This window comes from Harpia harpyja, chromosome Z (assembly GCF_026419915.1).
Source record: "Harpia harpyja isolate bHarHar1 chromosome Z, bHarHar1 primary haplotype, whole genome shotgun sequence".
In the NCBI taxonomy this organism is placed as follows: Eukaryota; Metazoa; Chordata; class Aves; order Accipitriformes; family Accipitridae; genus Harpia; species Harpia harpyja.
The window spans coordinates 74063924-74352281 of NC_068969.1; the positions used below are offsets into that span (position 1 = coordinate 74063924).

At 39.8% G+C, this 288358-nt stretch overlaps 1 protein-coding gene and 1 long non-coding RNA gene across 4 annotated transcripts; one reads left to right on the forward strand and one right to left on the reverse strand.

Annotated features, from left to right (window-relative positions):
* Nucleotides 1-95470: 95470 nt before the first annotated feature.
* Nucleotides 95471-195192, reverse strand: TLE4 (TLE family member 4, transcriptional corepressor). Of its 3 annotated transcripts, none has more exons than XM_052777139.1 (20): nucleotides 194726-195192; nucleotides 194178-194275; nucleotides 192997-193060; nucleotides 191570-191614; nucleotides 162302-162364; nucleotides 153852-153926; nucleotides 139397-139598; nucleotides 138968-138984; nucleotides 109837-109956; nucleotides 109230-109283; nucleotides 108432-108584; nucleotides 107051-107183; nucleotides 106586-106779; nucleotides 106326-106402; nucleotides 102420-102669; nucleotides 101092-101339; nucleotides 99983-100130; nucleotides 99233-99383; nucleotides 98839-98915; nucleotides 95471-97189 (listed from the first exon to the last, which is right to left on the reverse strand). In XM_052777139.1, exons 1-20 carry the CDS (start codon nucleotides 194768-194770, stop codon nucleotides 97082-97084), a joined length of 2322 nt encoding a protein of 773 aa, XP_052633099.1. In that variant the 5' UTR covers nucleotides 194771-195192; the 3' UTR covers nucleotides 95471-97081. The 3 variants fall into 3 exon arrangements, with proteins under 3 accessions (XP_052633099.1, XP_052633098.1, XP_052633100.1); XM_052777138.1 differs by having other exon boundaries at nucleotides 139397-139601; XM_052777140.1 differs by lacking the exon at nucleotides 153852-153926 and having other exon boundaries at nucleotides 139397-139601.
* Nucleotides 195193-197347: 2155 nt separating this feature from the next.
* Nucleotides 197348-202478, forward strand: LOC128137771 (uncharacterized). Its single transcript, XR_008233832.1, has 2 exons — nucleotides 197348-201328; nucleotides 202399-202478. It is a non-coding gene; the product is annotated as an uncharacterized LOC128137771 (long non-coding RNA).
* Nucleotides 202479-288358: the final 85880 nt, after the last annotated feature.

A 288358-nucleotide genomic window follows, 5' to 3' on the forward strand; every position in this document is an offset into this window, starting at 1 on the left:
AAAAAGAAATCAAAGAAAAAGGATTTCAAGAATCAGCTACTTACAAAAATAAAGGTATATGTTGCCTCCATTTAAATACAGAAAAAAATCACTTCTGTTTTCCTGTAGCATAACACCTTTTGTTACTATTACCTGCTAAACACAATTTTTCTAGAACCAAGAGCATTTCTCCACAGCCACAGAGGAGGCATCTCACCTTTCTTAAACAGAATGACCTTTCTAGCCCACAGGCATGCCCTTCTCACATGTCTTCAACCACTGTGGAGCACAGACATTATTATGAACTCTGCAAAATATTTACAGTATAAACTGTCAGACAGAAAGTTCTGTACGGAAAAAGTCAGAGACATTTGTTAAGAAAACATCTGCCTGTTTATTAAGTAGTGCTTACAACACTATTGCAAGACTTGTCAGTAACATTTAAGGGTGCAGGAGTTGGTGCTGATCTATAAAGCACAAACTGGGCTGCTGTGAGTTCATCATTTATGCTGTGACAAACTAATATTATGAAGTTTTCACAGCACAATGACAGTGCTCTGCAAGTGAAAACTTCTGAGCTTTACGTAATATAAACCAAAAAAAAAAAAAAAACAAACCCCAGAAAAACTCTGTAGTTGCTTTTTCTTAAACTTTTTGTCAAGAAAAAGCTTGCTTTCTACTGAAAGGATTTTTCTTGAAGGCAAAAATGTTATGGCTGAATTTTACGCCTACAAAAAGAAAGATCATTAATAATGTGAAGTCATTCTCAAATATTCTCTGGTTTTCTATCCAGGAAACCCATTTCTTACTAACCAAACGCTTCTAAAAAGTGATTGTACAGACAACCTTCAGAGGGAAATACTCACACTCAGAAAAGATTTTTAATGAATTATTCTAAGTCCTATTAAACCAGGAGGAAAGCAGCTCCTCATCTCAGAAGAACTGTAATAATTATCTACAGAGGAAATATTTCTGTATGTACATAAATAAAAACAGAGATGGCCTCTATCAAGTATTTTCAACTTTTTCCCCAAAAGCTTCAAGGAAAATGAAAATAATTTGCTTTCCTCTGGAAGATGTTTCTTCTACAAGATTTAATGCTATAAAGTAGTCCTTTCAATTTCCTAGTGTGTACTACTGATCTAAATCTTCTATTTAGTTATTCAAAAGATGTTTAACAGGAAAACACTACCTGACTTCTCTGTTACACACTGTATATTGTCAAGCCCATAGATTTATCCCCTCTCTGATGCTGATAGCTCGATGATTCTAACAAATCACCTGTACAGGAACACCTTCCACCTAAGTTGCCCGCTTCTCTTTCCCTCAATGCAAACAGTATATCACCATTGCATCAGCGTATTTTCACTAAATATGATAGAACTTTACTACATAGCAAAGGCAGCAGAAAGGTCTGCAGTGTAAAGGGACTCCCTGGTGCTGAAGTGTGTGTATGCTTGGATATATTTCAGCTTTAAAAAAATTCTAACATCAGATTGACCTACTTCATAACTCAACAGGAAGAAAAACAAATCATCATGGATTTTTTAATAACCTAAAATCAATAAGATGCAGTGAGCATTAATGCCTTAACATTTACTGCATTAAGTAGTAGTTCTTGTGGCAGAAGAGCACACGTGCATTTATAGAGCCTTATGATGAAACACTGGTAAGTAAACAGCTCATTAAAACCAAAAGCAATAAACCTTTAAGTCCCAGATTGCTTAAAACTTAAAATTATGGGTTTTTTTTTCATTCATTAAACATTTTTGTTAATGACTTGCTTGCTATTCCTTGCCTAAGGGTTTAAAAATTGTCTGGGTGTGCTTTGCCTTAACAGATACTAAGCTATCACAAATGCAAACACATTGTGCTTTTTAGGGCTGGAGAGTAAACCTGAAGACATTTGGGTCTGAAGATGGTGAAGCTAATGCCATTTTCTGTTCTTGCAATGGTATGTGCTACTGCTCCAAATCCACTGCTCAGAAAAGTTTGTCTTTGATATAACTCCCAGCACACAAGAAGACACTCCAACCACTCCTGCAGAAAAGAGGTGTCAAGGGTAATCAAGATCTCAAAGGCCATGAAATTATTTTTTCTGGTACTTTTGGTTTTATCGTTCTTGAGTTTTAAAACAAAACTAGAACCAGAAACTTCACTGGGTATTCTTTACCAATTCTTTATGCTGTATTTTACTTTAGATAGAAGTTTCATGCCAAGGTAAGTTATTTACTAAGTGGAGTATTGCAAGGTAATAGAGGCATGCACAAGTAAGGTCGTGTCAGTAGCACTGAGAACAGGATGCATAATTGCTATTAAGAGTTCAGATTACAGTTTAAATGTCTTCTGTTTGCAAGCTTGACTAGTCTTACCCACATGTCTTTTTTTTTTTTTTTTTTTTTTTTAGTTTTGTCTTTTTATGACTTGAGGGAGCTGGGCAAAAATGAAAGAGCCTTCAGTTATACAAAATTACCTAAGTGCAAAATTCAAATGACATAACAGCATCTGTATTTGTTTAAACAAGCAATTTTTCAAATTGGCTACCTGTGCAACTAGATGTTTGAGTTAGTAGGCACCAAGGGGCAAGCAAAGCTTCCAAATGCTACACACCTCAGCAGACAGAAAAGGAATAATGAGATTCTAAAAGAAGAAACGAGAGAATGCAGACAATTTTTGTATACAGAACTTTCCTTTCAACTTACTGTTTAGCCACAAGCAAAATGTTCCAGTAAGAAAAATGAAAAGCAGATTCTGTGGCTGCTTTTACCTTGAGACGTATTACAACCTCAGTTGTCTGTTCTGCCAAAAGCATACAGGACAGAGAACAGCACAGAGCCAATGCAGTAATTAACTAACTCACTTTCTGGATGTAGTAAATAATTAATTGACCTAAATTAACTTAACACAAGATTGTCCCAAAAGGAGATGGTATATATGATCAAATGCAACATAAAAAATGGATAAACTGCTTTCCCTAATTTTCACTTCCTCTTCCTAATATTTATTTTAAATATAAACTTGTAGGGATGTGGAAAAATTGGATCATAAGATTGTTGTCTCCTGGAGTCCAGAAAATTATTTGTGACATATAATCTTAAGAAAGCTTATTTACAGCCACTCTTTCTCTCAGTTATGATATGTTAACAGTTAGAAAAATATTTTTTGTTGTTTCTAATATCAGTGATGGTTGAAAGTCTCTCATGTCTCACTGTTTCATGTTTTTCTTTGTTTTTCTTTGCTTAACAGCATTCTTATGAACAATTTGCCATGGGCATGACTCACAGTACTACCACATTAGATGTTCCTTTCAACTGAGGCTGTCCTTAGACCCTTATCAAATTGTCAACATATCTTTATGGGCACTGTCAAAATCCAAATCATGAAGGTATATCATTGCAGATAGCTTCCCAGAACTAAATATTTGAAAATGTCTGGGTTAATGTGTTGGATGTCGCCTCCCTTCTTACTAAAGATTTTATTTATTTCCAAATATTTTATGAAATTTCAAATATTTTTAAAGTTTCTGAGGCACTATTCCTAATACTCTAACAGAAACAGGATTCAAAAAATGAGCAAGAATCTATTCTAATGTTTTTCACACATATCGAGGTGTAAGAAGCACGACGGAGGATAAACAAGAAGTGTTCCTGAATTCTGCAATTTATTTGAACACCAGTTTCTGTACCTTTCTCGGCAAAGAGAGTAGTGTTTGCTAGGCTGTTATACAGCTTTCTCACGAAAATCTTCCCATTTCATGTAATGTTGTCTTTGACACTTTAACTCACTTACATTTCAGTAATAGAAGCTTTTAAACAGGATTTTTAAACCCAGAAAACCTGGTCCAGTACCAAGTGGGACTTCTCTTTAGGAACACTACAACAGTAGGAAAAGTATACATATGCACATACATACATAACTCACCTGTTCTGCAAGTGGTGAATTTTGAGCTCTCAATCCTACTGCCTTCTACTTCCCTTCTTCCCAGATATATCTAGGAATATTACCTGAAAGTAAGGGCATTTACTGTTTTAATTAAAGAGTGCATCACATTTAATAGAGAAACTTGGAGGCTATCTCTGTATTAGAAGTAAAGTTTTACTAGAAGTGTTTGTGCAGCAGATTTTTTGAGGGGCAATTTCAAGTCCTACTGGAATGGCTTTTCAACACAATTCATAAAAGGTAAACATTAGAAAAAACACAGCTGAAAGTAAAAGATCCAGCTCCAGATCAGTTGTCTCAAAAGGGCAACATACTCTGATGTGGAAAAGCCCCTCTTTGTGTCTCCATACTGATGTGTCCATAAACCACCAAGTGAAGTCTAGCTATTAAGAATAACCTTTTTTTTAATTTTTTTTTTCCTTTTGCTGTGGTTATAGTTCAGTTTCCTAGCAAAATCCAGCCTTTTTTTTTTTTACAACAAAAAATTTATATTGCTCTAAAACAGCAAAGGATTGCGTAACCAGTGTTTGCATGCATTTATTAAAATAACAAAACAGAATTTTACTTTCTGCAATATTTTACATTAAGATGTATATAAGTTTTCCTTCTAAGAATTGTTTCTGTAATTGTTCCTCAAAGAGCTACTCTGTACAGAGATCTTTGAAATTCTCCTTGACATTAATATGATATAAGCTGCTCTTTCACAGCACCTCTCACACAGTGTTACTTGTCCTGAGGCACTTTACAATCTCACAGTAAAAAAAATAGAAATCTGTTTCACTAGTTTACTAAAATTCATGAAGCATTCTGAGCATGTCTGGCTTTAATTACATGACAGAGTTAAGAGATTTACTTTTTTTTCCTCCTGTCCAGAGAAAAATGCATTTTAGAGAAGGGGAAAAAAAAAAAGGAGAAAAAACCTCTTGAAAAAATCAGATTTAGACACTGAATCCAAAGATAAAACAAGTAGTACTTCAAGAGCTAAGCTGCAAATGGAAATCTACCTTTTTATATATGATAAAACATTAACAAACAAACATACAACAACAACAAAAAAAACCCAAAGCAAACAAAACCCCCCCCCCAAAACGAAAAATAAAATAAAATTTAAAAAAATGCAGCACTGAGACAGCTGTCATCCAAGAAATGTTAAGCTTTAAACCCAAACTTTGGAAATAACATCTTTCTGAAATAATAAGTGTGGAAATAATATGTTAGAAAGGAAGGAAAAAATAATAGGATTTATTTGCAATGTTTTACTGGTAGTGGTGTGGTGGAAACAAAATATCTACATTAAATACATGGTGTTCTTTGACAGCCTGCATCTAGCCTCTAAGCCCTTTAGACCCAGACATTCAGGTAGGGTTTGCAGATTTTCCAGTGGTTTACTGAAAATGATGCTAATATGAGTATCCTTCAGCCCACAGAGCTCTAATTTAAATGCATATCCTATTACAATGAAACAACAAGTTTCTCGATCTCGACCATGTTGGCATTTGCTCCAGAGAAAGACAGAACAAAACGGTCCACAAATGTCCCATTCATGTTAAACTGGCTTCTGCTAAAACCACAAGTGGCTTGTTAGTCACTGAGTTACACAGCAGGAAGCACATAGTCAATTAGCTCAGGCTGCACCAGTGTGTGTCAGGACCACACCGTTAAAACTTCAGCTAGGTGCTTTAAAAGCCTCAGCTAACCTAGTCAACTTAATAACAGAGCCACCCCCCCAAAAAAAAAAAAAAAAAAAAAAAAGAGAGAGAGAGAGAGAACTAAAATTAGATACAATAGCAGAACAGGTCTTGAATACAGTTGCTGTTTAGATACAGAGGTAACATTTCAGACTTACACATCTCAGGTTAAATTTTTCTCAAAAGCATGCACATGAAGGGTTACGCATTAACAACCAGTCCCAGTTACTCCTAATGGGATTTGTGCACCCTGCTTTGAAAATGTAGCCCTTTAGGCTGCTTTACAGTTAGCATACCAAGTAGCTCTAGAAACGGCCAGGAAGACTGAATATGCAATTAAATAGCTGCGTTTTCTGAATCAATACGAATTGATTGAAAAATAAACACTTGAGCTTAATCTATTACTGTCATATAAAATTGGCCTTCTTCCTAAGTGGCATTATGAAATTTGCCCTGACCTCTTCTGTCTATGTGGATAAGTGCCTTTCAAAGAAAGGAAAATCTGCAAACTCTCTATCCTCCAGAGTAGAACAATAACAAAAATTGCATCATTTGACTGAATTCAGGTCTGTATTACTAAGCATATTGCATCCATTTGTGGGCTTTGATTAACTGTGAGCTACAACACTGTTTCACCAGGAACAGCACATTATGTCTACAAGCTCATTGGGCCAAAAAACCCCTACTGCCTGAAATTTGTATAGCCCATGGGCTATTCATATGGTGTTCAAATCTATCCTACAGAAACAATGGGCATGAAACCATTAGCAAAACAAATCACTTTTGCAAATCACTTTCAAGCAAAATCAAATTTTGCTTGAAACAGGATCAAATACACATAGTGGGGGAAAAAGAACTCCTAGATTCACTTAAATAGACAGCAGGTTTTTTATGAGATTGAGAAAGGAGTAGTTTTGTGCTCTTAACTAAATCAAAACATCCAAAGCGAGCCTGGTATCTTTGAGGGTACAACAGGGGCAGGGTATCAAACAACTTTTCTTTCCTCAAGAGCTACAAGAAATGCTCTAATTGCACTATATGCCCAAGTATCGTTCTTTTATCTGTAACAATAGAATAAAAGGGGAAATGATAGTGAATTAAATAGTGTCTGGCTTAGGGGCAATCAAGCACATCAGCATCCAGAAAAAAAAAATCCTACAATGGAAACAGTTTGAGCAGAATAAAATTATACTCACAAAACTAAAAATTGCACCAGAGCAAATGAAGACACACTAGTCTTTGGAATAGCTCTGTGACCCATGAGCCATGTCAGTAATAAGTAGGAATTCCTGTAGCTGAAAGTTGGAGGATTTTTTCATAGTTATTGGGTTAAGATACAGAGTACACATAGCCTAGGGAAAGAAAGCTTTGCAGCCGGTGACTGAGGCACCAAGTCCACACCACAGTCCTCATAATGGCTGATAAGAAAAAGTATTCTGCCTCTTACAAAGGGCTTTTTTCCCTGTTCTTACAGGTCAGCCTCAACAAGAAAGACTGCATCCCAGGCTGGGCAGCACTCAACTACCCATCTCACCTGTGAGCCAAAAGATTTGTTTTGTGGCATATGTTGCATGGAGCTCTCCCACTGGGTCAATAGGATTTCACAGGCACTGTAATACAATTGCTGAATTGAAGCCATAAAGTTAATTAAAGTAAAAATTATACTGTGGCTGTTACCTTTTTTTCTGGATAATGGTGAAAGATTAGGTTCAGGAGGCAAATTACATTTTTTGTATTTCTATAAAGGCATTCCAACATTTTAAGCCTTTCTTGACTTAGATGCCAGAGACACAGGATTTCACTGCTTGAGGTTTAGTAGTACAGATTTCTGTCCTTATTTATACTTTGCAGAAAAGAGATCGTGCAGAGAGAAACTAATGCTTGATTTATTTTTTAGAACAAAAGAGAACTCTTGCTCATCCAGTCCAGTGCTTCTGTTTAAATGGAAAGAAAAAGACTGACAGACTTAAGCCTTCATCCAACACCAAATCTTAAATTACTGGAAGCCTGTGTAACAGTTTGGGTTGTTTGTTTTGCAACTAGATAGGTGATTCCAAAGCAGAGTAGTGATCTATTAGAAAACATAATAAATGCTTACAAACATGCATAAAGTTTTAATATAAACTTGGATGGACTTTGGATGAATGACTAAAAATAGAGTAATAAGAAATATAACTATGGATAAGAAGTAGCTTTTTTTCAGGCCTCATAGTGAGATTTTCATATATTTGTGTTAAGTATAGAGGGAGTCAACCCTCAACACTTACAGTATAAAACCAAGCTATTTTTTTAAATCATCGGAGAGATGACAAGAAAGGGAAAAAGAAAGGTGGGGGGTGTGTTTAAAAAGCAAGTAAACTTAAATCTGGAATCAATCAATTTTTTCTTTCTTTCTTCTTTTTTTTCCTTTGCCATCCTGGGTAACACAGTGCTCAGTAATGCAGTTTGTAAAAGCCCATGGAGCACGAAGCTACCAGTCCCAAAGAAAACTGCCCCTCCTTTCTCGTTTGCACTTAAATATTGCAGAGTGGCCTTACATCATAAAAGGAGATACTTGTGTAAGTGTAAACTCTTATTGTACAAACAACAGGCTTGAGTACAGTTAACTCTTAATTATTCCTCTACAACAATTCCTTCAGAGCCATTGGCAAGCTTTCCCCATGGATTGCAAGGAAGTGAGAAGGGACAAGTACCAGCATGCATCCAATAAAATATAATGGATGAAATGCCTGCAAACCCTTGCACCCGTACATAAGCAAAGCTCCTGCGGTCCTTATTCAGACAAATTCCCATTGAAGCCAATTTGCATTTTGCAGGTCAGAGACATTGCTGTGCTGGGGATTAAAAGAGAGGAAGCAGCTTGTGTCTCCACTCTGAGACTACCAGACAGGAACATTACCCTTAGTATAATCTCCTACACTGGTCTGTGTGATACTGGAAAGAGGCTGTGGAAGAAGTTTCTGTGCCAGGTCTCCACATGGTGTCTCAGACTAACTAGGGACTTGAGCTTCAGGAATTTGTGACTACTTTCTTTTTTTTTTAGTAGCAAAATTCAAGTTGGTTTTGCAATTTTTTAAAGCTCAATTAAATTTTAACCATGCCAGAATCAGATGTGATTTACTACTGCACTGAGTACAAATGACATGCAAATCTGAAAGAGGAGTAGAATTATTTGTTAATTAATAGAAAATGCAGAGAAATAGATTTTCAATACTGGGCAGAAGTGTGAGGAAACATCTATATCACTACCCATATGTGTGTGATTGAAAAGGGATACTTACAAAGAGTGGGAAAGGGCATGGTGAGGCCAGAACTGCTCTGGTGTAATCACACAAAGTCCAGTAACCGTAAGGGACAGTAGGGCTGACTGTAGTTTTTGGCAGGTGAGAGAAGGCTTCAGAACTGCTCCCAGGGGAGTGCTGGAGCAACATCAGGACCTGAGGCTCAGAGAAGCAATTTGATGGTTCTTATATAAACATGATCTTTCGCAGTCAGCTGCACTGTACTCCTGGCTTCCACTAGGTGCAGTCTTGCCAGATGCTCTCTTCCCCTTCCAAAACTGAGGTTTTGGCCTTTTTTTGGCTTACCTCTTATACAGAGACTTCCTCTGCACCCGCTTCCAAAGCTTTGCATGACAGAGTCCTCATTATTAGTAACTCAACTATATTTACCCCTATAAGGGGTTATTTTGAAACAGGTTTTACTAGCCAAAACATGAGCACAATAAGAATTCATGACATTTCATGGCATAACTAGAAACTAAGATTTATGTACACATGGGCAAATGTGGTTCACACTGGCATTCCTTGAGCAAACAACATTCCCAGGAATATTAAGTTGTCTTTGGGATGTTTGGAATATGTAGACTTAAAACAGAGAAATGCTTAGGGAAGACAAGTTTCAAGGAGTAAGTAACTCACTGGTGAAAAAGAAATATGTGGAAAGACCACACACAAAAAAAATTGGATCATCAAAAGATCAAACACAAAATTTTTAATTAATGCAAGTACAGAGGAAAATACATACACAGTGCTAAAATGGTTGCCATATCAGATGATGTTAGTATCATAGTTTTTAATGATAGCTGTATGCTGAGAAGAAAGTCTCTAATGTTGAATAGATAGCAAATGTGCCAGTCTGCATATTCCATTTCTCTGATAGTCATCATTGGTACATATAGATAGAAATTACAATCATGTATAATGATGACAACTTTTTACCATGACTGATCTATCCAAAGCATTACTAATCCTTCATGACATAGGATACTGACTGATTCTTACGAATCATAGGATGATAGAGTGGTTTGTGTTGGAAGGGACCTTTGAAGTTCATCTAATATAACAAGTACATGCCTTTCTTGTACTGGGGACCCCAAAGCTGGATGCAGTACTCCAGGTGGGGTCTCAACAGAATAGAGGGAGAGAATTACCTCTCTCAACCTGCTGGCCATGCTTCTTTTGATGCGGCTCAGGATATGATTGATTGGCTTTCTGGGCTGCAAATGCATATTGCTGGCTCATGTCCAATTTTTAATCCACCTGTATCCCCAAGTCCTTCTCTGCAGGGCTGCTGCCAAGTCATTCATCACCCAGTCTATATTGATACTGGGGGCTGCTCTGACCCAGGTGCAGGACCTTGCACTTGGCCTTGTTGAACCTCATGGGGTTTGCATTTGCCCACTCCTCAAGTCTGTCAAGATCCCTCTGAATGGCACCCCTTCCCTCAAGTGAATCAACTGCACCACTCGGCTTGCTGTCATCCTCAAACTTGCTGAGGGTGTATTCAATCCTGCTAGCCATGTCACTGATGAAGGTATTGAATAGTATTGGTCCCAGTATGGTCGCATGAGGGACACCACTAATTACTGGTTTCCACAGCAACACTGAGCTATTGACTGTAACTCTTTGGACACAGCCACCTAGCCAATTCCTTATCCATCTAATATTCCAACCATCAAACCTATATCTCTCTAATTTCCAGGCAAGAGTGTTGTGGGGGATTGTATAACAGACCTTACAGAATTCCAGGTGGGTGACATCAGTTGCTCTTTCCTTGTCTACTGATGGAGCCACTCAATCATAGAAGGCCTGATTTATCTTTAGTGAAGTCATGCTGGCTGTCTCTCTAATCACCTCCCTGTCTTACATATGTTTTGACATATCTTCCAGGAGGATCTGCTCCATGATCTTACCAGGCACAGAGGTGAGGCTGATGGGCTAGTAGTTCCCAGGGTCCTCGTTTTCATCCTTTTTAAAAATGGATGTGATGTTGTTCTTTTTCCAGTCACTGGGTACTTTGTCTGACTGCCACAACTTTTCAAATATGGTGGAGAGTGGCTTGGCAACTACATCAGCCGATTCCCTCAGGACCATGGGATGGATCTTGTCAGGTCCCATGACATGTTTATATTCAGGTTCCTCAGGTGGTCTCGAACCTGATCTTATCCTATGATGGGAGGGGCTTCATTTCCCCCAGTCTCTGTCTTGAGTTTCAGGGGTTTGAGAGATGTGGGAAGAGAGATCATCATCAAAAATTGAGGCAAAAAAAAATTGTTGTGTACCCCAGCTTTCTCTATGTCAGTTGTCACCAGCTCTCCTGCCTTATTTACTGGGGGGGGCGATACATTTTCTTCAATCTTCCCTTTCTGGCCAACATATCTGTAAAAACCATTATTATTATCATCATCATTATTATTGTTGTTGTTGTTGTTGTTATTACTATTATTATTATTATCATTATCATTATCATCCCCCACCAAACTCAGCTCCAACTGTGCCTTAGCTTTCCTAATCCCATCCCTACCCATCCAGACAGTGTCCTTATATTCTTCCCAGGATACACATCCCTGGTTCCACTGTCTGTGCATTTCTATCTTACACTTCAGGTTGAACAGGAGGTCCTTACTCACCCATGATGGTCTCCTGCTTTCCTTGCCTGATTTCTTACATGTGAGAATCGAGAGCTTTTGTGCTGTAAGAAAAATGTCCTTAAAGAGCTGCCAGCTTTTTTCATTTCCTACGTTCCTGAATGCAGTTTGCCAGGGGGTTCTATCCACTAATTCCTTAAAAGACTGAAAGTTTGCTATCCTAAAATTTAGCAACTTGACTCTACTCTTCACCTGGCCCATTTCTCTCAAGACTGTGAATTCCACCAGTGCATGATCACTGCAGTACAAGCTACCACTGATCTTGTCATCCCTTGTTCTTCCATGCTGGTGAGCAACAGGTCCAGCAATGCTTCTCTGGTCAGACTGCGGTTAGGCCTTCAAATTTGAGGTCTTCATTGCTAAAAGTGGGAAGAAAACAGTTACAGGTATAATTTTAGACAGATTTCAAATGGGTCAGGTTTTGTAATGGAGAGTTTGTAACATGGAGTATTCAAAGGCAGATTTGCATTTTTTTCAGTAAAATTCTATACACAAAATAACATGCAAAAGGTTATATTGAATTAACTGTCTGTGGTTTAAGTAAATAAATTAATATTTCAATTCTACTTTCAAGCTAATGGAAATTGTCAATCTAAATTTTAGGATTGTGGGTTTCCCTGATCTTATAGCAGCTATTATTCACAGAAATTGCAGGCCTTTTGTGCTGACTTGACACCTGATTTGCTGAGTTACAGGGCCTTTTGCAAGAGCCTTGCTGCTACAGGGAGCCCTCCTGGAAAGTATGGCCTCAGGGCATGTACCCTAGATGTTTCACTCCTGTAAAAGATGGAAGTGCTACCACCTTCAAATTAACAACCTTCTGGCAACAGAAACAAGATAAAGGCAAACATTTTGTTTCAACAGGATTTTTTTCTGGTGGCAATGCAACTGCTTTCATGAACTATAAAAGCACAGAGTTAAAGTGAAGTTCAGTCAGCTTACAAGGATAAAGTATTTTACAGTTTCACAATGACTTTTCTTATTTTTCGATGCCTGCAAGACCTACTTGCTGCAAAGCTACACTTCATGAGGTCTCCAACCCATGAGAATTGTTGTTGCACGGACAGGAAGACAGAACTGTGACTGCAGGAAGAGTACAGAGGCAACAGCTACAAAAGTCTCTCAAGACAGCTCCTTCTAGAAGGAAAGCCTTTCACCAATGCTTAAGGTCCCACCTAGAGGACTTCACAGAGCTGATCACAAGAGTAATATTTCCCACATATCTCCACAGAATTCCTGGGTGACAAAAGAGTGGCAAGAGAGATCAAGGTTTAGGCTAGAGAAATTAAAAATTTGTTCTCTTTTACATTGTTTATCTTTTTCCTTGTCTTGAAAATATTCTTGATTTCACTCAGCTTGTTTATTTCTACAGTAAATACCCAGGCATATGCATTTTGAAAATTATGAACATATGTGTTTGGATTGAAATGAGAAGAGAATAAAGCAAAAATATATAAAATAGCAGTTATTGTAAGATCTACCTCTTCATGTTTGTCAACTTCTTAGGTCTGGGAGATCTTCCCATTGCTATGCCCATTGGATACTCTCCAAATAGGCAATTTCAGCACATACTCATTTGAGAGCAGCAAGTCATCCAAAAATGGGAGGACGGTATTAAGTCTGAGAATCACAGGTATGATAATCCCATTAAAAAAAGATGCATCTCCAAATGCATTCCCCACTTTAAATAATTTCTAGGAAAATCAGCTGTAGAAACCATTGCTATGAATCAGACCTCCTTCCTCTTTTTCTTTCCTGGTCCCATTTGGAGGTTCACTGCTCTATGCAGAGGTATGGGAGCAGCTGTGGCTGTGGAGCAGAGGTGACTGGGGGTGTTCTGCACACCTGGGATGGATGACAGCAAAATGCTTTGTGGGCGTATCAGGGAAGGTGTGACTCCCACTGTCCCTGTCTCCCTGTCTCTCCCTTCATAAGGTACCCAGCAGCTGCCAGTTGTTAGGGGACAAGCAGAGGGTCTTAATCATGTCTTTAGAGGTCAGGAGCCTCCATGCCAATCTAAGAGGGCTTTATGTTCCAAGGCAGCAGGGAAGTGCGATGTCTGCCCGTGCCCAGTGGTGGAGGAGGTGAGGGGTAGGCAAGAGAGTCATTCTGGGAGCTCTGCACGGTCCTATCTTGCTCATGTCATACACAACAGTTTTCTTGGATGTACCTTTTTGCATGTATCCAGTTATTCATTTTTCAGTAGGAGGAATTAGCTGTAATTTGAATTGATCATTTAGACAAACAGAATTTATATTAAATTTTGCTCTGAGCTTAAATAGCTTCAGAAAAAAACAAAAAAACAAAAAAAAACAAAAACAAAAGAAAAAAAAAGAAGAGACTGCATGTTAGATCACCATTATTCCATTACTACCTTTTCTAAGCAAAACATTTCAATTTCTTAAATTTGAAAGCAGTTTTCAAAGTCAGATTAGATTTATTTTTAAGAAGTGTTAAAATTGCAGAAATACAATACCTTGTTTTATTTCAGACTAAATAAAACATTCCTATTGGGTGATTAAATTTCTCCTCAGCCTCATTTGTTTGTTTATAGTTGATTCACTCTACGTCACAAACAAATAACTGAACTTCCACAGGTCTTGAATTCACCATGACAAATCTGGTTAGGAAAATAAGTCTTTGGCGACTTTCTTGGAGAGTATGCATGCTAAAAGTCACAAATTCACAGACATGGCTTGTATCTGATTTAATTAAGAAAAAATGCATAGCATTTAATAATAATAAAAGGACTTGCTGTGGATGTGATGGTCTAAGTATGAAAATGAGGAAGGGTTTACAGTGTCAGTGGCAGAGGTGCTGGAGGAATGGGCACAGCCCTCTTCCCTGCCCGCTCCCTCCACAGGCCAAGAAGCTCCCGGCACTACGGTCCAGTCCCAGGGACCATGGCAGCCTGGGTATCTTTGAGAGCAGTCACCAGGGCTGGGGTCCAGGGCAGAACTTGAGCAGGTGAAATGTGGGTGCCTGGCTGAGCTGACAGCCTGGCCAAGCCTCCTCTGGGTAACAGCCTGTCATGCACAGCCACACCGGCGTACCTTCAATTTGGGAGCCACCAGTACTACAAGTCCCCTACCAAGATTCTCTCATTGCAATTTTAAGCTCAGCAATAAATCTGTTTTTCATTAATGAGAGAATTAACAAGAGAGACAATCTCATTTCAGACCTATTAAAAACAAAATTAGATATATTAAACAAGGTATATAAGTGCTATGGGAAACTTTTTTCACCAGTAACCATGACTGCACCCAGAGTAATCCAATCTAAATTGCTATTGAAAAACTGCATCCCACAGTTTTCCTATTTCTGAAGGTCACTGGCTCCCTCAGCCTAGCCTTTCCTTAATTTCATTTGCATTATTTTTACAACAGCGCAAGTGAACGGCCTTCGAGAGAGTTACTTCTCTCTTAAACTCTTTTTAATAAAATCAGGATCTGGTTAAGCAGGTTTAATCACACAGATGCAGTTCTTGTCTCGCTGACTCTGGTAGAAGTTTGTGGTGTAAAGCAATCCAAGAAAAAATCAGAATGAGCACCTCTGCTTGCACTGTGGTGCAAAGCATGTCTGATTACACTGAAAGGGCTTGTAGCTTAGGTAGGAAATGCTAGATTGCGAGCAGAATATTATGTCTAAACATGACATGTAATTCATTGCACTTTCCCGTATCTCACCTAGATCTATTGTCAGGTCCTTTTTTTTTCTTTTTTCCTAGTTACAATAAAGAATAAAAATGTGGTAAAAGTCAAAAGGTTGAATTTTAAAGTTACAGTTCTTATGCAGATGTGCTCATTTGTTAAAGCTTAGCATTTAACCACAGGCCATGACTGGAATTTATTAACTCACTAAAAAATGATAGTATTAGGTCCTCAGTCATTGTGTAGTGACTGCTTGCTTAATTATCCATATCTAAAGAGTTAAAATGGTGGCTTTTGCTGATTTAATATTCCTCCAGCTTTCTGCTAGTGTGCAGTGTACTGTGTATTAACAACACAGGTCATTGAGTACCCACTGAAAGCTCACTCTGGAAATACCTGAAGGACACATTGAACTCTTCAGAAATCTGTGTCATAATACCTCATGTGTTAACGGAATATGTGGCACAGTGATGCATAGCAAAGGATCAGGCCGGGGTGGGCATCTGAAGTGCTCTGTCTTGCTGCTGAATGCTGGAGTGAAGCATTGTAATTTTATTCCAATTATACTTTTAGTGCCATGATGTCACAGCATAAATTTGTACTTTTGCATGCAGCTCATGCTGGTGTGATGACAGCTCTTAAAATATTGAGTGATTGTGGGCCCGTCAGCATAAAATTATTCTAACATGGTGCCTTTATTAGTGCTTCAATAAATGCCTTTCTTCTTGCGTTCCAAGGTGGCATTTGCAAATGAGCTAATTTCTCGGCAGTAAAATAATTGTGTTGCATTTATTTTGTGAGGTGGGGGTGGAGGAGAGAGAAGAAAAATGCTGTTACATAAAAGGGGTTCTTTTGCTATCAAAACTACATTCACCGTAGTTAGGCAAGTTTAAAAAAGAACACATTAACTAAATGACTGTACAATTATTTCAATTAGCTTGGTGCTTTATAAAGCCATAGAGGGGTATAAACACTTTTTCAAGCTATATAACAAAAGATGTGACAGCCTTCTCACAAGAAACATTTCCTGAAAGTCAAGCACAAACTATGTTTGCTGACTGATGATGGAAATTTTGGGGTTCAGAAAGCAGCTCTTTCAACAAACTAAATCCAAACCGGATGTCAGCTAACCTAATTCACAGGGCAAAATAGAAAAGAAGTTAAGATAAGAGGGGAAGCAGGTTTTAAATTGTACCTGTTGTCTTTTACTGTTTGTGTCATCTAGAAAATAGACAACACGATGCAGAGAAAATGATGCATGAATGGACCTGTGCAGTCATAGGGCTAACTTAATAGGAAAGCCTTATATTCAGTATTTCTTTGGTGCACACATCTGACTATTGTGAAGGTTTTGTGACATGGTATGCTTCTCATTTCGTAGTTAGTTATTTAGCCTTAAAACAAGAGCTGACTTCCTGAACTGGTGCTCAGTATGCATCACTCAGTGTTCATAAATCTGAAAGTGGCTCAATCGCTAGAAGTACTTAATTTTAAGCATATATCTTAGAAAGACCTCACCATATGGACTGTCGTGGTTTAACCCCAGCTAGTAACTAAGCACCACACAGCCACTCACTCACTCCTCCCCACCTCCAGTGGGATGGGGAGGAGAATCAAAAACAAGTAAAACTCGTGGGTTGAGATAAGAAGAGTTTAATAATTGAAATAAAATATAATAATAATAATAATAACAACAATAACAACAACAACTGTAATGAAAAGGAAGATAACAAAAAGAGAGTGAAATATAACCCAAGAAAAACAAGTGATGCACAATGCAATTGCTCATCACCCACTGACCAATGCTCAGCCAGTCCCCAAGCAACTATCCATCCTTCCTGGCCAACTCCCCCCTGTTTCTATACTGGGCATGATGTCACATGGTGTGCAATACCCCTTTGGCCAGTTTGGGTCAGCTGCCCTGGATGTGTCCCCTCCCAACTTCCTGTGCCCCTCCAGTTGTCTTGCTGGTTGGGCATGAGAAGCTGAAAAATCCTTGACTTAGTATAAATGCTACTAAACATTTATAGTTTAGCAACAACTAAAAATGTCAGTGTGTTATCAACAATATTCTGACACTAAATCCAAAACACAACATTATACCAGCTACTAAGAAGAAAATTAACTCTATCCCAGCCAAAACTAGGACAGCATTTTTAAATCAATTATTCCATGAGCTAAGCTGCAACTGTTTTCAATGCTGTAAGTCCCCCTTCCTTTCCTTCCTCCATCCCCAGCTAAAACTAAAAAGGTTATTAAACTTAGAATTTATTCAAACTCAGCAAAATATTCTATTAAATAAAAATTAAAAGGTTTTAAAAATCCATTACTGGAAAGAGACTGTTATCCAGCATTTGAAAATGAAATAATAATCTATGGTCAGCTGTCCTATGGGTCTGAATTTCAAGGATCTCAGTCTTTTTAAGCCACAGCTCCTCAGAACATATCTGCAGTAAATGCACAAGTGCTTCAAATGGAATACATCTTAAAGAATGAACTTAATTAAAGCACATTAAAGAAGAAAGTGGAAGTTCAACAAGTAAGGAGATTTGTTTTTCCCTAAATGATGCTTAAGATTTGTGTCTTTACTTAAAACATCAGATGCTGAATAAGGTTGGTTTTAACCAAAGCATACAACAGTATTTTTTGCTCTGTGAGAGTCAATTATGCTTAGACACAACCAAGCACAGGCATAAAAAGCAAAGAAATAGAAAGAAAACCACCATAATACATCTATTGTATAAACCCAAAATTGCAGAAGTCATTTTGTGAAAGAGCATATAAGTCAGCTACCACATTTTAAGTGCATTTCTCTAGCCGCCTGGCATATCTAGCTACAGCTAGGTATCAGAATGATTTGCAGCCTGTAGATGTCTGGGTACTATAACTATGAAAGCAAACCGATCAGGAACTTACATTACTGTTTAATTAAATTGTGAGGCTTTTGCTACTAAACCTGCAATAACAGAGGATGTTAATGACATCTTTTATAAATCATTTAGCTTCCAAATGAGTATATCTGTTTCATAAATAGCTGAAGTATTCCAGTTGCTGGTAACAGTAATCCAAACATCTCTGCAGGATACAACTGGCCGTGAAACAGTTTCCCAAAACTGTTGATTTCTGACTGATCTTGAAGTCTTTCAAGACTTTTAGAGTCTCAGCTACCAATACCAGAAATATCTGTAGTGACCTTTTCTATTAAATATAATGAGTAAAAATACATAAGTAACTATCAGTTAGTCCAAATAAATCTGTCAGAGTTGCTATAGCATTGATAATATTCCCTACGTAAAAAGGGTAAATCTTACTTGTTAAAATGCAAGCAACCACACTATATAAAAATACAAAGCCACTCAGGAATTTTCTCTTGACAAATTAATGAAATAATAGATCGTCTCACCTCCAAGATGTCAGTTTAGATGGCTCCTGAATTATTTTTGTTGATTTCCCTCTACATTTAACAATATTTTAGAGTTGAGCTTATGTACAGGTGGTTTAGTATCCACACTGATGAATTATCTGAATAGCAAGTAAATTGCCTTTTTATTACCCCGTGGAAAGGTCAGAGTAGGTATTGTTCCCTTACTTAGCTGGGGAAGACTTGAAGACTGGGGAACTGGTACACAGGGAGGAACAAAGCAAAGACAGAACAGCTCTCAAGGGCACTAGATTTATATTAGAGACATTTGTGATCTTATTATTCATACTGTCTACTCTGCAAACAAAAACAAGCGAGGGAGCATTAAGGTCATCAAAGAAACATAGGCAGGGAGAGCTTCGGTCAGTGGTTTATTGCACATAGGGAAAAAGGGAACAAGGAAGAAAATTGCATAGCATACACGATTGGCAAGGTGGAAATATAGAACATTAACAAAGTCGCATGATCCTGGCAATGCAGTAATCCAAAACTTAAGCATAGTCCATAATGATGGTGTATATAGAAGTGATGAATAAATGAGTTGTTTTTTTTTTAATAAAAGAAAATTGATAACATTTAGCATTTTTCTTGGAGTTGGAAGGAAAATCCATTCTTCAGAATGGAAAAAATATTCTTCAGATGAAACTCAATATTTTAATCAACCCATAGAGAAATATCTCATTTAGCTTTCCTTTTTTAAACTTCTTATTCACAATTAATTTCTTCTCAAATTTTATTTGAAAACCTATGACATGTTTGATTCTGTAAATGCTAAAATGAGATCTTCTGACCTTTTCAAAAGAAAGTCAAAGCAATTAAAACTATTTGCATTGATTAACATACCTTTGTGAACATATTTCCCCTGGAGTTGAATCCATGTTTTTTGGTAGATAAGTTGTCCTGCTGAAAACGTTAGTGAGCTTTGGTTCATAGAAAAATAAATCTGCAGCAGAACAAGCACAAGACCGAGAGAGAAAGCACATGACTATTCAGCCTGGAGAAAAGAAGGCTCAGAGGAGGGGACTTATCAATGTGCATAAATATCTGAAGAGAGGGTGTAAGGAAGATGGAGTCAGGATCTTTCCAGTGGTACCCAGTGGTAGGACAAGAGGCAATGGGCTCAAACTGAAACACAGGATGTTCCCTCTGAACATCAGGAAATATTTCTCACTGTGAGGGAGATCAAGTACTGGCACAGGTTGCCCAGAGAGGTTGTGGAATCTCCATCCTTGGAAATATTCAAAAGCCATATGGACATGGTCCTGGGCAACATGCCCTAGGTTGCCCTGCTTGAGCAGGGGGGTTGGACTGGATGACCTCCAGAGGTCCCTTCAAACCTAAACCATCCTGTGGTTCTGTGATTCTGTGAAGGTGGGGAAAGGGAGTCCACTCCAAAGCTATCAGATGATGGTATCTACCAGGAAAGACTTCTGTTCCACTAACTTTTAAAAAGAATACACATATTTATGACTTTCAAATGTTAAGGTTGAAGTATGAGGGTTCCTGCAATTACAGATTAAGTCTTTTTAGCCCCTGGGCTGAAGATATTCTTAAGAAGTTAGAGGAAACTATAGAAGCCATCCATGTACCTCTTAGAGAAATCATGTGCTTTGAAAATTTCCCTTGCTTTGAAAGACTGAAGCTTCTTACTACTCAGGAGGAAGAGATGCTCTGATGTGAGAGAAGTAAGATGAGCACTGAAGGCTGTCGTTATGAAGTGGTGGCCCTCTGAGGCCACGACAGGCCATCTGCAAACCTCCTTGAAGTGAGGGAGGGCTGGAGCTGTGCCAGGAAACATCAGTGGAATAGCAGGGGACTCATCTGGGGAAAGTTTGCACATGAGGGAAGGTAGAAGACCAAGCTGCTGATCCTCAGAAACTGGGGACTCCTTGCTAGTCATTGCCAGCTGAGGCACATGTTCAGAATGGGACTCACCTGTGGTGAATTAAGGGCATTTTTAGGTGACTGAAAAATACCTGATGGAGAAGGTTGCTGGAAGAAAGAATTTAGATAGGCTAGCAGTTTAGGAAGGAGGACAGTGTGAGCCCTGAACAAGAATGGATGTTTACACTCCAAGGAAAGAGTGTTGTGAAATCCTGAATTTGCAAGGGTCTAAGTGTCTTACGTTGTAAGAGACTGGAAATACTGGTTTTAAATCTTAGATTAAAAAACAAACAAACAAAAAAACCACAACAAAACACTAACAAGAAAACAAACCACAAAGCATTGCTGCAGCTCAGACATGAAACACAATCCCAAGCTAGGAGGGAGAGTCTAGAACAGACCTCATCTGTAAGCCACAGACACCTGCAAATATAGTCCTGTGTTTGCAACTGACTTACTGCGTACAAGGAACAGAGTGACTTAGCGATGACATTTAGCAAAAGGATATAAAAACTTCAGCTCCACAGCTGCCAGGACAAAGGTAAGTGCAGGGGTGGTCTTAGGGCACACAGCCCCACCTTCCTTGCTGTTAGCACAAAAGTCACAGAAATGTTGTCCATTTTGTAGACACTATGATAACCTCAAGCTAAATTTTGCTCTAATGAGTATTGTGGGCCTACTTTTTCTAGCAAAGTATAAATTAAAATAGGTCAGTTACAAATGGTAGGAGGACAGAAGGAAGCTGATTCTCAATCAAATTCTTAGTTTCACCTTCCCACCTGAACCTCTTTGGAACCCACAAGTCTCTACTTTCCCGACCTGGTGTACTTAATCCTTAAGTTATTTTTCATTTAAATGGCAATTATTCCCCTCTAGTACAGCTACGAAGGATTTTCTTCATAGCAGAGTTGTACATTTCTAACTTTTTCTCCCATCCAATGTGCAGAACTTGCACCCATTTCACAGGTAGAATACAAGGATGTCTGTCACTTTCCTTCGTGCTACTAAACTATCCTCCATTCACTGAGCACATAAACTGAGCCACCTGAATGCTGACATCTCCTGATACTTTCCCAGATTTTTTTCTTTACCCTTCTCCCCAGAAGAACAAACCCATTCTCCCAAGACTCACAGGGAAAAAAATACTCCTAGAAGCCACTGAAGCAAGTCAGATCAAAGGTGCTTCTAACCTAGTAACATGTCTCTGACAACAATCAACTGGATGTCCAAGGAGAATTATAACAATTGGGCAAATATACTTCATCACAATAATCCCCTAGTTCCCACTGATTTGCAGTCTCAAGACTTCATGAACCAATGGTGTTTTCTTACTCTTTAATGACCTACCTTGGATTTTTTTATGGACTAATACTGCAAAAGTACTCATGGAGCTGCTCAGCTTACCATTCCAGCAAGATTCATGAGGTATGGCCCTCAAAATAAAAAAAAAACTAAAATAAAATTAATTAAAAAAAAAAAAAAAGGAGCATGGTGTCACTGAGAAAAATGTAATCAAGATATGGTTTCTTATATCCAGGCTAAGTTGTTTTGACAACTGATTGCTCATCTTAACTGTGCAAGGTAGATGATATACTCTTCTGGCAGCCACCATTAAACAAACAAATAATTGTGACATTTGAAATAATCAGTGGCATCTATTTAAGGCTTGATTTTCAAAATGTAAAACATTCATAAATACTATTCAAAGCAGTATGATATACAATTGTCAATAATTTCCAGAATAAAAGGGTCCCTACCCCTTCAGTCTTTCAGACCAGATATTAAAAAACAAGCAGACAAAATGCAGACAGCAGTGTGCAGAAGCACAGTTGAAGGGAGAATCAGCAGCAGGCAGAGGGGAACCTGACTATTAATTCCCTAATGAAAGCCTTTGATGTGCTATCTTAGAATCCATTCCAGTCCTGTGTCTGGAACAGTTTTCCTAGCTAGTAAGTGCCCTCTGTCTTCTTTTTCAAATTTCTCCTAACACGTACCTCTTTGTGCAGTTCTTCCCCCCTAATTTAAATCATGAATAATAATCCTTACACACTGCCTTTCCTGAACTGTTGTCCTGTGTTTTGCTGTGAATTTCTCATATCTCATTTAGACCATAAGCTTTTCAGATAGGGCATGCATCTTGTAAATTTATGGTGCTGCATGTGTGTTTAATGCTAATAATGTGCAGTGACAGGGCAGGGCAGATTCATAAGCAATGCCCTGAAAAAGAGGCAGCTATTGAATTCATAATCTGGCACTTCATATTCACAAGAGAGGAAACAGCTGTCATCTCAGAATAGGGGATCTGCTATAAAAGGAATGGTTTTTTGCACTAATGGTTATCAAGAATTCATACACTCCATTATCACTTCCATATAGTAGTGACTATTTCCTAATGTTCCTCATACCATAAAGCTGTTGTTTAAGTCCATTTGATCACTCCTATTTGTTAAAAGAAAGGTTTCCCAAATAAAAAGTAAATTAAACCCAAGGCATATGAACATAACGCCCACACACTCCTGCCCATCAAACTTCATAGTGCAGGGAACAAAACAACTTGGTATGTAAAATGAGGTAGACAAGTACCTCCGTGACACTTAAGAAAGAGCATCTGAGTCATACAAGGAGGGAGAAAGGAAGCAGAGTGCTGGGTGGGCTAAGCAAGGGAAATGCTTGGGAGCTGTAGTTTTGGAAGTAAGATGAAAGACTTCATCAAACAGAAGGAAGACTTGTAGGAAAAGTAATCTCTTTAAAAAATTGTTGAGGGCCAAAATACAATTTTTGAAGAGCCCATTTAATTACAGCTCTGATCTTACAGTAAGCTGAATGCTCCTGGCAAAACACTCACATTTTTGCTCATTTTTCAGCAGGGTTGGCAGCACCAGGTGGCTGCCTCTTCTAAGCGTAATCTAAAAATTTACTTCAGGGTACTGGGATGCCTTGCTGAGTGTGCTTAGATGCTTCTTAAAAGCAGTAACTAAAGGTAGCATGAAAATGAATGACTCCCAGAAAAAAATGAAGAAAAGAGGCCTGCATTGATCCAGGATAACATAAACCACAGACAGAATTTATGTGGGGACTCCATGGCAGAGAACATGAAATTTGGCATGAAAAATATCTCCAGCTACTCTGTGTTTCTTGCTTCTGCAGGAACGCTTGCAGGCTTGCTTGCTGGGGCTCCAGAGGCAGCAGATAGAGCGATACTCTCACCTGTCAGCTTGATGACCTGTTTGGGACCCCACAGAAAACCTTCTTCCAAGCTCCCCAGTCATACCACCCTCCCTCCCAAGCTGCCTCTCAAAGGAGGAGAACTTGTGTGAGGCCCCCATAGACCACACTTCCCTCAACCCTCCTCCCTAATCATGGCATAACAGGGATCCTGAGAATGAGTTTGGCAGTAGACAAAGCTGTGGTAATTGTATTGAACATCATATCTGTGGCCTTAACATAATTTTTTTTTTCCCCCATTTCTTTTCATTCCTTTCCACTCTGCTAATAGCCAGTCCTCTGGAGTAATCAAGTTACAGCCAATTGAAATTTTTGTTCTATGGGATAGTGCAAGCTTAGAGAAACATGGAATCAAGTACAGCTCTTCTTTTTTTTTTTTTTTTTTTTTTTTGGTGGGGTTCTTTCAGATATAAATCTGGTATAAAGTTAAAGTATTTCTGGTATTCATAGTTGGGTTTTTGTCTTGCCCCCAGATCAAGCTAATAAACTGTATGCTTAAAGAAGCCAAGGACAGTGACTCCAACATGCCAACATGAGATCAGTTGATTGGCATCACAAACCAGTCTAGATCATTCTGTACCTCATAGGTACAGTTTTTGTTTCCATTGCATACCATGTTTTCTAAGAAAAGAATTCTACAAGGCTAACAAAAACAACAGGGGAAAAAAGTATAAAAATAAACAAGATACAGTAACAAAATAGGAATAAAAGCAGTGGATTACAGAAGTATAAGAATTAATTTTCTTATTTCTCCCAACATTTTCATACCTCCTAAGATATCCCTCAGGCTTTCTGTAGTGATTGTAGTAGTCAAATACCGATAGTTAAATACAGAAGGTACCTACTGTTTGCTGTCTGTACCTGTGTTTGGTACAAGGAGACTTAATTCTTGGCTCTTGCTTGGGTGTAACAGTAATAAACACAACAAATATTTGTGGTAGGTAAGTAGTTCGTCAAATCTCCACCATTAACAATATATTCTTCATGCAATATACGAAGTACATCACTTACTCCCAGTGGTATAACAGGTTATGAGTGGAATTTGGTTTCAAAATATGTCTTCAGGAACTATGTGTATTACCAAAAACAGTCACCACAATTGAACTTCAAAGAAAATAGTTGCCCTGTCTCACCTTTATGGGTCAAATTCAACATCATGCAATGGCTCTCCAAAAGTGTCTTTGTATATCCCATGAAAATAAGTCCATAAATAGTCTTGATTGTAGATGTTGACCAGGTCAAAAAAATGAATGAAAAAAAAAGAAGACCTGTTTTTCCCTGAAATAGGGAATGTATAAAAATATTCACATAAAAAGTAAAGCATATTAATTTACAATAAACTTTATTAGAAGGCAAAGAATGAAATTTTTGAAAATACTGTCCCTAACTCAAATGAACAAAGTATCAAACAATATTTTTATGCTGAAGAATAGGCCTACATACAACAAGAAGATTAAAACCATTTGCCATGATTTAACCCCAGCCAGCAACTAAATACCACGCAGCCACCCATCCACTCCCCCCTCTCCCGGTGGGATGGGGAGCAGAATCAAAAAAAAAAGAAGTAGAACTTGTGCATTGAAATAAGGAAGGTTTAATAACTAAAGTAAAATAAAATATAACAATAATAATAATAAAAATTGTATTGAAAAGTTTTATAACAAAAAAAAGAGAAAAATAAAACCCAAGAAAAGGCAAGAGATGCACAATGCAATTGCTCACCACCCACTGACTGATGCCCGAGCAGCGATCCGCCCCTCCCAGCCAGCTCCCCCCACTTTATATTGTGAGGATGACTTTCTATGGTACAGAATATCCCTTTGGCTAGCTCGGGTCAGCTCTCCTGGCTGCTTCTTGTGCACCTGCTCACTGGCAGAACATGGGAAACTGAAAAATCCTTAACTTAGGATGAGTGATACTTAGCAACAACGAAAACATCAGTGTGTTATGAACATTATTCTCACACTAAATCCAAAACACACTATACCAACTACTAAGAAGAAAACTAAATTTATCTCAGCCAAAACCAGGATATTATTTTTACAAGATTTTTTAAAGTAATCTTTTTTTCACCAGTTAAGTTAATAAGCTCATATCTACACTTCTGAAGGAAATATGAAAGGAAGTATTCTCTAAAAGAAGGAACAACTCTGCCATCATCAGTTTTTTACTCCTTCATGAGGTTAAATCATGCTATACCCTAATGTTCCACCTGCTACAGTCTACCATCTCTGTGTCAATTAAGATGGAAACTAAATTTCCCAAAGACAATACCTAAGTGAGAATACTTAAAGTTGATTATCTGCAGAGGTCTGCAGATGCTAAGGTTGTGCCCACACAGGACACAGTCTTTTTCTGATCTAACCGTGAAACAACCAAAGCTGTGCTAACGGCTATCTTGGGCTTGGTGCTGTGCTCAGAGCAGGTCTTGTCTTCCAGTTCAGCATAGCCAGCCTTTACTCTTGAGCATACCAAGAGTAAATTTAAAATGCAGCATAGCTAAAGAATGAGGTAAAAAAGAGCAAATCTGTTCAAGAAAAGAAAAGTCATAAAAGATACTTGTTTCGAAAGGAGCCATCAATCTTTCCTTGGCTGGGAGTTTAGAGTGGGCCAATGAAATGCTTTGTGAGCAGGAAAAATACAGCAGGCAGTGGAGAGGGCCTCAGACAAATCCCAGCTTATGAGACAGGTCTCTTTAAAAGGGGAAAGCTTAAGGACATGTTTTAGAACATGTTTAGGAACTGCACCAGGATAAGTCTGTAGCACTGGCCAAGAGAGGCTTGTGGTCTGAAATATAAATCAAGCAGAAGCCTCTTGACATCCTAACTCTCTTCTTTTGAAGAATAAATGGAGATAAAACGGCTGAGGTTTAGTATATGTGACAACAGCTATAGTCATTTTTACTGCTGAAAATTCCATATGAAAATTTTATGACCCTATTCTCACTAAGGGGCTTTTTTCCAAGGCTGTGTGTAAGAAGTTAACCACGTTGTTTCAGTTAACGTCAGTGGCAGCTGAGCAGCTGCTAGAAATTTCCAGTTAATTCTCAGTAAGAGTTACTTCTGTGGGAACCACTTCCATCTGCAGGATACTACAGAATAAACCAGTTCCTTTTAAACTGTAACAGAGCAGGAAATGCTGATTTGTTTTCCTCTTTTCATGGAAGTGACTTCTCCCAGAAACTTAAAAAAGGAGTGAAGGCCTTGTGGCAGTGTATTTCCCCACTCAGTTAAGACTCACCATGCTACATAGCCTTGAAAAAATTGTTTCAGAAAGGCTTCTAAAAAGCTAATACAACCCAGTGCAGATTCCAGCAACAGAAAGTCCTCTTAACACAAACTCAAAACAGGGGGTAGAGCCAAAGTCCTCTGCTGCAGCTGACCAACATGGTAGAGTTTGTGCTACTCCTTCCTCAAGGCCCATCCACCTCTCAGCGCCATTGCAGCTTCCTGAGTTTTTTTCCATAGGGAACAGCTTCTCCAATCTCTCCTCTTTATGAGAAGTAGCCTTTCACCGTGACACTTTTTTTTACCTCCGTCCCCACCTCTTCCCTCATGGAAATTTACCCTGGCATTTTGATTTAAACACCATGATGGTATAATCTGTGGGCAATGCAGATACAGAAATGTGACCAATCAGCTGCCCTATGATGAAAATGGTCACGTAAGAGCTAGCAACGGATCAATGAGCTGGGCTTCCTAAAAAATAAAAATGGAGCTCCTCCTTGCAATAGAAATACACAGCAAGTACTGTTGAATGGTATTTCTCTGCTATTCAGCAACACATTCTATATGTAAGAGGAACATATCATATTCTTTCAAGCAGGTACAGACATGTATAGAGTCATCGTTGCCATTAGAAAATAAACCTGCATGTGGACAGGCTGTCCTTTTGCTGGAAACCACCTATAGCTGCTGTGCATTTAGTTAAAATGTTGTCTCTGTATTTTTTGAACAAATGTTTATATCTAACTGGGTTTTCCTTTTGAGTGAGGGAATCAGTTAAGAAATCAAAGTGCAAAAGTAAAGTATGTCTTTAAGGTCTTTTCATTTCTTTTCCGACAAAGAAAAAATATCTGCAATGCTACAAAAAGTAATGCTTGTACTTAGCAATTGACCTAGTCAGGTTTTCCTAAACAAAATGAGAATATATACTTATGAATGTAGTTTATACCACATGAAGAAGCAGCTGAAATGTTTTCTTCTTCTCTAAAGGAGTGTAGTTCAGACTTTATTTAACGCTATGTCAGACACTTGGTGTGTACTGTTCTTTTTTGCTCCAGAGTTATTTTCATGGATGATGAAATGAAAATTCTGCTTATAATGTACAAAACAGGAGTCATGATTTCAGTAATTCCTCTTCTCACTCATTGCACTAAATGAACTAGAACATTTAGAACATTACAACATAGCCTAGCATTATGTATAGTGAAACTTTAACTGTCTTTCAGATTCAGGGGTGTTCTTTACCTAGTTGTAAGCACCATAAAAAAAAATTAAAGCTTTTAGTTAAAGCCATGGTGAAGAGTAAGAATGTAATAAGTAAATCTGAGGTAAAGTGGGATGACAGGGTGCTGCTTAAGTCAACAAAATAAGGATTTGCTCATATAAATATAAACAATCAAGTAAGAACATTTTCAAGAAGTTACTATCCATTACTAGAGATATGGTAAATCGTTTGAGAGTCTGTTATAAAAAACAGTGATGACTTAAGTAGACCTTTATTCTTTGCAGGCTCAGTAGACTAGAGGCACACATACTCAGTCATATAATAGGTATCAGTGTAGAGGAACAAAACTCCTAAGGTAGATAGATGAAGAAGTCTCACGATACGAACCTTGTTGTTTGCAAATATGTGTCCGTTTATGCCCTCATAGGGGGATAAAATCCTCTACCATTACAAGTAGAGTTCAATAACTTGTTTGTAGTTTGTATTATTTTTCCTTCCTGTTACTTTTAGTACTTCATTTCTCTTCTCTGTAGTCCTACCTATATCTATTTTAACGTAAGATATGTATCCATGAGCTCATCATGGGAACAAGACTGCACCATTGTAGATATTTGGGAATCAGCATGGCTTACAAAACTCATATTAACAGTTATTTGAAAGCAATATTGAACCAAGCTCTAAACTTTTCCCTGCAGCCCCAACTACAGCATTCCTGTGTGTCCCACAGGAAATGGCATCATATTTCTCATCTCACTAGTTTCACATCATGCAGATTCTTCAAACATCTAAAGGCTGGTTTACCAACCTGATGATGGAGATGAACAGTATAATAAAGGCTGTAATACTGCACCAGTCTAAAGGAATGCCATTCAGTGAACTTTTGCCCAAAGGCAAGTCTGTCATTCGTAAGGTCTGTGCTGTCAATGAACCTGCCCCAGCGATGCTCTGCTGTCACAGCACAGCAAAGCTTGAGCCACAGATTCAGGGTGTAATCTTCAGCTCATTCCCACTGAAGACCCTATTTGTTGTCAGTATGGCAAAGATGATGATTGTTATGAGAGCACTTTGCGCTGCCTCGCTGTCACTGAAAAGGGGCTGTTTTCCTCTCTCCTGTGCAGTCTTCTCCCAAACAGTAAAAAAAAAAGTCCATGTACAACTACCTGGAAAGTAAGCACATTTCCAGTGTGGCAGAGCGGATCGCACCTGGGATTATTCTGGACCAAAAGAGTGGGAGTCAAGCCTTGATGAAGCGAAGCCTCTATTCTGTCATTTGCAACCCACCTCGTTTTTTATCCTGTTTGAGTGGAGGGTTTAGTATTGAAATGCATTGTCTCCCACTATTATCAGCTCACTGCTGGAGTATTTCACTAAACTATCTTAATTGCTAAAACTTGCATTTCAATCTCTCATAAATACTGCCTAAAATCAATTCGTTGTCAGGCAACAGCTGCAACATTCACTGTAACTTGTTCCCAGAAACATAGTTAATTCTGAAAAATGTTAATAGCTTCAGTATTCAATTGAAAGATTGAATAATCAAAATTTTAATTTACTCCCCCTTCCTTCCCCTAAAAAGTTTTGAGACAGGTTAACCTGTCAAGCAACATCACTACTGATCCAGCTGAGGCAGAGAGGAAGGTTGTATATCCTCGTTATTACCATAATTGGCATCTGGATCTGTTCAGAAATTCTAATTTACTTTGCAACAGAGGATTATGGCTGAATTTGGAGTTCTATATGATCTGCAGAAGCTTGTGAAATTCAAAGGTAAAAACTGTCCATTAAACTTTTAATGAAAAGCACTACCTTATACTAATCTAAAGAAACACGAACAAGTGCTTGAGGGGATGAAAATCCACAATACGTTTTGGTAGCTAACCACTTACAGAAACGTCAACATTCTTGGGCAGGGTTGCTCTGTGAGCTTCTGAAGTAACTTAGGAGCCACCAGGATTCAATTCTTAGCAGAATTCCAACACTCTGAAAAAAATAGTCAGTCAGAAGCCTCTAGTACTTATGAATTTTTAATGCTGGCTTTCTCAGGTTTTTTCCCTAGTTTTGCTTTTGTGTGCATGTTCATCTGAGTAATTCAATAGACTGATAGAGACATGAATAGATATGCTAACTAGCACCAAGGCTAACCTTTAAAGTTCATTAAAGCTGTCAGCTTTCAATGAAATATTTTCATTTTTCTTTTTCTGAACTGGAATACAAACATTTTTTGTACACTTAGTGCCAGCTGGGTTGCCCCCAGGAATCAGCTTTTAAAATACTTTTTTCAATGTAGAAAACAGGTTCAAGAAAGGTGTCAGTTTTACAGTCCTCATTTACAGTCCCTGTCATGGGAATATGTTCATGTTGTGCCAGTAGCTTCTCTCAGTTCTCATTACAATCATTGTCATCTAAACGAGGTATAGAAATTTTAGTATCGCACACATTGTCTTCCTGAAATAGCAAGATCTGAGGGGGAAAAAAAGAGAGGGAAAGGGGAGGGTTGGGTACCTGACATGCGACAATAATATGTGTGTTGGAAGTAGAAGGAAAATTTCTTACATTTAAACAACACTTCATGAACATTTTTGACCAATGAAGGAAAGGCAAATTCACTTTACAGTCCCCACTTTGTTCTTCTGATAAGTTGTTGCTTTCAAAGATTTTAATGTATGAGAAAAAGAAAAGGATTTTGACAATCCAGCTGTTACTGTGTTGTATCCTTACTGGTCATTGCTAAACGTAAACATAGATAGCCATGAAACCCAAGTATTTGAATCTAGAATCTAAAGAAATCCCATTATTATTCCTATTTGGCTGAGTCAGACACCAAAATATGGGCAGTGAAAGCAATGGGAGCAAAGTTACAAAGACCAAATTCCAACTTCTGGTAAGAGATAACCAATCTCTTTTCCTCTTTTCTTCCTCCTTTTTCATTACATTTGAGTAAGAAGTGTCACCAAACTTCTCCAAAGTTCAACACTGTGATTTCTGCATTCCTGTTCAAAAGAATGGGTACTCTGAAGCTAAACCTTCTTCAAGATTTGAAGTCGCTCAGTCCTGTGAGGGACTCAGACCCACCTGTTTTGATAATACCTATACTTCGGGCCCATGTCAATTTGCAATTGCAACACTTGGAATGAAGCCTGAATTTTTGTTATGAACCTACACTTCTGGTCAGGCCCACAAATAGACTGCCTAAGCAGCTCCAGCTTGGGCCTGTTTTACTTGATTTTGGCACAACAATTTGTTCTTTGTAAAATGGAGAGTTTGTACTCAATAAAAATTGTGGTGTTTTTTTTCTTTTTTCAATAGAAATTAATATTATCCCAGCAGGAAAACTACACCAGAAAAGTGATTTACTACTTCAAGTGAAATAGTCAGATTTTTAAAGTATAACTCACTTGATTTTGATCATAGTTAGGCACAGCAATCAGACCTCCTAGGGCCAGGTGCTGTAAAGACCTCAGATACCAACACATCAAGCAAGGACTAAGATCAAGACCTGAAGCAACAAGTAAATACAACAGACAGACTGAAAAGTATGGGGTAACAGTTAGCCTTCACTGACCCCATTATAGTCTGTGTGCAGTTTTCCTGTTGCAAATATTTTTATGTTTGTTTCTGAGAAAATGGTTCAAAATTGAATGGCAGTCTTGGCTACCTTTTAATTTGATAACCAATCAGCATATTTTACAGAAATAAAAAAACTGTCTTTACGCAGTGTGTGTGACACAATGTTCTCATCCTGAAAAAAGTCTTTCAACCAATGAACTGTAATATAACATGGAAATGCAATATGTACTTACTATATTACATAGAAAACAAAATCTTAGCAAAAAAATGCCTGTGATGATACCAAACTTATTAAAGATAATCTCCAAGTCTGAGTTCTTTTGTATATAGAAGAGGTAGTGGGACAGACTCCAAAGAAATGAAGGCTCTTCTCGTGCTCAGGTAATACATTGATGTTATTCTTACTGCTATTCATAATAAACCTACTACTGCAGTGAAATGAAGGTTTATAAATGCAAGTTATGCAATACTCAGCCAGTTTCTTTCCCAGCATTATTTTTATCACAAAGACTCCTCTTTCTCAGCACAGTTTGCCCTTTCTCTATCTGCTGCTCAGGCCAAGTTTGCCCAGCAATTTGTTCTTGACCTTTCCTCCAAAACAATGAAGAAATGTTCTTTCCTAGTCAAATATGTCATTTTGCTAGATGCATGGCAGTTGCTTCTGACAACTTGTTTGTAAAGGATTTCTTGACCTTCAGTTTGTTCATGTTTACTGTGGTTAATTAAACCAAGCTGAAAAAGCTGGAAAAGATATCTGTCTTTTCATAAGCGATGTCCAGTGAACAGCATATCCTTCTGTACACATGTATGATCAGTCAGCTAGTTCTGCAGACAAATTTTCCTCTCTTCTTCCCACCTGTTTCCTCTACACCAGTATGAACAATTCAGTCCAAAACAGTAAACCCCAACCTATTTTGACTGCAGTTGACACAGGCACTTCTTAGGAACTAAGCTTGGGTAGCACCATCCAGGCTTTCTAGAGATATTTAGCTGTTGTATGAGTCTTTTCTTGTTGTTTTCTTTGATGAATATGATTTAATCCATGCCCTCTGCCATTATAAGAAATACCTAAAAATATTATGTATTATTGGATCAGCTAACTGATTTATAATAGTTTCTAGGTAATTATCTCTTAATTTAATTTTCTTCTTTTATATACAGAAACACACACACACACACACACAGAGAAAAAAAACAGAAACCAAAACTAAAAAACAAAACAAAACCACCCCCCCCCCCAAAAACCCAACCAAACAAAAAAAACGCAACAGTATTTTTCAGTAACTCCAACCTTGTTACTTTTTATAATAATCTTCTGAGCATCTCAGGGTTGTGGCCAATTCTGACTCTCAACTTTATTTATTATTAATATTTCCAACAAACAAATGACATTTTGCATTATGGTCTTTCATCCAAACAGTCACACCAGGTTGGAAGTCACATCTCTTTGAAAGATGAGAGAATCTTCTACAAATCCCACACTGTGCAGAAGATCCAGCAAGATCTTTAAAACTCCTTCCTGCCCCTGGTAGGAGAGAAAGGTGAGGATGGAATTGGAAAGGCTGACTAAGAGTTATCACAGTGCAACTTACGTTTGTGCATATGTAAAATATAAGCACATTTGAAACTAAATGCTACCACTTTTTTTAGCTTTATCAATTCACAACATTGGAATAGACTGGCAAAACTCATATGATGATAGAGAACTTGCACAAAGACAGAAAACAGATTTGACCAAGACCACACACTAGCCAACTGCAAAGCCAGGAACACATTGAACAAGCTTGAAATCAAACTTCCCCATCACAACCATTTCAAACCACTACTTCAAACAGTCAGACGTGAAATACATTTAAAACTCCCACACTGCTCTTCCCAATGAAAAGTGTGAAAGACTATGCATTTCCTTTACAAAATATAAATGTAGCCTCTTCATGTAAAATGATAAAGTTCCAATGTTAGAAAGTAAAAGTTGCTATTTTTCTAAGTTAAGCAAGATCAAACTACATCATATCGTCATTATTTTATATGACATCATTATATTAGCATATTACATATATAATATATAATTATTATATTAGTAGTATAACTACTGCAGTCTTTGCTATGAATTTACATTAATGACAGGAATTTCTGTTTTGGAGCAAGGAATAACTCATATTTCATATATCTGTGTGTTATAGCTATATGCAAATCTTATTATTTTTATGCTAATGACCACATGTGCCCATACTTTATTTTGGAGAAAGGGTCCCATACCTAGAGTCAGACATCTAAAGTCATTGCTGATAGTCTAATGCGACTTGAACTCTTGCCCCTTCAGAAGCCATTCAAAGCTACATGAGTTAGGAAGTGGGTAACAGTGAGGTGATGAAGAGTCACGAAATCGTAAAAGTTAATACTGTTGTGGATTGTTGCAAAGTCACATAGATATATGTAGGGTTCAAGTATTCTCTCTCCTGTCCTGCTGCATTCCTGGAAGTCTCTAGACCATGTTGGTCACCAAAGACATAATTTTTAAGGACTTCAGTCCCTTGAACAATGGGTCTTAGCAATTTGCTCCTTGTCTAGCCCAACATGAATAATTTCCTCTGTTCTATAGAATTTTAACAAGACATTATCTCAATGAAGAATGAGTTGAGGATGGGTTTGTCAAGACTGAATAATCCCTTCCCACTTTCCTTTTCTCAACCCTTGCATGTCTGCTCATGTCTGGGAGGGTGCACCAGTTGTTTTGGATTTTGGTTTCTCACCTCCCAGGGAAACACTGAGCTTTGGGAGTTTGTTCTTCCTGCTAGAAATGTTATTGAAGGGAAATTAAAGTGTTCACCCCTGTCATTTGTGACCAGGAACTTGTATTCAAACAGAACCATTTGAAATAGAAATTGCTAGTTGACTATGCATAGTTATGAGCAATAAATTTCAGACTCCACCGTAATCTTCTCCTACAAGTTCCAGATGGGCACACAATATTGGACCACTGTGGTTGCAATACAGAATTTGCCAGGTTTGTAAATCATCATAAAACCCTACACATACTTAGTTCTATGAAAATATGTGGCATTAGGGGGTATGCAATGTATAAATAAATATATTACTCTTAAACTCCATCACAGCTGTGAGACTTCACATAGCAACTCACAAGAATGAGCCAAAATGTCTGATTGCTAGAATGCTGCTAGAATTTGAGTTATTCAAGAAATTGCCCATTCACTCATCTCTCTTGTTAACTCTGACCTTCCAGACATTCATTTCAAATCAAACTGTGTTATTCCAATCATGCTATCAACATCAACATTGTTATTAAAAAGAAAAGTAATTAGTTTGGCAAAATCTCAGCATTAAGATCTCCAATCACAAACACTTTGTACCCTTCTACAGGTAAAAGTAAACAATATGATTTGTTATCATTCCCTTTGTATATAACAGTCATACTTTGCAATTGATATGGACATGAATGCAACAGACAAGATGGATGAGATTAAATCATGAATGTGTTCCAGTATCAGTAACTGAACAAAAGTCACATTAGAAAAAATTATGCACATTTTTTTTTTCTTTTCCCAAAACCTGCAGATTCATAATCCTTTCCCTAATGAAACCTTCTGCTGCCTGTAGTGGACAGTCATGGAACAGGAGCAAGCGTAGCAACAGGCTACCAATTAAGAAAATGTATGGATTATTTGTCCAAGGAGGGTTCTGTTGGCAAGAAGAGAGATTCAATACTTGGTTCTTAAATGAAAAACCTAAACAAAGTTTCTGAACATGGACCAAGAGGAAGCCAGGTTGTGCTCTGAAAAAAAGAAGGACAAAACCCAAAAGAGTAAGTTAGAGGAAGACATCATCAAACAAGAACAACCTCATTGAATGAGAATCAGTGTCACAGCTGAGCCTCTGTAAAGAAAGGGGCAAGCTCTAGAAGTCGAGCTTAGAGGGCTTTTTCCCTGAAAAAGGCTATAAAACCTGGGCTGAGGTCACCTTACATCAACAAAACTCTGGTTTAGTCTTCACATATCCTCTGGTGATGTTTGCATAGGAAGGTAGATAAATTTCAGTCTGAATAATTACTTTCTGTCTTTCTAAAATCCTCAAACTGTACTTTCAATTAAGTATGGTAGTAATCTTCCTGCCTTGTCTCCAGGAGCAGCATATGCTGGTGAACAGCTACTCCATTCCACCTAAGCAATGGTTGCATCCCACTGATCAGTAAAGTGAATTGCTTAATGTTCCTTATATTTTCCAGAAGAATTTTCTAACATTTAGGTTGGTCTTGTAAATAATTTTAAAATCCTACCTACAAAACATTCTGCTTTAAAGTACAGTAATACATAAATGTACTGCATACATACAACTAAGAACAAAAATGTAATAGATGACTTTAGAGATCCTTTTACATAGAATAATATTATTCACTGTATAGGTTAATGCATAATATTCAGTTTCAAATTCGTAGATGTAAAGAAAAAATAAAAAACTTAATAAATTAAAATTACTTGATTAATTAATGTTACATATCTAATGATCCTAGTGCATTTATCCATAGACATCTGTCAGTAAACTGTAACAAAATACTGCTTAACAAGAACAACATAATTTATACATATTTGAGTTCTTATATGATCTTTTTCACACTCCTTTTGCATAGGACAACAAGAAACTGAATGTGCAGAGATTAATTTAGGTAAGAGTTACCATAATTCACAATTGCATTAGCACCTATTAAGATTCATTTTTCTGTGGAAATTTTAATGATACATTCCTGAGTGAATAAAAGCAGAAGATAATTAGGAATAAAATTGTTTCTGTGTATGCTGACAGAACTGCTGAGCATAATTATACATTTCTAGGGCGACCTGTTTGGAGTTTACTCCATAATTTTATGTAAATTTTGAATAACTTCATTTTTCCAGGTTAAATGCTAATATGTTATTTCATTGCACAGTTGAGTTGCATGAGTACTAATGGGCACATATTGCAATTGATGGAATTGGCATCAGATAAAAGTCTAGAGCATTTCAGAATGACGGACTTCTAATTCATTGTTTTCTTCTCCCACATTCTTGCTCCTGAATGAGCTGCCAACAATTTCAGTCAGTTACTGGTTATTAGCTATATTATCTATATTCAGAGAAAAAAATCCTTTGCAAGGAAAATATTCTTTAGGGGTTTTTTTTTCATTTTTCCCCTCCTTTTCCTCATTTATTCACTGCATGACGCAGACTTAAATCAGCTTATACAGCTTCATGCAATACACTTGCAGTGAGCTGTACAACATAAAAAGGCAAGCAAAAAAAAAAAGAAAAATCAAATACACTGAAGACAAATGTGTGGGATCAGGGCTGTGCAAAATCTGCCTCTTTAGATTAGCCCAGGTTTCAATGAAGCATAGAGCAGAAGTCCTGAGAGAACTGGGTGATTCTTTTTTACGTTCACACTGGAAGCCAAAACTAAAGCAAACTTCAAGAAAAGCAAACTTGCAGGTTCTGGACATGAAACCAAAAAGAGAAAGACAAAAAACACCAAACAAACAGAGAAAATGCCCTGCTTTGGACCTATATTCTCAATTCTTTTTTATATTGGGCTTAAGTCTGCTCAAACTGAGCATGGATGCCCACTATCTACAGCCTGACAGGAAGATCACACTCTCACCACGCACCAGAAGAGATGTGTAAATTTTTTAATGATTAGGTATCATTCTTGTTTCTCCATTTCTGCCTCATTTTATTTACCTTGTGCAGCTGCTTTCAGAGATGGAGGGGTAAGGGGAAATCTGCAATAGCAGACTTGAATTTCTCCATTATTATTTGATATTAAGATGTTCCAGACCAAGTGCAACAGCATTGCTCAGATCCCTGTAACCTGAATTCTTGGCTGGACATTATGAATTAATACACAAGCCTTTCAGCAACATAAATTTGACTGCCATGAACAAACATAAGGGAACTGAATTATACCTTAACAAAAAGCTACTGTCAGGAAAATAAGACTTTAAAAACTGTAAAATATTAGACTACAAAGGACACCATGTGAAGTTTCCCCAGCAGATGATGGAGAGGAAGATCTGTCAGCTGTTCTTTAGGCCTTTGTGAAAAAAGGCTTGATCAAAGTCACTGGACAAGGAGGCTCTTGGGAAGTGGTCTTGTGCTGAAACTCAGTGATTTCTTTGCAAGATTTTGTCTTACAAGCTGTAGGCTTCTGAAGTCTCCCAATTACGTGCATGTCTGTCTTTCCCCTTTTGCTACAAATGAATCCAAGAATCTTATCTGTCCCAGTAGCAAACAGGCAAAGATTGTGGTTTTTTAAGACTCTCTAGGTTGGATTATCTATTTTACTTGAAGAGAGATGAAGAAGTAAGTGAAACTAGTTTGATAAATTATAAATGTGAATGAATAAGCAAGTGTACAAGTGTAAATATGATGCCTACTGCAGAAATAATCTATTTCCCCTTAGCAAAGGAAAAAAAAAAAAATCAGCAGCTTAGTCATCAATGGCAGCAACTGCTCAGTAAACAGGATGGTTGCTTCCCTAAACCAACTTTTTTGCCTTCTGACATAGGGTGGATCTGCAGCTAAAGTTCAAAGTTGAAAACTAGCTTTTTCCAGCAATTAGTTTTAACCCATCTGCCACTCACATGATCCTAAAGTTTATCATCACGAGTGCTTAATATGGTTAAGAGAGGTCATCTGAAAACTGAAAAAGGAAAAAAATATAAGGAGAAGAATATTTTCTGTGCTTGCTCCAATAATTTTTCAAGTACTGTTCAATATAAGATGTAATGTTAGGTAGAGGATAATATTGTTCATATACAAAGCCTCTTTCAAGACAATTAATTTCAGTTCAATCACTAAATTTGGAATCATTTCTCATTCTAAAAATTGTGTTTACTGATTTCACAACAGCCCCATGACAGGAATTTCTAGCTAAACTTCCTGCCTCTACCCCTTACTGGTATCCATGTGTAGCTATCCCCTTTCTTTAATTCCATCTCTATTGTACTCCATAGAGTACTTTATTCTAGGTAGTAAAGCATATTTACTAGCACTGAGGATTTTTAGAGATAACAGAATAGCTTTATTGGTATGGCAGTTATCATGGACTTTAAAGAAAAAACAATTATTGGTGAAACTGTTCAAACATAAAAGCTTCTTTGTGGACCAGTAGGCAGATGATTGATTGTTTTGAATGGAAGCATGAGGACACATATCAGAAGAAGATGATGTTTAAGACTTTAAAAGCCACAAGTAATATTTTTAATTACTTCACAAAAACTCCATCGCAGTAGGAAAAAGAAAAAAATCCAAATACAATAGCCTGAATTGCTCATCACAAGCCTGCTAAGCAGTGACTTTTATTTAATTTTGGTGTGAACTCCAGTTTAAAGTACGTTGAGAGAAACTGATGTCAATCGTTTAATATCTGTATAATATCCTTATCCTCTTTTTTCCCTTTTGTTTCTCATTCTTGAATGTTTATGACAATACAAATTAAAATAAAGTTCTTGGTTCCATTTTAAAGCCATCAACCATTTCCCTGTATTTGCTGCTTTGATCATTCCTTCTTCGCACCTTGTCTGGCCTCCAGACACAGAGTCATCATACAATCCCAGCATGCAGACCGCAAATATTTTCTAGTCCATCCCTCTTTTTGGTCATAGAATCAACTATACCAGTGTTATCCCTAAGAGATATTCTTTAATCTATTTAAGAATAGTTAGCAAAACTTCACAGCTTCTCTAGTACACAGTTTGGTTTTTCTGTCATCCAACCTGAATCTTTCTTTCTCCAATGGTAGTCTACTGTTTCCTAGTCTGTCCTTCATGCATGTGTAGAATAGATTATTCAGCCTTAGGAATATGAAGACTATTATCACATCTTCCTTCAGCCTTTTCTGCAGGCTAAACACACAACCTTCCCGGGCAACCTGTTCCAGTGTCTGATCACCCTCACAGGAAAAAAACAGTAGCTTATTTAAATGGAATTTCTTCCATTCGGCTTGTACCTCTTGTCTTGTGTTCTGCCACTGGACACCACTAAGAAGAGCCTTGCTCCATCTTCTTTAAACCCTCCCATGAGGTATTTATGCACTCTGTTAAGATCCCCCTGAGTCTTCTCTTCTCCAGGCTGAAGATTCCCAGCTCTCTTGACTTCTCAATATGTCAAATACTCCAAGCCCTTCATCCTCATGACCCTTCACTGGACTCACTCCAGGATGTCCATATCTTTCTTGTACTGGGGAGCCAAGACCTGGACACAGCACTCAGATGTGTCTCACCAATGCTGAGCAGAGAGAATGGATCTTCTCCCTCAAGCTGCTGGTGAGACTCATCCTAACGGAGCCCAGGAGGCTGTTGTTCTTCTTTGCCATAGGGGTGCATTGCTGGCTCATGGTCCACTTGCTGTCCACCACAACCCCAAGATCTCTCTCTCTGAGCTCCTTACCATCCCATTGGCCCTAAATTTGTATTGGTGCATGAGCTTATTTCTCTGCAGGGGCAGGAGCTTGTATTTTCCCTTGTTCAATTCCATAAGGTTCCTGTCAGCCCATTTTCCCAGCGTGTTGAGATCCCTCTGAATGGCAGCACAACCATCTGGTGTATCAGCCAGTCCTCCTAGTTTTGTATCATCTGCAGACTTTCTCAGGGTGCACTCTGCATAAGTATCTGGCTCATTAATAAAAATAAACAGTACTGGACCCAGTACTGACATCTGGGGCACACCACTAGTGCCTGGCTTGCAGCTGGACCTTGGGCCACTGATCACAGCCCTTTGAGCCCCATAGTTCATCCAGTTTTCAGTGCACCTCACTGTCCACTTATCTAGTTGATACTTTATCAGTTTTTTTATGGGAGACAGTGTTGAAAGCCTTCATTTCAACTTGTAATCAGTTATAACCCCTAACCTTTCTTCTGTTTAATAATTGCACTCTCCAACTTTTCCCATCTTGTATGTGTGCAGTTGACCATTTCTGCCCATTGATTTGCACCTTATATTTTCTAGCTGTTCTTCCACACCGACAGAGGTGTATTGGTCTCGGTTCACAGTTTCCCAGCAAAGTTTACATCTCCTTTCACTAGTGTCATCTAGGCCATGTGTACCCAACTTTTTTATTAAAATGTGATGTAATGTGTCCAGAGTCGCACCATCTCATTTTCTATCTGGATTTAAGAGCAAATTTTGTAGGTTTGATCACTGCTGTCTCCAGATAGACAGAATCAAAGGTTAGTAGCTCTGTTTCTCTGTAGGATGATCTAAAAAGGGGAGTCAAACTCATTTTGGCATGACAGTTAAATTACATCTTTAAAGACAAGGAAAAAGTAGGTCAGGGAGAAGGAAAGTGGGTATTATATTACACAACAGAAGTGAACACTAATTATGGGATGACAATGTGCTTTTTTCCATAGATAAAAGATAATGTGGATAGTTAGAAACTCTGCTTTCTTTTCATAAAGCCTTATCTCATAATACATTTCTTACACACCTTGATGGGATGACATGGTGGCAGGATGCAACATGAACAGGACTTAACTGAGGCAGAAGAATCACAGGACAAGCTTCCCCTTCAGCTGCAATATTGAAAAAAAAATTTAAGAACCCTCAGAAATATTCAGATGCACTATAATAAAACCCCTACTCCTAAGTGCTGTAAATCAAATGAGTACAGCTGCACACGGTGTCATTGCTGTTGTTCTAAGCCTGTCAGCATTTCTGCTTTCTCTGCGCAGTTTGGGTGTGCCACATCCCCAGAGCTGAAACGTGGCACGCAGATTGCCAGCTAGGACACTATTTTCTTTAAAAAGCTCCAGTGGATTTGTTATAATGGACTTGCCTAGGGGAAAGCTCTGTTCACAGTGCAGCACAACGAAAGACAAAAAGTGTTCATTCATGGGTACATGTTAGGAATAAACCTACTACCAGGTAAAACACTGTGAAGGAACACAGAGTGACAGAGGATTTCAGTGACAGAAAGTTGCTTGTAGATTCTCAGCATCTGCTTGTGTCTGTATCACTTCTGCCTAGGCTATATCCAAGAGATGAGGTGCTAGAGGCAGGGTGAAGGACCATCTGCGAGTGTGTGATCATCCTACAGGTTCAGCTACTACATACCTAAACTTAGCAGAGTCACAAATTAGGCTAACTTCAATAATTCCCAGAGAATAAGGGAGGAAAGTTTCTCTCAAGTGTATTTTTTCAGTTTCTTCACAGAAAAAAAAAAAAAAAAACAACAAAACCCAAACCTGAACTTCTTTTTTTAGTCAGTATGATGCTTTGGGCAAAGAGGGAAGGTGAGATAATTTTTCTGTAATATTTACAATACGGTCCTGAACACAGATTCATGAAAAGGACTGAGGAATGGTTTATGATGACGCCACTTATTGCAGAAGAATAATGTTGTAAATGTACTTCAGTGGATTCAGACCCAGATAGCTGTAGAACATCTGTACTGTGGCACTGTGGAAATTTCACCAAAACTGAACCTCCAATGATTTAAGGTGTTTCTTTTAGTGGGCTTCCTCTTGTGTCTAAATGGACTGCATAAACTTGCACACTTCTGAGTAGAGACGATTGCACCTATGATGTGGAGACAGGCATTTGTTGCTGTTGCCAAAGCCTTATAATATCCTTGTGTTTTGTAACAGTTTTTCAGACTGCCTCTGGACAAAAACTGTTGATTCTGACAAATAACACTTCACAGGCAGTTAGGTGGCAAAGTAAAGCAAACACCTTCTAGTATTACGGTACATATTTAAATAGCCAATTCATCTGAAATGCAACTATGCATAGAAACTGATGTTTGCCAAATGTAATGCACATAAATCTGAGAGGGCATGCAGGAATAATGAGCAGAGGAGTTCAAGGCAGATCACTCTATCTTCTATCAACTCCACTCACATTAAAAGGCATGAGATGCCTCCAGTCATTATGGAAAGAAGACTCTCCAAACAATAATTACAAGCCATCCAGGATTGTCCACCTCACTTTGCAAAGAGGCTGAATCAGTAACCCTGAAACAGAAACTCTGACGTTCATTTCACCAAGCCTTAACAGAGACATCATTACGTCATGTCATCAGTACTAATTACGCAGCAGTTAAAAGCATGGTGGTGAGAAGGGCAGTATTATATTGTCACTTGTGGAAAAACTGCAACAGACAAGTTGTAGAGAAGAGTGGGGAGACATAAATTATGCTGACTAGAGCCTAAGTGATGTACAGTGGACTAGCAGGGTGCAAGGGAAGAACAGCTTCACTTTTCACAAGCTTGAGAGGCCAGGAATCAGCTTTCAAACCTTGGGGAAACAAAAAGGATATGCTTGAGCTAACATTCCCTACTGAGAGAGGACTGTACATCACCATCAGGTGCAGCACTGCAGCATGCCCTACCCCGCACAGCCTCATAGCTAGCAGTTCCTGGTACTCCAGACAATTCAGGGACATATTCTTCCATGAGTTTCTTTGTGGGAGGTGATTCACCTCCTGGTCCTTGAAGCAGAGGAATTAATATTTAATGAAAACTGCAAACACACTGTTTAGTAGCGTGGGGATTCGGGTTTTTCAGAGTGTGGGGAACACCAACTGAACTACTATTTCCCTGTGGCACAGATCTGCCGAGGGTCTTGGCAAGAAACTGGTGATATTTGCATTTCAGTCTAATTTACATTCCCTGGCAGCTGGGCCTTGTAAGAGCCCAAGAAAATATTATAGCTTGACCTTGCTCACAGTGCAGCTTACGGTGCACAACCTGAAGAAAGAAAGGGCTAAGCTGGACTGTTGCTCTGTGTAAAGAGCCAGAGGACCAGCCTCTGCCTCACTCTTTCACAGTGTCACTTAATCTTTTCCTTAAGGAAATGTTCCTGGGAGAAATGAGTGAAATGTCTATTCTCAGTGTTTGCAACCCTGATATTGCTCCGGAGCCTGAACAGTCCACTTTTGGTCCCTTTCCCATACTGTTTTCTTTACAGAACTGATGAAAGGGAAAGGGCTGTCCTGTGCATGAATCAGGGGTGCGTCCTTCATTCCCTTTCCCCTGCCCCAGCATGCACAAACACTGGGCAATATAAAATGTTAAAAAGAAAAAAATCAAATAAGTACGACCACATTTCCTTATCAGTCATCAGGGTGTTCACAGACCTTAGCATTGCCTGTGGTTCAGGGGAGTGGATGGAAAAGTCTAGGCTGACAGAGGATGTTGGAGCAGGCAGCTTTTGCTGTAGATGGTTTGAGTTGGCAATAGCAGTTGATCAGTCCTCCAAAGGGGAAAAAGGGGGGAAGTGGCATACCAGTTTTTCTTCTGCAGGCTCTTTGATAAATAGACATGTCCTTGTATTGAAAACCAGCAGTAAACATCCACTTCCTCTGCTCCATAAAGGGCCTTATTATGTTAAAATAATTTAAGCAAAGGACTCGAGGTTTTTGTTTTCTTTTGCTTTGTTTTGAAGAACAGTGCTAAACAAAACAAAACACAAAACCGAGAGAGAGAGAGACAAGAGCTTTGCTGCAGGCACCCGGAGCAGTGCAAAACACAGTGAGAATACCAACAAAGCCTCACTCAGGTTGCTCTGCCTACATTTGGTGACAGACAAGGTTTTGGAAGCCAGTTCAATGAGGATATGAAAGGGATGTTCTAAGATCCTCCCATTTCAAACAGTGCTATCTTTTTTCTGTCTAAGGATTACATTACTTTAATCCTAACCTCATACAGATGAAAAGTAACAAATTCATCATCTTCATACAGGACTCGTGTACGTGTGTGTGTTTTGTATGAGGAAATTTTATTGAGGTTAGACTCAGAATTCACTGGTAAAAATAAATAAATAATCTAAATAAATAAAAAGGGATGTGTGGCTTTTTTTCTGGGAGATTAATTTCACAGAAGCAGAAACTAAACTGTCATCTACACAATGGGGGGAAGGGGAAGACAAAAATCCCACAAAACAGGAAAACCAGAAATTGAAAACAATTATTAGATTTCATCAGTATGCCTCTACAATTGCCTGACCTCACTTCTGCTGTGCATCTCTTCTCCATATTATATCTTGTATTTTTATTATCAGTATGTTATATACAAAATATTACATGCAGTATAATTTGAGCTTCTAAATGTGTGCTTGGGTAGGATGACTGTGTCTATTGAGACTCCTAGATTACTCCTATTAGGGGGTGAATGTCATCCTATTTGTCATCCAAAAGGTAATTTTCCCTAGACTTATATTAAGGTCTCATATTTTATGATAGCCTCTGTATTATGTTGATCTGTGCATTTTTCATGAACCCATTCATCAGAGAGGTATCTCCAGTGGTAAATGCAGCCTTGCAAAATTGTACTTGCTTTCAGGGTGAATAAAATTCTTTTTTTTTTTCCATTTTCATCAGTGATACCAAAAGAGCATTTGAGTCCCAGTGAGCATGCCAGTAAAATGCCAGGACAAGCTTTGCACATATTAAGAAGTATATATGTAGGAGTTAATTTATTGATCTCAGAAAATACTGTGTCAGAAGGGAATCAAACTCAGCCTGGACTAAATGTTATTATCTGGCAGCTGTCTCATAATCACCAATCTCTAACTGGCCCAGAATTCAACACCAATACAGCCAAACAGTTAAGAGGCGCAGTGCCTGGGATTTTTTATGCGATTCACTAGATACATTTGTACATGAGTGAATGGGCAACAATGTGAGAAGGATGACCGGGTTTGAATTAACTGAAAATTCAGCTTTACACCTGGTATAGCATGAGGAGGAAACCCACTGAAAGAGAGGAGCTTGCATATTCTAATTAATAAGCATTAAAACAATTTGCAAGATGTCATATATTGTTTAGAAATTGTAGCAAAGCTTCACAGGATAAGGGTCAGGGACTGGCTCCAAGGATGGCGTACTCAATGATAATTAACCTTTCAGATTCCTCTTAGGTTTCAGAGCAACTTGTGATCCTAATTGAAATTAAATTGAGGGAGACGGAGAGAGACAGCTCTTGCCAAACTATAAACTGCCATAAAACGCAGCAGATTTAGCCGTGCGCGCTAATTTCTTCTTGTGGAGCACTCTGAGGAGCTGATACAGACTCTAAATCAAATCCGCAGCTTTATCTAACTAGGTGAGGCCTCAGCACTCCAGTCAAGAAGCAAAACAGATGCAGATCCTTTTGCCAACAGCATGCATTTCCTGTGGATAAAGGGAGCAATTTTCTATTCCCTCAGGTGCTGCTCTATGCTAGCATTCAGTGAGCCTAACAAAAAATCCCAGCTGCTCTCACCTCAGAGGAAGAAAACACAAACTCTAAACAAATCAATCTAACATTTCCCATAGCCTCTAATGTGGAGCACAGTCAATTCTTTTCTGCCTCCTCCCCTTTTTTACATAATAAAAATCTACTGTTCCCATCATCCCCAATATGTTGGAAACCAGCAAGTGTAAATGCAGCCATTTGTATAATCTGAATGATAATCGAAAATAAGCGGAAAAGGAGGATAAATTTATCAAACTTGTGAGAATATTCTAGGAAAAAAGGAATTTCCTGAGGTAACTGTCCTTGACCTGGCTCTTTAATCGAGTGAAATTTCATCACTTTATCTAATATCATGCTTCATGCTTCAGGCTCCCAGCAATTCTATTTTAGTGTGGTCTAATGGGCAGCTGACACATCCACTCAGCACCAGACTGCATAATATGTGCTGACACACTGTGTGGTGAGCACCCTATTGAGAGCTGTTTATTTGTGCCTGGCAAGGAAAAATTTCATCCAGTAAAGTCTCTTCATAACAATTTTAGTCTCAGTTTTCAGGGCCTCCACGGACTCCACATTTCAAGAGCTTCAGAAGCACTTGCAGGGAAATTCAGTCGCTTATTTGGGTGGCTATACATTATCTGACTTTAGGTGAGAGGTTGTGAAAGCACTGGTTATGGTTGTCTGAAACCTGAATCTAGATAGTGTAATGAAGAGTGTCATTCTAACTGCTTTGGAGCCTCTTCTCAGAACCCCTGATTCAATTTGATATTCTGAGGTTAACGCACTGTATTGGGACTGAAAATAGGAATGCACATGAAAAGCTTTTATATTTATTCAGTTCAGTAAGCATGGCAAACTCATCAACAGCTATTTGTACACTGTAGCATGGTGGGACTTACTTTGATGTTCTGATTTATGCTTGCTATTTTTCCTGCAGTATTACTTCAGAGCAGAAATGGACTAAAAAAAAAAAAAAGGCAGATGTGGCTCTCAACATAATAGCAAAGGACATTATCATAAACAAAGCAACATGAGAAAATAAAGGAATGACACAATCACAGAGATTCTGGCCTCTCAGCCTCACGCAGAATTCAAATTCACTATGTAGAGACCAAAGAATATATTTCCTATACACATACAAAGACCTAACATACTAAGATAGTTCTCTTACTTATTAGCTATGGAGAAACAGGTAGTCTGTAAAGTATGTTATATGTACATACAGATAACATAAGAATAAGTACACACAAATAGAATTGATTAAAACCTATGCCTCATCAACCCATCCACACTGAAAGATATACCCAAATTATATCTAGACATACAATTACTGATCACCTTAGTACTTGGAGTGGAAAAAAATTTATTTCAGAAACATTGTGAGAAAATGATTCTATGATTCTGTGAAAAGTATTACTGATCTTTTATCTAACCTTAATGTGTATTACATACCACATGCATTTTCTACAAGGAAATATGTGACATGAGCACATAGCAAATGTATGTGTGCTATCCAACATCTTGCAGGAAGTGTTTTTTGACCTTGATAGTGTTACAAAAGTAACCTTGGCTTTTTCAGTGTCTTACTTTAGAATATTCAAAGACAGAACTTTTAATAATTGGTTATTTGGGAGAAAATCACTAGAAAATTCTGCAAATAGGAAAAAAGTCAAGCCTTATAATAAACTTACAGACATCTGTTATATTAGCCATTGATACATATACATTTCTAGAATCAGAATTGTTGGGTTTAAAAGCTACTTTACTAAAGACTATCTAGAGACTTTTGGTGAAAAACCTGTGTACATTACTAACACTTTAAAATTTCAGTTAGCAAGGAACCAAATGTACAAAGACTGTCTTTTTTTTCTTTTTTTTTTTTTTCAAGAAAATGAAACTCTTAAGGGCCAAATCCAATTTTCAGTATTTCAGATTGTATCAGATTCAGATTCATTATTATCTGTGCCAAATTTTGTTTGTTTGTTTTGCATAACTAAGCACTTTCTTGAAATACATTACTTTAAATCCTCCTTTTTTCCCAAAGTAGGAACCAGAAGCAAAGAAAATAATTAGTGTTTGTCCCCACTTCCACTATCTCCCATATTTCAAAGTTATTGAGGTGTAAGAAAAGATTACATAACTACAGACTGAATTTTCTTTTAAAAGACAATAGTATGTATCATTTACTACCAGTATAGTTGATAGGTGCAAACAATTTGCTTATTTGCATGCACACACACACATACATATGCATATGCAGGTGTATGTTTATCTACCTACCTGTATGTAAATAGGCTAGTACCTATACAAGCATGAAAGTCTCTATCAAGAAAAAGTAAAATGAATCTCTTAAAAATAAGAAAACATTAAAAATGCAACAGTTTCAGTCCCTACAGGAGCATTAACTTTGCCATCTTGTACAGACTGGGAGCTCTATTTTCAGTGCATGTAAAATACTTGCCAGTCTTTATCACAAAACAGACAGGGTGCACCCTGAGCCAAATAATAATGGCAAGAAGAACCTAAGTCTATTAATTTCTCGGCATTTATTTTACCTGTGTAAACTTCCTTGCTAATTAATATAATTTCATTTTAGTATAAACTCTGATTATAGAGAGGATCCTTTCAAGGGAACTGGAGGAAGGAAGACCTATACTTTTAATGAAGACAGACGCCATATGTCGTGAGGTCTGCAGCAGTTTTTCTGCACATGCTCTGGAGATAAGCTGCCTCTCTCACCACAGTCCTTGGTCTCACCTTTGCCTCATAGTTGTCATGCACAAACTACTGTAGCACCAGTATGGCAATTGGTATGTGGTTGAGGTAGTAGGGTGAAGTCAGCAAAAAAGTGAATATTGTTACACAGAAAGAGGATTCTGGGCCATTTCTGGGAACTGTCCCTCCTTCCAAGCAAGCATCTCTTTATTTTTAAGAGATGGAGAGAGCTTAGCTCATCCTTGGGGTTCAGACCATCCTTTCAGGTTAGGGGCAGCTCTGTTCCAGCTCATCAGCTTCAGGACAGCAATGTGGGATTTCACAAGCTCGTGCAGCAGTGTCACTTCCCAGAGACTATTCCCAAACACTGGGATAAATTTCAGGGGCATGAGAAGCAGCAAATAAAAGTGAAGATGTAGCAGCTGAACACAGGGCAGCTGTACACAGGTTCAGTGTCAAACAAGGAGGCTGACATTGAGCTCACTGAGTGGAGCCGTATGGCCATGAATGTAGGCTATCATCACCTCCTAAAAAGAGAAAAAATAAGAGAAAGTACTGCCCATGTGCATCTCCAGCTCTACAAAGTAGCCATCAGTGGTATCAAGCTAGTATCTCATCAAGTAAGCTTTGCCTTTCCACGTGCATGTGTCCAGGAGCAGCCTTCCGCACTGTATTTCAGGTTCCCTGGAGTCACAAACTACACAGGAACTATTTTTCTGTCTGAAGCGATCGTTTCACGATTGTTCAGACTTACATGAACTGAGCAAATCCTACCAGGAGAAGACACACAGAAACTTTCAGAAGATTCCTCAATAGCTTTCCACTAGAAGAAAGGTACATTTGTTTCAGATTTCTTCATCTGTAAAGATGAGTCACAGCATGCTTCAGCCTCCAGTCAGATAATGTATTGATCTTTGCCGCTCAGCCAGAGTAAGTATTTAGCAGTAAATTCCAGTTTTCAAGGTAGAGAACAGTAATTGTGCACACATGGAGCGATCTTTGGAGGATGAGGTAATGCGGAGAGGTCTTTTAATGAGCTTGGAGGAGGAAAGAGGAACTCAGAGAAAGTAAAGGAGTTCACTAGCAAGCCCTATTGATGCACAGAATCTTAATAAAATCTGCATGCCGTTTATCCAAATGCAAAACAAAGAAACATATAAGCTGTGGAAGGAGAAGAGTCAAAGCAACAAAACAGTTTCCAGCTTTGTAGGTACATCTCTCCCTCAGTTCAGCATCCAAACAAAAAAAAGAAAAAACACAGAAAATTCTGTCTTTCTAAGACAGAAAATTCTAACTGTATCTTCACATGAGATTGTACATGAGAAAAAAGTGGAAATGCCACCTAGTATTAATGTACTTAGAACTACCAGGAGGGCTTTCATAGAAATCTATTTTGATATATGCGTGTGTGTGCATGTGTATATATGCATGTATATGTTTTATATATATGTATGGAAGTATGTATATATTTCATTTAATTGCTAGGTATAATTTTTCCTAGTTTTGAATTTTACCTTAATCTAATAATTTAAAATGTGTTACATAAAGCAATTTCTGATCCCTGATTAACCTTGAAATTATAATATTTTTCTGGCCCTTTCTGGAAGTTATAACTAGCATAAGGCTTGGACTGCAGTCCCTAAATTCCAGTCATAAATTGATACACGGATTATTTGCAGAGCTACATCTCCTTCCACCAAGAACAATTAATAAGGCAAAAACCTTGAATAATGCAAGTAGGACCTTCCTAAAGGAACATACAGCTTAACAAGGGCCAGTGAAAAATTCATTTATTTGGTGTTGAAAGCACGTTTCATAGCAACACATACATATTGTATTGCTTCTGCTTTTCGGCTAACTAATTCCATAAATAATGAATTTAAATTACACAATTAATTAACAAGGCCTAGGGTTCAATGTGGAATCAATAACAATCTTTCCTCTGTAATGCTTTAGGTTAAGATCCCCAAATAAACATTTAATTTAGATTTTCATAAGGGAGTTACTGTGTATATACCAAATGATTATTAAATGCTTTTACAGAATGAGAGATTAACTGTATAATAGATGGAACATCTGTTAAACAGGTTTTAATTCCAATATCCATTTCTCTCCATTTTTAATTCTAATATCCATTTCAGGGCACTAAACTTATTTTACAGGAGCTGTATTAATATATTTCACTTGGTATGTAGTTGTAAACAGCTATTTTACTGTATAGTTAGTAACAGCCTTATATGCATAAGGCTGTATGAATGAATGTGGTGTTGGTACAGAAGCACACACAGAAGTACCAGACACATAAAACATACCATAGGATGGTGTAAGGGTCTGTGCTCTGCTCTCCATGGGACAGTCTGGAGGCAAGTCTATAGATGCTCCTCAGCCTTATCCTGTTGGGATTTTGCCAGGGGGCTGCACAGAAGAAAACAGGGGCACAGCATTAGGCCAGGCTGTGGCAGAGGACAAAGTCACTTCACAGGTTGTTTCAGCTATTTGCACCCCCACGCAATGTAAGCAGCTCTGAATAGTGTGACAGGATTCTGTTTGCAAAGGCAAAAGAAATTAGACAGAAATATAAATGTACCTTTCTCTAGGTGGTCAAAGAAAGCTGCATTTTGGTAACTGCCCCCCTTTGTCCTTTAAGACACAACACCATTATTGGTCCTGCCCTAACAATAAGAATACGGCTGTTTGTTAAAGATTTTTTAGTATTACTGGTAAATGATGAAACAGCAATTAAACAAGGCAGATATTACATGATTTAACAACTGAAGAAGCTGATTTTTTTTTAATGAGGAGAGGGGAGGAACAAATCAGCTTCCAGGCCCTTAATCAGGCAGGTGCTCTTGCATTTTAAACAACACAAGAATCAAGCTACAGATCTCCAGGACATGTTTAACTTTGTCTTGCATTAAATTGATTACTAAAGATGTGGAAGCAATTTGTGTTAAGTGAAAACATTTGGACATGGGTCATGGGTCTGACTGCCCTAGCCAAATGGTTATTTCATAATTGTCCACTGTGGGATTTCTTGCACTTTCACTGAAGCATCTGGTACTAGCCATTGTCCAATGTAGAATACAGGGTTGGATGGAGCCAATATTCTTGTTAGGTATGGCCATTTTTCTGTGCAAATTGAAATTAACTGTTAATTAAAATTAATTTCAATCCTTTACCTCCATCAACACCCAAATTTTGCTCAGCTTTTCTGAAAAGTTCAGTACAGCCTAGTGGCTCAGGCAAGGTGTTAGAGGTAGAAAACTCTGTAGCATTTTGGATAAACAAACAACTCACCAGTGTGAATATTTCTAACAATCTAGAGGGGTATCAAAATTTGTTTGATAAGGAAATGTAATTCCTCTCTTAATGTAAGTGCATTTGCAGGACATAAAAACTTGACCTAGCTTAATGCAATAGAATTTCATAATTTACTTCATCACAATATGTTCAGGATTTACCCAGGAAAAATAAATGGATTGCTCAAGACATTATAGTGAGCCCATGACAGAGACACAAATGGTGCACAGTTGCACAAAGTCCCAATGCACTGCCTGAATAACAAGGACATATTTCCTAGTGCAGCTACTCCCTGGCTCTGGGTGAAGTCCAGGTACTCTAGGTTTTCTCTTACGCTGGATCAGCAAATCACACCTATCTGGCAAAGGCTTGATGCATGTAATTAATGAATGTTCATAATGCACATCAAGCACCTTTAAAGAAAGGTACTAGAGAAGCAAAAAGGATTACTGTTTCCAACGTGCAATGTGAATGAACACAAATGCTTTTGTGGAAACTGACATTTTCACATGCATACTGAATTGCTGAAAAAATCCCAGCTTTGTTGTATTAAATATTTAGCAGGGATTTCTTTTTTTTTTCCCCAGGAATTCAGTACACACGTGAAAATGTCAGCTTCCACAAAAGCATTTCTATTCATTTTTAATAGATGTTTATCATACTGCAAGAGACAATGGAAACGGTCAAAGTCCAAAAAACACCCCTTTCTCTAAGATGAGCTCTGTGAGTTACAGTATTCTAAACCTAAAAGGAGTTCCATTCCTCGGTTAAGCTCATGAATTCATCTGTAAGTCACATACTGATAGGGTTTTATGGAAAATCACATTTCAAATCTAAATTTAGCAACTCGGACCCTATGGGAATAAGGATGACTTGCCAATGGTTGAGACTTCAATCTGGTTTATGTCTCTTTGCCAGTATAACAGTAAATGCACATAATTTGGCCACAAGTTACCTTGTAACATGCAAGTGCTCTGAAGACCATTCCCTGTACTAAGATATAATGTTATATGTTGTTACCCATTCTTTTTTCATGAGATAAATTCTATCTTAGCCTATCACCTGGGAAGACACATCCCCTTTGAAAATTTTACTTAAATCTAAATCTGATGGGGATTTGGGGAGAGGAGTGGATGAGGGCTATTGGAGTGCCTCTGTAATTTATTTCTGCCTCTAGCATGCTCTTTGTGATTCACAGCATAGATTTTCTTTTCTTATAGTACTGTATATAAACCTCCACTTACCTGAAACAAGATTTTCAGAGCAACCACACAAATGCTGTGTTCTTTACATCCATATAAAGTGACTGGGAGAAATAATTAATTTGTACGCTGTCATTTACCGTAAGGTTTTACTTTTTGACTATGTTCTTACTAGTTACAGCCAGATACACAGCATATATTCTGAAGATATCTAAAAGGTATAAGCAAGCACAAATTTTACACTGCAGAATATGAGTGCTCCCTCTTTCTCTTTAGAAAGCAGCTCATTTTAAGTTGTCTTCAACTTTACTGTATTTTATGATGGTTTTAATTTGGAGATAAGTCAATTAAATTACCCAGGATATATCCCACAACATTAAAATATATCTTGCAAAATACAGAGGAGGCAAAAAATACAGGTTCAGATCCCTTATCTGCCTAAAAGTTTCAAAGCTACATCTCCCAAGAAAAAGCCTAAGCAATATACATTGAAAGGGGAGTGGGGCTTTCAGACTGTCCTGGTGACACGGCTCCATTTGCATCAAATGCTAGGGGCACACAGGGAGTAGAAACTTCTGTGACTCAGTGGCTGCTTGTTACCTGCAGGCATCAGGATGTCTGAGTTTTCATGAATATGCCATATTTTAGATGAAGGTGAACAAGCCAAAGTAGTCCATCCAGACCAGCAAGTTAGAAATTTGAGTTAGGACAATGTCTTGGGAAAAGGTAAGTATCCAAAACCCCTCAGTCAAGGAGGAACTAATCCTGCATCTCTTGTTTTCCCCAAAGCTTGCTGTCATTTTTTCATTCTTATCTAAATGGCCAGCTTCACCTGTTTGCTACAATTTGGGGACAGCTAAACTATCTTCTCTTTCCTTTTCAGTTAGAAAAAAAAATTGTTCAAAAAACATAACCTCTGAGATAAAAAGCAAAGTGTATGACACTGAAAAGTAACTATGGAGCAGTTCATTTAAGAAATCAAATCAATCAGGATACCTAGACCATGAAGATAGAAATTAGATATGGATCTCCCCAAATACCAATTTCTCAGCCTGGACCCATTCTTGTCACACATCAAAAGTGAAAAGAAATGGCTTATCTAATTTTGCCATCTTCCCAAAGCCCTTCCTAAGTTCTTCAGCTATCCTCACTGTTTGTTGAGGATGTAGAGCTAATTGTAAAGGGCCTGACTCATAAAAGGGACATGTAGAGATGTTGGTGGGCCACAAAGAGAAACCAAACCACAGATACAACTTTCCATGCTCTTGTGTTCTGTGGTCAGGGACATCTTTGCTGAGGGTCTTGACAAGCTGGCCTGTAATAAGTAAGATACACAAATTTATTTTTAAAAGTGGAGAAATTATATTACCCTAACATTTGCTAACCCAGAATATTTTGAAATTTATCTTTCAGAAACAATGAGGCTCCTTAGGCCGGGCCAGGATTAGGTCTATTATTGTAGTTTACACAGAAACTCTTAATCTCTGTATGTGGACAGAGAGATGACTTACAAAATCAAGAAAATGTGTGAAGCTTTAGAAAGGATATGTTGTGCAGAAGAGGAGGAAGAAAGTTGTTGATAAGAAATGAATGCTCGTGTTCTGAGAGCTCCTAATGTGTAAATGGTTCAAAATGATGGGGAAGGATGTGGAGAAGAGGCATAAAAGAGAATTCAACCTTTTCTCATATGCTTGAGGTCACTTTAAAAAAAATCAGAATAAAGCACCCAAGAGGTCACACCATGAGGACAAGAGCTCAAGAGAAGTTTAAGAATTCTTTAGAGAAATTCTTAGAAATGTCCATTATACTTTAAACCACTAGATTCACTATCATTAAGAGTTTGAAGTCTTTAATCCAGACAAATTACACAGCCAACAAAGAGACCTATAATCTCCAGCAGGACTGAATAAAGCAAAAGCAAGGATCTTTGTTCTACTAAATGTACGTAAAAGTGATAGGTTTTGATAGATACACTGTATCCCTGCTATAGCCTTTTCTGTCATCAAAATACTTCAACACTCATCATGACTCTATTCATGCTAAAATAATAACAATAAACACAAAGAATGATTAGCTACAGTGGCATTTCATACCACCCATCAGTTACAGAGCCTGAAACAGGAAGCACCATTTTCCAAATTGAAAATGTTTGAATGGGCTGTCAAAAAGCCTCTCAGTAAATGTGTTCCATCCAACAGAAACAAACCCTGTGCAAACAAATCAAGTGGTGCAGAAATCCTTTGCACAAGATGATAGGCGAGGCCTCCATGCTGACACTGTATGCAAGCCAAGTTTTCATGTACTTTGATGGCTGACCTCCAACTCCTGACATATTCATTATATTCCAGCATGTTGGGCGCAGATTGCATTGAAGTGATGACAGCTACAAGAAAGCCAACAAGGAATATGGGCATTCTGGCAACAGGTGGCCTTTCATTTGTACTGGGAAAGTTAATCTAGTTTATCATCAAAGTATATTATGTTCAAGGAGTGTCATGTTTTGAGAAGTCTAGTGACAGATCAAACAGAGGAAGCATTCTTCCACAGACTATGACATTTTTTGTAGACCAAACCCTTCAAACTGCTCTATTGTTTATGCTTGATTTAGGTCAGTTAGAAGTTATTCCATAGTCTCGGGGTTTACATTGCTCACTCCAAATTACCGTTTCTGTCCTATGTCAAAGGCTGATGAATGCATGCTGCAAAGTATGCAGCCCTGGGACCACCACCAGCCACGTGATGGGGAATACTTTGTTATCTTGCAAAAGGTGATTTTAGAAAGACGATAGTCCTCAAGGAAAAATAACAGAAATACTTCTAGGAATGTGCATGTCTTTAGCTCTGACAACCACATTAGCTGCAAATCCAGTCCTGAAAAATCTTACACCCCTGCCCACTTTGCTTATCTATTTCAACAGACTGAGGAAAATGACATGTAAAATTGAAATCATGTCAAATCTCATAACTCAAGTGGTTGATGGAACTCTTGGTTTAAATTCATTTCTGCTTTTGGAGGTAGGTCAGAGAAATATTGCATCACAGTTAAAGCAAACCATTGATTTTACATGTGAGAATATAGCCACAGAGCTGACACCAATTTTCCTGTTGAAACTGTTTTGAGGTAACAAAGTATTTTTTAACTAAACAATGATTTTCAACAAATAAATCCACTTGCCATGGAAATTACAAAGAAATATAGTCAGGAGATTTAAACGAGCAGAAAAGACCTCAACCTCAAAATACTTAAACTGGAAATAGAAATCTGGAAATCCTGGTACAGTCTCCAAATATTGCAGCTTTAGTATCCTAAATCACTTTCTCTTCTTTACTAACCACTTTCTGGCATACAGACTTACCTGAGGATCTTGGATGTAAAACCAGACACATCAAGAGAAATGTGATCTAACTAGGGAAATTGAGCCACCAACTGAACTGGCAGACTAGCAGGGCTCAAACTACAGTTCCTGTAGGGTACCATGGCAACATTTCCAAATCAAAATATCAGGCTTTCAGATGAAATACTTTTTTTATTAATTTCTATCAAAAATAACAGCTTAATGGAAAATGTAGACAAGTGGCTTCACTTCGTAAAATAAAATTTGCCAAATAGAGGAAAAAAATCATCTTTTTCTAGCATTTGTTGCTAGCAGTGTAGTTAAGCTTAAACTATTGCTGAATAAGGATCCAAATGTAGTTTGACAGAAGAGCAGTCTGAAAAATCCAGGCATGTATGTAAATATTATTTTTGTAAAGGTGAATGTTAATCAGGAATCTCATAAGAATATTTAGCTTTTGCATTCATTGAACATAGTATTTGAAAGATTTAAATCAATACAGATGCATTGATGTTTTAGCTAAGGCAAAGTATGTATTCCCTGAAGTCATGCCCACATCCTGCGCTTTGGCTTTCATCATGGAGTTGTCTTTGAGCACATGAACCAAATTAATTTGAGGTGCAACTTCATGAGAAAATGTGTTCCAGAAGAGCACAGGTCAACTACATCCTTTAGTCCTTGCAACCAGACCAAAGCTAATCAAAAGACATTTATAACCAGTTTCTAGCTTTCCAAGCAAATAATTTACTGGCTTATGGGTTTTTTTAACTGAAAGATACTAAGGAGATAATTTTCCAGATAACAGTGCCTTTAAGACACCTCAGCAACCTCTAGAAACTGTGGCATAAGTATACAATGTTTCTGACATGACCAGTAAGAAATGTGAATCATCTTCTCATATGGCATTCATACATATACTTGTTAACAAAGTAATATATTTTAAGATGAGTCTGGAGAAAATATTGAGGTCTGATAGACAAGGAGTCCTCTTTCAAATTAGGAAAAGCAAAAATACACATCATCTTGAAAGGTAAAGCCATCTAGGAAAAAAAAATGTGGGAAATAAATTACAGAAGTTTGCAGAATGTGACAGATGAAACTGAGCTCAGGGCATTATCTAATAAGGAAAAGCAGACAAACGAACAGCAAGTATGCTGCTTTTCATAGATTAATACACCCAGACCACCACCTCTCACTGTTACAATGGCCATTGACACCCATTAGTTGACAGCTGTGAATATCTTTACTTCTGTAAGTCTTTTCCTGCATACAAAAAAGTGGCTCCTGGTTCATCAGTTGCTTGCCCCAACCTGTCTAGTGGATTTATAGCTTCCGATTATGATCATCTTTACAATGTTATGCTGTTAATTAAGATATATGTGCATTCTACTCCTTGTGTGGCTGAGAGCAGAATCATGCCCACAGGCTCTAATTTCTTTCACATTACAAAAACACGTTTCTATCATTTTTGAGGAGAGATGCCTGGTTTTGCCTCGTGTTCTCTGCCTATTGCTCATGTTGGCCTAACTCCTTACAACTGATCTTACAAATGGCTTTTAATTAAAAAAGATGTTATGCAGTTCCTTGTGCTGCTCTCTTATCTTTCCCCCATGATCCTAGACATCAGAGACAGAACATTTTGGAATTTTAATTTAATTTTATTGCAAAGTTCTTCCCAGTTTTATACTTAATCCCTGTAGCCAGTTATTGAGTAGCTGGAAGCTGGAAATAACATGCAATTTGGTTAACCAGGTGATTTTGAAAGTCTCTTGCATCAAAGAATACATGGCAGAATTATGCCATATAGTGTTGACTGAGCTAGAAGTTAAATAATAACCATTTGAAATAATAATTTACCTGCTGGTTTATAGAGACCCTTCCCCTTCTCTGCTCTTATGGTGTTGCCATTAGCTTGTGAAAGCAAGTCTATGGAAAACAGGCTTTGTAATGTCTTCCTGCCTCCTGAAAAGGGGAAAAGAGTGTGCCCAGATATGAAGTTTTAATGTCTCAAGCCCAGAGTGGCTGTTCTGCTTAAGGAAGAAGACATATATAAACTTAATTTGATGCATGTGCCTCCTTCAGCTGAAAGGGAGGTTTGAGTCTTGATCCACAAAATTTTAAGAAGAAACTTAAAGGCTAAATTTGCTTCCTTCTTCATAGCCACTATTCCTCTGAACCTTTGGATGCTTAGTGCAAGGTCAGAGAAGATTAAAACGAGAAGTTTTACAATCTTACAAAACCTAGGGGCAGTGCTGCATGACTTTCAGCATTGCATTCAAGCATATTAGCTTTCTGTTCATACCTAGGCTCTACAGAGCACTTACTTCTGCAGGGTGTTCCACCAGCAGAAACAAGACTGAGAAAAGTAAATTTTGTTATACACATCACACAAATTTATGACTTCTAATGCTTTTATACATGGACTAAGAGAATGGGGTTCTGGTTCACAGATGAGGTTTTTTGACACTATACTAATAAAAACAATAAGCAATAATATTAAAAGACAGAGGTAAACAAAGTGCAGATTGACAAAATAATCATGACAAGTTCTCAAGAGAAAAGTACTGGTAGACTTAATATGGCCGTGTTTCTGTCACATTTGAGTGAAAACTTTTGATTCTCACCCCAATTTATAGTTGCTTTAGCTTAATTAATCATTAAAATCCTTTTCCTAAACTATAATTTCTAAGAATAATGATTAAACTTGAAATAGATCAGAGCTGGTCACTCACAATAGTTGGAGAGTGAGATACCCTTGTTAACCGGACAGAGAGATGACATGGCTTTCAATTATAGGAAGTAACAGTTAGCTACAGATTTCTAGTAAAAACTCTCAGGATTGGGAATTATGTTTCTCAGAGTTCCTTTTTTTTCAGTGAACACTTCTTGTATTTGCTTAAAAATCACTTTTGCAGCAAACATTTCAACGAGCAAACTCCTCTGAGAGTGAATTTGTAAAGGCAAACACTAAGGCTTTCTCTGGACTCACTCAAAGCTATTGTTTTTCTATAACTAGATAACAAAAAACCCCAGTGTTATCTCACTCAAAAATCCTAACAGCAGACAAAGTATGTTCACTGTTTCTTGTGAAGTACCTAGTTAAGGTCAGATCTGCACCTTACCCCTGCAGTTGACCTCATCTGATTGACCTTGTGCTAACTCTGAATGTTCTGTCTTTCTACTACATTTTTGGCACAAATCAGTTAATGCATAGTAGTTATCTGTGTGTAAGACATTTCTTTGCCATGTAAGGCAACCACTGAAAAAGGAACTTATACAACTCATCCACTTAGGGAAGCTATCAGACTGCCCCAAGAGCAAAAACCGTGTGTTAGACAATTGTACTTGTCTGTCCCATTTTGCTGTTGCTGTAGAGGAGGTGTCAACAGAAATACAACTATTGTTGCCAGACTTTATAGTCTGGCACAAGTAAAAGCAAACTCCTCTGACTACACTGTGGGGAAAGATTCCAAAGTGGCTTGCCTTTCCCACAGAAGCAGAAGCAATGTGAATTATGGAGAAACTATTTCTTTTCCCTGTGGAAATTGTGACATGTTTGGCTGACAGAGGCACTGATTTATATCCTCACACTGCTACACTACCTGTCCTGCATTTGGCCTATGATAGATATTCATTCTGTAGAACAGTGTTTCAGATGTTTACAAATCTGTAACACACATCCCGAAACTTATATTGCAGCCTTCTGCTGATGCTGTCACACGTCAAGTAGTTAAGACACTGAAGACATCAACAAAACATACATCTTGTAACTAAAATGCATTATAAGATATTGTCTTTTATAGAATAACACTTTAGAAAAAGAAGAGCAATAAGCTATTCACCCGCAAGTGTACATACATCCTGTTTATAAAATGTAATGCAGGTATCAAAATGCATGCTAACGTGTCGAACGTCTGCAGTAATTTCATGGCGTGAGCTTCCAGTGAGCTTCTATGACATTGCCACTAATTTCTCTTATTAAGAAAAATTATTTCTACATTCCATCATGCCAATTTCTGGAGGTATGCACTAAGGAACTAGTGTACAGTAACATAAATTAGATACAGCGTGTCTCTGCTTAATTTACTTCATGCTGTTAATTACCCATCTAGAGAGATTTTAATGATGTCACATTTAATAATCCAGATCTGTCTATGTATAAGCACACATTTAAACTGAGTGGAACTTATTTTGTTTTGGTACATGACTGGCAACAGTAACTTGGGAATTTCATGTAAAAGGATGTTGAATAAGCTGATTTTTACTAGTGCTCCTGCCAATAACAGATTGATAGTGTAGAAGACTTCCCTGTGAGGCACTTTTTCCTGCCGAGACTATTCTGTGATGGGCGAAGTCATTTAATCCCTAGGTCCTTTTCATTTTGCAGTTCAGAACAAAGGGTCCAGTCACAAGTAGTCATAGACTTAATATGTACTCTGCAAAGAGCTATGCTGCAGAGGCAGTTCCTACACTTTTCTCACAGCCCACCCTTGGCTGTATTTCACCATCCTTTTCTGGAAAATAACATTGATTGATCAGGATAAAAGGTACCTCCTGGCAAAGGAATACTGGCAAGCCACAAGGGGTTTGGCTGGCGTGAGAATCCCCTGCCTAAACAGCAGGGCTGGAAGAGGTTAGATGTAAACATTTTCAAACCGTGTTTCAATATGATGATGCAGTTCTAAGTGGACTGTTCCCATGTTTCAAGTTAAATACATAATCTGGTACTTGCTGAATTAGGGCCAAGGATTTTGTCTGTCTATAAGCTGTTTCACAAATGCACATTGGTGACAATTTCACTCATCTTTCAGATAATTTACTTACAGTTGGTGTTCTACTGCCAGTACTGCAGGTGCAATAAGGATTCCCGCTTTAGTCTATGCTCTCCACGCCCAAGAACTGCAACACAGAGTATATTTCTCCAGCCAGCCGGTCATGTCCAACATGGTCTGTTGCCCTCCATATGTGTCCTGTAGACCAGGGACACTTGGTTAAGTAATAACTCCTGCCACTTTCTGTCACATTGCAAGTTTTCAACCTATGGGGATATTTTTTAAAGATAAAATAATGCATTTATAAAAATGGATAAACTGCACTTAAATGAAGAAGATGATACTCATTCATCTGTGCTTTTAAGGGCCTAGCCTGATGAAGGCAGAAAACTTGTTGACTTTCTTTACAGCGTGTTTCATCAGTCATGAAGATGAAGGTGAAGACAAGGCAGAGAGCAGTATTTTAACTATTGCATGAGGAAATGTGCTCAACTTTTTATTTAACTGCAAATAAGCAAGCAGTAGGAAGACTTTCAATTGATTTTACAAATTTCACAAATAACTTCACAGATAATTGATAGTATTAATCTATCCAGTTTCCCTCTCATCATGCCCTGTACTTTAGAGTTCTGTTTAATATTCTGAAATCCATAGGGATAGTGAAGCATTTGAGCTGGAAGAAAAAAGCTTAGGAGTTTAAACTGAAATTATGCCAGTATACGAGAAGGTTGTGCAAAATGCCAAGAAACCATTGTCATCTCCAGAGTATCCAGAGTATTATTATTATGTCATATCCAGAGTATTGACATTGCAAACATCTTGCAATACAAAATGTGCACTTTTTGAAAGCAATGAGAATGATTTATTGGAACTTACTTCCAAACTCTTATTAATCATAATAAACTGACCACAGAAACTGACTGTCAAAAAGAATACAACCGTTTACATAATAATCTCTCACAATACTTGAAAAATATGACCACAGTCTAATAAGTCTTACAACCAATAGATTTCTCAGTTTTTTTATCTATGTGTTAGGGAAAAAGTTGCTGCTCCTTCATTATTATGTAATATTCAACAGCTTTGATTTTATATTTCTAAGGTAACAATTCAGCTTACGTCAGTTTTGAGACATTTAATTTTTCCTTTTACATGAGCTGGAACATCTTCCTTTTAGCTTCTCTATGATGATATTTTTTTGGTCTCATGAGGACATGAAATAGAATTTTTACTCATATACCTCCTCCTTCTTTTGAAAGAATATGCCTGTCTTCATGTTTCTTATCTATCTGTGAACACTCTGTAACCTGTTCCTAATAAACTAGGCTCAGTTTCACATGTAGAAATAGTCCATTGTGTTGTTCTTGACCTTGCCTACTGAAGTGTCCCTTGAAAGGATGACTTAAATTTAACTAGTCAATGAACAAAGTGCTGTTCTGTCCTCTGTAGCCTTTTTTTAAAATTTTGATTCAGCACTTATTTCAGGACCCCTTTGACTGCTACATTCACACATTCTACTTGTTTAGTTGTCCATTTGTATTTGAGAAATAAAGAGAAGTTCTCTTATGGATTGTACCACTCATAGTCAAGTGGTCCTCTAACTCTGGAGATCAGTAGGAATCCATTGTTTCTTACCAGTGTTTAGATAATCTTTCTTTTTGGGGGGTAGAGCGAAAACCTAACCCACTCAAAAAAATCCCAAACCACTATGTAGGAAATTATGTGACAGTTTCCATGCTAGGAAAAGGTTAAACCAATGGTCTAGGTATTTTAGAATTAGGCTCCTCTAAAGTAATGATACTGAGTGAAGATCTTAGACAGACTGAAACATATCCAAACATATCCATACTTACTTTCTTATCCAAAAGTGTTTGAAAGTACCATAAATGGTGCAATTTTCTCTTTTAACATCTATTTAATTTAACAAAATAAAAAATGTCAAATTCTGTTACTAGACCTTGCAGTAGCTTGGTATTATGATTTCTTTCATAGGTACAAAAATGAGACTCTGGGATATTACATAATTGTAAAGATAGGGAAGAGATCCATATTATATTGGCAAGAAAGAGCTTGATATATAACCTCACTCTTAAATTCATCAGATTCCATCACATAAGCAAAACCACTTTTGCACCATTACTCCGGTTGGGAAGCCTGTTGAGAATCTCATTTCTCTGGTGAACAACTCAAATGAAGTAACCAGGCAGGGAAGCTTGACTGATATGTTTCCTTAGCACTACCTTATGCACTAAGGGCAATATTTTCAAGCAAAACTTAGGCAAAACTTCCTTTAAATTTAATATGGGCACATTTTCACACAAATCGGCCACCTAACAAAACTCCTAATTCTTGCAACTGTTCATTTTATACCCAGACTCCACTTAACTAATGGGAATAGGCTTTCACCATGTTTCTGAAACTGTCATATTTTTAATCATTTATACTTTAGCATCCAAAGGACTTAACTAGATTGAGATATACATGTCCTAGATATCATGCAAAGATATGTTAAATGAGAGTCCCTACCAAAAAGAACTTAACCTTGTACATCACAGTAATAAAAGAGCCTGCGACATTGAATATTCTGAGCTTTGTACAACCTTCAGCTAAAGCTATCTGATACTGTGTGGACCATAGACCCAAGACATTGGAGATGTCTGCCTCTGTCAAGCTGGCAGGAATTAATTTATTCTGACAAATGCAAAAATGTTAGCTTTTTAAGTCTTCAAGGCTATACCACTATCAGTGCATTTGCCTTCGATCCAATATAAATGAAGATACCTGGTCTGAGGAGCAGCATAATTCAATTATTTATTCATTCCTTACTCTCCTCCTTGCCCACTAAAGGGCTGTTAACAAAATGTGGGATTTTTAAAAATCTTTACATGAAATAAGTCTTTTTGAAGAAGGACTTGCTTACTTTGAATAGTGAAATGTCATTCATGGTTCTTCTAAAAGCATGCAGCCTATGGGAGAGAGGCTGTCACTGTGAGAAGGTTTGCACTGACTGTCTACACCAGTAGCAACTGATAGACTACCCTGAATGACAGGAGATGCTTGATATCTTGCAGTCTCAGGGCATATGGGCAACGCTTCAAAAACATATCTATACTGAACTAAGTTGTCTGTAGTGGTTGGCACAGCAGGAGGTAGAGAAAGGCAGACCAGTTCCAGCTCTGTGATTATGAGAAACAGATTTCCTCCACTTTTCTGCATCTCCTTTCACATTCTGCTCTGCTGACAGACCCCACTAAATTGTGCTGTTAGGAATAAAGCCCTTTTTATTTTCTAAACCATGGGAACTTAAGAATGTTTTGCCTTTCCTCATGCAGTACTCCCTATTGCACAAATGAGGATCAGAATCTGGGGTGAAGAGTCATCAAATAAAAATTTCCTTCTGCAGGAATTTCTCTCCTAGGCACTTGTAGCCTAATTATTACCTCTTTCTGCCAAACTGATGAAAGGTTTTGACCTACTGGGGTTTTTTACCCCTTTCAAAAGAAAAAAGCTCCCACAGAAACCAAGGTGCATTACCAGAATATGGAAGATTTGTATTGCTTGTTTTTACCATACCAGATGATTTTTTGAATGGAAAGAAATACAAATTATTTGCAATCACAGTACACACAAAAAAATCTTAAAGAGAATAACAAACTTGTTCTCAGCATGCGAAACAAACATGAAAATCACTGGGTTCATGGTTTACTACAAGTTTCTCAGATGTTTCACATACAAGTGCAGCTAAGCTGACCTATGATTTCATGCTGACATCATACAGATATAACAGTTTCCCATGAATTGGAGAGCAGACAAAACTCAGCACTGGCAGATCCGACATTCACCGTGCCAGATGTCAGAAAGAAAATCCATTTCTTCATAAATCAAATAAAATGTTTGCACCAATTTTCGAGTCATGAAGTTTCTGAGTTATGCCCAGTCTGATTCAAAGTCCATTACTTCTTTTGTGTCAGCCCCACTTACGGTTTCGATTCACCATTGTTGTCATGGAGAGTATGTCATTCACACATCTTTCCTCTTCAGTCAGCTATTTAAAATAGCATGCAAAATGGGTTTTGAAAATGGATGTTATATCTCAGTTCGAGCAGTAACCCAGGGCCAGGTCACTAATTTTAACAAAATAAGCAAGCAAGCAAGCAAACAAACAAACCAGCAACCTTGTGGTGGTATATTTGGGAAAAGGCGTTTCCAGTAGATAAAGTGAAATACACTGAATGGTACTGGGGAATATAAGGCAGGTTGCTTATAAGCCTCTCCCTGCCTTCAAGATCTTCTGCCCTATCAAGCAGGAACAGTGTCCCTCATTCCACCACCCCCTGGAAATCTCCCCAGTGATCCTACCAGAAAATTCCTGCAGACAAGTGTGCCCGCAGTGGCACGAGTTTTAGCTAGTGGTCCAGCAGGGCCTAGAAGTTGAGAGAACATTTCAGCCACCCCAGTTTTTCAACAGGAGGCTCTTCTCTCCACTGCTTATTTACTCGCTGATGGATGGTGCCTCGTTCTCTGTGTGAGCTGCCTGTGGCATCACAACTTTGCTGAGTTTGTCCCAGAAATGGGGCAGGTGAAACAAGTTGAAAATATAGGGACCAGGGCTGATCCCAAGAGTTCTATTTATGGTGAGACAATAAATTAAACTAAATGCAATAATGAAAGTCCTTTTCATTGATTAATTGCATTACTGTTTTCCTGCTTATGTAGAAATAGATTTTCAGCCCTGATTGTTTTATTCATGTGTTTGACTATCTGGTGAGTGTAGAACCACCACCTACCCCCTGAAGATCAGTGAAGAGTTTAACTTGCCTACTTTTCAGAGACACATATGCCAACATATTGCAATCATATTTTCAAACTCAGTTTGGTTCTTCAGAGTTATAGCACGGATCTCACACTTCATTTGCTGCATCAGATGATTTTCTCATTTAGAAGTTTTTAGTTTTATTTGCCCAATAAAACTGAAGACCCCACAACACAGAAGATGTCTAAAATATAACTGATCAATTGCATCTTGGACAATCCACAAAAATAGAGTAATATTTTCCTAATTTGAAAAGATTGTTCTATAATCCTGCTGAGATCCTGCCACAGATTTTTAACTCAGTTTTTGCCTGTAATCAAACAGAAATAAAAAACTGTAATTTTCAAAGCTCTCATACATAATTTTATCATTAACAAAATACAAGTTGTTCACATCAGTTTGTCAGACAGATATTTTGAGAGAACCTTTAAGATGTTTTAAGAAGCTTAATTATCTAACAGATCAGTGGGGAAAGAGGGAAAAGAAACTATTCATAGTTCATAGCTATGTTTTATTTCTTTTCTATTAAAGTTACTGAGGAGCATAAGTCCAGCCAGGAGACTATTCTGAGCAGAAGAGTGAACAATGGCTCCCAGATGGTAACTTGAACTTCTGTGACAGCTTTGATGTCATCTTGACCTAAAAAAATGACATAATTTTTAAAATTCATTCCACCTTTGTTGTTACTCACTCTTGAATGTTATCCTTTGGACTACAACACGTTCATGTTTCATGCCATTGTGCGGTTTTTAAGTGCTTGGTTTAGAGATTAAGTTACTCACATAGTTAAAAACCAAATTTTTTTCAAGTTTTTCTGGGACTTTTTTTCCTACTGAAGAGAACAGTGATTTCAGACTCCTATGAATTTAAACAAAGAAAGTTTTTTGTGATAATTTATATACCCTTTTTGTGTACAAAACACACACTTAGAAATAACCGTAACACCTCTTGAAAGGGCAAGAATGAATATTCTATATTCAGTAATTAAAGCTGAATCCATGCACAGGTTGCCACTGATAATGTTTATTTTTTAATTTTTTTAATTCAGAATTTTGCAGTTCATTGCTATTACTTACAGATCTGCTAGGTATTTGAAACTGAGGTATGATAGGAATTAACTATTTCATTGGTTGTTTGTAAGAATTTTATCTGACTCCCCCTCTCTGCAATAGGACCCCTGACTCCTGAGAAGATTAGCTCCCTCCTCAGTGCAGCATGAGGTCTTTTTGCTTAATGATGTCCTTACTTGTATAAATAGACAATTTAGTGATTTCAATAAAAGAAAATATAGTTAAAATAAAAAAGTCAGTAAGGATCAGACTTACTCTGAAATCTATATAAGGCACTAGCACTGAAATAAAATTGTCCACAAGGGGACTTTTTTAGCAAAAGAACAGTAGTTCCTTCTACTCAGCCTAAGTAGTTAAAATACATGCACCTTTGAAAATAACAAATCTTAAGTAATGCTGCTTTACAGTTTTCAAAATAATGAAGAAACACTAATTTAACAAATCATTCTCCTGAAATACAGAAAACATGACTAGATTATTTCTCTAATATTTAGTCAGCCTTGATCCATAAAAGTAAGAGAAAGGGTTTCCATTTATAATAATAATAGCAAAAAGGAATTTTTAAATATTGTCACAAATTTCTTTTCCTTAACTCTCTGCTCTGTTTTTATTTCATTTCCGAAAATTGGCATATCTTTAGCTTTCATTTTGGTTTTGCACCATATTCTTACAATGCATTGTTGAGACAAATCTGTAAGACTAACATTACCAGAATATCTGAAACAATGTATTTCCTGCAGCTCACCTGCAACTTACTAATAATTAGAAAGTTCAGTATTGCAGTTTGGTTTAATGGTTTTTTTTTTTCATGAAGTTGGATCCTCAGTAGTTTAAATGATAGATACAATTCTGTACCTCTTTCCTCAGTTATTGTACCTCATTTAGTGATTTCACTGAGGACTTACTTAATATTTCCTGAGAGAGGAAGAGAACTCTGACTGAATTTCAACTATTGCATTGCAAATCAATTACCTTACCAAAACTACCTGTATAGATTAATCCACATAACAATGTTATACACCTGTCAGTCCTTTCTTCAAGGCTCTACAGTTTCAGACAGAAATGGTAATATTCTGCCATAACATTTACCATCAGGTCAAAGAATTCATCAAGTTCAAAAATTGGTTAGTCCATAGAACCAGATTCTGCTATGACAGGTAATCTAAGACTACTGGTCCTTCAGATCCCAAGCTGTGAAGAACCACTCCCATCATGCAGGCAACCAACACCGTTAATTCTCTTTCAGTGATACAGAAAATTCAGCTCCCAAGGATGCAAAGAGGAAAGAGGGTGTGCTCCAGGATCCAGTGAGAAAGAATTACTGCAGTAATAGCCATGTCATGTTTCAGTACAAGGGCTTCCAACACAGTTCAGAAAAGCAGGAATTCCTGATGTACTTAATAATAATGAAACAAGAATTGCAGTGAGGAGTTGAATTTATTTACACTGCACATCGATGCAGTGAGATTTTTACACGCTTCAGAGTGGTGTCTTACTTTAAATCACTGAATGATTTTTTTTCACCAAACTGCTGAATTTGTTTGGGATTATATAAAACACCATATTCTAATTTTATGATGGTCTTAGACCCAAAGACATAGGTTAAGTGTCAGTCTGAATGACTCACATCTTTTATTTTTCAACACATATTTGAGAATAGGGAGGGATAAATAAAATAGCAAGAGGGGCAAATACCTTAACTACATTGGTATTAAAATGCTGTGCTACCAAACAGGATTTACAGTCTGTGGCAATGAGTATTTGACCAAAAAGATTAACAATAGGGATTTTTTTCTAATGTAAATTGGATGGAACTTAACACTTCTATTGATTTTGAATAAGTACGGCAGTACAGCAACTGCAAAAATACTGCAAGGAAACTTATTAGAGAGTGATTCAATTAAGTGACTACCTGTTTGCAAGCAATTATCTTCTAAGCATTTTCTTGAGAAGTTTATAAATCAGTCATAAGAAGAGTGTTTCAAATGGAATGCGGAGTGCCAGAATTTAGTCTCATAAAGTCTAACAATAATGTATCATTTTCAATACTGTTAATATGTTTTCCTTTACTTTATGTAAAGATATGGTGTAAAAATAATCTTTATATGTAGACATATACCATCACACATAGACACACTGATTTTTTAAGATTGTTTTTGCACTTTTTGTTAATGAATATTTACCTTCTAAAAAGAAACAGCACTTTCTGCAATATCTATTAATAAAAAGGAAATTATTTTTGTAGTATTGCTGTCAGGAAAGCTGGACTCCATATTTGTTTTTCTGGAAATATAGTTTTTATTTTATTTTGTGAGAAGCGATTATACCTCTCTCTATTTTTTTGAAATTTAACAGGTGAATATGATGCTTTCCCTGTGTAGCACTAGCATTTCCAGCAAAACTACACAAGCCAATATTTTTCTTGATATTTGCATTTTTTTACAGTCTGGCAGAAATTACCTGATAGCTTCCAAATAAAATAACTTTCTCATAAACATGTAGGAATGTTAATGGAAGGCTAGTGGGCATATACAAGTATTTTATACAAACCTGGATTAAAACCAAGATTAATATTTTGATCTGGTGTGAAATAATAACCCAATTTTAAAAAAAAACCAAACTTTTTGCTAGAAAAAGGGGAAATCCAACATTTTTTAAGCCATATGGGAAGCGGACAATATTCTGTCTGTTTGAGAGGCTCTGGGGGAACATGTGAACAGCAGTGGGATAATCACCCAGCAGAGAAAAGCTGCAGAATGTAGTGCTCCAGGCACACAGTTGCATCCTCAACTGGCGGGCATTAGCTATGCTGTTGACGATGCATCTCCGAGGCCAGCTGCTATGGAGGCACCTGGCCTCTTTCTTGCCCACTTCCCCGAAGCCCTGATGGAGAGCGGTGCCTTTGCACAGTGGCGCCGTGGCTGCCCTCTCCCCCTCTCCACAATCCCACATGCTGGTTGGATAGAGCTGGAGAAACAACGATCAGCACCAGGGAATGTATGCCACGTCCTGTTTACAGTCATACACTGCAAGTCTGTCCTGATTCTACAACCCACATAGCAGCGGTGCCCCCCACCCCCAACAGCTACCCTCCCTCCAGTGCACACGACTAGAAAGGGGACTGGGTCATATATCCCTATCAAGTCTGCTGACCACCACTTTTAGGACAGCCTCTAAGGATTTGTCTATAATCAGAATTTCTGTACAAATATTGTCTTATTGGTGAAATATATATCCCCATGGCTGATACAGCATTGATAGCCTGATATAAAATGGTATACACTGACATAATTTATTCCTGTTTAAAAGCAGGATTATTAATTCCAACAAAAAGTATTCTTTACCTTGTAACAGTTTACCTACAGTGTACTAAGTAGGGCAAACAGTCACGATGTTTGTAATTACAATTAATCTTCTGCTTCAGGATCACCTTTATTTTATACTCAATTCACCTATAAAGCCAGCTTTTACTGGATGCAATTTAAAATTATAAGACTGAAAATATGGCAGCTAACATTGCAAGCTCTCAAAAATTTTGCTGAGACGGAAACCAAATTCTCACAAGTGAAAAGTCACAGTAAGAGAAAAAGCTCTGTCCTTCCTGAAACAGAGTATTGGGGAAAAGGACAAATGTTTAACAGAGGGAACCAAAATGAAGGAGGCTTGGTCAGCTACAGAGAAGGAAAACATGCATTGAAAAAGATTATTCATTAAACAAACATACTCATGGGTGTGTATCATGAACCAGATTCAATAAACACTAGAGCACGTGTTTCAATTTAAGCACTGACTGCAAAGTGTCTTAGGTGCATGCTTAAGTGCTATGCTGAACAGAGATTTTGCAAGTGAAGTTACGTTTGTCTGCTTCATTGACTCACAACCTGTTATATTTTCTGCAAAGAACAAGAATATCTTACTAATGTTTTGCACTCAGATACTTTTCTCATTGCCGTCATTCCTTTTTAACAGTGGAAGTGAATGATTATAAAGAAAACATCCTTGACATAGATAAAATACTGGGCCTGTGCATCCTTTAAAAGAATCCTGTCATGCTGTTTGGAAAAAAACTAAATGAGGACAGCAACAGTAGCACTATACAGCTCCGCAACGATTAACAAGGCTAAAAGGATTAACATTTAGTATTTATTTTATGAGGGACACAATGGTATTCTGGAAGATCACATAGAGAAATCACTTGCAAAAAAATCTGGATTTTTTTGACGAAGGAAGGTTTCCATTAGCACTATTTGTAATTTCAGAGCATATTGCTGCTGGCAACCATTGAAAAATGACATCATCTTTGACCCCAGAAATACGAGTGATAAATATAAGAGGATTATAAACCATTTTCCATAGTGCTTTAATGCTACTTCCTAGCTTGTCAGAAATGATTGCCTTAGAAGCAAAGTAGTAAATATTTAAAAGTCTTCGTTGTTGGCAGATTTAGCTTGTTAACTGTGAAGGCAACATTAGCATAAATATCTTCTAAATAGTACCATTATCACTTTCTGAATGTTCATATGACCAGGCCAGAGCCGAGCTAAGCTCATCACCACCCACTGCTGGGAAAGGTCTTGCTATACATTTTGGAAACGATTTCTTTTCTGTGGCCATGGCTTACCCTCCCAGCTTCTTTTTTCTCTAGGCTACCATTCCCACCCCGGTGTGTCCAAAGCCTTGCAGCTGTGATGCAGTTTGCACTTGGTGCCAACCAAACATGCCCCCCCTTTCCTTTGAGGGCTGTACCCTGGCTGCCCTGAGAGGCACGACTCTGCTGCAGAGCCATGCTTCACACACACCAGCTTGCCAATGCAAAGCACTTTAGGTTCACAGATGACGAGTGTTAAGGAAGAGCTGGATATCTCCATCACCTGTCTCAAAGCATTTTGAGGGTGTGGGCGTTGGGTTTTATGCACTGTCCAGAATCCCTGGCCTTTTTTCCACCTTCTGTAGGCTGTAGAGAGCAAACAGCAGCAGCATTAGAAGACAGAAGTTGCCTGTCATAGTTCAATTTACTAGCATATGGCATTAATGTCATCCCATGAACTGTTACACCGAAATATCAGGTACATAGGAACACCAAGACCATGAATAAAAAAACACTGCACTTAAAATATTTTCATAAAGTATATATAAACCTCTCACTTATTTTCCTTTTCATAGGGTGTTAGAATTAAAAACACAGGTATTTTAGAAATTTAGCAGCAGGGTATTTACATTAAGGCACATTTTCTCCTGGGGAAAAGGAGAGAAAGGCTAATACATTATTTTATTCTTGGGTTAACCTACTCTGTTTATTTGTTTATTTATTGTATTTATTTCACATATCTGATCAAGCAAGCTAGTGTCTGGAATAGCGTAGTGTTGAGGACTTAAAATTTCAAGCATGTAACATTTTGTGCTGCTGTCCTACATGTAGGAGAAAGGCTGTAGAATCAAACCTCCAGGCTTATTTACTGTACTTGGCTACTGTACATTTCATTAGCTATATGGCTGCCCTGTACAGGGAATATGATTGAAACAAGGGTATCTGTTAGATTCTCCAAGTGTGGAGTCCTGGAAACACTTACTTTTACAAGGAGCACTTACTTGTATGGAGTTTAATGAGAGCCTTATAACATTGGCACCACTCACATGAAAGCAACAGCAGGATCAAGCCTCATACCAGGACAAACCTAAGCAATGTACTCGTGTGTCTGCTCAGGCATACGCATAGTGCCCCTGCATTCAAAACCAGTATACAATGTGTAAAGCACCTTTGCAGAACTGGAGTCACATGGGGTGGACTCTCTACAAGCTGAAAACATCTGCCCTGTGTCTGTCCCTGCTTAAGGGTAACTTGCATAAGTAAGGTTGCACAAGACTGAATAGTTACAAATCCAAGACAAGAAAGTACATACCCACACTCTCGAGGAGAAGCAGAGGACTGATGGCCAGCCTTTGTATTCCTACCAAGTCAGTCCGAAACAAAGAAACTCACTAGAACTGAATGAAAGGAGCTTCCACAAAGATTAATTTTAAACAGGAAACATACTGCTCAAAATTCAGTTTCAGGTGAAGGCGATTTGAAATAATTAATTTTCTCACATTTGATGTTTGAAACTGATAAGGTATTGCAGTTTTACACAGGATTATTTTAAATAATTGATGATTGTTTACCAGTGTCAGCTTACCCTTTGATGTTTGTCATATTATTTCTCCTTTAGAAAGCACTTATAGCTGCATAGTAGGATTGTTTTATCACCAGTAAACTGACATATCATAGATTATTGCTTACACAGAGCTCCAGTCCTGATTTCACCAGGTCAACAGGTATTATCACATTAAATTTAATAACACCATGATGAACATTTTCAGCTTCTTTCAACTTTCTGACCAGAAAAAATACAGGATCCCCATATCCACATGCACACAGCCTTGGGAAAGTCAAACACTGCATTCTGACTCATACAATTAACAGTATGTCCTCCTACCTGTTAAGGGGAAGAGAAATCTCACACTGATGGAACCACCATTGCTATGCTATTAATTATACCTATATCAAAGGAACTGGAGACTCGGATGTCAAGACGTTATGCAATCAATTGCTCTGTGTTTTCACCTTTTCTAACAAAGGAGTACAGAATAGAAACTTTGATAAAATCTAGACACTTTGATAATCGGGGGAGGGGTGTTTTGTTTTCTTTTCTTTTGATTTGATTTTTCAGTCAGCATACCTAAACACCTGTGGCTGGATAAAAACTCATCTCACATTTAAAAGAAATATAAATTTCTCATCATATTTTTACACGGGCCAAGTGTCCTAAAAAAAAAAAAAAAGAAATTAAAAAAAAATCCCCAAACCCAAGCACCACAATGCAGAAACCAGAAGAAAACCAAAAAGAAGTCAGTATCAATTACTCAATATTTATCACATGGTACTTTGTGGTCTATCTTATTAATTTCTTTAATCCTTGAGAATCTCAGTGCACTATTTTTATCTAAAACATTCCTGAAGTCTTAAATTCTTTTTTTCTTTTTGGAAATCTAAGGGAATTTGTGGAAATGACAAAAATGACAAAAAATAATTCTGCTTGGATGAGGTTATCTTTTCTTAGAATAGAGATGATTGAGTTACACGGGGGGGCCAAGACCCATCCATGCTGAAGGGGAAGTTACTGTGCTCAGCTTTCCCTGGCTGACCCTCACCTCTCCTGCTGAAGGTTACTAACCCTCCAAATTTTCCAGCTGAGCTTCCTAACATGTCATTGCCAAAATGAATCAAATTAGCTCCTTTTGAGCTACCCTTTGTACTGTTTTAGCTAACCTGATGCATTTGGACCCAAGCAGTTTACAGAACATTTATAGCAATATGGGAGGTGCGAACGTCCAGGTGGAGGGGAAAGAAAGATGCAAGGCTGGGTACAGGCTGGGGGACAACTGTGTCTCGCCCTGTTAGAGCTGCTCACAGAGCTTTCACATTTGTCTTCTTCTGCCTTTCACTCTTACCCCGCTCTATGTACAGCCTCTCAGAAAAATAAAATTCCATTTTTTTATTTGGAATAACCGATTCTGTAGGTAACAAAGATGGCAATGCATTAAAGAAAACTACAAATATTCCATTTCAAGGGTCTGAAATAATATTTGAGGTGAAAATAACTTGCATTAATACCTGTCAAGTTAGTTTCTAATCTGGAAAATATATATGTATGTGATCCTTCAGATGACTGAAAATGATCCATTAGTATTGATACAACACTTTGAATTGGAGTAGATCCATCTTCAGGTGTTTGTGTGATGTAAACACACAAGCTTGCGCGCATGAGTACATGTTTGCATCGCCATGATCAGCCATTGTGGTATGGAGGAGCTGCAGACTAATGTAGATGGGAATCAACCAGATGAAAAGGAATAGCTAAGGGATCTGAAATTTGCATATGCTACATCATGTAAGGGTTTGGAAACTTCACAAAGAACAACAGATGATGCAAAATATAGTACACATTTGAAGGAATTAAAATAAAGAGTTATCCCCTCAAAGCTAAGAAAAGTCATGTGCGTATTTGTCTGTACATAAGTGGTAACTGTAACAAAGCCAAAAATTGTAGATGGGAATAAGCTAGGAACAAGATCCACTGTCAAAAAAATCTAAACAAAATCAAATTCCAACAGCAAAGAATGCATGGAGACAAGTGAGAAAGATCTGATGCAGCTGCCTGATCTAAACTAAAAACTAAACTGAAAACGTGCAACAGCAATGCCTTGTCAACACTAAAACAGAATATGGAACAAAATGCGCAGAGGTAATTAGAGGTTTTCAACACCTCTTGCCTAAAGATGATTTTTAGTTGGCTATACCAAAAAGGATGGGGTGATAGCCAACCAGACCTATGTATAGATCACCATCTGGAATGCTAAGGCTGGTGGAAAATTTGAAAGCAGATGACTACGCTCAGATCTTACATAGCAACTTTATAAGCAGGAAGCAAGAATGTTACGGACCTTATCTATTATAAGCTCAAAAAACATCAGCGATCTTCAAACCAATTCCTGCAAAGAGCTTCAGCAGGAGATTGAGATAAAGACTCTGGCTCAGGACAGACAGAATGAAAGAAAGAAACCAAGAGCAACCTAGCTATTTCCCAAACCTCGTAGAAATCTATCATTTAGTTTAATTTCCCATTTCAAAGGCTGATGATACAAATAAGAATGCAAACATGACGAGCAGATCCTAAATCTGTGTGTAACTACAGCAAGGACTGTTTATGGGTTGAGGTCTCCTGCATTCTGCATTCAGTTTTGCTGACTTTCCAGAACATAATCATGCAACCTTATGCTGCTCTCAAATATCTCTTCTGTATGAATTGCATTTTTAAATGGTAAAATAGAAAGCTAGTAAGACTGAAAATGTAATATTACTGTCTTGGAAGAGGGATTGGCAGCTTCAGTCATGAAAATAAAATTCTAGCATTTCTGACATTTTTATTTTGATTGACTGACAAATAACTTCTTATGGCTTTAAAGCAGAAAATTATATGTATGTTTTTGAGATATAAAATACTCTGGCTAAGTGTTCAAAAATAACAAACATGTAACTCTGCCAAAATCTCATGTGTCCAAGTATAAGGCATACTGTAAACAAACAAACAAAAAAACCCCATTCAAATGTAACAAAAAATAAATATTTCATAAATGCAACAAACAAAACTAAGACTAGTTCACTCATCTAAAGACAGACCAACCATTAGAAAAGAAAGCATGACACACTTTTCTATAGTTATACTATTTGAGGATCTCTTTACAAAGAGCTGCACTACGTTTACCTTGTCTACAAGAGAGCTCTGGACCCATAAACCACCACGGCTGTGCCAATAGAAGATGTAACCACTCCCTGCTTCTCAGTACTACATGCTGTCAGATGACATTGCTGCTCCTGGATGACCATCTCATCTGAGCCTAATTACCCAAAGCTGCTGCAAAAAACAGGCTCAATAGTAGGTCTTTCCGTCATTTGGCTGCAACAGGTTGGAGAATACTCAGCCAAACAGCTGTGCCAAGAAATTTCAGGGAAAAGTCACGCCTGCTAGGGAGCCAGTGATGACAGTTGATAGCATGAACGAATTCACCTGGCAGAGATGCATTACAAAGAGGATGTATTTCTACAGAAAGCAAATACTTGTTTTGGAAAGCTGACAATGCAAGTGGACAACACAGAAAAGGGGGGATAGAAAAGGGCTGGTATTTTTCCTCATTTTTTACACAATAAGTTAAGTAGCATTGGGATTATGGTCTCTGCTCCATGAAACACATGTCTTGCAATCATTGGGACATAAATCTGTGCTCAAACCTTTTGCCAAAATGTGACCTGAGCAATCTGCTTGAGGTCATTCCTGGCACCAGTTAGAGCAAATGCTGTGTCCTGAGTCTCAGACCAGTGTCTTACTCAAAACACAGATTTCCTCCCACCAAAGAAGCAGCTGAGCATGGTGCAAATGTGTTAATTTGACGATCCATACTGAAGCTTTTGTTAGCTACTAACAAAGGCAGTGCTGGGCTTTATCATTCTTTAGAAATGTTGGCATCCTTTAGACATGCTTTAGGCTGATCTTCACTTGGAGAAAACTAGAGGCCAGTCAATTTTGGGAAAAGCACTGGAGTAGTTACTGCAGGACACCTTCCTCCCTCCCTCGACATTCATTTCTGGAATGGCATGTTTGTTTATCTTCCTTTACTCTGGAAATACTAGTTTTCACAAAGCAGGGATACAGTGTCCACAGGGGGAGCTGTTTTCCAAAAGCTACTCCAGTATTGTGCAGTATTTTGAGGGTATGTTAAGTGAACATAGACTGAATAAGAAAAAAGAAAAAACAGATTATTCAAAGAATATGCCCATCTGAATCTCTACTAAGAGCTACAAAGTCCATTTATTTATCTAAATATTTAAAAGTCTTTTCTCAGGATCCAATCCACACCCTTTTCATTCAGAAATACTGCATTATCTGTGGGAACTAGACAGAGGTATATTCCGTGTTAGCCAATTCTTGGTCTGGCAGGCAAAAGTAACATCTGCTTCATGTCCATATTTTTCATTCTTGTTTTAACAGTCATGAACACTTTCTCAAACTGAAAAAGAACAGGGCTGCAATTCAGATAGACTAAGATTTCTGAACTCTGAAAACCACACTTAAAGTTATTCACCAAATCAGAAGAAAACTGATTTTATTCCCAGAATGTCATACTCCATACAAGTACTAGAAAAGGTTTCAGCAGTTTTGCTCATCCATTTGCTTTTGAGTTTTGCAATCCCAAGAACACCAGTGATGATAAGCATTCAGGACCATACAGTTTAATCACCTCAGCCATCTATATCCCATAAGCACTCCAAAGAACTGTTGAAAACCAAGAAGTCTTCATACTAAGAAAGTTAACAATAGCAAGTTGATCACTGATGTCTTGGGAGTAGAGGACCTTTGGGAAACTAATCAAATCCTGAATATATGTTCTCTTGATACTCACACTGTGGAACATTATAAATTAAGATGTATTTCCAAATATAAAGGAACAAAGTAAAATCTCTCTTTTCAGTTTCAGGAGATTTTTATAACTCATGTTCTCCCACTCTGAGAAAGGAATTACATAAATATTTACATAGGGTATACAAGCACTGCGATACACTAACAAGGAACAAATATAATTGCCAGGCAAATAGAGTGTTATATAAAACAACAAGTTCTGTAGAAGATATAAAACCTTCCTTCACATATAAGTACAGATTTTCCTGGACAGAAAAGGATCAAAATATATGCTTGCATGATTTCCAGAAGCTGAGCCTTAGATGACTCTTATTAAAAAAGAAGAGTACAAACCCTCTTCTATTACAAGAGATATAACACCAAAAACACAGGGGTTTTTACAACATAAAGAAATTTCCTCTCTCCTTTATCCAAGATAACACAAAAGTCCTGGTACTTAACAATTCTCATAGAGATCGGACTTTTATTTTAAGAACTGTAATCACTTCAGGCTCACCTGAACTTCAAGTGCCACCACATTACAGGACTTAAATATCTAAGACACAATTCTTCTCTGAAATGTTTTGCTTGCTCTTTCGTTTTGCAACAGACGGGGCAGAAAGATTGAACCAGAGAACCAGGGAAAAGTCCTAGGAAATCTAAAAATGTTGCACCCAGTTGAAATACACACACACACACACACACTTTCAGTCAACAATGTTATAATTAAATGGTCTTATACAAATTATAGCAATTTGATGATAGCAATGACAACAAGGGTGAGTTAAAAAGTAAGAGTTGTAACATTTGCTGAATAAAACTGATATACATTAGATCTCAGCCAGCCTACAAATGAATCCTGTAATGGACCCTTTTAAGCAACTGGAGGGCTCAGGTTGTAGTTAGTTTGGAAACCCCAGTTTGGAGAGTGACAAACAGAAATCCCTCCCAGACCCATCTCCCTCTTCACATAGCTCCAGCTTACGTGCTGTAGTAAAGACTAACCTAAGTTTCAGGCTTTGAACCAGAGTTCTTCTGAACTAGTATTTATGAATTTCACCTACCATCAGGGCTCCTTCCTCTATCTAATTAATGTAACCAGTTTGATTATCAGGTTTTCTGAAGCATTAAAAAACATTCATCAAGGAGGCAGGAGTAATCTGCATTTATTGTACTGCTAAATGAGAAGGCTCTGGAAGCTTCCAAAGATTCAAAGGGAGAAACGGGATGGAAAGAGTAAAAAAAAAGTAGTTTCATAAACATGGTATATGATTTGCACAGTGTACAGATCTCACAAGACAACAAAACTACACTATTGCATACATAAGCTGGATGTACAAGGACTAGTGGTAGAGATGAATCATATCAGCAAGCTCATATCTGAAAAAACCTTTGATGACTTTTGTCAATAGCCAAAAGCAAAAACAGCCATCGGAAAGGCTGAAAAACATGTATAACTTGATTCAGTTAAAACTGACACCTAAAAAAACCCCCAAATTCAAAATCTTTTAGGCAATCACAGCAGACTGGGGACATGCCTGGCATGAGATGACCCCAAAGGACACTCATCCTTCTATGGTGTGAGAAGTCCATGCTATCTAATCTATTCCTTTGAGATGGCAGTCAGAAGGAATATCACTGCCATCAAGAATTGCACACAGCTGTATTTATCTACATACAGCCTATATCTGTAATGCATCCTGCTTCATAGCCCTGTTAAACATTTAAAGACACTTACTAACTTCTAACAAAAACATGGTTTCAGACTACACAAATGGCCTGATGCAGTTCAGCTTTCCAAAGAAAGCAAAGTCAGTTTCTGTCAGCTTTATGCAAATGTCTAATAATTCTTTTCTAGACTGCAAGAAAAGTTCAACAATGCAATACAGCAATACAGCATACATCTCTGAAAAAACAAAAAAAACCCAAACCTAACAAATAAACCAAAAACAAAACTCAAAAAACCCAAACCCCAACCATATTCAGTAAAGAAAACTATTGCTCTGAGTAAAGTCAACACCTAAGGCATACTGGAAGTTTCTCCAGCCTAGGTTGTTTCGGACATTTAAGGTCCAAAATGTTTGAAATGCTCAAGCGAAGCCATTCACCCTTTCACTTTTACCCTGATATTGGAAATGGAGTGAGGGAGAGTCTCAAAGCACAATTCAGTAAGGTACTCTGGCTGCCAAATTTTCCATTGTAAGCTGATGGGACTGAGGTGGCCAGGTGCCTTTGAAAGTATCCCCTTTAACTGCTTTCTTTTAATTAAATCCTATAGTCAATAATAGTTTTTATGTCTTATAAGTAATTAATACTTGTTCTAAAACTAGTAAGAATCTAAGCTCAGGTAAAGGACTGTTCTCTTTATTTCACTTCCAGAGTATATTGTAAGTATTTTTACACAATGTGAACTGCATAAAATAGTGCATGACCTACAGTAAGTCTGAAGAATCTTATTATCTCATACTAGCAAAAATAAAGTTTTTGCACTTTGAAGTGTTAGTGTGATCTATGCAAATAAAATAAAATAAATAATAATAATAAAAAAAAACACTTAAAGGATTCAATGACTGTATTTAATTGGTTTTCCACAAACCAGGATATAATAGCAGAGGCAAGTGTCAGTCTTTCTTGTGGTAACAGACTTTCTTTTTGTGGATCCTTTTCCTGAGCTGCCAAAAACATTTGCCCCTTGGCAGGCAGCCAGCACTGATTTTAAGCCCATAGCAGGATCTATTCTGTAACTGCTAGGAGCTTTCTCAGTGCTTTACTGGTGGTTTCTGCAACAGTCAGTGCATTCCTGGAAACATGCTTTAGCTCTAAATTAGGGATGAGATGCTGTAATACATTGCTCTAAATTTTGCACACCTGTCAGCAGTAGCTTTTGAGGCTTTGAAAGGGCTGCAAGATGACCCTCTTTCTCCATTGCCTTCCTGCAGTTCAAGGTCTCCTTCAAAGTGGTAGCAAATGGCACCAGGGCCAGGCACCCACTCACCCAGTCAATCTTCTTGGTGGAACACCTCTTCCTTCTTTCACATTGCATTTCCCCTAACAGTGTCTCCCAGCTGACAACAGCAGCTGAAAATCAAAACGCCGAGTGATTTTCACACCCACAGTGGATTAGTAAGGAATAGACTTCAGAATTTTTTTTTTTTTTTAATGCAGAAAAAAGTGTGAGGTGGTAGAAGGTTGAGCTGGGGAAAAGTGATTCCTTCCCTGGTGGTTAAGAGCAATTTGAGATAGAAAATACCTTTTACACTTGTTTACTGCTCTTCCAATGGGCAGATCACTGCTGCAACAGATGACCCAGTGCTCGGTAGCATCTGGCAAGAGTCTAATATGCTCATAACTCTTGTCATTTTGAGAAGACAGGTTACCAGGATTTCAGTGTGACTTCTAAAGCACGTCTCCTTATTTTGGGAAGATGCTCAGCATTTCTTCACAACCACTCAAGCTCATTTAATCATGTATCTTTAGTGATCACCAGGTCCCTGTTGTCCCAATACAAGAAAAAAGACAAGAAATTTTATGAAATACCCTTTTGCTAATAAATGTAGCTGCAGCCAAATTCAATTCTCTTAAGCTCCAGCCACTTGAACCACAAGTGTGGTTTTGCATGGTTTAGCTCTTGATCTGCTGTTTCTGTGAATTACTTGATTTGACCTAAAAGCATTTCAGGTTAAGTTTCTTGGTGAGTGCACACAACAAAACACCGTATCATAATCAATAAGTAGAGGTCTGAATGCAGAGAAAAACCTCAAACTACTTTCTTCAAGACCTTTGGCAGGAATTCGCAGGGAACAAGATCAGATAAGTGGCATTTATCCATTCTTCTTCTGCTGAAGAAAAGAACACCTCTGCGAAATCTGTTAGAGAAGAGCTATTCATGTTCCTCTTTTCCTTCCTCTGCTTCCATCAACACAAAAAAGAAACCAATAAAATAGCCTATTAAAAAATGACTGTGTACAATACTGCAGGGGGAACTGACCAAATGAGGCCTTCATCCACTTAGGCTTGCCTGCAATATTTATTAAAAAAAGAGAATGTTTAAGAAAGAAAAGCAGCTTCAAAACCACATTCATCTGACAGTTTTCTTTGGACATTAGAAAGAGAAGAGCAGATAAACAGAATAATCCTATTCCTGTCTTGTTTGGCTTAAACAAAGTACTCCTTCTTTAACTGTGAATGTTCTTTTGTATTCTGTATTTCAAGTATTTTATGGCAAGTAATTATACAGATTGAACTGTCTTGAAGATTGTTGGTAGCCTTACAACTGGTCCAATTATAATAACAATTATTTTTAACATCACGAATCTATCCTTGCTGTTGACTGCAATTAAACATTCACCTATTTTCTGGAGAGTGCAGACCTAGATTTTTGTATACAGGTATTATCTCCACATTTGTATCTTTGCATTTCCAGATACACATTTACATAACAGACGGATTATATTTTTGAGCACTCCTTTCAGCAACACATTGTTTATAAAAGAAAAAGGGGTTTTTATCATCATCTTTCCCACCTGCGTTGTACTTCGCATTTGACTTGTTTCTAAAGAAAATAAACCAAAGCTCAGAGTCAGTTTTCTACCATTTTTTGTTCTGCATAGATGAAAACAGGTTGGGTCATGGGGTTGGGTTTTTTTTGACAGTTCATATTAGAATTCAAAGAAGGCGGCACTTTTCAAAAGCATTTTCATACCCCAGGTATTAGTTGCAGAGTCATATGAGCAAAATTGTTTAAAAGTGCAACTACAAAGCCTAACTGTATACCCTAATCTTGGCTCTAGACTTGAGGCTTTCTCCCTAAGCAAAAATACATGGATGTAAAAGGTTATTTGCCCAAGTGAGACCAGATGAAAATCAAAGGACTGTCCCTTTAAGAAAAATATATCATCCTTTATCACTCTGAATGGTTGCATTACAGCTCTGCTACTTTTGTGCTTCAGTTGAGCAAGTTACAGATATTAAACAGAATAGCACATCACAATACGATATGAAATGAATTACAGCATAATGAGTGAACACATCTACTGTATTATTATACATAGTCACCTTTTATGTATTATGTAAAAGAACCCAACTTGAGAGATCTTGCTCATTTTTCATTTCAAAAGAATTTTGTAGAGAGCAGTTATAGTGTCAATTATTTCAGTATCAAATAGCAGATATTTTGAAAGCTGTAAGGTGCAGGAGGGCCAAGCAGAGGTAAATATATCACCAGTTACTTGGACAGCACTGATCTTAACACAGCAACGAAAAGCAGCAACAACAAATTTCAACCCCATCTTGCGTTCCAGCAGCATAACTGTTCTGCTTGGGATAAATGACAATGCAGTGTCAGGACTCTGACAGGCTACACAGAGGTCTTACTGGTGTCTTGGGAGGATCTTCACAGTTACGCTCACCTTCCTATTTTACAGGTAGCTGCCTGCACTGATGAGTAGTTTTTATTCAGTAAAACTGATGTCCTATGGAAAATAAGGCAAAGAAAAGTGGAACAAAACATTCCTTTCCAGGAGAAAATACCATTCCCAGCAGTAGCTTGCAAAAATAAGGTTGCCTGTAGCAAAGAGGGAGGCAGGTTAAAACTGATTGCATCTTTAAAAAGAGATGACAATGTTTTGGGGATTTTGTTACTCCTCAGAACAAAGGAGTGTTAGATTCTTTGACTATCGGACATATGTTCAAGCTAATGCCTAGGCCACCAATAGACCATCCTGTACAAGCCCAAACATATGTCTATCAAAATTTACAGATGCTTATACAGAAGATAATATTTTACCTTAACTTCTTGAATTAAAATGGCTCATATGACCTTTTGATGTTTCAATTATTAAAAAAAATAATTCAGCTGTAAATAAGCCATCAGAAAAATGTAACAAACAATGGAAACAGTAGGCTATACATGGTGTCTCCAAATGAAAATGATAGCCTTTTTTTGTTCAAGATAAAATATTTGGTTTATACATGTCATTCATTTGTAGCTTATCTGCATGCAGCCAAAAGGACTATTGGTTAGGTGAAACACTTAAATAGACTAACCATTTTTATACAGCTGATAGTGGTTTAACAGCTGCAAGAAATACAGTTCTCTTTAGAGGAATATCTTCATAATCTTTTATCTACTGAAAACCAAATACATTTTAAGGAAATTATAAATATTCCTTTTATCTTACCATGATAAAGAGATTTACTGCAAACATTAACATACCTACTCACCACACATAATTTATAACAGAGGAAGAGCTTGAAATGCTTTTATGTAAACAATCATAGATTTTCCTATGGTTACTAAAAGGCTGTTTAAAACTCTTTAGTAGCAGGGGACCTTGAAAAACACTGTTTCTAGCAAATCTCAGTGTTTCCTTTAACTTTTGCACAATATTTACCCCGCTAACACCATTTTTGTCTCAAATCCTTACATAAACAATGTCTGTAATAAAAGCAAATATATTTTTACCTGTTTCATATAACGCAGGCCTTGGAATAGAAATGCAAACAAAGATACTGGTGCAAATTAATGGAGGCAGCTTCCAACTCCTAGAGCTCATCAAGTACCTTCAACCATATCCATTCACAGAAAATGCCACATTTACCCTAAGTGACAGAACAGAAAATATACAGGACTCCAAATATAAAACAACCAGACTTCCATAACTACCACCACCTGTTATTATAACTGATGAGCAAGGATGCACTCAGAAGAAAAAAAGACACAGTTGCACACTTGCTCTATGCCTCTATTCACATACCAATGCCTAGAGAAGACTTTCAACTACAATGTGGTCTTTTGTCAAAGTTCACCCATCCAGAATCTGGGTTTGGAAAAGGAGAAATGAGACTCCAGTTGCAATAATCTGTTTATTAGAAGGATATTTAGAGGCTCAGAGTAAGCTTAATATTTAAGTTCCTGGTCTGCCTGTGGAACTACTACAAGCATCCCTGTTACATTAAGTCCTCCTAAGAGACTGGTACCTCCAAGAGTAACATCATAGTGTGCAGCAAACACCAACTGACAGACATTATGATATCCCTCAGGGAGGTACCTCATTTCATATTCTGTATAATGAGACACAACGTGCAAGCATTCTGGTTCTGGAATATCTATAGATGTGTCAGGTTTTCACACTAGCCTGTCTTTTGATCTCAAATTTCCTGAAGCAGATATGATAAAAATATGTTTCTGTCCTTTATGTAATCTTTCACAGAAATAATGTTACATAGTTTATAAATCAATCCCTAAGTAAAAGATAATAGTTACACTTCCCAATTCTAATCCATAGGTATCAAAGTGTCTCATATAGACAGATTTTTATCAAGTATATTTTAATAAGGGATAAAAGCTAAGTGAAAGTAGCTTCATAGAAAAATTTCCATAGGCTTCAATGGATGACATTATCAGAATATTTGATTAGGAGCCACTGTGGAATAATTGATCCGTTATGGCCATTACAGAAAAAAAGAAACATGACTTACATCAGAGTCTAATATCCCATACTCCAACTGAAGTCATAGTTGTAGGCATACATAATGTAACAGAAAGCAACACCAAACATGCTTTTAAGGTCTTCTAGCTCAGCCAGAATAGGATTGTAGGAGCTGGTATTACGTCTCCTAACCCCCAAGACAGCAAAAGAGAGCCCCAGACCCACCATAACAAATTGATGTGAAAGTTTATTATAACAATATCAACTGTAAAACAGATTAAAAATTGGCAATCAGTTCAGAGGGACCTTTAGGCCCATGGTTCAGTCTAGATCTCTAGAACCAGGAACCAGGACACAACTTTGTGTTCTGGTAAAGCACAAAGAACTCAGAAAGGCCTGGGCACTGTACACACAGAAAAGAATGAAATCTTCACATCCAGAGAGGCTGCAACCTAGGAAACAAGATAGGAAAAAGACACAGACACACAGATACGTATCTGATGGCTAGGGTCAATAGCCTGCAATGTTGGCAATAGCCAGCACACAAGCTCTTGCTTTGAGTTCAGCAGAGCAGGGGACAGAATATGAGCCACCTACCTTACCGAGGGTCATGTTCAGGGTGCCCTCATGCGGGAATGGAGCTCGTCATTTCAGTACAAACTGAGCTCTGAGTCATGAAAATGCTTCCAGATGAAAATTTCTCTAAAATATAAATGTTAATTTTAAAAGTGAATTAATATCAATTATCTGAGGTTTTCCATTAAGGAAAAACATAATACTTTTTGGAAGTACTTTTCGCTTCTTTGGGGGCTTTATTTTTTAAGTTTTTAACTGGCTGTAATTTAGAATCAGAGAATCATAGAATATCCTGAGTCAGAGGGGACCCACGAGGACCATGGAGTCCAACTCCTGACACCACACGGGGCAACCTAAAAGTTAAACCATGTATCTAAGAGTGTTGTCCAAGCACTTCTTCAACACCAACAGGCTTGGGGCCATGACCACTTCCCTGGGGAGCTTGTTCCAGGGCTTGACCACCCTCTCAGTGAAAAACCTGTTCCTCATATCCAATCTGAACTTCCCCTGGTGCAGCTTTAAGCCATTCCCTCATATCCTATCAGCGGACAACAGGGAGATCAGCACCTCACACTCCACTCCCCCTCTAAGGAAGTTGTAGACAGCAATGAGGTCACCCCTCAGTTTCCTTTTCTTCGAGGTGAACAAACCTAGTATCCTCAGCCACTCCTCCTAAGTCATGCCCTCTAGTCCTTTCACCATCTTTGTTGCCCTTCTTTGGACACAAACCCTTTTCCTTATTAAGTAAAAGTTGCAAAATGAAGCAAAAGACCAGTAATAGAAGGACAGACATTCATCCACTTAGGATAGTAAATAGGACTATGCAGCATAAACACTGTGACTGAGTAGCTTGAACAGTTAATCTGGAACATGAACTCACTTTTTTCTCTAAAGTGTATGTTGCCACAAACACTGGGCCAGGGCCACATAGAGATGTGGGGTAAAAGGCAGAAAAATGAAATATTTTCCTTTACCTCCAACCCCATACCTTTTGAACAAACTCAGTAACATTCTTAAAGAAATTAATTCTCTTACACTCTGTTCAATTATGCCAGTCCTTAGAAAGAAAAAAACAATAATGAAAAGATCTCTACTTTTTGTTGAGCTGCAAGTACAGAAAAGCCAAAAATTGCCAAGCTGCTGAAAGCCTTTGGTTGGACAAAATAGAGAGCTGTCCCAAGAAGCTGAAGGGCCTACATCAAACTTCTTTTCTTAATAGAAAAAGATTATCAGGAAGCTATATAAAAGACAAAATTCCTTTCCTGAAAGACTCACTGAGACTATAGCTCAGAGAAAGGGCACATCCCAGATGAGGTGGCGATGGCCAAGAGAAAAAGCCTTGTAAGGACTCAAAATGCTCCCATTTTATAACCAGTCTGGGCCACAACTCTTTCAGATGCTTTAGGGCAAAGGCAGACTTCCTTGCCTCTCATGCCATTACCACAGGCAAGGGAATGCCTCTAAGGCTGGAAGTCATAATGCTGCAGGTGAGATGCAGTGGGAGGAGATCACCAGATCATGTGAGGGCAAAAGCCGTACAGTATGTCCCTGAAGTCAGAGTCCCTCTGTACCCAAACAGCTAGGACTGCCAGGCAGAAAAGACTGATGGTATCCTCCTTAAGTCTCAAATATTTCAGTGCCACCAAGGTGGGTCAATATTTCAGTAAGAGGTAACAAGAGAAACCTAAGTGCTCCACGATCATGTCATATCTTTTCTTCTCAAGAAATCTTACTGCCACAGTGTGAACGACTGGGTTGAGAAACAGATGATAATCATGAGGGATTATCAAAACCTGCTCACGTGACAAAGTGCATCATGGAACACATCCCTACTAACAAAAAGAAGTAGCTATCCTGTATTTTCAAAAGTATATGGAGTTACTTATCCCTTAGTGTGTATGCTTCCTCTGCTAAGTAGCTGCCTCCCATTAGTCCAGCAACAGCTGGAATTCAGCAATAAAGAAAGTTTTCCCTGGACTGTACCTGTGGTTTGTCAAGTGCACTGGACAAAGGTGCTATATAAATGTCACTAGTTATTTTAGGTGATTTCCTAAGGGAAAGCTGCTTTAAGTGATGTCAGGAGTAAGTGTTACCACATAGCTAGCAGTAGTCGCATTAATCTTTTAGGTCCCCAGAAAAGTATTCAGCAGTCTCCTCTCATAAGCCATTGCAACAGAGTGATGAGAAGTTACATAGGAGCGACCAAGCACAGGTACCTGTGCTCTATTATGTACATTCAAGGTGCAGGAAAACAGAGGGTTGATCTTGTCTTTTGCTTTGCTGGTTTTGTTTGTTGGTTTTGGGGTTTTTTTTAATATGGCAGGTACAGTCAGCCTCATGACTATTTTCTGCATAAGAAAATTCAGCCATCCATTTGTTTCATTTCTTCTGGGTGTTTCCCTATGGACCTGCCGCTTTCCAGTTGGGTACCATTCCAGGTACCTAACTTCAATTGCATTAGTCTTTTTTTTTTTCATACCTAGAACTGGTGTGAGGCCATACGAAACTCAGATCACCATTTTCTTGTGTTGCTACCATTGCACATTGGTGTGTTAAACAAGTTCTTTGAAAAGCTATGCAGGATGACCAACAATGATTTCTCTGGAGGACTGATGTTCAGCCTCAGAAAACACTATGTTTAAAAAGGAAAAAAAAAAAAGGGGGGGGGGGGGGGAGAAAGAAAGAAAAGAAGTGAGTTAATATGAAACAACTCTCATGGTGATCCATCAAGCCTGTACATGCATGTTCACATTCTTCCAGGTGCAGACTTGCCTGCCTGAAGTATACAAATACTTGTGGCAGGATAAGAAATTTTCCTTAAAATTTCCTAGGCATTAAGAAAAGAAATGCCTGATCTAGAAGACAAGGCTGGTAAAATTTAGCCTGGTGTGATCTAGAAGACAAGGCTGGTAAAATTTAGCCTGGTGTGAGAAGGCTGCTGGTGTTTCACATGAAACAATGTGGCTTTTAACAGCATTTTCCCCTACTCTTCCTGACATGGAAAGTGAAGGGGATCCTCGGCAATCCTTGTCCTCAAGCCACATCTCTCACAGCAGTGCACAGTAGCAGCCAGTACAACTGACTATGCCAAGCTGTAATCAGCTTGCCTCCCTCCTGTGCAGACAAAATCATCTTCCCTCTCTTCCCTTGCTGTTATGCTGAGCAGCTTACAGCTATCATTCTGCATAGCTGCAGTCTGGGATACTCCACTGAATGCAAGTGCTACGGACACGACCAGCAACAGATGTGGACGAGAAGCATCTGCCATATCTCCAAGCTCAAAAAAATCCAAACACTCTGACTTATAAAAGAAACCAGATCACCTGTCTGGGCTGATGGAGTACAAACCCAGTGAGTCTAAGTAGGCTGCAACATGCTGCATTAGAGCTCGAATAATGTGCAGTTTTCTTTTTAACTATTGTTTTTAGGTAAGCAGTGTCTTAATAAATAGACCTGGAGAGAAGTGCTCATTCTTCAGCTGCAGAGAAACACTCCAAATGAGTATTTTCTGTTTGACAGCCCTTTTCTCCCACCCCCTTCACCCACCTTCCTCCTCTCCCTACCTCACACCAAACTTTTTTTCAAAATAAACATTCCTTCATTGCATTATCGTTATACATCCTTTATATATGCAGGTCAAGCACGTAGTAGACTGGAAGAGACCTATGGGCTATGGACACCAATGCCTTGCTATCACATGCACCTCTTCGTAAGTGTATTGTGCTCCATCTTAAAAGCAATCTGCTTTTTTTTTGGCAGCCTCTGGATTGGAAACCTGCTCCGGGGCCTCCCTGCTCTAACAGGAGCCTCTTTAATTCCAGGCTACACTGTTTTCATCACTTGTTTTTAGTGCTAGCATTATCTTTCAGTTGTAATACCTTTTCACCCTTGATGACTAGACATTTGAAGCATTTTTAGATGACATTTGTATCTGCTTTTGGTCTGCCACTTTTCTAGATTAAAAGGACATAGGCTTTTCTTACATGGCATGTTCTCCATCCCCTTGATTTTCCAGTCTGCCCAGTAAGCCCTTCTCTCTATCAGTCCCATTTTCAATTAAGTTTTTTGAACATGGGTCACCAGGTTTGTACTCACTATTCCAGGCGAGGTCTCACCAGTGCCTTGTATAATGGCAGCAATACTTCCCTATCTCTGCTGCAAATGCCTCTCCTGACACATCCTAGATCACATTTGTCTTTTTCATGGCTGTCTCCCACTGGCACACTGAGCCCAGCTAGGACTCCCAGCTCCTTCTCCTCCTCCGTCATTTCCAGCTGATGAGCACCTGTGAAACTTGGTAAAGCAGAAGGGTCAGCTAGACAGAGGACTGCTCCTACTGCATCTCTTTATTTAAGACTGCTCAGAGGAAGAAAGAGGCATAAATGAGTCTCTAACAGCTGTCACAGCAGTTACAGCCAGCCAAATTCTGTGAACACTTTCCATTCCCATTCACTGAACAATCCCCAAGGTCCAGACCAAGTCACAAGCAAGAGCATCTCTTGAGCACTAAACACTAGCTTCAGGAAGGTTCTCAGTGGGGGAGGAAGGAGTGAGAAAATAGCAGTGGAGTCACACACAACCCCCAAAACCCCCTAAAATTGGTATGACGTAGAGAATCTATTCTGGTTGTTTCTTAAAAGCCTGAATGAAGTTAGCTAATTTGCAGTGGAGGTGGGAATTTTTTTAATCAGGCAAAGACGTGTGCAGAGGTAAATGGGAGGATGACATTAATGTTGCTTTGGAAAAAATATTTTCATTGAAATATTAACATCACTGTCCCCACTTAGGACATTATACTGTAAAATGAACAGATTTTTTTGTATAATATTGCTTCATGTGTTGGAGAGGAGAAAGCCTGGTAACTGTCCTCATACTTTTAATGTCACTGTTCTTTCTAAGATGGCTAGCCTTGCCATCATTAACATCACAAGAGGATTCATGTTTGTTTATTCTAAAACGAATGTAAATTGGACTTCATACCTGATACCTTAAAGCCACGCTGAAACACAAGTCTATTATCTTTAAACCATATATTTTAGGATTTTTTTTCTCCCCACTCCAGCAGAAGACTGACAGTTTATAACGCAGTGGTGCAACTGCCTCATTTGCACATTTACAGTGCTTGATAAGGGGTTGAAATGCTTGATTCCCCAGAGGTCCTCCTTGTTCCTTCCCCAACAGAAAATGTCTCCCTGTATTTCAACACAGCTGTGACAAATTTTTCTAAATAACAGATATCTAGCCTTTAGAAAGTGTCTTTCATGCAGAAGAACGTAAAAATACTTTACACAGGGCTCATGCAAATCATTTCACTACACGCCAGGCAGCACAGAGCAGAGCCTGGAATCAGCAGAGGAGCTCGTTCCACATGGCACCTCCTGCCCGTGGTCCTGGGACCCGACTCATCCCTATGCACCATATCGTGCATCAAACACATCCTAAATTACAGTAAAAAAATCAAGACAGAATTGTTGAAAACCCTCAAAGTTTCCCTAAGCAGTACTGAACAGACAGCCAAATGCATTCCAATATACTGCCAAAAATCCATATTGCTTTTGCTCTGGAAATGAGGTAACACCTTCGACCACCAAGTCACACTGACTTTTTTTTATGTCAATAGCATTGTCTAAAACCTGGCTTTTAATAGCAGCCATATCACCTATCCCCATTTATAGTATTACTGTGGATTGTGCCACAGCACATTTGTTACAAAATTCTTCAGGAACAACGACAATAAAAGCAAGACAATTACTCCTCCAAGCACTAGCGTTGGGGTATTTTTTAAAGAACAGATTTGATTGAAAGGTAAAGATTAGCTTTAAATTCCTCCACCCCTTCTTCTATTTGAATATGAAAAGAAGGTGTAATGCAGATGCTTACCTTGATATGACATTAAAAGACAGTTTGGGTCAATATAATTACTGTAGAACAGCAGAATTTTTAAAAAAAACCCTTAAATATTTGTACTTAGTGATTTTACCCTTCAAATGCATTTTAGCATTCTGGGGTAATCAGCCAAGTCCAAACCATAGATGCAGAAGTAAATACTAGACAGTCCCTCCCTTAATGTGTACTATGCATACAATATCATAGGTTAATCCCCCCAAAACCAAGGAAAAAATGTATTTCTGCAACATTTTAGAATGTAACTATGTGAGTCAAAGTGACCCCCAGAAGAGCTTCTTTGCACTTGACGGCAGGTTTATGGACATGTTGTAAATGTCAGACTACACCATTTTTAATAATAAAAAAAGACACTATAATACTGTTTCCTTGTAACCAGGACAGAAAATCATTTGGTAAGAGTAAGAACATTTATTGGTTTTGACATAAAAATTTCTCGCTGTGAGGTGGAAACGCTGTACTCCAAATACCGGAAGAAACGTGAATTCTCAAGGGTTATGTTCAGTAACTCTTGGTTCAAAAGCAGACGTGGCAGGTGCATTATTTAAGAGCTTGTCAGAGATGATCTTCTACAGCACACTACTCCAGGATTCATCTCCTGCTATGCCTGGGAAGGGGATTCTCGTGTAAATATATGGCAGAACTGGCTGGCTGCACTTCAAGCCCATACTGCCCAACCCTCTTCAATATCACTGTGGTCACCACAAAATGTTAGTATCAGGAAAGGTCTTCAGTACTAAATGCAACTACTCCTCCCACATAACACACATAAGAGCACTTCTTTGGCTGAGCTCTTCAGAGTGCATTTGCTCTGAAAAATTCAAAGTGACATGCTTCTCAGTAGCCATACTTGATGTTCTAAAGCATATTTTGTTTTGCTGTATTGAGTGCTAATTTGGTGCCACAAAGATGTGGTATATTCAATGCAAATGAGGAATAGTTGCAGCCCAAGCTACTGCTTTGAATTTCCTGACTCCTGCACGTACAAAAACTTGAATGTATTTTATTTAACCTTTTTTTTTTTCCTTTTCATTCTTTCAGAGCATAAATCCTTGAGTCGAAGCTAGTCACATCAGGATTTCAGTAGGGATGATCACAAATAAACATGCTAGTAGAAAAACAGAAGATGCTCAAAGGGCCAATGTGTTAAAACAAAAAAACCCATTGCAAATGGGTTGACTGAGTCCTCTATGCCTATAGCAGTGAGCTAGATTTTCAGCTGTGCAAGCCACAGGAGCATTGTTGTCTTCAGCACAGATGAGCTTATTTGTGCAAAGGATCTGACCCCTGTTTCTGTAGAAGATGCTCCAGACATACATAAACCTGCATAGCTACCTTCCTGTTTCTCTCACACACCCATCAACATTTCAGGAGGAAGGAATTTCCTATGTGTTTCACATGCCAGAGTAAAAACAAACACAAAATCCAATTTGAACTATTCCAGTACATACTTAAAAATTCCTCATACGGGAAAATCACAGCTGGTAAAAAATATACATTTTTTTTCTTTTTTATGTAACTGAGTAGCTTATAAAGAAATAGGAAAGAAAAATCACTTGGCTAAGAACAAGCAGGAGAATGATAATCTAAAATTGCATATTTTTAGAAAATACTATTTGATGGAAGGTGCTCCCCTTAAACATGTCTACACTGGCCAGTCAGAAAGGATACAAAGATTAGAAATGGCTTTCCTAATGTATCATTGCACTAAACAATATTTATGAGGGAAAGAAGAATAATGGTTGTACCTTGAATATAGAATATGCTGGTCACATGTTTGTGGCACAAAAGACATCTGTAACAAAACATCTTGCGCAAAATTATGCTCTGTAGTGGCGAGAGAAACTAAAGAATGAAAAAGGATGCTTAACTGAAAAACAGAAAGTAGCTCTGTACCATCTCTCACTTGCACTGAACCCTGAAGGGGAAAAAAAATTAGGATAATTACACATTTAACTGCAGTAATCCTGGATTAAAGCATTTAATTCCTAGACTGTTTACAAACCATCAATACAAACATTAATAAGCAGATATATGGCAGGCTGCTTTAAAAGTGTATTACTTTGCTGTCAAAACTAGCTCTGGTACAAATTCAGGAGTATGCAATGTTTTATTCTTCTTAAAGGAAGACTTTATCTTAGGGGTTTTAAGTAATCTGTTATACCTGAACTACTACATAAAAATACAACATCCTCTGCAAACATTAAGTAGGTGGTTTCTCTTTTGTTAGCAAATGGAGTACACCCTAGCCTTTTAAATTTTTCAATGCCTTTGAAAATAAAAGGTGTCTCCAATATAATATTTCTAACAGGTAAATTATATCTCTTCAGACAAGAGTAATAATTAACAGAAAGCATCTGTACCATGTTTACCTTTATGAAGCATTATTGTACTAAGTAGCACGGAACCTCAATACAAGTGTAAACCTAAATTATTCTGTGGGACATCTGGAAAACTGTTCACCATTGACTCTAAGGAAACTGATAGCTCTGAGGGAAACTTGCCTCTACACTCTCCTCCATCAACAAGTATTACCCAGTCACTCACAGTACAGTTAAATGACCTCATCAGCTTAAGCCTTGTTTTGGTATTTCAAAGAAACAACAAAATTTCTCAGCCTGAGTTTACGTACTAGTAGTCACCACAAGCTGGCACATCACAGCAGGACAGGCTTACATGCCTGCGAATTTCCAACATGCACGACGTCACCTTTCAGGAATGGGTTATGGGAAAAAGATTTAATTCCAGTTTCCCCTCGGCTTTTTCCATTTCCATTTTTCCTGTTACAAATAGCACAGCTCTGGCCCGCCACCCCCAAGAGTATATAAATTAATTTCCCCTCATTCACTTTAATGTGGGTCAGCTCAATGGAAGCTGGGTTAAATTCTTGATCTAAAACCAACTGTAGTCAAGAGAAGCCGTTCCACAGGCATGAACAGGTTTTAGCTCTGGATGGGGAAACCTAGGTGTGATGCTGCAGTGCAACACCACTGCTCTTGTCCTGCTGAGCTCCACATACTTCAGCAGGCGCGGGAGCAGGAGTTGTCACCAATTCCACTCTCTCCAAGTATGGGATAATGTAAAGCTTTGTATAAGATGGGAAACCACACAAACGGGAGGTGGCAAACTCCTAGGTGACAGGGCCAAAGTCTTGTGGCTGATGCCTCCAAGAGTTCAGAATCACTGCAGTCAGGTAACTTGGGAAACTACAAATTCATTGATTTTGCTAGCTCAGAGAAATCTTGTGAAACTCTACATTGTCTCTCAGTGACAAAACTGCAAACTATCGGTAGTGGCACGCTCTGTGACTGAATGCCTGTTGTCCTTACAGACAGAATTCTGCACACATAACTGAAATTATCACACGCAAAAACAATGAGGCAGGAGAAAAAAAATAGAAAAATGCATCTTAGAAGTTACTTATGTTTAATGCTTAAAAGTCTGAATGCACAAACAATAATCTACCATTATAGAAGTACTGGTGGTCAATACAATGCATTAGAACTATGTACAATGACACAGTTTAGTATCAAAATCTTTCTACAATGTAGAGTATTACGAAACTGTTAATGACATCAAACACTAAGCACTTAAGACACCATTTTTTGCTACCACATTTGGAACTTCAATGAACAGTCCATTTTAACTTGCAGCATCAATCCATTTCTAGTATGAAATTAAGTAATTTTCTACTTATACAATAAGATTTATCTACACGGGTCTTTTGATTTTGATCCATAGCAGCAAAGGCACTGTACATCAGCAGATCCACAGACTTAAAGATTTTTTTTAAAGCATTCAAAAAAAAAGTCACAGATCATAGTTTAACAGCAACAACAACAACATAAAAAGATAACACGTTGTCTCTGGCACAATGGCTCAGTCTGCGTCCTTTTTAGGGACATCCAGTCAAGACTTGGATTGAACTGCTGGCAAACAAAGCAAGTCCTTATCCCAGTGAGAATCCATTCCTTTTTGTATGTCGGAATGAGTACTCTTGTAAATCCTACCTCAGAGGTCATTGCTTTTGTAGTTTGTATATTGGTAGGCATCCATTCTTATTTCAGTGCAGTTTCCAAAGAACATATCAAATATTTTTCATAATCTCTTGTAATTGAAAAATTGCCCAAAGACACATATCCCCATTTTCAAGGAAACATTGCAAAAGTTTCCAGAAGTAACAAAGGTGATTCTTTGAGGCAACTTACTGTACTCTCTACAATATAACAAAGAGAGGTGTTTATATTAAAAAACCTAGTCTGACACCAAAATGCTTTATGTTTATCAACAGAAAAGCATTGAGAACAATTCTGTACACAAGATGCTATATTAACATTGCAAATATATAAATTAGCACATTCTTACTTAAAGTGAATTTAATTTAGATGTGAACTGAATTTGCCATTCATCACAGGCATGTAGATTACTGGCTACAGTTTGCAATTTCCTAAGTTTCCAAGACTGTCTAAAATAGTTAAGATACAGCATCTTCCCACCAAATATTTATACTGTAATAACACTTAGAGGTCTCATCCAAGAACGGGACTAAAAAATATAACAAAGTTTTTTTTTTTTTTTAAATAGAAACTACAAGTCTATTTAGTGTAACTTTAACTATCTCCTGAACATCCTTCTCCAAGATCCCCAATTCATCCACCTGCAAAAACACAAAGTATACAATGTACCTTTCAAACTAAAGCTGGGCCAGGCAGCTTTATTTAGTCAGTTCATTGTTAGAAAGCCTTCTTTAAACAAAATAAATACATTACAGCTATAATACATAATTAAAGAGTCAAGTTCACTGTTAAGTATGCTTATTCCATCTTCTTCCAAGTAGATATCTGACAATTTGGTATCACAAGTTCTTAAAGAGCATTCACAAATCAATACCAAGTTAAGAAGGTAAAAATAAATTCCACAACTGTGATGAGCATTTAAGTTCTCAGTTTAGAAAGAAAAAAAAGGAATATACAGCAAAGTGCTAGGAGAAGGAGTTCTGTCTGCATTCAGATTTGTCTCTAATAAATAACTTCATAGACTGTAGCTTTCTTGTCCCCAGAGCCAGTGACAATGTATTTGTCATCCACAGAGATATCACAGCTAAGCACAGATGAGGATTCTTTGGACTACAAGAAAAAAAAAAAAGAAAATTATGCCTTTCCAATCCTTCAATCCAGAAGAGCTTGAAGATTAACTGGAAGAGTTTATAGAGAGGGAATACACCGAAAGCTGATTTAAGTATCAGTACCATAGTGTCAGCTTTTGTTACAAGACTGTTTCTCCAAACTTGTTCCACCTAAAGCTCTATGGCAACAAAAAACAGCAGTGGAAAGGGAAGTGAATGTTATGGACCTAGAGATAATCTATCAATCAAACAAAAAGAAGCAGTCCTTTATATATACTCTACAAGCAATGAGTTTTTATTTATATTTTACACGTTAGCTTTTGCATGAAAATGAATGAAAAGCCATCTTCTTCTTCCCTCCCTTTTTTGTTGTAAACCAGAAAGCCGTATGGAGAAGCACTACAAAGACCTACCCACCCACAGGTATGAAACAAAGATACTCCACAGAAGTAACTGTATCTCCTCACACTATTTCCCCAACACTGAAGACAAAAGCCTTGCACAAAGGGATTTAAATTATCAGGGAGGATGCAAATATGAAAAGATACTGTGGTGGAATAGGATGCGCAACCGTGTACAGCAGGTGAATGGGAGACAGGATACACCAGTATGCAGTAGCTCTGTCTCTCCCAGCTTTTCTGTCTTTTCTGAGATGATGTGTACATATTGTCACATTTTACTTGCTGTTTTAGTGCATGTTTTCTTTACATAACACATGTCTGCATCCTTTTCTGCCTGTCACTTCAAGAGCTAAACACTTCCCAAACATGCTAATTTTTTGCCAAGAAACCTCTGCTGCACTGCACAGGGAGTTTCTTTCTCTACCCCTCATCAACAAAGCTGCACTGGGGTTTTAACATCACTTTTAAGGGAGATGTGTTCTTGTTAGGACAATTTGGGCTTTCTGTGGGAGGTAGTTCCAGAGCTGAATAGCCTCCACTAAGAAAACTCAGACCTCAGCTTTCTCATGTCAAGGCAAAATGCACTGTCCCCAAAGGCAGAGACACAGCAGGTATCAGTACAGGTGAGACCTGACCATCTAAACTTGAACACCAGTTACCTTAATTAAAAAAATTCCCAGCCTTAAAGTACCAATAGGTGAAAGAAGAGAAGACCATGCCAGAAATCCCACTTTTCTTTAATGGCACTGAAGTGCCATTAAAATTGCACACAGAGGGATTAAAGACTACAGAAAGGTTACAACTTCCAGTCACACTCCAGGAGGCGTCTCTATAAGGATACATCAGGAGTCTGCCGGTCCAGTCCACTGACTTTACACATCTCATCCAAGAAAAATACTCATGTTGAATATGACTTTCACTGGTTTAGCTACATTTTGGACCTTCAGTGAATGCTCACCTAACAACACGACTTGGGTACTGTATTACAGCAACACACAAAAAGGTGAGAAAGAAGGGTATTAAAACCAATTCTGGATTAAAGGGCTACTTTGTTCTAAGAGCTAAATTACTCAAATGTTAGAAAGGCCAAAAGTGTATCTCTCTTTAATTACAGACAAAGTCTTAAAGGAACATAGTAATTAGCCAAGAATTTCCATTTAAAAACTCTTTAAGCTAATGACAGACCCTGAGATGTGCAGCTCTACTGCACTGTAATGTATGTGGAAAATAGCTTTTAGGAGATTATTACCTGGAATATACTGGCTCCATAAGGTGTTCTCCAGGCATTAAGAAGATTATCTTTTCCAGTGCTTACAAACCATTTGCCTGCAACAGATTGTTTAAATGTTATTATTACATTTTGTTTTCAAGGAATGCACCCCAAGAAACCAATTAATCCTAAAAACAATGCATTCACACATTAATGGAAAACATATCCAAAGAACAGTCACATTTTCATGTGATTGCACTACAATGTTCGATCACAACATAAGCAGTTCACACAAAAAAGCAGTCATATAGAATTTTTAAAGTAATTTTAATACTTAACATCTAATTTTAAACTATACACCTACTTTCATTGAAAGGTAATCTTGAACAAATTTCTCGGGAGGGAAAACAGTGGCATAGAAAGATTGGCTTACCACAGTGAGCAAATTTGAGTGACAACACACAGCTCTCATGAAGATGCAGCTGATACTTGTCCGGCTTAGTAACATGCAGCACCTCGACGTTACTGTTCTCCATTCCTACTGCCAACCACTCACCAGTTGGGCAATAGCCGAGTGAGAAGATCTGGAATTAGCACAACACATGCTTCAATCAGTAAAGGAATGAGCTTGAGATATTCAAAGCTGACTCTTGCTACACTGTTAACACTATGCAAAACCACATTTTTGTCTACTATAGTTGTAAAAACATGATAATCCAATTACTATAGTATTCAAGATAAATTAGTTCATGTAAACAAAGCTCAATTAAAACTGTAATAGTAAAGCACTGAGTCAAGCTATAAAAGTTAATGTCCTTGCTTATCTGACAGCATTTAAAAATGTTTTTGTGAAATATTTTTGAACAAGAGTCTCCAGAAATGGGAACAGACTGCACACAGGAACACTTTAATCTGGCAATTTTTTTATAAAAAGGATTCTCCACTATTCTCATGGGAGAAGTACTAATCTGTCAAATGGTCATAATCCAGAAAGATGTTTAGCTGCCACATCAGGAAAAAAAAAGAAAAAAAGAGCATGATACTAAGTGAAAAATTCTTCAGAGTTCTCCTTGAGCCTGCTTTTTTTGCTTTAAAAAAAACAAACCAAACAAAACCCAAAAGTGCTTGTTTTAGAAAACCATGACAGATTTTTCTTAACATGCCAAAGCTTCTGAGATTGAACCTGTGATGTGAAGTCGTGTTGCTGTAGCTGTCTCCCTTCTCTGAGATCCCAGGATCTGACTGTATTGTCCAAGCCTCCCGTCCATAGTTTGGTGCCATCATTAGAAATGTCAATACAGCTTGCTCCATCCGTGTGGCCCTGAAATTGCCTGAAAATATTGAAAGAAGGTATGCATATTCTCACACTGGGAAGAGTTGGTTCTGAGCAGGTATACAAAATACCTCCTTTTTCTTTCAGTCCCTGACATGCAGCCATTAAAACCAACACTAACATAGATTCCAATAGCAATCTGAGATTAATATAAACTCTGGGACGACCATGTGACTTTTGTGATGAATTGATGAAGTAATCAGGCCAGACAGCCAAATGCTAATTTGATTTCAAAAAGCACACTTTACGAGTCAGATACTCTGGGGATCTTTGCTGCTGACTGTGATACCCACTATTCAACTGAAAATACCCTCACTCCCCCCAAAGGAATGTAGCATGATCATCAAAATTCACTTGGTTTAAGAAGAATCTGCAGGTCACCAACAAAGTTGGAAGAAAAAGCAGTCTAAATGGGAACACCAGGGAGTAAAAGCCTGCCTTTACGTGCAATACTGATATATTACATATAATGACATGCACACAGTGCAGTGCATAGAGAAGCTCTGTATGACTGACTCCTAGCTTACTGTACATTACTGTTGAGCAGGAACCCGTAGTCCCAAGATGCTAAGTTTGCAATGCGGTAATTTACACACATCTTTACCCAAGGCCTATTTGCCAGAGCACTGATTAAAGAGATTGGAGTGTGGGCACAGTGTATTGCATGGAAACAAAGAAAACCATCTGTTCAAAGAACCTACGTCAGTGTCAACACCAGCTGATCTAAGAAAATTATAGTTATGGGCTGCTCAACAGGCCTGGAATTATGAAACTCTCAAAACCTATAAACAATGATATAGACTTTTGTCAAAGTATTACCATGGCTATTGCGTAGCAGTGAAATACTGGAAGCAGCTATGCAAACACCATGGAGAAAACAGCGTATGTATACAGAAGAGCATGTAAGGCCATGCCTAATTAATTCTTCACAACCTGATGATCCAGTTCTGTCAACCTACCTTACTAAAGTCTGGTTATGCAGATCCCACACTGCAATGTTCCCATCGCTACAGCAAGAGAAGCAGACCTTGGAATCAGGGCTGATAGCTAGAGCATAGCAAGCTGGAGCAGAAGATGTCAGTTCTGCTTTGATGCGAGGAGTTGGAGCTGCCAGGTCCCAAATGGATAATGTGCTGGCTTCCCCACCAACAATCAGGGTGCGGCCGTCGGGGAGCAATCTGCAGGAACGGATGTAGTTATCTCTGTTCTGTGGAGACAGAAGCCATCAAGAGATTACTCATGAGGAAAGGAAAACAGCATTAACATGAGAGCAGAAATCCATAAAAGTATTGTATTCCCTCCTGGTTTTAATGAGCCATTTATACTTATGACAATGATAAAGTGTATTAATGCCAGAAAATTACATGACATTAGGGAAGTACTTAAATTTGATCTACAAAATTCAGTAGTGAGAGATATTTAATCTTAATTAGCATCAAAACGCAAAGAGCTGAACCCAGCCCAAAACAATTCAAGATAGCTGTATTCAACAGCTTGTGTAGAAAGTTACATTTTCATACTCTGTTTATTTCAGCACATTAACCTCTTGGCATGGGGGAGTACCAAATTCCCTGCACACTCCCCCCGCCTCTGTTCCAGTGAGACTTGCTGCCACATCTAGGAGATGTCAGAGGAAAATGTTTGGGCAATTTTCTTCATTTGTGTAGCAACTTGGGTAGCAATTCATTATGTGTCTACATGTGCTGCACAGTTCTCATTTTACTGCCTCTGTCACAAGAAGCAACATCTTACCAAGAACTGGTAAATGACATGAGAAAAGCTGATAACAATGGTTCATCTTGTTAACACATTCAAATAATTTGTGAGTAACACTCAGGGATATTTTTAATCATCACATTAAGACAGGGCAATGCATTCACACACATACACAGACACAAATTATGTGACACAATCTTCAAATACTCTCAGAGAATACAGCTGCAAGACAGCAATTTTTAGCATGATAGGATATCAAGCTTTAAGACTGCCAACAAATGTCAAAGTTTATAAACAGTATTTGCTGTGCTGTCTTTGATCTTTCCCCCTACCAATACAATTTTAGGATATTAAAAATGTTTTGATTCATTGGGGGCAAAACCCACAAGTACGACAAGGAATATACTTCAAACTCAGTTCTCAAAGAAACAAAATTACAAATGAAATATCAAGCTTCGATACCAATGACAGCACTCAAATAGCCACTGGTTTTTTGTACCTTAATGGTATCATTTCAATCTTAACACAACCTGCTATCTTCTTCCACTGTCATATGCTGCTGATCACTTACCAGGCAGTCCAGCTGAGAGACAGGGCTCTTGTTGCCCGGGTGGCTGATGTCCCAGACTTTGACGCACCCCTTCCCACCCGTGTACACATGTCTCGTGGGGTTGCTGATGGTAACTGCACACACCACTTCCCCGTGGCTCAGAGTGTTGATCTGACGGGCATGGCGAGGGATTCCTGGACCGATGAGGGCATCAGGAGGGAAAGGAACCGGCTGCATCTGACCATCTGCACTTACATGAAATGAGTATGCTCTGAGGGGAAAAAAAAAAGATAGGGGGAGATTTAAGAAGTTCTTCTTGAAGCCTATTTAAGAAAACATAATTAAAGGTGTGTTTCCATTGCGGGCATTCAGATTGTGCGCTCAGCTACTTTTGCAATCTTTTTAACTATGTGAAGAAGAAATTATTTATTTATCTATAGCATGGCCCTCAAAGCACAAACTTAGGTACTCTTCTTTTAATGTGGAAAGTCAAGCACCATCTACCAATCAAATGAGCTTTTACAACACATGCAATGATGATTTCTGGCATGAGCAAGGATACAGGATGCTACTCTTAAACCTGGGGCACAGGGAGACCACCACATGCAGAGAAGGGAAGAAAGGTCAGGTCAGGGCCCCGTGGAAGACAGAAATAGTTGGCTGGCTGCTGCAGAGCATGGCAGGTAGCTGAGTGCTAGGGGACATTTGGTTGCTCCCTTACTGACTCTAATGTGCAAAATTCAGCTGGACTGCTGCCAAGCTGCCCTGAACGCACCACAGGTCCCATTCCCCTTGAGCGAAACTGCCCAGCACTGTACCTTATGGTGCAGTGAAACCTCCACCATCAAGAAGTTAAGTCTTCAAGGCACGGTTGCTGACATCTGACATGACAGACCAGCAAAAATGCACTGGAATTTTTTTCCTTCTTTTGGGCTCACTTTTTTTTTTTTTTTGGGTGTGTGTGTGGACCTGACACAACAACCACAAATCCCAGTTTCTCTTGCCAGAATCAGGGCTCTCACTGAGAAAGAATGTGTTGTGTGACTGCCAGTTATGCCACCTGTGAATAACCTATCAACAACTTTATCTCAAAATATTTTCCAGGGAGAACAGTTAGGTTGTGAAATTGTCTTGTTCTGAGATGCTACGTGACACATCACATCTATTACAAGAGCACAAACTTTACAAGAGGGTTCACCTACACATAGCAAGGTATGCTTAAAGGAAGGCTTTAATTTCCTTAGACATAAAGAATTCTTATAGTACTGATGAAAAATCCATTGTCACAATGGTGGGATGAGAATAGCTTACAAAAAAAATCATTTTATGAGAATACTTAGGAAGATCACTTCCTTAATTGTTGCTTCAAAGTCACTCAGGAAGGCAGCCTTCAGAATTCAACTACTGAATTTGTTATTTAAGATTCATAGTGCATTAACACTAGAACAATAATTTTCAGTGGGACAAAATGCAACTGCATTTTCACCTTTCTGCCCTGTTCCCAGAGCTTTACATACTCTTCTCATCCTGTGCTCTGTTCCTTGTTCTGGCAGGTCTGAGTGACAGATCGTATCATCATTCTCCATTTTTTGACATTAAACACATTCAGGAAAGGGTAGGACAGATTTCTGCGGTTGTCAGAAGCAGCAAACTGCCTATATGAGTAGAATTAGGGTTCAATTATCACTGCAGAAAACTGAAATATCTTCCTCTTATCTCCCTAATTTCTGTTTGCTGCAGTAAGGTACTGAAAAAAGCAACTGATGGTCACCTGAAATCTCTAACAAAACAAGTGGAACTTCATTATCATCTTTTCTGATTTCTGTATGCAGTCACTCTCTGCAGAGCCATGTTGAGCACTGATGATACTTTTATCAGCCAAAGTGATTTTTAGCATGCTTATAAGTATACAGATCTGGAGTGATCTGTGACTACATTATTCTCACTCTATTCTTTACTCCATACCAGCATGTGTGATTAAACTGTTGCTTTGTTGCTTGGTTTGGTTTTGTGGTGGTTGAGTGGTTTTGGTTTTTTTCCACTCTGAGAACTAACACCACATGTTGCTTATTTGAAGTACTCTAAATATCTTACAAATATCTGACACAGTAAACACCTGGTGAGCACTTTTTTCTTCTTTTCACATTAGCTACCTTTTCTATTTATATACCATACAATCCTCAGCGTTTTGATGTATCTCCAAAGTGAAAAGAGACTTATTAGGGGCCAGATCCCTAATGTGCTACACATGCCTGTTCCCTTTCAACAGACACTCAACAGCGTGAAGAATTTACACAACTTTTGCTCTAAGGGAAAATGAAGAGTAAATGAGAAAGCAACAATCCTGAATGATAGCTGTGAAAAGTACCGCACTTAAGATGAAGAAAAATCAATGCAATTATGCTCAAACAACCACAGATTTCAAAGCTTTCAGGCCCTGCGTCTGACAAGTGACAGCTACATTTACATGTTTGAAACAGTCATCAATGTAACAACAACATTCAAAAACCTCGGAGATGCACCACAATTGAACCAGTTTGATTTCAGTTTGCCTCACTTTTTACTCCCCCCATCTCTAACATGAGTGAGATGTGAGCCGGTGAGCAGGAAGGTCTCCACACCCCTGGTATTGCTGTTCCTCAGACTACAGCAAGCAAAGCCTGGTAGAGCCAGTCACCCTTCCTTCTGGGCGACTGACTCCACCAAGGATGACCTTGAACCCGCTGAACATTTGAACATTACCTCAAGGCATTTCTAAGTGCCTGCCGCATATGTAGGATGAAGATCTGTGCCCCACAGAATTTTTAATGCAAGCTGCTGGTCCGGAAGCCGCTGCACACTCATTTCCATACTTGCCTTACACAGCCACCTAACAGGGCGGTGCAACTAGCAGAAAAGTCAACTTGAGGTGGTAACTGGTGTGTGATGTCTGAGAGAGCTGGACATGGTTTACAATTTGTGTGACACATATGTACAAGAGGAGTTACAGGCACTAGGACTGATTGCTTGTCACCATGCTATGTTATTAAACCTGCATGTACACAAGCTCACTGGCAGGTAGGAGTATGCATTTACTCACATGCATAGAAGTTTGTGAATATCCCCCAGCCACTCTGCCACAAACACGTTCATACGTACAAGAGTGAGAGACGGAATGGCACAAACATCCCCTGCCCTTCAAACTCTCCAGTATTAGCTGGTCACAGTTTCCCACAAGTGTCACGCAAGAAATGGAATTGGAAGACCCTTACATAAAATCTGGATCAATATGGTTTGCATCGCTGTTTTATTTTTCCCCTCTCTAATTCAAGAGGGATGTGAGCAGAGAGTTCTTCATATCTGTGTAATTCTTTTTCTGAGGCTCACAACAAGCGAAGCCTGGTACAGCAGGTCACCTTTTACGGTCAGTTCCATCAAGGATGAATTTGAACATTATGATACAATAATTCTTTCCAGTATTTTCAATCAAACAAAACATGTCAGTGTTCCTTTCTCTGCACACTCCTGTTTATAACAGCTGATAAGTTTCCAAGTAATTGCAAGGGTTTTGTGAACAAAGAAATCATTTTTTTAAAGTGAGCAGAGTACAGTAGAGATGGAAAGCCAAGATCCCGTTCCAGTTTGTGTTTCCATATAAGACCAACCAGTCAGATTCAGCATGTAACACCTCAAAGTTCAGCTCATTTTTCCATTTATTTCTGTCTCCTTTGCCCTATATCACCCAGTCCTTGTCAGCTGCTATTAGTCTTCATAACAAATTTGCAAATGCAACTTTAAGATTAAACAGTGTTTCTCCTGCCCTTGCCAAAGAGCTATTCTTATTTCTATTCACACAATAGTTTTCAGTAGCTAAGGGGAATTCCAACCAGCAAGGGAACACAACTTCAACATATGATTGACTTTTAAAGTTGAACGTTTGATACTCACGGTTTCCCTCCTGGGATGCCTGTGAGATTGGGAGGGATGCCTGGGACTCGCATGTGATGATGTGGATCAAAACCAACCTATAGTTTTCCCCAAGCAAAACAAAAAGGTGTATTAAAGATGGAGTTAGGCAAAGAAGACTGTTTAATTCATGTTCTCCATAGCATACTCCCCAAATTACAAAGAGACTGAACTAGATTTAACCCCGCAGGTCTTAATATAAACTGCTCTCAACACCAAATGCACTAGCAGCAAACACTTACCACCGGAGATCTCCCATAAGCTGCCGCTGCTGCTGCTGCTGCAGCTGCTGCACTCATTTGAGGGGAAATATTGTGTAGACCGGCATAGGCAGCCCCAGGGCTGGTCAGCTCTCCGTTCATACCAGCATGTGGCACGATCCCAAACGGAGTAGGATAAGGACATGGCACCGCCATAGGTGTCCTTAAACCTGAAGCTATTGAGGGCAAACAGAGAGAAGTCACACAGCCAGCCCAGACCCATCAGATGAAACATGAGTTTGGCAAACAGTAATATAGATATAGATATATAGATAGATAGATAGATAGATAGATATAGATATACACACACACTGTATTAAAGTGCTGAAGAACCAGCTCAGCATCCAGTTTAAGCAGCTGTAATATACTGCCTCATCACTGTAGATGGGAGCCTGGCTAGGGACAAATGGCCACCATTTCACATCATTGAAATATACGGACACTAACCTAGCGGGTCCACACCTGGGGGTTTGCCAGGCACTGGCCTTAGTCCGGGAGTGGAGTTGCTGCCTGGAGTTGGGGCATCAGTCCGTGGAGTTGGGGTATTTGATTTGGACACAGGAGTGGTAGATTTCTCATTCTAATCACCAAAAAGGAAAAAGGAAGACAGTTTGTTAGTTGTTTTATTTTTTTAGCTAGTGGTTCGAAAGAGAGCCAATGACAACCAGAGTGTGCGTGACTAATGATATTTAGCTTTTGGGTTTGGATTTCAACAGTCCCTGGCAATAAAGAGAAGCTGCAGAGATACTGAAAAAGACGGAATGGCTTTGGGAATTAACTACAGCCTTCACAGCTTTCCTCGTCAGGGGCATCCATATGATTCAGAATGAGGTCAATGACTGAACATCATGGTCATCTAACAATTACATTGGCAGCATATATGAAATCTGTCGGTGGTCTCACTCTGCTCATGGTGGACCTGCTCCCATTAAGATTATGAGTTTCTGTGAGAGGCCACTGCTGGGTGGACAAGAAGACCAGGAAAAAAACCAACAACTCATGCCCAAACATGGTACTGGGAACACAGGACAGAGACAGTGATGGATATAAAGTCACGAATTGTGCAGTGCCGCTCTTGTGACAAGCTTGTTCATAAGACGAACCCCTGACTCCCAGGCCTGAACCTGTCATTCCATCACCTTTTCTGAGCACTACATTCACTTTAAGCTTTCTTTTTATTTATTTTACTTCTTTAAATAATTGTGTACCCTGACCTGTGAAGAACTGAGAGGGGAGTTACTGTGCAGCTCAGGAAGGTGATTAACTGTGGTCACAAACGGGAAAGGAAAGAACACCCCCAACTTGCAGGCAGCTCTTTTTCTGCATTGTGATTTGTGATGCAAGTCAAGGAAGGCTCTTGTAAATGACAGATTACTTTTTAGATAGAAAATAAAAATTATTGTTGTTGTATATGGCCTGGTAATTCAAACAAAGCTAACAACCAAATCACATCCAAGCAGGGAACTGAATTTGCTATAAACCACTGCACAGGAAAACAGCTCAAGCAACCCCTGTGTACTTTTATTTATTCTCAGAATGGCAGTTTTTCATATTGGGGAGGAGAAAAACATCTCTCAGCATAGCACATCTATCATCTACCCACACCACCAGTGAAAATAACCTCTTCCTATCCCAAAAAAAAGGCTGTGGACTTTCTCCTTACTATTTTATTAAATTCCCTTGAAGAGATAAATTAAATAAATTTTAAATTGATGCTTCATACTGCTTTACTGATAGCTGTGGAAATCCAAATTGTGTCCAGACAGAAATCCAATAAGCATGTGTTTCAGCATACGATCATGGGTCAGGAGCATTTTGAAGCACTTACAAGGCTAAGTTCTTTGGATTTGGAGGAAGGAGTACTGCTGGAGGATGCAATAGACGCTGGACTAATCGGTGCATCTTTCTTCAGCAGCCGAGTCTTGTCCAAGCCATTCTCCCGTGGAGAGTGTGCTGGGCTCCCCCGGGGAGAGGAAGGATCCTAAACATCAGCAACATGGGTTAGTATAAAAACTTCATACTAGCCACTAGTGCTTGTCTTGAGCAATTCTCACTTTGGAATGAAGATCTGTCATAGAAAGTGACATCTTCCTTCAGTTCTTAATTGATTTAGCTGAAAATATTGTAAAATTGAGATGGATAATGAAAGATAACTTTTTTTTTTAAGAAAGTCTTAAAATTTCATGCCATTAGCCATGAAAAATAATATTAAAAATCTTTGGATATTGAAATAGGCAAGTAAATCTCATCTGTCAGGTGATAGATTGAAAAGGTTTGAGGCACTTGGCAGGCCTATTAAGTTCGCATATGAAGTCATGGCCAGACTGAAAGAAAACACAGATACCGTTACAAGCTGCATCTTATCTGCTGTGCTGGCCAGGCTTCAAATACCTCTAGCAGACTTTTGGTTCATATAAGAAACAAAAAGGTCCTTTGTAGAAATAAGTGTTACAGATCTGATTTGCATTCTAAAGAAAGACGACCTGACTGGATTCCCTCAGGCATTTTAAGCTCCTTTATGAAGGCAAAGGCTGTAATCTTATTCATATACCCAATATGCACAGAAACCACTGAAGACATCCCCACCACCACCACTGTAAGGCAGAAAAAACACTATTGTGTATACCTCATTGGAAACATCAACTACCAAGTTGTCATCGCTCTTTTCACCATCACTGTCCTGCAATGACAAGTCACAATGTGTTAAAACCATTTATTTAATATCGCAACGTCTCTTAAGTACTAAGAAAAATAAACCAATGAAATGCAAGACTGCTCAGAACTATGCAACGTAGCATTTACTTTTACCAAGCTTGTGGTAATACAATTATAATATTTAGGTCACCTATAGGGGCTTCTGCTTAACAGGATGCCACAGCTACAGCATTCTTCCCAGTTGTCACACTGATGAACAAGGACACAGGATGAAAATCCTCACCCGAAGTTGCACTGCACTGAGAAGCAGAGCCAAGCTAGAGTCCAGATCTACCAAGTCCCAGCCTAATGCTCAGTCCCCTTGTCACATGCCTTCCAGATGCTCTGTATTTATATTGTTAAAAACCCTATCAATCCTACACACCAAAACCTTCCACCCAGCACAGATGTTAGAGACAGGCAGTAAGAACCTGTTAAAAATTTGACCCTCAATTTTAGTATGTTAAGTGGCAGGAATCAGGTGAAATTACAGAGGAACACTTACGTTCCATAACACACAATGTAGACAATTTACTCACATAACGAGCTGCTATTTCCTTCTCTTCTGTTTTCTGTTTTTTACTATCTGAAGAATAATCTGTTGAATTTCTGTGCTTTTCTGCTGTTCTGAAACTGGCTGAGGGAGATACAGAAGAGCTCTGCAGTCAGAAGAGAGATGAAGAAAACATCATCAGATGCTTATTCAAAACAGTGGTTCATTTGTCACTATCCCTCAATACAACTTAACCCAATAATATGATTTGGAGTTGTTCTCACAGATAGCACTTTGGGTTTTAATCAGTGATAGCTACCCAGCAAGTGTCTGGTATTAAAAGTGCACAATGCACTGCAAGAGACAGATAAAGGCAATCAGCCGACAGATCATAGTTGCCATCTGCAGTGTCAACAGGATGAATGCAGAGCTACTTTGGACCATTTTATGATTACTGTGCATTGGCCTGGTTTTGGCTTGTTTCCTCTACAAATATGCAGGGTTAAATCAATACTCCCTGAAGAGGGGGGTGGGTGTGTATCTGTGTGTGTTTGTCTGTGTAAATCAAGAAGAACAAAGTGGCTCAAGGTAAGTGACACTTCAGCAAACGTTTGAATGGAGATTTCTAGCAAAGAAAGAAGCAAGCTCCTGACCAGTCTCAAAGCAGTACAGAACAGGGGAAAACACCTAAACTTGCTTAGTCATTTTATTTTGGCGCCTTTTACAACTACAGGCTGTGCCTGCAGTAGACAGTAACACAATGCAGTGGCTCACTAAGTCTCTTGCCATTCTGCAGCCCTCGCTTAGTAATGATCATTAAAGAGCATGCGTAGAGAACAGGAGAGAAAGGAAGATATTATGTACTTTATGTACTGTCATCCAGCAATTCTGCTCTTCTCCTTTAAACAAGGCAGGCGACGTTTATCAACTCCTACCATATTTCCGAAGCTTGGTGGAGCCTGTATGTTAGTATACAAAAAGGGAAGTAATGAAAGATGCAAAGTGCCCTCTGGGATTGATTTTAGCAGCAGCACCAGCTTTTGGCCCTAGTTCAAGAAAGCATTTAAGCATGTGCTAAACTTTATCTCACACTGAAGTCAATGGTTGAACGTACATAAGTAAGGATGTGTTCATGCATTTTGCAGAATTGGAGCTGACAGGAATGAAGATGAAAGTAATTCTCAGTTGAAACCCTGCTGACTGTTTCCATCTCTCTGTCCTCCTTATGTAAGGGGGTGGAAGGAACAACAACCAAAGAAGTCCTTACTGCCGGATTTTAGATCCTCCCATTCATCCAGAAACACTGTTTTTGGTGTTCTTTCTCCACACACTATGGACAGCTGTTGTTCCGCATAAAACTGTATAACACAGCATTTTGGTTGTGGGGGTTTTAGTGCACACCTCCCTAGGTTTATTTTATAGCTACTATGAGGAATGTATACCAAGAAATTAGCATTTACATTGTGCAACTTCTGTTCCATAACTATTACCAAATTTCTTCTTTTCATTAACTTACTACACCACAAACTTCTGATAACGATTAGGAACACTTAACCACAGAAGTTAAGCTGTGGTTGTTGCCCAAGTCACATGAGAGAACATTTCTCCCTGCTGGGACACTCAGGTCCTCCTCTCCACTTCTCTAAAATTTCCAATTCTTGTCAACAGCAGCTCAGATTAATGAGTGGTGGAATTTGCAAAAACCTTCCATCTTTTTGATTGGCAATTGTTAATTACCTTCTAAGTACAGTGAGTGGAAATAAAAATTTTAGAAAAAAGTTAGTGCTGAACACAGCCTAGGCCTTTCCCACTTCCCTGCCTGCCTCCCGCTCTCTCTCTCTCCCCAACAGTATAAAATAGGTAGACAAGGATTTCCCAACCTAAGCAAATACATCTTAAAATACATTCACTGATTTAGCTTTAAAGCAAATCATTAATCAACTATTACAGTAAATGACACAAACTAACAATGTTATTTTTTGCTCTGAAGGGACAACACATGTTAAGACATTTGGGGACAGTAGGCACAGAAGCCCTTAAAATAAAGGCAAAGCAGAAATGCAACATTAAATGAACTGATGGCTTGAAAAATGTATTTGTTTACTGCAACGATAGAGCATAGTCTTTTGCAAAAGATTTTAATAGTGTGCTCCTATTACATTTATATTCATTTACAGTTTGGGAAGCAGTAGCTTGTAATGTGAATTCAATTCATTATTTCTCAACTTCACCCTACAGAAAGCAATCTGCTTTAAAACAAAGAAAAATAATCACCAGTAAACTACAAATTAGAGTGGTGTCTAAAGAATTAAACTACTGCACTTATTTAAATAGAAATATTTATTTTCATAAATTTGAAACCATACAGTTTCATTTTTCACAATCTAGTTAGCTATGTGCTATAGATACCATTTTAATCTTTGATTTCACTGCTTAATAAAGTAATAAATTAAAGCTCCCTACTAGAATGATAAAGTAGCTAATTATCACTAGCACATAAAGGATGAGCACCACACTGGGCATCGGGGCAATGCACACTGCTTAATGGTTTATTACTTCAAAGACAGATCAGACCTGATACCAACATGAAAAGATCTTGCTGTGGTATCTCACCTGGTATTAGAAAAACAGAGACAACTCACCTATTGAAAGCAGGCAGAATCTCATTTCCCAAACTGAAAACTGGCCAGTGTACTAGGACTAACATTATTTTGCCTCAAGAGTCAATTACTACAGAACAAATCTAAACATTCTCACTTTTAACTGTCTAACCCCTCTCCTTGCATGGAGCCAGACAATCCATACCCCCGCAGTACTAGCCTCTTTTCCCTTCAACATGTAATGCACCTGCCACATAAAGATCTCTGACTTCATGGGAGCTCTGGGTGCTGACAGATCTAAATTTATCTCTTATGCTAAGTCATGTACACAGCCAATGAGCTATGGTCTAGACCTTCCTATAGACCTAACACCTACTATTTCCAGTGTGCAAGGGATATCATTATTACCCATATTGAGTTCCCACTATTGTTTGCAACAGCTTTTCAGCCTACAAACACTTGTAAGGATCTATCTTCAGTGAGAAATACTGGGATGTAACAAAGTCCTCATGGTTTCCGCTGACATCAGATTCCTACATATAATCCTGTACCCACCCACACCTTGGCTCCTGAGTGTGCAAGTCTGCATACTCCAACAGAGGTCCTTGTATTTGCAGACTGTACAAGAAAACCTCCATCAAAGCACACTGTTTAGCTGTCAGACTCTGCCCTGTTCCTTGATTAAAACATTGATGATCTCTGAACAGCTGCCTTTAAGAAGCTGGAATAGGATAGGTACTTAGAGAAATTAAGTGATTCAGCATTATGACTTGGCAGGCTGTAACTTAATGGGCTGGAGTCCTCATTTTAGTAACTATTAAAATTTACAGAGAAATAAAGTCTTTTCACAGTGCTGTTTTCTTCAATAAAATGTGTTAATCTACTGGAGAGTAGCGTTTTCCTACTAACCAACACTGATTTTGCTCACATATAATAATTAGATCAGACATAGGAAAAAATACTCTTTGGTGAAAGTAGGTTATATTTAGTTTCTGTTTTAGCAAAACGTACCTTTTTCCTTATTCTGCTTAGGTAGAACACTTTTATTCATGTTAAATACACCACAGAATGCTGACAAAATGCAACTGAACATACACATTTACAGAAAGGCTGAGCACGTTGCCTTGTTCACGTAATTTAAGTGGAACGGTGTGTCGCCAGTGCTGGACCCACAGTATCTTTTGCACTAGGCTGTAAAGCATGGCATGCTATGCTTCAGTCTCTGTTTTGGGCAGTGCTGAGCACAGCGCTAACTGAAAAGATCTCCTGCCACAAGGACCACTGTTTTCTCTCCAACATTGGCAGGGCGCTGCTCCTGGTGGAGTACCAGTGGCACACAGGCGCAAATTAAATGAACATAAAGAGGGCCATACAAGCCTCTTACGCAGCTGTAAAATTCTCACCAGTAACAGGGCAAACATCAGCGTGCTCGCTGTCGATTTGGGATAATTAATACTTCAAGATGCTAGGAAAAAAAAAAAAAAATCACCAGTTTACTACCAGCTTCCACTGGAAGTTACCTGCATTAACATAGATGACTTACACCGCAACATGGCAGAAAAGAAATCAATATGGTCAGATTGCATAGCGATCCAACTGCTCTCAAATCCTGCAAGCCCCAACTCCCCATATGCTAGCTCCTGCAGATGAAGACCTGGCCTGAGCAGACTAAGTGATAATTAAATGAAATCAGTGTTAAAAGTAATGACTAGAGATGACAGGATGAAAAGCCCTCCCACATGATAAAGCTGGTAACTCTTTAAAGCATTCACGAATATGATCATTCCCCAGCGTACCCTTACTACTGTGCCAAAATGATGTATTTGGAGTGTAATAATTAAAACAATAATTCCCAACAAAGTGGGAATTACGAGATAATTGACCATCCTGAAGTATTAAGCAAACTGCAGTAAAAGCCAAGGATGCTCAACGCTAAGGTCAATTATGGTGTAATTATCTGAATGACATTATTGCTGTTATAAAGTCTGTTGAAAGTATAAAAGAAACTATAAAAATGCATACAATATGCATCGCAGGGAAACGACCAGGCAGTAATGCTGCTTGGTTGGCTGGTGCCAATGTTGTAGATGGATGTACCAGTGCCAGAGCTTGGACTCAGGCACTGCCAGGCTTGGGCTTGGAGCACTGGGCTCTCTAAGATAAAATTGTATGCTTAAATCAGAAATGCAATAAAAAAAGGAAATGAGTGCTGCGACTTCTGACATGCAAGGGATGAAACAGAAACTGCTCTGGTGAGTAATGAGTGGTACGAGGTGGAAGAAGTCCCACCAGCGAGCTTGACAGGATAGGGCGTAAGAAACACCCGGGGCAAAAGGAAGGGGCAGTTCAGCACAGCCCACCAAGACCACGCACCTAGGGAGAAAAACTGTAGCCAAGAGCTCTGAAACAGCAAACCTTCTGCATGGCTCTAACCATAAGGCAACACCTACCTGTCTAAAAAAAATGCATTTATTTACATACACTCACAGGCACAGGTACATTACTTTTATTAACCTGAGGGAAATGGTGTGAAACGCTGTGGGCTGCTCTATAGACATCATATGGAGTGTTTGCATAGTGGTTGTGCTCCTGAGGTCACCCACACCTACGCTGCTACCACGCCTTTTTGTTGTTATCATTATTATTACTATTACTACTACATTACTACTATTGCTATTACTACATCCCAGTATCCACTCCAGTGTCACAGATATTGTGCTCTTTGCTTTAATTTTCCAACATCCCCCCTTTGTTGTCCTTACTTAAGCAAGCGGATTTTCCCTACCATGTCTTTCCCTTTAGGTCTATGCAGTTGATCATGAACAGGCTGACACAGTCAGGCAGTACAGCCTGGAGCACATCTCTTCCAAAACAGCTCACCAGAAGAGGGGAGACTGGTAGCCAAGTATTGTTCCCACATATATCACCAGTCATGGTGAACTTTTAAAATATTTTCACCTCCCCCTTTTCTAACTTGCTTCTCTACTTACCCAAACTGAAACCCAACTTCCACTCAGCCATACCATGAAGAAAAAAATTTTTTTTTTTTTTGGCTCAGTCGCTGCCTTTTTCCCATAGCTGCATTTTCAGACACCAGACAAAGTCTCAGTAATTGTTAGTGAAAAATTCTACTAACTAGCTAGGAAAGATACAGAACAAAGCTGGTTTTAATATCACATGACCCTGTCTGAGCTAACTGGATTGAGTTTAGTAATCAAGTGTGTGATAATTATTTTTAATACAAACTATGATTAAAATGCAAACTTTGAAGTTTTATATAGCATTTTTACCCACTAATTAACTTCACTAATTGCAAAATTAATGAAGTTAATTAGTGGATAAGTATGTCATAAAAAACATCAAAGTCTAGATGTGCAGTGCTGCTGCAAGAGCAACACGACAGCCATGAAGAAGTCCAGCATAAAGAGAATGTGTAGGCTCAGCAGTTAAGTCTTCGAAACACAAGTGTTCTCAAAAGTTTTACGTGCACAGAAGTATAGATATGTACATACATTACATATATGTGTGTGTAATTTCTTTAAAAATACCCGTTAAAAATACCCGTGTAACTGTTTACACTGGTGATCTGCTTGACCTGGTGGTGCCACTGCGATATTTAATCTAAGCTAATTAGAAGCATCAAAGTCTAGATGTTATGAAATGGGTGATAAAATGAACAATAAACCACTACGGCTGTACACGTGAATTCCAGTCGTATTTCAACATACACTTATCAATTTGCTGGAAAAGCTAAGCAGGCCACACAGCAGAAGTTGGAGATACGTAGCAATTTTGACGTATAATCCTATCAGCATGTGCTGTTGTTCCTCCGGCCCCTCCTGGTGTACAGGTGCACGGTGGTGGCAAGAAAAGTAGGTGTTTAAAGCAATGGTGAGGGTTGGCGGCTAGCCTTTCACAGACGGATTTTTGCAATAAATCCTTTAAAATACAGCTTCTCCAGTAATCACTGGCTGAAGAATACAACACACATAAGGCCTAATCACTACTGACACTGTGAGAGTCAAAGGATGGAGAGAAGAACTGATGCAGCTTAAGTACAAGCAGCGAAGCAGTAGAGGAACATAGCTGTGAGACAAAAAGGAAAGACAGGTTTAGGTTAAAGTATATCTTAGCACAGGCACATGAAGGTAGTGAAATCAAGGTGTGTGGCAAGAATAACAAGCACCCTTTGGTAAGCAAGACAGTTTGAACAAAGGACCTGGTTTCAGCAGGGAACAAAAGAAAAAGAAACAGATGGGCAGGAAAAGGAGTTAAACACTTCTGATAGGTTTACAGAAGCTTCAAAGTTCACAGATTACATTTACCATCAAGTCTACTCTCGTCCACATCTGCCAACACGTAAATATTGAATTTAATTGATGGTAACACAACCCAGGCATTGTCAAACATCCTCCCCTTTAATCCACAGAGCAATTCACCTGATCCACTCTCCATTCACCACCCTGCACTTCAACCTCCTCCCCTTTGAACAGACCCCAAACTAAGACCACATGCTTCAGCACAGAGCAGAGCAGGTAATTTGGACCGAGTGAAAAGATTTGCAAGGTGTTAAGGCACATATTGCAACTGGTGTAGGCAATACATCGGGTGAGCCCCAGGGCATATGCAGGCTGCAAAGGAATTCTGTCCCTAATGATCCCAGGAAAGAAAAGCGCTCCCGGGTAACAAAGGCAGGCGCAAGCTTGGAAATGCTACCAGACACAGAAAACCATGCTGCTGGCATTTTAGAAAATAAATGGCAAAATCCGGGACAAACTGCATGTTGGTCTTCACAGCACACAAACCCCTGAATGTTACTTTAACCAAAATCAGACACATTGAAATGAAGGGGTCAAAGGCCACTGAGTTACAGAGATTCAGAAGAACTGAAGGTAAATATAATCATCTTCTGAAATCCGAGGAACCGCAGTGCCAAGGAAACATGGAACTACAGCTCTCCTCTCCTCGAACATTTATTTGGGGTTCAAATTACTGATCTTTCATGCTATCTCCTTCAGCAGACACCTGGAACAGTTTGAGCAGCTCTAGCAAAACAGAAACAGAAAGAGAGAAGAGCGTATTGGGAGTTAACTAGGGAGAAAGAGCAAGGGAGAGCAGGCAATCACAGGATAAGAAAAAGCTCAACCAGCCCGAGCATTCAATGCAGCAATTTAATTGTGGGCTCACCACTATGAAAGGGAGAGAGCAGGATAATCACCAGCCTGCATTACAGGCTTTGATTCAGCCGCATGCCATGACGCAAGGAAAAACAGCAGTGCTCTGTGAGCGTTCTTCAAAAGCTGATGACGGATGTGCACAGAAAATTCCCAACATCCAACATACCTCCAGAATATTAACACTGATTACATTTTCATAGTGACTGAATTTAAACAGAACACACAAGGTGATTCAGTTAGTTTTTAGAATAGTAAGAAAAACACTAAAGAGGGAATGTTTTATGATAGCCATTAAAGGCTTGTGTCAGTATGCTTTACGCTTAGTTAAAAAATATCTGCAAGAATCACGAAATCCCTCTGAAGAATAACCGTCTTTTGCTTAGAGCCCTCTTTTCAGACCAAGCACCACAGTAAAACTGTTATCCTTTCACTTTGCACAGTGATTAAAATGGACTGTACGGCACTGAGCCAAGCTGAACGCACACGCTTTCCTGCAGAGGCTCAAGCCACAGGGGTTATAAAAATCTCGTCAGTACCAGCAACAGAGGTTAGGAGGTAAAAAATACACACACTTAACGCCCCCCAGATTTTCTATGTTAAAGTGGTAATGATCAGGCTTTAAGCGTTGCCTTCTCTGGGGATAGCTAAGTGGATTCAGTTTTCATGTGACAGGTCCTAACAACTTTCTCCTGGGATTTACATTCCCTATCTAATTCTTCATTATGACCAGAAGGATATAGCCTAGCACTACTTAGCCTTTTTTTTATTGCTTTAAAACCACAGAGATCACGTCTGAAGACAGTCCCACGAGGCACTCCGTTTAGCTGCTTTCAATCAGGTACTGTGCCCCAGTGCCCCACATTTTAGTTTTGGTCACATCTAACGTAGGCTATATTCACAGCAAAGGCATCAGTTTTGAATTTTCACATTTCTGTTCCTTTCCAATCTATCCATATGTATCAACCCTTCAGGGAAAAACACTTTCATTTTCTTTCCTTCTGCCTGTTTGTCTCTAAAGAATTTTATAGTTGTTTTGCTGCAGAGATGACCTAGCAGATGATAAGAAAACAAAGCAAATTATTGTTTTAACTGAATACTTCACGGATAGATCTGATTATCTCTTTCCACACTTTCTGACTTGTTCCCTCCCTTCCTCCCATTTTTAATCCTATTTGTTCCTGACTTGATCAGTAGTAAAATGATGGGAAAAGAGGTAGCCTTCAAGAGGCTACCACGATTACAAACAGCACCCTAAAATTCAATACAAACATTCACTCCACATCCCAATGCCTTCCATCAGCAGAAACATGTTCACGTGTTTTTCTCAGGTATTAACTAAGAGACTGGCAATTCGCTCATCTCTTTCCCTGTCAGATCTTGTGTGGCTTCTTAAGACTCGATATATTTTATGCTTTTCTAGCACCCTACATGATTTAGGAAGCCAGAGCTACTGCTAAGCGCCCAGTGAAAACAGAATTCATTATCCAACTAGTCTCTTAATTGGGCAGGTGGATAAAACATGGCTGGGTGCTATTAAATATTTGCAAATTCCAGTTCATGCTGATTCTGAAGCAAACCATTCTCTCAACCATCTATAAAAATACCTTCCAGAAAGAAACCTTTGAGCACTACTGTTCGCCTCCCTGCCCAAATAACATCCAAGCCCATTATATCTGCCTCACTTCATCTACACTCACTTACTTGTGCTCCCAAGACCCTTTTTCAGGAAATTATCCCATTTCCTATTCAGGAAAGCACTCAAGCAGATGCCAGATTTGAGGCACACACTTTGATCTCAGGAAAGCCACAAGGCAGATAAAGAAATCAGAGGAACGTACATATGTGCTGAACTTTAGATGCCTACTGCGCGCCACTCTGAATCTGGACCTCAGTCTGCTGAAAAAATAATTGTCCCCAGTCTCTTTCTTCAAATCAAGGACTCTGGTAAGTGGAACGGATAGAGGAGTGGTGGAAACACAGATCCTGCACTCAGCCTTAAAGCAGTTACATCAATATATAATAGCACATTATATGTACAACACCTACTTTGAAGACTGAAAAAATAAAACACACAGTCCTTTCTGCCAGATTTTTAGATGCATTACAATTCCTGAACATCTTAGAGCTTTGCCATGAGAAGCAGCAGTAGCTTTTACTTTTCTGGACCTTTCATTATTTACATTAGACAGGTCACACTGTTAATTTTTTAAACATTAAAAGCACAATCAAATACTAACTTTGGGCTAGCTGGAAATGTTTTTATGTCAGCAATGAGCAGCCAATACATTTTTAATTCAGGCTAGAGAAGAGGAAAAGCAAAAATCTCCCTCTTGTACTCCCGCTACACTCTGCCAAGTAGTTAAGTGTGATAACTGGCATGCACACACATGACCTTCTGTTCTATTCAAATGAGTTATCTTAGATAATTTGTGAAGACTGTTCTCTCACTTAAGTACTTCATAATACGATCCATCTTTCCCTTTGCTTTTGTTAAGGGAAGACTACAGTAATCCCCCTAAAACAGCATTCTGGCAAACGCTCCTAAATTATGTAATTCACTAGGTTCAACTCTACTGTTACAATCATTTTCAAGGAAGACGGGTATAATACATTATCATTATAACTATACAATCCTGAGCTGAATTTTCCTTGGCTGAATTCCTAACACTTTAATGCTGAAATTGATCTGTTTTAAAAACATCATGTGAAAGGTTTTTAAATACTACACATGCTCAAGCTCTTTATTTTAAATGGTTTAGAAATGTGCTGGTGGAAACAGGAAACAAACGGGAAAAAAAAAAAAGTCTTATGTTCTCTAATCTAGCATTAAGTACATCTTAAAGAACAACAGGCATGTTTCCAAACAAACTATTGCAGTGTACAAATTACCCAGCAGGGATGGAGAAAACAATACCTATGGTGTGGGTTTAGATCTGAGAAGAAGTTGACATTTCATCAAGGTTGTCTAGGAAACCATTTTTAGAATTTATTTATAAAACAAAATGAAAGATGTTTATTTCCATTTGGGATGCCTCTAGAGAATCTGGCAAGTAACAAGTTTATTAAAATGACAAGTTCAAGTTACTTTTCTTGTTGACTGTAAATAACCTCCCTGTGAGCCAATTAAGAGTGTGGAGATCAAAGGCCCAAGCAGCCCTATAAAACCAGGAGTTACATACAGGGTTAAGGGAAAGCCTCCCCAAGCTTCCTCGATATGGAAAATTTCCTCTAGCCACCCTTCACTCAGGTAGTGCAACAGCAAAGACAAGCATTTTTGGACTTGCTTTGGAGTACATTAAAAACCAACATCTATATTTTAATGGACACCTAACCAAGCAGCTTGGTTTTATGCACAGTCAGGAATTATTTTAGTTGTAAAGACTGATCCAGATGAGACTGAAGCAGCTAGACAGTGAGAAGGCAAAAAAAGTTGCTGGGAAGGATGCATGGGATAACTTGTAAAATGGGTTTCTCAGTTGGGAAGGGTTATTAAATCCCAGACTGCAGCAGTTTGTCAGTGCATTTCTACTCCTTAGTAGGTGCCAAGACCGTGACTTTTCAAGGTAGAAGTCAGAATAGCTAGCAAAGTGTTTCCTAATGCAGGGCTTGACTACTATGATGATCTCTGCACACACCACCTTCAAATTTGACATCAACATAGGGCACGCTTGTCCTGATGAGTGACTTTACATCGAATACACAAAGTACTGCCAGCAAGTCTCTAGCTAGAATTTAAGGGGTTGAGTTGGAAGTCACAGCACTGTTTATCAACCAACATCTCAGCTGCTTGAGCAACAGCAGACTTGGTTTCCTTGCAACACCACCTTGCTTACTTTCAGTAACTAGCTAAATCCTGCCCTAAGACAGAGAAAATCTTGAATTTTAAAGTGGGTCTTCATTACCGCTTCCTACTATGATGGGGACAGGTTCTGAACCTGCCCAGTTTGTCCCCCTCCATTTCACTGTCCTTCTCGGCCCCTTATATTACAGGGTGGGAGGTGAAGGAAAGGCTTTCAGCATTTGTTGTGACTGCTAAGACCATAAGACTGCTCATTGTGTGTAGACTTTAGTTCTGACAGTAAACGTAAATTTCCATTTAAAGACACCTACAGCACCAGATGGAGCCCTTACAGTGAGAAAGTGTAACAAGCTCTTTCACAGCAGGCACAATTGTATCTGGAGCTCCAGCCTGCAGATGGAAATCCTTCTTCCCTGCCCACATGCTCTCCCCACAGGGAGCTTTCAATACTGACAAAAATCACATTCCCACATCCACCTCTGGGGCTGCTCCCTCCGCAGCAGCACCGGACGAAACCTGGGAGAGTCCTCCAGCCGTGCAGCAGCCCATGCTGGGCACCTTGCTAGCTGGCAGTGAACCACTGTGCTGACAATCCTGATCCACAGCTGACCCATCTTGCTTCACGTATGGAAAGTGGCAGAGCCCTGCTAGCCTGGCCCTGGGGCCAGAGGTAACACGATGGGGAACAGCTCGGGCACGGTGCTGGGCTGTCGGGAGTCACGCTGCTGGTGCACCGGTGGTGTGCTACCAAGACGGGTTAGCATTAGCCCCGGGGTTTCGGCAGTGTGCTTCGCGGCATGGTGTATATATGCTGCGTGATGGCTGGTTAGCCCAAGGGGGACGCTGCACACATGCTCCCCTTGCCATGAGTGTCCCAACAGTGCAGCGGTCTTCCGCCGATTCCGCTGCACCTACCACCCCGTGCGGTATGAAAGGTCCATACCACACGCAAGAGCAATGTAATCGAACCCCAAAGGAAGGCGAAAATTCAACCAAAGCTTCCTTTCTGAAAAACACATACAGAGATTAGGTAGTCAACCAGTTTAGCCCAAACGGATTGAGCTGGCAAACTAGGCCACAAGAGCTACCACCCGAGAGCAGCATGCATGCACCTGCCATGCATGGGACACAAATCCACTGAGAGGTTTTAAAAGGAAGAATTAGGTAAGAATGGATCACAAGGTAACACTGATGCCTGAGCAAAAAGCTAAAACTGGGAAGGATGGAAAACGGTGTTTATATTTGGGAAATCTAGGTTCAGTAGTCTGCTTTTCCGTCTGATTGTGTGAAGTCAATTAAGCTTCTTCATGCCTCAGTTCATTATCTATAAAATAGGCAGAAATTCAGAAGCCTAGAGTGCATTTCCTTCCCTTACAGGGTTGTTGTGAGGATTAATGTATTGAAGATTTGGAGGTACTCCAGTATCAGAGGGATGTATCCATTAAATATGCTAGACTGAAATGGAAAAATAAGGGAGGGGAGGGGGGGAAATAATCAGTCTTCCTTGTATCAGCAAAAACACAACTAGATGACTAGAGCAGTCCAACTACTGTAACAGAATGCCTATACTAAACTCCAGAAATTAGCATGTCTACAAATAATAACTTTAGCCCATTCTTAGTTTGCATAAATCTGTATCACACAGACATAGGAAATGTAAAAGAGGAAACACTTCTGCATTGCGTATAAAACTGTCATCGGCTAAATTCACCAGAACCTAAAGCCACTACATCTGAGACATAACTAACTTAATACTCTGAACAAAATTTCAGGAAGAAAATACTGCTGGTGGTTGTTGTTGTTGTTGTTTTTTAAATTACCCATGGGTAACAGCATTAACCAGGAAATGTGCTATCTGCAAGTTTGTCTTTGAAATTATTCTTCTCAAATTAACCTTCTGTATTTGAAATGTGAACAAATCCAAATTTGCAGCTGCCTAATAAACTCAAACCTGTGCTTCAGAATGTATAAGGCCTTGTCAGAGACAGCCAGATGTCAGATAAACCTTCCTGATTTCAAAAATGCAGAGCCAGTCTTCCCATTGTCATTCCTTTTACTATAACCCACCGAGTACACAATCTTTTATTGCATTGTGCTATACAGTGTTTGTACTTACAGCACTCCATAAATAAGAAAAACAAACAGGGTGTGTGCTTAGCTGATTAAAATCCAATGTAAATTATATGCAAAATAGGTGCAGTCCACTGGCTCATGGCAAGTTGCCAGTAAAGACCTTCTGTGCTGAAGGTTGTGCACCACTGATTTAGGGCATCATCTCTCTGTCATACTTCTACATTTGTCTCATTATTTTACAGTTTCCCATGCTACATTATTGAATGCTCTTTCCCATCTCCGCTCTTATTCCTACCTGGCCAGTTTAGCACTCCATTTTCTTACTATCTGTCACCAGACTATGCAAAAAAATCTTGCACCATGATGCATAATCACTTTGTGATTCAGGTGAGCCCAATCCAATCTCAGCCTATACAGTACACCACTTGTCTCTCTCCTTCTTGCTCCTGTAATCATTCAAAACTATTGTTACTCCAATGCAAATTCTTTTCAGAAGCACATTCCTGCTTCCAGGTCTCAGCTTCCTGAAACTTGTGCCTTCTCCTGGTAAAGCACAGCTTGGGGCCTTTCTGACAGGGCTTACAGGCAAAGCAGATTAGCCTGAAGAGCTAACTCTGTATGATCAAGTACAGGGAAAAGTGCATTTCACATGAAATCAGAAAACTATCCAAGCTTGATTAAAAAGCATGCAGGCAATGCTGCAGAACATTCACGAGTTATTTTTTCTGAATTCTTGCACAATTTAGATGATCCAAAACTGGATTTCCTAAATGCTGTGCAGACATGATGTCCTGGTTTCAGCTGGGATAGACTTAACTGTCTTCCTAGTAGCTCGTACAGTGCTATGTTTTGAGTTCAGTACGCAAAGAATGTTGATAACACTGATGTTTTCAGTTGTTGCTAAGTAGTGTTTAGACTAAAGTCAAGGATTTTTCAGCTTCTCATGCCCAGCCAGCGAGAAAGCTGGAGGGGCACAAGAAGTTGGCACAGGACACAGCCAGGGCACCTGACCCAAACTGGCCAACGGTGTATTCCATACCATGTGATGTCCCATCCAGTATAGGAACGGGGAAGGGGGGGCAGGGGAATCGCCACTCGGGGACTGGCTGGGTGTCGGTCGGCGGGTGGTGAGCAATTGCACTGCGCATCATTTGTACATTCCAATCCTTTCATTATTCCTGTTGTCATTTTATTAGTGTTATCATTATCATTATTAGTTTCTTCTTTTCTGTTCTATTAAACCGTTCTTATCTCAACGCTCGGGTTTTGCTTCTTTTCCCGATTTTCTCCCCCATCCCACTGGGGGGGGGGGGGGGGAGTGAGTGAGCGGCTGCGTGGTGTTTAGTTGCTGGCTGGGGTTAAACCACGACACATGATTATGGAATATATTTGTTTTGATTGGGTTTTAAGTCCCTACTTTTCAGATTTCTCATTTTTCCTTTAGTCAAGGTTGAAATTTGCTGTGAGAATTTCTTTAGCCCCCTGTAGACTTGTTCAGGGTATTCCCCAAAGAGGGAGACAAAAAGAATTGGGGATTCATCATGCACAAGCTGATATTTACAGTAACACCACTACCAGTAAATGTTTGCTGGAAATAGCTTGATATTTCTTCACTTTCTTTTAATATTTGTAGGATTAATAACAAATTCAGGCCCTGATCCCAGAGTATTTAACATCTGGGCAAAACGCTTCTTGCCGACATCCACAGGGCTGTGGTTTGGCACAACAAACACACTGCATGCTACAAGAAACTTTAGCAATGGCAGCAGTAAAAGGCAATTTCTTCCTTATCTCTTTTTGTGCTTCCCTTCTTTTCTTATTGTGAAAAGACTAGGAACAATATGGCAACCATAACAAAGGGGAATAAAGAAAACACTCATGGATGATTGCTCAAAGTGGGTCCATAAATACCACGATTACCTTGCTACTATGCCGTTTGGTTTTAGGACAACTTGAAGCTGCATGATGGCAGGTAACAAAAAATACCTGCATAAGACAACTTTGGTGCTTCGAAACCCTGTGGGCACCTCAGATACTCCAGACGTGCACGCTACAGCAGAGGCAAGGAATACCCTTGTATGCCTTCAGACAGCAATATAAAACAATGTCTCCTCCTTTCATTGCAGTGGTGTCTTCAACCCCTGTGAACTCTATTTGCCACTTTCCAGTTGAACTGCACAACACTCTGAGGTTGATTGCTACAAGAAAACTATAGCCAGAATAACAAATATGAAGCATCTCTCCTGCCAAGTGGTAAGACCTTCCAGATCATACACTAACTTCCTCCATGACCTGCCAAGGTAACCATATTTCACAACACATTAAATGCATTAAGGGTCCCAAGCAAACAATGCTCAGGCACAAAACTCAAGAGCCATAGATGGCTAGAACAAACTTGCAGCTCCTCTAGGGCCAAAACGGCTTTTTCAGCAAAAAGATCCTAACATGACGCTATTCTTCTGCCTCTATTCTCTGCCATCCCTCAAGACAGACTTGAAAAGAAACGACAGCTGGCAAAAAAGAAGCAGTGACAAAACCGTTGAGTCGGACAGAGGTAAAAAGGTTAGTCTCTGGGAGCCAGAAACCACAAGGATAGGCATCTTAGACACGTATTTTTAAATGCTTTCTTTCTCTCTCCTTCTTTTCTTCCTGAAAGACTAAATGCAAAATGAAATCATCTTACAGAAGGACAGCTGCTTCCCCCCTGTGCTCAATCATTCCAGTCACACTATGTTGTCCAGTAACCTGCACTGATAATTCCTCATGAATAAAATGCCAACATTATCATCCACAGCTATGTTGTTGACATGCTTTTGCTATTTCACTAAAAATACCATTAATTTTCTGGCTTCACAACAGCTGAGCTACTCCCCATTTGAATATACAAAAGAGTATTTTGTTTAAACCAAATTAAAAGCGTTCCAGTAAATGACTTCAATTTTGCTGGCTATACTACTTAGTGTATACTGTTCTATTTAATCCTCTCTTTCTCAAGTCTACCCCTTCTACCTCCCCCTCCTTTTCTTTCTTTCTTTTTTTTTTTCTTTTTCCTCCCCTTCCCTTTTTATACTTAATCCTTTCATGCCAGGAACTGGATTTGCCCAGCAAGACATCCACAGTCAGAAGGAGCTTCAAAAATGTGGTGCCAAAGAGTTAAGGCAATGGTGAAATTGCCTCCAGCCTGTTTTTATTCACCTGTGTTTGCCAAAACATATTTAGCAGTAAGGAAAGGAGGGAAAAGGGGAGGGGGAAGCACACAAATGCTGAACACACCATCCATTTCCCATCCAGATAAGTGTCAACATTCCCCATTTAAGTCGGAATGAAAACCACCATTACTGCCAAGCCCTCCTGGCATCTCACCACTTTATTTGTTCCCATTTGTATCTAATGCTTTTGTCAACAGTTCAACAAAAGTCAAAGCAAACAACCCACTACAAACACTGGGGGTAACAGCAACAAGCATGAATCCTTCACAATTATCCAGCCCAGCTGCTCAGTGCCTGTCCAGGCAGCTTTCATTTACAACAGTGTCAACAAAAGGCTGAAACCCAATAACTAGGTGGGTCAATACTACCACCGTAAACCCTCCGGAGAAGGAAATGCTGTTCTCCTGCTTAACTGCTTCAGCAAACATGCAGAATAATTCAGTTAGATAGACAAGTGCTTGCCTAATCATTTGTTGTGTGAATTATTCAAGGCTTTCCCCTCCCCCGTAAACTACTAAACGATGGCTCTTCAAATATTTCTGAGGAACCACCAGATGTCCGACAGGAAAAAAGGAAACATGAGGCAAATTCTGACATAACAAAGGACAATGGTAACTTACGATCTTGGAAAACGTTAATGCTCAGAGGATTAACGCCCTCCTACACCTTGCTTCTGGTGTCACTGTACAGAGAGCAAACAGCTTTTAACATACAAGCGCTAAGCACGCATCGGTCTACTAGCTGCCTGATCTTTATACAGCATAATCAAGGCTGCTGCCTACGATTTTTCTTCCTTTTTTTTTCACGCGAGTTGTAAAAGAGTTGTATCTAGAGAATATGTAAAATGTGGATAAAAATAAGCACAGTAGTTAGGCAGGTGGATGCAGAGAGAAAACATGCATTTATTCCCACATCGCTCGCTCCCCCCCATGCTCATTTGATCTCTTCTTAATCACCCACCTTAGCGTTTCTTTCTCTGCAGCCACAAGGAGAATGTTCACGTGCTTTTCTCCAGAGGTTTCACGGGGGTTCATGTTTACACTTTCAAAGAGCAAACTAGTCACACTGCCTAGAACCAAGTGCTAAGCATCACGTCTTTTACTTCAATTGCCTCTTTAGTGTGGGAAACAGCCACCTCCAGATGTTTGCTTCCCCGTTTTTGTTGGCTTTTGTCACAACCGTATCATTACATTAACATATTCTTTTTAAACTTTAAGTAAACTTTAAGAAAGCGGGCAAATTAGATAACAAGTGGTATTTGTTTTGATTTAATCTCATTATTGGCAAGAACAACCCTGGATATGAACAAACGTTTTTTCCTAAGACCCGTTTACATACACATCACAGTGCAGTGTTGGATGGATACGTATTGTGAGCCAGAACACAGTATCAAATACACTTATAAATATTTTATTTTTGACATCTACAGTAGCTGTTGTGTGTGCTGAATAACTAATATTCCAGAGAGAATCCCTAGCAGTTTTAAGACATAGCAAAACAGTAAGAGAAATTCTGTCTGTATGTCAAATTAAAGCACATATTTTTGTTTTTATAATTAGAATCTGTAACATATTTTGTTTGTAAAACAAGCGGGTTTACAGTGATTGCACTGTAGCAATCTCTGGAGCTGTGTGTTGTCAACATAAAGAGCCTTCTTCAATCAGAGTTTTCTACCTCTTTCCGTCCAAAACAATTATGAAACACTTGTCTACCAGGTAGCCGCAGCTCTGTTGGTTTGTGATCACCACAGCTGTTAGCACCCATTTCAGCCCTACTCCCCTTGGCGGGAAACTTCTGTTAAATTTACTATTATAAATCAAGTTATAGCTATTTGCGACACTAAGTTTGTTTATCAGTATTAGCAGGACTGTTACAGTCATTAGCAGTATTTGCAAAATGGGTTAAGGTCTGCGGAGACCAAAGGCACAACTGAGAGGTACTATATAGGACAGAAAACATTTGATATCAAAAGGGTTGCAACTTGCACAGATTAACTGGGAAAAACATGTGCAGTGTGATACTAGATACTCTAAAAGGAACAGGAAAGAGATACAACACCACACAAAAATGTCTCCTCTTCCTCATCCCCTGGAGCAGGAAGAAGAGTCCAAAAATGGCACCTCCAGCCTTCACCATGGCTGGCGGCAACACAGTTACCAGAAAACCTTCATGAAGCACACAAAAGTCCTACAGAAGGTCTGCTAAATACTTAACTGCTTTCAAATACCTGTGGTATGATATAAAGCTTTTAGGCTACCTAGGTGGTGGGCATACAGTGCTTTTAATAAAGGCACCAAACTGACTCTGGACTGCCTTTATGCTGGAAGCAAGGTGCCTTTGCTACTCTAATGCCAACGATACATCCTGACAGGGCTTTTGGAAAGATACGAGGGAATAGCAGAAAAAGGGTTTCTCTCACTCCACAAGCTTTACTGTACTTGATTTTAAAGGGGTTATTTTAAAATTATTCAGACATTGAATTCCTCTCATATTTTGCAGTATGGGACAGCAAAGCTCATTACAAAATACTATTTGCGGTCATTGAAAGAAACTCTTAAAGCAGTGGAGGAAAAGCAAAATATTCACTTCCTCGAGGGCTAAAATAAATTGCACTTTGGTATTTTTAAAAGAAATAGAGAGGTGGGACAGAAATACAGCATCAACAGGTATGGTTTCAACAAACATGTTAGGCAGAGACAAGAAATATGAGCACACAGCTATAATTACTGCAAGCCAAATACAATGATTTCCTACTGTCTGGTGTTGTAACATCACAAGACAAAGCTTCATGTTATCTAGGTCAGCACTGGCTTTTGAACTCAGTGCAAGCAAGGATTTCTATATAGTCTTGGGCACTTTGTTATTAAAATAAAATGAGCAAAGGACTCAGAAATACGTTGCTGTACCTGCCACGTTTTCTGTTGTGTGTGGTCTGTGCCAAATTCATACCACACACCCCTGCAGACAACCTTTCTTCTGGGGGTAGCTGCGATCAGGAGACACGGCTCCCGGCCCTTCTTCCATACACCCACACTGCACCTCTGCAGCACGCACCAGTTTGACAAAACAGGACACCATCAGCAAAATCAGCATTATTATTTACTTTGACCTGGCAAGATTAATACAGCAAAGAAAATACTGTATGCCCTCTTTCAAAAAATACAGTGGCTCAAAATATGTCAGCTTTGCTGCATGGAGAAGCTGTGACAGACCACTCACCCCATGAACGAAAAAAGGAACAAACTGTGTCGAAATTTTTTCCCTTCTCCACACCCCCCCCCCGCCACTTACTCATAAGTACACATTAAGGAAACTCCCACAGCTGCATTCACTGCCTCTCAAGAGGCAGAAAAACAGAGATACAGCTGTGCCTGCTAATATTCGTATGCAAACAAGTAGCATCCGACTGGCTTCGATACCTCACTCAAAAGCACCTCCGTACTCTTTGATAAGCTTGCAGCTCAAAAGGAAGCGATACAGAGCAATCTGCCGTCCTCTTAATGCAATTAGCAGATTAAAGCGGCATTTCACTTCCAATACTTCATTAAAACACTGATTGCATCCAGCGTTTGCTGATGATACGACATACACAGTGTTCCCCCTACAGTCCTCCCAGGGACTCGGTGGAAAGCGACGGGGCAAGCCCGGCTCCCGCAGCCAGCAGCCGGCACAGCGCCCGGAGCCGGACACGAAATCCGCACCACAGTGCGACATGGTGGGGACAAGGGTGGTGGGAGGTGAGGGGCAAAGAAAACCCGCACACCTGCACAGGTGCTGGTGGGACACTAACCAGCCCCGTGCCGGGGCCCTCTGTCATTGCTCCGGCAGGCAGGGGAAACCATCGTCCCACGGGGTTCTGCATCTCTCAAGTGCAGTCGCGGCCGGGCCCCTTGCCGGGTCAGCTGTCACACTGCTGATTTTTTGTTACACGTCTCCATTTTGCGGCTTGCGCGAGAGCAGCTACCCCTCAACTTCTGTTTCCACTGCAGTCCGGTGAGAGTTAAGCACAGGAGTGGTGAAGTCCAGTAAACTGCGGTGTGGACACGAGCGCTTAGTTACGTTTTCCCCTCAGATTGTTTTTTTCACAGCAGACTGACAAGCCCAATAACGCCTCAACTCAGGAGAAAATTTTTTTATTCGTTCTCCCGTGTAGCCACAAGCAAGCTAACAGCATCCCAGCGCAAGTGCCGTCAGGCTGAGTCCCTCCACCGCGGGAAGCGCTGCCGGGAGGCACCCGGCTTCAGCCCCTCTGCCAGGCACTGGGCGCATCCCTGGGGGACCCTCCAGCTCAGCCCCCGCCACTGCCAACCGGTGCCAAGGAAAGAACAAACTAAAAAAGATTAATTCGCAGATGTTCATGCATTTCACATACAGGGTGCCCTGTGGTCCGTTGCCAGGGCAACGGGAGACCACCGGCGCGCGCTTTATTGGCTTTATGAAGTGCGTCTCGGGGGCTATAGTCCAAGAAACGCTGTATGATAATCATCAGGCTTTTCAGAAGCCTTGTTTTGTGTTTATCCACATTTAACCCTCTGAGTGTTATTAAGAGCATCACTATGCACGGCTGGCGCACCAAGGAAAGCAGAGACAGGGAGGGAGGGACACGCACACCATCTCCGCTTCCAGCCTTGAAACCCTGGAAAACTCATCCTCGGCGTCTGCTCCTGCCTGCCCAGCGTTGGAAGTTTTTGCCCACAGGCTGCAGGTAAGCTGGTCCCCAGACTGTGGTAGTGCAGGGCTCAGCACAGCGGGGTCTGGGGACAAAACTGATACCGCCAAGTGCAAAGGCAGCACAAGTGTCACATTAGACTAACAGACTGCTGATGCCAGGCACAACATATTTTCTCAGTAACTTCGAAAGGAGAGGGAAAAAAAAAAAAAAAAAAAGGCCCACCAACTTCCTAGATACGTTACGAGAAAAAACACACTCTCATTTTAAATCCCAACATGTGACACCAGCAAGGCAGCCACACTGAAACCTTTATCACAGCCTCTCCAAATCTGCGGTCCCTGTGAAAAAGGAAAAGGAAAATCCCATGTCCAGAAGATAGTCGGTCTTGCAGTGCCAAGGGCTACAACATCATCTATAAATTCACAGAGACAAGCTGGAGCAATGCTGCTGGGACTCGGCTGCTCTGCCTCCTCCATTGCCCACTTCCCCTCCTCTCCTTGCTCCAGGCCAGCATCGGTTTCCTCCGGCTGTCCTCTCACTGGCTGAGGCAGGGCTGGGGATGGAGGGACGGGGGTTAAAATCACAAATGTCACAACGCCCCAAGCAGCAGCAGCCGCCGCCACCATCAAGCGCTAATCCAGCAGGAGAGGAGCGGGAGAAAGCGAGGGTGGCAGAAGGGATCAATAGAAGAAACGGCTTGCATTCAGGCTGGCAGGAGAAAGAGCACGCAGAGACAATCATTTCCTGGGAAAAGCTAAAGCCTAACGAGAATTTACTCTGCCTCCTTTATTCAGGCAACCAACCCTTTTGTGGCAGGGGCTTCCTGAGTGACAGGAACCGAGGGCCCCTTAATAGGATTTCCATATTATTTCCAACACCTGCCTAGAAGTTATTTGTTTACATTGAAGCAGGCGAGATTCTCAAATCAGACATCTGCTTCTGGTTCAGGCATATCTTAGGGAACCATCTAGAAAGAAGCTTTGTTGCTATGGAGACATTTTTATTTTCTTCCCTTAGTTGGCTGAAAAACATTAGCATTTCCAATTTTTTGTTCTTCAAAAGGCCAAATGTCACTCAAGAAAACACAGAACTTTTCAAATTGCTATGCAGAATAGGCTAATCGAGCTTTAGATATTTAATTAATTATTTGACTCAATTAGAGCTGTACCGGAGAGAGGCGGGAGACACGGCATAACTTTCCCGCAAATTCCCCTCAATGGCCGATTCCTGCTGGCCGGCCTAATTGCTTCTTCCCTCAAAGCGCAGCTAAAACTTTGTAATTCATGATGCACTCAACAATCTTGCATAATAACTTGGGAATCAGTCAGACTACTCATTTCCTTCAACTTCTTCTAAAATCAACCTAAGAGACTGACAACACTTTGACTAGGTATAGTGCCAGGGAAGAGACAGGAAAAGCAATACAAATATAAATACAAATATTAACCTACTACTAGCATTCAGTGACTTTAACCAGAGGACAGAAACTTCCAACGCATGTCATCCATATTGCTGATTCCAGAAGGTAATCTGTTCTCCTTCCCTCCCTTTAGCAGATAATCAGCATGCCCAAGGAATCAATTGATTTGCACAAAAATAAGGGATGTCTCAAGTTACTTTGGATCTAAGGGTTTTAAAGACAACTCAAAATCAAAACGCTAAGGGCTCAACACGACAACAAAAAAATGTATCACAGCCCCAACAGAAAGCTCCAAAGCAAAAAGCAGCCATCTAGGTTGCGTCCTGCTTTGACAAAAATTGCTAAGTGTTGTTTATTTTCTCCCATTACTTTGACTAACACCTATTTAACCCAACCTGTAAATATGTTCTTCATTCCAGACACGTTCACCATGAGTAAACTGGTGTAAGCCATGAATGCCAGCATGCAAAGTATGATTTTAATCGCACACTTACAATGAGAACTTCAGAAGAGATAATAAACAAATTCATTCCCTCCCTTTACTTCTTTTCCCCCCAGCTATTACATTGTCAAAGCCTTTGCACTGGAGAAGACCTTTCCACCCACCTCCTCACCCCAGCAAACTTCCTCTTCCTACTCTATGATGTGAAGTCATAATCCTGTGTTATCAACATCACAGTCTGTTGCTATGGAAATAATTAGACATGACTGCTCGGGTTAGAAATTATAGCCCATGTAAGTGTTTGCCTCCTGGGTGAAGAGAGCATCTGGAGAGAGACCATCTGAGTTACCCTAAACCACCAAGCGGCAAAATAAAGTTTGATAGTGAGAAGCACTGCAGGAGTCTGTCCAAATGTGGGCACACTGCCGAGTAAGAGTCACCCTGTGGTAACTGGCAAAAGGGTGCATGGTAAGAGACCAGCGTACAGTTAATACACAGAAGCGGGAAAAAAGCTATTGGGTGAAGGAGGTGAAGCCATCAAAAATGGCAGAAGCAGATGATTCTTTGATACCAGAGTACGTGCCATTACTTTCATACGAATACTCTACACTAAATTAAAATTCCCAGACGAGCTCATTAAAAAGGCAAATGATGTGACGCTGAGTGAAAGAAAGAAATGTAAAACTCCGGGGGGGAGGGGTAGGGGCAGGGAGAAAGGAAGGAAAAAACGCATCAGGGAGATATATACCTGAGGTTCAGTTTCATGTTCTAGAATTCTGTTAAAAACCACAGGGCTTGAATGACATGCTACAAGTCTAGCCATGAAAAGGTTATTAAGGAAAAAAAACAGTGCCAAAAAATGAGCTCCATAAGATAGACTGAGACAACAAACAGGACCCTGCTAATTAATATTTGTTCTGCTTCAGCAGACAGTTACTGGACGAGACTGCAACAAACAAGCATGTCTCACCCAATCACATCATTAATCCATTCACGTTCACCACCTGAGGACCAGCTATGCCCCACAGATATTTATTCATCTGTTCCACAAACAAACAATTACAACACATTTTCTGGAATTAGGGCACCTGTTACATTCGGCACAGCTTACACGCCCAGAGGCAGATATCAATTAATACTGAAAAAATTACTATATCGCAAGCCAACAGAAGTTACTCATTATATTTTGATAACACTACCCCCAAAACACTCACAAAGATCAAAAAACACAGCTCCTGTGGAGCAAAGTTTAGTTCAAATATGCTCGGCTTAAAACTACAACTTCATCATTACGGAAAGCAAAATACATGCAACGCCTTGTTTCTGAACGGAGAAAGGCACGAGCAGAATCCATGACGTGAGTGTGAAACGTTTGGATTTTAACAAGCCTGTGAAGTGCTTTTCAGCTGAATGGTGTTAAAGTGGCAAAATAAGAAAATGATCAGGAAATAAATTCTGTAAATTTCTTTAGGTGCGTAACAGATAACGTATGTTTCTTCGGCTCGTTGAATACTTACTGAATGCAAAAACATTTGGCAGGACACTCATGCCACTAGTGGAAGTCTCATTTAAAAGAAACCTGACAATTAAGACAAAGTCCACAGCAGTACATTACGGCAGTTTATGTGGTGTTCCTTTAACAGCAGAAGAACAAAGTCCGAGCAATGTACATTTGGTAATATCCAAAAGTCTTATATGTTGGGCATTTTTGCAGAAGCATTACTCATACAACTTTTTTTTTTTTTTAAAGTATCAAATTACAGCTGGAGAAGTAAGCAGCTTACTCTTACATACTAAATCAGCAGAGGTCTAAACACTTAATAGTGGCTAACAGCTCGAGAAGCTAAACTGAGAAGCACTGGAACACCTGCCACCACAACTGTAAATGGAACGTGGGAATTGCACCCATCCACTTTCCCTGTATCTGCCCCATGTGTAATTATTAGCCTTCACACAGATGAAGGCAAAAGTAATCTTACTGCTAAACCCACTTGAATTTGCCCTGACACACCTCCAGTTCACCAGCATGTTAGGCAGAAATTCACCCTAAACCTGCATTTGAAATGTTATTTCAGATTCTTTCATTTAAAACTCTCTTTTTTCCACAAGAATCTCAAACAAGCTATTTTATTCCTGCCACAAGACTGCAGCTTTTAATTACTGGCAATTGTTGCTGCTGAAACAGTAGCCCCCAGCATCAAAATGAACAGTCTCCACCACATTGACAAGTCTTACTATGGGCATGGTCTCCGCCCCAAGTAATTTACAATTCAGGTGAAAAAAAAAAAGGGGGGGGGGGGGGAGGCAATGCACCACATGAGTATAAAGAACAACAGAACTGGATTAACAACAGATGCAGTAAAAAGTTACAGGAGTTGAATCCCGTGCACCAGGCAGGGATTCAGAAGAGACCTGCTCGGGGACATCCTGGCTGCCTGGGGCAGGCCCCCCAACCCAGCCAGCATCTGGGGGCTCCTTCACTCCAGCTGCCACGGCGAGAGCCACGGGAAGAGACCGCTAGCGCTGGGCTACTTTCTGCCAGGTGGTGCTTTTGCACACAGAATGCTTCCTTAGCTTCTTCATGGTATGTTTTACAGAAAGGACTTTGTTAGGGGCCAGAGAAACTTTTGCCACATTTGTCCCAGAGAGGGTACCAGGGCTGGGAAGAACAACATGCTTCCTGCTTCAGCAGTTCTTGCTGGAGGTAGAAAAACGCTTGCGGGGTGCAATTAGCAAGCAAGAATCCACTGCAGAATAATCCTTTTTTTTTTTTTTTTTTTAAAGAAGTTTTACTGCTTTGAAAAGGGGACGCACCAAGTCCTCTGTGAAAAGCTGCTCGGTTAACTGCAGAGCTGTTTGTCTTTCTGTCTAAACACATTATATTCCCTCAGAGCCCTTAAGCCAGGGCTGCACTCTGAGCACAGCCCTGGCGCTTGCCACCCTTCCCTTCCCTTTGTCCGCTCCACAGCCTTGCCACTGCACAAAGAGCTCTCCCATGACCCAGTTTACCGCATCTAGAGTTTTCCCACACTTCAAACTTTGCAAAGGATTCGGAGGACTGAATCCAACACAAAATCAAAGACCTCCCAAAGCCACCCTTCTCCACAGAGCTTGCTGTGCTGATGCTGATCTATTATTTAGGAATAGCTCTTGAACAATCCCATGTTTACCTGGAAGGTGACTACTCAGTTTCAGTAGTCACTGTACTGCTCACTCTGGGGAGGTGCTGTGAAGGATGTGAGCCCAGTCTGGCTTACCAGGCAGGAAACATCACGTTCAGAAGAGTGATGCAAACTGCCTTTTCCCTGGCCTGAACCAGGACGAGGGTGGGGACCGGCACTGCTAGAGACAGCAAGTTTCACGAAGACAACTGGCCAACAAATCCAAAGCGTTGGCAGTGGTGGCAAGAAATGGGATGCTTCAGCCAAACTCTTTGCTTTGTAGAAATGGATAGGGTACCTTCATTATCTGAATAGTACACTAAAGTGTAAATTTACACTTTATGAGCTATTCTAAAATCTGCCCTGCTTAATAATCTGTATCAGCAAGAAAACACTTTAAAGTGTCTCTCACAATTAAACGCAGGCACAACCTTGTATAAATCAAAATTTTGCTACCATATCAAAACGTTACACTGGGGCTGTATAACATTGCCCATATCCTCATTACATGCTACACTAATTACTACCAGCAGATTCAGAATTTTCTGCACATTAGAGGCTTTTAGAGGAGCTATAAAAAATTTCAGGCACCATTAATTTAAATTTGTATTGAAATTTCCTTTTGACAGATGGCCAAAAATTACTTACTATTTAGAGTACCAGAGCTGCCTGTTTGCACATTAGAAGAGGAAAGGGAAAAATTAAAAGCAAGAAGGAAATTTATGTCACGTTCATTACCTGTTAAATGTTAAGGAGCATTATCCTGCATGAATAAATTATTTCATACAAGCACACAGGCTCCAGCTGCTGGCAACTGGCACGTTCTGGCTGGCAAAAACCATCTCAAGTCACACAGCAGACAATCATAAAAAGCCTCTCTTAACCAGGAGCCACTTAAGGGAGGACAGATCGATCGAACAAGCGACTAACTGCTACTCTGGGCATCACTGAAAACATTTAAGGAAATTAGCAAACTATTTCACCTTGCAAAGCTGGCAGCAAGCCCCATAACGCTGACACATGAGCCAACTCACAATCTGAACACCGTGCAAGACAAACATCTACTTATCATTTCACAGTAAATTGGCACAAAGTAGCGACGCCCTCCTCTCCCTCTTGAAGCTGTATGAGTAACAGTGCCTTTAAATCATTCCCAGACAAGATCAGCCTTTTTGGTATAAACACCCCAACATCCCACAGACGTTACAGAAACACGACTAGCGTATTTAGTTTAAAAACAGCGGTCGGCATATACTAGCAGTTCTTGTCATTCACTTTCTCAAGTGAAACGCTCATGGTTCCAACTGTACAGGTATGCAAAGTCCCTAAAGAAACCAGGTGGGTTTGTATTCCCACATTTAGGTGTCTTCCCTACTTGTACTTGTTTGTTTGGGTGCAGGAAAAAAGAAAATGGACTAAACGTATATGTTCACAGCAAACAGGGGGTGTTCTAGGGAAATCATCACTAATCTGCACCCAGCCTCACCACATAAAGCAGTAATCCCCGTTTCTAGCCCTCATGACAAGGAAGGTGAAGTGAAATCCAACGTGCTGTTGTCCTACGTTGGCAGATAGACAGCTTCAGTGCCTTTGCTGCTCACAGTAAAAACTGACAGTTCCTGTCAGCTCCTTGTTGTTATGCAGAGCCATGTGGGTAACAGCAAAACTGACAACCATCGGCTCAGTTGCACTCGGCTGGGACGTGGTGGAGTTGCCAGTGGCAGAATGGGCACGCTGAAGAAGGCTGTGGGACACGTCCCCACCTGGAGCTGCCGGAGAAGCAAAGGCACAGCTCCTCGCATGGCGGAGTTGGAAAACCGCCAGCAGCAGCAAGGAGAGCAGACTGATCTGGGAGAGGGCAGGGCCAAGATGTACCTCCCCACTTGCAGCATTAAAACCCCAGGAGCCTCTGAGAGACTCTGGTGGCTATACAGTATGGACAATTATCCAGGCACATACGCTGAATTGTAGTCATATGCATCGCCGTATGCTCAAAACTACGTGAGCCGCAAGGTGTGTATTACATCTCTTTATAAACACCACCACGCACAGGATGGTCCACACAGGTACGCTGCAGAGTCATATTCAGAACCTGAAAATTAACTTTTGGAAAAGGAAGGCAGGATCAATCCTCAGTGCGAGTACCACCTTCGCTGGGGTAGGGAACAGCAGCTCGCTCCTCTCCAATGGCTTCAGCAAGGGCAGTGGGCGGCACCCCACCCCTCCCCTGTGAGCGACAGAGCTCTGCTTCCATAACTGCATTATTAGGGTATTATCAGAATTACAATTTACAGCCTCCAAATGACTTAGAACTACCGGCTAATTCTTTCTGTCTCATAAGCTTGGGCAGAGAGCCCAGGCAGCCCTTTCCTTTTACCCAGGAACAGGCTCAGTGCTGTTCCACCAAACCCACAGCATGGCATATTGCCTGCAATCCTAACTCCCCCACCACCAGCCACTTTCTAAGTGTGATACACTGCCTATGCAGGGCTCTGCTAATCAACATGAGCGTCACCACCCGGTTTCACTTTGTGACTTTTTCCACCACTCTGGGCCATACTTCAGAAAAACACAGCATGCAGCTCTTTCAAGCCACCCCTTACACCTATGAAATGGAGCCCTACCTTGATGGAGTCTCTGTCTGCATGCAGAGCAGCCCCCGTGTGCCAGGAGGGGAGGAGGCAGTGGCAGGGGATGGGGAGGTGGGGGGAGAGAGAAAGAGAAAAGTGCTAGTTAGTTTACATAAAATTATACATTTATCATACTCAGAAGAAAGAATCCTGATGTCTGTTAAATAATAAATTGCACAGATGTTAACTTTCCTGTACAGTTAATTATTAATACTGTATAGCCAGATTTATGAAACTGGATTTCTAGCATTTGAACACAATTTCTGGCTACTGCTAGGTAATAAATACTGAAGCAATTAGCTAGAAACCCTTGTGAAAATTCCTTTTTTTGTTGTTTTGGTTTGGTTTTTTTTAAAGAGGAGAGTTTAAAAAAAGGAAAGAAGAGAAATGAATGAAGACACACACTCATCTGGCAGCACCTACCTCTTTGGTGATCGTTATCATGGTGCTTCTTCTCATCTTTAATTGGGAGGTGGGACTGCCCCCCCAGCGCACTGGACAGTGCCAGGAGACCAGCACTGCTGCCAATGGGTGGGATGGCTGGAGGCTGCAAGCCCGAGGGGTGCGGAGTGAGCGGCACGGGAAGACCATGTCCATGTGACAAATGCTGGGCCTGGAGTTGTTGCTGCTGTGAAAAACGAAACACAGATATTGAATTTGTTCAGGGAGCCAGGGGTTGTCCGATTGATCCTGTACATCAAATGTGATTGATCACATCAACCAATGCTTCTGATCGATCCAGGTATCAACTCTCACAAACACCCTGGCATTTTAAAAATGTCCATATGTTTGGACACAACAGAATCGGTAAACTTCAGGCTGAATTAAAAGAACAACAAAAAAATTTTAAAAAAGAATAAAGGAAAGGAATTTTACAGTTTTGGTGAAATTTTTATGTCTCTGACAGAGGTATTGCATTTTACTCTTTCTAGCGGAAATGCACCACGTACACGTCTAATCAAAACATATGTAACTATAAAAGCAGTTATATAATGCCAAAAAAAAAGCAGCTGAAAATTGAGAAAATTAGTGTTAAACAGTTCTCCCAGCACTACTGCACAGCATGCAGTGAGAGTTAATTTGAAAGAGAAAACCTGAATTAACAATCCAGAAAAGGAAACTGGTTGCAGCCACCGTTTTAAGCCCTTTAAGTGTCCTCAGCGGTACTTGAGCAAATTACTAAAGAAAATCTAATGTAGCAAGGCTTGGGTCCTCCTGTAGGCTTGCTCAATAATGCTGAAATAATTGGGCACTCTGTGCACGTTTAGTGATGCTCGAATGAAAAGCTAGAGGCCTGCCCTTGTACTCTTCTCTAGCTGCTGACTCTGTGTTGTGACAGGTTTATTTGAGTGGGACTGTGATGCATGCACCAGTAACTGCGCTGACAAGAGTTTAAAGTCATTTTTACCAGTACACTGGCAACACATAGAGAAAGCCCTTGAGAGGTTCGAATTGGAGTGCTTGACCTCAACTAGGGCTGCACCAAGCTCTGTGCTATACTAACCACTGTGGGATAAGCAGATTGTTTGTTGCTACTTGATGAGAAGGCAGGGGGGGGGAAAAAAAAACAAACAGGTGAAAAAGCTATGTTAACTATATCCCAAGTGAGATCTGTTCAGGTCTAAGTCTTGCCCACTAACCATCCAACTAATTTCTGTTCATACAGTAACTAGATCAGCTCTGAAATCTTCTTTTCATTTTCAAGCAGTCACTGCTCAGGACTCAGGGTAAATCGAATCAAAAGTCCTCTGGGATTGCTCTGTCCCCCCTGCAAGTCTGTATACAGGACTTTGGAAGAAGAAGAAATAAAAACTTAACTCGCTTTGCATAAAAACATTCCATTTTAAATTCCTAATTGCAAAGATTCAAGTCCTACTTTTGTTTGGTTTTCACTTGAGCCTAAATTCACTTCCCACCTTGCAACCCAGCTCTTTAACGAAACAAGAGACAATACACTCTTCACTTCATTTTTCTCTTCCCTCCCTAGCATGAATCTCTACGTAAGGGTGAGCTGAAAGTAAAAGACTGAGAGTCACATACAGCATCCTTGGTAACTCGTGCAGCACACTGCACACACGCCTCCCTCAACACTCCCCTATGAAAGTACAGATCCTTCTCTTACTCTTAGAAATACAACCCAGGTGGTTGAATCAGACTGGCAGTGGCACATGCATGTCATCCAACCCAGATCAGTGCCAGGGAAAGGAGGGGAACAATGCAAAAGGAAGGCAAAGAAAAAAAAATTTAAAATACAAAAAAATAAGGGGGGGGGGGGGAGGGGAGAAGAACAAAAAAACCCACAAACAAACAAACAAAAACCCAAAACCCACAACAGAAAGAAAATTCTTCCAGGTGGAAGAGGGAAGGCTCAATCCTTTCCCTGGTTGCAAACCCATGTCATTCCACCAGGTGCTCCTTCTTGTAGAAAGTATCAAACACATTTTTCTTGCTTGATACTATTATGGAAGGATGCTTCATTTCTCAGAATTTTAAATTAACTACAATGAAACGAAGCAAGAGCCAACAGTGTATTGTTTAGCTTCAGGGTTTGAATGGGGCTGCCTTACAGCAAGGGAACAATCTGGCATGCCTGATTTGGGGAGGGAGGAAGAGAGCAAGGGAAAGAAAAGGAATGGACAAAATAATCTGTGTTCTGAAGTCTCATTTTAAACAAGGAATTTCCCATTCCTGTTTGAGAACATGCTATAAACCACTGCAAGAAGGCGTCTGCCTGAATCCGGCAGTGGTTTGAAGCGAAGACTTTGAGAGCCTGAGCATATCAACAGTGACAGAGCTTTCCCCTTGTTAAGTATTTCTGTCAACCAAATTGTACCAGGTAAGGGACACTCATTGCACAGTACTGTACAATCCATACAGATCTGCCTAATGACCCACCCAGCTTGCATTATATGACCTCCTCTATGGATACAGGATGGTTTCCAAAGAGCTTGAAGAAAACTGCACCGCGAGTGCAATCCCCTTTTTTACTGCTCTTTGTCAGGAACCTTTCTACATAGCTCAGTAAGACAGCAGCACAGACTGCACCTTGGATGTACTGAACATCATTAATGCCTCCCAGATATAACATGGGCATTAGGAGTAGTATGGGTAATGACACCTCAGTGCCTAGTGGCTTGACATCACCCAGAACAGCATGGCTGGCCCAGTCCCTCTTGGCCAAGAACTGACATGTTTTCACTGCAAGTTGAATTCCAGAGAGCTCTGAAAATAATTGGAGAGAGTAGGAAAAAAAAAAAAAAAAAAAAAAAAACAACCGCCTTCCTGCCATGGAGAACCCTTCTGAAGAGACCAAGCTCCTCCATGGAAAATGATGGGAACATCAAATCTAGAAAGAACATGGCCCCTGCAGTCACAAAATTGTCATTCACTGATACAGCAGAAGTTTGGTGCAATTTAGTCACATTGTAACAGCACAAAAACACTTTGGTATGAAAACCAGACTGCTAAATAAATCTAGGCTAACACCCAAAATTCCAGTATAGCCCCATATGCCTGTGCCACACAGACATGGATAACGTGGGTCTAAAAGTTCAACAACAGGAGGAGGATCGTTGACTAGGATTGCATTGGTACAGGAAAGGACTATGAGCTCCTCCAACACCTTCAGCAATGTTGTATGGCAAAAGTGCGGCACTGGTCTGAAAACAGAAATGACAAGCATTCAAGCGAAACACTGGGCAAGCTTTTGCTCTCAGAATCTAAAAGAACAAAAGGAAAAAAAAATATGATTGCATAATTAAGCACTGTTTCCTAACAGACGTACGCAAGAAAGTAAAGACAAAGTGACAGTGCATCTCTAACTGCCATTTCCAGATCTTTGAAATCTATTACTAAATTCAAATGCCCACGATATTCACAGCTTTGGTTTGCTTTTCCACTGCCGATGGGTGTCACTGGTGAGCATCAGCTTCCCGGGTGGCCTGTACACAGCTGCTTGGTTACAGGGAAAGTGATAAAAACAAGGGCAATTCCTTAACCCACTGGGCATCAGGTTAGTGCTACAAAGTGGTAAAAAAAGGTGGTCTCCTCTAGTCATCAAAATGCCAAAGATATGGAGGAGTTAGACAACTGAAAGATAATCTCCCCATACAGAAACACTCCACTGTGGAAGAAAGTTTACATTGCTTTCTGCCTATACCATGAATTTAGATCATAAAATCTGACACAATTTAAAAACTTGCAAGGAAGGCCTGAAAATGAGCCAACTGAGCAACCACGTAATTTTTTTGATGTTGCTGTAATGCTTTCACTTCCCACTGCTCCATCTTCCCTTTAATTTGTTATCCTCAGTCATGTTATTTATGAACTCTTAGCATGTGGTTAACTTTAGACAATCCCATCACAGCTGACTACCGTATGCGTAAAGTCAAGCATACATTTTCAGCATCAATGCATAATAGGTGAAAACTTGCAAAGGCACTACACCAGGCTTTATTATGCTGTAAATTTCCCAGAACTATTTAAAAATAAAACCAGCAACAGTTAGCTACCAAGAGATATGCCCTACAGAACTGCGAATAGATTGCAATGTTTTTAAGAAACATCCGACACACAAAAATATAAGAGCACGAGTAAACCCAGCAGTCAGAAAGAAGCCAAAAAAGAAGACTGCATTCTTTTTGGTAATAAGTTTAGGAAGACGATCACTGAAATCAGCTCAGTAGTAAAAACTGAAGTAAAACTTTCAAGACATATTAACACATGTCAAATAAAGATAACATCTGGTTACTACTAATCTGGTTTTATTTTTTAATTTTCTGTATATTCTTCTAGGCAGTCTACAGTAAAGAGTAAAATAACTCCAAAGCCACATCTAAACAAATGGGTAAAAAGGCTTTGCAAAAGGTTCTTATCTGAGTATCACTAATTTTTACAACTGCAATTCTAAATATTGATGCTTAGCCTAATTCTTTTCCCAACACATTTTAAGAGATCAAATTTAAAGTAAAATGTGATAATAAACCCACTAGCAAATTAGCTTCTAATGCTCTCTTGTTATAGTCAGCACATTCAAAGCCTATTTTCCTGGAAAAGGTTCAAGTTTTTACTGGATACTTTCCAAGCACCTCTGTGTCACAGTAATCTACCACTTTTCCTCTTACAGACCCTGAAAGTTCACAGCCATTATCCAAACAACCTGAACATACTCCTCTAACCTGAAGACATTTCTAATGTTAACAAACTAAGGTCTCTAAAAAGATATGTTTTATCTATATACATGCATGCACTACCCATACCTGCAATACGGCTGGAAGGGGACCTCAAAAACTCTGGATAAAATAGCTTCATTGTCTGAAATTTGTTAGATGAAGTGATTGATTGCTCAGGGTGAATCATTAGTAAGATAGCATACAGATAAAACAGGAACCAAGATGAAGAGCAAATAAAGACATAAAAACAATGGCTCAAGAGTACGCAGTATCAATGTCAATGGTTTAAAGACCAGCAAGAAAAGGAAGTCCTTTGGCACACACAATTATGAGTGTGCTTAGGATGATAGGAATTTTTATCTGTCATGCCTGTTCGCACCCCTGACATGATGTGCACTGGTTGTACTTCCTTTGTACAGTTCTCTCTCTGCTGGCACACCACTACAAAAAAGGCTTTTCTGATGCTAACATACAACACAGCAAAACAGCCTACAAAGAGAGTCATGGAGCAGTTCCTCCAGTGGAATGGTCCTGGAGCTCTATGCATGTATATCACATCATTGGTTTGCCATAAAGAGACTGTGGTACAGATATAGGGTAGAGCAATCTACTATCTTTACTCTTCTAAGGGAGAGTAATCATTTAGCAAATGAACGTGCCCAGTGTGAAAGAAAGGTATCAGAGATTGGTGGGGACTCTAAACAATCAGACGCAGCTTATATACTGGAAAACACAAATGTTTCTGTTCACAAAGGGGAATGAATGCACTGGTTAGAAAAAATCTAGGAAAAAAAAAGAAAAACGGTGAAAAAAGAGGGAGAATAAGGAGGACAATAAGGATGATGATGATGATGATGATAATAATAATAATAATAATAATAATAATAATACTTAAAAAAAAGCAGCAAATGCCAAGCTTCTTACTCTCTAAGAATCAGTAATTTCTGCATTTGAGAATGCTGATTGTACAGGAGGAAAGCAAGCTCCACTGAGAAAACTATGGGGGGAAGGAAAAAAATCAATAGCTGTCATTAATCAGAAGGGGAGCATTTAGAACTCCTACATAAATAACAAAGAAACTATCAGGATCATATCTCTACAAATTGCCTCAAAGATCTTTTAAGTGATCTAGGAACAAAAAGTCACCTCCCGAATCATATTGTGGGATGAAAGGCAATATATGCAGAGCACATTTCCGTTCTTAATCATCTATATAGGAACATCTGTCAGGATACATGTTTCACCATTTGTCCTCCCTTCCCCCCTTATGACTATTTTTCACTCAGTGAAACAGCATAGACAGAGGACAAAAGTAACAAAAAAATTAATACAACCTACTAGCAAATAAAGATTTGTGGTTAAAAAGGCCAGCATTTTAATAAAGGAAAAACCTAGCCCCCTGCAAAAGACCAAGTGCACCTTCCCCCAGAATCCTGGAGTTCAGTAGTTCCTTCTTCTGCTTGCAAGACTCCTCTCCATCTCAATTTCACACTGGAGGCGGAGGGAGGCAGAATTAGGCTCTTTAGAATCACTTTCTATTATCATTTAATAAAGGGCAGAAATTCTTGCATAAATCATACCACTTAAGCTCTCTTCTCCTTCCTTCTCCCCCATCAATTGCTATCTAAGGCAAAGAAAATCCACATCTCCTGCAAGAGAAGGCTGAAAGCACCAAATACAAGTAAGCTCAAGGTCTTACCACATGGAGTGCCAGTGGCGCGAAATGTGCCACCATACCAAACCTCCACTTCAAAGCCTTTTCCCAAAGACCAATGCAGAGAAAAGAGTAACGATGACAGCAACTGGGTGTATTCTGTTACAGCCGAACAGATGGCAAAAATCAGCTCTGAATAAGTAGGTGCACACTGGTTGAAGTACCTTATTTACCAAGTGCTCCACTCACGTCCTACCCACGGACCCTAGGAAGAGATTTTCTCTCCTCTGGACTGACAGTAGGAAAACAGTGTCCCTGTTGTGACCTGGTGAATCTTGGTTCTTTTCTTTAGAGCTAGAAAATGAGAGAAATGACTATGCTCTTCCCAGCAGAGTCCTAAATAACCTTCTTCTAGGGCTCTCACATGAAAAAGTTTCTGAAACTCTGGGCTACATAAACATGACTGAAAAGTGAAAAAAGTACCATCTGAGATGTATAATGAATCAAACAATAAAAGCTCGAAGAAAAGTTAAGCAATGCCACTGGTCACAGAGAGACCTGAGTTGCTAAATCTATAAGCAATTCTATCACCAGAGCTTTTAATGTGGCAACTATAATTCACTTCTAAGCTTCCTCACAAGGTATAGTCTAAGAGCCATGTAGTCTTAGCATAAAAGACATGCATGTTAAGCATCTCACACGTGCATTTCTTTAATGCATCTTTAAAGTCAATCCTTAGCAAGTCAAATTTCTGGATAGCAATTACTGAGAAGCACTGGCTCCGTAACTCTGTAAGAGCTAATGCTATGTTTCATCATGCTTACAACACACAAACGCACACTGTGTGGGATTTCAGCAAATTGTCTTTGCTTGGGATAAAAACCCGGATTGCTTCGATTGATCCATTCTTCCAACCCATTCTGCGTCTTTAAAGACTGCCATTTCTGCTGCAGCTCTGGTCCTGTGCAGAGCACTGTAATGCCTACTCTTCTGGGTGGTGAGCAGCCTCCTCCCACAGGTCAACATTAGGTGTTAGGACACGTGGATATCATTATGTCTCTCCAAGCAGATTTCATTGAGAGATGTAGTGTCCTGTCCCTTTAACATAGTGCTGATTAGTCAATTAACTGAAACTTAAAATGATTTCTTTTGCTTTAGTGCAGTTTCCCAGCTACAGCAGCTTTGATAAAGGAAGGTCTTGACAAGGATCAAATCACCTGGATTTAAGTCGCAGCTCCAAGACTGTGGAAGGACCGCTTGTTCTCTTTGCCTCAGCCTTCTCCAAAGGTAGAACAGGGAAAGCATTACTCCCTTGTTTCAGAAACATTACTGGAGTAAGTTCATCAATGCTTGTGATGCATTCATATACTAAGGAAGTGACTGTGAAAAGTTCACCAAACAGTAAGCAAGGAACTATCTCACTAACAAAAGTCAGACATTCTGAAGTATCAGACAATTTCAAGATTTAAGACCACTTAAATTCCTTCTTCATGGATGAACTTAACATCTGCAAATACTTTCCTTATGCAGTACTTTACTGTCCATCCCAGTTAAGCACTAAAGCCCTCGGTTTAGCCTATGTTTAAGATTGAAGACACCAAAAGAACTACCCACATATGTGAAGAAAAGCAAACGCTTAACTGGTCCACTGTATGAAATCCTAGTCCTCATTCACAGCTGTAGGCAACAGCCTACCAAGTGTGGTTGGGAAGAAGTCTAGATAACAAATATACAACCCTGTTTAGGAGTGGTATCTGAGCTCTACGGTATGAAACCATGACCCAGTAATAACCATCTTTACGCTATACTGTACAGTAAGGGTACATGTTTAAATGGGCTGCATCTCCATCGAGTACATAAACATTGCTAATTTTGCAATGAAGCCTTTTTGGGAAACCCCTGCCTTCACAATACTTCAAAATCAAAAGATCCTTTATATACTTTTTCTTCTATTCCAAAGCACTGGTACAAGGCCATCACTCAAGGCAATATATAGTACATAATGGACCAAGAGTCTGATGGGAGTATGGCAAATCTATATTTGGTTGGAGACAGCTTCCATACACTGGAGTACAGACCACCTTGGCAACAGTGTTTTCTCCTTTCTACTATGTGTGAAGTGAGACCGTACAAAAATAAGTCATAAATAAAATATTGCATATGTTCATGCTGTAGAACATGAAGAAAGTTCTCCGTAGGACTCCTCATATCTGCACAGATTAATCCTAATTGAAAAAAAAAGATACAGTGGTCACATAGCTTTGGTGCCAGGGTTTGGATAACCTTGAGAAACATGGAGGCAGAAGTCAGCTCTCCTGCCTGATCAGATACAGTATGTGAGCCATAACACTCATGTCACATGCACTTACTTAAGCAAAACGAGCAGGGCCTCTAGCATCAGCATATTGGCAGTGAGATGTAATAAGTGGTCTGCACTTCACACTGCAGTGTTACTGACTGCTCATATAGTGATAGACCAATATAAATTCAGTAGCTACCACAGCTACTGAAAATAGAAGGAGAAGAGGAAAACAGTGGCAGCCCATTCCAAGGGTAGCAACGGCATTTAAAATCCATCCTCAGAGTGGTTTTTTCAGTAAGTATGGAACCTGGAATTATTTACTTTCTAATTAATTCCCTCAAAAATCCCTAAAAAGATCCCGTGCCTCATTTTCAGCTTTCTTAAATCAGGATAATGCTGCATATGAAGAGATTTATTTAAATTAGGCCTTCCCTGCAAGGCTTGCTCTTAAACTGGCCCCTGGGTATATGGGGAGAAGAAAAATCCCTACAAAACACCTCTTTCCCACCCCAAACCAAAGTGTCTTTAACCTAGCCAGACTTCAGATGAATAATTCAAAACCAGAAGTGCTCACCCAAAAGCCTATGTTTGCAATTCCTTCTACAACTCAATTTCAGGCACTAGGCAGCATCAAAGAATTTGCAGGACCGTATCATCACACATCCTCCATACACAAGCAGCAAACGAGTAATTAAACAGGGAGGAATGAATTTCAACATTTCTTGCGGGTACACAAATAAACACAACTCAAAGCACGTACCCATTAAGTCAACCTCCTCTGCCACCTCCCACTGTAACAACCTGTGTACAACACACGGCAGATGGCCAACTTGTTTTACAGCATTTAAGCTTCCACCACTGCTTAATATGCCTTTGAACAAGAAATACAGAAGGGCTGGAGAGACAAGTGACTGTTGCCCCCATGCTACAACACACTTGCTCGTTCTACCGCCATCCCCTATCCTCCCCGCAGCTCCCGTTTCTGAACGTGCACGCTTGGCAGGAGTGACTTTGCCGTACAAGCGGGAATCAAAACATTTCCCCTCAGCTGCCTGGGTTGAACCCCAAAAACCTCTCGCTCTTCCTCACAGTGCAAGCACACGCGAGAGGCAGAAACAACCCACCCTCTGCGAGGAGTGGGAGATGCCTCTGTACATTAAACACCAACGCAAAAAAGCCCCTCGGCATTTGGCGACAGGAGCCCTGGACCACGGGCAACAAGGCAATGATAGCATGCACCGACACCAAGTTTATATTACAACTTGTGTGTACTTATCTGCACCGCACCACTTCCAGAGGCTTCCACGACTGCGATGGCATACTGTTGTTTTTTAAACAGGCGGTGTTCTCCACAGCTGTGAAATGGACTGCTCGCTTGAAAGCAACCAAAAATTACACACCTTTCGAGATGGGCCAAACAAGCACCTCAGCCTCAAACACAGGGTAGAAATTGTGACAAGCGGTGTATTAAAGAAGGATCTTTATAGCTTGATGATTATATGTGACAATACAGAAGGAGTCCTTTCTTCCAGTAACTGCCATTTGCTTATTTTTAAAGAAGATAATAAAAGTGACATAATAAAACAAGATCTTTAAAAATTAAACCAAAGCCTTTTTTTTTTCACTCAGATGTATAGAATGGTGAAGGAAAAATCATTTAAATCATTTCCTTAGTAATACAAGGAATATTTAAATAGATTTAATAGTGCTGCTCCAAACCAATGAATTACGAGTTTAAAACCTATTAAAATGTAATGTTTTTTTCCTGAGCTGAGGGGAGAGAGATTTAAATCCACTGAATTTTAATATTTCAGCTTGAGCTGCAGGAGGTAGAGAAAGTCCAAATGAACTATTCCATCAGCACCATTCAAGCATGAACATTTTAATCAGTTTTACTTCCTTGGAGTTCTCCAACACAGTTTACGCTGTCATTCTGAAAGCACTTAACACAGAGGGTGTGAAAAACCACCAAGGCTTGTTATTGCCTTCACAATTGATGGCAAATAATTTTGCAGACTTCCTATCATTAAAATGTCACTGCTAAAAATTGAGGTTCAGCATTTCTTGTGCTAAACTGCATTTTCTTTGAATGCCATCACATACCTGTTCTTAAGTTTTTGGTACATTTATCTCTCTCCATGTGATAAACAGGCACACAAGCAGTAGCCTCCATTTCTGCCTTACTACCCAACAGCAGTTGAAAACTGACTATTTTAAACAGAGGGAGAAAAAAACCAAAAGACTCTGATGTATTTCTTATAAAGTTGCAAGTTAATTCTCTAGTTCCCTTATTAATACGTAACCACATGCACACAGCATGCTCCAATTATATAGCATAATGGATTTAAAAAATAAAATTAAAAAAACAACAAAAAAAACCCAAAAGGAACGCACCACATTTTAAGAGAGTGAGATGACTCAATTTAATAATACAGGAAATGAAAACTTCATTCCTAATTAGATCATATTACTGATTTAAGGCAACAATTGGTATGTTGTTTCAACAGTGTGATCTTGCAGATTCTAATTTAAAAACATGGCAGCTGTGACACATGACAAGATCAACTGGATACATCACACTGCTCATCCTGATACACCCAACCTGGAAAGGAGCTCTGGATGCGTACTACAAATTGCTCCGAGCAAGAATGCTGTACCATACCATCCATGGCAAACACCAGATGCAAAGTCTGGATGCCTGCAGATTTACAGTCCTCCTACAGCATGCTTACGATACCTAGTTTTGGTTTAGTTTTTCTCCCTGCATCTCTCCAGAAGACAGATGATATTTAACTTGTTTCAGCCCGCCAACAGTTTTAAACTGAACATGACCTGTGAAAGAAGTCATTATAACTGTGTTTCATTCCATTAAACACAACTAGTTTATTGTCAGGAGAACAAGCAGTCTCTCCGGGTTCCAGGCTCACTTCAGTATTTTGCATTTAAACTGCACGGATCAGTGATTTGGTTCATTTACCAATGAAGACAGAATAATATTGCAAAGTTAAAAGGTGCTTCATCAGATTCCATTAAATCAGAGCACATTCATACAAAAATATATACACGTGAAACACAAAGAGAGACATGATTTGTGCACATTCGGTTCTTTCTTGTGCCATCCTCCATTCTTTTACCATCCAATGGTAAAAGCCATTTTAAACTCAAATCCAGGGTTCTTCCATTCAAACCAAAGGGGTTTAGCACGAGTGAGGTGAACTGAATAGGGCGCCAAAGCACAGAGACACTTAAGCTACAGTTGTATTCCAAAAACTCAAATACTGCTTCTGTCTTCGTCTGATACACAGCTCAATGGGTAACTAAACTAAAAGATGTATTTTTAAAACTGTAAAGAGCAAATGAACTTCGGAAGCTTTTAAAATATCACAGGGTTAAAAGAACACAAACTCTGTCAGACTTATCAAACAGCAAAATAATATAAGACAACATAATTAGAGATATAGAAAAGCCATGATTTCTAATCATGTTCTTTGTTTTATTTTTATTGGTATTCACTTTACAAAGTATGACAAGCCTTTTTTAGCCCCATGCTACATTTTCAGACTTTAAATCTAAATGCAGACATAACATTATTGTGGGTATTCACACAACTAGAACTTAAGCTTTTTTGATAACTTGCTATCCTATTTATTCTAATTTTTTTAATGAATCTCTTGAAGATTGGATTAGATTACTTCTCTTCAAACCTGATGAACACAAAATTTTCAGTCCGTATTGCTCCTGTTTCTCTAAAACTAAAGAGAGGGCCACACAGCATTTCCTAAGTCAACATAAAACAGGAGAGTGATAAAAGGCAGTAGGGCAAGGTAAAATTCAGTCTTGTGAGGGAGGTGAGAGCTGTCCAATTTTAACGCACAAAACTAAAATTCAGGTATTATGAAAATTTGAGGCAATAGAATTTCAATTGACCTGAAGAGATAAATTCAGACAGCAACAAACAAAACAGAAAATTTACTTCTGTCTGGATGGGGGAAGACTAACAAGTTACTGCCAGCCTCCCAGACAAGTGTCTAGTCTGTTTATATTTATTCTGTGTGGTTTAGTGGTTCATGAAAGCAGGATAAACTTAAATAACGAGTGCGATAGCCAGTATCTATAACATTACAAGTTTTACATCAACCAACTTATTCTTTACTAGAAAGCAAACTGCTTTTTGCAGTCTCCCTAATACATACAAAGGTGAATGGCAAAAATGTACAGTAGTAGACCATGAAGTATTCATACACACGCGTGTGCACGTACACACACACACAAAAAATGGTACGTGCACATATACACACACGCTACATATGCACATGCAGCACATACGTATAAAAACCTCTTTAACAAAGAAGCCAACCTTTAGCTACTTACTTTATGCAAAGAATGTTAATAGAAGGCAATATTTCTGGTTAGGTAATGAAAACTAATTGGGAAATTATTCATCTCCCACTCTCCCCACTGGAGCGTAAAAGACATACAACAAATGTTATTCATGATTCTACACGACTCGCTCCGATTCACCCCCTTCTTTCTAACGGGCACTTCAGAGGAAATAAAGGTTACTCTTTTCCATTTATATCTTCTAATTGACTACCAGTGTTTTCTTGTGGTCAGAGGGATACAAAATAGAGTTAGAAACAGCCTATTAAAAACAAGCTACAATCAGACCGCTGCTCTACACTACCGTCAGCAATGATCAGAGAGTCCTGATTTCCTTGTTAAAAGACAGAGGCATAATTGAAGCAATATCTTCACTTCAGATTGATTATTCGGCGACCCTTATCCACATCTTCACTCAGCAATTTGAATTTTAATGAAAGTAAATGGAATAATTAGCATTTCAAAGTGTGTTTGATACACTGAATAAAAAAAAGGAAAAGACTTTTATGTATAATCTATACACAAAAGAAAAAGCATTTGGGAGGGCGCAGAAGATGGGAAGTACAGTTGTAGTGTCTTCATTAGAATAACTTAAACAACTGCTTGTACCAGCTGCATAATTACACATGTGAATAATGTGCTATTAAGCTATGACTTCTCACCTTTATTTTATGTAGTGTGAACAGCCATGGCTTTTGTTGTTACGCCTTTTCCTCTCCAGTTGTAAACACTGGCTGCCCACACCCATAAAATCTTGCAGGACTCCTATACCGAGCTAATACCGCTGGCAGTAAAGCTTTTACAAGAGGGGCTCCACACCCCCGTATTTTTAGATGACTAGGAGCAGGGCGCCTATGAGTGCACTGGTGACAAGTCATTTTGCCATCGATTTTGGTTGTTTGTGGTTTTTTTTTTTAAAGTAACAGCTATTTTTTAATGTAAAAATAAAAAGTGTGGTGAATATTCACAGTCTTGAGCCACCACCCACCACCTGGGCAGCTGGGATGGGAAAAACCCTCCTAAAGCACAGTGTGGCATATGAAGGCTACCTATTACCATGGCTGCACAAGCAGACTGGCACGTGGTATGCAAAAGAAGCAATGTTACTTAAAAAGGACAAAAAAAACCCAGATACTGACCCAGCTTCGGGGAATGGATACAATACAGACATTAATTACCCCGTTTGTCTTCTCGGTACAGTACAAGCAAAAGTTTTCAGGTAGTACCCAGCTTTTATGAAGGTCAAGCTACTGAACTTCACCACTGCCCACAACTTTTGCCCACCTGATGGAAATGAGTTCATACAAGAGAGAAAGAAAAAGAAAAGCTATTTACAAACACTATTAGAGCTAAAACGGAAAGACCACATACCCCAATGATTGCGTTCAGTTCTGCCATGGTCACTTGCTTGGCACGCTCCACAGCCTGCACCACTTGTTGCTGGTGCTATAAATGAAGATCAGAAACACAATAAAATTATTTGTTTTCTAAATTATTAAGCACAGATTCTTCCTTTTATCTTTTTTCTTTGCTTTTCAAACACATGCAGGGCTTGAAAGAACTTTAACATACAAGTCACATCCTGTGTTGATCTGCAAGAGTATCAGGTAAGTGGAGAATTTTTTTTTACGCCGTTACTTGCCAGGAATTATACCTTTGCTCCCCAAAGAGCTATTTTATAACCTGGCTAAATGGGGAACTATCTTCCTTTTGTTCATCAGCACAATGTGCTCTTGAATTTACAGGCCAACTTAAAATGCAAGCCACTGTTGTTACAGCCATGGAAACTTTTTGATTTAAAAAGAAAAAAGTATACTGAAAAAGAAAGGTATGTATTTTCAACAAGCGCATGGCACCCACATCACTGAAGGATATACAGTTTCTCCTTCTAGGTACATTTCAAAGCAGCTCTACCGTAAGAAAGGAATTTAAAATGCCATTCACAATTCTGTCAAATACGTGAAAGAGAACTAATTATTTGAATCCCCAACATGTAAATTTTAATAGCTTTAAAAAGTCCATCAAAAACACATGGTCTAATTAACAACACAATTTACAAGCTTCAGTGGTTATATTATCTCAGTTTGAGTGATACTGTATTCCTGCAGTAAATACAAAATTGCTGTATGCTGAAAATTGATTGATACTTATTTGAAAACATCAACTACAAATAAAATAAGGTCCTCATCTTGCAACCAGATCCATGCCTGTTTGGAGCTCCACTGGTGGCAAATCCATCTGCACAGGAGGCCTCACAGGATCAGGATTACACGCAACAAATTGGTACAAGGCGGTGCCAGGGAGTACTGCAAGCAGGTTGTGTGATCTGCATTGAAAGTGAGTAATCTTTGATTTAACAGCCACGGGTTGAACACGGAATGAAGTGAGCTCTTGCCTACCTCAAGAGGTGCTGAAACCACAATGATGAAACATCAGCTCTGCATCGAAACCCATGTCTAGACGTTCTTTGGTGCAAAGTTTAAGGGAAGGGCTGAGAAGGGCTCTTTAAAGCCTCCAGTTTGCGCCCCATGGGTGTGTATATGGGCAGAGCAGAGCCAAGGTACAGACCATGCAGCCACACCTCCTGTGCACCCTTAGCAGGGGCAGAAAGCTGCATAAAATAAGGTGGGGACCCAAATCCTCAAGACTTCCTCCAACACAAGAGTAGGTAAAGAGCATCAGAAAGACTCCCCAGGCAGCACCCTCAGCCCCGCTGGGAGAGGGGACCCTAAGGAAGGGCTCTGCTATCTCAGGGGCTTGGCAGTCTCAGATTTGCTGGTTTTTGGTGCAATGCACAAACAAAAATGGCATTTTCACTTATAAACTCTCTCCCATAAAAGCCCTCAGGGTGAGGAAAAGCAAGCCTAAAAATCCACCCGTAACTGTAAGAAATGCTGACCTCTACAAAAAATGGATAAATGCAAATAATGAAGGTGATTTAGAAACACTCCTGGAAGGAATAAAACGGTTTTAAGGTTTGTTTGTTTTTAGGCAAAGAAGAATTAAATGAAGGAAATGCCAGGAGAGCAAATAACATACTGCTGCAAACAGAATCACAGAAGTCCCATTTAGAGTTTTGTAAAGCTACAGTGCTAACGTAAACCAAATCTGTCACTTATAAGCAGACAATGTAAAGAACAAAAAGCAGGCTGAACACAAGCAAATGTGTTCTTGGCATTCAGAAAAAAACCCCAAAACAACGTAGTGGTGTATAACCATCACAGATAACCAGCAAAAAGGAAATTGCGATACTCAAAACTCAAGTTCCTGACAATGTCTTATCATCTCCAAGTCATCACATGTTAAGGACAGGTACAGATTTCGCCAATCATGTAGCTGAAAGCCCAGTGACATGTGGCTTTACATGGCAACAGGGTGCCATATAAATACATAAAAATTACACCGCCATTTTCTGGTGGAGGTCAGCCACACCAAGAATGGGTCATAGCATTTTTGATCCAAGTCATCCAAATAAACCCCCCAAATGGGTTTTAAAAATCTTTAAAATTATTTAAAAAAAGAACACCAAAAACATTTACTGAGAAGTTCACAGTCATCTTTGCTTTCCTACTATTTCCTAGACAATGCTTTTTGCACTGAGGTAAAGAAAGGGACCTAGGTCTTGGTTTGTATATATGAGTGTTCAACACCCATTTACGTAAATCCTGCTCCCAGGGTCACGGGCAGAAGAAAAACTTCTGAGCAACCTACAGAAAGCCAGCCTGAAAACATCAAAGGTACTGTAGAAATTACTCCAATTTTCATCCAGGTTTTGGAAAATAAGTCAACTCCACAAGAGTTTGAATGTTTTCCTTTCCTTTACAGCAAACATACAAAGAATGGCTCTCAGGGGTATTTGGGAAAAACATTATTTCATTCTCAGGGGAGGGGAAGAGAAGGTGGAGGGGTGAGGTACCAAAATCTCACTTTAAGATTTCTGCTGGAAAGCACTGTAAGACAGAAATTCCCTAAGCAGCCACACAAGGCATCTTTCATGGATTCTAATATGTTTGGGATCAAGCCTTCATAGAGAGAAAAAAACCCATGGGCTTGTAACACTGAACCTAAATTAGGTACAGGAGAGAATTAAAACTCTCCAACTGCTAGCTGCCTTAACATTGATTTAATCTTCAGTGGCATAGTATGCAAAAGACCCAAAATCGATAGTCTGTAATTAGCCTTTCCATCACTTCCACCTTCTTGCAGCAACCCAGCAGACTCCCACTCAGCTCCCGAAACCCCCGGGGGGGGGGGGGGGGGGGGCGCCTGCCCCGAGTGACCCCAGGGCTACTTCCAAGTCGCACTCCAGTGGATAAAGACACAGGAAAGAAAGCAGAGTCACCCTGCGGCATGGCAGCGTGCTGCACAGGCTTCGAAGAGCCCACCAGCTGTCCTCAGCCTTTCTGAACCTGGGGCGGGCCGCGGGGGCTCCACATTACTGACTGCAGCTCCAGGAACGAGTGGAGATCTCTACACGCAGAGAAGGAGCCCGACCGGGCTCCGGGGACCTGCTGCGACCCAAAACCACGGTGAGCGGCAGGGAGCCCAGGTGCCTGCTGAGCGGGACGGCAGCTGGCCAGCCCAGCCCGTGCGGGTACCCAAGGATGGATGGCTCCAGTGCTTACCCCGTGTTCAAACGCCTTCCCCGGCCAGCGTGCTGGTAACAAGCAGCATTATGTTAAAACCAAGCAGTACGCATTAGCCTGCCTATCGGGTGATCACGTAGCTACTTACAGCCAAGTAAAAACAGCAAAAAGAAAAAAAGGGTTACTTTTTTCCCAACCAAATATACACACAGGGTTGCAGCTTTCACACACATTTAATGCTAGCCTTCCTCTGTGCACACAAGCAAATGACAGACCCATTTTCTTCAGTTAACGGAAAACAGTATTTTGCATTGCATTTAAGAGGCCGGAGCAATGAACTCAATACCCTGCCCCACCTGTCATGCAGACTAGTACCGTTTCTCCCTTTTAACTTTTTCCCTGCCTCTTCTCTTCACCCCTTTTTGCTTTCTGTAATGAGCGGTGTGTCTGCTCTTGCCTTGTTTTGGAAAATCACCTCCTTTCAGTCTCACAGTGGGTGGCAACAATGGAGACCACAACAAGGATGTAGGCTTTTTCACCATTGCACTGTCTCACCAGACTGTCTTGTCACCGAGCCCTGGCTCCTGCACAGGCATTGCAGCATGGTGGAAAATACCTGGGCTTTTTATACCATGTCAGAGCTCCCCGCAGCTCCCAATGACAGGGGAGCCGTGCTGACAGGAACCAAGCAGCCAAAATTCCCCCTGGTGCACGTACACAGACGCTGGTGTTAAAAATGCCTAATTCCAGCCTGTCTCCAGCACTGCCAACAACAGCCAAAGCAAAATTCACTGAACAATTCACTTTGCAGAAGCAAGCGGGCTCTGCTATGTTTTATTCATATTATTCTGTTGTTGTATTATCTGTTTAGAGGGAGTACAGACCAGGTCTTGCTTAACAACTGCAGCAGTGCCATTCTGAAAAGCCCAATCTAGAGACGGCATAATGAGACGAGGCTGCACCAAAAACACTAGTGAGAACTGGAGAGCAAACACACATTTACCATGGACTACAGCACACACTTAGAAAACTAAAAGGGACCAGCAGGGTCACTGCGTCCAGACACCATAACTCAGACAAGATGTAACAACCACTTCATAAAACGTAGTAACATTATTAGCAATATGTGAATAAATTGCTATTAAGATGCCTTCCTTGGTAGAAGGATTACAGATATCTGACAGCTTCCTTGTAGTTGCTGTTTCAGCTCTAGTCTGGGACAAGTCTAAGATGGAGGAAAATAATTTTGTCTTCTCCGCCTCTCACATCTCAGACCAACAACTACTTCCTTTTGAACAGCATGTAAGGACTCCTGCTCTGCTTCTATATAATGGATCTCACACTCTTCATCCAAATTTACCGCACTTTAGAAGCGCCTCTAGGGAATGTATGTACAGAGAAGAGCAAACACATTATAGCCCATATCTCTCTTGTAAAAGGAAAACCATCAACTAATATTGAAGTGTTTGAAAGGAAAAGACTGCATGCAGCATTTCCTTTTTGTATGTTTGGTTCTGTGTATGCATGCCAGTGCTTGGCATTTTATTGTATATTTGAAGTATATTTGACCACCTTATCGTACATGGGGAACTGAAAACTCCTATTAAAGAGCAGTCCTTCTAGCTTGTTATTAGCTAGTTCACTGGCAGTTGGAACGGAAAGTGCACCTTCTGAAAAAGTCTATTACAGCCTCCTCCAGCCTACATAATGCTTGCACTGTGGCATGGAAGTTCACAGGGGCCAATACCATGAACATTTGTCTGGCTTCTCAAGCAGCTTTTGCAGGTTGTGCTGAGCTCCTGGTTGCCACAACTACATCGTTAGCTGTAAATCAGCCAGTCTGTGTGTGTCTCATGAATATAAACACAGTCAATATTTACTCAAAAGAAGGTAACCATGATATATGAGTATCTCCAGCCACATTGAACAAATACCACTATCCAGCACATGAGGTCGTTCAGCTCTTGATAGCCCACAGGGTCCCAAAACGACAGCCACAGGTTGCAGCCAGCCACACACACCACCTTGACCAGACAGGAACCAGCCCCAGCTTGAAAGCCACGGGGTTGTGCAAGTGTCACACTGTGCTGCAGCTGGTAAATTCAGTTGAGAAGAAGTGTAAATTAGCAGAGGCATGATCTACGGCTTTAGATCCAAAATGAATTGCATCTTACTGGCTAGATCATTTGATGATGGGAGTATCAAACTGTCTACACCAGCTGCAGCAGATCAAAACTACGTTAACTGAGTGCTAACAACCTCCAAGTATTAACCTATAACCTTGCAAGCACCCCCTTCACCTTACGCAATAGGAACTACTTTGAGCACATTGGTATCTCACAACATCACAGGGAGGTGGAAAATGACTGTTGCAACACAGGAAGCCTGCAACCGCAGCAGAAATTGAACACACATCGCCCCTGAGGTCCACCTCATGCTTTGACCACAAAGTCACTCTTTCCTATCAAAATGGGAAGCTCGTATTTTTTGGTGCTGTTTTTTACAGTCTGCCGAAGCTGGAGTCAACATAAAAACAAGGTACCACTTCACTGTGTATTTAGGCAGGTTAGGAACTTTATTTCAAATATATGCTTAGATGATGTACAGCACAGCAAAACTGACTGAAGCCTGGAGAATTTCCTGAATACTTTACTGGATTGCCCCCTGAAACAAAGCAGACACTAGTACACAGTAGGGTGATGTATTATAATTGCATCCTTTTCACAAGATCTCTAGTGATTTTGGCCACGATTTCTTACTTCTAAGTGAGTTATCGCAAGCCATTGATTCCTTACAAAGTTAACAAGCAATAAGACAAGTTAACCTGGTGCTATTATGAGGCAATAATGTTGCCATCAGTGCATGTAACCACTGTATTTTGTTCATTTTTCCCTCAGGCACAATACAAAGGAGCCTGATCGCATTTTTCAGCCACTATTCCACAATTAGACTGTATGCAAAACACATAAACAGCAAAAGCATGCTGCAATTCAATCCTCTATTAATCTGGATGATGAAATAAAGAGGCTTCCATTAAGACACTCACTTTTTAAAGACACAAATTAGATAGAAACCAAGACTAGCAGAATAGTCAAATCTGGAGATCAGTTCTCTTCTGGAGATCAGTCCTCATCAGCATATGCCAATATAAACTGATTTAAGTAAGTTACTGCATGTGAGCACCACATCAGAGATTCTCCTCAATGGACGAAAAGAACAAAGTACCACGTGCAGCCTTCACAGTGCCTTCTCCCTCTAAGGCAGGGACTTAAAATGTACCAATACCAGCTTTCAGGAGCATGAGTCCCAGGCGATTTAGCTCCAGGGACAGGAGAGCACAATGCATAGGGAGCAGAGAAAAAGGAGAGAGCCCATGCTCACCTGAGTGGGATGCCACTAACATCAAAGCTCAAAAACCTACAGCCTTCCCCCCCCCCCTTTTTTTTTTCTCCTCAATTCCACATGAGCATGTAGAGGGGGTGGAGGCTAGGATTTCCAAAATCAAAGGCCAAAATCTATCAGTCAGTGTAAATCAAACACGTCTTTCTTCAAACCTATTGTAAGACCATGTAATCCCTTTGCTTGTCCAATTGGCAAGAAAACACCTACTCCAAGAAAGCACATGGGCTGGGTTTGCAGAAGCAGAGCAATGTGACTTACTTGTGTACAGTAATAAAGTTTTGTTTAGCATTTCAGCTGAAAATAGCAGTACCAGTACCACCACCAGTGTAATGGTACAAAGTTTCTAAACACAGTATCACATACTCTAGAGAAGATGTCTCTGTCGTGGAAATGCTGATCCCATATCTTTGCCAAGATCACAGCTTTGCCTGCCAAGTACTCACCCCTGCCTTTGTTTCAAAATCGTGTCATTTTAGTGCTCACTTTAGCATGAGTATGAATCAGCTTTACACCTCGTTTTTATATGCTGTGCTGTTCCTGCACAGCAGATAAAACCCTGTAACTGTATGTATAGAGATTCTGTAGCAGTCAAAGTATAAAATCAACAGCTACTCCTTTCAGATCCATGCAGGACTTGAATTCTGGTCCCCCAGCAATATAACTAGATCATTACACACCATTTAGTTTCCACAAATCCATCTTTATAAGCAGAGAGTACAGCGGCACTCATGAACATTGTCAGGTTCTAGTTTTGATAGTGTTATTCTCATTTCAAACACACACAGATGCACACACACAGAGCGCATTAGCTGAATGCTAATATCGAGCACACAGCCTCTCGTTTGCAGCAGGATGAGCAGCTCTCTTCAAACGCAATGGCATTTTATGGACCAACTGAAAAGGTGGGCGAAAGAGTCGCAGCGTGTTCTCAGGCACGATGTTTTACAGATGAAATGCACAGAAATATACCTTCCAGCTTTGACTTCTCAGCTACCGATTCTACTGCAATGAAACCATGCATTAAACAGATGCATGCCAGCCTGCACCAGCAGACCCCAACCTCCAGCCCCTGTCCTCCAGCGGGGTGGGCAGGGGAAGCCATTATGCACCCGAGGTCTCCTTTCATGAACCACGCTTTCATTTTATTTCACACATGCCTGTGGCTCCAAGGCTCCCTCACTAGCTCCCACCAATTCCCCCAAATCCCAGTGCCCCTCAAAGTATCTACAATGCACTCAAGATAATACCAGCAAATCATAATTTGGAGGAAATTAGTGCTTAGAGAAATTAGCTCACAGCGAGTTTCAGTCTTCTGTATATATTCCCTAAATACACAGAAAACATAAAAGGATTTAAGGTAATAAGTAATCTGGGATGCAGAGAGAAAAAAGGCAGAAAAAAAAGCTGCATTTGTATGCCTGCTACATCACTACTCGGTATACCAAAATAGAAGTTTCTGCCGAACTTTAATGCCCGCTGCCAAGAATGTAGCACAAATCATGCCTTTCTAGCATTTTTGCAAGCTGTCCTCTGATTTCAGACCAACAAAGTCATAATTGTGAGAAAAACTGCATTGTACATAAGAGCAAAATCCTTAAACAACTAAAATTTTGCTTAGCACATTACAACATGTTCCATTTCATAAACGTATTTCAATGATATTATAAAGGACTTGGAGGAAATAATCAAGTTACAGTGACAACAGCCCAGTGGAAAGTCATCTATGAGCACCAAGAGATTCATAAGGAAACAGTCTCAACACAAAGTCCCCCTTTTGTAATAGATACAATGAGGCAATCGTTTAGATCACCACCAGTACAAACAACTACCTACCTCTTGGGACAGGAAGGGAATGACTTGTGCACATATAGCATTCAGTCTCTTGACAATTTCTGCCTGCAAGAGACAAGAAGAAAGAAGTTCAATTATATAAATTCTCAGATGCGATTGTCACCTATGAACACAGAAGATATATTTGTTTGGTTGTTTTTTTTTTTTTAATCTCTAGTCATCCTCTGACCAGGACAGAGTATCAAAATAACAAAAGTATTTGGACACCAATTCAACAATACCTACAAAGCTAATAATTTCTGGCTAAGAAGTTTTCCTTAAAAAACACAGTTTAGAGCTGACATAATAAAAAGTTAGGTCTGATTATGCAATCAAAGGCATTTAAAAAAAAACAAACCTTAAGAAGATGTAATGAGAAAAGATAAACAAAATACTGTGTAGCGAACTAAACTCTCTCCTAAGAGGCAAAAAGAAGGATCATTTCAGATTACAGCAATGCCACTGTAAGCAAAGGGAACAAATAAACCAGTTATTTCTATACTAACACTGCATATCATGAGAACATTAGCAACACAATATACAACTTTACTGATAATCATTCTACCACATATTCTAGAAAGGGATACTGCAGTCTTGTATCATATTTATGTTGTTATCAAATCCGCGGTTAATAGTAGTTACTTTCCTGTTGCAATTGTGATCAGAAATGAATAATATAAAATGTTTTATTTCCATACTGGAGATCAATTCTTATTCTGTGTATTTAATCTGCAAATATCAATAGAGACGGAGGAGATTTGGAGAGATAACACAAGAATTACAGCTCCAGAAACAGAGTATTTAAAGCCACATAAGACTTTCTTACAATAAATCACAACTTTCTTATAATATATTGTAACCAGGATCAGTTCCTCATTATACAGTAGGACAGAATGTTCTTCCTCTTGCAAAGTCACTAATGATACGACGAAGAGATAGAAACTTGTGCAATTTAGGCTTCCTTCTTTTAAAAGCAACTCTTCCAGCCTTTTTGCTATGCTGTCTTTTAAATTGTGAATGCTTAGAAAAGAACCCATAGAACAGAAAGGCTCAGAACTAGCAGTAAAAAGTCAGAACCACATAAAAAATAAGTCTTGGTTCAAGAAATATTACAATTACACCGCTACATAAGCAGAAGACACGGTATGCTAGAGGTAAGGGTACATGTGAAACTAACTCTGCCCCCTTGTGCATACTGTGATACACTCGAGTTAACACTACTTTCCAATATAATTTCTTCATTTCTCTGAAATCCATCTAAACTCCCGTAGGTTACTTATACAGCAATTTCTATGTTACACTGTCCCAGTATCTTCTCACTGGTCTTCACTGTTTATGCAAGTCCTCATCTCTTTAAAGTTATGCATTTTAATACAGTTTTTACATTCACCTACCACACCTTTTCTGTTTATTCAGCAGCATAGGTACCTTAAAGGACATTTGAGAATATGTTCTGTTCGCCACAAAGCTAAACTACCTGCTAATTTCAAAGGTCTATATGTGCCTATAATATCAGATATATCCCACAATGTAAAATTTAAATACCCCTTTAAATAGATAGTGCTCACTACACTAATTGACACAGACGTTTACGAACTGCTTGTTACACAGAGCAGTACAGGCAGCGACAAGTTGTGTGCATCTAAGCTTCAGCCAGAGAGCTTGCATGATCCAACACAGCATTACTTGAGAAACAGTATTTGATTAAGGAATTGTAGACCGTAATACAATGAACGGCTGCAAAGTACCTGTGCTGTAGTGGTTCAAGCACCATTATTTAGGCTTTTCCAAATTTGGGGTCCCAGCCACCCTGCTATTTTTTTTTAAAGGGATCTCCCAAGTCCCTTAAAATCAAAGAAAAAAACTACATGTCCTGCTCTTAGAGGCTTTTCCACACAAAAACTCCAAAGTGCTGCCTGCTTCAAGCTGAAGCCCCTTCTGACCTGTCATTTAACACACATACCTGCCTTAGTAAAAAAAGGCACATGATGCTTTCCTCCACTGCAAAACAACTCCTCCTACCCATCTTTAAAATGCCTGTCGCAACCGTACCCACCTCCTGTACAGCTCCTTAGGGGAGCCTTTCGTTTGGCTCTGCTCAGCAGAAGACCACTCTTCCACCACAGCTACTACGTTAGTTGGATGCCTCTACTGCACTACTTAGGAACTGAGAATAAAACTGGCTCGAAAGGCTATGCAGGAGCTCAGCATGTAATTTTAAGAGGCTTTTAGATCCACAGATTTTAAGGCCAGAAGGGACTGTTACAATTGTCTTATCTGACCTCCTGAGTAACACAGGCTGTAAAACTTCACCGACTTCTTTACCAAACCAGTCAATTCTAGTTCAGCTAGAATATAGTTTAGTCAACAAAACTAATTTTATTCAACTCACTTTGAGGCATTTCTTCTCAGTTAAGGCACTCAACCTCAGCTATTTCAAGCTATTTCAGCTATGATGTTTTTCTTTTGATCACTGCCCTCCTCCCTCCCCAACAGAAGAAGTATGTCTCTTTTCTACTGCTCTTCCAGCCAAAAAGCGGTTGAAACATATTTGCTCAGTATTTATACAAAAATTCACCGCCGGCAGATTCTGAGCCTGGGAAACGTTAAGCTAAAAAGCATCTTCCAAAAAGCTCTAAGTAACTGAAAACAGGTGGCTGAATATGAATGGTTACACGACTGTAATAAACCTCTTGACATCAATCCCACTGGAGTGCAGAACAGCAAGTCTTTCCATAGTGTACACAAGAAAGTGAGGTGGTGGAGACAGCACCCAGCTCAACCTGTGGAGAAGAAAAAGAGCTCGCAAATGACTTCAAGAGATTGCCACGATGTTCCCCAGCAGCATTTCTCAGCTAGGCAAGGGGCCCGCTAGGCCAGTCACAACAAAGCTGAGAAGCCCTCGCTATGCCGAAGCAAGTGTTTACACTATTTCGTTATTAAAATGGTCTTCACTTCCCCTAACAATGAGCGTCCCCAGTGGTGTGGTTGTGCGTACAGTTATGTTTTATCACCCTCAGCGCTCCGGCAGCAAGGAAACAGCCCAGCGGAGCAGCAGTGGACTGCAGAGGCACAGCATGACCGGGGCACGGACTGCCCACCTTTGGAGGCCACAGCCAGCAGGAAGGCATGAAGGAAAACACTGTGTACGTGCACAAATGACAGGAAGGACATTGCAGATTCTGTACCAAAAAAAATCTTAGGTCAGACATTTTCATGCAGTAAATACAGAGTAACCTCTGCCTTGGCACTGCAACTCTTTCTGCAATTAGCTGCAGGGGAAAACACCACAGCAACCAGCTTGACTGTTTACAAGAAATACAAGAAAAGGAGTTAGCTGCTGGAAGGTAGCTAGAGTGGGTTTCTTGCAACGCCACCCTAAAACTGGAAGGCGTAGGTACTGATGACGTAGGTTAGCATCTCGGTAGACCTATTGCTGCTGCCATTGGAGGGGGCCTGGAAACTCTGTACTCTTATGCAAAGAAGATCAAGTCAGACACAAAATAAAACACGAGTCCACTGCACATTTGTACACTCATACAGATTTTTAAAACCGTACATTTAAAAACCAGTTTAGGATCTTCTCTTTTCTCTTAGATGTCAGGCCACTGGGTTTTTCATGACCAACCTAACTGGCAAGAGAAAGAAAAAGTATCATTTCATAAAATCAGGCAGCCAGTTCCTCACATGGAAAGGCAAAGTTGCCTCGGAAACATGGCTGCTTCCACGGTCATCTAATTTTGCCTCTTTTGTCCCATGGGACCAGGCTTTACAGAGGCATCATTTATTTACAGGCCTTTCCACTGGGCTTCAGTTATCGGCCAATAATACTGTGGACACACACACTTCTTAATGGCCTATGTTTTGAAACCAAGTCTAATCTGATGGCACAGCGCCCAAACTCCTTTTCCAGCATAGCCATTAAAGGATGTAGGTTATTGCTGTTGTCACCATTGATATTTGTCATTGTAATGTAATTAGGGCCCTAAAATGATGCATTACAGCCCTTGGCACAGCTTCTATTAAAATCTTTTCTTCTGCTCACTGAACTGCGACCTGCTTTCTGATGAATAACAGACAGACAGCTTTAGGGTGAGGAACAGATTCATCAAAGAAGTATTTTTCAGCTGTGGAAATAAAATAAATTAAAAATAAATAAATAAATAAATAAATAAATAAATAAATAAATTACAGAGGACAACCTAAGAAGAAAAGCACAAGGCAGCATGGGGCGGGGGGGCAGGCACACAGCGCATTTGAATTTCATCTGACCACTTGAAATTCTGATTGCATCTGATGAATCTTTCTTACGACAATATATTCCCAGCCTGTGAATCACATGGTTAATCAGGGCTCTAATCTGCTATCCATCAGCCTATGCCAGCACTGTAACTTCCAATCAAATTTATAGGTTATATGGGTCACGCATCCCTGAACAACTACATTCACGGATATCCCATTTAAACCGGCAGATTCTGAAATGCTGTTGTTAGGGTTACTGAATGTTATAATACTATTCAAAGCTTTATGAAAGCTCCTGATAAACAGCTGCTAAATTATTGCCTGTGGATACAGCGTGATGCTCTGAAATAGCATTAATGGCCCAATAAAAGGGTGATTGTTCATGCCAAAATATAAAAAGGATAGCTTTTGCTGCCACAGTTTGTCAAATATGTTAACAAACACCGACACTTCTATTACTCCTTTCCCTAAACACAAAAGATGTTTGGTTTTGCATAAAAACACACCAGCATGGAACCAGAAAAGATGAGGGAGAGACAGGCAAGGAAGGCTCAGGCTGGAATCATCTTCTTACTTATCTAATGTAAAGTTTGTACTGTTTGCATCCTTTGGGAGACACTTACAAAAGACACTATTTTAACAGTTTTGAGCTCTTTCCATAGCCACTTACATGGCATCTTTTTTAAAAAGAGAAAAATTAAATATTTATTAACTACAATGTTAATAACTTTTTCTTTTTGTTATACATATAAAGAGACAATAATAAAATCACTGTGCCAGAATCTGATCCAAGTAAAGGAATGAAGACCCATATCAGTTAACAGTCCCTCAGCATTATTGTAGGGATACAACACAAGAGCAACAGCTTAGGCCCTCGATTCAGCCAACAAAATCTTTTTGACCAAAGCCAATAGTTAAATGGTACTTAATTGCCTAAATATGCCTAAAAACCTGACCTTAAATTCGTAAGCGCCTGTGAAGCATTCTGAAAAATGTTCAGTGATAAGCCTGTGGGCAAGGCTACACATCAGGTCCTGTGAGGTAACCAAGCTGCTGAAGGGGGCTCAGCAAACCTGGTCCTTGGGGTACAACCACAGCCCCGCAGCTACCACCTGTACGCAGAGGGGAGCATGTGACGGACCATTAGACTCCTAAATCCCTTTGAGGATGGCAACATAGGGGTTTAATTCAATTTACCCTTGCCACACACAGCTCAAATAGGACATAAGCACAAGGTGAAATATGGAAATGTGTTTAAGTGCCTTGATAAGTATTTTAGCATATGTCCAAATTCTTAGCACAGATGAGGACTAAAAGAGAAGCAAGAGTCATATAAACTCCAGATATTAAAATACTCAGAAATGTTCTAATACATAGGGAGTTCAGAATAAATTTGTTGCTTAAAAATCTCCATTTGCATTCTTTTTTGGCAGAAAAAAAAGAATTGGGATTTTATTTATAGTATATAAACTTCAGGAAAATATTTCTGCTATATTTCACAAAGTTCCATAGTTATTACAATTATAAAAAATTGCTGGTAAAGAATTACCACTGGAGGCTGTAGGTCTGTCAGTGGAATGGAAACAAAACTACTATATATGTATTGTTGAAATAAAACAGGATAATAAAACACTATTGGGAAAGCCATTTCAGCAGCCAGTAGGAAAAAGAATATATGCAATTACACTTTCAGAAAAATAATCTGAAACAACTGTTATTTCAGGTTTAATTTGTTCTACACAATGCAGCCTTTTCCAAAAAGATCAATCTACTTTATTAAGTGCTTACCAAGAACACATGCACACACCCATAATATCTAAACAAGCATTTCACAAATTAGTGAGAACAAAACATTATTACACTGTATGAGACATATCATGATTCTGAATAAAGCAAGCAAAAAAGCTAATCTTAGTATTTCACAGAAAATTAACTCTTCTTTCATAAAGAAGAATGTGTTTTGTTTTAATCACAGACTGTTGTCTGAAAGTGCTTACTCCAGTTCTACAGAACTGGAGGAAAAACTGCAAGCCCTGAATATAAAATTTCTCTTCAGCCCTAAAGGAATGGTGTTTGGAAAGTGAGCCACAAAGAGTCTAGTCTTGTAGTCAAAGAGAGTGGACAGTAAAGTTCTCTGGTGAAAAGGATACTAAACAGAAAACTTCGACACTAAGCCAATTGCTTGAGTTTAGGAGATTTAATCTCAGCAATGCATGTACGAGTTGAACGCAAGCAGGACCACCAGACTCTACCGAATAATCATGGGTACATTCTTCACCTCATTCCCCTATCAACCTTCTTTACAAACATCCTAGCTAAGCTCATGAAGTACTGTAAACTTGATACTTACCCTTTGTAAGTTAATCTAGGTGCTTATTTTGCACAAAATGCTGCAGACAGCAACATAAGCAATAAATCCGAGTGGCTGAATTTTCAAAATCAATTTTTTAATGTACATCCCAATCCGTGGGCTGCTGAAGTGAACTGGTAAGATGTGGCTTTTATTTAATGTGTCAAGAACCACGTGGAGCTCAACTGAGCAGGAAAGGATAAATATTGAATCATTCATGATTAAGACAATAAAAAGCAAGTCAAGTAAGGTGACATATAAACATGCTTCAAGCCTGTCACTTGAGGAAGTCAATGTTTTTTGTTAATATTGACTTCTACCAGCAAGTAGGGGAATAGAAATGCACAGCCTGGAGATCCCCATAGTCCTTCAGTTGTTCAGGCTGCCACCAGGTAGTAAGCTGCATCCCGCCCTGCCGTGCCACAAGCACCTGCAGAGCGTCCAGAAAAAAGGTTGCAAGTGGAACTTGAAATGGCAGAGTGGCTTCCATTTCCCTTCCTCAAAGGCAGCAGGAAATACTTGCTGAAAAAACAGACAGAAATGAGTAAGAAGGGGACACTGCCATGGGAGGTGCTGTTTCCAGCAGTAGACCTTTGAAGTCCTCTATAAGGTACTATCCTTTCACCTACCAGCAACACTCAGCATTTCACAGCAATACTTGTTTTGTGAAATATGGCCTCATAACACAGGGATGAGAATTTTCCACCACTCTCCACCAACTGAAGGAATCTGACTTCATAGTTTAAAAAAACAAACAAAACTTTTTTTTAAGCTTATAAACCCGTGGCATCACACTAAGACAGCTTCATCTCCAAGTTCAGTCTTTTGTATCTGTCTCCTGGCTGCAATTAGGTCAGAATTTCCCATTTTAATCTTTCCTGTAACAGCTGAAACACAGCAGTACATGCACAATCACCAGTCTCTTACTACTCGATTCCTCCCCTCACACATCCCTCCAAAGAGTCTGACCACAGTTCTTCTGCAACTGCTGGAAATGGCACAAGCCATCCTGAGCCTGTCCTTGCAACTATATGCATACAGTGGTTTTAGTGCGCAGTTCTAATTTAATTGGATGCAGAAAGTCCCCTATTTATTTACATCACAAGTTCATACTCTGTTTCTGAGGCATAGCAGGAGAAGCAGTCAGAAAGAAATACTGCGGATCAGTAGTTTCAATGTATACATCATAAAAAACTAGAAAGAAAGGTGAGAGATAGCCAAAACCTGTTTCAGTAGGCTTATGTTTAACTTCAGGTGTCCTTAACTGCACTGGAAAAATATTAAGGAGGCAGCATTTCAGGAAAAAAGCTGAAAACCTCAAGCAGGTGAATCTAAAAGAAACCATGCTTTTAAAATTTACATATATAGTGCTTAGGAAAAGGGGTTCTGATGCTCTTTTAAAATGTTACCACAAAATAAACACTAAAATCGTTTTCCCTCTACAAAACAGAACTGTCAGTGTCCACTTCTGATCCCCACCAGCACTTAACCTTTCATTTGCAAATACACACAAAGGAAGACTCAGACGTAGCTATAGGCACCCATTACCCCACATACACTCTCTGTATTATGCCTATAGTGCTTACCCTGGAGCAGTATGCTCCAAATGTTAATCACCAAGATGCTGATATGCTATCACAGTTGAGAACTGTGAAGATTGTGCCAGACTTCCAGTTACATCTACTAAGTTGTACTGTTCAGTCTTGAAGCTTGCAGAAAACACTGCAACCAATGGTAACACATAATAGTCTGACAAAAAAGAAGGAAGAAAATTTAGTTTCTCCAGCAAGTGTTGCGTTGTTCCAGGTTTTAATGAACTACATAGAGCTGATCAATAAACTTATAAAAGCAGCAATCAGAAGTCCCCCATAAAAACAGGAAAAGCAACGTGACTGCTGAACTCAATTTATTTTCTTCCAGATTCATCTGGAGGCCAGGAATTAGCCCTTCTGCATCAGGAACAAGATCACTTCCTCTCTTCCACCTCGGTTTCCTTTGCTTACCCACCTCAGCCCTGCAGGTCATGAAAGGTGGAGCCCATAGCCTGTCTGATTCATTGATAATCACACTTGATTACATTTGCTTCCAGAAAAGATAAGTACTAGGAATCAGCACACATTCAGTACATTTCTTAGGTCTGGTTACAAGAATTCTTACAGTGTTTGAAAACTCTGTCATGTTTCGCCTTCAATCCCTCATCTCTTCTTCCTACACAGCAATTTCACACCACGTGGTGAATAGCTATCAATTAGCTTAAGAAATCCAGCAAAAACCCCTGGTATTTATTTCAAGGAAAAGTAGTCCACACAAAGGAAACATTTTAACGCCTTTTCCATCACAACTTCCTGTTGTACTATGAAAATGAGCAATAGTCAGATACGATTTCCATGGATTAAGGTGACAGATTTTTGTATCTGACATAGTAGACAAAAATCCTGCCCCTTTTAAGTCAGTACACAAAAGCATGATTATAACAACACCCCAAAAGAGATGAAAGAATAGTGCAGTGGATATTACAGCAATGCTATAATCAAGCTTCAATTTTAGATCCTTGCAATGACACAAATTCAAATAAGGCATATTACTGTTGTAAATACTCTGATAAAGAAATTAAAATTTGATTATATAAAAGAGTTAGGTTTGATTAAGAAGCAGAAAATTGTGAAGCATAATGTATAGGAGTGTTAGGTTTGAAATGTAGTCATAGAAACTTTAGGAACTGTGTTATGTGTGACCATAGGAACCTTAGTATTGTTAAGTTTGAAATAAGCCAACCATAGAAACTTCCCCAGGAACTTACTGGTTTTCTTATGTTTTGTTTCAAGAAACTAAGGAAACCGTCATGGACACCAGTTTGCTGCTTGGAAACCCCCTTACCCTTCCCATCTCAATTTTAGTATAGAGGATTCCAATCAGTAGAGCTAAGTGAAATTGACCAATGATTGTTTTAAATAAGAATATTGATAAGGTGATATAATCAAAAGGCCAATCATTATAAAGAGCAAGCATAATTTATAAATTATAAATTTAAGAGCGCGCATAGTATGAATTTTTATGTAAAGAGCTTATGTAATAATGACTTGACAGAAAACATTTATAAAAACTGATGAATTTAATGTTAAGCTGGACACGCCTTTGGAGGAGCGATCCCCCGTGTCCCCAGTGCTGCAATAAAGGAAGTGCCTGCTTCTTAACGTCACATCGGTGTTAAGGAGTTTTATTCCGGATTTCAGTAACATTACTACCTCAATTTTTAAACTAGGTGGAAGTATGATGCCCGTTAATTCTTTCTGAAGATAAATAAATATTTCATACTCCTTGGTGGTATTAATCAAGTCCCAGTTTCTGCAATAAAGTGATCATCTGAGAATCAGATTACATTTAAGACACCTTTCTCCCTTATCTCCTTTTCCCACCTAGAGAGGGTTTTGTTTTTTTTTTAAATCAACACTCAACAAGTGAAAGTTATCTAAAATACAAGGGCGTATAAGTAGGGCACATTTTCTTTTACTCTGAACTTAAATGCAGCTTTCAACTTCAGGTCCTGACTCATGATTTCCTCTCCCTTTGAGATGGCAATGCCGCATTCCTACTGAAGCACCAGCCTTAAACTTCCATACCGCAGCACCATATGGATGGGCAAGCTAGGATGAAGCATCACCAGCCTTGTCACTCCGGGCTTACACCATATCGCATAGGATGACACAGTCAGTCAGGACCCCAATTCCTTTTCTCTGGAGCAGGTTGCCCCGAGAGTAGGAGGGACAGTACCAAGGAGCTGGTGAACTAAAGTGCATTCATCCCACAAGGAAAGACTGGAAGTTCCAGCATTTCACACATCTCTGCTGCCACTCAGACGATACTGACTCATAGTTGTATTTTTTAAGTAAAACACTTCCCGCAAGGACTAGCTAAACAGCAGAATGCTGCTTTCCTGAGAGCAACAACAAAAAAATAGTCTGTAGCTCCGACTCCTATTGAGGAGAAAATACTGATATGAATTCTCATTGCTCATAATTTCAATCGTTGTGGATCATAACTGAGACAAGGGGAGTCAAAAGAATCTCAGTAGATATAATAAAGGGGGATCTGCTGAAAATAACTCTATTTGGATTTAAGCATTTCTGAAACTATGGTTTCTTGCTATTTTTCCCCTAAGTGAAGGACAAAGAAAGAACAGGTAATTTTATCCTTCAACGTGTGAATATCTAACAAGTCGTAGTTTCACTAGCGAAGTACATCTAAAATAATCAGGCAGTTTACGACTCTCTGACCTTCCTAAGATGACCTATTTGCAAAGCAAATGCTAAGACATTTGCAAGACATGCATGTTTAATACGTTCAGGAAAATTCACTTGTCCTAGACAGCTGGATACTCTTAAGTACATCTTGATGTTCGATTCATTTGAATGGCACTCCCCCAGAAAAACTCCTGCCAGGACAGACTCTGAGTCAAGCAACACTAAATGGCATTTATCTTTAAATTACATCAGCATTACTGAAGTTTTCAAATACTCTTCATCCAAGAGGAATTTCAACATAAATTAACTTTTTAAACAAACACAAAGTTTAAGAAAATACCATAAAAAAGCAGAACAGGAGGCATGGAGCAAAGGGGAACTCTCTGGTTGGGAAATGTAGATTTCATGAAACCTTTTCCAGTGCTGTATTTCCCTGCAAGATCACACTTTGTGTGGAGAGCTACTATGAACTGCATTGATTTCAGACAAATGCTCAAGATACACCATATGTTAAGTGCGCTCTTCATCATACTGCACCTACAGACAAACATCTAGAATGTGGAAAGTAGGTAAAATGTAAGCAAATGAAAGGGGTAAATAATCAACTCTGTAAACAGATTAACCATGTGATAATAATATCAATGCATTTCTCCTTCAACGTGCTTTTCTCAGAAAAGGCATCAAACAGGATTCCTTTTAAAGTTGGTCCAATTTCACACCCATGACCTCCCTACAAAGATGCCTGGGCCAGAAATACAGATTATGCAGCCACCAATTATGCTGTATCTGCTCTTGAGACAGAAAGAAGGCTTTTGCTGTAGCTTCACATGCACTTTAAATTGGCAAAAAAACGGTCACTGAAGAGGCTCTCCCCTAATCCAGCTACTCCTGCTCACCCCACTCTTACGCTGCTAGCATTTTTGCAGGTATGTGCTGAACTAAGCAATGAACTTACCTAAGTTAAAACCCAGCCGCCACCCACCCCCCAAAAATTAATTTTTTTAAATACAAACCCCATCACAGACCCAGTTTACCATGGGGTTAACCAAAATGCGGCATCACCCCTTTCACTACCAATGCCATCTTCTGCCCACTTAAAGTGCACAGAAAACTTCAGTCTCGGACACACAAAATCTAAGCTGAGACTTTTTGTGAACACTCCTTTAAGTCAGAAAACAAGAGCATGATTAAGAGAGCAAACCACACAGCAGCACTCCCGGCAAGCTGCTCATCTTGTTATAGATACCGATACTTCTCTGGGCATGGGAAGGCACTCTGTTTCACTTCCTCCACTACCCTGCAACCAAGACGTATTGCAATCAACCACATCCTAAACTTTTCACCTCTCAGGTTAGGATCACAATCTGGTTTAGCTGCAAGTTCCAACTAGTGTTTAGAGTCACCTGTTAGATCATCTGGTAAACCAAATCACCAATACCCAATTGCACAGTGAATTCAAAACAATAAATAAATAAAAACTAGTGTACATTAGTGGTGGACATACTAGCTAGGTAGTGGCCAGATGAAGAAATCAAATGCTGTGGTCGAAACTGAAAAAACCACACTCATAAAACAATGTATGTTTTTTCAGTTATAGCAGACAGCATGACAGACAGCAAAACCACATTTCTGTGCCTGGGGTGGTTTGGTTTGGTTTTTTTTTTTAGTGGATCTCTGGCTTTTTGCCATGGAGTAATTCCATGGTTTACCAAAATGCAGGCTCTGGGCTTGTTAATTTCATATTTAGTTTGCCAGGTCTGTAATCTTGCCACACTTTTAATCAAAACGGTTTCAGGCTAGCATTTATATGTATTTTTACTTATTCAAATCCTAATATTTTTACCCACAAAAATACACAGAGGTTGTATCTATTTTGGTTTATGAGAATCTGTTTTGCACAAACTATTATAATGATTCGGTTTTGTAACAGCAGCTTCCCATGACAATTAGAGACTTAGTTGTGCTATTCTGTTTGCATTAGAAATTTGCCAGAATACAAGAAAGGAAACCTTAAAATCATTGAACTACCTACTGACTGTTTGCAAACCTCTTTGTGTATAATCACTATCAGTTTTTCACAAAGACAACAGAAAAAGCCGTGGGGGAAGAGGAAGGGAAATAGGTTTGATGACTAGTGGATAGCTCAGACCGTGTTTCCTTTGTGTGAGCTTCAGTAAAGATAAAAGACTAAGTTGGAAAATATTAACCTTTAATATAAACGGAAGGCAGTTCAAAATGACCAATTTCTTTACTGAAATAACTCAGTTCTCACTATTGTAACATACCATGTTGCATAGGTGAAAGCAAAGGAAAGAAGTGAGAAAAAGTTTATTTTTTAACAGTCACCAACAAGGTATACGGTGACTTTACCATCCCAAGTGTAACTTCAGCTCGAGAACACAAAACTGAAGTTGCCTTGAACTAGGTGCAGAACTGCATAAGAAGCTGGAGAAATACTACTCAGCACAGTAAAACCTTGCTGACTCCTCACTGTCCTGGTTTCAGCTGGGATAGAGTTAATTTTCTTTCTAGTAGCTGGTATAGTGTTATGTTTTGGGTTCAGTATGACAAGAATGTTGATAACACACTGATGTTTTCAGTTGTTGCTAAGTAGTGTTTAGACTAAGTCAAGGACTTTTCAGCTTCTCGTGCACGGTCATAACAAATCTGTGCCACTACGGGCTGGATGAGAAGGCCTTGGTCTGGGAGCTGCAGCCCTTCCTTGGTGCCCAAGGTGGGGCACGAACCCACGACCCTGATATTAAGAGTCTCATGCTCTCCTGACTGAGCCAGACAGTGTTGCAGGAAGGGCCGCAGCAACTCCCCCCAAATCTATATACTGGGCATGACGTCACACAGTATGGAATATTCTTTTGGCCAGTTTGGGTCAGCTGTCCTGGCTGTGTCCCCTCCCAACTTCTTGTGCCCCTCCAGCCTTCTTGCTGGCTGGGCACAAGAAGCTGAAAAATCCTTGACTTTAGACTAAACACTACTTAGCAACAACTGAAAACAAAAGTGTGTTATCAACATTCTTCTCATGCTGAACCCAAAACATAACACTATACCAGCTACTAGAAAGAAAATTAACTCTATCCCAGCTGAAACCGGGGCACTCAGTTAGCAGGACCTGAGCTAGTCTGTTCAACAGTGGTTAAAGTACACCTGTAAGTACTTCAGTCATTCTCTTGAACACCATCCACATGCACCAAAAAGCACTTTATCTTAACTCTGTACCTGTAAAAAAAGTTTTAAAAATAGATGCCATTTTCTGCCAATGCACCCCAAAGCAATACAAAATCACTCTCAATATCCACGGCAGCACCTGTGTAGAACTCATTTGCTACAGTTGTAAATTAGGCTTTGTCCAGCTCTACTGACTAAGCTAGACTGTACACTAAGAGATATTATAGTCTTGCTAAGTTCACAGCTATTCTGCCTCCAAAATTGGCACACTTCTCAGGAAGGATAACCAAGAAAGGTAGCGGCAAAAGGATGCTCAGGTAGAGAAAGTAACCTAGTCTAAATCCCACTGCTTCACCGAAGTGGAAAAGCACAACAGTTTTTCAGTGGAGAACACCAGATATTAAACCTTCCTCCTATATTATGCTGAAGACAGCCTGCAGACTAGTTATTTCTTTTCCAAAGTCCAACTTGCATTTATGCTCAAAACTACATTTACAGCTTCTCACATGTGTGGGGTATCCATAATGCTGAGGAGCGAAGACTCAATCAAAGCTGTGATCCTCACTGTTGAATACTAAACTGGTTTGCCTAATCTTTTGACAACTCACATTGTCATTATCTTCCTTCAACCTCTGCAACAAATAAATCAAGAAAGAGCCTCGTACGATTCATTGTCTAATGGGCAGGTAGAAATTCAAATGAGGTTAAAAAGAGACTGGGAAACTAGCTACTTGAGATCTACACCAAGAGCCTACCTCAGACTAACTCTGCATAAAACCAGGAGGTGCAAAAAGGTTTAACAAACCCTGTATTTTCCCTAACTTTACAATATAATTGCTTGTTTCAGAGAATCAAGATCCCACTGTGCGGCAACCACTGCATGTATAGCAACAAGCTCCACCTCTGGCATTTGACAAGGTTTGGGCATGCAGAAAGAAGGCAGGGACACGCTACCACAAGGTAATTAAGTTTGTTTTGGTTTTCCCCTAAAAATCCCACTCAGGTAAAAAAGTAGTATTATCCCATTTTCCAGATGGAGAACAGAGGCTGAGAAGATAGATTACCAAGGGCAAACTTCCTTAATACAAATCAAAGCGTTGACTACATTACCACTGAAAGGTGCATCACTGGAGCATGCTAATTGCAGCTGGGATGGAAAAGACAGCAGAATTCACATGGCAAAACAAGGACAAAACTCTCTTGGGAAAGAGCACCCTGCCCCAAGCGTGTTACAATCTAGAGAGATAAACACAGCCACTTCTAAGTGACTCCCATGTAATAATATCTCACCTCCCATTTCTTAACATACTGCTCTCCAAAAACTCCTCTGTGTTAAGAGTTATGCTTCAGGAAATAATATTACTTCTGCTTCCCAGACAGAGAACTGAAACAGTGAAAGCCAGAGGTGAAGTCTCCAGAAGGTATGTAATGGGATTTTTAAAAATGCCTCAGCAGACTAGACATGTAATTTAGGTAGAAAGTCAGCAACAGACAAATGCTCAAGATTTTCAAGAATTCTTAAGCACAGGGGGGTACCTACGCATACCTATAGATATATAAAATGTACCTTTACATCTTAAAAAAAGACACATCAAATATAAAGGCTGGAGCACAACAAGAATTTAGGCATTAAAATCCCAAACAACAATCTTCACACCCTTGCATCCCCACTCAGGAATGACATAGTGCTGAAGTCACCAGCAGTGCGTAGGAGTCTCTGTCTCCAGCGCTGAAGCTCTCCATTAACCCTGCTGAGTCCCCTTTCCAGACACGTTCAGAAGAGTCTTTGCCTCGATAACACCAAGTTCTTTGGCATCCAGCTCACAACTAAGCCCTGCAAACACCCTCGCCCTGCAACATCTACAACTCAATGCTTCTCCACCCATGTCCCCCAGGGAGCTGAGAACCACTGCCAGAATTATTCCCACATAATATACAGCAGCAGCACATTAAAAAAAAAAAAAAAAGGGTGGAGAACAGATAGTCTTCTGTGTAACAGCCTAGTGGTTAAAGAGTTTAATCAGAGCATTATATATATGACTTCAATTATTTCTTTACTTTTCCTTCCCACCTCCTAGGAGAACACCCTGTCTAATGGGCTTCTGTGAACTCTGGGAAGTAAATACTCCCAGTTCGTCCACCAGAGAAGGAAAGTCCCTTTTCCAGTTCTTGCTCAGAATCACTGTACATGAAAAATCACCATGGGCTAAAACATGTAAATGGATTTGGGGCAGGGACTGGAACCCAGCACCACTTCCAGCTGGCCAGAGTCTTTCCGGGGCAAGAGCACAGCATGCATCTCTCCTTTTTCAGCTCTACTGAACCATTAAGGATCTCGTGCAAACCAGACAACTTTCTGTTGGGTATCCCGGTCATTCTCCTGGGAGAGAAGAAATATGGGTCTCGCTAGTAGACAGAATTCTAATTAGCTGAACTAAGATGAGCCAAGAGTGTTGCCTTCTCCAGCTTTTTTGTTCATTTTTTAAGAAAAATCCGCACTATGCTTACACTTTAAAATAAAGTTTAGGTGCCACTCTTCAAAAAGTGATTCTGAGACTACCAAGTCAAGGTGGCATGTCCTGGCAGCACCAACTATGGTGTCTTGGCCTTCAAGCTGTCAGAGATTTAAGACACACCCGTGACCTCAACATTTCCCTATGAGCTACCCTCCGTACGTGCTGGATTTCTTTGGCTCCGTGCTGAATCGCTTAACTCACCCCACACACCGCAAATACCACTCTGCCCTTGTTCAGCTGACCCTGCAGCCCAGTGGTGCAAAGTGCCTGCAGCATTGCTCCCGTCTTGCTGCAGACAGCAGTCAAAGTGGCTTGTCCGAGGTCTCACAGGAAGCCCTTGACAGCACGGTCCAGAGACTTGCACCTGGATCCCCCCCAAGCCCTGGACCCTGGCGGCTGCATCTCAACCACCTGGGAGCTTTCTGCTTTGCTTCACATGAATACAGAGGGGTATTTCCTGCGTCTACAGATTTTCAGGCTCTCCAGTTCTGTCGCAGGTTTCAAGAAACCTCATGACCCTTAATACAGTGCATACTTACAGCAGCATTTTTCTTTGAAAATGTGTAAACTAAGATTATCCCAGAATTCTCACCCACACAAAAAGACTTGTTAAAAATCAATGCTTTAGAAGAAATACACGCCTGAGTTCCAGGCAGGAAACAGTAAATAGCAACGAAACAAAGGACAAAATATCACCATTTTGTACATTCACAAGGCCTGTATGTCCATTTGGCTGAAGGCATATTTGAAAAAAAAAAAAAAAATGCTGCATATGCGAAGAAGCTGGACATTTGTATCTGCAAAGGGAAGTGTTACATCTTTCTACAGAGACAGGTTTTTAAAGTGTGTAATAGCAAGGCTGCTTATGTTTGAAAAGCATCTTGTATACATGTTTGAAAACTCATCTTCAAGGGGAAACCTACAACCTCAGAAAAAAACCACCCCACACGTGTGCTCGTGGGGGCTCTCTTCTTGTACGATCTTGTGGTGCTGTTGCTCTCGACATCCCTATCTACGTGATCAAACCTAAGAACAATTGTCACCCTCCGTCAAATCTGGTGTTAGAAAAAATGTCAGAAACAAACAATTCCCTAGAAATTTCCAGGATGCCACAGGCACAGAATTGTAAGACTTTCTCTTATGCTGCCAACAAACGAAACAGGATGCATGTCTTGGTGTCACCAGTCTGCAGAGATAAACCAGGGAACACTGTGAGGAGGAAAGTAACCCAGTGTCTTGTAGTGATGCATGGACCATGTCTTTCTCCTCATGTTGTCTATGTTAAAGACACATTATTATCTTTGTTTTCCTTAGCAGCCATCTCTAGAAGCACATGGGAGCAGAGAGATGCAAAGGAAGCAGAATGTCACTCCTGCACGAATTAAACCAAGAACTTACACGCAATTTAGTTTTCAAGAGTAACACCTCCATATTTATGTATGGACAAATACATAACAAGTAACTCTGACATAAACAGCCCTTTGATATTTGGAGAAGTCAGTATCTCTTCCACCAATAATGTTTTACAGCAACAAAAAAGCAAGAAACTCTCATCAATGCTTGGATTTTGTTGTTGTTGTTGTTGCTGTTGTTTAGGACAAGACTGAGAAAGAAAACACACAGTTTGTCCCCAGAAATTAAGATGTACTGAAAAAAAACTGTAAATAAGCAACGTGCTCAGACTGCAACAGCTTTCTGCAATTAGGACAGAAAGCCTACTGGTTAAATTGAGTATAAGAATACACAATATATTCTTTGTTAACACACGGACACAAACATACGGGGTGTATTTTATGCACAAAGTCTTTCCAATCTTCTTGTGTTATTCAAACACTATGGACTGATATTTTAAGAAGAGGCACCTACTTTGTATCTAGTCACATGCTTTGTAAAATTACAGAAAGCAGACAGTAGTGGTGTTGTAGCTGACTCTCTTTTACGCATCAGCACAGTGCCATCTTTCAAAGGGGGCACTGTGAAAGTGGATGATTGTCATACAGAGTGAATGGTACTGCAGGGAAATAGGAGACGTGAGAAGAAAACTAACTACCAACCTTCCTCCAATCGTTCCTTGTTCTCTGCCTCCTCCCTCAAACCAAAATCCAGCATATGCGTTTTAGCCAGCTTTGGCCTTACTCTCTTTGCTTTCCTTCTCCAAATGTTATCACAAGACCACCCGCCCTTATTTCCAACTTTTATCTCCAAATACAATTAACAAAGTGGCAGGCAGGAGGACAACTCAAGTATCTTTAGTGTTACCTCCTGGTAACCTCTGGAGCATAAGAACAAAGGAAATCCCATGGCACTTCTGGAGCTCATTACACAGACAACATAGGTTTGGAAGGAGTCTTCTTCCCGCCACAGCAAATACATATTCATTCAATATTCTGTGATTCTCCAGAACCTCTTATCTAATAATGGACATCAACAAATTAAATCGTAGCTCACTCCCTCTCATGTAAATATCATCATTATTTCAGAGAGGGAGACAGAGGCACAGAAATTTTAAGAGACTTCCACAAAGCGCTGCAGAGTGCGAGCTCGCAGTCAGAGAAACCACAACTGGTAATTTGTCACACACTTTAAATTAAAAATGGCCTCTTCCCCAGATCCGAGGCAGTCAAGCCCCTGGGTAGGCATCTGCAGGTATCCAGAGCAGGAAACAGCACAGATACTAACGCTGACTTTTCTCTGCAGACCCATGGTGCTTCACAAAGGACGAGTACTGAACTCACCCCACTTCATCCTGCAGCCGCCATAAAAATCCAGCAGAGCCCTGCATCCCTCTCAAAGAAAAACACAGGACACGGCTTGGCTCAACTGCTGGATTCAGGTGCCCATGCGGAGTCCATGCTGCCACTGGCTACTTAGCTGTCAAGCAGCTAGATGGTGGCTTCTCCACCTCAAACCCAATGCAGGATCTCCCAAGGCAGACAGAAAGCCAGTCAAAGACACTGCCAGAGCTACTGACAGAAACCCGGCCCTGAACAGCCCTCGGTGAAGTGGCTTTCATGAAAAGATGTGGACAAGCATTGTCAGGTATGCCCCCTTCCCCAAGCCTTAGCTGGGCTGCACTACAGTTATTTTGTCTCCCTTGCATTTATTACTAGGAAAGCTTAATAGGAAAACACCACCGTGTTTTCAAAACGAAGTCCAGAAGTGTTTCAGCTATGAGGCATGGCTGAAAACCCCTCATTCATCCCTGTGGAAGGTTAGAAATGGGAAAAAGCAGTTGTCCAAGATAAAAAGTTTCCTCAATGATTGCTGCACTTTCCCCGTGGTTTTAAAAGGTAAAATTTGAATCAAATCCTAAATAGGAGTAACTGGTTGACCACCAAACAGAAGTTACTGAGATAGACAGGTTAACTGGATATCCAAATTTTTTAACCTGGAAGCCCTCAGTTAGCTATCTGTGTTACAAAGAACGAGCAAAAATGAAGTTCCACCTCTCCTGCCAAGAAGCAACGAGATACGAGAAAGAAAATGAGTGATCAAAATGCCTTCTCCCTCAACCCCCAGCTAAATCTCACTCCAATTTGCCTTATAATTAATTTTAAATAACGCTGTCACGTTAACGTGCTAAATGACGGCTTCAGCCATTGAGCAACTGTCAAGAAAAACATCCTGTAACCCACACCTTCCTAACACTGAGGTCTGTGCAACAACACACAAGCCTCCTCCCAGCTGCTGCAAGGGGGGGGACCCAGGGATCACACCACTGTGCCAGCTCCATGGGGTCTTCCTCTGCTGAGCCTGTTGTTATAACCCCATGGACAACCCATCATGAGTTTTGAGGAAGCTCTCTGCCTTGAGGACACAACAGACCCAGGCTAGACCTTTTTGCTGTTGTTCTTGGGTTTAAAATTATCAGTGTTAAATTTCAATAGCATTTGCTGTCACTGCCTACAAGTACCATGGTGTTTTATTAAGTATTTGCAGAGAGCACATGTTGGCCCTCCTGTGTTTTGATTTGTTGATTTGGGGTTCAAAGGTGGAAAAGACAAGGGGAAAGGGGCCCCTTTGCTCTCCAAAGTGCTCTTCTGCCACAGGAAATCTCCATCACTGACTACACCTGTAACTGAAACCCTGGTGATGCCTTAGCAGCAGCCACACCATGCCCTCCATACAGTGCTACTCCATCACCAGCTACTCTGTCCTAGGGCAATCACTTCTCTCTGGGGTAAGCCAGGACAGGCTCAGAGGGAGTTTTTTGCATTTGCAAATTCTCCAAACAACCGAGACACTACGAGAAGCCGGGCACATAAATAGACAGAGTAAATACAAGAGAAGTTTACTGTATTTAAGATGAAGGAAAAAGGAGCATTTTTAAAAATGAAATGCTCTCAGTGATCATATACAACATGCACACAGTACTCGACAAGACACATGCCAAACAAAATCTAGTGGCAGGACCTATTGTTATGCAGATTCTTTATAGCATGAAGAGGACAGATTTTGACTTCTGCTCAACTGTGAGATGCTCTGCTGAGGTTTTTAAGCAAACACAAGAAAAAACAAAAGCACACATTCTCATTGCCAACGTTCCACATCCCAAACATAACAGTGAAAGGTTTTTCTCCTTTGAAGATGTTGAATCTCACCCAGCAAATGTCAGAAACTTGTGGCAGTGTAAGATCCTGTAGAGACACCAGTTACGTAGACCAAAAGAGAGAGGACAAGTTAGAAGACCTCCACTCAAAACCATGTCCTGTGTTCCCTCTCCTTCTAACACAGGAAGGGGAATTGCCAGCAGCATATCTGTGCCATCTTATGATATATAATCCACAAAGATGTGACGCGCAATTCCAAAAAGAATATGTATATATTTTTAATTAGGTATTATTTTTTTCTTAGGAGAGTACACCTCACACATTTTCCGAGAATACAAAATCATGACAAAAGTTGCCAGCTGTATCTCGTACTTGGCTCCCTTGACTTTACCATGAATCTTGGGAAGTTTCACTCCTTACTTGAGAAAAACTATTATGGAAGAATACTGGAGGAAAAACTAAGAAGAATGAGCCAAGAGCAGTTTGACAGCTTAAAATTAGAAGGGAAATTAAAAAAACCCCAAATTTATTATTTTTATCTCATGATTAATTTTAAGCCAGTCTTACGATTTTCTGGGGACTGGCATGATTTAACATTTGAAGTTGGCAATAGAGCATACCATACAAATACATAACCATAAAGAGACCAATTCAAGTTTACTGTGGGGACTATAACTTTGACTTGCCTGACATTTGCACATTTAAACGTCCTGGCCATAACCCCACAGTGTTCAATACCAGAGCATTACATACCTGTCTTGGGCTAGCGAAGATGATTCCTCATGTCTAAATCCTATCCACACAGGCAAGAAAGCACTAATTAGAGTTCTGTTGCTATTTGTGACATAATTCAGTTATATTTAAAAAATATTATTTAAAAAAAAAAAGCTATGGACACCTGCTTTTGACATTGTGCCAAAACACTTCCTGCTACACTGAACTACAGTTTGTGCCCCCAGTAAGATAAACAGTATCAAGGGGAAAAATTTACAGAAGTACTTCAAGGTACCAGTGGAACTGTAAAAATATGATCTTGAACCAAGACAAAACCTGTAAAAATACACAGATAATCAAAGAGACAATAGGTATTCTTAAAACCACTTCATATTTTTGTGTTTTAAAATAAAGATTAAATAGAATAGAATAGAATTTCTTGAGTATAGATAGGTCTGGCTTCAAGTATATTGTCATCTGTTAGTTAATGCAAGTATCAGTTTATACAACCTGTGTTTCACATTATCATCTTTGTTCTGCTCCCGCTGTGCCTTGCGGCTAAATAGGTTTTCTGCAAGTCAGTGGCAACAGATGTGCTCAGTCTGCAGACAGCAAAAGAAGTGACTTCTGTAACAATTATAATCACACTGTTCACAAACTGGCCCACGTCTGTGATAAACCCAGTTCTTTATTACGTCCACAAACAGTACATCACAGCTTCTCATTAAAAAAAAAAAAAATATAAAAGTAAGACCAAATTGATAACTCTGAACTCTCAACGTTTGACAGCCTTGGTGTTAAGAGTGACAAAATCTGTTTCCTGGCTTTAATGCACTGAGTCTACGGTATACACTGTGACTGACCTGTATAAGCACCCCCTTCACTTTTTGTAACATAAACCAAAATCAGAATCCCTGCCTCAAGGAGCTTTCAATGGCAATTATTTCACATGCCTGAATCTTTATGTTTAAAGTTATTTCAGTTGCCGAGCCCAGCAGCCAAACATTTCCAAGCCAGATTTACAATCGCCTCTGCAGCCTTAATTCCACTTTTCTAATGTCTATTTTGTGCACTCGAAGAGGTCCTTTAGGAAAACTGGTAATGAGATCAGCGAGCGTATAACTAAAACCTGCACCATGATGCATATACACAATGGGGCAGGATTAAGCTTACACAAATGCTGTAAAGCTTGGGCATCCCAGCACCCTGATACCTCACTTTGCAGCCCATCTGCTAATTAATGGTTTTTCATGTGCTGAACAACCTCGGCACTTCTTTTTCGGCCCCAAAAGGAAGGCAAATCTCACCGCATGAAATGCTGCAAAAGTTATTATATACAAAATGGTGACACAGCTTCCCTCTCCTGGTGGGCAGCATGTTCTGACTGTTCAGCTGCCCAAAAGGGGCTGGGTGTTCTCACCAGAACGTTGTCCCTTACTGCAAACAGCAAAGGTGCTGGAGTTTCCTGCATTACAAAAAAAAAAAAAATTTGCAAGAATTTTTTTATAGGGTAAGGTGTTAGGCAACCCTTACCACAGGGTCACCGCTGGCCCCCTCTGTAATTACAAGTGGACCCATAAACTAACATAGTCAGTGAGGCGGCATCACGGCAATTAGCATATTTCAAAGACAGAAAAATGCTTTTATGTTTAAGCGCTGTAGAGCACAGCCTTTTGCCAGTAAAACAGAGCGTATGTCTTAATTTAAAAGTTTGCTCAGCATGTTTTGTGCTACTTCCTGTGTCTTAAGCATCTGTCTGAATTGCCAAAACAAGTGGGGGGAAAATGACACTTTCCTTTGCTTATGAACAGCAAAACCAGGGTGAAATGGAAGTTCTTGTCCTTATGCATACTATTCTGCAATTGCAGGGGGAAAGGTTATTTCAACAGTAACTCACAGAGAAGTGGTAACAACAAACTTCCCAGTAATTAACAGGACCTCTCCACAGAAAGGCTGTTTAACATCTGTACCATGAGGAAAAGAAAGCACAGAATCTTGTTTCAGAACTTAGCAGTTATTACCAAGTAAAAGGTTTCCGATTTAACTGCAGAATAATACATTTTCTAACTTTTCATAAGCTTCTAAGCTTTTCTGCTAGCTTCAGAGGCTAAATAACCTAAAACTGGGACAAACAAGCCTCAGTTGTCAAACTGATTTGACAGCCTATTTTTTACATTTTGCGACTTTGATGGAGAAGCCACTTGTTTTTCTCTTCCTCCTTAATAGTCCTGTGTGAGCTGCAGTCTTCAGAATTTCACTTCTAATCTCTCTCGTTTTGAAGTTTTCCAGTTCAGTTCTGACTACCCACTGCCTGTATTTCTATTAAATCTTTTCTACTGTTTATAATGGAGAACAAATTCAGCTGGTATAATAATTTTAGCTGGCTCTCTAGCGATTCCTCAAATGGAAGACAATATACACTCAATTACTGCATGTGTTAAAAAAAAAAAAAAGTGCACACATGCATGCACACACATTCACACCAAGCCCAGACCACTGCCAAAAAAAAAAAAAAAAGAGAAAAAAAGTGTTTTTCTGTTACACAGGTAGCGCATATACAAACCACTTCTCTGTGATATATGCGTTTCATGGCCATGAAGATGAAAAATGGCCAAAACTCTGCCCTAAATTAAACAAATTGATTCCCATCTTTACCCCTTTACCAAAATAATTTACTAAGGCTTAAGAAGCAAGCAAACTCAAGGCTAGGATGTCATACAGCCTATATATTAACTCAGTCAGCAATAAATCTCCCCTTACTCTCCATACTACCTTCTTAAATAGCTCACTATAAAGCCCCAACCTAATTAAAAACAGCTTTCTCTGCAACAGTGGCCTTGATTTCACTTATTTACACATTAACTGCAGCCTCCATTTGGCCAATCCAGTCTATTCCCTGTACCACGCAGGGCCTTTTATCTGCCCTGGACAGCATTTTCTCCAGCAGATGAAGTAGATGCCGATTGATTTGCTGTCGAGCATGGTAAATTAATAGCAACAAATTGCTGAGGGCCCCATCTCACTGCTTCACCATGCTTCGGCAGTTTTGCTTTATTTGCTCCATGATGGGCAGCAGTCAGGCCTCTTCAAGTCAATTTCTTCTTAACAACCTGCAATACTTTTCAATGGTGAAAATAGAGCCGTTCCTTGTAAGTCAGAAATCAATATCCTATTGCCCTTAGAAAATGCTAAACAAGCAGTATTGGCAATCCACTTGGTACTAGAGGGTATCAGATATAATGCAAATCCATACTGCTTCCCTCCTCATAGTTATTACAGTTTGCTAAAAGGTTCCTAATGCCATTTATCATCATTTACCATCGACTACTGCAGCTATGATTATGATATCCTATCAGCTAGCAGAGCCCTTTCATTTCTATCCAATTAATATTTTAGCAGCACTCAAATGGTTGTTGCCCAAGTCTTGTAATAAAATTTACATGGTTTGGACTGAATTTTTTTTTTTTACTGTGATCTTAAAAAGTCATTTCATTTATTTTTTAATACCCAGCTTCTGAAAAGACCTGAATTTTCTTTCAAAAATGCTGAAATCCAACATTCTAGCATGTGAATTAGTTCAGAGATGGAGGTCTAACCAAAAAGCGTGACTCAGAATTTATGTATTGCCACCTCCAAAAAACACAATCAAAGTAAAAAGTGAATGCTGTATCCTATTTGTGCTTTCCACCAGTCCCATTCACAAATATCTGTTGTCTGTAGCCAAATACAGATACTTATTTTAAGTGATAATTACAATTCTGAATTAAAACCTTCAGCAAGCATGTTTGATTACAGCAATTTAAATAAACTGTTTACCATAACATTAAAACAGCCTAATTTCAGAAATTAAACCAAATGACCACCACCACGTAGCAACAGTATGTTAGAAACACAGAGCAGCACATCAACTATTCATTCAGGAACTATCGGCTGAGCCTCTAAAAAAAAAATATTAAAAAAGCAACTTAGTAAGAAATGGGCATCTTCAGACCACACTCAAACATTCATAATTATGCTAATATTGAAATTCTAAACTATAGGGAAGTATATGTTCATACTGTGACCCACAAACCCGCCAACTCAATGCCTTTTTTTTCAGAATGTGTCTATTTTGAAGCTCTATTGATCCTAGTACAGAACATCAAAAATCAGCTTAGTATTTTAGGCTATAACACCACATGTCACAACATACCCCACACTTGCCTTTAAAAAAAAAATACAAATGACTAATTCTACCAGTCTAATGCTATTTACTCAGTTACCAAAATTTAAATTAATTATGTTCTCAAACATAATTGTTAAAAATTGGCAACATTATGCAGGCTTAATTAAGATTAAATCCAATTTACTAAATGTACTTTAATTGGTACTAATTACATTAGCTTTCCTTTCAGAATGACAAATTCCCCATAGGTTTCACTTTAATAGTCTTCTATCAAAATCAACACAGGATGACTGATGATGAGCATCACACGAGGGGTGGGAAGAGATGCTCTTCCCTCCTCTCCCCCCCCCCGCCCCCAACACAGAGGCACACTCACTACTGCTGCTGTCTGCATGTTTATCCTTTTATCAATTTGCTAAGTCACAGAGTCATGACTCCATCACAGCCATCATTTTCTGTTCCAGTGAAAAATTTCTCTAAAAATAAATACTCTGTGGCTGGGAGCAGCCAAGAAGAACAGAAGCTTTAACAGAAAAATACACAAAGGTTTCAAATATCAGGGCCACCAATTACTAGGGTACTTCCAAGGACTCCAGGGAGTCCTGCTCTTGAACCCTTTGAGACGCAAATCTAATAAGTGAATAAGCCTAACCTGATCTTGAGAACTAGGCCCAATTACGCCGAAGGGCAACTTCACTGCATTATTGCCTGCTGTCCATTACAAGGGCATCCAGCAAGTACATCTGGAAAAGAACCTGAGAGGAACCAAGGCTGTCTGCCCAGAAAAACAAATAAAGACAGATATGCCTCTGTGCTAAAGTGAAAAAAAGACAGAAAATATAATAAGTAGGTGGTTTGCAGGGCTGTCTGTATTTCATAATGTGATAAACTGCCCTCAGGATTTTTTATATGATTGAATTTAGAAAGCTGGGGAGGGGAGGGGAGGGGAGGGGACGGGAGGGGAGGGGACGGGAGGGGAGGGGACGGGAGGGGAGGGGACGGGAGGGGGGAGAAAAAACAAAACGGTGAATCGCTCAATTTCAGCCAAGTAAAATTCAAAAATGGGCAAGGAAGAGAATGGAATTTAAGGTGGAAGACTAAAAAAGCTTCGCGCACATCAAATGGAGCAATCAACTCTATCTATACAATATACCAAATTGGACCCTAACACTGGGATCATAAAGCAAGATGGGAAATATTTTGCAGTTGCTGAAGCAAGAGGAGAAAGGGAAGAAAAAAAACCCACACTGTGGCCATAGCAGGGGAGACATGAGAGATATGAAATTGATACCAGATTTAAGAATGATAGCGAACAAGTTTCTTAGCCGCAGCTCATGTGAATCAACATCTGACAAAATATTTAAGTGTTTTGCATGAGAGTACGATACTTAAACTACTAATTTGAACAGACTGAACAGTAATGGAAAAAAAGGTGTTTAATTAAAACCCACTCCTTTGTAATCCCCACACTTAGTTGTAACTAAGTATTTAATTTCTCCAGAATATCACTGACGACTCCATCACCATAACTGTACACAATTTCTGAAGTAAAGCTGTTAGAAATCAAAAGGACTTTCGCTGTGGGTTTTTTTCCCCAGCTTAAAACAATTTAATTACACACGGCACTTGCAAGATGATTTTGTCCCACAGAATTTTGTGCAGTGTAAGTCTACATAGAACTAACTGCTGTAAAAACAGGGTACCCAGAAATATAAACCAGTCTGACTGCAATGCTTGCTTTCAAACACCTGTAAGAATTTGCTATGTAGGTGGCCTGCAAGGGCTCTCTGGTCTTTGTGAATTGTTTCCGTATCTACTACTTTACTGATTGGGGTTTTTTTGTTCGGGGGGTTTTTTTTGGTTGTTTTTGTTGGGTTGGTTAGGTTTTTTTGAATGGGATCTGGAACAATCTGGCTATTCATTTGAGAACAGACCCAGCACTTCTGAGAGTCAGTGACCAGTCTTTCCACCAGCACCCATGACCTGAATCAGGTCCAGAGAGTCACCACGTATGTACAATCTGATCAGCTGCAATCACAGCCTTTTCCTCTCAACTGTTTGTTAAATGCACTTGTTGAGTCTTCATGGTACCTGTAAGGAGGACATCTGAGTTCCACAGGTCTATGTGTATGTGTGTAAAATAACATGTATGTACAAGCTCCCGTAAGTTTGGAGCTGCGGATGCAAAACGCTTTGAGGCAGGAAATCCCACCATCTTTGTATTTGTATGTCATCTAACACAAATGGCCCTGATCAGTACTGTGGCATGGGGATGCTAATGGAATACAAAATACAATAAATAATAAATAACATGAAAAAACATTTGACTTGTATGTCTGCTCTCACTAAGATAAAGAAATCCTATTTCCACAACCCAGAGAAGTTCCAAATCCCCAACTTTGAACAGAAATGTGTACAAACCAATTTTCAGATGGTCTTCCTTCTCCCATCCAACCATTTATTTATTTCTGCAGTTTACACTCCCCAGCAACGCTGGTGAATTGCTCAACCATTTGCTAAAATGAGTTGTCAGATTTAAACTCCACCATATAAAAAGTTCCCTCACTGGAAAAGAGGTCAGATGTTTAATTCATTCTCCTGTAGAGAAGGGTAAAAACACACATCACCGAATAAGAAACTCTGATTTACACTACCATGCTCCATCTGACTAATCTCCTGGTAATCTTGGCCTAAGTGCTAGACTTCAAGGCACAAAACCCGGCATGCTAACATCCTCACAGAAAGCTTATTTACTCTTTCGTGTTTGAGATGCTAAGACACTGGTTTTGGACAAAGGTCCGAGTAAGCAGCCTGAGGGAAAAAGGAACATGGCTGTGCATCAATTGCTTCCGTAGCTCCCGCTTAAATCAGCCCAGGTTAACCGATGAGAACAGTCTTTTCCACACGCAAATACAAATCCCTCGACACCTAATATGCGTTTGTGATGTAGCTATCATCCCAAAAGGTAAACCCTGAATGTTCGAGGTCAGACAGATCTGAAGATACAACCCACATACCCATGCCTACATCCCATACACCCTCCCCGTGCAGTACAGGACAACTTGCACATGCGGAGATTGCATGTGGAAAGTCAACCAAATAATGCACAACTGGTAGCCAAGACCGTAACCTATGCAGAGCCCATATACCATACACAAGGTGGAAGTTTCAGGGCCAGGTTAAGTACAAAAAAATTTCCAATGCGCTCAAGCATGCAATTAAAGCAAGTCACACAGAATACACATCTGCTTTAAGATTGATGGGAGATATTACACAGAGAATTCCTACACAGAATAAATTCTCTACCTACCTGTTTATGCATCTCTATATTCAGCCCATAGGACATCTCATAATACTAAAAAAGAAGAAAATTACTCTATTAGACCTTGCAATTGTGAAAACTATTCCAAAATTTCCTTTGACTCAAGCATCATCTGTACAAAGACATACAGACCTAAAAACATTTATTGGTCTTGAAGAGCTCCTGGAATTTGAAACAGCATTTCACAGCAACTTTTTTTTTTTGCTTTATCTACATTGCTTCATGTCAAATTTACAAAGAACAGACACAAAACAAGGAAAAAAACAGATGACAAAAGATCACGAAAAGTAATCACAACCGGAGTTAAAGATCAGAAGCAGAAAAAAAGCCACACAGAAAATGTTCAAGATTTTATTCCTTAGCCCACATAAAAGATGACCAAAAAAACCGCCCAAAGTCTTGAAGCCAGACACACATATAAATCAGCAATGTCTAACAGACCGGTTATTCAATATTTTAAATTAAAACACAAAAAAGTTGCAATTAAATTGCAGGGATGCAAAAAAAACAAAAGAGCACGGAAATTCAGAGCCAAAGCAGATACACCAATCTAAGTGTGTCCAGTTGTGCCCAAGTGATGTGGGAAACTCAGTTCAGTGTGCAATGTTAGTACCAAACAATCCCCAAGACTTAGGCATATCAGGCATGAAAACGACAACTGCGAGCCTTAACATTTGCTTGTGCTCTTGGTTAAGAATTTTTCAAGGTTATTTACTCTTTTTGTGAATACAAGAGTGTTACTTGTCACATACATACGGAAAACGGCTAATCCTCCATAGATGTACAAGAGAACAGATAGCAAGAGCTCCTCTAGAGTTATCATGATCCATCACACAATTACTTATTTAGAGATGTCTTCCTATGCACGTTATTTAACCAGGCAGATCACAACCACTGAAGAAATTGCTTTCACAGCTGAGATCCCTGACATTCTGAATTTAGCAAAACAATGAACCAGCTGCCCAGGTGCAACAGTTCTTCTAAGAAGTAGGCTTCGGGTTGGTATGTGTACATGTTCAATTTTGGCTTACTCCCATCACAGACAAAGATATTATTCTGAATCGTTTTACGGAGATACGATCTTTGGGAAAAGTCAGCAAAAGCGAAAACATCATTCCCAGGTACGCTACTAAAGTTGTACACGGCTTTAAAGGGCTGACAAGTAATCTGCTAGCATTTGGAAGAAATATCCCCAATTGCTTAAAAGGTTAAAAAGCAGGTTTCGCACGGAAACTAACTGCTGCAAACAAGTTATAAACCCCTGAACCTAAGGATTTATAATGGAAGCACTGACGCAACCTCAACAACAGCAGCGCTAGTATAATCTTTCTGTTCGCTTCCAGCAATCCGAATGTATTTCAGTCTCAGTATACCAAGCTAATAGACATTTTGAATTTGTTATGCAGCTTGCTTACCATGACATAATGTCGCTGCATCTCTGTCTTCTCACTGGCCAGTTTTTCACATTCTAGCTTTAAACTGTTCAAGACATGAAAAGGAAAAAGCATGGGTACTTCATAACACAAAACTGACATTCTTCCGAGCACCGGTTACTCCCCTTTTCAAGCACTTCTCCAACACACAAACAGAAATGTGCATTCCAGCTCTTGCTTGAGAGTTCAGGGTGGGGTTTGTACTTTTCCTCTTTCACGAGATACTGTGCAACATCCTCATCTCCTAAGCGAACTGCATACAGTGCCCAGGAGAGTGTTTTTCTCTGACAAAAAAAAAAAAACCAACATTGGCTCACAGAAGAAGCACACAGGGGCTCACACCTACAATACTTAAGTTTGAGAAGCCACTTACAAATCCGCAATTCGGGTTTTGGTGTTTTTATTTACAAGAGTTTTAGAAACACCTCTTGCTTTCACTCAACCCAGAGAGAAATCAAACACGTATCCCCACTTCAAGGAGCAAAAAGTTGCTGGTTTTTTTGTTTTGTTTAGGTTTTTTTTGTTTGGGGTTTGTGGTGGTTTTTGAGGGTTTTTTTTGCTGTTACTGATGACAGAACTGCAAGAAAACTGCAGGTAATTTACAGAACAAGGTGGTAAACATGAACACCTCCGCTGGTTTTTTTTGTTTTTTTTCAGAAGCCCGCTAAGCAATCCTGCCAGAAGTCACTTGTCACTTTGAGGACACGGCGCTCTTCCACCTAAGGATAATGAAATAGCTCGCCGCCTCACTTCCAGGTTATCAGCACTTGACATGTCAATGAAAGGTGCGAGGGGGCCGAGCCAAGACAAGATGCATGTCCCGAGCGGCATTTTGAAGAAAAACAGAGGACGAGCCCAGCCAGCCACACATTTTTCCATCCACCCCCACCCCCCAGCGGAAAAACCAAAAAAACCACAAACCGGAGCGTGGAGAAAACAAGAAAATCCGCTCGCACCCTTCGGCTCGGGGCCCCCGAGAGCCCCCCGCCCCGAGGGCCGGCACCGGCGGCGGGATGCGGAGGAGCGCCCGGCGGGGGTGCGTCCGCCCCGCGCCCGGGCTCCGCCGGGGGGTCCCCGCCGTCCCCCCGTCCCCCCCGGCAGCGGTGGCGGAAAGCGGCGAGAGGCGAGCCCGCGCGGGGCTCGGGCAAAGTAGGCAGCGTTACCTGTGGTACTGAGCCTGCAAAAACTGAAACTCCTCCTTAATCCGATCGCAGGACTCGGAAATGGTGAATTTAAAGGGCTGCGCTGGCTGGTGAGGAGCCTGCAAGCAAGCAACAGCGGGTCTTTCAATCGCCCCCTCTCGCCCGCCCGCCCGCGGCTCCCCCCGCCCGGCCGCCGCCCTCGCACCCGGGCTCCGCGGAGGCGCAGCCCCCCCCGGACCCCCGCCCGCCCGGGGGACAGCGGCGGCGCGATACCCGAAGCGCCCCGTGCTCCTGCCCCGACGGGGCCGCCGACGGTGCAGAGCCGCCGCGGGGGGGAGGCGTCGACCGCTCGGACCCCCCCCCCCGCGCCGGCCGTAGCCGCGGGACGCGGGGCGGGCGCTAGCACCGCCGCGCACCGGGACAGCCGCGCACCGGGCGGGGGCAACTCGGAGGTGCCAACCCCGGCCCGGGGCGGCAGCGGCGACGCGGCGGACAACAATAAGAAAATGGCTACAACTCCGCGGTGCCCGCGCCGGAGCGCTGCCCGCGGGGCCACCGCCGCCACTCACCGGGTGCCGGGTCTGCGGGTACATCTTGCTCAGGTCGCGGATCATTCACGCCGCTTCGGGGGGGGGCGCTGGCGGCCGGAGCGGCGGGGATCAGCGCTGCAGGCGCGGCGGCCGCGACGGCGGGCAGGGACGCCCCGGCCCCGTCGCCCCGGGGCTGGCGGGGCACCGCCGGCAGCAGCGAGGCGCGGCGGCGGCGACGGCGTCCGCGGCGCGCGGGGGCCGCTGCCACATCCCCCGGGGGCGAGTCAGCGGGCGACGCCGACCGGCTCTCCCGAGCGCCGCCGCCGCTGCGCGGGCTCCGGCGGGCGATGAAGAGGAAGAGGAGGAGGAGGAGGAGGAGGAGGAGGAGGAGGCGGCGGCGGAGGGCGGGGAAAGCCCCTCCGCCGGCGCCGGTGCGCGCTCCGCCAGAGATTCCCCGCCAGCAGTTCTCTCCCCTTCTGCAAACTTTTACTGCTGCCGCCGGCTCTCCCGGCACCGAGCGGAGTGCCCCGGCGGGGAGAGAGGGCGGGCGGGCGGGCGGCGCTGCCGCCGCCGCGGAGGTGCGGTGCCCTTTTGTGTGGCGGGTCGGTCCTCGCTCCTACCGGCCGGACCGCATCTGCCCCGCTCGTCCTGCTTGACCGCTTTTTTTTCGTTCTTTTCGGTTGTTTTGGGTTGGTTGGGGGTTTTTTGATCAAAAAAAAAAAAAGAGAGCGAGAAAGATGCAAAAGAAGATACGGTCCGCGCTGCTTTATTTATGTCTTTTTTTTTTTTCCTCCCTCTTTTTTCCCCTCCTCGTCTTTCCAAACTCCGGGAAGTGGCGGCGGCGGCAACAGCAGCAGCGGCGGCCCCGCGCGGAGCGGAGCCCCGTGCCCGGCTCCGCCCGGCCCAGCCCTGCCCTGCCCGGCCCGGCCCGCCGCCGCCGCTCCGCGCCGCTCCCACAGCACGCTCTGGCGAGGTGACTCCTTTGACCAAATTTAGCAGCGGCTCGTCATTAACATGCTGATACATATTCACAACAGCCGGAAGGCCGCCGCCCGCGGGGCACCCTGGGAGTCGCAGTCCTCCCGGCGCCTACTCTCCCGGCCCTGCCCGCACGCCGCCGCGGCAGGGACTCATCTTCCCGTCGGGCACAGCGGCGCCGCCCGCACCCCCTGCCGCGCGCCGCTCCGCCCATGAAGGGCGTCGCCGCCGACCAATCGGCGGCGGCCGCACATTAATCGCCGTTCTGTATTAATGCCCATCATTTCACCGCTGACAAATGGGCATACGGGCCCGAGGAGGGAGGCAGCGGGTGGGGCGGCCCCGGGCTCAGGCCCCACGTGGGGGCCTGACGCCGCGTGGGCCCGCAGCCAATCAGGCGGCTCCCCCCGCCTCTCCGCTCCTGTTTGCCTGCCGCCCGAGGTGGAGCCTCGAGATCGCTGCCGTTCCGCGGCGCCGGCGTTCGAACAGGGGAAACATTTGTTCAGCCGTCAATCAAAGTAACGTGGGCCGGTGTCGGCTGTCGCTGCTGCCGCCGCCGCCGCCGCCGCCGCCGCTGCTCCCGCCGCCTCCTCCGCGCGGGGCGGTGGCGCGGCGGGAGAGGGGGGCGGCGGGGGGCGCCCGCCTCCGGCCCCGCCCGCGGCCACCGCTGGCCGGCCGCGCCGCCGGGGACGCGCGCTAATTGGTGGGGCAGCGTCTCCTTAAAGAGACAGGCGCGGTGTGCTGCTATCCCCGCGGGCGGCGGCGGGCGGGCCGCCGACTCCGGGCTCGCGTTTCCCCGGCCCGTCGTGGGTCTTGTCGGAAGAAGCGGCGCTGCCGCCGGGGGCAGGCGGGGGGAGCTGCCCCCGCGTCGCCCTACCGCGAGGGACGGGCGAACCCCGAGAGCGGCTGGCGGGGGCGGGCGCCCTCCTGCCCTCGCCTCGCCTCGCCTCGCCAGGCTGCCCGGTGCCGGGGCAGGCCTCCCTTCGCAGCGGCCCGTTTTAAAGCACGTACGCCCGGAAGGCGCCGAGGCCGAGGCGGGTGCCGGCGGGGCAGCCCCTGGCCGTTGGAACTCCTTCGCCGCGCCCGGTGCCGTCGGGCCCCGCGGCCCGTGCCGTGTTAACGGTCGCTGAATGCGACGTTATTTCAGGCTTTTTTTTCTTTTTTTTTTTTTCCCCCTTCTCCTGCTGGCTTTACTCAAGGGGGTCGATCTTCACCCTGGGGAGGGGCCGCAGTGACAGGGAGCGAGGCCGAAAGGCTTGACCCCCCCTGAAATGATGTGCTGGGAAGGGTGGGACCGGGCGTTTTCTGCTGTCGTCCGGCGGGAGGAGGGCGGCCGGGTCCCAAGGGCCCGCTCTCTGAAGGTGCACTAAACAGGCTTGGAAATCACTCGCGGAGAGGGAGGCTCCGGTAGCTACGTCTGCACCTTGCCAGCAGCTGTGGTCTGCAGGCTGGGGAGCAGGCTCCAGAAAGAGTCTTCCCCGGCCTGCGCGCTCTGCTGCCGCTGGCAAGCTGTAACTTGAAGGCCTGATTTCCCCCTAAAACCCAATCCTGCACCTAGTGGTGCTGTGTCCGAAAAAGACCCCAAAACAGTTTTTCTGCCGAGCCTCTCCGCAGACAATGCCATGCGGCGATGCACACGTGAAGGATAGGCTCAGACTGTTTTGGGAGTTTGTTTGTTTTTTTTTTTTCTGGCTGTGCCTGTCATGCTCAGATGTGCTTTCCAGCAGTTTGTATTCCTGATGAGTTGCAGTTTAAACCTGCATGCAAAACAGATGCAGTTTAGCCACGTCATTTTTGATGCCTGTATTCCAAATCTATAGTCTCAAAACTTGCACTTGGCAATTAGTGCCCTAACAATGGTAGCTAAATTACATATACTTAGATTTTTGGTCATAAGTTTTCTTTGCTGCCCACAGATCTCTGGCTAAGGCCTGCAGTCGCTGGGCACCTTGAGGCCTTGATGGGACGTGCCACCCAGGTTTTGCCACCAAGGTTTTGCCTTGCTGATGTGACCTCCGAGGACTGGTCCAGTAGTCAGGAGCTCAGGAGTCTGAAGCAGAGTGGTGCTGACGAAGGTAGTCATGGCATCCATCTTCCACCACTGCCTAGGGCTCAGAGCTGCAGGAGGCACGGGATGGAAGTTCCTGCTCTTTCTGAAGTAGAGTTTGTAACCACAATCTGCTTCCTCCATGGTGAGTGCTGTAACTGCTATCACCTGGAGCAGTTTGTGGCAACTGATTCTGAATCCTTTTGAAGCAATCTTTTGCCTAAAATGGCAGGTGGCCTGCTGGGAAATGGACGAAAACATGTCCCTCTCACCTTCTGTTTTTATACCACCAAAAATGTCTACGTGTTAGGTATTGCAATACTCGGCCTTCAGCCAACTTGCATATTTCTTTTCTGCTGGAATTTTCATATTTACCAGGTTCATAATCAGTGTTCCAGTGGGATTTAGACCTCTAAATATTGTTTAAAGATTTGGAGATAAAACACCTGCCTAATGACAAAAACACTGCTTCTCATGTGTCTAAATCTTCCAGCACCAAAAATGGTTTTAAAAGATTAGTCATGAGTACCCCCTTCACTAGGCGGCAGAGTGCTTCCAACTCCTCTGAAATAGAGGACATTCACCGTGTGCCAGGGTCAAGTCTTGACATTCAGACGTATGGCTGTCAAATCAGCAAATGCTTAAATGCCTGTCACCCAAGTGCTTGAAAGCTGTGCAAGCAGAGAACAGAACAACTCACTCTGCAGAGCCACAGGCATCTCTGGAAACGTGATGGGTGAGCTCAGCAGATTTTACCATCAAATCTGCAACCTGGAGAAGGATGAGTCCAGTTGTAAAATAAACAGTATATCTGAAGAAGTTGAATTCTGAAAATAATAGCAGGATTCGTTGTTCCTTGTCACCCTGCATGAGTTTGGCATGAGGTACAGAGCTCCAAATGGAAAGGTATTCAACGCCTTAGAAGGCAAACAAGTACAGCTTTTTGGCCAAAGCAGTCCCTCTTCTTCTTTTGGAGGGCAATTTACCAGCGGTGTTCATCAAAGCTTCTGTACTGTTCGCTCTTGCTTGCCCATCAGTCTTCAGTGAGTTTGTGTGGCTAGAAGTAGGGCAGAGTTTAGTTTGCTAAGCTCTAGCAAGATGTATGTATCTATATACTTAAGTCTTCATGTAACTAATCACTGTGTATTTTTGCACAGTTTTGCAGCATTCTGGCAAGATCCATGAAAGCCAGAAGTTTAAGAGAAAGTGCACTATAACTTGCCACTTTTAAATTATGTGAATTAAGATCAGAATGTCAATGTCATTCTGTTTTTTTATCTTGTGTCACTTCTGACACAGCCTTGATGGGTCTTTAAATACAGGCTGTTTTGTATTTAAAGTTCCTTGTTTTTTCCTTCTTTTATGAAAAATCTTTTATGGTAGGTTATATAACCTGTACTATTATGTAGCAAGTGGAGAAGGTAGTTTTTAAATGTTTTACACATCTTGCTAAAGATTTCTCATGAGTGAATCGACTGCAAGAAATATTTAGGCAGTTTTATATGCACAGTAAGTGTGCTGAGTTTTGACTGGTGTAGAAGAACCCTTAAAAAATATCACAGAGGAGCCAGGGGTTGCAAAACATCCCATCCATTCTTTTACTCCTGTTGCCAAGAAAAGCAGCTTGTTATTTCAGTCCTATTAATTCAGAACTAGTCTGCTTTTGAGTACATTTGAAGTTTAAGGTCTGAAATGAACAGAACAATGCATGCTTATATATTTATTGTACAGGATAGGTGAAAAAGAAACTGTGTTTTCCACCTTAGATTTTCTAAGCCACTTTCAGAGTCTGTGCCAGAGGACCTTTAAGAAAGGGTCCAATCCTGAGGCCATTTTGTATGTAACCCTACAGATTTCCTACCTGGAATGACTGTAACTGAAGACCAAGAGAGTTGTGCCTAGCACTGCAACTTATTACGGTTTATTTTGGGACCAAGTTACTAGGTCACCATGCTTTGTCAACTGTGTACTCACGTGCAGACGCACACAAAAGTAAAGGTGTTAAACTGATAAATCAATCAGTTCAAAATGCCTCAGAGTAAATCTTAGATCAGTAGACATATGTAAGTGCACTATGTAACAAGTGGTCTTCTTATCTTTCAAAAAGATAAACTCAGTGAATTTTTTCAGTTGAATTGGCACCAAGTTCTCTCTGCTTAAGACTTTTAATTATGGTGTTAAGCCAGGTTTTACTGGTAGGAGAATGTAACAGCATGACACATGGTTTATGTTCTTGTGCTTTATAAGTGCTATGAAGTGACCCTGTCTCAGTATGTTTTTAAAACTCCCGACCTACAACTTTCTAAATTAGTCTTTAGTGACCTTAGGTATATGTTGTAGCTAGTAAGCACATTAAGAGAATTAATGACACTATGTATAAGATAATGATTTATATGGAGCTCTCTCACAAAACAAGAGTTTTGTGTGTTCCAAACTATTTTTCAATGAAGTCTTTACATTCTTTAACATTGTGAAACTCCCATTTTATTTAGTTATTTTCTAGGCGTTGGTGTTTTGGATTCATGGTCTTACTTGGTTTATTTCCGCTTGATTCATTACATGCAAAATTCTTGCCATGACACAATTCCTCTTATAAGAAACTCACTCGGGATGTGGCAAGAAAACTTCTGTTAAAGACCACAGAAGTTTTTTCTGCAGGAAGGATAACAGTTTAGGGCCTATCATGTACTGGAAGCTGGATTTGTAAACTTACGCAGTGCAGAATGGCTTAGGCAGATATTTGAAATTAAAGTAATTTTTCCTAGACAATGCTCCCTTTCTCACTGAAATCTATGAACTAGCAGTAAGGAATATTTCTTTCCATGGCAAACCCATGACAAATTCTTCAGGAAGAAAACACAAGTCCCTCGGAGAAGTCTCGTAAAGTCTTATGCCATCATTAAGTTGCGTTTATGCCTTTTTATCATGTTTGAGATATGAGTGCTACCTAGTCACCCCTCACTTTCTGCAAGGGAGTGGCTTGGTCTTGAGGCCCACCTGCAACATTCTCTACATGGATGCAGCCATAAGGCTGTTTCTCCCACATCTTGTGGCAATGTCCTAGCTTGCAATAAACACAGAATGAGTGCAGTACAGTTTGAACTGACAAAAAGCTGGACCTGAACAAAGCATTTTCACACAATTACACCTTATAGTCACTTTGCAGCTAGATAACAAGTTATACCCCTGATGAGAATACAATATTTCTTAGTACACTTTATTCGTAAGGAACCGTGTTAAACTCAGTAACTTGAAGTTCACCAGTTTATTTGCAGCATTGGATCCAAAGCTTTCTTAGCTTCCAAAAAATTAATAGGTGGCTTCACAAGAAAATGTATGGGCTCATCTAAGTGCTGATATAACACGGAAGAAGTCACCCGCTCACACGACACAGCCTCCCTTGTGTTTACCCCCAGTGTAAGAAGAACAAGGATTTCCCTCTCAGGAGCAATGACTGTATGAAAACACACAGCTTACCATTTCACCCGCTTTCAACTTCTCTAACCAGGTTTCAGTGCTTACTGCAATGTTAGGAGTCTGCTGGCAATATTAGAAGATAAGGAGAATGGATTTAGCATGCCTTCTTGCTACCCAGGATGCAGTCCATGCCCCTGAAGGTAAAGAAAGTTCTCCCAGCCCTTGCAACACCGTTAATGAAAGTCACTATTTAGCCTCTGGCACATATTAATTACTAAATATATCCAATTCTTTGAGTTAAGTCTTTGACTCAAGATTTCTTAGGTGCAATAAATATTCCACATTTTTCAAAACTTTAGCTTTTCAAAAGGAAATACTAAGTTGAAAAGGGATTTTAAGTCATTTAATTTTGATAAAAGAGAAAGTATCACTGTTTGGAAATTAACATTGTCAAATGATTTATATTTTGTCATGCAAGAAAGCTACATAAACCAATTTAATTTTGCAAGTTCAAAGTGCATTAAGTAGGATGAGGAAAGCTGTACTGAAGGGTTAGAGGCCAAAAGAAAGAAAAATAATTTAAACTGAGTGTAATATATCTTTAATGTTCTTTATATTGGCCTTATTAATGTTTCTGTACATTGGCAAAAGTGAGTAAACTGAGCAGCACAAAAATATTAACTAAGGCAAAAACTCAAAAAAGATTTTTAACTTATTTTCAGAGTGTATATAAGATTTCAAACTTCTCTTTTTCGCGTCATATACTGCAAATTTCCTGGTTGCTCTGAAAGGGTAAAGGCACCATTTCTCTTTTAATCTTCAATTATATGTTGAAGTTGACTTGCATGCTGTCATTGTACTGCAGACTCAGCAAGCACAGGGAATCAGAAGTTTAGATACTGTGCATTGTGAAACAGTTTTATTTTCTTTACACCTTTCTTAGGAGCAACACTTATGAGTAAGATGTACACACCTCTTTTAGTAGCTATGGAATTACTATGTAAAAAGATTAAGGTGTTTAGCAGAGACTGATTTCAACATATAGCTGCTGTATATATATTTATTCTTCTAAAACAATGGAAAACTCTAATTTGACGGCAGTGTGTTTTCATCTGATGAGCAACCAGGGTTTTTATCTAAATACACTTTTCCTTCCTAAGGAATGGGAAGAATAATTCCTCTACGGTTATTATTCACAATAGAAATAGTTGAGACGATGTGCTTCAAGTAAATTTATTAGTTGCAATGTAAACTTCCTGCTGTCTTACAGGAGTCTGGGCAGTTTTGAACTTTTACTGTATTCCAGCATTGAAACTTTTAAACAGTAAATGGATTTTGAGAACCACTGAATGCATTCTGCTTCTGTTTTTGTGTTTAATGGATTAACATACAGTGACCCTATATATGGACATGGACATATCCATGGAGTCAGCAATCCTTTCTTCAGAAAATGGTCAACATTAGGCTTTTGTGGATTATATACGTATTTTGGGGTGATGTGAAAAATACTGCCAAGTCACCAGATTATGTCAAAGCAGCATGTGAAGTTACCTTTCTGTTATCCCTGTTCACCTGTGTCTGGAGAGTTGAGAGTTCATGCTCTCCTAGCATGAATTACATCATCAAGTCGCAGCCTTGCCTTTCCTGTCCTTGAAACATTTTTGTTTCCTGCCCCCAATACCAGAGAGGAGCCCAATGGGGAGTCCAGAGTATCTTCCATGGGATGGAGAGCTGCCATCAGTCTCCTGGCGTGGAGCAAAATGGATTCTGGAAGTGGTGAGACTCTGTCCTGTGTTCTAGGTATGATTTATAGTAGGGGTCAAAGTCTGGTCTCAGTGAAAACTGAGTGTAAAGAAATGCAGTTCTTTTCACTGGGTGCTGGCGAATGGACCTTCACAATCCACAGTTAAAGAAAGTAAAGGGGAAATTATTGTTATTTGAAGGACTGTTTCTATCTGTGTAAATGGATATACATGCAGTGATTCTTACTCCAGGTACTCCAGGTATCAGCCAGTCCTTTAACCCACACCTGTCTCAAAGGTAAACAGTTATTTTTTTTCCTGATAACTAATCCTTTTGATGAGGCAATCTCCCGAACCTCTGTAAAATTTACTTAAGAAAACAGCGAATGGGGATTTACTCCCTAATTTCTTGTAGCTCAAGTGACTTCATTGGGTTTAATGGCACTGCTTTGGATGAACACTGGTATAAAAGAGAGAAAGGATACAACCCACAGGGTCAAACTGATTCGGAAACAAACTTTAGGGGCAATCAAATCAATTCTTTTCTGAACAACCTGCAAGATATTTTGGGTTGAACTTGATGTGAGGTGGCTGAAAACAAAACAGGAAGTAATTTACTAAACAGACTTTGTTTTTTCCTTTTTTTTTTTTTTTTACTACTTCTAAGTATTGAAACGGTGCCTGCCATAACGAAGTCTGTATCAGAAAAAGGAGGGATATAGTAAAGCTGAAGATAGCAAATGAATAGTACCCTCTCTAACAACAGTCAGTCACTTCTTGCAATCAAAACCATGCTAGCATGTGGCCTGTTCAAATAAAAATTACTGGACCAGAGCCAAACATGAAAAAGTAATTGATAATGTGGTTTTTCAGAACCCTCCCATCCATCAAATGTGTCATTCCTCCATAATACTTTATTGCCCCTTCTGAAGAAAGATCTTTAAAATTCATTGTGTGCACTTAAAAACAAAGTGTCCTTGTCCTGGTTTATAATGATTCTCTTTTGGTTTGGGTCTGTTTTGTTATTTAATTACATTCTCTTCTATCGTGCATTTTTGTACAGATAGTTGCTGGAAATTTCTGCTGCTCTTAAACAAAGAATCTTTTGTGCTGTATCAGCTTGCATTTTCCTTGGATTGCGTTGTGCTGGTGTCTTTTCACTGACTTCAGCACTGGAGTATTGTAGTCATAGCTTCACTAAGTAGACTGTAACAAACAGATTCATTGGCCCTTTCTTTGTGCTGCATCTTATGAGCCGATCTGTGGGAAATGCTCTTTGCATTCTTAAGGCATATGTGCTAATACAAACAATAAAATAACCTTAACTGGAGGAGGCTTTGAGACTTCTAATACAGTAACCTAGCAGAAAATGGAGTTTATAAAAGCTTTCTACCTACCAAATTTCATGGATATTTTTGTTAAAATGTGCTGTACCTCTTTTCTACACCAACCTTTTACTATTGCCTTTACCAAACATATTATGAATAATGCTCTGTAATTTCTTAATACGAGATAGGAAGGGAGAGATAACTACTAGATTCATTCAATTGAATTGATATATTTCTTTTTCCCCACAGTTAAAGAACAACAATGAACACAATTGTAGGAAGATTATTACTCTGGGTTGGAGGGCAGTGTTCACAAACCTATTGTACCAGTTTTATAGGGGCTGCTAATGATAACCCTAAAATTACAGACCACAATCTAGTTAAGAGGTCATGTACTGTGGTGCTAATTAATTCATAAAGAAGTGCTTTGGATTCTAATGTTTAGACTGATTTTTCATATTATAAAGTGTTAGAGCTCACAACTTGTGTACTAAGAAGGATGTACGTACTCATGACGACACAGGAGTAACAGCATCTTGAGCAGGCAGAGATGAGGATGGATGTGCGGTTCTGGTAATGAAGAAAAACTAGGGACATGCTTGAATGAAGAGAGTCCCTCCCCACCCCTCTCAAATGAGATGTGCATGGTCTCTGGATCTGCAAGGGAGGAGTTTGTACTCACAACACTGTCTCTAACACATACTTTCACTATAGGGAATTCTTTAGCTATAAATTTACATTAAGTATGTTTCTAAATGAAAAAGAAGTGCATCACCTACTCCCCTCCCTGGAAACTAAAGGCCAAAAAAAAAAAAAGAATTTTACAGCTCCTCCACCTAGGACTGATTAGCTTAAATGCGATAACCTCAGCCCAGAGTCTGATTTGTCAAACAGAGTGTCTAGATCTTTGAATCAGATATCAAATCAAAGTAGGGAGCAAACAAATGGGTATTAGAAGTGTGTTACCAGCTCCACCACTCAACACCTGGCTTTGGACAATTTATTTTCAGTTTTGCTAAGGAAGTGTAATAAGACTCGCTGTAATTAATATTTGTACAGAGCTGTGGAATTTGTAAATTATTTATTATATTTCAGGAAGAGGCTCCAAGGTTAGTACATGTAAATCCAGGAACCTCTGCAAAGACATGCAATTCATGTGCCCCTTGGCTTTTACAGAATTGCAGGGCTTGCTTTGACGTCAACACTTGTTCTAGTCTCACCTTAACTACAAATCTGGCAGTGTCTGAGAAGCAGCCCGAAGACGCTCTGATCTAGTAGTTGTAACTGAGTCAATAAAATGCTTTAAGTATTTGCTTAACTTTGAGCCCATGAGTTGTGCTCTTAATTCAGTGGAGCTAGTGACTAGATTAAAATTAAGCTTATGCCTAAATGCCTTGCTGGACTTCTACCAGATTGTTAGGTTTATGATTTAGTTATCTTTCTTAAACTTGCTGAGATCAAATCTCCTGATTTAAGAATTTATGGTTCGGCTGAAAGTGATGGTGGACTTAGTTTTCTATGAAAGTCAGTTTGGGGCAAGAGATCTCTATTCACAGGTACTTTTACTTATCTAAACATTGACTAATTTCTGTTTAGTTATCTAAACTTTCCAAATGCTACTGTGTATGACTCATACTCCGGTAGCTCACATTTAGTAATTTTAATTCTCTCAACACAAGGCTAAAACCTATAGTGCTGTAAACCATCATGCCTCAGGCAACTGCAATAAGGCTACAGCAGTTTACGTTGTTTGAAGATCTGGCTCCTGCTCGATACTGCTTTTAATGTCAGTGTTACCATTTGTAGTACAGTATGTAAGTAATGCATGTAGAAATATACACTGCATCTTCGACTTATGGAGAAGTCTCAATTAATAGCAAGGACCCTATTACAGATAATAGGCACTACTGAACAGTGCATATTGCCTTGCAGTATCAGGCTTGTAATCTGTATTTTAAAGCTGAAAAATAAGGCTTTTACTTTAAAGTAGGTATTTGGGGGCTTATCTCCATAAAAACAAATCTCTGCATAGCCATAAGATTCCAAGGTGTAATTTAAAACAATATAAGGTAATAAGTAGCAAGAAGTGGGTTTTTAGGTAAAAACAATCCTCTGGTGTTTTACTCAGCACCATTCCAAGCAGTGGTCTGAAATTTACTATCACAGGTCAATATTCAAAAGATGAGTGATTCATTTGCACCACGGGTTGCTTTGTTTCCTATTGAATAAGTAAAGATGTAGACCACAGAACGTCTGTGATACAGGATTATTTGTACTGGAAAGGTGCTGCTTCTTTTAATCGCCACATTAAAATATTGATCACTCAGTATGCTGTAAGCAATTTCTACTTCCTTCTGATTAGCTTATGGGAATATGTTATTTACATTTGATATGACAATTTAGTTTTTAAGAAATGTGCAATATGGCAGCAATGAATAAAAATTTGTTCCAGTCTTTTGGGATAAAGGGTTTTATTATTATCTTAAACAACAGAACGTCAGTTAAAAACAGAATAGATTTTTTTCCAATAGTAATCTCATTTGAATGTTTTGATTTATCAAAGCATTTCATGTTTGCTTAAAAAACACATTTTCTGCTCCCTGGAGAAGTCCATAATGCACTCAGTAAAGACTGAGCATCAGAAAAAATGTACTCAAATGACAGAGTAAAATTCAGGAAAAACTGTTCTGGTTTTGCTTTGGTAGATATGCATGTTGTTGAACATTAGTGATATACATTTTATGCATATGTTACACATTTCCTTTTGTGGTCATCGGAATAATGTACCTTCTTTTATTCAAAGTATAGCATTTATACTCTCTCATTCAAAGATACTACTGCTGTGTATTGTAATATTAAAATCTTAGATATTTCAACTGAAGAAAAGAAGTACAACTTTGGAGAACTGTAATTCTTTTCACAAGTGAAACTACCTGAGAATTTACTAAACTGGAGTTACGGCATTTGATAAAATCCAGATAGTTTATGTATGACTTAAGCTTTGCCTGACTGGAAAATGGCATTGTTCATTAATGAATAGCAAATCTACACAACAGCTTAGGACAGGAATTGAAGAATTCTCTACTTATATGAAATTACAGAGGGAATTTAGAGAGCTAAAATGCAATTATTAGAATTGGAACATGGCCAAGATCCTCGGGTTAACTTCCCTGTTCTTATTAGAAGCTATATATTAGATCCCGTTTCTTGTCTGTCTTTGCTGTACATTTGCTGTATTTTTTTCAGAAAATTCTGAAATGTTTTTTATTTTCTCTTTTCATTTAAAGAGATTGCCAGTTTTGGTGGCTGGCCATAAATATTTAAAAACATGTAGGTGTGCTTGGTCTTCAGCAGTTAAGCAACCTGTATTTAAAGAGTGGTGCCAGTTTAAAAACAGTATCACTGAGAATTTTCCAGGGCTCTAGTAGCCAGGCTGAAATGAATAGATATGGTCAAGACTTCAATAGTTTTTTTATATTGCCTGTAAAAACATAGCATGAAGTCCTTAGCCTGTCAGGTCCTCAGTAAAAATCTCACTGACCTTGGTGAAGGGAGGATTTCAGCATGACACTGTCAGTACTTACAATTTTAGCACCAGTCTTGCAGTACTTGCTATTTTTATTATATTCTCAGCTCTGAGTCTTGTTTGTCATGAACCTTTGAACTTCATTTTTGTTCAACTTCATTGTGCTAGGGCTAAATCTACCAAATAATGTTGGCCCCAGATTCAACTAAAAGGTTTGGTGCCCTGTGAAGACGTATTTGTGGATCTTGATTTTAAACAATCACACCTTGTATCTTGCTCCCCTGTTAGTCTCTGAGTCCACAGCTGCAATTAACTGAGCACTTGCCCAGCTAAAGCAGGAGGTGGCTGAGGTCCCCAGGTCACTCTGGCCATGGTACACACGCTCCATCTGCTCGTCACTTTGCCCCAGATGCACCAAGCAATACCTCCATAATGGCAGATCTAGACAAGCTGACATGCACTCTCCACCTAAATCTTAAAGTTTCTAAAGTAACTGGAGCTGTAAATTACCAAAAGAACCAATATTTAGGACATTTGGGGCATTTCTCACTAGTTCTTTTTAGACAGCTTTGTCATACTGGCTGTTGTGAACATCATCATGGCCAAAACACATCTCTACTGTAGGCACAGAAACAGCCACCTTGCCAAGCCAGAACTAGAAATATAAGGGAACATAGTACAAATTCAGCTCTGATAGCAGTTTGGAAGAGTGCTGAACAGTGCCAAGTACAGTTGCAAGTGGCGGTTGGTGTGAACTCAGGATCTCAGACTCATGCTCCTTTCCTTTAACCCTCTCCACGTGCTGGAGACTAGGGAACAGATCCAGAGCTGTGGATCTGCTAAAATGTCTACATATTTTTTATGGATAAACCTTTGATTGTCTAGTTGCAGAGAAAAAGTTTGCACACAACTTCTTAAGGAAGAAGCTCACAGGGCACATGAAAAGAACCTAAACTGTTCATTTAAACAAAGGCAAAAAAATATCCTCATTATTTTTAACACAAGTAGGTAACTTTTTGGCCCAAGTCATGATTTTTCAGTGCTTAGCATGCAAAGTATGGAAGATAGTTATCTCCGTAAGACTGTTCCTTCTCCCTGAGCAGAAGGTAGAGGTGTTCCAGTGCAAACTGGCTATAATGAATATCATCAGCAGTAAGCATCCCTAAAAAGTTTTCCATCTTAGTACAAACTATATTATAAGATTTGGTAGGATCGGGAAAAAGTTGGTACAATATGTCTGGTGTCTGTATGTTTATTGCATCAAACTCTACTTTTGGCACTTCTGGACACTAGGAGATTTTACATCATTACTGCAAGTCCTTTAAAAAATGAAAGTTCCTTTTATCTTGATCACTGTTGTATAGCCCAGTCCTATAGCAGAAGAGCACAAGCCTATATAATAATGTGTACCTCTAGCCACTAATGAAAACCCAGAATATGTACAGGAATTACATTACAAGCTCAGTTCACTAGGTCCAAATTAGTTGCTTCCATTTAATCCAGTTATCTGTATATGTATTTTTCCTGCACTAATCACTAGACTGCTAAGTCTGAGTGTTTCTGTGATAACTGAGACTATCTCCCTGGAGTGCAATCAGGTTCCTACTGTTGATATGCATATCTGAAAGGTCCAGAAGTTTTTAGCTTTCTGGTAGTAAATAGTTTACTTTTAATTGATACGCATCTTAGCCATGAGAACACTCAAGGTTTTTTGTTTAACGAACAGACAAAAATGAAGGACTGAAAACTAAAGAAAAATAGAAGCACAGATTTCTTTATACCTTATTTGAGTGAATGTGTATGGTTCTTTGATCATATCAAAAGAAAACTGTTGATGACGTGCTGAAAAATAAAACAACATAACATATGGCTGAAAGCATATTCTCATAGTACTTCTGGTTTTACACCAATTCTACTGAATTTTCCCAAAGCACATTTGCTAATATTTTACAAAATATATTGAACTGTTCATATTTTTGCTATTTGCCATTATGACAGCTTTGGAAAGAACTAATTCTTTTAAGTAGTCTACTGTTGTCATACAATTTTTTAAACTTCTTTGACACTGAACTGCTTGCTGGGTTAATTGCAGAAAGTACTAATTACAAACTAACATTTGTAAAATACAATGTATGAGTTTTAAACACGGTGTATGTCCTATACCATATTCCCAGGAGTGGCTGACTACAAAAGTACAAGATAAATTCAGACAGAGTGATATTCCTTTCTATGCAATCTTTAGAAAGGTTTATGGGGTAAACACTCTATGATGAGCTGGGGAGTTTCACACTCTGATGCTGGAGGTACTAATTGCTATGGAAGTGAGAAGAAGTAGACTGTTCCCAGTCACTGTGGTTAAGGACATCTTTAGCTGTTCAAGTTGAAATACATAGCAGAAATATCCAAACTCTGTATGTGATAGTCTGGTCTATGACTCTTTTATAGGCTATAGTTTTTTCATTTTTATATTGTTCTCCCTTGTCTAAAGACCTTAATAAATAATAATGTGCAGGGTAAAGATCACAAACATACTATATTAACAGGCACTTTTTAGAATCCATCACCACGCTAGCAGAATGTCAAAGACGTGTAGCTTTTGAGAACAGGAGCATGTTTAGATGATGACTTCATTTGGCTTTATTGTTGACTTTAAATAAACTTATGTAGTATAAGTCTTTTATACATTTAAGGGGAAGTGCTGATCTAAATAAATTGCACATAATTATCTGCATTTAAATTCTTATTAGCAGTAATATTTATTATTATGAATTATCTTCCAGTAGAAGTACTCTTACTCTTGAATTTCAGAATCAGTCTAAGTTTTCGACAAGTGAATCCAAGTTTATTTCCTCAGAACATTTTAAAACATGGATGAGAGTTGTTGTTTCTATTTGCATAGCAGGGAACCAGCAGTAGCCAAACGGAATGACTTGCTTGTGGCAGCACGGGGAGCTAATGGCATAGCCTGGAAAAGAAATGGAGCATCCTAAAGATCCATATCCTGCCCTGTGGACTCTGCTGCCTTTCATTGTTATATTTTCCATCTATGGAAACTATTCTTTTTTCTGATTGTTGGGTTAAGTAGTAGTTGGGAGTTATTAAAGAAGCAAGGAGATTAAAAAGAGGGAGAGTTTAAATTTTGCAATGGCTGTGCTTAAAGGCTGTATGTGGAGGAAACACATCTATTTCATACTCTGCATTTTAAAAAACCACTATACAATGACAGCCTGTACCTTTGTGCAATGCAAGAAAACTAATAATTGAAAACCTCTGAAGGGCTCATGTCATGTTTTTAATGTATTCTTGTTCAGTGTTCTGAGTAGAAGTTTTGTTGTTGCTATGGGTAGGGGATAGATTGAACTGATTACACACTGTGTTATAAATAAGTGTATTTTGTTCCCTGAGAAATGATCCTTCCTTCAGTAATAGGAAAAATAAACAAAGGAAAAAGGGTACATTTAAGGTTGCTGTCAAGTCTTAGCTATTCCTAGACTTTCAGATCTCTGTTCTCAGCTACAACATTCTAACTATAAAATATTTTCCTTTTAGTTTTAAATCCAATTTCTAAATGATTTAAGAAGAGACTTCTCCAAGTTAACCTGCAGCTATACAATTGCTGGATAAGCCCTTTGTCTGCCTGAACTGCAAGGAAAGGTGGGAAAAATGTGGCCTGAATCTACATTTGCACTCCTGTGATTTTGGGACTGGCAGGAGCCAGATTGGGTTTGGCATAAATTAGAGCCATCTAAAACTGTTCTGTCATTGCTGACTACCTGGGACTCTGTGGGATCACTCATAACTGAAGGGCAGGTATAGTGGGCCATGCTCTGGAAAGGTGCTTTAACAAATGGGGAATCCTCAGCAAGCCAGCTAGATTAGTTTTCCAGATGGTTTGTACCACTTGAACAGAGGCAAAAGATGTCACACTCCAGGTGTGACAGCAGCATTTGCGGAAACGTACAGTTCTGCTTTGAATAAACTTGCTTGGGGAAGAAATAGTGTTGCAGTGGCTCTCTGGATTTCAGTGCAAGGTGCAAACCACAGGCAAATGAATCTGGTTGATGCCTTTAACCAGTTAAAGTTCATGTTGCTGCAGCTACACTGCCATTAAGATCAGAGTTAATTTGAGTTTAGCTTAACCATGTTGACACAAATTGCAGTCACATCTTGTACTGCAGTGTAGACTCAGCACTGGTCATGCAATATCCTGTCTTTCAATTTTTTTTTTTATTTTTTTTTTTGCTAGACCACTCTTGTCTGTTCAGCTAAAATGAGCAATTGATCTTTTTATCTCTTCTGCCACTAAGAGATACATCACAACTCGCAGAGTGGCTGGTAATGCCCATATCAATTTGTGTGACAACCTTACAGTTAAATCTTAGCTGCAGTCATCACTAATTATCGGGGGAATTTCTTGGTGTCTTTTCTCTCATTCAGAATTTTTAGCCTTGCTTTCTATGTAAACAGCATCTTCATGTTGCAGGTAATGATAATGAGTACGAGAAAGTTGAATTTTTACAGCCCTGTTATCTCAGTAGGCTTTTAAAGGTGCACAACACTTCAGGAAAAAATGAAACAAAACAAAACAAAACCAGAAAAACATGGAGGGATATTATTAATGTTTAATTTCTCCACTGAAATGCAGCCACATATAGCACAAGACAAAATGTGATCATTATTAGGCCACACAGAGGTGCACTACATGACCAGCCAGGAGAGAAAAGGAAACAGGGAACAGCATCAGGCAAACCACACGGAGAAGTTTAGGTAGACCTCGATACCCAAGCTGCAATTTAGCTGTGACACTGACGTTCACAAGCATCTCCTTGGAAAGTACCATAATGTCTTTAGTGACCACAAATACATATATATTTTCTCTCAGCTAAAAGGCAGTGTACCCAAAGCAACTGTTAAGAAGTTGAACAAAGGAACTGTTTACATGACCAGCAATACCATTTCCTGCAGCATCTCAGTTTCTACTGATAGCTTTTTAAAGGGTTATGTGTATCAAGATGAAAAATCGTAGTTACATTATTTCATTATAAAGACGTAAACTTCTGTATCAGAGCTCATATTAACATGTTCCTGGGAGAAGAGAAAGAGATACCACTTATTGTCTACTACGTATTCATTACATATGCTCTCACATATACTATGGCAATGAACAACACATCCAGTTCAGGCATAAAAGATAAAGAAAGATTGTGCAATATTCACAGACAGCATGAAACTAAATGCTCATTTTTCAATCATTTAGGCATTTCCTTCATAGTATTTTCCTCAGTGGATCTTCTGTGGCATTAATACGATGCGTTCTCTGCTTGTGTCTTTTCCTCTCTTTTGAACGTTGTGTACTTTCTTACATGCATTGCCAGAATTGCCTAGTTCTAATGCAGGATCATACTTTGCTTCCTCACTTGCCTGTTTGTCCACTTTGGGCTAATGTTAGTAAACATCCCTTAAAGACAATCACTTTTAATCTTGTCAGAGATGCCTGTGTTGTGAGGGTGAAAATTAGTTAGCTTAGCTTTTCATCCATGCATAATAGGATGTTAAAATCAGAGATGTTTGCCTGGAGCCATGAGAAGCATCCCACCCTGAGCTTACAAGTTCTGAATTTATAAAATGCAACATATTTAAAATAAACAAGCAGAAGGCAAATGCCAGTTTAAAATGAGAAAAAGTCTGTGTTGTGTATATTAGTCTTTGTGTAAGGAGTTTTAGGCATCTTCTTGACTGCAGTAAAAGAAGAAAAATACACTGAACCTTTACTGATTCTTATCTCCCCCGCCCCCCCCTTCGCTATAGCAGCTGATAAACACAAAAAACTACGCCATGCTGTTCTTACAGTGAGGACTTTCCCCCTGCATGGGGTTGTCATCAGCTTGGTCCCTGCAGCTTAAGCATCCTCCGTCCTCATGCTGTACCTTATGAAATTAAGGCCTGGGAACAAACAATACCAAGACAAAGCCAGCCCCCAGAAAACCCCAAATGAAACTGGTCCCTCACAAAATAGTGGCAAAGCCTCACTTTGCACTTGTATTGCAAGGTAAAGCTGATGTCATTTAGAGAACACACAACCTAAAAGGCCCTCTCTTCCTTCTGCACTGGAGCATCTGGGGCAGGAAGGGGAGCCAGGATCTCTCTCTGCAAATACCCACAGAGCAGTGACAACTTCCCATTTTCCTTCACTCTTATTCTACTTTAGTTAAATCAGCCAGAGCAAAGGATGTAGAGTAAGTGATAGTTCCCTTGGGAATTTCTATGTTAGAATCATGGTAATTGGCAATGAAAGCAATCAGTGAGTTCAAACACTTTCAGAGAGACCTCTGAATGTCTCAATGCTCTCCTTTGTCATCCCCAGTACATGCATAATAAAAATGGCTACTGAAGAAACACAGGTAGGCATCCTGGCTCTAAATGCGTGTATAATGTAAAATGCAGAGTTGTACACCAGTCTGCTGGATGACAGGCTTGAGTGCTTGGATTGCCTACCAAGTGTTGATGAAAAGCCACACAGATTCTTAATTCAGAAACTCCAATTTTTCCTCTGTTCCTGTATTCATTTTCTTTATCAGCAGGGGATGACTTACACTTTCAAAACTGATTAACATTTTAAAACTGTGGGAGCACTTTGTGTGGCATTTCAAATTATTTTAACCCTTTAGCTCTTTGCTGGAGCTCCTCTTAGGTTTTTTTCTCTTTTTCCTTTTTTTTCCCTCTTTAGAGGAAATGTTTTCCCCTCAATCTCTTTTTTCTGTTAGGTCGTCTCTCACATGCTTGAACACATTGATGTACAGGCAAAGCAGGGACTCGCCAGTACCCAAAGATCTATCTTCCAACCATGCTCAGCTTTGCTCTCAGGCAGTCGAAGCTCATTCTAAACATGAGTGAGGAATACTATTCACTTAAAAATAAAGACCGTACTTGAAGGCATTTTTCCATGTCCATCGACAAATGTGTAACTGCAACGTACACAGGATCATTTGCAGCTGCAGAAAACTATTAAGCAATGCCTACAGACTTGTCTTTAGTCCACTCACAAGTGCTGCCCCCTGTGAATTAAAAACGTCAACATCTGTTCAAGTCCACTAATTGGGTTGATAACCCGACTAAAGATACGTAGAAAGGATCCAGTTCCAACACAGTTTGAGTAAGGACAATCCCCATTGACCTTGGTGGGACTTGCATTTGAGGACCCACTTTGTCTCATGACTCCGAATGAGGACACTGGTCACCAGCTGCTGTTCTGCAGTGCTCAGCAGTGACACTTAACACTGTAAATGTTAGTTTATTTTGCTTCTTACTGTTTTTCAGCAAACAGAAGTCCAGTAACAGGAGAGTTTCCCTGCTCTCTTATAGTTAAGAATGCAGGAACAAAACTACATTTCTGTTTTTCCACAAGATACAGTGATAAAAAGCTGGGCACAGGTCTACTCTTTTCTAGCTTATCAGTTTTAGGAATTCAGAAAAGTTGTGCATGATCCAGTGGTCAAAGACAGGAAAGAAGGAAAGACAAGAAAGGCACATTACATCTGCATCTGTAGATGAAGTATCCATTTCTCAACCTACATGTCTTCTAACCTTTCCCTCTTTCACTTTCTAATTCTGCTTTAGCTGAGCTCGACTCCCCAATGCCCAGATTCTCCCTCAGGATTCCTTGCTTTGGAGATTGCTGTTAGCCCTGTCCCTGGATTTGGTGATGGAGATGTTGGTTTTAGGACGTATTTTTGTAACTCATTTGGTAATGACCTGCTACCATTCTTCAGCATATGTTAACCAACAGATATGGTTGTATTGGCTTTGTGTGGCAAGGTTTTGGTAGCGGGGGGGGGGGGGGGGTTACAGGGGTGGCTTCTGTAAGAAGCTGCTGGAAGCTTCCCCTGTGTCCAAGAGAGTCAATACCAGCCAGCTCTAAAACGGACCCGCCACCAGCCAAGGCCGAGCCAATCAGCGATAATGGTAACGCCTCTGTGGTAACATTTTTAAGAAGGAAAAAAGTTGCTGGGACAGAAAAATGGCAGCTGGAGAGAGGAGTGAGAACATGTTAAGAGAAACAACCCTGCAGACTCCCAGGTCAGTGAAGAAGGAGGGGGAGGCGGTGCTCCAGGCACCGGAGCAGAGATTCCCCTGCAGCCTGTGGGGAAGACCATGGTGAGGCAGGCTGTCCCCCTGCAGTCCATGGAGGTCCACGGTGGAGCAGATATCCACCTGCAGCCTGTGGAGGACCCCACGCCGGAGCAGGTGGGTTCCCGAAGGAGGCTGTGACCCTGTGGGAACCCCATGCTGGAGCAGGTTCCTGGCAGGACCTGCGGATCTGTGGAGAGAGGAGCCCACGGAGCAGGTTTTCTGGCAGGACTTGTGACCCCATGGGGGACCCACGCTGCAGCAATGTGCTCCTGAAGGACTGCACACCGTGGGAATGACCCATGTTGGAGAAGATCGTGGAGGACTGTCTCCCGTGGGAGGGACCCCACGCTGGAGCAGGGGAAGAGTGTGATGAGTCCTGCCCCTGAGGAGGATGAAACAGCAGAAATAACGTGTGATGAACTGACCGTAAACCCCATTCCCCGTTCCCCTGTGCCACTGGGGGGGTTGGTAGAGAATCCAGGAGGGAAGTTGTGCCCAGGAAGAAGGGAGGGGTGGAGGGAAGGTGTTCTGAGATTTGGTTTTATTTCTCATTACCCTACTCTGGTTGATTGGTAATAAATTAAGTTAATTTTCCCAAAGCTGAGTCTGTTTTGCCCGTGACAGTAATTGGTGAGTGATCTCTCCTGTCCTTATCTCGACCCACAAGCTCTTTGTTATATTTTCTCTCCCCTGTCCAGCTGAGGAGGGCGAGTGATAGAATGGCTTTGGTGGGCACCTGGCGTCCAGCCAGGGTCAACCCACCACAATGGTAAACAGAAATTCTTTACGGTTGTGCCAATAGAATAAAGAAAAATGGAAGATGCAAAACACTGGGGAGAACCAATCAGGGATGGTCTTAGCATTCTCAAAAATTCACATATACTCTCTGAAAATGTAACTATTTTCACAATTAGTTTTGAAAAGAAAACTCCTTCGGTTTTACTCTTTTCCCTGTAAGAATATACAGCACGTGATGTTTCAATCAGTTTATCCTTGTTTCATTAAATAGGGTCAGGCAGGAATGAATGGAAGTAGAAAATCATGTTTGTGGGATTGGAAAAGCTAGTGCCTTAAAAAATCTTCCAAAATATGAAAACTTGGAGCATTTCTTAAAAGACTAACTATTTATTATTTTATCACTTAACTAGTATTCTGAAATACTAGTAGCTTTGCAAAAATTAGTAGCTTTTTTTGACATTTGATTAACAGGTGTAAGCAGTGCTTTTTCAGGTTTGGAGGCAGGTAATTTAGAGCTTATTGTAGGGGAAATGGAACAAGAGGAAAGAAAAATAGGGATGCTTCATCTACATTTCTTCCCCCTTTCTTTGAAAAGTTTCATGTTAATATTCAGGAACAATTTCCCTTTTCTAATGTTCTTCCATTAGTCACATGTTAGTTAATTATCTTGGTTGTCCATTGTAAATAAAAAGTGAGAAATCTGCCATTTCACTTTGATCGTGGTTCTGTTCCTTCCCCCCAATGAAACTCACACACAGAGTTTTTTTCTTTTCCTTTCCTTCAGAGGTGAAAAGCATTCCTCATTAGGAAAAGCAGATGTGTCCTGTCATAGAGGGTTGAGGGTTATAGATTCTTTCAAGCAGTTTCCTTTCTCTCCAGGTACAAATTGTTTAATTCCCAAGAATTGTCAGTGTTCTGAGTATCCACATATATAGAATATGGTGTCACTGGAAGCTCGAGGCAAACCATGTGTAAGAATAAAAAAAAGAAGTATTAAAGCATAAAAGCTAATGAGGACGTAGTGCAAATACTCCTCATAACCGCTGCCCAGCCAACTTCCTCAGGGGAGTTAGACTACAGTAGTCACATCAGGAAAACAGGCACACTATAGGTGGGTGCCAGTACTCTCCCTTCACCCCTGAATCAAATAGTCAAGAAGAGAAATATAAAACCCAACAAAATTTCTTCCTTCACCTTTTTGATAATTTTAATTTATTTGAAAGTAGGTATGAACCCATATTCCTTTTCACGCTCGTTCATATTTTGGAAGTTTGTTCTAAAGTACTTTTTCTCTTCAAATTAAACACATTTCCTGGGGATATACATATCAATTATTTTGTAACTCTACAAAAGCCAACAGTACAAATATTGCAGGCATTTAATAAACACAGGGCTGAAACGATACACCAAAATTACTTGTCATACAAGGTCTTGAAACAGGGAAGAGTTATATTCTATTCAGAAAACATTCTCTTGAAGTTTGCATATATCCCCTTTTATTTCCTTGTGAAGTTTTAAAGTTCCCTACACACATACACTTGCTTGGAGCCTTATGAAACTGAAATGTCAAGTGAGAGTTGCTTTATATCATGTTCTGTCAATCAAAGTAAGCAAGGCTTTATGCATCTGTTGCTAGTATATTGGCACTTTTTGAAGAGTGTTTCCGAGGGAGCGAGAATAAATAAAGATCCTTCAGGCACTTTCTCATTTATGGATGAGGAATCAAAGCAGTCTGAAACTTCATTTTCAGCCTGATACCCTGAAGATTGTTGGCTGATAATTCTGGATGGAACAGCTTATCTGGGAGGATTAGGGAGAACATGGGCTTCCTATTACTGCTGGCTTCAGTCTATTCAGCTGGGCAGACTCTGTCACACATTATCTGTGCCTTTACATATGTCACTAATCTTATCTGTATCTTTTCAGCTCCTTCTGTTGGAGCTGTGGTTTCCTGTACCTAAACCTCCCATTTCTTCATTACACCAGCTGTATAGGCATTAGCCTTCTTTAACAGCCTTTCTGCACTGTATCATTCAGTAATAGCTAGTAATGCAAAGGTATGAGAAGGTAATGGTAGTGCTTTATCTCAGATCTTACAGGCCTCACATCAATATATTAAATGCATACCTCCCTTCCCACCAGCATCCTACATCCTCCCCCCACCATTTTTTGACCAAATCCGCTTAACAAAATAAAATCACCTCAACAATAGAGTATCTCTGCAATCATTAAAAATAACGGAAGCAGGCGATTTGGGGGCAAGTATATATGCTGGAAGGGCCAAAGTAGTTTTTAACCAGCAGAACAAAAACATTAGCACCAGAACTAATCTGGAGCTTCTGCCATTCTCTCCTGAATTGCTAATTGGTGTTGCAAATTTAGTGGTGTTCGTCACTAGGACAAAGTAGCTCATAAGAAAGAAAGATTAAACCCTCTAAGAGTACCTGCCCTTTTTAAATTTTAGAGGGAAGACCCTTCCCCACACCTACTCTCAAATACTTCCCTAGCTCCAGCTGGCTCCCTGCCTGCCGAGCTAAGCTCCATCCTTTCACTCCTGTTCTGCCTTTGCCTTTCAGTCTTCCTGCCACACCACCACTCTGATGTCCTCTTTCCTTCCTAATTTTCTGCTGTTTCTTCACCTCCTTCAGCCATTTTCAACTTGCCTCATTCCCTGTTACTGTAATAAAAATGACAATAAATGAATTTGTAAAAGTGAAGGAAATGGAGCCAATGAGATACACTTTGACCATTTATTTTCTCTCTAAGACTGTTTTTGACTGTAAGGTCTTTTGGGCAGGGGCTGCTTTTCTTGTGTGTTTTCATTGTGCTTAGTACAATATACATCAGAAAAAAAAGAAGAATGATCACTCAGTCCTTATCTTGATGGCTTTTTTGGGTACCACCAGAGTGCAAACTAGAAAAACACGTCACTGATTTCTGACTAATAACTCACTCAATAGTACTATCTGGCAGTTTATTTGCAATTAGTAATTCAGCCAGTTCTATATACGATTGATTTTAAATACAATTTAAATAATTTTAAAGCAGGGAAATTTTCCTTCCTGTTTTTACTGCCTTCACGTTTTGTTTTACTTTAAATTGTCAAGTTATTAGGGATCTGTATCTTGTCTGTTCTTTCAAGGTTGAAACAATAAGCTTTATCTGAACCTGACAAACATAATTTCTCTTCTTCATAAATGAATGCCTTGAATGTCATGGTTTCCCCACCCTGCAACCACAAGCCCAGTCAGGGCCATGTCATTTAACACAGACCCATTTTTTATTCTGTGACAAGCAGAACCAACAAGAAGTGTAACCTATATCCCAAAGCTATACAAATGCTGCTGAATTATATAGGCAAGACAGCCACAGAGAGTTGTATTTGCTCCAGCAGTGCTGGCAACTGCAGGAAATAATGTGTTGCAGCAATGGAAGATTTCCTTGTCTACTTGCAGTCTTTCAGAGATTTGGAAAAGCTTCTTGCTGTGGACACTGCAAGAACTGCTGTTTTTCAGCATACACAGGACATTCATGGTCACTCAAGGATATAAGGAAGAACTTAATTTCAGATGGTCCCAGGGAAGTTGTCTTCCCTTTTTGAATCTGGTTGATTTGTTCTTCCCTAGGCTCTTGTACATGGACTTTTTCAACAAGCACTGGGATAAACTCAGGTTTGGTATAGACTTCACTTTGCCCATGCAATTTGGCCAGCTATGCATGTCACTGACTGAAAAGTATAGACCTAAAGAGGGGAAGGCTAATTCTCAATACCAGAGCAGAATCTAATGTTTCATCAGGTGTACTTGAACCCCTTTATGATACATACAGTATGAAGAGATATATAAAGAATCTCTTAAATACTTAATTTATAGTCAGCCCTTGTCTGAGTATGTGTCATTTATGAAAGGGTAACACGTGGCATGTGGACTCATCATTAGCCCAAGGTAACAGAGGTTATGACTTCTAATTCTGTTCTCAGCCCTGCTACAGAGTTACTACATGACCTTGCACAAATCACTTAACCTTTATGTGACTAATTTTATCCATCTATAAAATGGGGATAATAAAATTTTTAGCTACACACAGCAGGATGATGAGAATTAATTAATGCTGTAAAACTCCCTGAGAAAGAAAGCTTAATATACAGGGCCTAATTCCACTAGTATTCACTCTCTGGCTCTCTGTCTTGAGCAGTTACTTCTAGCTGAGCAAAATTAGTGTAAAAAGCTACCATCTGGATTTGTTAGCATTGTTCAGATTCGCTGAGCTTAGATATGGACACATATCTCACACAAAGCACTCTGGAGAATCAACCCAAGAGAAATCTCAAGCAATTCATTATTAATATTAGTTGTATATCCACGTACACAGAGTACAATCAAAAGCTCTTGAACATTCAGAGTTTCATAGTGCGTGCTCCGAGTCAGCTTATGTAAAACTAGACATGTGATTAAAAGTGCCTGTCTGTTATTGAAGCTGCAAGCACTGATCAGGTGGCCATACACCCACGTGCATATGGTGAGAAGAGTGTGGATTGCTCATGTGGTTCTTCAACCTCTGTTTTTTTTTAATTTGATGCTAAAACTTCACTTCTTCTGGATTATGCAGCAATTTTCTAAAATAAAAGCAATATAATTTTCATTAGAATACTCAAGTTTGAAATGTAGTACCATGTCACCTACTAATATATTGAAAGTTTATGGGATATGACTATTGTAAAATACACGGCATGAAAAGCTAGCTAATATCTATGTCTAGTAGTTGGAATGAGGGGGGAATGGTAGACTGAAGATGACCATGCTCTCTTCACTCTGCTACTGACATGCTGTTTTACAGTGGGCAGTCCAAATCAGTCCTAATCCAATTTCCATTCCCATATATTGAGATATAAAGATATCCCCATATGGTATAGAACAACCAGTCTTCAGTATCCTGATCTGTTGTTTTACCTGAAGTATGCATGGATTTATGCTCAAAACAATCACTTTATTTCTTTTTACCACTAAGGCAGAATTTTCAGGTTACTATGATTATTGCAAACGGCATCAAATAAACAATATATTTGCACTCAAACCAGAAGATCGGCCAAAGTTGTAAAACTGCCAAGAAAGCAGAAAGCACCAGTCTTGTCTGTAGGTATCAGTAATACAATTGCCTTATCCTAGACTAGCAGCAAACCAACTGATTAATGGTTCAAGATCATGTCTGATGTAACTTGAAGTACTCCATGGCAGGCCCTAACTCAAGTGCCCTTTCAAATTAACCTCAGAAGATTCTTCATCATAAGGAAAAATTAATTCTTTATGCAATGGAAGTGATTAACCTTGAACCTTCAAAGTCAAGATGATTGGAAGGAGGATGTATGTGTAGAGGGATTCTGCAATCTCCAAGATGTTTTAAAACTGATACATCGGGAGAAAACAAACACAATAAATACGTCTCTCTCCTTAGTTTGCCGTTGCAAAGCATTCCAGCATATTTTGCTGTAAAAACCTTTTCTCTTTTAAATGATCAAAGCAGCATGTGATCCAATCAGGTAAACAACTGCAACAAGCCAGAACGACACAAATACACTTAAATGTCCTGTTTACTGAAGATGTTCATTGAAGATAATGATGCACAGGTGCCAAGAGATTTGGAGAAAAATAAGTAAATAGCAAGTAAACCCAGCTTGATGAAGTCTATGGTAAGGTGTGTGGGGTGGAGGAGGATGGTGGTGACATTTTTGTGTTTTATTAGGACTAAGAAATTGGGGGGGGGCACCTTTTGTTCTAAATTTTCTACTTATAAGGGCTGACTTGCTGTTATGAAAGTCTGAGGACTAGGTTAGTCGCGATTGTAGAAATCTTTATTGTGAGCTGAGAAAACTTTACTTGCATACTACTAAAATCCTTTTGCAGCTTACACACTTATGTTAATATCAGCAGAGCAGAAGAATATAACAGAGAGGGCTAGACATTGCCAAAATAGATTACCTCTAAGCATACTTTCTCCTGCGTCAGACAAAATAAATGTGCCATTCCTGGAAAAATAAAATCATAATAATAAACTAGTAGTAATAATAATGCAGCACAGACTCTTTCTATAAGAAACAAGCAAAGATAACCCATAAAGAATTAAATGTAAGTAATTTTTAGGATGGTTTGGTTTTGTATGTTTGTTTTGGTAAAATAACCAAAGCATATAATTGCATTGTATAATTTCTTTTCTGGCTTCTCCATTTACTCTCTCTCTGGCATCCTTTATTCCCCATATCCCTTGATCCATTTCAAGAGAGAATTTAGGGAGGTGCTGATTATTAAAGCAGATGAATTTTCCCACTGACTCACATAAAACATACACAAAAGGTTTTCTGTTGCGGGGCATATCATCTGTGAGGCCACCCCAAGGAGGCACCCACCTTCTGGCCTCACATTAAATTCTCCTGCTCCCACTCTATCATGCCACAGCCTGTCAGTCTTCTCAGTAATTCATACTGATTCACTCAAGCTCAGTGAAGTGGCTGCTTTTAGGTCTTTGTGTGGTAATACCCTCAAGCTGTACTGGCTCCAAGCAAAGTCCTGCAGCTCTAGAAATTCCCCTGTTCTCCAAAATGCAGAGAAAGCAGTCCATCTCTTCCTAGCCTTCCCCTTCTCAGGCTGATTTGCAGTCCCACCCACTGCATTAACCAGATTTCAACAACGTGGCCTTTAAAATGGCAGGGAATGCAAAAACTTTGTTCATGCAGGCAGTGATCAAGAGACTTATCACATCATGCAGCCTATAGCATGGACATGGCTTATCTCTCTTAGGGTTAGGTTCATTTTTAAAACTTCATTTTTTAAACCCTTAATCATTTTAAGGGCATTTTCCTGTTCACTTTGGTCCTGATGTAGTCTTAGCAACAAGCCTTTTGTAGCACACTGAAATGCAATTGATGGGAGGATATGTTGTTTGTAATACCCTGAGGTGTATTGCAAGGTGCTTGCCACTTTATGTGGTGAGCCAGAGAACACAGGTGGTGCTGAGTGTGCCATTCAGCTTTTTATTTTTATCTTAAACCAACATTTTCTTAAGTTACTACCAGCCAGCCTTAGTGAAAATGAGTCTATCTGAAATGATTATTCATATATATACATGTGCCTTGAATCCAAAATTAGTAAGACACATTTCTGTATCATTAGATGCCTATTTTCAAATGCTTCATTTTGATAATGGGGGCTTATTTTTGTTATCATGAGTCAAATAACAGAATCACTGAAGGTGGAACAGGGTAAAAGTGACTCATCCTACCTGAGGTCTCCACATGCGCTTGGTAAGCACTTGGGTTTTATAGATGACAGTAATGAAATAAATACATCTGGATGCATGGGTGAGTAAAAGACCAATCCACTCTCTGCTCAAGTGCCTGGAAACACTGCGGCTGGCAGCGACACTTAACCATGATCCCTAGGAAAGGTGCCTTTTCACCAGTTAGAGATCCTGGATGTATCTAGGAATGTGGCCTGCATCTGTCCTAGTAAGTGCAAACGCTGCCGAAGTGATCCCAGATGCCAGGATGCTGTTGTCATTGTCAGTAAAATGTTAGAACATCTTCGACAGACACAAGTGAGGGAATAACAAAACACCCAACACAATAGATCAAACCTTACAAGGCGTCTTCTAGTATCCCCATCTGCTAAGTTACTTACTGTTGCTTTAAGGTTTGTGTCACACTATCAGTGTCTTTCCAAAAATTTAGGTAGACGTTTTTTTTCTGCCTCTTCTTAATGTGTAGATTTCAGCAGTCACATTTCTGAAGATTTGGGGGGGGGGAAGGGGGGCTGTGTCGGAAAAATTCTGAGTATTCACAATGGATTGCTTTAAAAATATATTTTCATATTCTGTAGCATATTTTATTTACTATTCACTAATATTGGAGGACAAAAAGTACAATTCTTTGCATGTTTTACAAAAAAGGGTGATATTATTCTGTTGAATCCATGCTGTATTCATTATCAATGTTTCACCATGTGCAGGATTTCTTCTTAAAGAAGTAATCTTTAAAACGATCTGCTGGACTTCTTCTCTAAAGAAACTCATCTAAGAAGGCTATCTAACCCCCCATAAACCCTTTTCTAGCCTACCATAAACTACAATCACTTCCTACAAAGAGGTCAGGAAATTATGTACCCAGACTTTTTGTGGTGAAACTTCTGTTGTGGAAAACAATCTGAGTGATGTTTTAGATCTGAAATGTCAACAACTGTATATTCCACTATTTAGACAGAAAAAATCACCCAAAATAGGTATTCTACTTATTACAATGCACCCAAGTTGCTTGCAGTAGGGATTACCTGTGTAGCTGAGTCTTTATGCTATTAGATTCCATAGGAAAGTTCCCAGCTGTCTTTACATATTTAAATTATAGCAACTTGGGTAAAGTTTTGCCTGAAGCAAATAGACAAATACACTGTATAAGCACAGTGCATACCCTCAAATGAGGACTTAGTAGAATTAACAAAACTTCTACGTGTGCCTTGGAATTGTCTGCTGTCAAATATAAGAGCAAATTAATCCTAAAAAATTAAAAGGACGATTAAACTAAACTAATACTTATATAACATTTCCTCCTATTTGCATTTTTTTACTGAATATCAGAACAGCTGGATAGTTTTCTCCTTTGCTATTGGAAAGATGTGTATTGGGAAGAAATTAAGCTATGTGTTCTGGGAAGTATTAAGGTCTGTGCAACACTAATATATCTTTGAAGTGAAGCAATAAAACAAGAGCATAGATCTATTGGTAATACAGATTTGCTTTAACTGCTGAATAATTGTTAATTCAGAAAGTAAACATAAAGTGTGTAGAATCTTTCAAATTCATGAATAAATTTTCATAGGCAGAAATGCCATGAACAAAAAAAACCAGATGTAGCAGGCTTGGTGAATTTTGTTGAATGCTTGTTGAGTTTACAAATCTTTTATCTTAACACTTACTACAGTTTGAGACTGGTGAATAATTCACAATGAATATTTCATCAGACACATGTTGCCTTCTTTTTGCAAACAGTATATCTGCAAACAGCTCATAGTTTTCCAGATTCATTTGTTATTTGAAATTATTTTTTTAAAAAATGTAACCACACAGATTAATCCAAAACCATTATCTGCAAATATTTGACAACTCGGTTGGGCTGGTTAGTTGTGATGAGCCAGATAAGTCACAAGGTATTCTTTCTATTCATGCACTGGAACAACAAGCATATACTCTGGAAGAAATATTTACACATGCGAATATGACATTTAGTTTTAGTGAATACCCCTGCATGTGATAGGGGAGCATGTGTTCTATGACCATTTGTGCCAGTAAAAGGCAATCACTCAAATGTCTGTAGAAAGCAAACACAAAAGGGGATTGTGATTATCACGTAGCCAACACAAAATACAATCTCATTTTTAAGCAGGAGAATGAATTAACAATATGCTGTTGGTAGGGCAGATAAGTGACACTGAGGACACAAAGACAGTCCCGGTGGCACATATTTGCATACTATTTGTCCATCTCCCCTTTTTGTAATTGTTTGTTGCTCTTGGGCACCTATTGTTAACATGAAAAATAGTTCCTAGGCAGTAACAAACTAGGCTGATGACAGTAGCAACAAATATCCTATAGTCGTCCTCAAAATTGATTTTGTTCCATGCTGTGCTGGCTAACCATTGTCCTCAGGGTTGCTTAAGGAGGCAGAAATCACTTCTCACTTTGTAATATACTTCTTCTATGACAAAGGCTAGAAGGAGCTGGGTCAGAGAAGCTGTTGTGGGGGCCTTAAGTAAGTGAAGGATCCTTCTAACCAAGGAAATCTCCCATGACTGGATCCAATAAATTTATAACTATTTAACCTATTAGGTGCAAAATGACTGTAATCCAGCTTCAAAGCTGGCATCTGTTTTCACAGAACAATAACATAGAAACCTGTACAAGATTAGAAATTTCTCCCTGCCTGCCACATGTACTTTTTCCAAGTAACTGATCTGAAATGGGCAATCGCCATTGTTGTCTTCTCTTTACACAGACTGGCTTCTGATTCAAACTGTCACACCTAACACCTAACAGCTAGCATGTTTTGTCTGTGATGGAAATGGTGAACCCCACAGAGTATGCCGTAATGCACCAGCTGTGCATAAGAAGAGATTAGGAAGACAGAGATACCAGTCAGCTGTGCCTAAGTTTTATCTAGAGACTCATCAAAACTGGTTTTGCTATTGCTACTTTCCTCCACATTATACTAAAAAGCATGTGACTGTCACATATGTTCAGTCCAGACAGAGAATAAAGGTATGATAATAGCTGGTACTAGTATTAACACATTTCAAAAATCCATTGTAGACAGAAGTACAAAGCATCTTGATTTACAGAGGTGTTTGAACTGCTGTCATTCGATTTCGGTGGGAATTAAGTACCTGACCTGTTTTGGCATTTAGGTAAATCTTACTAAACACCCATCTTCAACTCTAGGCAGCTAAATACCTTTGTGTGTTTGATTTATAGCATTTAAAAGAGGTTTTTGAGGCTTTAACTCCACTCTGACAGCATTTTAAAGACAGATCCTAGTCTGCATAAGACTCTGCAAAATAGTTGGTTAGGAAGTATTAGCTAACAGGGGCTATTACCTTAAATCTTTTCCTCCAGGGGTTCTTGGAGGGCAAAAGAATTTGCCCCCTCAATAATGGTGGCAAAACAATACTTTAGATTGTCCAGGAGAAAGAAACAGAAACCACAAAATCTTTTCACAGCCACACCAAAACCAGTGATTCTCTTGCCTGTAACTGAATTCCACTATAAAGCATGTGGTTCAATAAACCTCAGCCAAACTTGAGCATGTAATGCTTATTTGGGGATTTCTTGTTAATGACTATTGTGCAGACCAGCCAGCTGCATAGACAAAGTTGCAGATCTGAAAATATTCCTGTGTATAGTGAAATAGCAGTCATTAGGACCACAAGAGAATACCATTTCCCTTGCACTGACAACACTCCCAGTGAGTCCCCTCATTCACCCTGGTAAAGAAAATGGCTTTCAATGAATTCCTTAAAAAGAAAAAAAAAAAAAGAGAAAATTAAAAAAGCAGCTGCAGTGCGCACACGGCATAAGCAGTTTACTAAGGCATTACAGTACAGTGTCATGCAGGCTGTTAAAGAAAATCTGGTACTCCGGTGATAATGTGTATATTCATTCAGTATAAATGACTAAGTTCAAAAAACCATACAATGAATCATGGTTGCAAGGCCAGACTTGCTTTGATTAACTACACTGGTATAATGAAATCCAACAGAGCAATCACTGAAACATTTAGCTCCAAATGTAAATCTTCTTGAACTCTGAAAAAAGCATGTTAGGCAATGAGAGGTGGTATATAATACAGCCATATTTCATATAATGAAAGTGGAAGCAGTTGTAAAGAAAAGGGAATGTTAAAAAGTTGTTATGCTGTGTTTGGCAAGAATGAGTCATTCTGAATGTGTCAATCATGATAATCCAACATATTTTTAATCTAAAGGTCAATAGAAGCAGTTTCTATAGTGGTACAATAGTTATGCCAAATATGAAAGCAAGCATTTATAAGGCGATTTCAAGTATTAATACAGTACCATAATGTGTCTTGGAGAATTAATCTCAGCTTTAAATTGAAGGGCATAGATTGATCAAGGTAAGAGAATTTTATTAAAAATGTACTGTTATAACCCATGACACTTTCATTTCAGCAAGTCTGTCGTGTTGAATTCCCATATCTCAGGCATGTCTTAACTGTATAGATGAAAGGTATCTTTTCTACCAAGAGGCAGAACTTGGTCTGTCTAGGGGAAACCTGGGATCTACTGTTAAACTACAGAGCATGAAGATTTCCTCATATGGTAACTGGTCATGCATCTGGGCATGACACACGACAAAAAGTATGTATTTTTTCCTAGGAAGCACATCTGCCTAAGTGCCATTAAAGCTAATAGAAGATTACCTGCACCAGGGGAAATCTAGTCCTGAGGAATTCTTCTCAATACACACTTCAACTCAAACATTACAGGTTTTCTTTGTCATCATTTCCCTGCTGTTCTGTCCCTTTTGTCTCTGCAGTTGACTACAGTCCTAGAGGACAGTTTTTTCAGCAGTCAGTAGAATTGTTATGAGTACAAAATACAGAGCATGGACAAAAAAGCCCAGCCAAGCCAAACAACTCTTGACTTTGGGTTGTCCAAACAACACAACCAGAAGGAAAATATTTCCCTTCCACTGTTGCTCACCCAGAGGATAGAGAACAAAAAGTATGGTAAAGAACTCTGCTCTCATAGTGAAGAAAACTAAGGTTGAGGGCAGCAATGCTGGTGTTGGGATGTTATCCACCAAGCTGTGTGTGGCCAGGGGGGTGAGAGACTCTGGAGGACAGGCCACAGAAACACAGAAGTGGGGAAGCATCTTAATGGTTGTCTTCAGTGTTAAGTGAGGGAAAGGAGAGAGTTCCTCTACCCCTCTCTGCCAGCCTTTCCATTACCAATTTAAAACATTGTGCTTGCCATAGAATAAATGTGCTTATTACATACAGATTACATATAGACTATAGATTAGCTCATATAAAGTTTTGCTGTTACCGCTACAGACTGTGGTCAGATCTGGTGCGAGTAGAAGCAATTTCCTCCAAGTCAATGAAGCTCTACCCACTTACACTGGACCTGAATAGGTACTACAGGATTCACCAGTCCAGTATTTAAACTAACGTTGAGCTTGATAGACTGAAAATGCTTATGTAAAGCGGTCACACAGAACATTATAATAGTCACTGCAAAATTCATACAGTAAACCCTGGTGTTTCAGACTGCTTTTGTAGAATATTACAACACTTGCTTTAAAACAGGACTTACAACCTACACAAGAATTCTTCTTCAGAATTATTCCATTTGAAGAAGTAAAGGCCTGAATAAAAATGTGCTTTCATCAATAAAATGCAGCATTTCGTGCAACAACCCATAACTGTCACAGCTGTTCTAAGACTGCAGGGGAGTCAATAAATTTGAAGGCGGATGTGCAGACTAACTTCTAAGATTCAATAGCCTTTGTGTTGGCCCAAAGGCCAACATTGACGTAACATGAACAGGAGGCTTCACACACTGAGTAGAATATGAGTTGGGACAGAGTGAAAATTGCTAACACCTTGCAGTGCTTAGGAGGGGATGAGACTCTACTGGAAAAGAAAGGAAATTTTTTAGGATTATTGTTTTCCTAACACTAAATCATCTTTTTACAATGAAATATCATAATGGACTCAAGGCACAAAGAACACGTTTTAACCTGTTTGCAGATCACAGTCAACTTCCAAGCCATAGTGTCCACAGATAGCCACTAAAATCCATATTCCGACACCAACATAAGTGTCCTGATCAAAGTTGTTTGTTCACTGTTGCCATCAATTTTTTTCAAAACACTGAGTAGTAAATGGAAAACATGCCACTTAGTGCTACTAAAATATTTTCTATTATGCCTGTAAACTTCTCATTGGTTTTTTCTTCTCATCAATTCTCCTAGTCAATAGGGAGCTTGAGTCAAGAGAACTGAACAGCTCTTTGATTTCCTCATCTTTTCTCCCAAACATCTACAGAGAGAGCTGCACAACTTTGTGATTTAAAAGGAGAAAAATGAGCTTCTATTGAAAATATCTTTTTCTTAAACAAATTTTGTAAAATGACAATGGCTACAAAATGACCTGTATCTACATGCAAAATTCAACCCTGTCACTGATTGCAAAATATGATGGAAAATTAAACACAAATAGGTTTGTTGCACACTTTGAAGGCCAGATATTCTATATCATATGGAGTTTGTGTCTTTATAGGGTATACACTCTGGAGCTCCACTCACAAGGTATGAGTTTCCTTGACCATCAACAAACCCCACTCTAAATTGTGGGAGTGCTGTGTGCATGTGGAGCCTTCCCACGAGCAGGGAAATGGTGGGAGCAGATTCCCCAGGACTCAGAAAATAAGACGATCAAGGAATCCTCCCTGCACAGGCTGAGTGACGTCCAGCTCTGCTCAATAAAATATTTAGGCATGTGTATAGGTAAGAGATTAAAGCGCAGGTGGAAGTGCCCTGCATAATTAGGAAATACTACAAATGAGAACCCTAGGAAGACAGGCTTCTTTTTGTTTCACTCAACTGTTTCTTGGGGCATGTGATTGTTGCTTATTAGATATGAAGGAAACCAATTCAGCCATCCTGTCTTAACAACTTGATGAGTCTGTTTCTAAACACCAAAGGATTTCTTCATCCGCCTCTAATTTGTATAAATGGTAGCATGTGATGAAACTGAGCTTCCTACAAGCTAGAGACAGAGTTGATTTGGAACATACATCATGGGCGTGCTGTGCTTTTCCCCCTCTGGCCTAGGACAGAGGGAAACGCTGGGACCACACAAAGGGGGTCTGCCCTGCACCTCCCGCAGTAGTGAGTCCTGCAGAGACCTCTCCTGGCAGAACTCCGAAAGTCATGCCTAGCTCACTCCTCACCTTGCCCAGGGCAAGCCTTTACAGACTCACTCTTCTGCTTCCTGAAAGACAGATAAACCTGAAAACCTCTTTTCTGGTTTTTTTTGTTGTTGTTTTTGGTTTTGTTTTTGTTGTCTTTTTTAATGCCTTCTTTCCCCGGCTCTCTTGTGGAGCTATTTCTACAACCATCCCGATGGTTGCTTTAGCTGTGGTGGTAGCTGCTGATAATGGACAACTCCAGGTTGCAAGTTTCAACAAACCACGTGCTGCGGTGTGGGGTAGGTAGGTAAGTTACGCCTATTATACGTATGTACCCTGATCAGTGAACAGTGAAAATGCGTCAACATTTGAAAATTAAAAGAAATACATTAAGAAGTTTAGCTCAGAGGATTGCAGCAGTATTGAGGTAGAGTACAGTCAAGTGAATTACTGCTTTCCTGTTTTATAGTGACAGCAGATTAAAGCAGTGGGAAAAAAAAATCCCAGCAGAATAACATATCTGTGATAAACCTCCAAGAGCCGCAATGGTGGAATAATCTCAGATCAGGCACCAATTTATGGGGTAAGTTTGAGAAGCCTTAGAATCCGTAATAGGGGAAAAAAATCAGCATGAGAAAGATTTAAGTAGGTAACACTGTTTTCTGCCAGTATTACTGCTGTGTGTATGTCCCTCAGGTCCCTTGAGTGATTATGCCAATATCTGCAGCATTAGGATTGGACCCCTATTAATCAGGATGAGCAAACCTTCACATTTCTTCTGTGAAGAATCATGAACTGGGGGACTAAATACAGGCAAACAGATCCAATAACTTCATCCTTACAGCAGAGTGACATAAGCAAATATAAATCCCACTAGTGTTATTATAACGCCTGCTAAGCTAATTGAGAACATATTCGTTTCTTCAACTAAATAAATTACTGTTACAATTATATGACCCCAAGGTCATCTCCTTTAGGAGTTGCCTAGCACTTGAATTAACTATTCAACTCTTCACAGTAAGTGGCCTCAGCCAATCAATGCCAAATAAATACTGCTGAAATATGCATTTAATTATCCTAACACTTTAGCTTCTAAAACCTTTTCTTTGCCAGCAGTTTTTTTGTTTGCTAATTTATTCTGGAAGGGTGAGAGATTTCTGAGTCTAGTCTGAGCCTAGCCTTTGTAGTCTCTGGTCCCAAAACAGATCACAGCCAACCCTCACAGTCAAAACTGGTTACAAACAGACCATTTCTTTGATACCTTGAAGCAATGATTTTTTATCCATATTCTTTATTTTGTTGATTGCAAGAAGCAAACATAGCCAGCTAACTTTTATGAAGTTTCAAAAGTATGCCCTTCCAATCTGCTTTGCCAGGTTAGCTAAGGACAAAATGCCTCCTCTAATGAAGAATCCATGTTTTGCCAAACTCGGAGTTACTACTGCTGAATTAAAACTGACATGTAAAATGTCAGTGAGCTCACTACAAATTGCTTTATTTTAGAAATGATGTGGTTCAATTTACACATCAACTAAAGCGTGCTACAAAAACATTAAAATATAAGTTCTTCTGAAAGCTAAAAGCTGCTTTGCAGCCTCCTGACTTGCTAAAATTAATCCTAATGAATCTAGATGTTGTAAAGCCTATGCCCCATACCTATAAACGCAGTTTAAGCCCTGTGCATAGATGTTGTGTGGGACTCCTGCACAGGAGCACATCTTCCCTTGAGGAGCACACAGTAAGTTATAATTTAGGATATTCACATTATGTATTAGTCCCTAGAAGTAAGAAAGCTCCTAACCACTCTGGTGTAAATTGGAATAGGATTAAATTTGCCATTTACTTGCACCAGTGTAAATAAGAGCACAACTTGGGCCTGAGTACAAAATAATTCCTGCATAACTAAAAATAACTGTCTTTTATTCTTGTACCCTTTTTTGGATTTGCGTGATTTTCCATCTAAATAAACAAACATACCTAAATTGCAGTATAAAAAAGACTCTAATTTTGCAATTATTTGGAATCTAATTTTCATGAATATTAATTCTTTTAAAGAGGAAAATAAAAGTGATGACACCCTGTGGACTAGTAGACTTCATACCTTCAGAAAAAAATGTTTCATTAATTTTTAAACAAGAGACATTCATTATTATGCTTTCTGTGACAAGACTGATTTTTTTGTAAATGATGACCATAATTAAGCTTCTCATAATGAACACTGCTATTACTAAACAGTACAATTTATACAATGTCTCCACTCTAGGAGACTTTGCTTTTTTATTGAGGAGAAAAATCAGATAATGACTGAGATTATAGTATAATACTATTATTTTTAAGGATAATGCACAAAACATATATAGAGTATATTAATCTTTAAGCAAAACTTAATCAGACTGTGGCTGTTTAGCCAGAAAAAGAACTGACGGATTTGTCATGACTCTAATGCAATGTTGATGTTTCTCCTAGTTCTAGAGAAATGTACAAATTAAGTTAAACTCAAGTGACATTTTTACACAGTGCAAACATTTCCACATCATTCATGTACTTAATCTAGGGCTGGCAGAACTCTATATAGACAAAAACTATTTGAATCTGCTACTAGCCAAATAAGGAATGTCTTCACAATTATTTGTATTTCTGTGAAGCCTTATATTCAACTGCAAATGCAGACTGTTTTCAGCTTTGCCTGTGGAGATCTTTGGAGATGGCCTAGTCTGGCAGTCAAACACATATTTGTTATCAAAGAAAGGTATTTAATCAATATATGCTCTTGTTTTTCCAAGCAGAGGAAAAAAAACAAACGTGAAGTTGGTGACCCCTTTCAAAACTTGAATTCTAAACACCAACACCTGAGACTTCATGGGAGAAGGTACCTAGAGAGTGCTGATAATTTGCTTATAATATTTCTTGAATATTTTCAGCTGGGTTTAGAAGTGCTTCATGAAACAAAGAGAGGCGAATTTTGCTGAGTTTAAATACTGCTCAGCCAATGACAGTTCCTAGGAAAATGCTGATTTAGCCACAATTCACACATGTGGCACGTTCTCTTGCTGTTTCTCTGATTAAATATGTGGCTGCGTATTCCTATTTATATTGTAACATGTGTTGCAGAGTTACACAAATTTAGGGGTTTTTGTAGTGCCTAAGTGACTTTGGAACAGAAGTGTTTCTCGTATTGCAAGGAATCTATCCTCCTAAGCTATCTTAAAGGTAAGGATTTTGGAAATCCTGCTGAAGACGTTTGTACTGCAGCTTTATGATTTTTTCCTACTGCAATTTTAGTGAAGAGCAACACTATTATCAAGCCTGGTTTGAAGAACAAAGCAGTGTGATTTGGGGAGGACCTTTTGGTACATGGATTTGATTCAAAGTGGCATTTTAAAGTTATGCCCCAGGCCTCCTGAGCTTTTGGTCAAGCTGTGCAGGTCAGATTATGTTTTGTGGCATCAGGAAGTCAGAAAGGGCAGAGGAGAGGGCTTTCCATCATCTCCAGATTTCCATCATTTGCAGTCTAAACGTATGTCTTATGATGACGTTAGTCAGAGATTTCAACAATTAAAAAACTGGAGGTGGCCAGGCATTTCCTGTCTAACTGGCTCTTCGCAGGTGATAGACACCAGGCTCAATAAATGTCCATAGCAAACAGCCCCAGAAGTTGCTGTGGAAGGAGGAGAGATTGTTTGTTTTCAAATGACAAAAATTAGAACAGAATGTTTTGTTTCAGGCCAGCTCAGCCCAAATCAAAAAGTCATGATCTGACAAACTGAAAAGAAGCTTTTCATTTCACATCAGTTTGACATTAATCGACATTTGTCTGAAGTGCTGTTACATGGCCATGAGATTTGTGGTGCTTTGTGCTGGGGATCTGAAAGCATGTTTCAGCTGCCAAATCCAAGTACATGTCCTAGCCCTGTCCTAATAAAGCTTGGCTGTACATCAGCCACCTCCCACGTTTTTCCCCTCTTCTTTGCCATGCTTTCTCTAGGAAAGAAATTGAACTCATGGAGAGAAAACTGTGACACAAAACCCATCAGTCCTCTCATCTTGCCAGCTGTGGGAATAGGACTGCAGACTGTGCTATGGAGAAAATGTGCCCTTTGGTCAGAGCCATAACCTCACCAGCTGAGCAGTGCTTTGCTTTGCCCTATCTCCATTAAACAAAAAGGATCTCTTTGGGAAACAGGATCATTTTTAACATACCAGAATATGACCTACTTGTTTGTAAAGGATCATGTTCTGATGTTCATTTTTTAACCTGCAAGTAACTTTGAAGAAGTTTGTGGATCTACTGTGGGACAGGAGGTTCATGAACTGTGTAATGACAGAAGAATAGGCTTCACCATTTTCTAATCTCTCTCAATGATGTATTTTGCATGTTAACTGCTGAATTCATAGTACATCTTTGCCATACCTAAAGCATTTTTTAAGTCAAATCACTAATTCAGAAAGGCAGTTCCCTGCAACTATGAAAATAGTTACTGCTACAAGATATTTGGATAAGTGCACCTAAATGTTAAAGACTCTGAAAAGAGATGAACTGGCATTGCTGGCAACGCATTTTTGCATTACCTATGTTTGCATAAAAACACACACTCAGCTAGAATGAAAGATTTTTCTTGAAAAAATATTTTCTAAAATGTTTTACATTTTGTGTAACAGGCACAGTTTTACAGGAAGTCTAAGGAGGCTGTAGATCTTCTGCAACTAGTGTCCCTTGTTATGGAGCATGCATGCCAAGTTACTTTGATGAAAATGAACATGCAGCCTCACAGCCCCTGAATCCTGCTTGTGGCTGCATTTTTGTACATGTTTCCTGATAAACCTTGGTTCAACTCAACACATCTTGCTTGTCTCCTGCAGGATAAAATAAGTTAAACATCTTTTATTATCACCTAGACACATCCAAAATATACTCTTGTGTGTATTATAAAATTATGAGAGTGCGTGACAGTATTTTAGGTGAAAAAAAGATCTAGCATGCATTATATATTATACTGAATACTTGCTGCTCCTTGCCAATGAAATATGAGCACACTTTGCAGGAGCTGTCCTCTGTTAGGATTTAAAGCCAGGCAGAGAGCTACAGCCCAGACAGGCTGTAGACTATTTCCCTCTTGATAGGAAGCAAACTTGTGCCAAGGTAGGGTAGGGCCCTTGCTGAGGGCTGTAGTGTTCATGGAGGCAGGCTAGCTGTAAGCACAGGTCAAAAATACAGCAGATGCAGGTGGAAAAGCTGTGCATTGGTGCCATGTATCTTTGACTCAAGTCATGTATCTATGGGCTTTCACAGGAAAGTAGGATGCCGTAAGAAGTCCTCTTATTCCTCTGGCAATTAGGAAGCAGTGGAGAGAAGAGCCCCTCTGGGGTTACCTTTTCCCAAAGGACGAGTAGGGAGAGTTGACAGGGCTTCCCACAGCAGCACATGTAGGTGGGCTAGGGCTGCACGAGCAGTGTGCTTCATGTGCTGTGCTTACCCTGAACTGGAGACAAACAACAAAATGTAGAGTGACTCCTGTCTGCACTGACCCTTTTTTAGGGCTGATGGCAAAATCACGGTTTTCCCCTTTGGGCTCTGTAGCACTGTGGACACTGCTGTTTTGTAATCATTCTGCCAAGGAAACTGAAGATGGTTCATTTGAAAAGGCAGAAAACACGATAGAAGTAAGAAAGAGCTGCTGTAATCAAAGAACCCTTGGCAATGTTTTTTCAGTGGGAAGATGGGAGCCTTTGTAATTTGCAGAACACAATGTTCTGGAGGTAGTTCAGGGTTGGAAAAAAAAAAAGAAAATATTTTAAAATTTGAGTCCATTGATTAAAAACTAAATAAAAAGCTAAGACAGACATAAGGACCAAAAGCAAAAGAGTACCTTCCTTGTATTCACCCAGAAGTGCTCAGCAATCTTTTTTACACTTGCTGGGCATGATTGCCACATTAGCAACAGCTCAAGTCAAACATTTAGAATGAAATAAAAGACAAGCAAAACCATTCTTTTATAGTCTCATTATGGACAATACACTCAGGAACAGCATTGAAGACCATACTTGTTCATGGCTTGAAAACCAGGACATGTATGCTTGCAGCACTCTTTCTCTATTTTTATGGAAAAAAGGCCTAGATAAAAGTTCCAGTCTCAAACATCTTTTGCTATATTTTCTCTGGTGGCATCACAACCATTCACTCTACAACATTAACTCTGGGGGAAAATAGCCATTGCTGAAATTCTAATATTTTTGGCATTCTGGAAGATGTTTATTTGGTGATGGAATAACAATGAGATTTTACTTGCATACAAAACCCAGCCAGTTGTTGGAAAACCATTAACACAAAAATCAGCCACCAGTGTTCTGCTATCCTGGTATGGATATGTTGTATTACCCCAAAAAGAACAGTCTGAACCACTTCCAACAGATATGCACTTGAAGTTCGATATAGAAATAACAGAGAGTTATATGTGACGCTACAAGATATGTTGATACAAAGATCAAATGAAAGCATCCCAAAATGAATGAGAATACTGGTGGCCAAGAGACTGAAAATACGGTTTGTCATAGCAGATGATCTGCTTGAATGACATTATTTTGGAAAAACTTCACAGACTCAATTATGTTTTACAGTTGATAATGTTGACATTATTGTGGCAGCCTATGGTGAACAGAACAACAAATCGGTATTAGAAAGGAGATGTTGTTAGGAGAGAATCCCAAATTTAATGTTCAAAATACTTCTGTAAGGAGGAAATACAACTTTCTCACTTCACACCACCTGAGAAGCCGGGCTTTGCTTTGGGGGACTAATGGTGAGGATGAAAACTGCAATTCCAAATTGTGTAAGGCTCTGTATAAAGGTTCCACTGAAATAGCTCCAAGCAATTCATTCAAGGCTTAGGGCACACTGATAGAAACCTACTGTCCTCTTTACCTCCTACTCTTTCTTGCTGTTACCCTCACATCCTTGCACAAAACTGTGTTTGAGGGCAGCAACTCAGCATCAAATATGATGAAACATTTCATTAGCAAAACAGCTTTTCAGTGGAAAAATACCCAATACACACAAGAAGATCCTTCAAAGAGCATAGTGGTTTCAGCACTACTTTCCACCAGATAAGTCACTCAGGTTTGACACAGAATTTCTGATAAAAAACAGGGAGCTAGCCATGATTTAATGTACATCTCTAGATCAAACGGAGAAGGCATTTAGAGCTACTGATACACATACCAACAGCCAGCCTGAGAATTCTGGATATCACCCTTGTCTTGTATTCATATCATTACACAGGATGCAGCCCAGTGTTAGGGAAAATCTGGGAGATAAAGGCTATAAGCATGTGTCCTGTGTGTTCAGAAAATCCTTGCTGACTTTGGGCTACTTATCCTTGAAATAAACAGACCACTTGTCAAAGATGCTAGTGTTACACTGGTAAAGAACAGAAGATACTGCTACTGTCTCAGTAAGATGCACAGGAGGGAAAATTGTTTCCAGTCTGGTTTACTTGCAAAGTTTTCCATACATGGCAGGCTTCCACATCTTTTTAGATATTCAGACTTATCCCTTCACTAAAAGGTATGTGGGGGATTTGTGGAGACGTCAGGGGTGACCATCACTAAATAGAAAGATGATGAACACTTTAAAACTAAGCAAAAGAATAGCCAGGAACCTTCCAGTAGAAAAGCCACACCACTAGACAAAAGTATTTAGAAAACCTAACCTTTTACATGACTGAAGATAAAATAAACTGATGTGGGTTTAGGTTTTTCCTTTGTTTCAGTTGAGAAGGTGGAAAATGCCAAGGGTGTCAAAATTTACTTTGAATTCTTACAACACAGAGGGAGGTATAGTAGCTTTTAAAACCTATGCTTTCCAAACAATGGGCTTTCATTTCAAATGCCTGTGTTGCTATGCAGGCTACGAAGTGCACTTTGTTGAATAGCAGGATTATTATCTTTTGGTGGGTTGGAAAGTCCTTCACACAGAACCTACCTATTCAAGCTGTGATATCAGAAGATCCCAAACAACAGCTAATATACAAAGACAAGATGAAAACCTACCAGATAACTTTCTGGCTGAGTAGAGGGATTGTTTTGAGAAATGAGAATTACTGCTAGCCCCAGATCTGAATGCCTCACTGATGCAGCACTTCCAACAGCCTCCTCCCAGGGAGTCTCCAGTAGTTCAAGGGGAGCAAATGCCAGAAGCAATGGTCAGAGAGAAAGGCATAGGGAATTATAGTGCTGTAAGGCTTGCTATAGAGCAAGCTACTTTCTTCTCTCTTGGCCCCCAAATACCTCTTCCTAACTTCTAAATTTTCATCACTGGCTTCTCAATGATCTTTTTTTTTCTGGCTCAAAGGTCATTGCAGAGCCTTTTCCTGACAATTCCCTGCCTTTTTTTCCCCTTTTACTTCTCTTTCCTCCCTAAAACTCTTCTTCCTCAAACTCGTCCTTATGCTCACTGGAACTGGAGGGGGGAGGACTGACCACTCCTCGACTGGTGCCCTTCATTTGGCTCAGGTGGACACTGGTCAGAAATAGCCCCAGGACCCCAGCTCTCTGCCTAGGAAGTGCAGGCTATGTGTAAGGGAAGGGAAAAGGTACTGTGAAAAGCACCAGAAAAATGCCTTCTGGGCCTCTGACTTCTTCCTTTCACCATTTCATGCTTTTCCTCTACATTTTTTTGACTAGGCACACAAAGTGTGGTACGTATTTTGAGCCATGGGAAATGGGGGTAAACAGTCACAGGCCCAGGTGTGGCTCGAGGTGTGCTCTGTGTGTGCAAGAGCCCTGACTGTATGAGCCAAGCTTGCACCCCCTCTCCTGCACAACAGCATCCAAGGGCTGAGCTGGGGTGGGAAAGAGGGGAGGAAGGTGATGGGTAATCACCATCATGGAGGCAGGGATGTGCTGCCCCTTCCAACAGGAGCCCCTGTTCATGGGGAGGAGCGGCTACACCAGGGAAGTGGGTGCCAGTGGGAAAGACTGGGGCTGGAGCTGGGGAGGGGTCTAGGAGCACCAGGAGGTGGAGCAGAGCGTCACACAGGGAGTTCTGAACAAAAGGTCTAAGAGGCAAGGGGACACTGAGGGGTTTCAGGTGTCCATGCTGGAAGCCAGGTACAGGATTTGGGAAGGGAGAAGTGTGCTGGGCTCTGAGGTCACCTTTGCTACAGCCAGATTTATTTCAAGTGGTAATAGGTATATTGAAGAGGGAGTGGGGACTAGGCTTTGGACTAGACCAGGGTTTGGAAAGAAATGAGTATTACAGAGAAGAAAGGATATTTTTGGAAGAAAATCTGGAAGTTTGAGAACTAGAATAACTGCCTCATTGCTGAGGGTTAAGGAAGGAAAGGAAGCAGAGGTAAAATTGTAGCTATCTCCTTGACCCTTACAAACAAGTTTGTTGGAGGCCAAGGGGAATAATAGAGAATATTTTGCACTGAATAACCTCAGACACTTCCTTTGCTGTCTTTTAGCCCTCCAAGGATTAAAAGGAGAAAGGATAGACCAAACAAGCATTTAGAATCAGAGAATCGTAGAATATCTAATGTTGGAAGGCACCCATAAGGATCATCAAGTCCAACTCCCTCCTCCTTGCATGACTACCTATAACTAAACCATATGACTGAATCATTTAATGCTTGCCAATGAAGCTTGAGAAATCTCAGCGCTTAGCCTGGTGGCAACCATAAACATACACAGGTCTCAGCTTTCCAAGGTCCAAATGAGAAAAACAAGATTTGTAAAAAACTTTGATGGGCACAAGATTGAAACACACTTTTCACTAAGAAGTATGAAGTTATGGCTGAAGACATCAAAGACTGCCATTTACTTTCAAGGCTAAAAGCTATGAGCTGCTTTCAGTGGAAGGCTCTGGTTGCTTTTGTGTTATGAAGTACGTAACAATTAAATTATTTAAATGTTAAATACAAACTGCTTGTGTGTTAAAAAAAACACGGCAGACAAAAGTATCCACTGAGGAAAGTTACAGTATTGTTAGAATGATACCTTTAGTGCAAATTGCTCTCCAAAATTAGTCTCACTTTTAATTACTTTAAAAGTACTTAAAAAATAAAGAATGGGACTATGATACTTGTGTGTCCATGGCCTATAAAATAGCAACTTATTTTTTTTTTATTCAGGTAGGCTTGCATTTTCCAATTGTTGCCTTTTTTAATGTTATTTTTCACACGCCAAGTCAACATCACAGTCAAGCCAATAGATGCATATCCTTCAGGAGAATGCTTACCCCCTTCATAAGAGAAGTTAACTATGAAGAGAATCCAATGCTGATGTTAAATTAAGGCTTCATCCACTGAGTGTTCAATTACTGAGTAAATATGCACTAGGCGTATGCTTTGACTACTGAAGCAATGAATTGCTTCCTAAGGTGAGATACTTCTGTGCTCTTTCTATTAGCATATTGTTGTTTGGTTTTGTGTATTCTGCTACTTCAAACTCTTTTTCAAAGAATGTTATAAAAAGCTCAGAAGACCTGGGTGGTATATAGAATCTTTTAATGAAGAAATAACTTTAAACTCTCCTGACAGATATTTCAGGAACTACTTTTGGAAAAGTCCTCTTAGATAAAATATGGTAAAGACACTATCCAAAATTGGAGAAACATCAATGGATGAAAAAATAACTCACAGTGTTGGCAATTTTCAATGTACCAGACAGAAAATTATAAACAGAGGCCTGCAGACACAGCCCAATACAGTACTAAGGAAACTCCACGTCCCAAGTCATTAGTCTACACTTCAGCAAAACTTACTGCCTCAGTAAAAACGGGATTGTAGGCTCGGACACATACCATGATTAGGCAAACCTTGCCCAGAAAAGGTCCTTTATTTATTTTGCATCATTTGTGAATTTGGCTTTGTGGCAATCTGTACCAAGACATGTTAATTTCTCAGGTCATGTAACCATTCTCCTATGGAAAGAAATCAGGCATTTATGAATTTATTCAAGTCATTAAAGCTAAACCTCTTGCTTTTCCACTGAGAGAAAAAATGTATTTTATTGGCTACAGGTGAGAGTGCTGTGGTTCTCAAACAATGGTACTTGCACCGCTTGTGATTCACACTTGCTAATCCCCAGAATGATATGTGTAGCAAAAAATAAACAGCAGAGAGTTTGGGGTTAGGAAGGTAGCCATTCTACCACCATCTCCTATTAAAATTCTGTCAGACTAGAGGAAAAAGGGTCAATTAGACAAAAAACATAACCTCAGTATTGAATTTGGTGCTGAAAATAAACAAAAAAGGACAGTAGTGTATGTGAAGTGTTTATTAAACTAATATTAGACATAGTTTATTTGTTTTTGGTTTATTATGAAATGTAGCATACTATTAGTTTGTTAAAACTAAAGTTTTGTGGGGCACTGTAGCATTCTGAACCAATTGCAGCTTTCAGGTATCAGTCTGGACTCGTTTAAAAGCTTGCACCATGATCATGATATAAATAGACAGAAACCTTCAGTCAAAACCTTGGTTCTTTCTTTAAAAGTTCCTGAATCTTTGGGAGTCAGATACCAGATTATCCCTTCAAACAGCCACACTAGAGAAGAATGACAAAGGATGAAACAGCTGACAGAAGAATCTATTCCAAAGACATGATTATGTACTTCAAATAAGTAAGGACAAGTATTACTTCCTTTTCTCCCTTCCCTCCTCCTTCCTTGTCTTTCTTTTTCTTCTGTTCCTCCTTCCCTCCTTCCTTCCTTCTCTCTCTCTTCCTTTCTCTCTCTTTTTCTTTTTTCTCTCCTCTCCTTCCCTCCTTCTTCCTTAATCCTCTCTTCCTCTTTCTTTCTTTCTGTTTCTTTCTTCCTTTCTTTCCATTTCTTTCTTTCTCTCTCTGTCTTTCCAAAGGAAGGAATGAAAGAAGAAAACAATATGTTAGTAAACAGGGAATGGAAAGATCAAGAGGGCATGAAAAAAAATAGGCTGTCTCTGTAGCTGTTGCTTACCATTTAGATACAAAAAATAAGAGTCCTCAAGAGAGAAGCCAGATGCATTTAATTTGAAGACACTGAAATGTTTCAGGCTCTTCTGAAAAAATGTGATCTGATTCTGCTGACTTCTGCCTTCCTAAAACTTATGTAGGTAAGGACCTATGCTGTTGGAGGAGCTGTCAATATGAAACTTGCACAGGGAGAATTAGGCTTGCTTTCCATTCTTATACAACAAGATAGACAATTTTATTAATGGTAGCTCTCTTTCCTGATAGAACACACCAGATTCTGCCCCTGCTTGCACACACAGATCTATACTGCTGTCAGCAAGCTTATTAAGTGAATGAATTTGACCCAATGTTTTCAGTTCTGCTTTCAGTTACCTTACAGAAAAAAAAAAGATCCTTCTGAATTGTATGAGTAACTGTTCATCCGTTTTCCTTATTCTGCTCTTGAGATAACTTGTTAAATTAATCCTGTCTTCATTTATTTTATGGTGTCTTCATGTTTAAATGCTGATTTTGTGAACATCTGTTTCAATCACAGTTGCAAACCCATTACTTTTATGACCCTTACATATTTTAGATAGATTTACTGTTGACCTTCATTGGGAAATTGAATGTTTTTATTGTTACTAACATTTCTATAATTGATACTGTTGTTAGTGCCACCAGGATACTTACTTTAAATGAAATAGTGTGTCTTGGCTGATAATCTTGCTTAACTATACTAAATCAGATAAATGTTATTTAACTTTTCTTGGCTTTGAAACAAAAAGTATTATTAAACCCTTCAGTACTAGACAACTATATATTGCCACTCAATTCAAATATACCACTGGCATAGTTTTTAAGTTTTGTATTTTCTTATTTCCTGTTGTTTCCTGACTTTCACTTGCCATCAAATAATAAAAATCAGACAATTATGCTGCTTAAGTAACTGCTATGTGACTGCTGAGAAATCCAACACTTTTAGTCTAAGATGAATGAGGAACTATTTTCTATCCCCTGAAACAAAAATGCTTTCTGGTACAGGAAAGCAGTATGGATGAATTTTATTTCCAGTGTGCAGAGAAACTACCTGAATCAGAGGAAGCGTCTACTAAAAAGTTTTTCTCCATGGCATATACAGCCTGTCATACTGACTGTGGGGAACTCTAGTTCTCTCTAAAGCACAAACTACTCTTACTAGGCATGCATCAGCCATTTTGTTGTAAATGCAAGTTCAAGTGCACAGCTTCAGTGAAACAGTATGACACTGACAATTTTCACCTTGAGGCTGAGTTCAACTCAGTCATCCTTAGAGTGCATAAACAAAATGTCCATTGAAAGTGGAGAATATTTTAAAGCCTTCAATTTAATAAGCATTTGGGATGAATTCGCTTTGCACCCTGCAGCAGGCAATCCTAGTTTAACACATGGGCTAGTGCATCCCTGTGGTGGCCAGTGGAGGCTGCTCCATTTAGATCATGTTAGACAATACAGAGCAAATGCCAGCCTGGTGAATGAAAGGGTGCCTTTTAACCAACTGCCTCTTCCTTCCTGTTTCTTTCAGTAAATTTATGGGAAGAATCACATCACAGGGATGAGATGAAAAGGGGTATTATTACAATTTCCTATTGTTAGAGTTTCTTAACACTTCTGACTATAAAATCATGTTGATAATATTGTCCAACTTGGGGCTGAAGTTGTACCTTGCCATTAACCACCTCATGATGAATTCGCTGGCAAGCAAGTTTAGACAAAATGTTTTGAGTGCTTCTGAAAAAGTTTTTTGCTTGTGTTAAAAATACCAGCAGTTCTTATTTTAAGAAACTCTGAAACACCAATGCTTTGAGCCAGGTACTTGAAATATGGCAGGTGGAAGTGTCTGCACTGTAAACACATTTTCTAGCATCTACAGAGAAATTTATCTAATATATCTAGTCAACATAGAAGCCTTTGAAAAACTGATGTTAAATGTGCACAGAAAAGATTTTTTTCAATATCAGAAGTTAAGATTCCCCAAACCCAGGGATGCTTGAGGCATTTTCCATTTACTCAGGATGCTAGAGGCTCTCACAGTTCAATCTCCTAGGACCAAGAAACAGAGTCAAGGAAAAGAGAGATGGAGACTTTATGGAGAACTATGGAAAGGGAGTCAGCACTGCTAGCTGGCCAGGATGGAGCAGAAGGGACATCAATAGTACAGATAAGAAAAGAGTTTGGGGGAAAAAAATGCAAAACGGTCATTAGAGACCATTTGGAGAAAAAGACTGTGACTAAAACAGCGAGTATGATGGGGAAGCACAGGCCTGCAAAGAGGAGAAGCATCCACAGGATTTGAGAGAAACTAGGCCACGAAGGAGAATGTGGCAGTGACAGTTAAGTGGTAGGACTGAAAGAAACAAGCTGGAGTGGCTGTGACAGGACTCAGCAAGCCAAGGAGGTTGCAGATGTACCTGCTCATCCTTTCTGAAGCCTGAAGCAGACCCAAGATACCCTCGCTGCCAGCAAGTGCAATGGGTGTGATGGTTATTGCTGTCGCTTGGCTCCAGTGATGAAGGTCCAAGAAGGCAATGCCCTTCATGCCTCACTTTGATACCATCTGATTTTTAGGGACTGAAAGGACAGAGAAGTCAATGCTTTAGGATGCTTCTTAAAACTTCAGAAAATTGCATATAAAGTACTCTCTTAAAGAATAATTGGTGGCATTATGAGCACTCAGAAGTAAAGAAATACCAATATTAAGGTTACCAGAGTAATTTCAATTTAGGTCACTCAAGCATAGTTATTAAATGACCATACATTCATTTTCACCTCATTCTCACTCAGTATAAAGAAAAAGCTCAATCTGGGCATATCACTCAAGTTGTCAAGTAATGAAGGAGATGCTGATCAGACCTCTGTCTCACCTGTTGCGGGAGTTTGAGGGTGCCACTGAATGGAGTATAGGGCTCCAGTGCTTTGGCAGTATCAATATTTCCAACGTGTCCTGTCACTGCTGCAGCATCTTTGCTGTACCAGACAAGTTATAAACCAAAGTTTTTATAGGCAGCACTAATTGTGCATTGCTATTTTATGGGTGGCAATTTAAGACTATACTGAATAAACTGCAAAGTGCTGATCATTCACAGCTGTGAGTGAGGTCAGCGATCCAATCCTCTGAATCTATTAAATGACAGAAAATGCTAATTATGCTGAAAAAGCTAGCCATATAGCTTTAAATGGGATACCTAAGATGAGTGTACATTTTATACCAGGATTCTCATTCCTCAGTTGGACATCTTACAGTAGGATTGATAACATTTCCGAATGAGGAAGTCAGAAGTGAAGCCTGGACACTTACACCCTTCAGGCCATTTTGAAACGGTCAGCATACAAGTGGTTGACCTGGTGGTGTAGAAAGTTTTTCTGTGACTATTTCAAAAGTTAAGTCTGCAATAATATAAAAAATCAGAAGCATGGGCAGAGGTGCCTCAACTGAAGTCTGCAGGGTGCTTGTCTCTACAGCCAAAACTTGTCCAATTATATGGGGTAGCTTTCCCAACTGCCTCAAATTACACTAAAGACAGGTAAAGCCACAGCCATTGCCATGCTGATTATCAGTGTTTTACATAAGCAATTGCCGCACTTGTCACCATGAATGTGAGTGGGCAGGTATAGAAAGAGAAGTGTCAGACCTATCTCTCTAGTAAACCAAGGTTCCTTTTTTACAAAATGCTTCGAGAACTTTTGATTCTCTGGGCTCAAGCCTGAGAAATGCTGAACAGCCTCTGCTGTAGAATAACATGTAATTTAAGCCTACAATTTACTTTGCGTCCTTAAAATGAAATACATACCCTGAAAGAATTTTCTCTCACTTCTAGAAATTGCATGAGAATTTATTTTTGAAACATATAGGCCAAATGAAAACCACTGTGCTACCAAGAGCTTTCTGTGGACAGGGAAGGCACTGGAAATGTGGCAGAGGTCTACCAGTATGGAGCGCTTTGCTGCATCTAAATATATTGGCACATCATAAAGTATTCTGCCAATTAATTCTGACTGCAAGCAGGATTTCTTTGTATGCCACCTACAAATGTCTTCATTTCTTCAATTACTTTTTCTGTTAGAAAAAGACAACAAAGTTTTTATATCATATACATCAATCTGACTTTTACTGCTTTAGTTTTATTAAGTCAAAATATATTACTGTTAGAATGAGTTCCTTTATACTTTCGAGTAATGGCCGAGCTGAATACCTGCAATAATGATAACACTAGAGAGAAAACACATGCAAGCATTCTCCAGTTAATATTGCAGTGCTGAAACTTCCCATCTGATCAATACATCAACATAGCTTTAAGAAATGAAACTAGGACTAGTAGCAATATTACCCTTTAAAGACACACACAAAAAAAAAACCAAAACAGAGAAAACGATAATATCCATCTGCCTTCAGTAGTTTCAGTAGATTGGGTGTTCAATACCTGGATCAAATGCCTGCATACAGCTCTGCACAGGCAAGCCCTACCTGATCACACTAGAAATAATACTCAATATGGCCGAACAACCACTATTTTTCACTGATAACTTCATTATGGATTTCAATGGGGCACAGTAATCTTCATATAGTGATGTGTCTATAAATACTCATAATAGAGCTTTTTGACAAATTGGTTAATTTACAGAAAGCTCTTTCTAGCTTTAAGGATAAAAGTTGCTGCAGCTCTTCAATTAAACAAAGGTACAATTGTTCATTATTTTGCTTCCCCCTGGACTTTGGAAATAGTGGACCATCGCCTAGCAGAGACATTTTCTCTGCAAAGTACTTAAGCGTGTTTCTGAAATTCAAGAGACATTCTCTTGTACTCATTATGCTATTGCCTGTAGTTAAATATCCAGGCAGAGCTGTAGGAAAAAGAGGTAAGAAAGTCTCCCACAGTAGGGAAAATACATCTGTGAAGCCTTAACACAGTTGCTTCCAGAGAGAATAGAAAGGTAAACACAGTGTAGAAGAAAGGAGAAAGTATGGTTATAGTCTGATATGTTTACAGCCCCACCTACAAGAGGAGAGGAAATTATGCGCTACGGACCAGAATACCTTGCTATGGCTTTGCTTAGATATTTATTTTGATTCAAGATCCAGTTTCTTCTGGTTGGTGCCTCTGACTCCAAATACATGAATGTTCCAAGATACATTTAAAGTCTCTTCCATTTAAGTGGGATCCATTCATGGATTTTAATGGCCTACTGCAGAGGGAATGGGGGTGAATCATAGAATCATAGAATTATAGAATCATTTCGGTTGGAAAAGACCTTCAAGATCATTGAGTCCAACCATTAACCATGCCCCCTAAACCATGCCCTGGAGTACCCTGTCCACTCGCTTTTTTAATACCTCCGGGGATGGTGAATCAACCACTTCCCTGGGCAGCCCATTCCAATGTTTGACAACCCTCTCAGTAAAAAAATTTTTCCTAATATCTAACCTAAATCTCCCTTGCCTCAACTTGAGGCCATTTCCTCTTGTCCTATCTCCAGACACCTGACAGAAGAGACCAACACCCACCTCACTACAACCCCCTTTCAGGTAGTTGTAGAAAGCGATAAGGTCTCCCCTCAGCCTCCTCTTTTCTAGACTGAACAACCCCAGATCCCTCAGCCGCTCCTCATAAGACTTGTGCTCAAGGACCCTCACCAACTTGGTTGCCCTTCTCTGGACACGCTCTAGCAGCTCAATGTCTTTCCTGTAGTGAGGGGCCCAAAACCATCTGACCCAGAGCTGAAAGAAAGTTCAGTATGGGTTTACTATTACTGCAAACAAAATAGTGTCAAAAAAGAATGATAAATTACTTTTTTCATTTTTTATTACTATCAGAGAAATTGTCAAAGTTACAGTATTTGAAAGAACACACAGATAGGTGAATGAGGTTTTGGCTACTACAAAGAATAAATAAGTCACTATTTACTTTGCCCTTATTGCAGGAAGGATGCCTGCAGTATATTTTCTAGTATTTTGTCCTAACTAGTTTTAGAAATCTTATGATAAATGGTTGAATCTCCATTGGAGAGGGTAATAAGGTTTTATAGCTGAGCTATATCTCATTGTCTGAATAAAAAATAATAAAAATCCTTGTTTTTCTGTTTTGAATACAATCATCCTATTCCTCATTATGGATTTAGTCCATCTTGATGTTTCCATCTAGTATTTATCATCATATGTGAGAATATAGGCTGTTCTTATATCTTATTCTGGTCATTGTTTATCCAACTCACTTCAGAAAATTCGATTAAGTTTTTCAAATACTGCAGGGAGTTTATCCACAGAAGCCCCATTAAAACTCTCCCCAAATCAATTTTTTAAATGCACTGTACTGCTTTGAAAATTTCAGTCTTGATTACTATCAGTTTCTGTGACTTGACTAGTTTCTCCCTTCTCTGGGTTCTCTATAATGTCTCAATGCATATGATGCTCATACAAGACTTTCCAGATCTATTTCCATAATTTCCACTATTTCCACCTACTTCCTCACTCCATGGCATCAGGCTTTGTTCACACATATTAGAGATTTGTGACACCTTACATTTTTCATTTTCATTAATCTGAAGTTTCCTGCTGAATGGCTTATTTGACTGATCAAGCCAACCTACTTATAACTACCTCCTTCCCCCATGATGGTCTTCAAACCTGACTGTCCTGGTTTTGTCTGGGTGTCGTGGTTTAACCCCAGCCAGCAACTAAACACCATGCAGCCGCTCACTCACTCCCCCCCCCCCCCCAGTGGGATGGGGGAGAAAATCGGGAAAAGAAGCAAAACCCATGGGTTGAGATAAGAATGGTTTAATAGAACAGAAAAGAAGAAACTAATAATGATAATGATAACACTAATAAAATGACAACAGTAATAATGAAAGGATTGGAATGTACAAATGATGCGCAGTGCAATTGCTCACCACCCGCCGACCGACACCCAGCCAGTCCCCGAGCGGCGATTTCCCCCCCCACTTCCCCGTTCCTATACTAGATGTGACGTCACATGGTATGGAATACACCGTTGGCCAGTTTGGGTCAGGTGCCCTGGCTGTGTCCTGTGCCAACTTCTTGTGCCCCTCCAGCTTTCTCGCTGGCTGGGCATGAGAAGCTGAAAAATCCTTGACTTTAGTCTAAACACTACTGAGCAACAACCGAAAACATCAGTGTTATCAACATTCTTCGCATACTGAACTCAAAACATAGCACTGTACCAGCTACTAGGAAGACAGTTAACTCTATCCCAGCTGAAACCAGGACACTGGGATAGAGTTAGCTTTCTTCCTAATAGCTGGTATAGTGCTGTGTTTTGGGTTCAGTATGAGAAGAATGTTGATAACACACTGATGTTTTCGGTTGTTGCTAAGTAGTGTTTAGACTAAGTCAAGGATTTTTCAGCTTCTCATGCCCAGCCAGCGAGAAGGCTGGAGAGGCACAAGACTTGGGAGGGAACAGCCAGGGCAGCTGACCCAAACTGGCCAAAGGGGTATTCCATACCATATGATGTCATGTCTAGTATATAAACTGGGGGGAGTGGGGCTGGGAGAGATCACTGCTCGGGAACTAACTGGGCATCGGTCAGTGGGTGGTGAGCAATTGCATTGTGCAACCCTTGTTTTGTATATGCCAATCCTTTTATTATTATTATTGTCATTTTACTAGAGTTATTATTATCATTATTAGTTTCTTCCTTTCTATTCTGTTAAACTGTTCTTATCTCAACCCATGAGTTTTACTTTTTTTCCAATTCTCTCTCCCCACCCCACTGGGTGGGGGTGGAGTGAGTGAGCGGCTACGTGGTGCTTAGTTGCTGGCTGGGGTTAAACTACAATTAAAATGGGGACCAGATCCTCACATGGTGTCTAATTTACTATTGAGGTGGGCTAAGTTGCACTTAATGACAATCTGATGCTAGAAGACAAGATGAATCTTTCATCTTCACATTAGTTTTTATTACCTTCTGAAGAGGATGCAAGAACAAAAGTACTGTCCAAATTGTATGTGTTAGTCTAAAATGCATACATTTTTCTGAAGGCATTGATCATCAGTTTAATGATTAAAGACACCTTTAAAAAAAACATGAAGATAAAGTACATTAGGTTACATTCTTGACTTCCTGATTAAATAAGTTAAAAATGCTGTGACATCAGTTGCTCAGTTGAGCCTTGTGGAAAGCCTGTCAATAGGCTACCATTTGGCATCCAGAATGATATAAATGTATAAACCATGCAGTCTGAAAAATTCCTATTCCAGAATAGTGCTTTACCCCTTGGAAGCAAAAATATAAAAGCAGTATTAAGAGAAATAAAAATATTATGTCTGTATAGTGGACAATTTACATCTAACACCAGGTATTTTCAAGCAGTTATAGCACATCAGAATGTCACCAGAAATAACATACATCACAATGCCAAAGCATTTTAAAAACTAGTAGAAAAATTATTTCCAGTTGCGTTTTAGACCATGTACAACAAGGTACTGTGAGTGGGGCTCATAGGAACATAGCACTGTCATAACAGTTTCTAAAATAGTCCACATTGAGTTCTGTATAAGCAGAGGAGGTAGAAATACGTGGGAGGAGGAACCTGGATTTCATTACCCCCTGATGAGATACAGCTCCAGAGGATGGAGAACCAGCTGAGTTTTACAAAGCTGAGTTTCAGACCACCTCACTTCATCCCGCGGCAGATATTACAGTAGGCAGAGAAGGGATGGTGTAATCAGCATTGATACCATCTCAGAATTACAGAAAAAGAGGAACATTTGTAATTTGTAATTTTCATGATAACTCAAGGAAAAGCCCAGTCCTGAAAGACATCAAGGACTTCCTGAGAAGTACTAAGAACCTTCTTTCACTCTGTGGTTTAAAAAAAATTATCTACATTTTTCAGGTTTGTCTCTTTGTAAGGGAAGTACAGAGGACAGGAGTTGAAATAATACATATTTTCCAGATAAAAACAACATAAAAATCCCACACTGAATCCAAGTTCTCTATATCAATTGCCCTGGGTTTAATCTTGGTATATTGCAAAGGCATAAGCTCCTCCCACCATCCCCAACAAATAAATGCCCGACTCCAAATCTCACCTCAATTTCTGCTGCATCAGAAGTATTGGGAGAAGCTGTTTTTGATAACCATGTTGATAAAACAAGACTTGGTCATAAAGAACCAATATCAGCAAGTTAGATTAACACCAAAGTACTGAAAATATCTCTCTAGTTCAGAGAAACTCCATTTCCTACTTAGTAACTTACAATTACTTCAAACCAGCAGGGATAGAGGAGAACTAAGACAGAGGCTTCTTTTTTTTAAGTACATTATAAGATCACACAATCAATAATACTTAGCTCCCTGAGCAGCATCCAATGGATGTGCATTAAAATTTAAAGAGGGCAGTGAAGGAGCACACTTACAAAGATCAAGTCACCCCCATGGCCTTAAAGACTCTGACCAAAGAGCATAAAGGTAAGTGAGAAAAATCCATTAGAAAATGTGTTGAAGGAGTGATGACAGAGAGGTGATAAAGACTCCAAGAACATCAGGCATAAAGATTGACCCTTCCTGGGCACCTGAGTGAGAGAAAATGGAAAACATCCAGAATTAGATAAGAACATCTGTGGCTGAATCCATAAGAAACCAAGGCTGGGATTTTTAGAGCTGCTTTGAAAGATATAAATACCTTATTCCCATTCAGTTTAATTAGGTGACTGACTCCCTCACTGCTGCTTGAAAATCCCAGCCTCTGAACACACTCACTCCTGATTGCTTCCATACCCAAAGTGTTGGCAGTTGATTAGGAGGTTTTCCAGGAGTATATTTTCTTAAGTATCAGTGAATTATTTAACAATTATAGCTAATAAATGTCCAATTTAAGAAAGCTAGAATGTGTGGGACATGGAAAATATTTTCTAAAATAGAGTGTATCCCCTAAAGAAAACCAATTGCACCTTCACCACTGTGATTTTTAGTTGACAAGTGCTTTAGGATATCTCAAGACTTCCTTGAAATGAAAATGCTCCACATTAACTCCAAGGAGCCAGGCACAGATTAGTTACAAGCCATGCAACCCTCTTCACCAGGAAGGAGCCATCACCAGGCAGGGGTACACAACAGTTCCTCCCATCCTAAAAAAAGGTAAAGAAAAAATAAAAGGAAGGAATTTCTCCAGGAGCACCAGATAGCTGTAAGAACTTCATAACAGTGATACGAGCTTGTCTGAAGGAACAGGGCACTGAACTCCTTTTCCAGACTAATTCTGTGATTAACATGTCCTCCAACCTGCCCTTTAGGATGACAGGTGTTTGGGATAGAGAGGAAAATAGCCTTGAGTTTCTTTTTTCCCCATAAACAGTAACTAGGCAGAGAAACCCAGCTTTCCAAGGAGGCTTTGCTTTCAAGTTAGGAGCATGCTGATCCCAGCTTCTCTGTAATCAGTAGGGGGATATGGACAATCCAGCCACTTACCACACTCTGTAGATGCTTATCTTTTCCCACTCACTAACAAGGACCTCACAGCATGCAGGCTCCTACCTGAAACATTCAGCTTGAAAGTCTAAAATTAAGAAACAGCTCATCCAGACCCATGTCCCCTTTTCAGTCTTCACTGGTCTTTCACTGGTAACAGTCCGCTGGGAATTAGTATGATTTTTACCTTAAATTATTTGCTGTCTCAGCTCACTCTCTGTGATGATGTTCACATTATATTCTCTGAATTTAATTCCTTTAAGGATATTCACTCCCTTTAAGGATATTCAGTCAAGATTAAGGACTCCCTCTTCCCCATCTTTCTTCCTCATCCATTTTGTCTATAAAAATGTATGAAGTAGCAGGAATCAAGAGAACAAACTAGGAGAGAAAAGTTCTTTTTCTTAGACATATCATAGAGTTTGGAGTTTTGCATTCTGCCAGTGTTTACAGACTAAACGTGTGCATGTCTGTGTGTGTATTTTCCACATTAAAGTTGAAGAATCAGTCAAAAGTGAGAAAATGCCAGAATTAAGGTTTTCTCTTTTGTTGCCCCTGTGTTCATTTGCATTACAGTATTTATGTGATCCTCAGAAAGATTTCTAGGGTCCAGCAGTGCTATTTATTAATGAAACACTGCTAGTTTTAAATTCTATTTAGGAACAAAACCTAGACATTTTGAAATAAAAACAGGGAGAGAAAGAGTAAGAGAAGGAACAGATTTCCAGTGCTTGAACCATCTCAGGTCTCCTCTGGAAGGTGGAAAGCAGGATGGGAAGTGTCAAGAAAGTGCACACGTAGCTTCAGCTCTGCCTGTAATAAATAGGACAAAACAAGAGAGGTACATGATGCATAAGACGGAGGAGGGCTGTTGCCAGATGCGTGACCTCCAACCATCATATACTCATGCTAGACAGCTGCATTCTCCTATGGTGGCAATTTAATGTTGCCTAACAACTAAGCTGGTGGCCACTCTGGAGTGGGTCTGCCTCTGTGGGTTTATCGCTCTCCAACTTAGCTTTTGACAAGAAAATCTCCTCTGGGCAGTGGAAGTCCTTCTGACAAAAATATCACTCAGATGAACGTGTTTCCATAAAAAGTTACAGTTTTGAGAAACTGGTATTTTCTGATAAAACAAAGAAACAAACAAAAAGTTTTTGTCAAAGGAAATTCCCATATAGCTCCTTTTTTTTTTTCTACACAGACCACAGCCTTACTTAATGTATAGATAGATGAGGGCTTGCAGAGCAAGCAGCTATTCACTATTTTGCTTTATCTTCATTCTGCAGTGTGCAGTCTGAAGCTTTGTTTATTTTCCACTATTCAAACTTTACTCTAAAGCCAGACTCACTAATTTCTTCATGTGCTTTTTATATAGTTCACGAAAGCACTTGACAAGCAGGAATTTATTTTTCCTGCATTGTGCTGACAGAAAGTTGAGACAGGGGGATTAAGGTCAAAGGTGCCATTCATGTTGGGTGCTCGATCTGATATCCTGAAAACTGGATCTTGTACACTGCTTATTGTTACGCAATAAGGCTTTTTGTATTTGCAGCTCCCTCCCTTCTGATTGCAGGTGGAGTGGTCAGCAATCAGGACTTCCCAGCTCAGACCCCTCTTTGGGCACCCTGCAAACAAGGAGCACAATTAAGGATCATCCGTGGAAGGCACTTAACCTGGACAAGGGACACAGTGGCAGTCGCCAGGATAGAGGGCGGGTTACCCTGGGTGGCCTGAGGCCATTCTCCTGCAGCCTCCTTGCCTGCACGGTACTGGTTCTTTCGCAGGGCACAGCCCATTTGCAGCAGTGTGTGAACCCTTGTTGTGATCCCCTGCCAGGGGACTTTTAAAGACTACGTCTACTGTATTTCCATCTAATCTTTCCTGACCTTTGGAGAAGTGAAACTGTGTAAGGATCTTGTAATTTGACCAACCTTGCCTTTTTTTCGTGAAAAAAGGTGCAAAACACTGCTCTGTCGTGTGGACTATCTATTTTGCTTAACTTAAATGGTCTTTGCCTGTAAGCACTAAAAGTTCTCAGTGAAGCAGCTACAAGTATCACAATTTTTAGCATGTGTGAAAGAATATGTTTTGTTAGTTGTTTTTTGCTCTCCTCTGAAGCAGCAAACTCATTTTTCCTAGAAATTTCTGAAAACAAAATTATTATATTTAAGTCTACTTAATATATGAAAAAAATTACCAAAAAAGCCAAAGTTTAACAAAGTTTTAAACCAATGTAGATAAGGTGTTAAGATAGCACGTACCAGGGGAAGATTTGTTCTGGCTATAACAAATAGAACTTGAGAGCAGAGGGACGTGGGACAGAAGGGAAAAGGACTGTCACCAAACTGTCATTGATTTGTTACTTCAAATCCTTTCATGCACACCTATTAAGCGGCTGCACTCCTATGCTACTTGTGATGTGCTTACAGAGCGGCACCAGCTAATCATAATTACACAATGCCATTTCCCCCACTTCTCTCACCTTGCCGAGGCTCTGAGTGCAGAGAGCATGCCCTTTGCCAGCAACAGAGAACCTGAAAATCGTATCCTCACCTGCCTTTTGTATTTGGCACCGAGGTCAGCTAATGGCTCAGCTCCATGCTCCTATAATTGCACTCTTCTTTATCAGTCCCACATCTTTCACATCTAGAAGGATGGGTTCATAGGTAGAAGACACATTGGCATCTCTCTACCCAGCAATACTATCTACCTAAATTGTTTCTACAGTTTTGTTTTATCTATGGGCCACACAACAGCTGTATGCATTGCAAGATATCAGACTTATCTCTCTTATAGATAAGAATAACATAGATGTTAAGACCCTCTTGACTGCATTTATAATGTTGAACAGTTTCTCCTTTTGAGACACGGATAACCTTTTCTGCTTCCTGTTAGCAATTTCTTGTTTCCCCCCCTTATCCTTTAAATGGAAACACAAGTCTGCCATTTAATAAAACCCCAATAATGATCCTACTTTAAAGGACAAGGGCTAATCACTTGCTGCTTAACATTCCAGACACATGACAGTGGAGGAGAATAAATCAGTTAAACAGCAAGATGCAGCACAACTAATTTTCATGTAAAAGGGGGTGATTGCCTTTTTTTTTTTTAACCATTGTGATTTTTTTAAGCTGTTAAAGCCCAAACATTCTCGTCTATCAGTTTATGAATTATTAATAAAAAAAGAGAGAAAAGAGGCTTTCTTTTTCTAAATATCATCTGCTAAGCCACCACAGACTGAAGTGCCTCACACTGATTCCTGATTTACATAGTCCCAGTTGGAAGTTAATGAAGACTGCTGAGCCACCTTTCAACATGCAGATAAACCTTCATGTATTTAAAAGCAGGGAATATGTGCTTGTTGCTGGCAAATTATTCATCTAAGATCTGAAGTTTCTGACACCGCCTGCGTCAGATAAACTGTCACCCAAATTGCAAACTAATTAGTGATTCAAACATTTTCGAGCTGATTGATGACAGAATAATTTACGCTTGTTTCTCAGTTTCCAGCTGGCATAGGCTGCTGACTGGAGCCCTAATTAACGCTAGTACATCAGTCATGTTCTGCCAAGGCAGCACATACAATTAAAAGGCAGTTTAAATGGAATATCACATTAAAAAGGCTGGTAGATGCAAATGTGAGGAAACAGCACTTTAGGATAAAATGACAACAGAACCCCACAAACCAAAACAGAATGGAACAGGGATATTTTTTTTTTTTAATGGAGAAGTAAATTGTATTCCACATCGGCTACTTAGCAAAATAAAACAAGTGTGGAGGCAAAACATGCACACTAAATTCTTCATTATTATTATTCTAACAAGTTTTAACTAGATGCTTTTCCCTTAATATTTGTTAGAAAATTGATGTATACTTGCATTTTGGATTTCAGCTATTTAAAAATGAAATAGAGGGCATCAGTGATAGCTGTGAAGTTGTTTACAGTGATAGCATAAGACAAAACAAAAATATCAATGTGGGTACTTGTAAGGAGTGTATACTGGAGGAGCCTTCAAAACTAGTTCTAAATAACAAAAGATCTACTTGAAAACTCACCGAAGTCAAGGGAAAAGTGGTCATGGGATGTGTAGGAGAGTACTGCAAATATCCAGACAGCCCTGATTCTTATTTTCAGGTGAAACTGCTAAATTTTGAAAACAGCAGTACTATATGGTAAATGTACAATGGTTTCTAGTGGCATTCCCCTGATCAAGTCATAAAATACTTGGGGGAAAAGTAGTTATTGTATGGGTTTTATAAATGATTGTTATTGCTGTGGGTGCAAATATAACCTGTGACCTGATTATCAGGCACGCATTGCAGCCTGCAACTATGGAAAGACAGTCCTCTGCAACGCTGCTGTCAGGCGGTTCCTTTATTTTATTAGGCCTATTTTATTATATCCATATTATAACCATGATATCTGTATATCTGTTGCTCTCTAGCTATCAAGCAGTCAGGTAGAAGAAAATGCATTTTGTCATCTCGGTAATGAGAAACGAGGATAGTTGTAACCCAGGTTCTCATTTACATTTGAACTACAAAAGCATTGGCCGTTTGAAACTGATGATCAAACTAAGGACAAAAACAGCCCTCCTTGATGCAACTCAGAAAAGGTGTTAAGCCTGCAGTGCCAGACCCTTGTTGCAATGTATGCTGCATATTTGATGACACTGGTTTATCTTACTCAATGTGACCTCTGTGGGGGGAAAAGTTTTCATGAATATAAACAGCCCTGGGGTTCGTACCTTGTCTGCTAAGGTGTTTTTGAGATTATCTATAGCACATGACAGATGAGCCCTTGACTCTTACAGCACTCAGCACAGAACAAAGAGAAGTCACTGTAGTAACCGCAAACAGACCTCAAGACAGGAGATGTGCGAAAGCACTCCAATCCGTTTCTAGGAGCACAGCAGACTGAAAGCTTACATCACTCAGTGCAGTCACAATTTGCTGTCAAATGCCATTTTGCAATGCCATATATTTGCACCTTTAAAAATTTTAGATAAGTAATAATTTACATTAGTATAGTGACAAGGGGGTCATACATCGGCTTTGACAGCTGAGCTATTTTAAGGAGCTTTGCAAATCAGTGAATTGGAGATGAGGAGTGAAACTCACCTTAGACATAAATAAGCCCAAGTTTTCTGACTTTGCTAGAGTTGGGTGAGATTTTTGCTGTGAGGCATGGCGAAGGCTGCGTGCTGCTGACCCTGTTGTAGCCATGAGGCAAGGGGCACCAGCAAAACCTTGGCTTAGGTTTTAGATGCCACATCATGTAGCTTCTGCTGGCTTGACTGAGGTGTCTGGCGCTGAGCTCACCAGTAAGCACTGAGACACCCTGCAAGTGTCCAGGGACAGGGAAATCCCAATGGGCACAGCAAATGGGATGCCCAGCAGCTGACAGAAACTACAAGATGGGAACCATCTGAAAAGGGAGTGTGGGGAGGGTTAGGCAACAGCCAGGCAACAGTTGTTGGGGTTGTTATATAGGATTTAGGGATGTAAATTTTCATACTCAAACTTCCACTCCAATGTCGCCTTTTTAAATTTGGTTTTCACAGCTTTACGTACAATAAAAATGTTTTCTCTTCGGCTATAGCACATGGTTTAGGACAACAGGATTATTCTCTACTTTCTAAAAAAGACATCAAAAGCATCAGTCTATCAGCAAAGCTACAGTAAGAAAGAGAAACACAGAAGAATTTTATTATTAAAATCTCACAGTAAGGAAATAGGACAAATTAATAACACTTTCGTGGTTTCAGTAAGAAAGCATATCCTGTATAGCAGAGGGCAGATTTTGGCTTTTATCACAAGGTCTTTCTTACAGATCTCTTAAGAAAGACTTGCAATCTATAGTCAACAATCCTGTACATAGAGCATTGGAGAGTAGAGTTGGAGCTTGTGGGTTAAACGAGTGGAGCAAAGAATGTTTCAGCTACTGCTTTCTCCTCTTGTTTCCATGCTGTTGCTGAACATGGCGGTAGCTTGTTACATCTCCTCAGAGAGAAGCAGTTCCATAAGAGGAGGAATCCTGAATTCCCTATGGAAACTCAAACTTCTAATGTGCAATGTAAATACAGCAAGTGCTAGCCAGTTTGTGTTTGTAACATATTAACCAAGTGTAGTATCACCTCCCCAGTGGGGAACCCAGAAAAGCCTGAGTGCTCAGACTCTTGTGAGCTTTCTCTAAAGCTGTCTAATGCTGAACATATGCAAATCTTTCCAATATGAAATATGTCTTCTTCCCTTTTAAACATTTTCCCCTCAGATTTCCTAATGTGAAGGTTTGCTTTCTTTGATGAGAAAAGAGCCTACACAATTAAAGATGTTTATAACACAATTTGCTTCTGTAACCCAAGGGACAGGAAAGCATTCAGGAAAACAGGTTGGGAGGGCTATTTAAGGTTTGTTCTTTTTTTTTTTTTAGAGATTTTTTAATATTCTCTAGGTTTAGAAGGAAATTTTAACCAATGCCAGCAGAGATTAAATAAGGCAATACTGTGGGAATGGAAATAAAGACAGTGTTGCACTGTCAAACTGTGCACCTTGGAGAGCCAATTTCAGTTCATCATTTTGCCACAGACTTATGCGACCTTTGGGAAGTTACTTAATCCAATGGTACCTCATTAACCAATTTGTAAAGAGGGTAAAATGACATTTTCTGTCTCTAACAATCTTAGCTGTTCATTTGAACTTGCAAAATACTACTCATATGAACTGTTCCATTCAAGATGTGATTATCCATATATACTCCTTGGTGCTTAGCTTGTAAACTCTTCAGGATAGTCTCTGAATACATGAATACCTAGAGCCCACCTTATTTGTTATTTTTACCTGCAGCTACAAAAATGTGACATAACTAAAGTTTTCCACAGTCAAAACCTAGACCATTGCAGTTGTTTTGTGAAAACATAATTTTTGAGCCTTGCTACAGCAGACTCTCTCAAGAGTTCTGAAGATTTTTGAACATAATGAGTTTTATTCACAGGGGGTATTTTTCAAAAATGCATTTTACTGAGGCTCATCTTCATTTTTTCCACATATTTCCATCCCATAAATAACACCCTCCTCAGAAGTATGCATCCTGTAGTAGGAAGCAAAACACACGTGGCTCTACTTCAATACGCACTGCCTAATGGGAACTGTCATGACCAACAAAATCTGAATCCTCTCTGACTCCCTACAATTTTAAGGGAGTACCTCAGTTTTATCCTCCATCCTTTTAGTTTTCCATTAGGCCTTATTTCTTATTCCTGTATACTTCCTGAAGAAAAATGTTTGAAAATATCTATAAAACTCAGCCCCCCCTCTGTGGGACTTCAGTCCCCAGTTGTGTCAGCAAGCATCACATCCCAGTGGTGCCTGCTTTTACACCAGGAGCATCTCAATAAGAAGGTGAAGAGCTGCTGGAAATGGTGAGACACAAAAGTAAAAGCCAGCCCTGAGAAACACATCACGAGTAAAACAAGAGGAAGATGAGAGGAGAAGGAAAAAGAAATAAAGGTCTATGGGAAGCTATGATGTTGAAAAAAGTCTTATAAGTGTATCAAACATACACCAAGGATGGATTAAAGAAAGTGCTGAGCAGTCCTGGAACGTAGTACTGAAAAAGCCAAGATACAGCAAGAAGTAGTAGTAGCAAGCCAGTCAGGAGCACAGAGAGAGGTGTTGGTTCTGAATTCGAAACCAGCTTTGGGTCTGAATCAGCTTTGGGATCACTCTTTGACTGTTTTGGCCTCCCTTTTTTCCTCTAGGTTTTGCAGTTCATGCTTCACCGGTACATTTCAGGATTTTATTGTAATATGCGGATCACAGGGGAAAAGCAAATACTCTGTGAAGCTGGAGAGGTTCATTAAAGCAGTTCTGTTGATGAATCATCTCCTTCTGTGTCACTTATGGTGGTCTGAAGGTACAAAGTTTGATTGCATCTCACCAGCACTTAACACCAAGACAGAACAAACTATGCCTAGACTATGCAACAGAGAATCCCAGTGCTAAACAGGAGCAAGTATTAGCAATCACAATAGAAGTAACAAGTAGCCTAGAGGCTTAATACAGATAATAGCAAGCTCAAAGAACAACAGATATCCTTCCTTTGCAGGAATAAGGCTGTTTTTAACACTCTGAAAACTAACAATACTATCCATTCGTTTCAACAGAATTCTATTGGTTTTATGAAGGTGTAGCTGAGAAAAGAATTAGGCTTGTTGTCCACTTGGGAATAATTCACAGTATATTTATAAAGCATAAAACCAAAGATGCTAAAAAAAAAAAAAAAAAAAAAGGAGAGAAAACACTCAAGAATGGAAACAGCTAACTGGAAAAGCAGTAGTTTGGGTACATAAAGAATCAGGAGGGAGTTACTTCTTCCTGAGATACTTCCACTGATCATTTGACTATCAACCTCTTCTGTCTTTTAATCCATTGCTCCCGAAATTCTATGAATAGCTGTTTTCCATTCAAAGGGCTTTGCAATTGGTACCAACTACCTTCCTTGTAAAGCTGCTCATGTTTTCTCCCCATCAGTATCTTCTGTCCCTTGAAATGGTAGCTAGTGCAGGAAAAAGGAGCCCCCTCCTGCCCTGAGACCTGCTAGTTGTTGTAAAGTGGAGCTCTCTTTCCTTGATTCAAACCACAGAACTGCAGATTTTATGTACCAGGCACCATGTATATATCAAAGCTTTATAAATAGTTTTTCAACAGCATACCACATTTTAAAACTCATAATATTAACTGAATGTATCCTCCATGGACAAATTCAGTGAAATTAAACTTCCATCTTCCCCCCGCCCCTCCCCCAAGTCTTTTATTTCTATCACTGATGACTTTCAGACAAATAACCTTGCTGCTCTTTCAGCAAGGGAGACCCTAAAAAACAGGAGGGCTGTGAAACAGTGTGCTTCATAACCAGAAATAATTAAGCTCTAAAGCACATGAGAGTTTTCAATTTTTCCAGTCTAACGGAAAATTTGCTGGCAGAAGAGAGCAATTGTATGTGATTACGTAGTTACATGCACAAGTGATTTTATGTCACACACACGTACATACACATGTGTGTGTTGCAGCTACATATACATACGTACTAGCATATGGCTGGAACCTCATCTGCTATAAATAACTGACTTCAATGAAATTGCACTGATTTACATTATCTGTGAATGTGGTCTCATGTATGTGTCTGTATATATACTTACATTTCAAAATGAGAAGCATTCTATATTCTAAAACTATTTTAGATCTGTTGGGTGAAATCTCAGTCTGGAATAACAGGAATTTTGCTGTAGACTTAATACAATATTTTATTATCTCTACTTTTTCAGTAAATCACTTAATCTAGGAAAGTATTTATACTACTGTAACACTTTAAAAACTTGGTGAAAAGTATTATGGAAATGAAGATGACCTAATAGGTTAAACATTGATATTCTGTGCTTAAAAATGGTCATGTTGTCTAGCCAAATTTTCAGGAATTGAGGACTGCATCGTGTTTCATGCATTGTTGATAAAGTACCCAAAAGGAGGTGCAAAACTATTGGTTTTTTTGCATGGCTTTTAAACACAGATAGATTACCAATGTTTTACAATAGCAGTGTATTCACTTTGATGGAAAGTGATTATTTCAATTTATTCCTAATGGCCAATCCATTTCCTCCCCTTGAAACAAGAATGAATAGTTGTTTCACCAGTGGAGGATTATTATTCAGCCCAGCGGAACTAATACAAAGGAAAAAAAAATTTTTTTCAAATTCTCATCACAAGCACTACTTGCCTATTCAACAAAACCTTATACTCAGGTAAGTCAATCAGACATCATTGCACAGAACTAATTAGAGCTGCAAAAATCTGGGCAAGTGTTACAAAAAATTTTCTACAAATGTTAAGACATTATAAAAAGCCCTGTATCTTTGTTGTTTTCCTTTGTTGTTTTCTGTTCAGAAACAAATGTAAGAATATTTGCTGGTGGCAAAGTTGGAAGAAAACAGTAAATTAAATGAAAACTGAACAATGTCCCTAGAAAAAGAATTCTGAATGTGTTTGAACTAGAAGCCTGATTTTAAGGCTATAGTTCAACTCACCCTCAAAAAAAGTCCACATCTTTCTCCCCGCCCTGCTCCTGTTCCGCTGCTCCCTTGTTGCTGCTCTTACACTAATCCCTACATTGTGCTGGTAAACCGTTTGCAAAGTACCAAGGTTGGGAGTCTGATCCAACTGAAAACACGACTAAACAGAAGGGGATGAGAGGCATTTTTAGCTGATCATTTTCTCAATGTGGTTTGCTGTGAGGCTGTGCAGTTAGTTGTGCTGGCACAATACAGAAGGAGGGCCCACGATGAACAAGTAGTAGGGAGAAGGGATGAGATTGGACTGCTGTTTGGTGATAATGCTGATTTGAATGAATGTCAAGTAATGACTACAGAGTTGTTCTCATTCTATCAACAAAAATATATGTCACTGGCATTCAGCATAACTGTTTTCACAACTAACTAACTAACTAATCATCGCTGAAAATTGAAATACCTTTTATAGCAGTTTTGTTGAGATCTGGCTGTAGCAGTAATTCCCAACCTGTGATCCATGGGTCTCAGATAGATCAAGAGAAGTCACCTATGATTTGCGGAGAACTGATTTAAAATGCTATATTTTTCCCCCATAATGCATTCAGTTAAATCACTGCTGTTACCCAGATAGGATACAAATGTTACCAGGAGTACTGGCAACCTGCCCTCCATGCATAAAGCATCTAGGCCTCATAGTGTACTCATCTGGCAGATTTAGTAGAAAGACCTCAAGACATTGGTGCTGTCTGCCCTGTCACACTGTCAGACATTTTTGCTTCCATGTACAGGTGAAAGAGTACAATAGATGCTTGTAGCAAAGCTACTCCTGCTCAAGATCTGGTATATTAACTTCAAATGGACCACAAACTTGAGCTTGTACTAATATGATCAGCAAGTACACATATCTGCTATTTCAATGATAACATCCACTGCAGGGCTAACAGCCTTCACCAGAGGAACCAGTTAGAATGCTGCTGATGGTATCGTTTTGAGTGTGCCAATGTTATCTATCCAATCCTTGGGGCAGTTAAGAGAACTGTAGCATGAGAGAGACATGCTTTCACTTACAATCAATTAAAAAAAAGTGATTCACAGAAATGGTAAAGGAAGAAATCTGTGTTTTTCTCACTCCCACTTACATACAATTATTTGTATGAATAATCCCATTGCAATAAAAGTTACTGCTTGGGTGATTAACCACTCACCAAGGAACAGACACAATACAAATAATTTCAAACTACAAGTGCTTTTAGGAAAAATCAGGATTTGTTCAAAACAGCTCTTCAGAGGGAAAGAATATTCAGCCAAATATGCTGAGTATTTTTCACCCCAAATTCTAAAAAAAAAAAAAGGTAATTTCGTGTTTTTTTCCCCCAAGGGCTGTCAATGTTATTATCTGCTATGTGTGGGAGTTATTTGACTTCAGATTTACATTATTAATTTCATTTTGCTAAAATTCTTTTCTCCTCCAATTCCTTAATTTGCTTCCCTAAGAAATATGTTTACTGCATTCTTGGTTTTAGCTCATCAAATACTCCCTTTTTTTTTGAAAACCAGAACTAGGTGTTTAATTCTTCTAATTTTGTTGACAGGTTGCAGTTAAAAAAGGTGCAGGATATATTTCAGGAAAAGACAATTCATTTGTAATTCTCAGTCAATCCATATCTTTCCAGAAAACTGGGGAGCATCTTTTCTGAAAAAGTTTTTGAAACAGCTGCCATGTGACTGTCATTGTTTTTAAGTTAGAGTCACAAGGTGAACTCTCCCCCTGCTGTCCCAAGAAGTGCCATATAGTATGTTACATAGGTAATGAAAAAAAAAACCAATGCAAGTCTGCAGAGCTTATGTTTCTTCCTTCCTAATTAAAATGCCACAGACAAGTATTTGAAATAGGGAGATGCAAAGATATGATAAATTCTACTCAGTTTGCTCTGCTCTGTTATTTAAAGCCAATTCTATTTTGAACAAAACTTTACTAATTTTGGTTTAAAACATGTTGTCAAAAATGTACTTTACTACCAAGATGTTTGTCTGAGCCAGTATGATAATTACTATGGCTTGTGAAGTCCAATACTAAATGGACAGTGTTTCAAAGATGCTTTAGAGGAACAATTTTTAAAATGTAGAATTCTAGGATAACTGTCCACTGGCAATTCCTTCTTTACCACTGGCATATCTCCTGAGGCTTATAAGTTTTTCCCCTCATTCAAAACTCATACTTGTGTGTGTGCACACGTATTATGGAAAGAAGAAGCCTTCTACCAAAGCCTCAGCTAATGGTTGTGACAGCAAGCCTCACACACTTAATAAACCCACACATTACTTTTCTTCTGAATGTCATTCTGTTCTTCTGTAGATATCCACTCTTTTTTGACTCTTTATATACCTTTCTGTTTGTCTCATTTTTATGGTAAACAGAGCTAATTATTTTCAGTCCCTTTTCATATGGGCAGTTTTCTTTAGGCTGATCTTTTGCTTCTCTTTAGCCATCTCTGAAGTCCTTCCCTCTGACAGACCATTCCTGAGGTAAGGTGACCCACATTAGTTACTGCACCCCAGAAATTTGCATCTTGCCATTGTGATATTTTCTATATTATTCTCCACCCCATTCTTCTGTTTCCAGAAAAGATTAGTACCACCTACATGAGCAAGGCAGTGGGACAGAGTATTGCTGTTGTCATGAAAAACACCATGGAGAACTTGGGGTAAGACAGAAAATTGTATCAAAACTGTAGCCTACATGCCAGATATGAACACACTAATTCCCAGCTGTGAGCAGTATAGACTGTTTCAGTCCTGCTGGCTGCATGTGCAGGACCAAAAACCAGACATGGACAGAAAAATGTCATCTACAAATGTATCAACTGAACTGAAGTGCTAACTGTGTGGACAAGTTGAACCTAAGCCAAAGCTGTGGCAAAAGAGCCTATGTCTTCTCTGTCTGCTGTGAGATTTTCATGACGTGACAGCTGATAGCAACCCAGTCAAGGAAATAATAGGAATTTGATGAGTACAGATTCTCTTCTAAAAAAAAGGGGTGGGGGTGGGAGTGAGGAAGAAAGAAAGAAAGAAGAGAAAAAAAGACCTTCAACCTGCAAAGTATGAATAGCCTGAAATCACATTATACCTCAGGCTTTCCAAAGTGAGAGCTGCCGACATTATTGTCACTGACAGAGCCTGATTGAGGAGGAGAATTTTTGGCAGAGAACAAGATGTTGCCTCCTATTTCCACTGCTTGGAGCAATGGTGTCAATATTTCAAGAGCCAGTGTCCATCAAAGAAAAAGAAAAAAATCCATTGTAAAATAAAAGCATTGATCCAGGAGTCTGTAAAGGTAGAAGTAAACAATGCAGCTATCAATAAAAGATTCTGACCTGAAAGGTGTATTTAACCCGGAGGTAAATGATATTGTTTTTCCATTGTGCAAGGACAATATTCGAATGTTTACCTTCTCCAGGAAGGGTCCAAGCTTTGTTTTATGTTTGCATAGCACTTTGCCCAACATGAGCACTTCAAAAGCCACAGAAGTAACAGTGTATCTCACGTACAGAACAAATGCAGTATCTCACAGGGATCTCTTCATGTGCTACAGTTGTCTCAGTCTCTCTTGAACTAACTTCTTAAACCATTTCTCAACAGGCACTGTTCTTTTTCTAGTGCAGTTGTCAATCGCCTTTATTTGGCACTTCCAGGATGCTGGGATTTCCAAAACTGAGTTCCCTGCAGATACCCACTCTTCATTGTGCTGAACTGCGTCGTAACCCAGAATGCAGGAGTCAGATTCACAGGCAGCCAAGCCCAGTTCAGTCATGCCGTGAACAATATGGTTGTTCAGGAGCAGCCAGGACCATTCCCACAGACAAGTCTTTCACCATATCAGGCCGTGGAGGGAAGAGAGGGGTGAGTAATGTGCTCAGAAAAGTATCCGTCTTACCGGGGGAGCAGCGAATGACAGTTTTGTGTTGAACAGGAGGTAGCATGTAACTCAGATGCAACTTAGCCCGAGCACAGGCAACGGCAGAGGCATCCTGGAGTCCCTGAAGAGCTCCAGTTATTAGCCCACAGGGCTTTCAGCGGGAAGCAGCTTGTCTTGCTCACCATGAGGCACTGAGGCGTGAGGAGTGAACATGAGACCAGCATTTCAGCCTCTTTGAGGAGCAGGGCAAAGCCTCTGAGGCTGAAGGCTTGGCAGCATTTTCTGAGCCAGCATGCCCAGAGGATCTGCTGACATTTACCCGGCTGTTGGCCCAGCACTAAAGCATTGCTGAATTTATCCAACATGTAAATCGCCAAGCTGGACAAAAAGATATAAGCTTCAAATATCTCACAGAATCACAGGGACAGCACCAAGCTTGCATGCAGTGTCTGGCCTCCGGGAGAGTGAGGGAGGGCAGGGACATGGAGGGCAGGAAAGGGTTTATTTAAAAGGATTGACAGAAACAGGGACAGAAGGAAGGAGAAATAGGTGAAAGAAGTGGGACAGAATAGGGAACATGCTAAGTAAATGGGAAAAATAAGGAAAAGCATGAGCAAGGTAAAAACACTAGTAATAAGACCATGTCAGGGTCAGAAAAGAAAGAGATTCAAGTGATAGATGACAGATTTTAGAGGGTAATTTAAACCTGTATGTGCTTACACTGGGAAATCATAGCATCTTACTCCAAGGATACTGAAGAATATATGAGAGTTGCACCAAAGGTAAGAAAAAGGAAGGAAAAAAATCAAAGCAAAGTCTGAAGTATTTTATTCCAAAATCCTGCACCCACCTAACTGTTACATTTCTTAGTAAGATAGCTTTGGAGCATTATTACTAATTATAATTGCAAATATTTTAACTATACTTCATAATACATAAAAACTTACTTATTTCATAGATATATGTTGATTATTATTATTATCATTAAAGATACCTATTTGTTTTTCAGATTCATAGCTCACTTGCAGAGTGGTGAAAGACAGGTAAGTCAGCCTGAGTTGATGCAATTTTACCAATGAAAGAGACACTAGCATCAGGCCTCTTCTATCAGAAGTTAACTGTATTGTCTCCGCTGTGAGAATAGCTGTGGCTTAACTAGAGTTTGAGTATCTCTCTGCTTTTCCACAGAGGAGGGATGCATGGGACATGTGGTCTCAGCAGGAAGAACAATGAAGCAAGCCAATTTGAGAGTGCATCACCCAACCAAGCCTATACTCTGATTCGCACAAATAGACAGTGCTTCAAGTTTGTCTCCTTGTAATACTATCTCAATAGTCCAGTAAATATAGCTTACAGCAGTCACGCACTTAGGCCAATCTGGTGTTCTCCAAAGTACCAGGGATACTGACTTTTGAACAACATGGCCAAAACACATTGTTCCTGGTATGATGTAATTACTAAAATTACTGTAAAATTCAATAGTTTCCTTAAAATACACTTAGAAAAGAACACAGCCTGGTCTTGCAGCCAGAGATAAGCAGTACTGCTGTGCACTAGGAATCATAGTGCAAGGGGTAACCTGGGAATGGCCCCCAAAAAATAAGTATTAGATCAGTACTTCACTCAAATATCTGGTCTTTCACTTGCATACATTTATTTAAAGGTTAAATCAGAGGTGGGAAGGGGGAGACATTAATCTCAGATTGGGAAAAGCTGCCAAAACTGAACCACTGAAGCAAATGCCAGGCCAGGCAGTGGGCCAGTTCACTTATCCTTACTAGCCACCTGCAGGCTGTATTATCAAAGCCCCTGAAGTTTATTATTGCAGTTTATTATCCCTTCATTATGATGTATAAAAAAGGCATTGATGTAAAACAATTTTGACATCAAGTTTCTCACTGACCTCGGCACTGAAATCCATTCATGTTTGCATGGGAACAGGTTATGGGACAAATTTTTTTCTCTATCAGTGACAAACCAGATGCTCATGCATATATGTAACTTCTCATTGTCACCATGGGGAAAAAAATAAATTGCCTTTTGCATAAGAAATAGACAAAATAAAGGAAAGAGGCATCTCATCAGATGACATTAAATAATCGCATCCTAAAAGGGGAAAGTACGACCACTGACTTCAGTGGAATTGCAGCAAACAGCTTACTTGGATGCTGGCGTCAGCAGCTGAGGAAAGGTCTTACAGGACAATGACATGTAGATGACAGTACCAAACTAAGTCATTCGTATTAATACCCTTCAAATTTTGAAACACAGCTCAAGATAGTAGTCCTTGACTACTGCCTTTCCCAAGACAGATCTGTATGTTTTGAATCACATCATATGGTATTGGGTGGGCATTTCTGATAGTCAGAGATCCTCTGGAAAATAAGATCTTGAAGATTTTCTCAGATTACAATGTTCAAGTGCAGCAAACCATGCGAATCTGTGTGTTTTGTTTGTTCTTATTTTAAATATTTTTTTTTTTGCTTTATAGCCAAGGGATCAGACATCCCATATTGTATGGGATTATTTCTTTTTTTTTTTTTTTTTAAATCAGATGGGTTGTTATCATCTCTAGCACTGATTTAGTACTGTTATAGCTGTAACAATCTGAGAATATTATTAGCACAACAAGTTTTGTAAGGAAAGATCATATCTGTTATGTAGACTAACTGACATGTTTGGAAAAGAAAACAGACCAGCTGCAGATCTGTCTTCAGAAAGGGTTCATCTGTTATTTCTGACTACATCAGCCACTCAAATGAAAGACAGAAGTTCTCCTACAAACTTTGCCTACTGTCACTTGTAATTTAAACACTGGGAGTCTAAATTTCTTTCCTTTGGCAAACAGAAAAAAGAGTCAGAGAGGAGGGAATAAAGGCAAAAATACCTAGATTGATAAGTATTGATTTCCCTGAACTGGGGCATGAGCATCTTCCTCTCTCTCCTACTTTTGGATCCAGTCCTTAGTTGTATTTTCCATGCAAACTAAAGCCTGTCTTAATACTAGTATGAGGGACAAGGCCCTAGAGAATACCTGGGACAGCTGGTCCAAATTCTGAGCTCCTAGTGAAAAAAGAAACAGTGAAGGCAAGCCAGAAGCAGCTCAACATCAATGTTTTTTTCTTTTTTTTTTTGTGTGCTACTCTTCATTGTTTCTGGGTTGGTTCAGATATTTTATATGATGGCTGTAGCTAGGAAAAACAAAATAATGAGTGCAATGGGTTGTTGCCCAGGAGTGTGACTAGGTCAAGAAGTCACTTGTACCATATGCTCTGTCCCCTGTTAGCATCTTCTCCAGTTTGAAGAACATTGTTAGCACCTGCAGTCTAATGTTAAGGACATAGCCTTATAAGGATCTTCCACAAGTAGGTAAAAGCAACTGTTAGCAGAAGAGAAAGCAAGGTATCTCCCTTGACCACAGTGAGTTGGTGTAAGGCACCCCAGGATCTGCTGCTTAGAGGAAACTCTCTTCACAAGGAAAACTTCACAAGTTTTCAGTGCAATGATAAAAGTTTGCTTAGCCTAAGGGTTACTACCCTTTGGGTGCACAAAGTATTTGCTGAAGTTGGACAATTCTAACTGCATTTTCTTGCTCTTTGTCATGCTATTTCTTTTTAGCAAAAAGTCAGACAAAGCTATTAAAACCAAAAAAAGTTCTTCAGAGCTTCACCAGATTGTACCTATCTGCAAGATTCATTGTGAATTTTTTTGAGAATAAAAGAGATTTTCATCATATGAATAGTATGGTCAAGTTATTCTCTGCTGTAAAAGGACACAGCTCCATCAGCCTCAGTTGTCATTAGACCACGGCTGAATTTTCCATCACATCTCATTTAGCAAAAATGCAGTTATACTTCAAATTTTACTGGTGGGGTTCTATCAAGAGAGACCTAAATAAATAAGTTTTTTATATGTATTTATATATATTATCTGCAAAGGTGGCTTTTTGTTAATTTTGTCAGCCCAGACACTACTTAAAGCCGACTTCCACAGGGATGTGTGTATTTGCGGGTCAGGTTCATCAAACATTCATTGTTCAATACTGTGACAGCTGGTAGCGGGTGTACATACTCTTCCCTTGTTTGGTTTTCTGATAGAACCTGTCAAGTACTGGTTGTCTGTAACTGCATTTGTCACCCTCTCAGCAAGGTTATATCTTTTCTTACTAGCAAATAAAACAATAAAGAAAGACTATACAAACTCTGAAGCTATTTTTAACCTCAACTAGCAATGCAAAAGCATGTTTTTTTATCAAAACAACCACTAACAAAGAGCCATAGTTCATTTTTATGAATTCTAACAGATTTTAAAATCAGAGAATTGTGCCTGTGAGGGCAGTTTCTGATCGCTTCACTAGTGATAAAGCAACCACTCACCACAACAGGTATTATATTCTCAGGTATGGTAGCACTGTCAGGGCACGATTAAATATTTCTCGCCTGTCAAGTGTACCCATACAGTGGGACAAATCAGCAGGTACTGCTATGATGAGCAGCAACCATTCAGCATAGGCAGGATCAGTCTTTGCACAGATTTGGAGGCTCTGCCTGCGTTTTAGTCCCCAGGCCTGAGTACATTATGCACTCGCTAAGTGTGGGAAATCTTACACTGAGCTAAATCCTGGAGTATTACTGACTTGAGAGCAGGCAGATCAAAACTTGGGGCAGGATGGTACACATGGAAACAGTTAGAAACCTTTTCATACAGAGAGAGCAAGAGAAATGTGACCTGTTTGGGACAGGCCACGCTGCCTTCACAGAGACCACAGCTGTTCAGTGCAACTTGGATGTGATGAGGAGAATGACACCAACATAAGTAAATTTGCCAAGTGAGATGTGTGTTTCTGAGCACAATGTAAATTCACTATTTGATCCATGGTTTAACCTACATGTAGTATAAAGGTAGCAGTAGTTATAACAGTGGCCTAAAGTACTGAGAAAAAACACCTATAACAAAATCAAAAGATCAAATTTAAAAGACTTTTAAGTGCCTAAAGATCACACAGGTGTCTCCAAGTGCTGAAATGTACGTAAGCTGCCTATAAATTTTTGTACATTCCATGTGGCACTTTTTCCCTTTTTCAGGACAACTCTACGATATTTCAGTACACCGATTAGAATTCACTGGGACTGCTCTCTGTTCCTCTGTTAGCATCCACCCCTCAACTACAAAATAACAAAAGCAAAACCAAAGATAGAATAAGCAGAGCCCCAAGAAAAGAAGCATACTGTGGTTGAGACAAGTTTAAATTAGGATTCTTTTGAGGATGACATTAGAAAGATATTATTCAATGTACACCTAAATCCATGCTTAGAAAAAAAAGGAAAAGAGTTACATATTTTAATCAATATGAAAAGAAGAAATAGAAACTATATAGTAGTACCAGGAGCTAGGAGATCAGCAATCCATTTTAGGCACAAAACGTACAAGAAAATAATTTCTTCCTCACTCATGTCCTTTGAAAAAGAAAAGCACCACACAGCCCTGCTAATAAATAAATAAATAAAGATATATAGAGAGATATACAGGGATATGTGTGTAGATATATATATATAATTTGTGCAAGGTCTGATTGCAGAGAAACCCTTCACTTCAGTATCCTAGTTCAGCTGAGTATTTAAAGCACAGGACTAAAGAATTTCTCATAAACTCAAAACTAGACACAGGCTTAAGTACCTTGTTAAACCGAGACATCTGTTCTCCTTAACATAAGACTACAAAGAGAAATTTCCCCTTTGTTTTGTGAAATGACCCGGAGACAAGAGGAAAAGCTATTGCCTCTAGAAGTACCACAATCTCACTCTGTATTCAGACACTTTGACAATTTCCTTGAAATCTTGTTCAGTTTTCATTCTTGATCTTGAACAGCTACAGGTCACATTCTGCTTTCAATTACTGCATCGCCATCGTCTTCTTGAACTACTTGAACAATTGTTCTCCTAAGCGTTACTCTCAAACTTCAGGATACACTAGTGAAAAACAAGAAAAGAAAGGCATACTAAACTTTGAATTCTTCACAAAGTACAAGTGTCATCAGAATCTTGTTCAGAATTAGGTTTCAAAATGTAAATGTAATGCTCCCACTGAACACCTGCAAAATTCCAATTACTGCCTCAGGTTTGAATAGCAGTGTTGTTGTGACTGTTGTTGAAAGAACCTCTGTTGCATCCTGAGAAACAAGGATAACTTTCAAGATACTAACATACACGCCATAAAACCACTCTCCCATGTACTGTGCTTTATGTGTGGAAACAAATGTGTTCGTGTTTGATCTCTTCAAGAGCAGGTCTTGTCCCTGCAGAGAAAGAAAAAGATTTCACTTCCTGTAAGGGAGACTTGAAAGCAGAACAGGTGGGTTTTACAAGGTCTGAACTGCATTTTATTTTTGAGCATTCCCTGCTCTGGCTAGAGTTAGATTACAATAAGAACTGACTGTGCCACCAAAGCATTTTCATGACCTACAAATTACCCCAGGTTTAAGAGCTGGTGTATCCTACACTGCAAGAGATTCTGAGGGGAAGTGTGCCTACAAGAGACATCCAGGCATTTTTATAAACTCTTTAGGCTTCTGGTGTCTTGTGGTATCATATGTGAACAATCAAATCAGTTCTGATTTGAACGCTGTCACTTGGATTAGGGTTTATCTATCGCATGGTAGCACTGAGTTAGCAGGCCGCGGAGATGAATAGAAGTACTGATTGCTGAACTGACAGCCTTGAAGATGAGTAGCATTATTTTATCACATCCTTCTTTCCAGCATGTGCCAGTGGGTTTTAGCTGTCACATTTTTTAAAATTATCAAGCCTCAGAGTAAGTAACAGGGCTGGTTCCTTAGTGCGTAAGAGTCCCCTTCTCTCCTTCTGATCCTACCAAAGCTGCCGCTTTTATTTTGTGAAATTGTGTACTGGTAGGTTAACTTGAATAAACAAAAGACTTTGTGCTGCAAACCACAACCCACCTACTAATTTTAGTGGCTGTTAAGTATCTTGCTTTCCTGTGCACCTCTTGTTACCATTATGCCTTTAAAAATAAATAAAACACAGCAGAAACATTTAAACTCATTTGTGAAGGTAAAATCCCTATGTGTTTTTAAGCCACCTTCCTCATAACACCTATTAAGGTTCGATTAACTAGGGACACATTCAGATTGCAGTGTGGTTTCTCACATACCCTTCTGCAGCTTGCCCATACACGTATGTCACATGCAGTTGTCATTTCTCATTCAGCTATCCCTGATGCACCTACCTGCCTTCTGCCCCCAAATCTCAGACTCTGAAGACTACTTTCGACAGTGGTATGAAAGGCTACAAAAAGTCACCAGAAAGCTGAGAGTGCTGATCGAATGGCCACTGCCTGCTGGTTCCCTCAAAGGCCGAGCCTGATCAGGACAAGGAGAGGACAAGGCCTCCAGCAGTAGCAAGCGATTAGACCCAGTGATGACAGGCCCTATCCCATCCATCCTATGAACCTATCTCCTTTTCACCAGTGAAGTCTTACCCCTGTTCCACCTGAAACAGCCCCATAGTCCCCGGAGGCTGTGGGACTGGCATGTTGGCACACGAAGGCTGCAGCAGCATGGTGGTAAAGCTCTGCGCTGCGCCAGGGCAATGGGCACCTTCCTGTGACCTCCATCTGGAGGCACAACCCACCGGCTCTGCTCTCCAGGCAGGGTGCAGTGAGACGCAGAGATGAGGCGCTGGAAACCCCTCACAGGCCTCAGCCCAGCTCTCTGCCCTGCCTAATTAGTCAGACTGATGGCATGTTAAATCTGCAAATGTTGAACTGCACAGGAAGGATCTGTTAAATGAGACCAGCAGTTTTCATGGATGTGTAACACACTGCCACTTGCTGTCACCTTATCTGGCTTACAGCAAGCCACCGCAAACCCGTCTGTGAGCAAGTACACACCAAAGCTGAAACATCTAAATCCCCTTTCCTACTAAAGATCCATCACAAGACTGCATTCTTTAAGAAACAGACAGTTCTAGGTTTTCCAAAAAAGTTTGTAAATGTACCCTTCCTTCAGCTACTGGTCTACGATAATGAAAAGTACACCCTCCAGACACTGGAATAATAGATGTCCCAAGAAAAAAAAAAAAAAAAAAAAAGAAATCAGTAGAAATCAGGAGCACTCAGCCCCTGCGCAATTAGACCCTTGGAGAACTTTCCCTCTGCCACTTGTTATGAGCAGAACCCAAATATTCAACACCCCAAAACATAAAAGCTGAGTGGCTAATTACTTCATTTATCATGATTTAATTTTCTGTAGAAAGCAATTTAATTCTTATCCTTCCTAATAAAAGAAGTATTTTATCATCTCTCTCATCCGACTTGAATTAGACTGCACAGATGCCTCCATGACAGTAGATCAAATGTCATGATATTTCTTACCTAAAAGGGCACTGCAGCTGAGGATATCAGGAACTGCACTCACATTAAAATAGATTCTTTTAGCATTTGTGCTCAAAAAGATAGCATTTTAAAAGATTCTGTCATTTTTGGAAGCTTCTTAGGATTAGGTCTTACAATATGGGTAATGATTAATACAAAACACTTGAAAAGAAAATCGCTCTGATGGGGAAAGGAAAAAAAATGCCACAAGGCCACTTACCTTTTAAGGACAGAAGAAATGCCTAGACAAGGGATTTAACAAGCTTTCACAAAGCAGAAGTCTCCTCACAAAGTGGAAATAATTTAGCCAATATAAGAAAAGCAGTTTTTAGCTTCACCATCGTAATTCTCCACTGCAGAGCTTTACAATTTACAGTGGGACAAAGGGAAGCAGAGTTTCTTTTGGGCTGATGTTGAATGAAAGTTTAAAATAGGAAACTCTGATACACAGTGAGAGAGAGTTGAAAAATCCTAGTACAGTGAGACCCAATTTTATTTCAAGTTAATTTAGTGGATTGCTGTCATCCACTTCCTTTTGAATTAAAACTAGGAGCGGTAGTATTTAAACCTATTTCTTAAAATCTGGGGCATATTTTAATATGAGGGAAAACTCTGAATTGCTGAACAGAGGGCAAACATTTGACAAAATAGTATTCTCATGGGACAGTGATTCAATGGAAATTACACATTTTTCCCTTGGAAAATATTCTATGATATAATTTGACAAAATAAAACAAACACAAAAAGGAGTAATTCATAGAAGTGGAAGAAAATAAGAACAAACATAAACTAGATAATGATTTCAAATAACAGGAAAAGGTTTAAGTGCTTTCTAAAGGTCTGTCCACAGCTGCACACAGAGGTGCATGGGAGTGGTCCAGACTATATACAGTGGTGCTGGAGGATGATGCTATACTGGGGAGGAGTTAACGTCCAAATAAGCAAAGCCAGCAAAGATCAAGATGGAGAAAAAATAGACGCCAACAATAACGCAGGGAAAGAGAGACAAGAAAGATGAGATCTTCACAGGCCCATAGACCTCCAAAGGTCTATAAATTACCTCCCCTGTACAAGCAGTGTAAGAGATCAGGCTGGGGAATAGAGGGATCTCCCTCTCCAAGATTCAAAGCACAAAGCCCCACACCCCAGTTCTTTCTTCAAAGCCACATAACCTGGTGAAGATTGGGTTTACCACTTAAGAGTGAATTTCTCTTGAGAAAGGAGCAAGGGAAAAGATCAAGTGGGGAAAAGGCTGAAAGAGATGTCCCATGTGTTCCCGGTCCTCAGGACCACCACTCCAGTGTGGGTACTTCTCTTTCAGAGGGGGCATATGGCAAAAGAGATAAGCTAAAACTGTGGGAAGAGGGAGGACAAAAGATACTTAATCTGCCTGATTAATTCTTAACGAAGAAATGTGGCTTAGCAAGCAGCAGTATCATGGGAAGCTGGCTTCAAAGAAGACTATTTTAAACCCGCAGCATTTAAACTGATTTGCAGCGAGACTCTGCCGAGAAGATGCTAAGGCAGCCCAAGGGGGCTGCAAACACAGCTGGCACGTGCATGTGTTCAGGTGGAGGGGCGAAGGCTGGTCCCTCATCCGGGCCTTGGGGCGGGAGCAGGGAGACATTTCTGATGTCCTCCCAGGTCATCAAAGTGAAGGTGAGGGGGGACTGCAGGCCTGGGGAGGCAGCAGCTTCCCTGCTGACCTTCCCAACTAGCTGCAGAAGCCCTGGTGATGCACGGCAGTGACATGCAGTGCTTGCTAGCCCCTGCCCCAGCTGCAGGGGGCCCCTTTGGAAAACACATGCTCAAATACCTTACTGATCCGAGGCCCAGCTGCTTAGCTGGTCTCTTGGGAGGAAGATGCTACTTATTTTGCAGAGCCATGATGTTTTTCCCATGATAATATAACACTATTTCTTACAGTACAAATAAAATTATTTTTCAAGTGGGGAAAGAGGAATTACCTACTTAAGACATGTGTCTACTTTTATGAATAATAATATCTGTACATGACATATGTATGTGGACACATAAATGCTTAGGGCCTTATAAAACTTGAAAATAACAATTTCAACATTATTGCTCTTTGTTTGATATTCAAACTCTGAAAATAATTTTGGCTCACTTTTTCTTCCATCTCACTTTCTAAAGCAGTGTTCTAAAGTCTAAACTGTGTATGTTTACAAGGGACCATAAATCTAAACCAACCCAGGACTGGAACTGTATCTATAGTGAAGCTTTTTCTTCTTTTTTTATCCCACAAACAAAAATAAAAAATAAAATTCATATCTGGACTAACACTTGGTGTAGAAAATATTAACCTGGAGCAAATTTTTATGCAGGCAAGTTATAAATCCCTGGAAATATTACAGTAGCAAACCACACTGACCTTTAACTCTAGGATTGCAATGGTAATGCTATAATAATTGTGTATGTCCTTTTATTGTGTGACTCCCCACTCCCCCAGCCCACTAGGAAATGGGAAATGATGGCCTTTAGCAGTCCTTTAAATTGAAGCTATAGGGATGCCTTAAGTTTATTCCCATTTATATATAACCACGTAGTATTATTATTATTTATATCTTGCTAGCGGCACTTGGAATGCAGCTGCTCCTGTGGGTAGCCTTGTAAAGGAAGGTGCTATGTGTTTTGAACAAGTATTAAATGTGTACAGGAGATGATGCTGTATAAATGCTTTCTTTTCATATTTTTGTGAACTAACACTGCAGTCTCTGAAGAGAGGAGGATTCCATGCAGCAATCAGTGATATCAGAAATAAACAAGATTTAATGAGGGAATGGACATTTATATAGATATAAATACCCAGCATTGCAATAGTTAATGCAAGCTGAGAAATGACTAATCAGGAAATAAAGCTGGATGTTTAATGTTTAAAGCACTCTCTAGCTAGTGTTTAAACAAGACCTTGATTGCCTTCCATTGGCGCAGTGTGGGAATCTCTTTCACCCTTTTCTGGAGAGACTGGTGCAAGAACTCAGGAGGAGGTGGGCTGACCGACACAACAAATTCTCCTGTTGGTATGATTTTGCAGAGACTGGCACTGCTAAAGTTCAAAGGTGCAATGCAAGTTTGCCAAAGTCAATGAACAAACAGGAAATGACAAGACCCCAGGATATGCTTTGTTTGTTTTTGAAAATAACATTTTATACATTTTTTTAAAATGTTGCTTTCAAGTTTGAACCAGACAGAAACTGAATTCAATAAGCTTCTCTCCTTCTCTCGAGGAGACATATATCCAAGAAGCAGCCTTTTCTAATCTGGTTCCTTATGCAGGGGTAAGATTAACACACACATATAAAATAAAACTATTGAGCTATTTTAATACTTTTTCTGTCATGCATTCAGGACCCTCTAAAGTTGTCACCAGCTACTGTTTCATTTAATTCCCTAGCCTTCAGGGTAATGTAAGAAAATTGAAGAGATTAGGAGCTCTCTCTTTCCTGTTCAATGCATTTGTGTTGCAGTAAATTGGTACCAACCTTCAATCTCATGGTCAGGGCTCTCCAGGGTCCTTCCACTGATATGACAGAGCAGTCAGCTTGATAAATGGTGCACACCCCCTTCCAGCACAATGGAGAAAGCTTTCCTCCTTGTCTCTGCAATTGGCTCTCCCACACTAGCAAAGAGGAAGTACTTAGCTGTCTTATTGCACTAAAGAAGGGCACTATTCTGTTTACTTTGACTGTGTTAACTAGAAGATACTTCCCCCCACCCCTACCTCCACCCCTTGGTTAATTATTTCATGGACAGTGGCAAACACAGGATATGGCCTCATTGTGAACCGGAGGGAAGGGAAAATCCTTAGCTTGGAAAATGACTTTTGATGCAGCACTCCCTGGCCTTGAAATAGGGAAAAAGAACCCAAACCAAAACAAAGCCCCCCAAATTAGAACTCTAGATAACCTTAAATAAAACCTGGTCACTAAAAAGGCAGCTCAGTAAGGCAGTTAAATGTATGCTTAACTTCAAGCTTAGGAGTTATTGCTGATGAAGTAGGGGGACTGTGCACAGTGTTACATTATGTGCTTACTTGATCCCTTATTGAATTGCAGCTAATAGATACAGAGTTAACACAGGCACTAACATAAGAGCTGCATTAAAATGCATTTAGCAAAACATTTAAGCAAATGCTTCTCTCCTATTCTAGTTGACTCGGCTTCAGCAGTTCTCTAGCACTCGCTCCCCTGAACTGGCATCGGGAAACCTTAAGCACTGAAGAGCGGTCATCTTGGTCTTTTTCACTGTGTGAAAAAATATAAACGGAAGATGGAGGGTAATGAAAGGGCTTTAAAAGTCAGATTTGCAAACTCTTCCCAGAAACTTGGCCTTGAACAGCAAGGCATGTGTGTGTTTGTCTGCACACCCATGTATTTCAAATTTTCTCATGCAGACAGCTGATCTAAAAGGACATAATGAAATTTATAATAGATGATTGGCTAGAGGATTTAAACAAATAAGTCTTAAAACACCATTGACAGCAGATAAACATGTGGAGGATCAATTTTCAGTGGGACAAGACATAAGGGGTCAGTTCTACTCAATGATATATTAATTAATTACAATTCATATCTGTTGAAGATCAGGTGGTGTATGTCTTAACTGAGGTTTGATGCAGTTCCCTATTAAAAATCTGTAACAGCTTTACCCAAAATAACCCACAGCTTTAAAAAATACTACTAAGCAGGCTGGATGTACACTAAAATCAGTCATTTACTAAATAGTCCATGGAAAAATGACTGAAGAGAGTTGGAAAGCCTACAATTCAGAGGTTAATATAGGCCTTGCCTCTCAAATTCAGTACACTGCAGATTTCAAAACATACCACATGTTGCACACTAAAGTCAGATTTTCTACTCTGGCCTATTCTAAGGCCACAGAAGAACAGATCTGCCATTTCACTTCAAACTGTGAGTTGATCGCCTTTCCCTATCTCGTCCCATTGTGCCTCTGGCATTGCATAGGGCTGGGAGAACAGTGTGTGATACAGACCATACAGTGATTAATAGCTGCTGCTAAATCCAATGGGGTGAATTAAGGACAAAAGGAACAATCTTATCTCTAAAATTCCACTCCTTAGTGCATTTGCCAGAGCCTTAGGGCTAGATGTTCAAAGCAGTGTGTGCAGAGTCACTTGCCTGTAGCCACTGTTCAGGAATACAAGTTGGTTTTCAAATTGCTGGGAATAGATTGTAGGTGCAAAACACATACCATGCAGGAATCAAAAGGAGCTGGAGAAATCCTAGGAGTCTGGATGGAATTACAATTTGTTTTTCTAAAAATGTGTGTTACGTCTCCCAAGCTTACAAGAAAACTGTGGTGGGTTGACCCTAGTCAGCAGCAAAGCACCCACACAGCTGCAGGATGGGGAGAAAATAGAAGGAAGGCGACAAGGCTCGTGGATCAAGATAAAGACAATTTAATAGGTGAAGCAAAAGCTGTATATGCAAGCAAAGTGAAATAAGGAATTGATTTACTACTTGCCATGGGTAGACAGGTGTCCAGACACTCCCTGGAAAGTAAGGCCTCAGCACATGTAGCAGCTAATTGGGAAGACAAACACCAGAACCACAAATGTCCCCCTTTCTTCCTCCTTTCCTTGAACTTTTGTTGCTGAGCATGACATCCTGTGGTATAGGATATGCCTTTGGTCAGTTTGGGTCAGCTGTCCTGGCTGTGTCTCCTCTCAGTTTCTTGCCCACCCCAAGCCTACCCACTTTGGGGACAGAGGGTAAAAAGTAGAAGGCCTTGAAGCTGTGCAAGCACTTTTCAGCAATAGCCAAAACATTGGTGTACCAACACTGGTTTAGCCACAAAACTGAAACACAGTACATTACGAGCTGCCATGAAGAAGATTAACTCTATCCCAGCCAGACCCAGCACAGAAGGCAAGAGAGCTGAAACCCACCAGTGAAGCCTCTTTCAATCAAGTCAGCCCTTGTCCCTGAGGCAGACACTTCCACAGATGATAGGAGCCAACATTTGCACAGACAAATCCAGTCCATCACCAGTCAGCTGATATAGCTGCTTCCATTCTCGTTTTTATTGAGGAAAGTCAATCTCCTTGGCAGCCTGCACCAAATATCTCAATATTATCCTGTCTTCTGGCCTCCCTGCCAACAGCTGGGGCCACGCTGCCTCAGAAGTATGGGTCAAGAAAAACATTTGTTGTGTGAGGTGGTGACTTCCAGAAGCAAGTATTTTCAGTCTGGTTAAGACCAAGGATTGAATCTATCACACGTTTTATAAACAGCCTTAGCAAACATGAATTGAGACAATGCTACTGAAGGAAAAGCAGTAGAAGGTCTGCGCCATTGTGTGGTAGGTACACCTGCCCTGATAGAGACTGAAACTTCTCGGCCATAGAAAAGAGAAAAAAAACCTAAAAGTCATGGTTTGGGGGTTGAGCCACCCTGCCCACATGGTGGGGTCGAGTTATGACCGCCACATACACATTTTGGTTGAGGAATAAGGAAGTGTTGGCCCCTGGCCAATGAGGACTAACATGACATTCTTTGACCACAGGTCAAATTTGACTAGGGTATAACTGGAGCCCCACCGGAGGGCCAATTGAGTCAGTCCTCCTCAGAGCGGCGGGTCTGCAGTTGGGGACTCTCCCCTTGGGTTGGGACACCACCGTAGGTAACTCCTCAAGGTTGAGAGCCCTCATCTTTTAGATGACTGATGTGCACATTTTGGGTCATCATTTCTAAAGCTTAAGAATTCTTAAGTCGGTTGTGTAGTATTAATTTACCTTTACATCATTGAACCTGTGGTTTACTAATGTTGTCAGAGTTCTAAATTATTTTGATTGAAGAATAAATTTTGTTGAGTTTAAAACCTGTTTAATTTGATTGTGTGAGCTTCCATGACACAGTGTTACCTAAACCTCACCTGTAATTCATTTGGCAGCACAAAGAGATTTGGAGATACTATTTGAACATGTTTTTGATGGCAAATCATGCTTGAATTTGATCTTTTTTGATATTTGACCCTGTTTGGGAATAGAAAGAATACTCAATTCATTCAGCTTGTGACATTAGCGAATAAATAAGATATTTGCACTAGAAGAGAAAAATTGCATGTGACTAAGAAAATTCTATTCATCTACTCAGATGTCTAAAGACCACTGTAACTCATTGCTGCTAATACTGAGCTCTGGAAATGGTGAATGATTTGAGATTGGGAGTTTGAAAGAACTCTAAAATTGGCATAAAGGACACGTACACTGTCTCAAGCTCCTGAAAAGCATCCCTAAGTTTTCTATATCCACTCTTACAACACAGGATGGTATTAGGCAAGCATATTACTGAACAAGTTTTTTATCATTGAAGCATCACTGGTGGCTTCAAATTCATTGATTCCCTAGTAAAAAGCTAATGCAATTTTTTTGCCTTCTGCTTTTTTTCTTACTGCTCTTACACATCATGGCATACATCCTGTTCAACATTCACACAGCAAACAAGCATCTCCTCTGAGTGCCATGAGGTCTTTTCAAGGCACCTCATCAAACATTTATTGCCAGTGCATCCAGCTGATGAGAATGGACATCCAGTCACTGTTGATCCTGAAATACACTGGACTAGCTCCTGAAAAAATGTTGATAGATGGAGTAAAACATCCAGACTTGTGAACTAGCACAGCCTATTTTCATTCACTGGTGTCAGGTCACCATGGGTGCATTATTCAAACAGAGGGAAATTTTACATGCAGAACAGTTGCTGCAGTTTTATACTACCTGTGTAATAATTCATGACCTGAGTAATAAAGAACTCATTAAACCTATTTCCTGCTTTTCCTTTACACATAGACCTCCCAGCAATTTAAGCCATACATAATGAGTCCAAGTATTTTAACGGATAGTGTTAAAAATATCTACTAATCTTTTATATCTGAAATCATTCTTTTATTTCCCTCCACTACATTGCTAGCATAACTAGGAAACAATATATTACCCTAATTACATGTTATTTATTAGGCAGCAAGCAAATAAGTCATTCAAAGGCAAATCCCTGTAGTTATTCATGGAACTGCTTTAGATGACAAAGATCTAGTAAACCAAGCAATCTTTCATTGTATTTATTACACACTCTTTGTACTAATGAACAATAACAGGCTTTGCTGAAATAATGGCTTCTGTTCTGAGTTGTGGTAAATGTTATACAGGCCATATTCATCAAAAGCACATCAAAGCAATGGATGGCCTTTATTTCTTTTGCTTGCACTTGAGGAAATTGGGTAGCTGGTGAACAACAATGATTTGGAGGGCTTAATAAACATAATGTAAAATAATTAGTGTCTTTAAAAAAACAACATGCATAATATACTAGTGGCAGCTCAACCCCTGAGAAACATACAGTGGTGAAGATGCTGGCAATTTATTTTTATAACCCCTACCTTTGGAAGAGCCTGTGCATTCTCGTTGCTTTCAATATGAGACACTCTTTCTCTGTGTTGTTAAGCAAGCATTAAATCTACACCACGGTGGGATGAAAATTTCTCGTTAACTTCACTCATCACTTGGAATTAATGAATGCTGTAAAGCAAAAGAAGTAAATTTGAATATGAAACCACAGAAAGAAAGAAATATAAAAAAAAATTAAAAGAAGAAGAGGGCTTTGGACTTGACTGTTTTGAGTACTCTGGGATAGTTTTTAAGTGCTTTTTAGAGAAGAAATTGGAATCCCTGTCTTCTTCCTCCCACATAGAAGTCCTACACATAATGATATGAAAACACACTCTTTCTCCTCCTGGTGAATATTTATGCTGCAAAGAAGCTGACACAGGACAAGACAACATAAAAATATCCTTGACTGTGATAGCCAGGGTCATCTCCCAGGAACTGTGTTCAAATACCCTTTTATGATCCATGTATTAGAGAACATGATCTCCAACAGTCTTGGTAGAAGTACCCTTCTTGGGCATTGAGTCAGAGCTCTAGTTGTCTATGTTGCTCTAGGCCTGACCTGGCAAAAATATACTAAGAATGTCTATTGGACAAATTCTTTCGGGTAGGACAGGTAAGACACTGCAGTGAAATATGCACTCAGGTGCTTAACATGACCAAACTTTCAGAGTGCCTGGGTAACCACAGTAGAAACATGTAAGAAACTGGGCAGAAAATCACTGAGGGGATTTAACACTTTCCAGGGTTGTACAAAGTCTGTGCAAAAACTGGGGACTTTTACTTACATTTTGAAGTCAGGTACCCCATGACAATTAGCGAAAGCTCAGGTTCTTTTTTGAAATGGAGGACAACATTTGGCATGAATAGCATTTGCTATCCGCAGCTCAAAATAAGGACTCTGTCCAGTCTGATACGCAGCTGTTGGGGACAGGTATTTCAAAGTAGTTGTAATTCTTCAATCCTAATTCCCTCTGTGCATTCTTAAATGAAGAATGCAGTAAATGTCCATTGGCAAAAGAAAAATCCAACTGACCATTTCAGGAGTCTTCCATAAAAATTAATTCATCTGACTCATTAAAACCAACATTTTGTTTATTTTTTTAGAAGAGTTGGGTAAGAAGAACAATAAACTGCTTGCTAATATTGCGAAGAATGCCCCCGTCTGTAAACGCAGTCCAATAAGTTTATTTCTTTATCCTTCCCATGTCTTTTGAGAATTAAATTGAGCAAACCAAATTAATTTACAACAATAATTACAGATTTTTGTCTCTAGAAACTTTAGAAACTCGTGTTCATTTTAATAATTGCTCTCATACTTGTTCTTAACGAAAATACCCAAGCCTGCTTTATAAGAAGACTCATGGAGTTTGAATGGGATTTGGAGATTTCTTATTGGGATCTAGAGACAGATTTCTTTCACTATAAGGTACAAAGTCACAGAGAGCTGGATACCTATATCCCAAGGCAAAAACATAGTTCATATTTATAATAGGAAACTGTAGAATCATATAGAACAGTTTGGGTTGGAAGGGACCTTTAAATGTCATCTAGTCCAACCCCCCAGCAATGTACAGAGACATCTTCAACTAGATCAGGTTGCTCAGAGTCCCATCCAACCTGGCCTTGAATGTTTCCAGGGATGGGGCATCTACCACCTCTCTGGGCAACCTGTTCCAGTGTTTCACCACACTCATCGTAAAAAATTTCTTCCTTATATCTAGTCTGAATCTACCCTCTTTATTTTAAAACCATTACCCTTTGCCCTATTGCAACCAGCCCTACTAAAGAGTCTGTCCCCATCTTATAAGCCCCCTTTAAGTATGAAAGGCCGCGGTAAGGTCTCCCCGGAGCCTTCACTTCTCCAGGCTGAGCAACCTCAAGTCTCTCAGTCTTTCCTCATAGGAGAGGTGTTCCATCCCTCTGATCATTTTTGTGGCCCTCCTCTGGACCTGCTCCAACAGGCCCATGTCTCTCCTGTGCTGAGGACTCCAGAGCTGGATGCAGTACTCCAGATGGGATCTCAGCAGAGCAGAGTAGAGGGGCAGAATCACCTCCCTCAACCTGCTGGCCATGCTTCTTTTGATGCAGCCAAGGATATGGTTGGCTTTCTGGGCTGCAAACACAGATTGCCAGCTCAGGTCCATCTTTTCATCCACCAGTAGCCCCAAGTCCTTCTCTGTAGGGCTGCTCTCAATCTCTTCATTCCCCAACCTGTATTGATGCTGTGGGTTGCCCTTACCCAGGTGCAGGACCTTGCACTTGGCCTTGTTGAACCTCTTGAGGTTCACATAGGCCCACTTCTTGAGCTTGTCCAGGTCCCTCTGAATGACATCTTGTCCCTCAGGCATGTCAACTGCACCACTCAGCTTGGTGTCGTCTGCAAATTTGGTGAGGGTGCACTTGATCCCACTGCCTATGTTGCTGATGAAGATATTAAAGAGTACTGGTCCCAGTAAAGACCCCTGAGGTACACCACTCATCACTGATCTCCATCTGGACATTGAGCTGTTGACCACTACTCTCTGGACTAATTCCTTATCCACCAAACAGTCCGTCCATCAAATCCATATCTCTCCAATTTGGAGAAGAGAGTGTTGTGGGGGACTGTGTCAAAGGCCTTACAGAAGTCCAGATAGACGACATCCATAGCTCTTCCCTTGTCTGCTGATGTAGTCACTCCATCATAGAAGGCCATTAGGTTGGTCAGGCGGGACTTGCCCTTGGTGAATTCATGCTGGCTTTCTCGAATCACCTCCCTGTCCTTCATGTACCATAGCATAGCTTCTAGGAGGATCTGTTCCATGATCTTCCTAGGCACAGAGGTGAGGCTGACAGGTCAGTAGATCCTAGGGTCCTCCTTTCTACCCTTTTATGGGTGCAATGTTTCCCTTTTTCTAGTCACTGGGGACTTCATCTGACTGCCATGACTTTTCAAATATCATGGAGAGTGGCTTGGCAACTACATCAGCCAATTCCCTCAGGACTCTGGTATGTATCTCATCAGGGCCCTTGGTATCCAGAACCATGGATGATTAATGCTTGTAAACAGAAAGAGTTACCACTAGGTCCCAAACATAATGAAGAAAAACTCTGCAGTGTTTCAATGTACAACAAAGCATATAACCACATTCAGTTATTCAAAATACACAGACACACATATATTGCTTAAACCTATATGAAGCTTTTTAGGGGTGTAAATATTCAGAAAATGCTCTGCTTATGAGTTAAGGAATATAGTAAATGCATCATTATTAACTTATTCCTTGCTGCCTAACATATAAGACAATGGCATCACCATGTACCTAGTAATTCTCCTTTGAAGTAATGAACAAATAACACTGACAAATGCTGCCATCACATAATTGGTATAATGAGTTTCAATGGGGATGAGCTTCTGAGCATGATTTCTATTTCCTTAGAGCTGCAGTAGATTAAGAATAAATCATGGAAGTTACTGCAGATTTAACCCCTACATCACTGAGACAGAAGTCTGACCTGCATTTTGTGGACAGTTTTTAGAATAAAACAGCTGGAAATAAGAAATTCCATCAAAGCTTGACCAAGAGACATATAAAACCTTGTAGATCAGATGCTAAGCATCTTGCAAGCTGCTTTAGAAATAATAAAAGTACAAACTGCCACCTGGAATTAGAACCACAAAAGGTCTTGTTAGTTATGGCTTTCATTTGGTCTGCTAAGCCATAAAGGATGTTCTGAATTAAACTGTTGGGGCAAGCTTGTGCTCTCAGGGACAAGCAGGACAGCTTCTCCTTTCTAGGTCCAGCTCTGCTCTGATACTGTTTGCATTTAAGGAACTCTGAGCTGAACAACTGCCATTCTTCTCCTGTCTTTAAGGATCAGTTTCCTCCCTGACTGAATTTTTGTCCATTTGGTTGGATGGGGAAGAAAGTACATGTTTCTGTAGAAGTAATCCAGCAAATATTCAATAAAATAAGTTCAAGGCTCATTTTGTCGTAAAGATGTGACAAAAACCCCACAAACTTTCTAACTCTGTCCTAAACTCAGCACCACACACATGGATAATACTTGTGAAATTTACTAAAGGTTGTCACCACTTGCACTTATTACTTT

What these genes read in the sequence shown, in the direction of transcription:
- TLE4 (XM_052777138.1), bottom strand. Translation starts at nt 194,770, where the DNA reads ATGATCCGCGACCTGAGCAAGATGTACCCGCAGACCCGGCACCCG. An exon ending in AGGAAATAGCAGCTCGTTAT is followed by an intron (nt 109,284 to 109,836) that starts GTGAGTAAATTG and finishes TTGTCATTGCAG; the next exon opens with GACAGTGATGGTGAAAAGAG. An exon ending in TAGTTGATGTTTCCAATGAG is followed by an intron (nt 108,585 to 109,229) that starts GTATACACAATA and finishes GCTGATGTTTAG; the next exon opens with GATCCTTCCTCTCCCCGGGG.